General features: G+C 51.7%; 3 protein-coding genes across 4 annotated transcripts; all 3 read left to right on the top strand.

Moving 5' to 3' along the window:
• The first annotated feature begins 16,650 nt into the window (after window positions 1–16,650).
• Window positions 16,651–24,414, top strand: CLDN7 (claudin 7). The gene is given in 5 exon segments (XM_066593966.1): window positions 16,651–16,906; window positions 23,429–23,566; window positions 23,569–23,592; window positions 23,675–23,759; window positions 23,972–24,414. Coding segments are annotated over 5 exon segments (645 nt in total). The 5' UTR covers window positions 16,651–16,683; the 3' UTR covers window positions 24,147–24,414.
• A 22,879-nt stretch (window positions 24,415–47,293) lies between these two features.
• On the top strand, window positions 47,294–91,836 carry ELP5 (elongator acetyltransferase complex subunit 5). 2 transcript variants are annotated; one of them, XM_066593965.1, is made up of 8 exons: window positions 47,294–47,397; window positions 64,888–64,948; window positions 67,007–67,087; window positions 67,911–68,134; window positions 78,771–78,832; window positions 82,665–82,745; window positions 83,732–83,832; window positions 91,680–91,836. In XM_066593965.1, the coding sequence occupies exons 1-8, from the start codon at window positions 47,352–47,354 to the stop codon at window positions 91,786–91,788; spliced, it is 765 nt and encodes a 254-aa protein (XP_066450062.1). In that variant the 5' UTR covers window positions 47,294–47,351; the 3' UTR covers window positions 91,789–91,836. The 2 variants fall into 2 exon arrangements, with proteins under 2 accessions (XP_066450062.1, XP_066450061.1); XM_066593964.1 differs by having other exon boundaries at window positions 78,771–78,934.
• Window positions 91,837–105,790: 13,954 nt separating this feature from the next.
• Window positions 105,791–266,155, top strand: ACAP1 (ArfGAP with coiled-coil, ankyrin repeat and PH domains 1). The gene is made up of 22 exons (XM_066593962.1): window positions 105,791–106,219; window positions 151,919–151,976; window positions 152,405–152,524; window positions 173,547–173,600; window positions 173,689–173,747; window positions 179,940–180,123; window positions 180,202–180,246; window positions 180,499–180,594; window positions 187,773–187,847; window positions 188,978–189,087; window positions 203,012–203,060; window positions 215,786–215,886; window positions 222,761–222,866; window positions 222,940–223,121; window positions 223,419–223,488; window positions 223,766–223,860; window positions 236,780–237,117; window positions 261,951–262,135; window positions 262,211–262,320; window positions 262,395–262,505; window positions 264,039–264,088; window positions 265,389–266,155. Exons 1-22 carry the CDS (start codon window positions 106,167–106,169, stop codon window positions 265,493–265,495), a joined length of 2,358 nt encoding a protein of 785 aa, XP_066450059.1. The 5' UTR covers window positions 105,791–106,166; the 3' UTR covers window positions 265,496–266,155.
• The last annotated feature ends 22,203 nt before the right edge of the window (window positions 266,156–288,358 follow it).

Here is a 288,358-nt window from a genome sequence, read left to right as displayed (position 1 = left end):
TCACAGGAGGGGGAGGCGGTTGCTCTCTCCCTGGGAAGGTATTCTCCAGGAATGGCTTCAGTAGGGATCTTTAAGTTACCCGGGATTTTTAGATGGAAAGTCGCCTGGCCGACCCTCGACGAGATTGGAAAAGGCCCCATAAATCATTGCCTGAGTTTGGGAGGGGCTACGTGGGCCTTCAGTTTCTTCATGGATAACCACACCTTATCTCCAACCCGGAAGGTAGGCGCTGCTTGGCAGTGTCGGTCTGCTGCTTTCTTATAGGCATCCTGGGCTCCTTGAAAGGTCTCTTTTAACTGCTTTTGAATATCTGTCAATGCTGCCAGTCTGTGATTGACCATCAGGACAGGAGTGTTTGCAGGAGGGTCAAGAAAGGAAACAGGGAACATTCCATGGTTGGCATAAAATGGGCTCTGGGTGGTAGAACCTTGCTGGGCATTGTTATACTCGGACTGGGCGAAAACGTGTGTATCTGGGTAAAGAACTGGCTCAGAGATAGAAAGCAGAGGGGGGTAATAAATGGTTCGTACTCTGGGCCCCCGTCACTAGTGGGGGCCACAGGGTTCAGTTTTAGGCCCCATTCTGGTCAATATATTTACCAACGACCTGCTAGAGGGGCTGCACAGCAAAATATCAATATTTACAGATGATACAAAATTATACAAGATAATCAATACAACGGAGGACAATGTGCGGCTACAAACGGACCGAGATAAGCCGGGGGCTTGGGTTGGGGGGGGGGGGAATGGTGAATGGAGGTCAATGTGGATAAATGTAAGGCTCTGCACATGGGCAGGAGAAACAGATGTCACCAATATACACTAAATGGGGTACTGCTGGGGAAAAGACCTGGGGGTACTAGTGGGCTGTAGACTAAACTGGAGCAATCAATGCCAGTCAGCTGCTGCAAAAGCTAATAGAGTCTTGTGGTGCAGTAAAAGAGGTATAGGGGCGAGGGATGAGAACATTATCCTCCCACTATATAAGGCACTTGTCAGGCCCCACATGGAATACTGCACACAGTTCTGGTCACCGGGGCTCAGGAAAGATGTTACAGTGCTGGAGGGGTACAAAGAAGGACAACTAAACTAATACATGGAATGAGGGACTGGAATACCCAGAGAGGCACCAAAACTGGGATTATTCACCCAGGAAAAGAGACGGCTAAGGGGCGACCAAATAACTCTGTATAAATACATGAGGGGACGATACAAGGATCTCTGCCATGATCTGCTTATACCCAGGACTGCGATGGTAACGAAAGGGCATCCGCTACGTCTAGAGGAAAGCAGGTTTCATCACCAACACAGAAGGGGGTTCTTTACTGTAAGAGCAGTGAGACTGTGGAACTCTCTGCCTGAGGACGTGGTGATGGCAGGATCCATAGGGGAGTGTAAGAGGGACTTGATGTCTTTCTATGATATTACAGGATATGGACATTAGGTGACCAGCGGGTTGGTGATCTGGGTCGTGGTGTCAGGTAGGTACTATCAGAGGTTAGGCCAGGGATTATTCTGACTGACATTATGGAATCAGGAAGGAATTTTTTCCCCCAAATGGCCAAATTGGCTTCTGCGTCATTTTTTTTGCCTTTCTCTGGATCAACAGGAAGGGTGCGTATGTGTGTGTGGGGGGGGAGGGGGGGTAGAGGCTGAACAGGATGGACATTTGTTATTTGTAGGCTTAGTCCCAAGCGAGGGGCACTCTGAGAGGCAAGTTTCTGGGCTCCCCAGATTCATCTCACAATTAATGGGTCCACGCGGTAGACCTTTATTACAAACAGAGCAGTGTGAGCAGGTCCTGTCGTGGATGGCAGAAAGTGCATCCAGCAATCTATCGACCACCCAGTCTTCTACGCCGTCCACTGCTGCAACTCTGAATCTTCTTGCTGCTCCTCCTTCCTCCCAGCCTCCTCACTCCATGAAAATGACACATTCTGATGAGCAGGCAGACTCCCAGGAACTGTTCTCGGGTCCCTGCCCTGATTAGGAAAAAATGGTTCCTCTCTCACCGGAGGAGTTTGTCGTGACCGATGCCCAATCTTAGGAAAGTTCCCGGGGTCCGGGTGATGAGGCTGGGACTTCTGGCAACTGTCTCAAGAGCTTTCAGTGGGTGAGGAGGACGATGACGATGAGACACAGTTGTCTGTCAGTGAGGTAGTAGTAAGGGCAGTAAGTCCGAGGGAGGAGCGCACAGAGGATTCGGAGGAAGAGCAGCAGGATGATGAGGTGACTGACCCCACCTGGTTTGCTAAGCCTACTGAGGACAGGGCTTCAGAGGGGGAGGCAAGGGCAGCAGCAGGGCAGGTTGGAAGAGGCAGTGCGGTGGCCAGGGGTAGAGGCAGGGCCAGAGCGAAGAATCCCCCAACTGTTTCCCAAAGCACCCCCTCGCGGCAAGCCTCCGTGCAGAGGGCTAGGTGTTCAAAGGTGTGGATGTTTATCAGTGAGAGCACAGACGACCGACGAACAATGGTGTGCAACCTTTGTCGCACCAAGATCAGCCGGGGAGCCACCACTACCAGCCTCACCACCACCAGCATGCGCAGACATATGATGGCCAAGCACCCCACAAGGTGGGACGAAGGCCGTTCACCGCCTCCGGGTCACACCACTGCCTCTTCCCCTGTGCCCCAACCTGCCACACAGATCCAATCCCCCTCCCAGGACACAGGCACGAGCGCCTCCCGGCCTGCACCCACACCCTCACCTCCACTGTCCTCGGCCCCATCCAGCAATGTCTCTCAGTGCAGCGTTCAGCTGTCGCTAGCACAAGTGTTGGAGCGAAAGTGCAAATACGCCGCCACGCACCCGCACGCTCAAGCTTTAAATGTGCACATTGCCAAACTGATCAGCCTGGAGATGCTGCCGTACAGGCTTGTGGAAACGGAGGCTTTCAAAAACATGATGGCGGCGGCGGTCCCACGCTACTTGGTTCCCAGTCGCCACTACTTTTCCCGATGTGCCGTCCCAGCCCTGCACGACCACGTCTCCCGCAACATTGTATGCGCCCTCACCAACGCGGTTACTGCCAAGGTCCACTTAACCACGGACACGTGGACAAGCACAGGCGGGCAGGGCCACTATATCTCCCTGACGGCACACTGGGTGAATTTGGTGGAGGCTGGGACCAAGTCAGAGCCTGGGACCGCTCACGTCCTACCCACCCCCAGAAGTGCGGGCCCCAGCTCGGTGGTGGTATCTGCGGCGGTCTATGCCACCTCCTCTACACCCTCCCCTCCTCCTCCTCCTACGCAACCTCTACCTCTCCATTAAGAAATGTGAGCAGCACGTCGCCAGCAGTCGGTATCGCGCGGCGGGGCAGCACAGCGGTGGGCAAGCGTCAACAGGCCGTGCTGAAACTACTCAGCTTAGGAGAGAAGAGGCACACGGCCCACGAACTGTTGCATGGTCTGACAGAGCAGACTGACCTCTGGCTTTCGCCGCTGAGCCTCCAACCGGGCATGGTCATGTGTGACAACGGCAGTAACCTGGTGGCGGCTCTGCAGCTCGGCAGCCTCACGCACATGCCATGCCTGGCCCACGTCTTCAATCTGGTGGTTCAGCGGTTTCTGAAAAACTACCCGCACTTGTCTGACCTGCTCGGCAAGGTGTGCTGCGTCTGCGCACATTTCCGCAAGTCCAACACGGACGCTGCCACCCTGAGGACCCTGCAACATCGGTTTAATCTGCCAGAGCACCGACTGCTGTGCGACGTGCCCACACGGTGGAACTCTACGCTCCACATGTTGGCCAGGCTCTATGAGCAGCGTAGAGCTATAGTGGAATACCAACTCCAACATGGGCGGCGTAGTGGTAGTCAGACTCCTCAATTCTTTACAGAAGAGTGGGCCTGGTTGGCAGATATCTGCCAGGTCCTCGGAAACTTTGAGGAGTATGCCCAGATGGTGATCGGTGATGCTGCAATCATTAGCGTTACCATCCCGCTGCTATCCCTCCTGAGAAGTTCGCTGCAAAGCATAAAGGCCGACGCTTTGCGGTTGAAACAGGAGACGGGGGATGACAGTATGTCGCTTGATAGCCAGACCACCCTCATGTCTATATCTCAGCGCGTTTTGGAGGAGGGGGAGGAGGAGGGGGAGGAGCAGGAGGAGGGGGAAGAGACAGCTGGGCACACTGCAGAGGGTACCCATGCTGCTTGCCTCTCATCTGTTTAGCGTGTATGGGCTATGGAGAAGGAGGAGGAGGATCCTGAAAGTGATCTTCCTAGTGCGGATAGCCATGTGTTGCGTACAGGTACCCTGGCACACATGGCTGACTTCATGTTAGGCTGCCTTTCTCGTGACCCTCGCGTTAGACGCATTCTGGCCAACACGGATTACTGGGTGTACACCCTTCTCGACCCACGGTATAAGGAGAACCTTTCCACTCTTATTCCCGAAGAGGAAAGGGGTTCGAGAGTGATGCAATACCACAGGGTCCTGGTGGAAAAAGTGATACTAAATTTCCCATCTGACAGCGCTAGTGGCAGAAGGCACAGTTCCGAGGGTCAAGTAGCAGGGGAGGCACGGAGATCAGGCAGCATGTTTAGCGCAGGCAGGGGAACATTCTCCAAGGCCTTTGCCAGCTTTATGGCTCCCCAGCAAGACTGTGTCACCACTCCCCAGTCAACGTAGCACTGAGGGAGCATGGTGAGGAAGTACGTGGGCCGATCATACGACCGTCCTCCATGATGCTTCTGCTCCATACAACTATTGGGTGTCAAAGCTGGACACGTGGCACGAACTTGCACTGTACGCCCTGGAGGTGCTGGCCTGCCCTGCCACTAGCGTCTTGTCAGAGAGGGTGTTTAGTGCAGCAGGGGGAATCATCACGGATAAGCGTACCCGCCTGTCAACTGCCAGTGCCGGCATGCTTACACTCATAAAGAGGAACAAAGCCTGGATTTCCCCAGACTTCTCTTCTCCACCGGTGGACAGCAGCGGAACCAAATGATTCTTTTCTCTGCAACCGGATAAATAAGCATTCTCTATCACCGGAGAAAAAGGGGGAATTAGCTTTGTCAATCACTTCCTGATATTAGTCCTCCTCCTCCTCCTCCTCCTCCTCCTCCTGAAACAACATGTCATCACGCTGAACTGCCAATCTTTCTGCGACCCAAAAGGCTCTGCTTACAATTTTTTTACAATTTTTCAAAGTTTCAAAATTATTGATACTTTAACAGAAACCAATTTTTTTCCACAGGGCTGCCTACAGGCTCTGTTACAAACTAAGCAACAGTTGTATCTTTAAAAATATTTCTGGGTTTCACCTGCGCTCGCAGTTGAGCAATTTTTCAGGGGTACACTTGTACTCTTGGTACACTAATTTCTCTGGCCCTCGCCTATACTGTTATCTAACTAATTTTTCCGGCCTTCACCTACACACAATGTACACCAATGTTTCAGGGGTTTGCCTATACTCTTGCTACAGAAATGTTACAGGGGTCTGCCTATACTGTTACTACAGAAATGTTACTGGGGTCTGCCTATACTTCTGCTACAGAAATGTTACTGGGGTCTGCCTATACCTTTGCTACAGAAATGTTACTGAGGTCTGCCTATACCTTTGCTACAGAAATGCTACTGGGGTCTGCCTATACTTGTGCTACAGAAATGTTACAGTGGTCTGCCTCTACTTTTACTATAGAAATGTTACTGGGGTCTGCCTATACTTGTGCTACAGAAATGTTACAGGGGTCCGCCTCTACTTTTACTATAAAAATGTTACTGGGGTCTGCCGCTACTTTTACTACAGGAATGTTACTGGGGTCTGCCTATACTGCTGCTACAGGAATGTTACTGGGGTCTGCCTATACTTTTGCTACAGAAATGTTACTGGGGTCTGCCTATACTTCTGCTACAGAAATGTTACAGGGGTCTGCCTATACTTTTGCTACAGAAATGTTACTGGGGTCTGCCTATACCTTTGCTATAGAAATGTTACTGGGGTCCGCCTATACTGCTGCTACAGAAATGTTACAGGGGTCTATTTATACCTTTGCTACAGGAATGTTACAGCGGTCTGTCTATACTATGGGTGCACTAAGTCTTCCCATTGCGGTGTTTTACGTATCTGGCACAAATACACTGACTGACTAGGGCAGAAATGTGGGCCGAGGTCCTTGCCGGGGTGAAACTCTCCCATGTTTGGGCACTCTGATTTCTTCTTGTGTAATACCATCTTTGTGCACCGACAGCATAGGCGAGCCCAAGGAACTCAAAGACTTCCCATTGCGGTGTTGAGCTATCTAACACCTACACAGAATGAATTGTGTGGGGACACATGGATTTCCCATTGCTATGTAAGTCACGGCACCTTGGGTCACACAAAGTGGAGGCTGGGACCGAGCCTGACCCTAGGCCCGCTAACGTGCTTCCCACACAGACTACAGCGGGTCCTGGTCATGGTGTCTTGGCCTTGTAAGGCCACCTCCTCCTCCATCTTTGGGTCAGGGGATCAGCACTGGGCATCATGTATTTTCTCTCGTGTTATCACAGTTATCTGAGACACTGGTTTGGGCCAAACAAGAGGAGCGATACAGCGCTAATGAGACGTTCACAGCTGTACTAGCATCAGAGTCAGCTCTATGCCCGTGATTGCTGAGGGTGTGTGCAGAGGCCTATGTCCTCGGCGCAGTGATAGTATGCCATGTTTGGGCACTGTAGGTTTTCTCTTCTTCTTTAGGTTTAATACTGTCTTTGGGTTCCTTCGGCTCGTCTATGCTGTGGGTGCACAAAGACTTCCCATAGCGGTGATTTACCTGTCTGGCACAAATACACTGACTGACTTGGGTAGAAATGTGAGCCGAGGTCCTTGGCGGGCTGAAACTCTGCCATGTTTGGGCGCTCTGATTTCCTCATGTGTAATACCGTCTTTGTGCACCAACCGATCCTGACCCTGGGCCCGCTCACGTGCTTCCCACACAGAGTATTGCTGCATTGTGGAGATGTGTAGAAGTGCTGGCACCTGAGTCCCCTTTATGCCCACATTTGCGGCTTCTGACAATTTTGCGACGGAGGTGGCACGGGATTGGAATGATGATCGTATGTCAATTTATCATCAATTCTCTACAGCATTATGGGCTGTCGCCCCTCCCCCCCCCCTTCAAAGAGGGTCGCTCCCTCTCGCTGCCAACCCTCTGCAGTGTGTGCCTGCGGTTCCTCCTCATGGCAGACGCACTTATAAATAGACATGAGGGTGGTGTGGCTATGAGGCCAGCATGTGGCATGGTTGGCAGCTGAAGGCTGCGCAGGGACACTTTGGTGTGCGCTGTGGACACTGGGTCGTGTGGGGGGTTGGGCAGCATGTAACCCAGGAGAAGAGGCAGCGGTGTGTCCTGCAGTCAGTGATTGTGCTTGGTTGCAGGTAGTGTGGTGCTTAGCTAAGGTGTGCCTTGCTGATGAGGGTTTGTCCGAAGTAAAAATTGTTGGGGGGGGGCAGGCTCTTGCCCCATTTTGGCTTAATAGTGGAACCTGAGAGCCTCAGATGCAGCCATGCATGCTGCCCCTGCCCTGCCCTATCCGTTTCTGTGGTGTTTCCATGACATTCGGATGTTTTCTGGTGTTTGACAAGTCATCAGCTATCCCGAGCATCGTTCCCATACATAAATGCTCGAGTCACCCATTGACTTCAATGGGGTTCGTTACTCGAAACGAGATCTCGAGTATTACAGAAAGTTCGACTCGAGCAACGAGCACCCGAGCATTTTGGTGCTCGCTCATCTCTAGTTAGGACCCATCTGACAGCTCGGTCACCCGGACGTTGGTAGATGGGCCACTATGGCTTGATCACATTGTATACCCAGAACCTGCATTATGTAATGTGGGCAGAGCATGGATTTGGGGTATGTAGACCTCTGATAGTAAATGCATTATAAGTGCCGTTACCACTCTTTGGTTTCTGTTTCAGTGTTATTATAGTGATCCGGTGGCTTCACTACTATCATAATGATCTGTTGAGTCCGGTGTTTTATAATATCCGGTGACTTCAGTGTTATTATAGTGATCTGGTGGCTTCAGTGTTATTCTAGTGATCCGGTGGCTTCAGTGTTAATATAGTGATCTGGTGGCTTCAGTGTTATTATAGTGATCCGGTGGCTTTAGTGTTATTATAGTGATCCGGTGGCTTCAGTGTTATTATAGTGATCCGGTGGCTTCAGTGTTATTATAGTGATCCGGTGGCTTCAGTGTTATTATAGTGGTCTAGTGGCTTCAGTGTTATTATAGTGATCCGGTGGCTTCAGTGTTATTATAGTGATCCAGTGGCTTTAGTGTTATTATAGTGATCCGGTGGCTTTAGTGTTATTATAGTGATCCGGTGGCTTCAGTGTTATTATAGTGATCCGGTGGCTTTAGTGTTATTATAGTGATCCGGTGGCTTCAGTGTTATTATAGTGATCCGGTGGCTTCAGTGTTATTATAGTGATCTGGTGGCTTCAGTGTTATTATAGTGATCCGGTGGCTTTAGTGTTATTATAGTGATCCGGTGGCTTCAGTGTTATTATAGTGGTCTGGTGGCTTCAGTGTTATTATAGTGATCCGGTGGCTTCAGTGTTATTATAGTGATCCGGTGGCTTCAGTGTTATTATAGTGATCCGGTGGCTTCAGTGTTATTATAGTGATCCGGTGGCTTCAGTGTTATTATTGGGGTCTAGTGGCTTCAGTGTTATTATAGTGATCCGGTAGCTTCAGTGTTATTATAGTGATCCAGTGGCTTTAGTGGTATTATAGTGATCCGGTGGCTTTAGTGTTATTATAGTGATCTGGTGGCTTCAGTGTTATTATAGTGATCCAGTGGCTTTAGTGTTATTATAGTGATCCGGTGGCTTTAGTGTTATTATAGTGATCCAGTGGCTTTAGTGTTATTATAGTGATTCGGTTGCTTTAGTGTTATTATAATGATCTGGTGGCTTCAGTGTTATTATAGTGATCTGTTGAGTCCGGTGTTTTATAGTATCCGGTGACTTCAGTGTTATTATAGTGATCCGGTGGCTTCACTACTATCATAATGATCTGTTGAGTCCGGTGTTTTATAGTATCCGGTGACTTCAGTGTTATTATAGTGATCTGGTGGCTTCAGTGTTATTATAGTGATCCGGTAGCTTCAGTGTTAATATAGTGATCTGGTGGCTTCAGTGTTATTATAGTGGTCTGGTGGCTTCAGTGTTATTATAGTGATCTGGTGGCTTCAGTGTTATTATAGTGATCCGGTGGCTTTAGTGTTATTATAGTGATCCGGTGGCTTTAGTGTTATTATAGTGATCCGGTGGCTTCAGTGTTATTATAGTGGTCTGGTGGCTTCAGTGTTATTATAGTGATCCGGTGGCTTCAGTGTTATTATAGTGATCCGGTGACTTCAGTGTTATTATAGTGGTCTAGTGGCTTCAGTGTTATTATAGTGATCCGGTGGCTTCAGTGTTATTATAGTGATCCAGTGGCTTTAGTGTTATTATAGTGATCCGGTGGCTTTAGTGTTATTATAGTGATCCGGTGGCTTCAGTGTTATTACAGTGATCCAGTGGCTTTAGTGTTATTATAGTGATCCGGTGGCTTTAGTGTTATTATAGTGATCCAGTGGTTTTAGTGTTATTATAGTGATTCGGTGGCTTTAGTGTTATTATAGTGATCTGGTGGCTTCAGTGTTATTATAGTGATCTGGTGGCTTCAGTGTTATTATAGTGATCCGGTGGCTTCACTACTATCATAATGATTTGTTGACTCCAGTGTTTTATAGTATACGGTGACTTCAGTGTTATTATAGTGATCCGGTGGCTTCACTACTATCATAATGATCTGTTGAGTCCGGTGTTTTATAGTATCCGGTGACTTCAGTGTTATTATAATGATCTGGTGGCTTCAGTGTTATTATAGTGATCTGGTGGCTTTAGTGTTAATATAGTGATCTGGTGGCTTCAGTGTTATTATAGTGATCCAGTGGCTTCAGTGTTATTATAGTGATCCGGTGGCTTCAGTGTTATTATAGTGATCCGGTGGCTTCAGTGTTATTATAGTGATCCGGTGGCTTCAGTGTTATTATAGTGATCTGGTGGCTTCAGTGTTATTATAGTGATCCGGTGGCTTCAGTGTTATTATAGTGATCCGGTGGCTTCAGTGTTATTATAGTGGTCTAGTGGCTTCAGTGTTATTATAGTGGTCTGGTGGCTTCAGTGTTATTATAGTGATCTGGTGGCTTCAGTGTTATTATAGTGATCCGGTGGCTTTAGTGTTATTATAGTGATCCGGTGGCTTCAGTGTTATTATAGTGGTCTGGTGGCTTCAGTGTTATTATAGTGATCCGGTGGTTTCAGTGTTATTATAGTGATCCGGTGGCTTCAGTATTATTATAGTGATCCGGTGGCTTCAGTGTTATTATAGTGATCTGGTGGCTTCAGTGTTATTATAGTGATCCGGTGGCTTCAGTGTTATTATAGCGATCTGGTGGCTTCAGTGTTATTATAGTGATCCGGTGGCTTCAGTGTTATTATAGTGGTCTAGTGGCTTCAGTGTTATTATAGTGATCTGGTGGCTTCAGTGTTATTATAGTGATCCGGTGGCTTCAGTGTTATTATAGTGATCCAGTGGCTTTAGTGTTATTATAGTGATTCGGTGGCTTTAGTGTTATTATAGTGATCTGGTGGCTTCAGTGTTATTATAGTGATCCGGTGGCTTCAGTGTTATTATAGTGATCCAGTGGCTTTAGTGTTATTATAGTGATTCGGTGGCTTTAGTTTTATTATAGTGATCTGGTGGCTTCAGTGTTGTCGGACTGATCTGATGACAACAGTGTTATTATAGTGATCCGGTGGCTTCAGTGTTATTATAGTGATCTGGTGGCTTCAGTGTTATTATAGTGATCCGGTGGCTTCACTACTATCATAATGATCTGTTAAGTCCGGTGTTTTATAGTATCCGGTGACTTCAGTGTTATTATAGTGATCTGGTGGCTTCAGTGTTATTATAGTGATCCGGTAGCTTCAGTGTTAATATAGTGATCTGGTGGCTTCAGTGTTATTATAGTGGTCTGGTGGCTTCAGTGTTATTATAGTGATCTGGTGGCTTCAGTGTTATTATAGTGATCCGGTGGCTTTAGTGTTATTATAGTGATCCGGTGGCTTTAGTGTTATTATAGTGATCCGGTGGCTTCAGTGTTATTATAGTGGTCTGGTGGCTTCAGTGTTATTATAGTGATCCGGTGGCTTCAGTGTTATTATAGTGATCCGGTGACTTCAGTGTTATTATAGTGGTCTAGTGGCTTCAGTGTTATTATAGTGATCCGGTGGCTTCAGTGTTATTATAGTGATCCAGTGGCTTTAGTGTTATTATAGTGATCCGGTGGCTTTAGTGTTATTATAGTGATCCGGTGGCTTCAGTGTTATTACAGTGATCCAGTGGCTTTAGTGTTATTATAGTGATCCGGTGGCTTTAGTGTTATTATAGTGATCCAGTGGTTTTAGTGTTATTATAGTGATTCGGTGGCTTTAGTGTTATTATAGTGATCTGGTGGCTTCAGTGTTATTATAGTGATCTGGTGGCTTCAGTGTTATTATAGTGATCCGGTGGCTTCACTACTATCATAATGATTTGTTGACTCCAGTGTTTTATAGTATACGGTGACTTCAGTGTTATTATAGTGATCCGGTGGCTTCACTACTATCATAATGATCTGTTGAGTCCGGTGTTTTATAGTATTCGGTGACTTCAGTGTTATTATAATGATCTGGTGGCTTCAGTGTTATTATAGTGATCTGGTGGCTTTAGTGTTAATATAGTGATCTGGTGGCTTCAGTGTTATTATAGTGATCCAGTGGCTTCAGTGTTATAGTGATCCGGTGGCTTCAGTGTTATTATAGTGATCCGGTGGCTTCAGTGTTATTATAGTGATCCGGTGGCTTCAGTGTTATTATAGTGATCTGGTGGCTTCAGTGTTATTATAGTGATCCGGTGGCTTCAGTGTTATTATAGTGATCCGGTGGCTTCAGTGTTATTATAGTGGTCTAGTGGCTTCAGTGTTATTATAGTGGTCTGGTGGCTTCAGTGTTATTATAGTGATCTGGTGGCTTCAGTGTTATTATAGTGATCCGGTGGCTTTAGTGTTATTATAGTGATCCGGTGGCTTCAGTGTTATTATAGTGGTCTGGTGGCTTCAGTGTTATTATAGTGATCCGGTGGTTTCAGTGTTATTATAGTGATCCGGTGGCTTCAGTATTATTATAGTGATCCGGTGGCTTCAGTGTTATTATAGTGATCTGGTGGCTTCAGTGTTATTATAGTGATCCGGTGGCTTCAGTGTTATTATAGCGATCTGGTGGCTTCAGTGTTATTATAGTGATCCGGTGGCTTCAGTGTTATTATAGTGGTCTAGTGGCTTCAGTGTTATTATAGTGATCTGGTGGCTTCAGTGTTATTATAGTGATCCGGTGGCTTCAGTGTTATTATAGTGATCCAGTGGCTTTAGTGTTATTATAGTGATTCGGTGGCTTTAGTGTTATTATAGTGATCTGGTGGCTTCAGTGTTATTATAGTGATCCGGTGGCTTCAGTGTTATTATAGTGATCCAGTGGCTTTAGTGTTATTATAGTGATTCGGTGGCTTTAGTTTTATTATAGTGATCTGGTGGCTTCAGTGTTGTCGGACTGATCTGATGACAACAGTGTTATTATAGTGATCCGGTGGCTTCAGTGTTATTATAGTGATCTGGTGGCTTCAGTGTTATTATAGTGATCCGGTGGCTTCACTACTATCATAGTGATCTGTTGACTCCAGTGTTTTATAGTATACGGTGACTTCAGTGTTATTATAGTGATCCGGTGGCTTCAGTGTTATTATAGTGATCCGGTGGCTTTAGTGTTATTATAGTGATTCGGTGGCTTTAGTGTTATTATAGTGATCTGGTGGCTTCAGTGTTATTATAGTGATCCGGTGGCTTCAGTGTTATTATAGTGATCTGGTGGCTTCAGTGTTATTATAGTGATCCGGTGGCTTTAGTGTTATTATAGTGATCCGGTGGCTTTAGTGTTATTATAGTGATCCGGTGGCTTCAGTGTTATTATAGTGGTCTGGTGGCTTCAGTGTTATTATAGTGATCCGGTGGCTTCAGTGTTATTATAGTGATCCGGTGGCTTCAGTGTTATTATAGTGGTCTAGTGGCTTCAGTGTTATTATAGTGATCCGGTGGCTTCAGTGTTATTATAGTGATCCAATGGCTTTAGTGTTATTATAGTGATCCGGTGGCTTTAGTGTTATTATAGTGATCCGGTGGCTTCAGTGTTATTACAGTGATCCAGTGGCTTTAGTGTTATTATAGTGATCCGGTGGCTTTAGTGTTATTATAGTGATCCAGTGGTTTTAGTGTTATTATAGTGATTCGGTGGCTTTAGTGTTATTATAGTGATCTGGTGGCTTCAGTGTTATTATAGTGATCTGGTGGCTTCAGTGTTATTATAGTGATCCGGTGGCTTCACTACTATCATAATGATCTGTTGACTCCAGTGTTTTATAGTATACGGTGACTTCAGTGTTATTATAGTAATCCGGTGGCTTCAGTGTTATTATAGTGATCCAGTGGCTTTAGTGTTATTATAGTGATTCGGTGGCTTTAGTGTTATTATAGTGATCTGGTGGCTTCAGGGTTGTCGGACTGATCTGATGACTACAGTGTATTATAGTGATCCGGTGGCTTCAGTGTTATTATAGTGATCCGGTGGCTTTAGTGTTATTATAGTGATCTTTTGGCTTCAGTGTTATTATAGTGATCTGGTGGCTTCAGTGTTATTATAGTGATCCGGTGGCTTCACTACTATCATAATGATCTGTTGACTCCAGTGTTTTATAGTATACGGTGACTTCAGTGTTATTATAGTGATCCGGTGGCTTCAGTGTTATTATAGTGATCCAGTGGCTTTAGTGTTATTATAGTGATTCGGTGGCTTTAGTGTTATTATAGTGATCTGGTGGCTTCAGTGTTGTCGGACTGATCTGATGACTACAGTGTTATTATAGTGATCCGGTGGCTTCAGTGTTATTATAGTGATCCGGTGGCTTTAGTGTTATTATAGTGATCTGGTGGCTTCAGTGTTATTATAGTGATCCGGTGGCTTCAGTGTTATTATAGTGATCCGGTGGCTTCAGTATTATTAAAGTGATCTGGTGGCTTCAGTGTTATTATAGTGATCCGGTGGCTTCAGTGTTATTATAGTGATCCGGTGGCTTCAGTATTATTATAGTGATCTGGTGGCTTCAGTGTTATTATAGTGGTCTGGTGGCTTCAGTGTTATTATAGTGATCTGGTGGCTTCAGTGTTATTATAGTGATCCGGTGGCTTTAGTGTTATTATAGTGATCCGGTGGCTTTAGTGTTATTATAGTGATCCGGTGGCTTCAGTGTTATTATAGTGGTCTGGTGGCTTCAGTGTTATTATAGTGATCCGGTGGCTTCAGTGTTATTATAGTGATCCGGTGGCTTCAGTGTTATTATAGTGGTCTAGTGGCTTCAGTGTTATTATAGTGATCCGGTGGCTTCAGTGTTATTATAGTGATCCAGTGGCTTTAGTGTTATTATAGTGATCCGGTGGCTTTAGTGTTATTATAGTGATCCGGTGGCTTCAGTGTTATTACAGTGATCCAGTGGCTTTAGTGTTATTATAGTGATCCGGTGGCTTTAGTGTTATTATAGTGATCCAGTGGTTTTAGTGTTATTATAGTGATCTGGTGGCTTCAGTGTTATTATAGTGATCTGGTGGCTTCAGTGTTATTATAGTGATCTGGTGGCTTCAGTGTTATTATAGTGATCTGGTGGCTTCAGTGTTATTATAGTGATCCGGTGGCTTCACTGTTATTATAGTGATCCGGTGGCTTCACTACTATCATAATGATCCGGTGGCTTCAGTGTTATTATAGTGATCCGGTGGCTTCAGTATTATTATAGTGATCCGGTGGCTTCAGTGTTATTATAGTGATCTGGTGGCTTCAGTGTTATTATAGTGATCCAGTGGCTTAAGTGTTATTATAGTGATCTGGTGGCTTCAGTGATAATATAGTGATCTGGTGGCTTCAGTGTTATTATAGTGATCCGGTGGCTTCAGTGTTATTATAGTGATCCGGTGGCTTCAGTATTATTATAGTGATCTGGTGGCTTCAGTGTTATTATAGTGATCCGGTGGCTTCAGTGTTATTATAGTGAACCGGTGGCTTCAGTGTTATTATAGTGGTCTGGTGGCTTCAGTGTTATTATAGTGATCCGGTGGCTTCAGTGTTATTATAGTGATCCGGTGGCTTCAGTATTATTATAGTGATCCGGTGGCTTCAGTGTTATTATAGTGATCTGGTGGCTTCAGTGTTATTATAGTGATCCAGTGGCTTTAGTGTTATTATAGTGATCTGGAGGCTTCAGTGTTAATATAGTGATCTGGTGGCTTCAGTGTTATTATAGTGATCCGGTGGCTTCAGTGTTATTTTAGTGATCCGGTGGCTTCAGTATTATTATAGTGATCTGGTGGCTTCAGTGTTATTATAGTGATCCGGTGGCTTCAGTGTTATTATAGTGATCCGGTGGCTTCAGTGTTATTATAGTGGTCTGGTGACTTCAGTGTTACTATAGTGATCCGGTGGCTTCAGTGTTATTATAGTGATCCGGTGGCTTCAGTGTTATTATAGTGATCTGGTGGCTTCAGTGTTATTATAGTGATCCGGTGGCTTCAGTATTATTATAGTGATCCGGTGGCTTTAGTGTTATTATAGTGATCTGGTGGCTTCAGTGTTATTATAGTGATCCGGTGGCTTCAGTATTATTATAGTGATCCGGTGGCTTCAGTATTATTATAGTGATCCGGTGGCTTCAGTGTTATTATAGTGATCCGGTGGCTTTAGTGTTATTATAGTGATCTGGTGGCTTCAGTGTTATTATAGTGATCCGGTGGCTTCAGTGTTATTATAGTGATCCGGTGGCTTCAGTATTATTATAGTGATCCGGTGGCTTCAGTGTTATTATAGTGATCCGGTGGCTTCAGTGTTATTATAGTGATCCGGTGGCTTCAGTGATCTGGTGGCTTCAGTATTATTATAGTGATCCGGTGGCTTTAGTGTTATTATAGTGATCTGGTGGCTTCAGTGTTATTATAGTGATCCGGTGGCTTCAGTATTATTATAGTGATCCGGTGGCTTCAGTATTATTATAGTGATCCGGTGGCTTCAGTGTTATTATAGTGATCCGGTGGCTTTAGTGTTATTATAGTGATCTGGTGGCTTCAGTGTTATTATAGTGATCTGGTGGCTTCAGTGTTATTATAGTGATCCGGTGGCTTCAGTGTTATTATAGTGATCCGGTGGCTTCAGTATTATTATAGTGATCCGGTGGCTTCAGTGTTATTATAGTGATCCGGTGGCTTCAGTGTTATTATAGTGATCCGGTGGCTTCAGTGATCTGGTGGCTTCAGTATTATTATAGTGATCTGGTGGCTTCAGTGTTGTCGGACTGATCTGATGACTACAGTGTTATTATAGTGAATCGATGACTTCACTGGCTGAAAACAGAGAAAAAACGTTCTCCTCTTGCATTTCCTCTCTCGGTGACGTCAGCGGTTTCTCCCTGGACACTTTGTATCACTCTCGGGCAGTGACGTCAGTGATGGGGGCGGGGCAGTATAAAGCGACGCACCTGGCGCAGGTGAGCTCAGTGTCTCTGCGGACAGGATGGCGAACTCCGGGCTGCAGATCTTGGGCTTCCTGATGGCGCTGCTCGGCTGGATCGGGCTGATCGCCGCCACCATCATGCCGCAGTGGCGGATGTCCTCGTACGCCGGCGACAACATTATCACGGCGGTGGCCGTTTACCAGGGGCTGTGGATGTCCTGCGCCACCCAGAGTACCGGGCAGATCCAGTGCAAGGTCTACGACTCCATGCTGCAGCTGGACGGTGAGGACAGGGGGCGCCACTGAGGCTGCACACCTGGACACGCGACGGCTCCCCCTCTACCTATATACCCTGATACTACTGCTACCCTCTATATACCCCGATACTACTCCTCCCCCCCCCTCTACCTATATACACTGATACTACTGCCCCCCCTCTATCTATATACACTGATACTACTGCCCCCTCTACCTATATACACTGATACTACTGCACCCCCTCTATATACCCTTATACTACTGCCCCCCTCTATCTATATACACTGCTGCTACTGCCCCCCCTCTATCTATATACCCTGATGCTACTGCCCCCCTCTCTATCTATATACCCTGATGCTACTGCCCCCCTCTCTATCTATATACCCTGATGCTACTGCCCCCCTCTCTATCTATATACCCTGATGCTACTGCCCCCCTCTCTATCTATATACACTGATGCTACTGCCCCCCTCTCTATCTATATACACTGATGCTACTGCCCCCCTCTCTATCTATATACACTGATGCTACTGCCCCCCCTCTCTATCTATATACACTGATGCTACTGCCCCCCCTCTCTATCTATATACACTGATGCTACTGCCCCCCCTCTCTATCTATATACACTGATGCTACTGCCCCCCCTCTCTATCTATATACACTGATGCTACTGCCCCCCTCTCTATCTATATACACTGATGCTACTGCCCCCCTCTCTATCTATATACACTGATGCTACTGACCCCCCTCTATCTATTTACCCTGATGCTACTGACCCCCCTCTATCTATTTACCCTGATGCTACTGCCCCCCCTCTATATACACTGATACTACTGCCCCCCCTCTATATACACTGATACTACTGCCCCCCCCTTTATTTATATACACTGATGCTACTGCCACCCCCTCTATATACACTGATGCTACTGCCACCCCCTCTATATACACTGATGCTACTGCCCCCCCTCTATATACACTGATGCTACTGCCCCCCCTCTATATACACTGATGCTACTGCCACCCCCTTTATTTATATACACTGATGCTACTGCCCCCCCCCCCTATTTATATACACTGATGCCACTGCCCCCCCCCCCCCCTATCTATATACACTGGTGCTACTGCCCCCCCCCCTCTATCTATATACACTGGTGCTACTGCCCCCCCCCCCTCTATCTATATACACTGATGCTACTACTCCTCCCCCCCCCTCTATATACACTGATGCTACTGCCCCCCCCCCCCCCTCTATCTATATGCACTGATGCTACTACTCCCCCCCCCCCCCCCCCCCCTCTATATACACTGGTGCTACTGAACCCCCCCCCCCCCCCCCCCCCCCCCCCGGCCCTTCACCTCCACCTGTACATTCAGCCACTCCTGCCCCCCATGAACTTGTAGTCCTCCCCCTATAGTGGTATGGTCCTCATTGTCGGGAAGGGTGACTGTGCTGCGGGTTCACCTGTGTGGCAGGTGTACAGGGGGCAATGTTCCAGGCTTGGAAGAGAATTGCCGCCTTCCTTGTTATCCTTGGGGGATGGGGGGAGCCGCGGCTAGGTACCGGGGTGGCAGCCATGTTTCTCTGAAGTCTGGAACCAGTTAGACTGGTTCATTAATGCAGCTTGTGTGCCTCCCCTCCCCCACTGCACTGAAACTAGAGCTGAACTGGGGCCAACTGGGAGTAATGGTGTACACAGTGCCCTGCCGCACCCTCCTGTGAGAATGACCCGGGTGGCCCTGGCACCTGAGACCAGCTAGTGCCCGCTATTCCTTATCTGCCTCTGATAAGTAGGTTATCTGAGGGTGATAACTGCCTGATACTACACCGCTATGTAGAAGTGCCCGGCTGTACCGCTTACAGCGCGGTGTATATATAGAGCTATAACCCACCCCTGTGTGTGTGTATATAGCCAGCTGAACGGAGTGATTACCCACCCCTGTGTATATATGTATGAACGTGCACACGCACGCCTAGAACGTGTGTGTATAGCCGGCTGGACCGCGCAGTTCGGTGTGTCTGCAGGTCTAGAACGTGTGTATATAGCCGGCTGGACCGCGCAGTTCGGTGTCTGCAGGTCTAGAACGTGTGTATATAGCCGGCTGGACTGCGCAGTTCGGTGTCTGCAGGTCTAGAACGTGTGTGTATATAGCCGGTTGGACCGCGCAGTTTGGTGTGTCTGCAGGTCTAGAGTGTGTATATAGCCGGCTGGACCGCGCAGTTGTGTGTGTCTGCAGGTCTAGAACGTGTGTGTGTATATAGCCGGCTGGACCGCGCAGTTGTGTGTGTCTGCAGGTCTAGAACGTGTGTGTATATAGCCGGCTGGACCGCGCAGTTGTGTGTGTCTGCAGGTCTAGAACGTGTGTGTATATAGCCGGCTGGACCGCGCAGTTGTGTGGCTCTGCAGGTCTAGAACGTGTGTGTATATAGCCGGCTGGACCGCGCAGTTGTGTGTGTCTGCAGGTCTAGAACGTGTGTGTATATAGCCGGCTGGACCGCGCAGTTGTGTGTGTCTGCAGGTTTAGAACGTGTGTGTGTATATAGCCGGCAGGACCGCGCAGTTGTGTGTGTCTGCAGGTTTAGAACGTGTGTGTGTATATAGCCGGCAGGACCGCGCAGTTGTGTGTGTCTGCAGGTCTAGAACGTGTGTGTATATAGCCGGCTGGACCGCGCAGTTGTGTGTGTCTGCAGGTCTAGAACGTGTGTGTATATAGCCGGCTGGACCGCGCAGTTGTGTGTGTCTGCAGGTCTAGAACGTGTGTGTATATAGCCGGCTGGACCGCGCAGTTGTGTGTGTCTGCAGGTCTAGAACGTGTGTGTATATAGCCGGCTGGACCGCGCAGTTGTGTGTGTCTGCAGGTCTAGAACGTGTGTGTATATAGCCGGCTGGACCGCGCAGTTGTGTGTGTCTGCAGGTCTAGAACGTGTGTGTGTATATAGCCGGCTGGACCGCGCAGTTGTGTGTGTCTGCAGGTCTAGAACGTGTGTGTGTATATAGCCGGCTGGACCGCGCAGTTGTGTGTGTCTGCAGGTCTAGAACGTGTGTGTGTATATAGCCGGCTGGACCGCGCAGTTCGGTGTGTCTGCAGGTCTAGAACGTGTGTGTATATAGCCGGCTGGACCGCGCAGTTCGGTGTGTGTATATAGTCGGCTGGACCGCGCAGTTCGGTGTGTCTGCAGGTCTAGAACGTGTGTGTATATAGCCGGCTGGACCGCGCAGTTCGGTGTGTCTGCAGGTCTAGAACATGTGTATATAGCCGGCTGGACCGCGCAGTTCGGTGTGTATATAGCCGGCTGGACCGCGCAGTTCGGTGTATGTATATCGTCGGCTGGACCGCGCAGTTCGGTGTGTCTGCAGGTCTAGAATGTGTGTGTATATAGCCGGCTGGACCGTGCAGTTCGGTGTGTGTATATAGCCGGCTGGACCGCGCAGTTCGGTGTCTCTGCAGGTCTAGAACGTGTGTGTATATAGCCGGCTGGACCGCGCAGTTCGGTGTCTGCAGGTCTAGAACGTGTGTATATAGCCGGCTGGACCGCGCAGTTCGGTGTGTATATAGCCGGCTGGACCGCGCAGTTCGGTGTGTATATAGCCGGCTGGACTGCGCAGTTCGGTGTGTATATAGCCGGCTGGACTGCGCAGTTCGGTGTATGTATATCGTCGGCTGGACCGCGCAGTTCGGTGTGTCTGCAGGTCTAGAATGTGTGTGTATATAGCCGGCTGGACCGTGCAGTTCGGTGTGTGTATATAGCTGGCTGGACCGCGCAGTTCGGTGTGTCTGCAGGTCTAGAACGTGTGTGTATATAGCCGGCTGGACCGCGCAGTTCGGTGTGTCTGCAGGTCTAGAACGTGTGTGTGTGTATATAGCCGGCTGGACTGCGCAGTTCGGTGTGTCTGCAGGTCTAGAACGTGTGTGTGTGTGTATATAGCCGGCTGGACCGTGCAGTTCGGTGTGTGTGTGTATATAGCCGGCTGGACCGCGCAGTTCGGTGTGTGTGTGTATATAGCCGGCTGGACCGCGCAGTTCGGTGTGTGTGTGTGTGTGTGTGTGTGTATATAGCCGGCTGGACCGCGCAGTTCGGTGTGTGTGTGTATATAGCCGGCTGGACCGCGCAGTTCGGTGTGTGTATATAGCCGGCTGGACCGCGCAGTTCGGTGTGTGTATATAGCCGGCTGGACCGCGCAGTTCGGTGTGTGTATATAGCCAGCTGGACCGCGCAGTTCGGTGTGTCTGCAGGTCTAGAACGTGTGTGTATATAGCCGGCTGGACCGCGCAGTTTGGTGTGTGTATATAGCCGGCTGGACCGCGCAGTTCGGTGTCTGCAGGTCTAGAACGTGTGTATATAGCCGGCTGGACCGCGCAGTTCGGTGTGTCTGCAGGTCTAGAACGTGTGTGTATATAGCCGGCTGGACCGCGCAGTTCGGTGTGTCTGCAGGTCTAGAACGTGTGTGTATATAGCCGGCTGGACCGCGCAGTTCGGTGTGTCTGCAGGTCTAGAACGTGTGTGTATATAGCCGGCTGGACTGCGCAGTTCGGTGTGTCTGCAGGTCTAGAACGTGTGTGTGTATACAGCCGGCTGGACCGCGCAGTTCGGTGTGTGTATATAGCCGGCTGGACCGCGCAGTTCGGTGTGTGTATATAGCCGGCTGGACCGCGCAGTTCGGTGTGTGTATATAGCCGGCTGGACCGCGCAGTTCGGTGTGTGTATATAGCCGGCTGGACCGCGCAGTTCGGTGTGTCTGCAGGTCTAGAATGTGTATAGCTGGCTGGACCGCGCAGTTCGGTGTGTGTATATAGCCGGCTGGACCGCGCAGTTCGGTGTGTGTATATAGCCGGCTGGACCGCGCAGTTCGGTGTGTGTATATAACCGGCTGGACCGCGCAGTTCGGTGTGTGTATCTAGCCGGCTGGACCGCGCAGTTCGGTGTGTGTGTATATAGCCGGCTGGACCGCGCAGTTCGGTGTGTGTATATAGCCGGCTGGACCGCGCAGTTCGGTGTGTGTATATAGCCGGCTGGACCGCGCAGTTCGGTGTGTCTGCAGGTCTAGAATGTGTATAGCTGGCTGGACCGCGCAGTTCGGTGTGTGTATATAGCCGGCTGGACCGCGCAGTTCGGTGTGTGTATATAGCCGGCTGGACCGCGCAGTTCGGTGTGTGTGTATATAACCGGCTGGACCGCGCAGTTCGGTGTGTGTATATAGCCGGCTGGACCGCGCAGTTCGGTGTGTGTATATAGCCGGCTGGACCGCGCAGTTCGGTGTGTCTGCAGGTCTAGAATGTGTATAGCTGACTGGACCGCGCAGTTCGGTGTGTATATAGCCGGCTGGACCGCGCAGTTCGGTGTCTGCAGGTCTAGAATGTGTGTATAGCCGGCTGCACCGCATGCACCTCTGTAGAGCTTTATACAGCCCTGCCCATACACCACGTTGAGGGCAGGAGTCCTCCATATAGTGCCCCCCCTATGTATACAGTAGCTATATGTGGCCACAGCTCATTCCTTTGTGTAATGATGGGGAGGGGTTACTATTGCTGCTCTGGCTCCAGTTTCTATGAAACTCCCCTCCCCCGTGTCACACCCAGGTGTCTCAACACACGGAAGTCCCCGTCCTCCCCACACGGCTGACTCACCGTCATACACTGGAGTCGCCCAGCGGGCAGGATTGGGAAGGTGGTGGGAGTCCCGGGTTCCCCGAGCGGCGATGACCGCCAGACTAGAGTCCGTGCGCTGATCATCTTTCTGCAGACCCCAGAATCCACTTGTTTGCTGCGAGGGTCCGCATTGCCACAATGTATCTGCATGTATGAGCGGCCCGCACTCCCAGGACTGGCGTGACCACGTGGTCCTCTCGATGCGGACATAACGCTTGAGTCCTTTAAGGATGTGTTATGGCCTCTATGCTGGACGCTGCCCATGACCACAGACGTGTGCGCCAATGAGAAGCTCCTATCCTATGGCAACCACTGACCTTCCCATGAAGACTCTCGCCATGCTGATGGATGATGCCACTTGTGGGCCCCCTTATAGCCGTGATGGCTGCGGGACTTCTCTTGTCCTGAGACAGCTATAAACCCTTCAGACTTGGCATCCTGTGTGGCAGACACTATTTCGGGCCTCAGACTTGATGTTCTGTGTGGTGGACACTATGGGGGGGCTCAAACATGGCATTCTTTGTGGTGAACGCTATGAGCGGGGCCTCAGACATGGCATTCTGTATGGAGGGGGGGGGGGGCTCGGGCATGGCATTCTGTATAAGGGGGAGGGGGACTCGGGCATGGCATTCTGTACAAAGGGAGGGGTGCTCGGGCATGGCATTCTGTATAAAGGGGGGCCCCTTGGGCATGGCATTCCGTATGATGGGGGGGGTGGCCCTTGGGCATGGCATTCTGTATGATGGGGGGGGGGGGGGCCTCGGGCATGGCATTCTGTGTGGCGGACACTATGGGGGCCTTTCGGCTTGGGAAGGGATGAGTTGGGGGCTCTCAGCCCTTGAGATGACTGTTGAGCTCGGCATTTGATATGGGGAGCTGTAATGTGATTTTTCTCTTTCAGCTGCTCTTCAGGCCACGCGAGCCCTAATGGTTGTCTCCATTGTGGTTGGTATCTTCGGCATGGCCATCTCTGCCATGGGTATGAAATGCACCAAATGTGGAGGAGATGACAATGTGAAGAAGGCGCGGATCGCCATGACTGGGGCTTGGTCTTCCTGCTGGCAGGTAAGTCTCCATCACCTTGGGTGGTTTGTGCGCCCACGTATCTTGCCCGTACAGTACACTGACCAACTGTCTTGCCTTCCAGGTCTGGCTGCCCTCATCGCCTGCTCCTGGTACGGTAACCAGATCATCCGGGATTTCTACAGCCCACTTACACCAATCAACACAAAGTGAGTACCATTCGGTCTACTGCACCCCTCAGACTTGGTGGAAGTGTGGTGGGTAGCCAATGAGCTTCTACAGCAGTGGTGGGTGTAGGATATGGTGGGTTGGTAGGAGTGATGGGTGTAGTATGTGGACCAGTTGATAAGATGATGGGTGTAGATGCACCTTGTGGTCCTCACAGATGGCATCCTTGACCTGGGACTGTTTTTTCTTGCAGGTATGAGTTTGGTGCTGGGGTGTTTCTTGGCTGGGCCGGCTCCCTCCTGGTAATTCTTGGAGGAGCTCTTCTGTCCTGCTCGTGTCCTCGCAAAGGCAACTACAGCAACAAAGGTTACCCTAAGAGTGGAGGCGCGAGAACCAAACCCCCCTCAAGTGGCAAGGATTACGTCTGACCACACAACGTGTGCCCGGTCATATCCCGCGGTTCTGTTGTCCATTCCGCATTGCTGCACCTTGAAGAAACCCTGAGTGGACTGTGCAGGTGGTCACAGGGGGGCCTCATCCTAAAGCTGACGAGGCCAGGCAGACGATCTCTGGGCCCATGGTGTGGCGTGTCGCCCTCCCACACAGTTTTGTGTTCTGTTGAGATCTTTTTTTTGTCCCAGTTTCTATTTAAACTGCTGTAACCTGTTGGGGGTGCTCTGCCGCCTCATGGGGGATGGGGGGGGGGGGGGGGGGGGGCCTTTTCCCAGCTTACTGATTTTGACTTTTTATTAGAAATGTTTTTGTAAATAAATGCTTTTGAATAGATGGATGCATCGGACTGTCTTGACTCCTGCGTACAGAAAAGACGCCCCTATTAGTCATAGGATGGGTGTGACATTACAGGTCAACACAACCTCTGCCCGTGTGGGGGGGACTCGTATGTCTGAGTCCATGTACCGTACTCGTGTCCCCTCCAGTGCCACATAGTAATATGAAGGACCCTCGTATAGCAAGGTGTATACTCGTGGCACAGTAGTCATATGTACGCCGTCACATCAGGGACTTCCCGCAAGCCAAGTGATGCGGACCTCGGACTGTAACGCAGAACTAAGGCAGAAGTCCCTGCGATTACACAGGTCCGTGCTGCTTGGCGTGACCACACTCCTCGTCAGCCGTTGGCCGGGGTAACCGACACAGATACGACTGTGGCGCCCCGCAAGACGCGGCATGACATCATGAAAGCGCCTCGAGGTATGATGTGGGCGAGAATGGATCATAGAGTAGATCTCCGGTCCAAGCTGCGGCCCGCATGGTCAGAAATCCTATGCAAGGATGATCCATGGTAACACTGGAAGAAACCGGATTGTGTAATGTAAGGGGTTAAGGAGAGCCTTGCATCCACCCAGGCCCATTGTCTGGGAGTAGTAGTGTCAGTGCCTAACACAGGGGGCAGTATGGCTCTATAGTCGTGGCGAGTTATGGATTGGTTCACATGATGCTGTATAGGGGATAGCGGTAGGACCACAGGGTGTGTTATAGACATAGTAACAAAAGGTGTATTAGAACGTTAGAGTACGATGCGTCTCCCCCCAGGAGGTGTCCCCTGAGGCCCTATCGGGACTAGCACCAATCTTGGGAACCAATAGTCCAATGCGTCTCCCCCCAGGACGGCACCAGCCCCCAGGAGGTGTTCCCTGAGGCCCTATCGGGACTAGCACCAATCTCGGGAACCAATAGTCCAAGACTAGCACCATCATCAATGTAAACATATCGGGGGCAAGCAGCGCATCAGGGACTAGTGTGGTCCTCAGTGTGGATGTACCAGGGACAGGCGCTGACCCTAGGGAAGACACGCCGGGGCTGGAACCGTCTTCTAGGGAAACCTACTGAGACTAGTAAGGTACTCAGGAGAGACATACTGGGGCTAGCACCGTCCTCGTGGAAGGCTACCGGCACTTGTAGAGTCCTCAGGGGAGACAAACCAGGACTAGCACCATACTCAGATAAACATACCAGGACTAGCACTGTGCTCCGTAGAGACAGACCGGGGGCCAACACCGTTCTAGGGGCATACAAGCCTAGACTAACACTATACATACCACCCCAGTGGTAATAGTGCCCCCCACACATGGTGGTCCTAGTATTAAGTGACCATTACATTGGCCTCAGTACTAGAGCCCATTATATCACTCCTGTCTCCTATAGTGTCCCCCGGGACGGAGTGAAGGCCTCCTGCATCGGTAGTAATACAGTAACAGTGTGTTAGGCTGAATGAAGACCATGTCCATCTAGTCCCGCCTGTTTCCACCCCCTTGTTCCAGAGGAAGGCAAAAATACCCCAATAAGGCAGAAGCCAATTTAGCTCAGTTGGGGGTGTAACCGTGCAGTAGCAAGAGTGGCCTATAGGGGGCCTCTGAGCACAGTCACTGTGTTTGATTTAGTTAAGGGTGCGGCTACACAGTTTAAATCCCTGCCCTCACAAGCTCGGGGTCCTTGAAGCCTGTGGCGCCTGAGGTCTATATAGACCTGGTGCTGGTCTGTAAGGGGCCTGGAAGCACGGAGCGGACAGGGGGTAGTCGGCTCATCGCCTATCGGGGTGGAGTCACCTTCCCGGACGGTCCGCTGAAGGAAGCGGTACATGTTTGTGTGCAGTTGTATATGATATGGTGGACTGCATGTTTACTGAATACGCTGCTATGCTGTAATGAATGCAGGTGGGACCGGTATTTGGACTTTACCTGGTGTATCTGGACATCATTGCGCTGCTGCCACCCCTGGGCAGGGGAAAGTAAGCAGGACTAACCCCAACTTGCTACAGGGGAAAAAACTCCTTCCCAACTCCATAATGGGAAGGAGTAATCCCTGGCCCAACCTCTGATAGTACCTACCTGACACCACGACCCGGATCACCATCCCCGCGGGTCACCTAATGTCCATATCCTGTAATATCATAGAAAGACATCTAGTCCCTCTTACACTCCTCTAAGGATCCTGCCATCACCACGTCCTCAGACAGATAGTTCCACAGTCTCACTGCTCTTACAGTAAAGAACCCCCTCCTGTGTTGGTGATGAAACCTGCTTTCCTCTAGACGTAGCGGATGTCCTCTTGTTACCGTCGCAGTCCTGGGTATAAACAGATCATGGCAGAGATCCTTGTATTGTCCTCTCATGGATTTATATACAGTTATTTGGTCGCCCCTTAGCCGTCTTTTTTCCGGGGTGAATAATCCCGGGGGGGGGGGGTCAGAAACCCACCACTGAAGGGGTCAAAGAACCTGCCCTGGTGGGTCTGACAGGGGGCTAAGAAACCCGCCACTGAAGGGGTTAAAGAACCTGCCCTGGTGGGTCTGACAGGGGGCTAAGAAACCCGCCACTGAAGGGGTTAAAGAAGCTGCCCTGGTGGGTCTGACGGGGGGGGGGGGGGGGGGGGGGGTGAGAAACCTGCCACTGAAGGGGATAAAGAACCTGCCCTGGGGGGTCTGACGGAGGGGTGAGAAACCCGCCACTGAAGGGGTTAAAGAACCTGCCCTGGTGGGTATGACGGGGGGTGAGAAACCCGCCACTGAAGGGGTTAAAGAACCTGCCCCGGTGGGTCTGACGGGAGGTGAGAAACCCGCCACTGAAGGGGTTAAAGAACCTGCCCTGGTGGGTCTGACAGGTGGGTGAGAAACCCGCCACTGAAGGGGTTAAAGAACCTGCCCTGGTGGGTCTGACGGGAGGTGAGAAACCCGCCACTGAAGGAGTTAAAGAACCTGCCCTGGTGGGTCTGACGGGAGGTGAGAAACCCGCCACTAAAGGGGATAAAGAACCTGCCCCGGTGGGTCTGACGGGAGGTGAGAAACCCGCCACTGAAGGGGTTAAAGAACCTGCCCTGGTGGGTCTGACAGGTGGGTGAGAAACCCGCCACTGAAGGGGTTAAAGAACCTGCCCTGGTGGGTCTGACGGGAGGTGAGAAACCCGCCACTGAAGGAGTTAAAGAACCTGCCCTGGTGGGTCTGACGGGAGGTGAGAAACCCGCCACTAAAGGGGATAAAGAACCTGCCCTGGTGGGTCTGACGGGGGGGGGGGGGGGGGTGAGAAACCTGCCACTGAAGGGGATAAAGAACCTGCCCTGGGGGGTCTGACGGAGGGGTGAGAAACCCGCCACTGAAGGGGTTAAAGAACCTGCCCTGGTGGGTATGACGGGGGGTGAGAAACCCGCCACTGAAGGGGTTAAAGAACCTGCCCCGGTGGGTCTGACGGGAGGTGAGAAACCCGCCACTGAAGGGGTTAAAGAACCTGCCCAGGTGGGTGAGAAACCCGCCACTGAAGGGGTCAAAGAACCTGCCCTGGTGGGTCTGACAGGGGGCTAAGAAACCCGCCACTGAAGGGGTTAAAGAACCTGCCCTGGTGGGTCTGACAGGGGGCTAAGAAACCCGCCACTGAAGGGGTTAAAGAAGCTGCCCTGGTGGGTCTGACAGGGGGGGTGAGAAACCCACCACTGAAGGGGTTAAAGAACCTGCCCTGGTGGGTCTGACGGGAGGTGAGAAACCCGCCACTGAAGGGGTTAAAGAACCTGCCCTGGTGGGTCTGACGGGAGGTGAGAAACCCGCCACTGAAGGGGTTAAAGAACCTGCCCTGGTGGGTATGACGGAGGGGTGAGAAACCCGCCACTGAAGGGGTTAAAGAACCTGCCCCGGTGGGTCTGACGGGAGGTGAGAAACCCGCCACTGAAGGGGTTAAAGAACCTGCCCTGGTGGGTCTGACGGGGGGGGGGGGGGGGTGAGAAACCTGCCACTGAAGGGGATAAAGAACCTGCCCTGGGGGGTCTGACGGAGGGGTGAGAAACCCGCCACTGAAGGGGTTAAAGAACCTGCCCTGGTGGGTATGACGGGGGGTGAGAAACCCGCCACTGAAGGGGTTAAAGAACCTGCCCCGGTGGGTCTGACAGGAGGTGAGAAACCCGCCACTGAAGGGGTTAAAGAACCTGCCCTGGTGGGTCTGACAGGGGGCTAAGAAACCCGCCACTGAAGGGGTTAAAGAACCTGCCCTGGTGGGTCTGACAGGGGGCTAAGAAACCCGCCACTGAAGGGGTTAAAGAACCTGCCCTGGTGGGTCTGACAGGGGGCTAAGAAACCCGCCACTGAAGGGGTTAAAGAAGCTGCCCTGGTGGGTCTGACAGGGGGGGTGAGAAACCCGCCACTGAAGGGGTTAAAGAACCTGCCCTGGTGGGTCTGACGAGAGGTGAGAAACCCGCCACTGAAGGGGATAAAGAACCTGCCCTGGGGGGTCTGACGGAGGGGTGAGAAACCCGCCACTGAAGGGGTTAAAGAACCTGCCCTGGTGGGTATGACGGGGGGTGAGAAACCCGCCACTGAAGGGGTTAAAGAACCTGCCCCGGTGGGTCTGACGGGAGGTGAGAAACCCGCCACTGAAGGGGTTAAAGAACCTGCCCTGGTGGGTCTGACAGGTGGGTGAGAAACCCGCCACTGAAGGGGTTAAAGAACCTGCCCTGGGGGGTCTGGGGGGGGGGGGTGAGAAACCTGCCACTGAAGGGGTTAAAGAACCTGCCCTGGGGGGGGGGGGGGGGGTGAGAAACCCACCACTGAAGGGGTTATCTTGTATAATTTTGTATCATCTGTAAATATTGATATTTTGCTGTGCAGCCCCTCTATCAGGTCTTTGGTAAATATATTGACCAGAATGGGGCCCAATACTGAACCCTGTGGCCCCCACTAGTGATGGGGGCCCAGAGTACGAACCATTTATTACCCCCCTCTGCTTTCTATCTCTGAGCCAGTTCTTTACCCAGATACATATGTTTTTCGCCCAATCCGAGCTTCTCATTTTATACATCAGCCTATTATGTGGCACGGTGTCAAATGCCTTAGAGAAGTCCAGATATACAAGATCAATAGAGCTTACTTCATGGTAGAAGCTGATCAGATTGGTCTGACATGATCGACCCCTCACGAATCCACGCTGGTGAGGAGTTATTCCGTTGTTCTCCTTGAGGTATTCCAAGATGGCACATTTACTATAGTGACCTCAGCAGTAATATTGACCCCCAATAGTGGCCTCGGTAGTAATAGTGCCCCCCCCCCCCCACAGTGGCCCTATTAGTAGTATTGACCCCTACAGTGGCCTCAGTAGTAATAGTGCCCCCCCCCCCCCCACAGTGGCCCTATTAGTAATATTAACCCCTACAGTGGCATCAGTAGTAATAGTTACCCCCTACAGTACTACTAGTGACCCCTGAAAAATTGCCCTAAGTAGTAATATTACCCCCTATAGTGGCCACAGTAGTAATAGTGTTCCTTATATTGTGCCAAGTAGCAAAACTGTCTGCTAAAACAAACATACAGGCAACATTAGGAAAATGTATATTTTGAAAAAAGTCAAAACCCTAAAATCCCCTATATTGGCCCCAGAAGTAAAAATGACCCCCACAGTGGCCCCAGAAGTAATAGTGACCCCCACAGTGGCCTCAGTAGTAATAGTGACCCCCACAGTGGTCCCAGTAGTAATAGTGATCCTCACAATGGCCTCAGTAGAAGTAGTGCCCCCCCAATGGCTGCCTCAGTACTAACCGTCTCCCCCACATTAGCCCCAGTAATAATAATGCCCCGTATAGTGGCCCTAAGTATTAATAGGGATCCCCACAGTGGTGCCAGTAGTAGTGACTCCCACAGTTGCCTTAGTAGTAACAAGGACCCCCGCTAGTGGTCCCAGTAGTAAAAGTGCCTCCTACAGTTGCCCCAGTAGTAATAGTGTCTTCCACAGTGGCCCCAGTAGTAATAGTGCCGCTTAACTGGCCTCAGTAATAGTGTCCCCCACAGTGGCCCCAGTAATAAGTCACCCCTGTAGTAGTCTCTGCAGTAATAGTGTCTCCCACCAGTGGCCACAGTAATTTTATTGCCCCCCATAGTGGCCCCAACACTAATAGTGACTCCCACAGTGTCCTCAGTGGTAATAGTGACCCCTACAGTGGCCCCAGCAGTAATAGTGCCTCCCACAGTGGCTTCAGTAGAAATAGTGACCTCAGCAGTAATAGTGCCCCCCACAGTGGCCTCAGTGGTAACAGTTCTCTCATTGTGGCCCCAGTAGTAAGTGTCCCACACAGTAGTCCAGTAGTAATAGTGCCTTCCATAGTGTTCCTTGTACTAATAGTGATCCCCACAGTAGCTCCAACAGTAAGTGTCTCTCATAGTAGCCTGAGTACTAATAGTGCCTCCTACGGTAGTCCCAGTAGTAACATTAAGCCCCACAGCAACCCCAGCAGTAACAGTGTCCCACATAGTGGTCTCAGTAGTAATAGTGACCCATACAGTGATCCAGTAGTAATAGTGACCCACACAGTGGCCTCAGTAGCAATAGTGTCCCCCCACAGTGGTCCCAGTCGTAAAACTGCCCCCCATAGTGGCCCAGTAAGTATCATGTTCCCCCACAGTTGTCCCAGTGCCTGCTATAGTTGCCGCAGTAGTAATAGTGACCTACACAGTGGCACTAGTAGTAATTGTCCTGCCTATAGTGGCCCAAATAGAAAAAATGACCACCACAGTGGCCCTAGTGGTAATAGTGTCTCCCACAGTGGCCACAGTAATTTTACTGCCCCCCCATGGTGGCCTCAATAGTAATAGTGACTCCCACAGTGTCCTCAGTGATAATAGTGATCCCCACAGTGGCCCCAGCAGTAATATTGCCTCCCACAGTGGCTTCAGTAGTAATAGTGACCTCAGCAGTAATAGTGCCCCCCCCCCCCCCCACAGTTGTCCCAGTGCCTGCTATAGTTGCCTCAGTAGTAATAGTGACCTACACAGTGGCACCAGTAGTAATTGTGCCGCCTATAGTGGCCCAAACAGATAAAATGACCCCCACAGTGGCCCCAGTAGTAAGTGTCTCCCACAATGGCCCCGGTTGTAATAGTGCCCCCCAAAGTGGTTCCAGTAGTAATAGTGCCCACTATAGTGTCTCTAGTAGTAAAAGCCCCCCCCCCCCAGCAGCCTGAGTAGTAATAGTGAACCCCCACTGTGGCCTCAGTAGTAATAGTCACCCCCCATAGTGGCCCCAGTAGTAACCATGTGCCCAACAATAGTCCCAGTAGTAAAAGTGACACCCACAGGGATCCCAGTAGTAGAAGTGACCTCCACAGAGGCCCCAGCAGTAGTGATCCCCCCACAGAGGCCCCAGCAGTAACCGTGTCCCCCACAGTGTCCTCAGGAATAATATTGACCCCCCACATTGGCACTAGTAGTAATACTGCCACCCATAGTGACCTCAGTAGCAATAGTGTCCCCCACAGTGGTCCCAGTAGTAATAGTGACTCCCACAGTAGTCTCTTTAATAATAGTGACCTCCACAGTGGCATCAGTGGTATTTCTGCTGCCTACAGTGGCCCAAGTAGCAATAGTGCCCCCCACAGTAGTAAGTGTCTCCCACAGTGGCCCCAGTAGTAATAGTGCCCCCCACAGTAACCCCAGTAGAAATTGTGGCCCAAACAGTGGTCCCAGTAGTAATCGTTCCCCTGCATAGTGGTCCCAGTGGTAATAGTGACCCCCACAGTGGCCCCACTAGTAAGAGAGACCCCAACAGTGGCTCCAGTATTAATAGTGCTCCCAACGGTGGCCCCAGTAGTAAGTGACCCCCACAGCGGCCCTTAGCAGTAATAGTGACCCCCAAAGCGGCTCCAGCAGTATCAGTGTCCCCCACAATGTCCCAGTAATAATAATGACCCCCACAACATCCTTAGTAGTAATAGTAACACCCACAGTGGTCTAAGTACTAATAGTAACCCCCACAGTGGTCCCAGTACTAATAGTGAGACGCCCACAGCAGTCATAGTGATGCCCAGTGTCCTCAGTAGTAATAGTGACACTCCACAGCGACCCCAGCATTATTAGTGCCCTTCACAGTGACCCAAGTAGTAATAGTGCCTGCTATAGTGGCCTCAGTAGTAATAGTGACTTCGATGGTGGTCTCAGTAGTTATAGTGACCTCCACAGTGGCCCCAGTAGTAATAGTGCCCCCACAGTGGTCCCAGTAGTAATAGTGACTCCACAATGTCCTCAGTAGTAATAGTGACACCTACAGTGTTCTGAGTAGTAATCGTGACCCTCCACAGCATCTCCAGCAGTAATAGTAGCCAGCACAGTGGCTCCAGCGGTAAAAGTGAAGCCCATGATAGCCTCAGCAGTAATAGTGCTCCCCACAGAAGTAATAGTGCCCCACACAGTATTCCCAGTAGTAATAGTGCCTCTCATGGTGTTCCTAGTAGTAATAGTGATCCCCACAGTATCCCCAGCAATAAGTGACCCACCCCCACAGCGGGCTTAGTAGTAATAGTGACACCCCCAGCAGTAACCATGACCCCAACAGTGGTCCCAGTAGTAATAGAGACCCCTGCAGTGGCCTCAGTAGTGATAGTGACCCCCCACGGTGGCCTCAGTATTAATAGTGACCCCCACGGTGGCCTCAATAGTATTACTGACCGCCACAATGGTCCCAGTAGTAATAGTGACCCCCATAGTGTTCCTAGTAGTGATAGTGATCCCCACAGTGGTCCCAGCAGTTATAGAGCCCCCACAGTGGCTTCAGTAGTAATAGTGCCCCCCACAGTGGTCCCAGTAGAAAAAGTGCTTCCTACAGTGGTCCCAGTAGTAACAGTGACCCCCAAAGTGGCACTAGTAGTAATAGTGTCTCCCATATTGGCCCCAGTAGTAAAACTGTCCCCCATAGTGGCCTCAGTAACTATCATGTCGCCCCACAGTGGTCCCAGTGGTAACAGTTCCTGCTATAGTTGCCTCAGAAGTAATAGTGAATAAACTTCTAATTACTCATCACTTGTAATCTATTCTATTTGAGTTTTTGTATCTTATTTATGCATAGTGAATTCCACGTTGGTCTCTGTAGTAATAGCGACCTACACAGTGGCACCAGTAGTAATTATGCCGCCTATAGTGGCCCAAATACAAAAAGTGACCTCCCACAGTGACCCCAGTGGTAATAGTGTCTCCCACAGTGACCCTGGTTGTAAGAGTGCCCCCCACAGTGGTTCCAGTAGTAATAGTGACCTTCAACAGCGGCCTCAGTAGTAAAAGTGGCCCCAGTAGTAATAGTGACCTCCACAGTGGCCCCAATAGTAATAGTGACACCCCACAGCTGCCCCTGCAGTAAGTGTCCCCCACATTGGTCCCAGTAGTAATAGTGACCCGCAATGTGGTCACAGTAGAAAGTAACCCTCACAGTGGCGTCAGTAGTAGTAGTGTCTCTCATATTGGCCCCAGTTGCAATAGTGTCCCCCAACAGTGGTCCCAGTGTCTGCATAATGTCCTCAGTAGTAATGTTGACTTCTACGGTGGTCTCTGTAGTAATAGTTACCTCCACAGTGAAACAAGTACTATTTGTACCCCCTATAGTGGCTCAAATAGCAAAAGTGACCCCCACAGTGGCCCAGTTATAATAGTGCCCTCTATAGTGGCCTCAGTAGTAGTACTGACACCCCAAAGTGGCCCTTAGCATTAAGTGTCCCCTACAATGGTTCCAGTAGTGACAGTGACCCCACAGTGTCCTCAGTAGTAATAGTGACACCCACTGTGGTCCCAGTAGTAATATTGACCCCCCACAGCAGCACCATTGGTAATGGTGACCTCCACAGTGTCCTCAGGAGTACTAGTGACCCCCACAATGGCCCCAGTAGTAATAGTGACACCCAGTGTCCTCAGTAGTAATCGTGTCCCCCACAGTGGCCTCAGTAGTAATAGTGTCCCCCCACAATGGCCTCAGTAGCAATAGTGACTCCCACAGTGGCCCCAGTAGTAATAGCGACCCCCACAGTGGCCCCAGTAGTAATACTGCCCCCCACAGTGGCCCCAGTAGTAATACTGCCCCCCACAGTGGCCTCAGTAGTATTAGTGCCCCCCACAGTGACCCTAGTAGTAATAGTGCCCCCCACAGTGACCCTAGTAGTAATAGTGCCCCCCACAGTGACCCTAGTAGTAATAGTGCCCCCCACAGTGACCCTAGTAGTAATAGTGCCCCCCACAGTGACCCTAGTAGTAATAGTGCCCCCCACAGTGACCCTAGTAGTAATAGTGCCCCCCACAGTGACCCTAGTAGTAATAGTGCCCCCCACAGTGACCCTAGTAGTAATAGTGCCCCCCACAGTGACCCTAGTAGTAATAGTGCCCCCCACAGTGGCCCCAGTAGTAATACTGCCCCATACAGTGGCCCCAGTAGTAATACTGCCCCATACAGTGGCCCCAGTAGTAATACTGCCCCATACAGTGGCCCCAGTAGTAATACTGCCCCATAGAGTGGCCTCAGTAGTAAGTGTCCCCCACAGTGACCCCAGTAATAGTGTCCCCCACAGTTGCCTCAGTAGTAATAATTTCCCCCACAGTGGCCTCAGTAATAAGAATGTCCCCCACAGTAGCCTTAGTATTAATAGTTACTCCTACAGTGGCCCCAGTAGTAATTGTGTCCTCCACAGTGGCCTCAGTAGTAATAGTGACTCCCACAGTGGCTTCAGTAGTAATAATGCCCCGTATAGTGGCCCAAAGTAGTAATAGGAACACCCACAGTGGCGCCAGTGGTAATAGTGACTCCCACAGATGCCTAAGTAGTAACAGAGACGCCACTAGTGGCCCCAGTAATAATAGTGCCTACTATAGTTGGCCCCAGTAGTAATAGTGTCTTCCACAGTGGCCCCCGCAGGACCAGTGTCTTCCATAGTGGCCCCAGTAGAAATAGTGCCCCCCCCCCCACACACACACACACAGTCACCTAAGTAGTAATAGTGCCCCTTAAGTGGCCTCAGTATTAATGTTTCCCAGAGTGGTCTCCGCAGGACCAGTGTCTTCCACATTGGCTCCAGTAAATTTAGTGCCCCACAGAGTGGCCTCAGTAGTAATAGAGGAGGGTTAGCCTGAGGGTTACTGTTGTACTTAGGCTTACATTATTACCTGCAAATGCTGCCATGTTACCGCTGTAACATGCAAGCATTTACATGTAATCATGTAAGCCTAACAAGAACACTAACCCTCAGGCAAACCTCCCACGGCCGCCAGAAATCTATGCAGACAGTGCACTTGCAGCTCTGGGTGCGCGGCTACAGTGCCGGCGGCCGCTGTATCCCTTTTCTAAAAATCTTTTGTGACCTTCCAGGAACTGCTGCCGAACATGCTGTGCAGCTAATCCGGTACAGGGGGCGTCACCATCCTGTCAATCTTTACTCCACTAGTACTTCCTGGTGGCATCAAGATACAATAGTACCAGTGACCCCAACAGTGGCCCCAGCAGTAACCATGTCCTCCACAATAGTCCCAGTAGTAATAGTGACCCCAACAGTGGCCCCAGTAGTAATAGTGACCCCAACAGTGGCCCCAGTAGTAATAGTGTCCCCCACAGTGGCCTCAATAGTAATAGAGACCCCCACAGTGGTCCCAGTAGTAATAGTGTCCCCCACAGGGGCCTCAATAGTAATAGTGACCCCAACAGTGGTCCCAGTAGTAATAGTAACCCCCACAGTGGCCTCAATAGTAATAGAGACCCCCACAGTGGTCCCAGTAGTAATAGTGTCCCCCACAGTGGTCCCAGTAGTAATAGTGTCCCCCACAGTGGTCCCAGTAGTAATAGTGTCCCCCACAGTGGCCTCAATAGTAATAGTGACCCCAACAATGGTCCCAGTAGTAATAGTGACCCCCATAGTGTTCCTAGTAGTGATAGTGATCCCCACAGTGGTCCCAGCAGTTATAGTGCCCCCACAGTGGCTTCAGTAGTAATAGTGCTCCTCACAGTGGTCGCAGTAGTAACAGTGACCCCCCCAAAGTGGCACTTGTAGTAATAGTGTCTCCCATATTGGCCCCAGTAGTAAAACTGTCCCCCATAGTGGCCTCAGTAACTGTCATGTCGCCCCACAGTGGTCCCAGTTCCTGCTATAGTTGCCTCAGAAGTAATAGTGAATAAACTTCTAATTCCTCATCAGTTGTAATCTATTCTATTTATGAGTTTTTGTATCTTATTTGTGCATTGTCTTTCATAACTTCATAGTCGTATGTTCATTTTTGTAATGACAATGTGGTGTGTGTCTTGGGAGGAGAGATCCACAGCCCGGGTTGTAGAGCAAGTTTAAGGAGTTAATGGAACAAGTGATTTTAATGAGTTTTCTATTTAAATGGATGAACTATGTAGACACGGTATGAAGTGATCACGGTTCTGTGAACTGAAACGCGTCTTCCTTGTTGTTCCTTGGGCACTACATTAATAAAAGCAGTCACGATTAAATACTCAGATCAAGTCCTTTCCCCCTCCATATCATTGTTCCCCACAGTGGTAACAGTTCCTGCTATAGTTGCCTCAGAAGTAATAGTGAATTCCACGTTGGTCTCTGTAGTAATAGTGGCCTACACAGTGGCACCAGTAGTAATTATGCCGCCTATAGTGGACCAAATAGCAAAAGTGACCCCCACAGTGGCCCCAGTTATAATAGTGCCCTCTATAGTGGCCCTAGAAGCAATAGTGTCCCCCTACGGTGGCCTCAGTAGTAATAGTGCCTACTATAGTTGACCCAGTACTAAGTGTCCACCACAGTGGCCCCCGCAGGACCAGTGTCTTCCATAGTGGCCCCAGTAGAAATAGTGCCCCCCCCCCCCCCACACACACACACACACACAGTCACCTAAGTAGTAATAGTGCCCCTTAAGTGGCCTCAGTATTAATGTTTCCCAGAGTGGTCTCCGCAGGACCAGTGTCTTCCACATTGGCTCCAGTAAATTTAGTGCCCCACAGAGTGGCCTCAGTAGTAATAGAGGAGGGTTAGCCTGAGGGTTACTGTTGTACTTAGGCTTACATTATTACCTGCAAATGCTGCCATGTTACCGCTGTAACATGCAAGCATTTACATGTAATCATGTAAGCCTAACAAGAACACTAACCCTCAGGCAAACCTCCCACGGCCGCCAGAAATCTATGCAGACAGTGCACTTGCAGCTCTGGGTGCGCGGCTACAGTGCCGGCGGCCGCTGTATCCCTTTTCTAAAAATCTTTTGTGACCTTCCAGGAACTGCTGCCGAACATGCTGTGCAGCTAATCCGGTACAGGGGGCGTCACCATCCTGTCAATCTTTACTCCACTAGTACTTCCTGGTGGCATCAAGATACAATAGTACCAGTGACCCCAACAGTGGCCCCAGCAGTAACCATGTCCTCCACAATAGTCCCAGTAGTAATAGTGACCCCAACAGTGGCCCCAGTAGTAATAGTGACCCCAACAGTGGCCCCAGTAGTAATAGTGTCCCCCACAGTGGCCTCAATAGTAATAGAGACCCCCACAGTGGTCCCAGTAGTAATAGTGTCCCCCACAGGGGCCTCAATAGTAATAGTGACCCCAACAGTGGTCCCAGTAGTAATAGTAACCCCCACAGTGGCCTCAATAGTAATAGAGACCCCCACAGTGGTCCCAGTAGTAATAGTGTCCCCCACAGTGGTCCCAGTAGTAATAGTGTCCCCCACAGTGGTCCCAGTAGTAATAGTGTCCCCCACAGTGGCCTCAATAGTAATAGTGACCCCAACAATGGTCCCAGTAGTAATAGTGACCCCCATAGTGTTCCTAGTAGTGATAGTGATCCCCACAGTGGTCCCAGCAGTTATAGTGCCCCCACAGTGGCTTCAGTAGTAATAGTGCTCCTCACAGTGGTCGCAGTAGTAACAGTGACCCCCCCAAAGTGGCACTTGTAGTAATAGTGTCTCCCATATTGGCCCCAGTAGTAAAACTGTCCCCCATAGTGGCCTCAGTAACTGTCATGTCGCCCCACAGTGGTCCCAGTTCCTGCTATAGTTGCCTCAGAAGTAATAGTGAATAAACTTCTAATTCCTCATCAGTTGTAATCTATTCTATTTATGAGTTTTTGTATCTTATTTGTGCATTGTCTTTCATAACTTCATAGTCGTATGTTCATTTTTGTAATGACAATGTGGTGTGTGTCTTGGGAGGAGAGATCCACAGCCCGGGTTGTAGAGCAAGTTTAAGGAGTTAATGGAACAAGTGATTTTAATGAGTTTTCTATTTAAATGGATGAACTATGTAGACACGGTATGAAGTGATCACGGTTCTGTGAACTGAAACGCGTCTTCCTTGTTGTTCCTTGGGCACTACATTAATAAAAGCAGTCACGATTAAATACTCAGATCAAGTCCTTTCCCCCTCCATATCATTGTTCCCCACAGTGGTAACAGTTCCTGCTATAGTTGCCTCAGAAGTAATAGTGAATTCCACGTTGGTCTCTGTAGTAATAGTGGCCTACACAGTGGCACCAGTAGTAATTATGCCGCCTATAGTGGACCAAATAGCAAAAGTGACCCCCACAGTGGCCCCAGTTATAATAGTGCCCTCTATAGTGGCCCTAGAAGCAATAGTGTCCCCCTACGGTGGCCTCAGTAGTAATAGTGCCTACTATAGTTGACCCAGTACTAAGTGTCCACCACAGTGGCCCCCGCAGGACCAGTGTCTTCCATAGTGGCCCCAGTAGAAATAGTGCCCCCCCCCCCCCCCACACACACACACACACACAGTCACCTAAGTAGTAATAGTGCCCCTTAAGTGGCCTCAGTATTAATGTTTCCCAGAGTGGTCTCCGCAGGACCAGTGTCTTCCACATTGGCTCCAGTAAATTTAGTGCCCCACAGAGTGGCCTCAGTAGTAATAGAGGAGGGTTAGCCTGAGGGTTACTGTTGTACTTAGGCTTACATTATTACCTGCAAATGCTGCCATGTTACCGCTGTAACATGCCAGCATTTACATGTAATCATGTAAGCTTAACAAGAACACTAACCCTCAGGCAAACCTCCCACGGCCGCCAGAAATCTATGCAGACAGTGCACTTGCAGCTCTGGGTGCGCGGCTACAGTGCCGGCGGCCGCTGTATCCCTTTTCTAAAAATCTTTTGTGACCTTCCAGGACCTGCCGCCGAACATGCTGTGCAGCTAATCCGGTACAGGGGGCGTCACCATCCTGTCAATCTTTACTCCACTAGTACTTCCTGGTGGCATCAAGATACAATAGTACCAGTGACCCCTATAGTGGCCCCAGCAGTAATCATGTCCTCCACAATAGTCCCAGTAGTAATAGTGACCCCAACAGTGGCCCCAGTAGTAATAGTGTCCCCCACAGTGGCCTCAATAGTAATAGAGACCCCCACAGTGGTCCCAGTAGTAATAGTGTCCCCCACAGTGGTCCCAGTAGTAATAGTGTCCCCCACAGTGGCCTCAATAGTAATAGTGACCCCCACAGTGGTCCCAGTAGTAATAGTAACCCCCACAGTGGCCTCAATAGTAATAGAGACCCCCACAGTGGTCCCAGTAGTAATAGTGTCCCCCACAGTGGTCCCAGTAGTAATAGTGTCCCCCACAGTGGCCTCAATAGTAATAGTGACCCCAACAATGGTCCCAGTAGTAATAGTGACCCCCATAGTGTTCCTAGTAGTGATAGTGATCCCCACAGTGGTCCCAGCAGTTATAGTGCCCCCACAGTGGCTTCAGTAGTAATAGTGCTCCCCACAGTGGTCGCAGTAGTAACAGTGACCCTCAAAGTGGCACTTGTAGTAATAGTGTCTCCCATATTGGCCCCAGTAGTAAAACTCTCCCCTATAGTGGCCTCAGTAACTGTCATGTCGCCCCACAGTGGTCCCAGTGGTAACAGTTCCTGCTATAGTTGCCTCAGAAGTAATAGTGAATAAACTTCTAATTCCTCATCAGTTGTAATCTATTCTATTTATGAGTTTTTGTATCTTATTTGTGCATTGTCTTTCATAACTTCATAGTCGTATGTTCATTTTTGTAATGACAATGTGGTGTGTGTCTTGGGAGGAGAGATCCACAGCCCGGGTTGTAGAGCAAGTTTAAGGAGTTAATGGAACAAGTGATTTTAATGAGTTTTCTATTTAAATGGATGAACTATGTAGACACGGTATGAAGTGATCACGGTTCTGTGAACTGAAACGCGTCTTCCTTGTTGTTCCTTGGGCACTACATTAATAAAAGCAGTCACGATTAAATACTCAGATCAAGTCCTTTCCCCCTCCATATCATTGTTCCCCACAGTGGTAACAGTTCCTGCTATAGTTGCCTCAGAAGTAATAGTGAATTCCACGTTGGTCTCTGTAGTAATAGTGGCCTACACAGTGGCACCAGTAGTAATTATGCCGCCTATAGTGGACCAAATAGCAAAAGTGACCCCCACAGTGGCCCCAGTTATAATAGTGCCCTCTATAGTGGCCCTAGAAGCAATAGTGTCCCCCTACGGTGGCCTCAGTAGTAATAGCGTCCCCCCACAGTGGCCTCAGTAGTAATAGTATCCCCCCCTCACAGTGACCCTAGTAGTAATAATGCCCCCACAGTGGCTCCAGTAGTAATACTGCCACCCACAGTGGCCCCAGTAGTAATATCGACCCCCACAGTGGCTCCAGTAGTAATAGCGACCCCCACAGTGGCCCCAGTAGTAATAGTGACCCCTAAAGTTGCCCCAGTAGTAAAAGTGCTTCCTACATTGGTCCCAGTAGTAACAGTGACCCCCCCAAAGTGGCACTAGTAGTAATAGTGTCTCCCATATTGGCCCCAGTAGTAAAACTGTCCCCCATAGTGGCCTCAGTAACTATCATGTCCCCCCACAGTGGTAACAGTTCCTGCTATTGTTGCCTCAGAAGTAATAGTGAATTCCACGTTGGTCTCTGTAGTAATAGTGGCCTATAGTGGACCGAATAGAAAAAGTGACCCCAGTGGTAATAGTGTCTCCCATAGTGACCCTGGTTGTAATAGTGCCTCCCATAGTGGCTCCAGTAGTAATAGTGGCCTCTCACAGTGGCTCCAGTAGTAATAGTGACCCCAACAGTGGTCCCAGTAGTAATAGAGACGCCCACAGTGGCCTCAGTAGTATTAGTGACCCCTAAAGTTGCCCCAGTAGTAAAAGTGCTTCCTACATTGGTCCCAGTAGTAACAGTGACCCCCCCCAAAGTGGCACTAGTAGTAATAGTGTCTCCCATATTGGCCCCAGTAGTAAAACTGTCCCCCATAGTGGCCTCAGTAACTATCATGTCCCCCCACAGTGGTAACAGTTCCTGCTATAGTTGCCTCAGAAGTAATAGTGAATTCCATGTTGGTCTCTGTAGTAACAGTGGCCTACACAGTGGCCTATAGTGGACCAAATAGAAAAAGTGACCCCAGTGGTATTAGTGTCTCCCACAGTGACCCTGGTTATAATAGTGCCTCCCACAGTGGCTCCAGTAGTAATAGTGGCCTCTCACAGTGGCTCCAGTAGTAATAGTGACCCTCAACAGCGGCCTCAGTAGTAATAGTGGCCCCAGTAGTAATAGTGACCCCCACAGTGGCCCCAATAGTAATAGTGACACCCCAAAGCTGCCACAGCAGTAACAGTGTCCCCCACATTGGTCCTAGTAGTAATAGTGACCCGCAAAGTGGTCACAGTAGAAAGTGACCCTGACAGTAGTAGTGTCTCTCATATTGGCCCCAGTAGCAGTAGTGTCCCCCACAGTGGTCACAGTGCCTGCTATAATGGCCTCAGTAGTAATGTTGACTTCTACGGTGGTCTCTGTAGTAATAGTTACCTCCACAGTGAAACAAGTACTATTTGTACCCCCTACAGTGGCCCAAATAGCAAAAGTGACCCTACAGTGGCCCCAGTTATAATAGTGCCCTCTATAGTGGCCCTAGTAGTAAAAGTACTCCCCACAGTGGTCCCAGTAGCAATAGTGAAACCTCACAGTGGCCTCAGTAGTAATAGTGACCCCCACAGTGGTAACAGTTCCTGCTATAGTTGCCTCAGAAGTAATAGTAAATTCCATGTTGGTCTCTGTAGTAATAGTGACCCCCACAGTGGGCCTAGTAATAATATTGCCCCTCATAGCGACCCTAGCAGTAATATTGACCCCTACAGCGGCCCCATTGGTAATGGTGACTTCCACAGTGTCCTCAGTAGTACTAGTGACCCCCCACAATGGTCCCAGTAGTAATAGTGACACCCAGTGTCCTCAGTAGTAATAGTGTCCCCCCACAATGGCCCCAGTAGTAATAGTGACTCCCACAGTGGCCCCAGTAGTAATCCTGTCCCCCACAGTGGCCTCAGTAGTAATAGTGTCCCCCCACAGTGGTTTCAGTAGTAATAGTGTCCCCCCACAGTGGCCCCAGTAGTAAAAGTGACCCCCACAGTGGCCCCAGTAGTAATACAGTCCCCAACAGTGGCCTCAGTAGTAATAGTGTCCCCCACAGTGACTCCAGTAGTAATAGTGCCCCCCACAGTGGCCTCAATAGTAATAGTGTCCTCCACAGTGGCCTCAGTAGTAATAGTGACATCCCACAGTGGCCCCAGTAGTAATAGTGCCCCCTACAGTAGCCCCAGTAGTAATTGTGTCCTCCACAGTGGCCTTAGTAGTAATAGTGTCCCTCCATAGTGACCTCAGTAGTAATAGTGCCCCCCACAGTGGCCTCAGTAGTAAGTGTCCCCCACAGTGGCCTCAGTAGTAATAGTGTACTCCACAGTAGTCCCAGTAGTAATAGTAACCCGCCACAGGAGTAATAATGACATCCCACAGCGACCCCAGTAGTAATAGTGACACCCCACAGCGGCCCCCAGTATAATAGTGACATCCCACAGCGGCCCCCAGTAGTAATAGTGACATCCCACAGAGGCCCCCAGTATAATAGTGACATCCCACAGCGGCCCCAGTATAATAGTGACATCCCACAGCGGCCCCAGTATAATAGTGACACCCACAGCGGCCCCCAGTATAATAGTGACACCCCACAGCGGCCCCCAGTAGTAATAGTGACATCACACAGCGGCCTCCAGTAGTAATAGTGACACCCCACAGCGGCCCCCAGTAGTAATAGTGACATCTCACAGCGACCCCAGTAGTAATAGTGACATCCCACAGTGGACCGTAGCAGTAGCAGTGTCCCCCACAATGGTCCCAGTTGTAACAGTGACCCCCACAGTGTCCTCAGTAATATTAGTGACCCCCACAGTGGTCCCAGTAGTAATAGTGACCCCCATAGCGACCCCAGTAGTAATAGTGACCCTCACAGCAGCCCCTTTGGTAATGGTTAACTCCACAGTGACCTCAGTAGACAGTGACCCCCCCAAAACAGCCTCAGTAGTAATAGTGACACCCACAGAGTCCTCAATAGTAATAGTAACCCCCCCCCCAGCAGCCTCTGTAGTAAGTGTGACACCCCACGGTAGCCCCAGCAGCAATAGTGCCCCCCCACGATGTTCCCAGTAGTAATAGTGACACCCCACAATGGCCTCAGCAGTAATAGTGTCCCCCACAATGGCCCCAGTAGTAATAGTGTCCCCCACAATGGCCCCAGTAGTAATAGTGTCCCCCACAGTGGCCTCAGTAGTAATAGTGTCCCCCACAGTGGCCTCAGTAGTAATAGTGTCCCCCACAGTGGCCTCAGTAGTAATAGTGTCCCCCACAGTGGCCTCAGTAGTAATAGTGTCCCCCACAGTGGCCTCAGTAGTAATAGTGTCCCCCACAGTGGCCTCAGTAGTAATAGTGTCCCCCACAGTGGCCTCAGTAGTAATAGTGTCCCCCACAGTGGCCTCAGTAGTAATAGTGTCCCCCACAATGGCCTCAGTAGTAATAGTGTCCCCCACAGTGGCCTCAGTAGTAATAGTGTCCCCCACAGTGGCCTCAGTAGTAATAGTGTCCCCCACAGTGGCCTCAGTAGTAATAGTGTCCCCCACAGTGGCCTCAGTAGTAATAGTGTCCCCCACAGTGGCCTCAGTAGTAATAGTGTCCCCCACAGTGGCCTCAGTAGTAATAGTGTCCCCCACAGTGGCCTCAGTAGTAATAGTGTCCCCCACAGTGGCCTCAGTAGTAAGTGTCCCCCACAGTGGCCTCAGTTGTAATAGTGTCCCCCACAGTGGCCTCAGTTGTAATAGTGTCCCCCACAGTGGCCTCAGTAATAATTGTGCCCCCCACAGTGGCCTCAGTAGTAATAGTGACTCACACAGTGGCCTCAGTAGTAATAGTGTCCCCCACAGTGGCCCCAGTAGTAATTGTGCCCCCCACAGTGGCCTCAGTAGTAATAGTGACTCACATAGTGGCCTCAGTAATAATAGTGTACTCCACAGTAGCCTTAGTAGTAATAGTTACTCCTTCAGTAGCCCCAGTAGTAATAGTGACATCCCACAGCGGCCCAGTAGTAATAGTGACATCCCACAGCGGTCCCCAGTAGTAATAGTGACATCCCACTGCGGCCCCCAGTACTAATAGTGCCCCCCCACAGTGGCCCCAGTACTAATAGTGTCCCCCACAGTGGCCCTAGTAGTAATAGTGTCCCTTACAGTGGCCCCAGTAGTAATAGTGTCCCCCACAGTGGCCCCAGTACTAATAGTGCCCCCCACATTAGCCTTAGTAATAATAGTTCCTCCTACAGTGGCCCCAGTAGTAATAGTGACCCCCCCCACAGTGGCCCCAGTAGTAATAGTGTCCCCCACAGTGGCCCCAGTAGTAAGTGTCCCCCACAGTGGCCCCAGTAGTAATAGTGCCCCCCACAGTGACCCCAGTACTAATAGTGCCCCCCACATTAGCCTTAGTAATAATAGTTCTTCCTACAGTGGTCCCAGTAGTAATAGTGTCCCCCACAGTGGCCCCAGTACTAATAGTGCCCCCCCACAGTGGCCCGTTGTAATAGTGCCCTCCACAGTGGCCCCAGTATTAATAGTGTCCCCCACAGTAGCCCCAGTAGTAATAGTGCCCCCCACAGTGGCCCCAGTAGTAATAGCCCCCCCCCACAGTGGCCCCAGTACTAATAGTGTCCCCCACAGTGGCCCAGTACTAATAGTGCCCCCCACAGTGGCCCCAGTACTAATAGTGCCCCCACAGTGGCCTCAGTAGTAATAGTGTCCCCCACAGTGGCCTCAGTAATAATTGTGCCCCCCACATTAGCCTTAGTAATAATAGTTCCTCCTACAGTGGCCCCAGTAGTAATAGTGTCCCCCACAGTGGCCCCAGTAGTAATAGGGTGCCCCACAGTGGCCCCAGTAGTAATAGTGTCCCCCACAGTGGCCCCAGTAGTAATAGTGTCCCCCACAGTGGCCCCAGTACTAATAGTGCCCCCACAGTGGCCCCAGTACTAATAGTGCCCCCACAGTGACCCCAGTACTAATAGTGCCCCCCACATTAGCCTTAGTAATAATAGTTCCGCCTACAGTGGTCCCAGTAGTAATAGTGTCCCCCCACATTGGCCCGTTGTAATAGTGCCCTCCACAGTGGCCCCAGTAGTAATAGTGTCCCCCACAGTGGCCCCAGTAGTAAGTGTCCCCCACAGTGGCCCCAGTAGTAATAGTGCCCTCCACAGTGACCCCAGTACTAATAGTGCCCCCCACAGTGACCCCAGTAGTAATAGTGACCCCCACAGCGGCCCCAGTAGTAATAGTGACCCCCACAGCGGCCCCAGTAGTAATAGGGTCCCCCACAGTGGCCCCAGTAGTAATAGGGTCCCCCACAGTGGCCCCAGTAGTAATAGGGTCCCCCGCAGTGGCCCCAGAACTAATAGTGCCCCCACAGTAGCCTTAGTACTAATAGTGCCCCCCAGTGGCCCCAGTAGTAATAGTGTCCCCCACAGTGGCCCCAGTACTAATAGTGCCCCCCACAGTAGCCTTAGTACTAATAGTGTCCCCCACAGTGGCCCCAGTACTAATAGTGCCCCCCACAGTAGCCTTAGTACTAATAGTGCCCCCCACAGTAGCCTTAGTACTAATAGTGTCCCCCACAGTGGCCCCAGTACTAATAGTGCCCCCCACAGTAGCCTTAGTACTAATAGTGCCCCCCACAGTAGCCTTAGTACTAATAGTGCCCCCCACAGTGGCCCCAGTACTAATAGTGCCCCCCACAGTAGCCTTAGTACTTATAATGCCCCCCACAGTAGCCTTAGTACTAATAGTGCCCCCCACAGTAGCCTTAGTACTAATAGTGCCCCCCACAGTGGCCCCAGTACTAAGTGTCCCCCACAGTGGCCCCAGTACTAATAGTGCCCCCCACATTAGCCTTAGTAATAATAGTTCCTCCTACAGTGGCCCCAGTACTAATAGTGTCCCCCACAGTGGCCCCAGTACTAATAGTGCCCCCCACAGTAGCCTTAGTACTAATAGTGCCCCCCACAGTGGTGACCCTGAGACTGACATCCTTCGGGCGCCGCCGCTGGCGGAAGTATGCGCGCCAGCACTACTCCTCGCGCGGTACCAGATTAGCGCGATCAGGGAAGGACAATCTCGGGTGCACACAGCACCGCCAGCAGCACCACAGCTGGTGACTGCGAGACAACAGTTTAGGGACTGTGGGGAGCCGAGGACGTGCTACCTGCGAGCATAGCATGTGGTACACGGACGTAGAACGGCTCCGCGCGCCGCGGCGCATTCTCACGCGGGTTGGTTTTTGGCGCGCACCGCCGGACTCCGCAGCGCGAGCGGGTTAACGCATGCGCGGTGTGACGCAGTCCCCGTGTGTCATACAAGACAGGCGGCGAGCGCCATCGCTAGGACAGTGAACTTCTGCCTCGAGGTGACGCGTGTCGGCGGACTCCTCCCACTGCTATCACATGACCACATGGCTGACTCCTCCCTCATTTGATCACATGGTGGTGACGTGCCAGGCGCCATCTTGCTCCTCCTACAGACATGCTGGGAGAGGTGCTGCGGGCACCGGGGCTTCTGCTCCTAATAGGTCAGTGTATGGGGATCCGTGTTGGCAGCGCCCCCTGTAGCGGATCCTCGATCCCAGGAATGGCCTTTTTGCCATGGCCGGCAGTCGGGTAAACGGCCGCACTAGCTGTGACGTCACCCTCTGTAACACTGCACGCGAGGCCCGCCGGCATATATTGACATTCCACAGACTATTCCCGCCACCTCATTGGTTGTTGGGCACCACGTGCAGCTCTGCACGACAATCAGCAGATCAGAGTTGCGGCCATGTTTTACTCGTGCTGGGAGGAAGGTATTGTCATAAGCATGTGGGCGTGTACATGACCGGACACCGCCCCCTCAGCACCAGACAACATGGCCACCTGCTGCAGGCACATGCCTTCCTGTCATGGGCGAGCACAGCTGTGTAACACTGCTCACCTGGTGCCCAACAACCAATGAGGTGGCTGGAATCGTCTGTGCTGCGGGATATCAGTATATGCCGCCCGCGGTGGTTTATAGGCTGAGGGTGTGATGAGGGGGAGGAGAGAGCGAGGGGGAGGAGCGTGTGGGGGGGAGTAGGGAGCGAGGAGGAGGAGCGTGTGGTGAGGAGGAGGAGCGTGTGGTGGGGAGGAGAGAGCTGGGGGGAGGAGCGTGTGGTTTATATGCAGAGGTTGTGATGAGGGGGAGGAGAGAGCGAGGAGGAGGAGCACGTGGTGGGGAGTAGGGAGCGAGGAGGAGGAGCACGTGGTGGGGAGTAGGGAGCGACGAGGAGGAGCACGTGGTGGGGAGTAGGGAGCGACGAGGAGGAGCACGTGGTGGGGAGTAGGGAGCGACGAGGAGGAGCGTGTGGTGGGGAGGAGGAATGTGTGGGGGGGAGGAGAGAGCGAGGAGGAGGAGCGTGTGGGGGGGGGGAGGAGGAGCCTGTGGGGGGCAGGAGAGAGCGAGGCGGAGGAGCGTGTGGGGGGGAGGAGACAGCTGGGGGGAGGAGCATGTGGTGGGGAGCAGAGAGCGAGGAGGAGGAGCGTGTGGTGGGGAGGAGGAGGAGCGTGTGGTGGGGAGGAGAGAGCTGGGGGAGGAGCGTGTGGTTTATAGGCTGAGGGTGTGATGAGGGGGAGGAGAGAGCGAGGAGGAGGAGCACGTGGTGGGGAGTAGGGAGCGACGAGGAGGAGCGCGTGGTGGGGAGTAGGGAGCGACGAGGAGGAGCGCGTGGTGGGGAGTAGGGAGCGACGAGGAGGAGCGTGTGGTGGGGAGTAGGGAGCGACGAGGAGGAGCGTGTGGTGGGGAGTAGGGAGCGACGAGGAGGAGCGTGTGGTGGGGAGGAGGGAGCGATGAGGAGGAGCGCGTGGTGGGGAGTAGGGAGCGAGGAGGAGGAGCGCGTGGTGGGGAGTAGGGAGCGACGAGGAGGAGCGCATGGTGGGGAGTAGGGTGCGAGGAGGAGGAGCACGTGGTGGGGAGGAGATGGAGCGCGTGGTGGGGAGTAGGAAGCGACAAGGAGGAGCGCGTGGTGGGGAGTAGGAAGCGACAAGGAGGAGCGCGTGGTGGGAAGGAGAGAGCAAGGAGGAGGAGCGCGTGGTGGGGAGGAGAGAGCTGGGGGGAGGAGGAGTGCGTGGTGGGGAGTAGGGAGTGACGAGGAGGAGCGTGTGGTGGGAAGGAGAGAGCAAGGAGGAGGAGCGCGTGGTGGGGAGGAGAGAGCTGGGGGGAGAGAGCTGGGGGGAGGAGGAGTGCGTGGTGGGGAGTAGGGAGTGACGAGGAGGAACGTGTGGTCGGGAGGAAAGTGCGAGGAGGAGGAGCGCATGGTGGGGAGGAGAGAGCTGGGGGGAGGAGGAGCGCGTGGTGGGGAGGAGAGAGCTGGGGGGAGGAGGAGCGCGTGGTGGGGAGGAGAGAGCTGGGGGGAGGAGGAGCGCGTGGTGGGGAGGAGAGAGCTGGGGGGAGGAGGAGCGCGTGGTGGGGAGGAGAGAGCTGGGGGAGGAGGAGCGCGTGGTGGGGAGGAGAGAGCTGGGGGAGGAGGAGCGCGTGGTGGGGAGGAGAGAGCTGGGGGGAGGAGGAGCGCGTGGTGGGGAGGAGAGAGCTGGGGGGAGGAGGAGCGCGTGGTGGGGAGGAGAGAGCTGGGGGGAGGAGGAGCGCGTGGTGGGGAGGAGAGAGCTGGGGGGAGGAGGAGCGCGTGGTGGGGAGGAGGAGCGCGTGGTGGGGAGGAGGAGCGCGTGGTGGGGAGGAGAGAGCTGGGGGGAGGAGGAGCGCGTGGTGGGGAGGAGAGAGCTGGGGGGAGGAGGAGCGTGTGGTGGGGAGGAGAGAGTGAGGAGGAGGAGCGTGTGGTGGGGAGGAGAGAGCTGGGGGGAGGAGGAACGTGTGGTGGGGAGAGAGCGAGGAGGAGGAGTGCGTGGTGGGGAGGAGAGAGCTGGGGGGAGGAGAGAGCTGGGGGGAGGAGGAGCGTGTGGTGGGGAGGAGAGAGCGAGGAGGAGGAGCGTGTGGTGGGGAGGAGGAGGAGCGTGTGGTGGGGAGGAGAGAGCGTGTTGGGGGGAGGAGGAGGAGCGTGTGGGGGGGAGGAGAGAGCTGGGGGGAGGAGGAGTGTGTGGTGTGGAGGAGAGAGCGAGGAGGAGAAGCGTGTGGGGGGGAGGAGGAGCGTGTGGTGGGGAGGAGGGAGAGACAAGGAGGAGCGTGTGGTGGGAAGGAGAGAGCGAGGAGGAGGAGCGTGTGGTGTGGAGGAGAGAGCTGGGGGGAGGAGGAGCGTGTGGTGGGAAGGAGAGCGAGGAGGAGGAGCGTGCGGTGGGGAGTAGGGAGCGACGAGGAGGAGCGTGCGGTGGGGAGTAGGGAGCGACGGGGAGGAGCGCGTGGTGGGGAGGAGCGCGTGGTGGGGAGGAGAGAGCTGGGGGGGAGGAGAGAGCGAGTGGGAGGAGCGCGTGGTGGGGAGGAGGGAGCTGGGGGGAGGAGGAGCGTGTGGTAGGGAGTAGGGAGCGACGAGGAGGAGCGTGTGGTAGGGTGTAGGTAGCGACGAGGAGGAGCGTCTGGTGCGGAGGAGAGAGCGAAGAGCGCGTGGTGGGGAGGAGAGAGCTGGGGGGAGGAGGAGCGTGTGGTAGGGAGTTGGGAGCGACGAGGAGGAGCGTGTGGTGGGAAGGAGAGAGCGAAGAGGAGGAGCGTGTGGTGGGGAGGAGAGAGCGAGGAGGAGGAGCGTGTGATGGGGAGTAGGGAGCAACAAGGAGGAGAGAGCTGGGGGGAGGAGCGTGTGGTGGGGAGGAGAGAGCGAGGGGGAGGAGCTTGTGGTGGGGAGGAGAGAGCTGGGGGGAGGAGCGTGTGGTGGGGAGGAGAGAGCTGGGGGGAGGAGCGTGTGGTGGGGAGGAGAGAGTGAGGCGGAGGAGCGTGTGGTGGGGAGGAGAGAGCTGGGGGGAGGAGCGTGTGGTGGGGAGGAGAGAGCGAGGAGGAGGAGCTTGTTGTGGGGAGGAGAGAGCGAGCGGGAGAAGCGCGTGGTGGGGAGGACAGTGCGAGGGGGAGCAGCATGTGGTGGGGAGGAGAGTGCGAGGAGGAGCGTGTGGTGGGGAGTAGGGAGCGACGAGGAGCATCGTGTGGTTGGAAGGAGAGAGCGAGGAGGAGGACCTCGTGGTGGGGAGGAAAGAGCGAGCGGGAGAAGCGTGTGGTGGGGAGGGGAGAGCTGGGGGGAGGAGCGTGTGGTGGGAGGAGAGAGCTGGGGGGAGGAGCGTGTGGTGGGGAGGAGAGAGCTGGGGGGAGGAGGAGTTTGTGGTGGGGAGGAGAGAGAGAAGAGGAGGAGGAGCGTGTGGTGGGGAGTAGGGAGCGATGAGGAGGAGCGTGTTGTGGGGAGGAGCGTGTGGAGGAGATAGCGGGAAGTAGGAGCGTGTGGTGGGGAGGAGCGTGTGGAGGAGAGAGCGGGAAGGAGGAGCGTGTGGTGGGGAGGAGAGCGAGGAGGAGGAGCGTGTGGAGGAGAGAGCGGGAAGGAGGAGCGTGTGGTGGGGAGGAGAGCGAGGAGGAGGAGCGTGTGGTGAGGAGGAGAGAGCGAGGGGGAGGAGCGTGGGGTGAGGAGGAGGAGCGTGTGGTGAGGAGGAGAGAGCGAGGGGCAGGAGCGTGGGGTGAGGAGGAGGAGCGTGTGGTGAGGAGGAGAGAGCGAGGGGCAGGAGCGTGGGGTGAGGAGGAGGAGCGTGTGGTGAGGTGGAGAGAGCGAGGAGGAGCGTGTGATGGGGAGGAGCGTGTGGATGAGAGAGCGAAAAGGAGGTGCGTGTGGTGAGGAGGAGAGAGCGAGGGGGAGGAGTGTGTGGTGAGGAGAAGGAGCGTGTGGTGGGGAGGAGAGAGCGAGGAGGAGAAGCGTGTGGTGTGGAGAAGAGAGCGAGGAGGAGGAGCGCGTGCTGGGGAGGAGAGAGCGAGGAGGAGGAGCGCGTGGTGGGGAGGAGGAGGAGCGCGTGGTGGGGAGGAGAGAGCTGGGGGAGGAGTGTGTGGTGGGGAGGAGAGAGCGAGGAGGAGGAGCGTGTGGTGGGGAGGATAGACGGAGGGGGAGGAGCGTGGGGTGAGGAGGAGGAGCGTATGGTGGGGAGGAGAGAGCGAGGGGGAGGAGGGTGGGGAGGAGAGAGCGAGGGGGAGGAGGGTGGGGAGGAGAGAGCGAGGGGGAGGAGGGTGGGGAGGAGAGAGCGAGGGGGAGGAGGGTGGGGACGAGAGAGCGAGGGGGAGGAGCGCGTGGTGGGGAGGAGAGAGCGAGGAGGAGGAGCGTGTGGTGGGAGGAGAGAGCTGGGGGGAGGAGCGTGTGGTGGGGAGGGGAGAGCTGGGGGGAGGAGCGTGTGGTGGGAGGAGAGAGCTGGGGGGAGGAGCGTGTGGTGGGGAGGAGAGAGCTGAGGGGAGGAGGAGTTTGTGGTGGGGAGGAGAGAGAGAAGAGGAGGAGCGTGTGGTGGGGAGTAGGGAGCGATGAGGAGGAGCGTGTTGTGGGGAGGAGCGTGTGGAGGAGAGAGCGGGAAGTAGGAGCGTGTGGTGGGGAGGAGCGTGTGGAGGAGAGAGCGGGAAGGAGGAGCGTGTGGTGGGGAGGAGAGCGAGGAGGAGGAGCATGTGGTGAGGAGGAGAGAGCGAGGGGGTGGAGCGTGGGGTGAGGAGGAGGAGCGTGTGGTGAGGAGGAGAGAGCGAGGGGCAGGAGCGTGGGGTGAGGAGGAGGAGCGTGTGGTGAGGTGGAGAGAGCGAGGAGGAGCGTGTGGTGGGGAGGAGCGTGTGGAGGAGAGAGCGAAAAGGAGGTGCGTGTGGTGAGGAGGAGAGAGCGAGGGGGAGGAGCGTGTGGTGAGGAGGAGGAGCGTGTGGTGCGGAGGAGAGAGTGAGGAGGAGAAGCGTGTGGTGTGGAGAAGAGAGCGAGGAGGAGGAGCGCGTGGTGGGGAGGAGAGAGCGAGGAGGAGGAGCGCGTGGTGGGGAGGATAGAGCGAGGAGGAGGAGTGCGTGGTGGGGAGGAGGAGGAGCGCGTGGTGGGGAGGAGAGAGCGAGGAGGAGGAGTGCGTGGTGGGGAGGAGAGCGAGGAGGAGTGCGTGGTGGGGAGGAGAGCGAGGAGGAGTGCGTGGTGGGGAGGAGAGCGAGGAGGAGGCGCGCGTGGTGGGGAGGATTGAGCGAGGAGGAGGAGCGCGTGGTGGGGAGGAGAGAGCGAGCAGGAGAAGCGTGTAGTGGGAAGTAGGGAGCGACGAGGAGAGAGCTGGTGGGAGGAGCGCGTGGTGGGGAGGAGAGAGCTGGGGGGAGGAGCGTGTGGTGGGGAGTAGGGAGCGAAGAGGAGGAGCGTGTGGTGGGGAGGAGAGAGCGAGGAGGAGGAGCGCGTGGTGGGGAGGAGAGAGCGAGGAGGAGGAGTGCGTGGTGGGGAGGAGAGCGAGGAGGAGGAGACGCGCGTGGTGGGGAGGATTGAGCGAGGAGGAGGAGCGCGTGGTGGGGAGGAGAGCGAGGAGGAAGAGCGCGTGGTGGGGAGGAGAGAGCGAGGAGGAGGAGCGCGTGGTGGGGAGGAGAGCGAGGAGGAGGCGCACGTGCTGGGGAGGAGAGAGCGAGGAGGAGGAGCACGTAGTGGGGAGGAGAGAGCGAGGAGGAGGAGCGCGTGGTGGGGAGGAGAGAGCGAGGAGGAGAAGCGTGTAGTGGGGAGTAGGGATCGACGAGGAGAGAGCTGGTGGGTGGAGCGCGTGGTGGGGAAGAGAGAGCTGGGGGGAGGAGTGTGTGGTGGGGAGGAGAGAGCGAGGAGGAGGAGCGTGTGGTGGGGAGGAGAGACGGAGGGGGAGGAGCGTATGGTGGGGAGGAGAGAGCGAGGGGGAGGAGCGTGGGGTGGGGAGGAGAGAGCGAGGGGGAGGAGGGTGGGGAGGAGAGAGCGAGGGGGAGGAGGGTGGGGAGGAGAGAGCGAGGGGGAGGAGCGTGGGGTGGGGAGGAGAGAGCGAGGGGGAGGAGGGTGGGGAGGAGAGAGCGAGGGGGAGGAGGGTGGGGAGGAGAGAGCGAGGGGGAGGAGGGTGGGGAGGAGAGAGCGAGGGGGAGGAGGGTGGGGAGGAGAGCGAGGGGGAGGAGGGTGGGGAGGAGAGTGGGGAGGAGAGAGCGAGGGGGAGGAGGGTGGGGAGGAGAGTGGGGAGGAGAGAGCGAGGGGGAGGAGGGTGGGGAGGAGGGTGGGGGGGAGAGAGCGAGGGGGAGGAGCGTAGGGTGGGGAGGAGCGTGGGGTGGGGAGGAGAGGGGAGGAGCGTGGGGTGGGGAGGAGAGCGAGGGGGAGGAGCGTGGGGTGGGGAGGAGAGAGCGAGGGGGAGGAGAGAGCGAGGGGGAGGAGCGTGGGGTGGGGAGGAGAGAGCGAGGGGGAGGAGGGTGGGGAGGAGGGTGGGGAGGAGAGAGCGAGGGGGAGGAGCGTGGGGTGGGAAGGAGAGAGCGAGGGGGAGGAGCGTGGGGTGGGGAGGAGAGAGCGAGGGGGAGGAGCGTGGGGTGGGGAGGAGAGGGGGAGGAGCGTGGGGTGGGGAGGAGAGAGCGAGGGGGAGGAGAGAGCGAGGGGGAGGAGCGTGGGGTGGGGAGGAGAGAGCGAGGGGGAGGAGCGTGGGGTGGGGAGGAGAGAGCGAGGGGGAGGAGCGTGGGGTGGGGAGGAGAGAGCGAGGGGGAGGAGCGTGGGGTGGGGAGGAGAGAGCGAGGGGGAGGAGCGTGGGGTGGGGAGGAGAGAGCGAGGGGGAGGAGCGTGGGGTGGGGAGGAGAGAGCGAGAAGGAGGAGAGAGCGGGGAGGAGAGCGCGTGGTTGGGAGGAGAGAGCGGGGAGGAGCGCGTGGTGGGGAGGAGAGAGCGGGGAGGAGGAGCGCGTGGTGGGGAGGAGGAGCGCGTGGTGGGGAGGAGAGAGCGGGGAGGAGGAGCGCGTGGTGGGGAGGAGAGAGCGGGGAGGAGGAGCGCGTGGTGGGGAGGAGAGAGCGGGGAGGAGGAGCGCGTGGTGGGGAGGAGAGAGCGGGGAGGAGGAGCTTGTGGTGGGGAGGAGGAGCGCGTGGTGGGGAGGAGAGAGCGGGGAGGAGGAGCGCGTGGTGGGGAGGAGAGAGCGGGGAGGAGGAGCGCGTGGTGGGGAGGAGAGAGCGGGGAGGAGGAGCGCGTGGTGGGGAGGAGAGAGCGGGGAGGAGGAGCTTGTGGTGGGGAGGAGAGAGCGAGAAGGAGGAGCGCGTGGTGGGGAGGAGAGAGCAAGGTGGAGGAGCACGTGGTGGGGAGGAGAGAGCTGGGGGGAGGAGCGCGTGGTGGGGAGGAGAGAGCTGAGGGGAGGAGGAGCGCGTGGTGGGGAGGCGAGAGCTGGGGGGAGGAGGAGCGCGTGGTGGGGAGGAGAGAGCTGGGGGGAGGAGGAGCGCGTGGTGGGGAGGAGAGAGCTGGGGGGAGGAGGAGCGCGTGGTGGGGAGGAGAGAGCTGGGGGGAGGAGGAGCGCGTGGTGGGGAGGAGAGAGCTGGGGGGAGGAGGAGCGCGTGGTGGGGAGGAGAGAGCTGGGGGGAGGAGGAGCGCGTGGTGGGGAGGAGAGAGCTGGGGGGAGGAGGAGCGCGTGGTGGGGAGGAGAGAGCTGGGGGGAGGAGGAGCGCGTGGTGGGGAGGAGAGAGCTGGGGGGAGGAGGAGCGCGTGGTGGGGAGGAGAGAGCTGGGGGGAGGAGGAGCGCGTGGTGGGGAGGAGAGAGCTGGGGGGAGGAGGAGCGCGTGGTGGGGAGGAGAGAGCTGGGGGGAGGAGGAGCGCGTGGTGGGGAGGAGAGAGCTGGGGGGAGGAGGAGCGCGTGGTGGGGAGGAGAGAGCTGGGGGGAGGAGGAGCGCGTGGTGGGGAGGAGAGAGCTGGGGGGAGGAGGAGCGTGTGGTGGGGAGGAGAGAGCTGAGGGGAGGAGGAGCGTGTGGTGGGGAGGAGAGAGTGAGGAGGAGGAGCGTGTGGTGGGGAGGAGAGAGCTGGGGGAGGAGGAGTGCGTGGTGGGGAGGAGAGAGCTGGGGGGTGAGGAGAGAACTGGGGGGAGGAGGAGCGTGTGGTGGGGAGGAGGAGGAGCGTGTGGGGGGGGGAGGAGAGAGCGTGTGGGGGGGGAGGAGGAGAGTGTGGGGGGAGGAGAGAGCTGGGGGGAGGAGGAGCGTGTGGTGTGGAGGAGCGAGCGAGGAGGAGAAGCGTGTGGGGGGGAGGAGGAGCGTGCGGTGGGGAGGAGGGAGCGACAAGGAGGAGCGTGTGGTGGGAAGGAGAGAGCGAGGAGGAGGAGCGTGTGGTGTGGAGGAGAGAGCTGGGGGGAGTAGGAGCGTGTGGTGGGAAGGAGAGCGAGGAGGAGGAGCGTGGGGTGGGGAGGAGAGAGCGAGGAGGAGGAGAGAGCGGGGAGGAGGAGCGCGTGGTGGGGAGGAGGAGCGCGTGGTGGGGAGGAGAGAGCGGGGAGGAGGAGCGCGTGGTGGGGAGGAGAGAGCGGGGAGGAGGAGCGCGTGGTGGGGAGGAGAGAGCGGGGAGGAAGAGCGCGTGGTGGGGAGGAGAGAGCGGGGAGGAAGAGCGCGTGGTGGGGAGGAGAGAGCGGGGAGGAGGAGCGCGTGGTGGGGAGAAGAGAGCGGGGAGGAGGAGCGCGTGGTGGGGAGGAGAGAGCGGGGAGGAGGAGCGCGTGGTGGGGAGGAGAGAGCGAGAAGGAGGAGCGCGTGGTGGGGAGGAGAGAGCAAGGGGGAGGAGCACGTGGTGGGGAGGAGAGAGCTGGGGGGAGGAGCGCGTGGTGGGGAGGAGAGAGCTGGGGGGAGGAGCGCGTGGTGGGGAGGAGAGAGTTGGGGGGAGGAGCGCGTGGTGGGGAGGAGAGAGCTGGGGGGTGGAGCGCGTGGTGGGGAGGAGAGAGCAAGGGGGAGGAGAGAGCGAGGGGGAGGAGAGAGCTGTGGGGAGGAGGAACGTGTGGTGGGGAGGAGAGAGCGAGAAGGGGGAACGTGTGGTCGGGAGGAGAGTGCGAGGAGGAGGAGCGCATGGTGGGGAGGAGACAGCTGGGGGGAGGAGGAGCGCGTGGTGGGGAGGAGAGAGCTGGGGGGAGGAGGAGCGCGTGGTGGGGAGGAGAGAGCTGGGGGGAGGAGGAGCGCGTGGTGGGGAGGAGAGAGCTGGGGGGAGGAGGAGCGCGTGGTGGGGAGGCGAGAGCTGGGGGGAGGAGGAGCGCGTGGTGGGGAGGCGAGAGCTGGGGGGAGGAGGAGCGCGTGGTGGGGAGGAGAGAGCTGGGGGGAGGAGGAGCGCGTGGTGGGGAGGAGAGAGCTGGGGGGGGAGGAGCGCGTGGTGGGGAGGAGAGAGCTGGGGGGAGGAGGAGCGCGTGGTGGGGAGGAGAGAGCTGGGGGGAGGAGGAGCGCGTGGTGGGGAGGAGAGAGCTGGGGGGAGGAGGAGCGCGTGGTGGGGAGGAGAGAGCTGGGGGGGAGGAGAGAGCTGGGGGGAGGAGGAGCGTGTGGTGGGGAGGAGAGAGCTGAGGGGAAGAGCGTGTGGTGGGGAGGAGAGAGCGAGGAGGAGGAGCGTGTGGTGGGGAGGAGGAGGAGCGTGTGGGGGGGGGGAGGAGAGAGCGTGTGGGGGGGGAAGGAGAGAGCTGGGGGGAGGAGGAGCGTGTGGTGTGGAGGAGCGAGCGAGGAGGAGAAGCGTGTGGGGGGGAGGAGGAGCGTGCGGTGGGGAGGAGGGAGCGACAAGGAGGAGCGTGTGGTGGGAAGGAGAGAGCGAGGAGGAGGAGCGTGTGGTGTGGAGGAGAGAGCTGGGGGGAGGAGGAGCGTGTGGTGGGAAGGAGAGCGAGGAGTAGGAGCGCGTGGTGGGGAGGAGCGCGTGGTGGGGAGGAGAGAGCTGGGCGGAGGAGGAGCGTGTGGTGGGGAGTAGGGAGCGACGAGGAGGAGCGTGCGGTGGGGAGTAGGGAGCGACGGGGAGGAGCGCGTGGTGGGGAGGAGAGAGCTGGGGGGAGGAGAGAGCGAGTGGGAGGAGCGCGTGGTGGGGAGGAGGGAGCTGGGGGGAGGAGGAGCGTGTGGTAGGGAGTAGGGAGCGACGAGGAGGAGCGTGTGGTAGGGCGTAGGTAGCGACGAGGAGGAGCGTCTGGTGGGGAGGAGAGAGCGAGGAGCGCGTGGTGGGGAGGAGAGAGCTGGGGGGAGGAGGAGCGTGTGGTAGGGAGTTGGGAGCGACGAGGAGGAGCGTATGGTGGGAAGGAGAGAGCGAAGAGGAGGAGCGTGTGGTGGGGAGGAGAGAGCGAGGAGGAGGAGCGTGTGGTGGGGAGTAGGGAGCAACAAGGAGGAGAGAGCTGGGGGGAGGAGCATGTGGTGGGGAGGAGAGAGCGAGGGGGAGGAGCGTGTGGTGGGGAGGAGCGAGCTGGGGGGAGGAGCGTGTGGTGGGGAGGAGAGAGTGAGGGGGAGGAGCGTGTGGTGGGGAGGAGAGAGCTGGGGGGAGGAGCGTGTGGTGGGGAGTAGGGAGTGACGAGGAGGATCGTGTGGTTGGAAGGAGAGAGCGAGGAGGAGGACCTCGTGGTGGGGAAGAGAGAGCGAGCGGGAGAAGCGTGTGGTGGGGAGGGGAGAGCTGGGGGGAGGAGCGTGTGGTGGGGAGGAGAGAGCTGGGGGGAGGAGGAGTTTGTGGTGGGGAGGAGAGAGAGAAGAGGAGGAGGAGCGTGTGGTGGGGAGTAGGGAGCGATGAGGAGGAGCGTGTTGTGGGGAGGAGCGTGTGGAGGAGATAGCGGGAAGTAGGAGCGTGTGGTGGGGAGGAGCGTGTGGAGGAGAGAGCGGGAAGGAGGAGCGTGTGGTGGGGAGGAGAGCGAGGAGGAGGAGCGTGTGGTGAGGAGGAGAGAGCGAGGGGGAGGAGCGTGGGGTGAGGAGGAGGAGCGTGTGGTGAGGAGGAGAGAGCGAGGGGCAGGAGCGTGGGGTGAGGAGGAGGAGCGTGTGGTGAGGTGGAGAGAGCGAGGAGGAGCGTGTGGTGGGGAGGAGCGTGTGGAGGAGAGAGCGAAAAGGTGGTGCGTGTGGTGAGGAGGAGAGAGCGAGGGGGAGGAGCGTGTGGTGGGGAGGAGCGTGTGGAGGAGAGAGCGAAAAGGTGGTGCGTGTGGTGAGGAGGAGAGAGCGAGGGGGAGGAGCATGTGGTGAGGAGGAGGAGCGTGTGGTGGGGAGGAGAGAGCGAGGAGGAGGAGCGCGTGGTGGGGAGGAGAGAGCGAGGAGGAGGAGCGCGTGGTGGGGAGGAGAGAGCGAGGAGGAGTAGCGCGTGGTGGGGAGGAGAGAGCGAGGAGGAGGAGCGCGTGGTGGGGAGGAGAGTGCGAGGAGGAGGAGCGCGTGGTGGGGAGGAGAGAGCGAGGAGGAGGAGCGCGTGGTGGGGAGGAGAGAGCGAGGAGGAGGAGCGCGTGGTGGGGAGGAGAGAGCGAGGAGGAGGAGCGCGTGGTGGGGAGGAGAGAGCGAGGAGGAGGAGCGCGTGGTGGGGAGGAGAGAGCGAGGAGGAGGAGCGCGTGGTGGGGAGGAGAGAGCGAGGAGGAGGAGCGCGTGGTGGAGAGGAGAGAGCGAGGAGGAGGAGTGCGTGGTGGGGAGGACAGCGAGGAGGAGGCGCGCGTGGTGGGGAGGAGAGAGCGAGGAGGAGGAGCGCGTGGTGGGGAGGAGAGAGTGAGCAGGAGAAGCGTGTAGTGGGAAGTAGGGAGCGACGAGGAGAGAGCTGGTGGGAGGAGCGCGTGGTGGGGAGGAGAGAGCGAAGAGGAGGAGCGTGTGGTGGGGAGGAGAGAGCGAGGAGGAGGAGCGCGTGGTGGGGAGGAGAGAGCGAAGAGGAGGCGCGCGTGGTGGGGAGGAGAGAGCGAGGAGGAGGCGCGCGTGGTGGGGAGGAGAGAGCGAGGAGGAGGCGCGCGTGGTGGGGAGGAGAGAGCGAGGAGGAGGAGCGCGTGGTGGGGAGGAGAGAGCGAGGAGGAGCGCGTGGTGGGGAGGAGAGCGAGGAGGAGGCGCGCGTGGTGGGGAGGAGAGAGCTGGGGGGAGGAGCGTGTGGTGGGGAGGAGAGAGCGAAGAGGAGGAGCGCGTGGTGGGGAGGAGAGAGCGAGGAGGAGGAGCGTGTGGTGGGGAGGAGAGAGCGAGGAGGAGGAGCGCGTGGTGGGGAGGAGAGCGAGGAGGTGGAGCGCGTGGTGGGGAGGAGAGCGAGGAGGAGGCGCGCGTGGTGGGGAGGAGAGAGCGAGGAGGAGGAGCGCGTGGTGGGGAGGAGAGAGCGAGGAGGAGGAGCACGTGGTGGGGAGGAGAGAGCGAGGAGGAGGAGCGCGTGGTGGGGAGGAGAGAACGAGGAGGAGAAGCGTGTAGTGGGGAGTAGGGAGCGACAAGGAGGAGAGAGCTGGTGGGTGGAGCGCGTGGTGGGGAGGAGAGAGCTGGGGGGAGGAGTGTGTGGTGGGGAGGAGAGAGCGAGGAGGAGGAGCGTGTGGTGGGGAGGAGAGACGGAGGGGGAGGAGCGTGGGGTGAGGAAGAGGAGCGTATGGTGGGGAGGAGAGAGCGAGGGGGAGGAGAGAGCGAGGTGGAGGAGGGTGGGGAGGAGAGCGAGGGGGAGGAGAGAGCGAAGGGGAGGAGGGTGGGGAGGAGAGAGCGAGGGGGAGGAGCGTGGGGTAGGGAGGAGAGAGCGAGGGGGAGGAGGGTGGGGAGGAGAGAGCGAGGGGGAGGAGCGTGGGGTGGGGAGGAGAGAGCGAGGGAGAGGAGGGTGGGGAGGAGAGAGCGAGGGGGAGGGGGGTGGGGAGGAGAGAGCGAGGGGGAGGATGGTGGGGAGGAGAGAGCGAGGGAGAGGAGGGTGGGGAGGAGAGAGCGAGGCGGAGGAGCGTGGGGTGGGGAGGAGAGAGCGAGGGGGAGGAGCGTGGGGTGGGGAGGAGAGAGCGAGGGGGAGGAGCGTGGGGTGGGGAGGAGAGAGCGAGGGGGAGGAGCGTGGGGTGGGGAGGAGAGAGCGAGGGGGAGGAGCGTGGGGTGGGGAGGAGAGAGCGAGGGGGAGGAGCGTGGGGAGGAGAGAGCGAGGGGGAGGAGCGTGGGGTGGGGAGGAGAGAGCGAGGGGGAGGAGCGTGGGGTGGGGAGGAGAGAGCGAGGGGGAGGAGCGTGGGGTGGGGAGGAGAGAGCGAGGGGGAGGAGCGTGGGGAGGAGAGAGCGAGGGGGAGGAGCGTGGGGTGGGGAGGAGAGAGCGAGGGGGAGGAGCGTGGGGAGGAGAGAGCGAGGGGGAGGAGCGTGGGGTGGGGAGGAGAGAGCGAGGGGTAGGAAAGTGGGGTGGGGAGGAGAGAGCGAGGGGGAGGAGCGTGGGGTGGGGAGGAGAGAGCGAGGGGGAGGAACGTGGGGTGGGGAGGAGAGAGCGAGGGGGAAGAGCGTGGCGTGGGGAGGAGAGAGCGAGGGGGAGGAGCGTGGGGTGGGGAGGAGAGAGCTGGAGGGTGGAGCGTGGGGTGGGGAGGAGAGAGCTGGAGGGAGGAGCGTGTGGTGGGGAGGAGAGAGCTGGGGGGAGGGGAGCGTGTGGTGGGGAGGAGAGAGCTGGGGGGAGGAGCGTGTGGTGGGGAGGAGAGAGCTGGGGGGAGGAGCGTGTGGTGGGGAGGAGAGAGCTGGGGGGAGGAGCGTGTGGTGGGGAGGAGAGAGCTGGGGGAAGGGGAGCGTGTGGTGGGGAGGAGAGAGCTGGGGGGAGGGGAGCGTGTGGTGGGGAGGAGAGAGCTGGGGGATGGGGAGCGTGTGGTGGGGAGGAGAGAGCTGGGGGGAGGGGAGCGTGTGGTGGGGAGGAGAGAGCTGGGGGATGGGGAGCGTGTGGTGGGGAGGAGAGAGCTGGGGGATGGGGAGCGTGTGGTGGGGAGGAGAGAGCTGGGGGGAGGGGAGCGTGTGGTGGGGAGGAGAGAGCGAGGAGGAGGAGCGCGTGGTGGGGAGGAGAGAGCGAGGAGGAGGAGCGCGTGGTGGGGAGGAGGAGCGCGTGGTGGGGAGGAGAGAGCGAGGAGGAAGAGCGCGTGGTGGGGAGGAGGAGCGCGTGGTGGGGAGGAGAGAGCGAGGAGGAAGAGCGCGTGGTGGGGAGGAGGAGCGCGTGGTGGGGAGGAGAGAGCGAGGAGGAGGAGCGCGTGGTGGGGAGGAGAGAGCGAGGAGGAGGCGCGCGTGGTGGGGAGGAGAGCGAGGAGGAGGCGCGCGTGGTGGGGAGGGAGAGCGAGGAGGAGGCGCGCGTGGTGGGGAGGGAGAGCGAGGAGGAGGAGCGCGTGGTGGGGAGGAGAGAGCGAGGAGGAGAAGCGTGTAGTGGGGAGTAGGGAGCGACAAGGAGGAGAGAGCTGGTGGGTGGACCGCGTGGTGGGGAGGAGAGAGCTGGGGGGAGGAGTGTGTGGTGGGGAGGAGAGAGCGAGGAGGAGGAGCATGTGGTGGGGAGGAGAGACGGAGGGGGAGGAGCGTGGGGTGGGGAGGAGGAGCGTATGGTGGGGAGGAGAGAACGAGGGGGAGGAGGGTGGGGAGGAGAGAGCGAGGGGGAGGAGGGTGGGGAGGAGAGAGCGAGGGGGAGGAGGGTGGGGAGGAGAGAGCGAGGGGGAGGAGGGTGGGGAGGAGAGAGCGAGGGGGAGGAGGGTGGGGAGGAGAGAGCGAGGGGGAGGAGGGTGGGGAGGAGAGAGCGAGGGGGAGGAGCGTGGGGAGGAGAGAGCGAGGGGGAGGAGCGTGGGGTGGGGAGGAGAGAGCGAGGGGGAGGAGCCTGGGGTGGGGAGGAGAGAGCGAGGTGGAGGAGAGAGCGAGGGGGAGGAGCGTGGAGGAGAGAGCGAGGGGGAGGAGCGTGGGGTGGGGAGGAGAGAGCGAGGGGGAGGAGCGTGGGGTGGGGAGGAGAGAGTGTGGGGTGGGGAGGAGAGAGCGAGGGGGAGGAGCGTGGGGTGGGGAGGAGAGAGCGAGGGGGAGCAGCGTGGCGTGGGGAGGAGAGAGCGAGGGGGAGGAGCGTGGGGTGGGGAGGAGAGAGCGAGGGGGAGGAGCGTGGGGTGGGGAGGAGAGAGCGAGGGGGAGGAGCGTGGGGTGGGGAGGAGAGAGCTGGAGGGTGGAGCGTGGGGTGGGGAGGAGAGAGCTGGAGGGAGGAGAGAGCTGGGGGGAGGAGCGTGTGGTGGGAGGAGCGTGTGGTGGGGAGGAGAGAGCTGGGGGAGGAGCAGAGTGTGGTGGGGAGGAGAGAGCTGGGGGGAGGAGCAGAGTGTGGTGGGGAGTTGAGAGCTGGGGGGAGGAGCAGAGTGTGGTGGGGAGGAGAGAGCTGGGGGGAGGAGCAGAGTGTGGTGGGGAGGAGAGAGCTGGGGGGAGGAGCAGAGTGTGGTGGGGAGGAGAGAGCTGGGGGGAGGAGCAGAGTGTGGTGGGGAGGAGAGAGCTGGGGGGAGGAGCAGAGTATGGTGGGGAGGAGAGAGCTGGGGGGAGGAGCAGAGTGTGGTGGGGAGGAGAGAGCTGGGGGGAGGAGCAGAGTGTGGTGGGGAGGAGAGAGCTGGGGGGAGGAGCAGAGTGTGGTGGGGAGGAGAGAGCTGGGGGGAGGAGCAGAGTGTGGTGGGGAGGAGAGAGCTGGGGGGAGGAGCAGAGTGTGGTGGGGAGGAGAGAGCTGGGGGGAGGAGCAGAGTGTGGTGGGGAGGAGAGAGCTGGGGGGAGGAGCAGAGTGTGGTGGGGAGGAGAGAGCTGGGGGGAGGAGCAGAGTGTGGTGGGGAGGAGAGAGCTGGGGGGAGGAGCAGAGTGGTGGGGAGGAGAGAGCTGGGGGGAGGAGCAGAGTGTGGTGGGGAGGAGAGAGCTGGGGGGAGGAGCAGAGTGTGGTGGGGAGGAGAGAGCTGGGGGAGGAGCAGAGTGTGGTGGGGAGGAGAGAGCTGGGGGGAGGAGCAGAGTGGTGGGGAGGAGAGAGCTGGGGGGAGGAGCAGAGTGTGGTGGGGAGGAGAGAGCTGGGGGGAGGAGCAGAGTGTGGTGGGCAGGAGAGAGCTGGGGGGAGGAGCGCGGTGGGGAGGAGAGAGCTGGGGGGAGGAGCGCGGTGGGGAGGAGAGAGCTGGGGGGAGGAGGAGCGATGAGGAGGAGCGAGCTGGGGGGAGTGGGGAACTTCGAGGAGGAGCGTGTGGTGGGCAGTAGGGTGCGAGCTGCGGGGAGTAGAGAGCGATGAGGAGGAGCGCGTGGTGCGGAGTAGAGAGCGACGGGGAGGAGTGTGTGGTAGGAAAAGATAGAGCACAGGGGAGAAGTGTGTGGTGCGGGAGGATAGCATGAAGAGGAGAGAGCGAGGGGTAGGAGCGTGCTGTGGGCAGTAGAGAGCGATGGGGAAGAGCGTGCTGTGGGGAGAAGAGAGCGCGGGGTAGCAGCGTGTGGTGAGGAGTAGAGAACGACGAGGAGGAGCACGTGGTGGGGAGTAGAGAGCGACGAGGAGGAGCGTGTGGTGGGGAGTAGAGAGCGACGGGGAGGAGTGTGTGGTAGGACAAGATAGAGCGCAGGGGAGAAGTGTGTGGTGCGGGAGGATAGCATGAGGAGGAGAGAGCGAGGGGTAGGAGCGTGCTGTGGGCAGTAGAGAGCGATGGGAGGAGCGTGCTGTGGGGAGAAGAGAGCGCGTGGTAGGAGCGTGTGGTGGGGAGTAGGGTGCGACAAGGAGGTGCGAGCTGGGGGGAGTAGAGAGCGATGAGGAGCGCGTGGTGGGGAGTAGGGAGCGACGAGGGGGAGCGCATGGTGGGGAGTAGAGAGCGACAGGAAGGAGTGTGTGGTAGGAAAAGATAGAGCGCAGGGCAGAAGTGTGTGGTGCGGGAGGATAGCATGAGGAGGAGAGAGCGAGGGGTAGGAGCGTGCTGTGGGCAGTAGAGAGCGATGGGAGGAGCGTGCTGTGGGCAGTAGAGAGCGATGGGAGGAGCGTGCTGTGGGGAGAAGAGAGCGCGGGGTAGGAGCGTGTGGTGGGGAGTAGAGAACGACGAGGAGCGCGTGGTGGGGAGTAGGGAGCGACGAGGAGAGCGTGGTGGGGAGGAGTGAGCTGGGGGGAGTAGAGAGCGCAGGGTAGGAGCCTGTGCTGGGGAGGAGAGAGCTGTCTGTGTTCCTGTTTCCCTTGTGTCCGGCCGTGTGTGTCAGGCGGGAGCGGACATGCACATGGAGACTCACACGGACACACACACACAGACGTGTGTGTGCGCGCGGCCCTAGCGTGTGCGTGCCTGTGCGCGCCCGCGTCCCCCCGTGTGTGGCGGCCATCTCTGGAGTAAGTGCTGTGTTCTCTCTCTGCAGATAGCGCCTTCCTTACTGGTCGCAGAGTACTGTACAGCTTCATCGTGGCCGCTCTTCGCAGGTGAGTGACCTAAGCCAGGTGACCGCACCACGAACATGACACCTAACTGAAGGCACTTTAGTATGCTGTTCCGCGTATCACAGGCCACTCCCCTCCCATCTGGCAGCCAATGGCATTCAGTATAAGATGGCAATTAAATGACCGGTCATCGACATCCACTTCTGTCTCAGGCGTATCGGAAGAGGGGCGGGGTCTTATAATGGTGGTGTGGCTAAATTATAGGACACTAAGTAGGAATAAGGTGGACAGGGAGAAGACGCTGAGGTGTGCGTGGAGGCAGATATGGAGAAGAGGCTTGGCCTTGGATGGAGGAGGTAGACGTGTAGAAGAGACTGAGACGTGGGTGGAGGTAGATGCGGAGAGGAGACTGGGGTGTGGGCGGAGGTAGATGTGGAGAGGAGACTGGGGTGTGGGCGGAGGTAGATGCGGAGGGGGGACTGGGGTGTGGGCGGAGGTAGATGTGGAGAGGAGACTGGGGTGTGGGCGGAGGTAGATGTGGAGAGGAGACTGGGGTGCGGGCGGAGGTAGATGCGGAGGGGGGACTGGGGTGTGGGCGGAGGTAGATGTGGAGAGGAGACTGAGACGTGGGTGGAGGTAGATGTGGAGAGGAGACTGAGACGTGGGTGGAGGTAGATGTGGAGAGGAGACTGAGACGTGGGTGGAGGTAGATGTGGAGAGGAGACTGGGGTGTGGGCGGAGGTAGATGTGGAGAGGAGACTGGGGTGCGGGCGGAGGTAGATGTGGAGAGGAGACTGGGGTGTGGGCGGAGGTAGATGTGGAGAGGAGACTGGGGTGCGGGCGGAGGTAGATGCGGAGGGGGGACTGGGGTGTGGGCGGAGGTAGATGTGGAGAGGAGACTGAGACGTGGGTGGAGGTAGATGTGGAGAGGAGACTGAGACGTGGGTGGAGGTAGATGTGGAGAGGAGACTGAGACGTGGGTGGAGGTAGATGTGGAGAGGAGACTGGGGTGTGGGCGGAGGTAGATGCAGAGAGGAGAGTGGGGTGTGGGCGGAGGTAGATGTGGAGAGGAGACTGGGGTGTGGGCGGAGGTAGATGTGGAGAGGAGACTGGGGTGCGGGCGGAGGTAGATGCGGAGGGGGGACTGGGGTGTGGGCGGAGGTAGATGTGGAGAGGAGACTGAGACGTGGGTGGAGGTAGATGTGGAGAGGAGACTGAGACGTGGGTGGAGGTAGATGTGGAGAGGAGACTGAGACGTGGGTGGAGGTAGATGTGGAGAGGAGACTGGGGTGTGGGCGGAGGTAGATGCGGAGAGGAGAGTGGGGTGTGGGCGGAGGTAGATGCGGAGAGGAGACTGGGGTGTGGGCGGAGGTAGATGCGGAGAGGAGACTGGGGTGTGGGCGGAGGTAGATGCGGAGAGGAGACTGGGGTGTGGGCGGAGGTAGATGCGGAGAGGAGAGTGGGGTGTGGGCGGAGGTAGATGCGGAGAGGAGACTGGGGTGTGGGCGGAGGTAGATGCGGAGAGGAGACTGGGGTGTGGGCGGAGGTAGATGCGGAGAGGAGACTGGGGTGTGGGCGGAGGTAGATGCGGAGGGGGGACTGGGGTGTGGGCGGAGGTAGATGCGGAGGGGGGACTGGGGTGTGGGCGGAGGTAGATGCGGAGGGGGGACGGGTGTGGGCGGAGGTAGATGCGGAGGGGGGACTGGGCTGTGGGCGGAGGTAGATGCAGAGGGGGGACTGGGGTGTGGGCGGAGGCAGATGCGGAGAGGGGACTGGGGTTTGGGCGGAGGTAGATGCGGAGGGGGGACTGGGCTGTGGGCGGAGGTAGATGCGGAGGGGGGACTGGGCTGTGGGCGGAGGTAGATGCGGAGGGGGGACTGAGCTGTGGGCGGAGGTAGATGTGGAGACGGGTCTAATAAGAAGATGAGAGAAGGAGTCTTTTGGGGGTCCCTGTATGAGTAAAGAGGGATGGGGTATTGCTTCATAGATGACTTCTCCTGAGGTTCAGCACGTGCTCAGTGTAGGCCGGAGGCTGTGGGTCCACCATATTCAGAAAGGGCATGTCTGGATCATTATGCACTTCACGTTGGTATCTTACAGGGCGGAGAGAGTCCACGTCTTTGGTTTTGAAGTTCCAGAAGAAGAATACTGGGCTGCTGTACCTTTGGAGCTGTCTTCCAGGTGAGAGACATGACCAGAAGTCCAGGGAGGAGTGGCAGACATAGGGAGCTCTCTAAGGCTCTGATGTCATCTTGTCTTTTCCAGCCTTTATGTATGAGCTAAGTTTAGTGCCTGAGAGGAGGAGGGGTGCTTTGGCCCCGCCTTTAGGACCTGTGAGGAGGGGTGCTTTGGCCCCGCCTTTAGCGCCTATGAGGAGGGGTGCTTTGGCCCCGCCTTTAGCACCTGTGAGGAGGGGTGCTTTGGTCCCGCCTTTAGCGCCTGTGAGGAGGGGTGCTTTGGCCCCACCTTTAGCGCCTGGAAGGAGGGCTGCTTTGGCCCCGTCTTTAGGGCCTGGGAGGAGCAGGGGTGCTTTGGCCCCGCCTTTAGCGCCTGGGAGGAGATGGGGTGCTTTGGCCCCGCCTTTAGGGCCTGGGAGGAGGAGGGGTGCTTTGGCCCCGTCTTTAGGGCCTGGGAGGTGGAGGAGTGCTTTGGCCCCGCCTTTAGCACCTGGAAGGAGGAGGGGTGCTTTGGCCCTGCCTTTAGGGCCTGGGAGGAGGAGGGGTGCTTTGGCCCCGTCTTTAGGGCCTGGGAGGTGGAGGAGTGCTTTGGCCCCGTCTTTAGGGCCTGGGAGGTGGAGGAGTGCTTTGGCCCCGTTTTTGGGGCCTGGGAGGTGGAGGAGTGCTTTGGCCCCGCCTTTAGCACCTGGGAGGAGTTCAGCCCTGCGTGGTGGGTGCCCACAGAACTGAACATGTCCTTCCCTTCCAATGTTGCATGTGGTCTCTGGTGAGGTACGAGGCAGCAGGTACCACCTCTGATTAGGCAGAATTTTCCGTTTGTCCCTCAGCCTCACATTTCATGATGGATTCTCAAACCCTCTGAATTGGGAGAAGAGCTTTCACTCACTGACCCTGCGTGACATCTCTGTGCAAGGAATACGGGAGCAGGTGGGTAATCCGGCCGGCCCAGTCACCATTGTCCTCGACTCCCTGAGCTGGATCCTGGCCCGCTGTCCACTCTTCTATGTCTGCCACCTGCTGCAAGAATTGTCCGGCCAGCAGAGCGAGCAAGGTAAGGGCGCCATTACTGTGTGCAGACGTGATGTGGGAGGAGCTAAACTGTGGTCTGCATACACGGTGAGTGTAGACATGACCATGTAGTCAGCACCAACCAGTGTATGACCAACAGCGGAGACATGCTTTCTGGTGCCTCCGCTTTATTTCACGTGGCAGGAGTGGTAGCACTAGGCTTTCCACCTTTGTCAAGAAAAAATACCCACCATGGTAAAAAGGGGCGTGTTGGGGGCGTGGCTTACCACTGCATTTTTTTCCCCCTCCATTATCTCCTGGATCCCATCTAGTGGCTGTGCGCATGTGCGGGTTCCAGGCCAGCGTGTTCGCGCGAGTAGATGACGTTTAGTGTGAATAACACGTTGAACTGGATTATAATTTTCTCCAGCAGGCTTTTGGGGTATTTTGTCGCTTCCAAATTGAGTATTGTGTAGAAGCAGTATGCGCACACTGACCAAGTCAAACACGAGGTATCAGTCTCATGCTCAAAATGGCTCTCTGCCCAGAAACAGCCAGACAGGGCCTTTTATTGTACAGACACACAATGGGCGTGCAACAGGTTACATCAGTAACATATAGGATTCTCATTTGTCGGATCATATATAATCCCCCCTCCTTCCTGCCCACCTTCTCTCAAGTCCAATGTATAAGCAAGTCTTTGTCTTTAACATGTGTCCAAATCTGAAAGTGAAAGTAGATATCCCTTTGTTCAAGAAGATTCTGTGTGTGGAGGATGGGAGGACTGGGAAAACACTCAAGCAATAACATAACACTGTGATTTAACTCTTAGAAGCTGGTTGTGCAACTTGTGTAACTTCTATGTACTTAACTAACATTAGATCAGACATCCATTGTCTAGCAAATACTATGATTAGATTGTGTGTGTGTCCTTTAAACTCTTGAGCTAAAAGTCATTACAACAACAAAATACATTTGGGTTATATTAATCGATAGACATTTTATAAATAATCATCATGTCTATCACAATCCCCCCTTAAAATGTCTATCCTCTAATTCTCTATCTAATTTTCACAGTTTTCTGCGCGTGAGCCTATAACTGGAGCGCGTTGAAGGTTCGTTTTAGAGTCTTCAAGGGGGTGTAGGACTTGTCCACTCCTTCTGGGGATGCATCCAGCAAACTCATGGTGGGGGCGGCTTTTCCAGCATCAGTTTCACAGGTCTCTCTGACACAGGGGATAACACAGCAGACTAGAACAGAAAGGGTAACCATCAGTTCACATACAACAGCGACGCCCGTCTGTGCCAGGATCCTTTACCACCCGCTCATCCATGGCGAGTGCTGGTCCCAAAAGTTAGCTCTTTTTAGTTAGTGCGGTCAGCTTCTTAATGGCAACTGCGTCTTTACCCGCGGGTCACGTGTCGTCTAGGATGTAGGTACAACAAGTCTCCCCTATCATCTTTACAGACACTCCCCTTTTTAGCTAAAGTCGTCTCTAAGGCCATTCTATTTTTAAAAAAAAAGTCATAGTCGAGGTAGGTCCTATTGGTCGACTAGTCCCTATAAGGCGTCTCTAGTATAATTTATAAACCACTGCTAATTATAATAAACATAATTAATCCAGTCAACATTTATTTACCATAATGATCGGGAAAATGGACTCGAATCTAGTTTTAACTTGATCTCTAATTTTTAAAACTTGTCAGGTACCCCCCTTGGCTATCCTATGATGTCAATGTATACGTGTAGATCAAAACTACCACCAGGGGTCTCTCTTCTCGCTCTAGTATAATGTTACAATACTAGTAGCGTGCACAGGTACGCACGGCGTGGGACTCCCTAATCTTCACCCACACCAATGTCCCTCCTGGAGATAGTCCTAATGGTGAACACGTCCAGGTCGCCTCACCCTTGCGTCAGGGTTTTCCCACTGCCCGTAAGTCCCTACTCCTAGGAGGGGGGGAATCCCTACCTCACCTCAGAGGGAGGCCATGGATTCCCTGGGCTCATTTCCGGGCATCCATACCCTCTATCTGTACAAGTTAACACCACACAGGGTGTGCCCTCGCCGGAACCTAAGGTCTTCTGCACTATCCCTAGGCAAATGGGAATTCCACTGACAATCCATCTTAGGAGATCGGGGCAGGCACAGTACTAGTACATTTCTCCTTTTCTTTGGTAGCGTATGTGTTTGGCATTATCGGAACTGGCTCTTCATCTTTTTTAAACAAGGGAAATATTGGTGAGTTCCCCAAAAATCTCCCTCTACCCTGCCTATTTGCCTGGCAGGTGTAGTTTCCAGGGTAGTCAGTAATACTCTCTCCGGTGCAAAACACTTAAGTAGTTATAGAGTATTCCTTCTTCCATTTCTCACGGACAGTGTAATTAGCGGAAATGTTCGTGAAGAGACTAATAAACCACTCTTCAGCATCTACAGGGAGATTTAGGGGGACCATCCCCGAGTGTAGTCGGGCACTACCGCACACGCAACAGTTAGACTTGTTGCTCCTATTAGCATTGTACCTCATCAACTCCAACCAGAGATTCTGGTCAGAGTAGCCAGTCGCTACTGTCAAGGTGTCCTCAAAAGGTAGGGTCGGCTATGATCATCATGTTCGTCAAGGTCTTTATCTTACGGCGGAGGGGGTTAATTATGGGCACGGGACTAAGTGAAGGCTTCCATTCGGGTGCATCTACCATATCCCTTATTTTAAACTTCCCTAAGGGATCTGTCCTCCCGTACTGGTATGTCCCCAGACTATAAGTCTCCCCGTCCCCTGGGCTTGGATCTCCCATGGTTAATGTAAAAACCGCATTAAAACCAAGCAACATACTAAGTTCAGCCTTCCAATACCTGCTGTCCTTATTATTCTCAAGGAGGGTTATACGACTAATTAGGGATTTCCCGCTCTTATCTTTCTTATTTAAGGCACTTCGCGGTTTATAGGACCAGTCTATTCCTGTGTTACATCCCACTAATCCCCAATAACAGCAGTCTTCTCCCCAGACGTTATCAGTGGCGCAAACATATTGTATTCCCCGGGTATATAAGTCATATAACCAGCTGGGCTGGGCTAAATCTGGCCTGCGGTGGGATCTTGCGCCTAGACACGGGACCACAGTACAATAGTCGAAGGAATATGCGGCTACTTGAGCATTGGACGAGTTATACTAGAAGGTAACCATACCCCCATATTCTTCCGACTAAGGATTCCAGTTGCCACCCTCCTCTCTCACTAGCCCTAACCAGAGTAATGTCCTTGGCACAACTAAGACTGGTCTCCCGGATCTGAGGCTTTCTTACAGTATGAAGCACGGATCCATGTAAGTCTTTCGGCTAGTTTCACAGCTGTGACAGTAGTCAGAAGCACCTGGTAGGGGCCATCAAATCGGGGCTCAGGAGGGTGCTTCCTGAGGAACTTCTTGACGCACACCCAATCCCCAGGCTGCAAGATATGTGTCCCAGTGTCTGCCTCTGAGTCTGGAAGAGAACACCTGTGCATAGGCTTTGGTTAGTTCTTTAACAACGAAAATCACATACTCAGTCAACACATCAGATTGTAATTGTAACTACTGAGGATAGTAACGACCTAGCCTTGGGGCTAGCCCAAACAATCTCGTAGGGAGATAATGTATAATCCCCCCTGGGTTCATATCTAACACTGTATAAGGCTATTGGATGACAGTCTTTCCAAAGTGGCGTCATTTTTAAGTATCTTACTTTTTTAGCGTGCCACTACGTCTCTCCACCTTTCCACTACACTAAAGGTGGTACAGTATGTAAAAGGCCTGGGATACACCCAGAGCAGACATGACATGTTACATTCACCTGCGAAGTTTATACCTCTGTCTGACTCTGAATCACCTCTGGTACCCCATATTCACAGTTTACCTTGTTCATGAGCTTCTTTGCGGTTACCTACTTGTTTACCTTGGTAACAGGGTCGGCCTCCAACCTGCAAAGACATCAACAAGCACGTATTCATACTTCCCAACAAGTGGGAGCTGAACGTAGTCAATTTGCAATCCCTGAAATGGGTAGAGTGGTCCCGGCAAGTGTGATGTGGCAAATTTACTTCTGCCCTGTCTCACCTATGGCATAGATCATGCTAAACTGGACAAATGATGCAGCAGCTACAGAGAACCTAGATGTCGCCCGTCCTCTTTCAAGCGTCGTCGTCATTACTGCTTTACTAGGTGGGTCTTTGCGTCCATCAGCTGGGCCATCATGGGATACAGGAACTGTGGTGGGCAAGTGCTGTTGACCGTTCACCACACGCTGTCCTGTTTCTGCTGCTCCCATATTAGTCCATTTATTCTTTCCTTCCTTGCTGGCTGGTAACTGTAAAAGTCTTTAGCATATCAAAGTCCAAATTTTTGTCAATGTCCAAAGTTTTTTGCCACTGACTCATGCTGTCAGTACCTTTCTTCTTTCTTCCACGGCTTGAGGGCCGCTGCCTTTGCTGCGCTGTCAGCGAGGGTGTCGTCTCTCGCCTCTCCAGTGTAGGAATCGGTGCGAACTCTCAACTTTGTCAGGTAGAAGTAGGGCCTCCATGCGACTCTGTACCGCTGCACCATACTCAATTGGTTGTCCTGCTAAGGTAAAAAAACTGTCTGGCCTTCCATATTGGGCCGTAATCATGAGCTGTGCCAAATGCATACCAGGAGTCAGTGTAAAGGATTGCCGGTCTTACCTCTCGCCACTCTACACGCCTCAGTGAGGGCTTCCAATTCCGCTTCTTGTACTGTGACATGCGGAGGCAGAGCTTCTGCTTCTAGGACATCTTGTTGTGTGACCACTGCATATCCGATGTGGAGTCATCAGTCCTCACCCTGATACCATCTGCAAAAAGCTCAACATATGCATTATCAACAGAGGTTCTGATAACTGTTTGCATACCTGCAGTTTCTTACTGAATTAGTACTAAATAATCGTTCTGATGTTCTATTTCACATGGCTCGGAATCTTGTAGCACAAAATCATTTATTTATTTTTTTTTCAAACCCAATAGCTGATCTACAACACCTAGATCATCTATGACCCAGATCACCTCTGCCTCCCCCCTTTTGAACAGGAATACTCAATGCAAAAAGAGTCATTGCGTTCAAACTAGTAAACCAAGAGGCACAAAAACAAGCACTTTGTAGGTCAAGGTGACATTGTATGCAGCGAAGTCTGAGCAAAAATCTCCTTACAAAAAATTTTTTTTTCCTTTCAGGTTGCAGTTAGCATTTTTTAACACAAGGGGGCGCCACACAATTCAAATTTTACGTCACCCAGTGTAATAGTATTTCAGGGTATGGCCAGCGTTTAGCTTTTACTCTCCTGTCGGAATATAATTATAGCTTCAGTGTAGACTGACACTAGAATATACAAAAGACTTAAAGAAAAACTAAAGAATACGGATGAATTAACATCCTACTCTGGGCAATTCAATCCCTCTTTCTTCACATAAAAAGTTAAATTACTTCACCAAATTGCGTGAAAAAAGTTTGCTGGGTGACTATAGGGAAATTATTTCATCTGTAGGAGCCTTCCATAACATCATCTGTCTGAGTAGGCATTGGAGAAGCGGGCAGTGGAAAACAGAGCCCCTGGAAACATGAGAGAGCGTCCCCTGTCATGTATTCCTGGTCTCTGCCCCCCATGCATCAACTCCAATCTTCCATGCACTATAAACCAGCTTAGTCATCTACTATGTCCCAAGCTGCATCTCCACAAAGGTTTGTTTCCCTGAACTTATCACACATCCAAAGTGGCCACATCTTGGAGCGTAACAAAGTCTGGTCAAACAAAACCTTACTTCAGACAATCATGATGTTAGCACTGGATACAGTGGCATTGGGGAATATAGGCCTCCCAAATGCAGCAAAATGGCCGCCAGAGGCAGAAAGGGGCGGGGCTACAAATCTCCCAAGTGAGGCAAAATGGCTGCTGAGTAGCAGCACGTCCAGGTGAGGCAAGATGGCCGCTGGAGGAGGAAGGGGCGGGGCCAGGTCCTGTCCCGGATGGGGAGGGACCGGAAGTAACATCACACACCCTGAAAGTGAGCACATGGGGGGGGGGGAGTAACTTCAGGGTGGGGGCAGGCCTCACTACATTTACTGCAGAGTCACACTATGTTGGATTGTAAACATTGCAAGCCAGCCGCCATTACAAGGAGGGGCTGCAGTCAACACAAAGACATTACATTGTTCATTAGCAATACACATACCCCCCTACATGCTTTCCCCTCTTCAATCTCTTGACTACGTTATACCTTCTCCTAGCAATCTAAAAACACCTTTCTTTCTGCTAGGCTTCCTGCTCATCTTCTGAAAACTTTCTACAGCCTATCTTATCTGTCCATGACCTGACATTTCTTTCTGCAACTTTTCCTGATCCTTTCCCATCAGCAACCAAATCACAAGCTCTATGACCTTTGTCCTTGTTCACTTTGCTCAACTCTATGCTACCTGCTTATTCTATTCTATTCAAAGTTTCTATTCATTCTATTCGAAGACACAGTAGTGTTTCTCTTGTAAAATCTGCTTTCTTCAAATCCTTCCCATATAACCTCTTTCCCACTCAGATTACAATACGCATTAATTCTATAAAACACAGGGAAAGACAAAGTAAACAGAAAGGGTTAATTGAGAAGTGCTCTTAGTGGCTTAACTTCAGTCCACTCTCTTACCAGCACCCCTCCCCCAATAATCAACACTGCACATTCTTTCTATAATAGCAGACAGACGGGATTACTGGAGAATACCCACAACGGCTCAAGGTATATATATATATCCACCTTTATATCAACCCAAGGTATATATCTCATCTACCTTTTTTAACAACCCACCGTCTAGTAATCCCCAAGAGCACTCCTTGTACACGATCTAGACAGGACATTTAGCTATACACAGAGACTGACGATTATTTTCAATGACCAAAACTTCAACAATATTCTGGAGAAATCAGCCGTCACACCACGGCTATATTCACCCGTAAATACCTTTCCACATATGAGAACATAACACGCTCAATCATATGGTAAGTATACGTATCATAAATCTTCCTAACCTCACACTAGTTTTACCTAGGAGCACGTGTCACTGGCGTGTTCCCTCAGACTTAAACAGCCGAGTCCGCCCTCCCGACACATTAACCCTCACAGAATTTATCTCTTGGTCTTGCATAAACAATTTTTAACCGTCTCAGACATAACAGCCACAGCATACAAAATACCCCTTAAGCAGGTTAAAACGGTGGTCTTTTCCGAGTAAGAAAGAACTATATTACCTGCCTTTCATTGATTTATCACTCTGGACCAGGAACAGGCAGAAAAGCAGTCAGAACCCAGATCACATCGGTAGATTTACATAAAGCAATCTTACCGTGTTCTGTAGATTTTCGGGCCCCTGAGTTCTGCGTGCCATCCGCCGATCTCTGTATTTTTCCAGAATGAAAGAAATCAAAATCTCTTAACTCGGTCCACCCAGGAGACGCCACTGAACTGGATTATAATTTTCTCCAGCAGGCTTTTGGGGTATTTTGTCGCTTCCAAATTGAGTATTGTGTAGAAGCAGTATGCGCACACTGACCAAGTCAAACACGAGGTATCAGTCTCATGCTCAAAATGGCTCTCTGCCCAGAAACAGCCAGACAGGGCCTTTTATTGTACAGACACACAATGGGCGTGCAACAGGTTACATCAGTAACATATAGGATTCTCATTTGTCGGATCATATATAATCCCCCCTCCTTCCTGCCCACCTTCTCTCAAGTCCAATGTATAAGCAAGTCTTTGTCTTTAACATGTGTCCAAATCTGAAAGTGAAAGTAGATATCCCTTTGTTCAAGAAGATTCTGTGTGTGGAGGATGGGAGGACTGGGAAAACACTCAAGCAATAACATAACACTGTGATTTAACTCTTAGAAGCTGGTTGTGCAACTTGTGTAACTTCTATGTACTTAACTAACATTAGATCAGACATCCATTGTCTAGCAAATACTATGATTAGATTGTGTGTGTGTCCTTTAAACTCTTGAGCTAAAAGTCATTACAACAACAAAATACATTTGGGTTATATTAATCGATAGACATTTTATAAATAATCATCATGTCTATCACAACGTCATCTACTCGCAAGAACACGCTGCAGTCTACACATATATGATTATATACATGAGATACCCAGGTTACCTCAGTATGGTACATATCACTATATACAGGAGATATACCTCCCCTGTATACAGTGATGCTGATGTAAGGTAGATATGTTCTGTATGTAATTATATGTACAGCTGGTATACCATATACCACCTAAACATACAAGATTACATGCAGTACATGGTACATACCTTGTACCGCATATGCTGCTCCTTTGCTCTCCACCTTGGGTCCTGACACTGTCACTGCAGGGTCGGCTGGACATCCATTCGACTATCACACACACACACAACTCCACTACATCTATCCTGATCCCCAGACATCACACACACAGCTCCGCTACATCTATCCTGATCCCCAGACATCACACACACAGCTCCACTACATCTATCCTGATCCCCAGACGTCACACACACAGCTCCGCTACATCTATCCTGATCCCCAGACATCACACACACAGCTCCGCTACATCTATCCTGATCCCCAGACATCACACACACAGCTCCGCTACATCTATCCTGATCCCCAGACATCACACACACAACTCCGCTACATCTATCCTGATCCCCAGACATCACACACACAACTCCGCTACATCCATCCTGATCCCCAGACATCACACACAACTCCGCTACATCCATCCTGATCCCCAGACATCACACACAACTCCGCTACATCCATCCTGACCCCCAGACATCAAGCACACAGCCCCGCTACATCTATCCTGATCCCCAGACATCACACACACAGCTCCGCTACATCCATCCAGACCCCCAGACATCACACACACAGCCCCGCTACATCTATCCTGATTCCCAGACATCACACACAGCCCCGCTACATCTATCCTGATGCCCAGACATCACACACACAGCTCCGCTACATCTATCCTGATGCCCAGACATCACACACACAACTCCGCTACATCCATCCTGATCCCCAGGCATCACACACACAATTCTGCTACATCCATCCTGATCCCCAGACATCACACACAACTCCGCTACATCCATCCTGATCCCTAGACCTCACACACACAACTCCGCTACATCCATCTTGATCCCTAGACATCACACACACAACTCCGCTACATCCATCCTGATCCCCACACATCACACACAACTCCGCTACATCCATCCTGATCCCCACACATCACACACAGCTCTGCTATATCCATCCTGACCCTCACACATCACACACACAGCTCTGCTATATCCATCCTGACCCCCACACATCACACACACAGCTCTGCTACATCCATCCTGACCCCCACACATCACACACACAGCTCTGCTATATCCATCCTAACCCCCACACATCACACACACAGCTCTGCTATATCCATCCTGACCCCCACACATCACACACAGCTCTGCTATAGCCATCCTGACCCCCACACATCACACACACAGCTCTGCTATATCCATCCTGACCCCCACACATCACACACACAGCTCTACTACATCCATCCTGACCCCCACACATCACACACACAGCTCTGCTATATCCATCACACAGCTCTGCTGAAGCCATCCTGACCCCCACACATCACACACACAGCTCTGCTATAGCCATCCTGACCCCCACACATCACACACACAGCTCTGCTACATCCATCCTGACCCCCACACATCACACACACAGCTCTGCTACATCCATCCTGACCCCCACACATCACACACACAGCTCTGCTACATCCATCCTGACCCCCACACATCACACACACAGCTCTGCTACATCCATCCTGACCCCCACACATCACACACACAGCTCTGCTACATCCATCCTGACCCCCACACATCACACACACAGCTCTGCTACATCCATCCTGACCCCCCACACATCACACACACGGCTCTGCTACACCCATCCTAACCCCCACACAACACAAACACAGCAGCACTACATCCTCCATCCTGATTCCCGGACATCACACACACAGCTCTGATACATCCATCCTAACCCCCACACCACACACAGCTCTGCTACATCCATCCTGACCCCCACACATCACACACAGCTCTGCTACATCCATCCTGACCCCCACACATCACACACAGCTCTACTATATCCATCCTGATCCCCACACATCACACACAGCCCTTCTACATCTATCCTGACCCTCAGACAGCACACACACAGCTCTACTACATCATCTTGACCCCCACACACAGCTCCACTCACTCCCTCAATCCAGACCCCCACAACTCCAAGAGACACACACATACAGGGAACTCTGCAGAGTCTTACATTTACTGAGCTCCCCGTGATCATGTGATCCCTGACTCCTCTCACACAGTGTATCACATGACGTGACATCATCGGAGGCCATGAAAGCTGTCTCTCAGGTCTGTGTTTCCCCTGATTTCAGGACTGCCAGAGGAGGGTTAGCCGGCGCTAGGGGGCAGTGCAGGCTCCGAAAATACCGGCCTATAATAGGGCCGGTAAAAAAAATACCGCCACCGGCTTGACAGAAAAAATTCTGGCCGGGTGGTAACCCTAGGTAGCACTGACTGTATTGTCCCTCACAGGTGATGCCCATCTTGTGGCACTGCTCCATGCAGATCTCCATGATCCTGGCGAGCTGCGATCTGTAAGTCTCCTGGCTGATTCTGTCATTAACTTAACCGATGTAGGAGAAAACCCCAAAGCCGTCATCACCCACCGCAGGAAGAGTGGTAAAGTGGTCACCCATGTGCGTAACCTACCGAGAGATGGCACGGAAACTCAGAACCCACCACCGAGGAGACCTCACAGGGCCCCATGACCCACGACCCATGAGGGCTCAGAGGGCCCCATGACCCATGAGGGCTCAGAGGGCCCCATGACCCACGACCCATGAGAGCTCAGAGGGCCCCATGACCCACGACCCATGAGAGCTCAGAGGGCCCCATGACCCACGACCCATGAGAGCTCAGAGGGCCCCATGACCCACGACCCATGAGGGCTCAGAGGGCCCCATGACCCACGACCCATGAGAGCTCAGAGCGCCCCATGACCCACGACCCATGAGAGCTCAGAGCGCCCCATGACCCACGACCCATGAGAGCTCAGAGCGCCCCATGACCCACGACCTATGAGAGCTCAGAGGGCCCCATGACCCATGAGAGCTCATAGAGCCCCATGACCCACGACCCATGAGGGCTCAGAGGGCCCCATGACCCACGACCCATGAGGGCTCAGAGGGCCCCATGACCCTCGACCCATGAGGGCTCAGAGGGCCCCATGACCCACGACCCATGAGAGTTCAGAGCGCCCGATGACCCACGACGGATGAGAGATCAGAGGGCCCCACGACCCATGAGAGCTCATAGAGCCCCATGACCCACGACCCATGAGAGCTCAGAGGGCCCCACGACCCATGAGGGCTCAGAGGGCCCCACGACCCATGAGAGCTCAGAGCGCCTCATGACCCACGACCCATGAGAGCTCAGAGGGCCCCACGACCCATGAGAGCTCATAGAGCCCCATGACCCACGACCCATGAGGGCTCAGAGGGCCCCATGACCCACGACCCATGAGAGCTCAAAGGGCCCCATGATCCACGACCCATGAGGGCTCAAAGGGCCCCATGACCCACGACCTATGAGGGCTCAGAGGGCCCCACGACTCATGAGGGCTCAGAGGGCCCCACGACCCATGAGGGCTCAGAGGGCCCCACGACCCATGAGGGCTCAGAGGGCCCCACGACCCATGAGGGCTCAGAGGGCCCCACGACCCATGAGGGCTCAGAGGGCCCCACGACCCATGAGGGCTCATAGAGCCCCATGACCCACGACCCACAAGAGCTCATAGAGCCCCATGACCCACGACCCATGAGGGCTAAGAGGGCCCCACGACCCATGAGAGCTCAGAGCGCCCCACGACCCATGAGAGCTCATCTAGCCCCATGACCCACGACCCATGAGAGCTCAGAGGGCCCCATGACCCATGAGAGCTCAGAGTGCCCCAAGATCCATGAGAGCTCATCTAGCCCCATGACCCACGACCCATGAGAGCTCAGAGGGCCCCATGACCCATGAGAGCTCATAGAGCCCCATGACCCACGACCCATGAGGGCTCAGAGGGCCCCATGACCCACGACCCATGAGAGCTCAAAGGGCCCCATGATCCACGACCCATGAGGGCTCAGAGGGCCCCACGACCCATGAGAGCTCAAAGGGCCCCATGACCCACGACCCATGAGAGCTCAAAGTGCCCCATGACCCACGACCCATGAGAGCTCAAAGGGCCCCATGACCCATGAGAGCTCAGAGGGCCCCATGACCCACGACCTATGAGAGCTCAGAGGGCCCCACGACCCATGAGGGCTCAGAGGGCCCCACGACTCATGAGGGCTCAGAGGGCCCCACGACCCATGAGGGCTCAGAGGGCCCCACGACCCATGAGGGCTCAGAGGGCCCCATGACACACGACCCATGAGAGCTCAGAGCGCCCCATGACCCACGACCCATGAGAGCTCAGAGGGCCCCACAACCCATGAGAGCTCATCTAGCCCCACGACCCATGAGAGCTCAGAGGGCCCCATGACCCATGAGAGCTCATAGAGCCCCATGACCCACGACCCATGAGGGCTCAGAGTGCCCCACGACCCATGAGGGCTCAGAGGGCCCCATGACCCACGACCCATGAGGGCTCAGAGGGCCCCATGACCCACGACCCATGAGAGCTCAAAGGGCCCCATGACCCACAACCCATGAGAGCTCAAGGGGCCCCATGACCCACGACCCATGAGGGCTCAGGGCCCCATGACACACGACCCATGAGGGCTCAGAGCGCCCCATGACCCACGACCCATGAGAGCTCAGAGCGCCCCATGACCCATGAGAGCTCAGAGCGCCCCATGACCCACGACCCATGAGAGCTCAGAGCGCCCCATGACCCACGACCCATGAGAGCTCAGAGGGCCCCACAACCCATGAGAGCTCATCTAGCCCCATGACCCACGACCCATGAGAGCTCAGAGGGCCCCATGACCCATGAGAGCTCATAGAGCCCCATGACCCACGACCCATGAGGGCTCAGAGTGCCCCACGACCCATGAGGGCTCAGAGGGCCCCATGACCCACGACCCATGAGAGCTCAAAGGGCCCCATGACCCACGACCCATGAGAGCTCAAAGGGCCCCATGACCCACGACCCATGAGGGCTCAGGGCCCCACGACCCATGAGAGCTCAGAGGGCCCCATGACCCACGACCTATGAGAGCTCAGAGGGCCCCACGACCCATGAGGGCTCAGAGGGCCCCACGACCCATGAGGGCTCAGAGGGCCCCACGACCCATGAGGGCTCAGAGGGCCCCACGACCCACGAGGGCTCAGACGGACCCACGAGGGCTCAGAGGGCCCCACGACCCACGAGGGCTCAGAGGGCCCCATGACCCACGAGGGCTCAGTGGGCCCAATGACCCACGAGGGCTCAGAGGGCCCCACGACCCACGAGGGCTCAGAGGGCCCCATGACCCATGACCCATGAGGGCTCAGAGGGCCCCATGACCCACGACCCATGAGGGCTCAGAGAGCCCCACGACCCATGAGAGCTCAGAGGGCCCCACGACCCATGAGAGCTCAGAGGGCCCCACGACCCATGAGAGCTCAGAGGGCCCCACGACCCATGAGAGCTCAGAGGGCCCCACGACCCATGAGAGCTCAGAGGGCCCCACGACCCATGAGAGCTCAGAGGGCCCCACGACCCATGAGGGCTCAGAGGGCCCCACGACCCATGAGGGCTCAGAGGGCCCCATGACCCACGACCCATGAGAGCTCAAAGGGCCCCATGACCCACGACCCATGAGAGCTCAAAGGGCCCCATGACCCACGACCCATGAGAGCTCAGAGGGCCCCATGACCCACGACCCGTGAGAGCTCAGAGGGCCCCATGACCAACGACCCGTGAGAGCTCAGAGGGCCCCATGACCCACGACCCGTGAGAGCTCAGAGGGCCCCATGACCCACGACCCGTGAGGGCTCAGAGGGCCCCATGACCCACGACCCGTGAGGGCTCAGAGGGCCCCATGACCCACGACCCGTGAGGGCTCAGAGGGCCCCATGACCCACGACCCGTGAGGGCTCAGAGGGCCCCACGACCTGTGAGAGCTCAGAGGGCCCCACGACCCATGAGAGCTCAGAGGGCCCCATGACCCACCACCCCTGAGAGCTTATGACCCACCACCCCTGAGAGCTCAGAGGACCCCATGACCCACCACCCCATAGAGCTCAGAGGGCCCCATGACCCACCACGCCTGAGAGCTCAGAGGGCCCCATGACCCACCACCGAGGAGACCTCACAGGGTCCCATGACCCACCACCGAGGAGACCTCACAGGGCCCCATGACCCGTGGTGATTCAATGTCCAGTTATCATTAGTGCTATCTGGTGTCTGCTCCTTCTCCATGTTTCCAGTTGTGATTGGTGCCTGTGTTGCAGGTGGAACAGTTTATGGTGAGTGATGACCTCTCTCTTGAGATGACGAGTCAGATGGATAAAGAGCGAGAGGACAATGCATCGGTAGATTCCTAAACTGGGGTTATTCTTAATGATGGGAAGCCGGTCACTGGGAGGGGGATGATAGGAGGCTGGTCACTGGGGGGAGGGGGAGGGATGATGGGAGGCCGCTCACTGGGAGGGGGATGATAGGAGGCCACTCACTGGGGGGAGGGATGATGGGGGGCCGGTCACTGGGGGGAGGGGGAAGGATGACTGGGGACCGGTCACTGCGGGGAGGGGGAAGGATCATGGGGGGCCGCTCACTGGGGGGGGGATGATAGGAGGCCGCTCACTGGAAGGAGGGATGATGGGAGGCCGGTCACTGGGAGAGGGATGATAGGAGGCTGGTCACTGGGGGGAGGGGGAGGGATGATGGGAGGCCGATCACTGGGAGGAGGGGGAGGGATGATGGGGGGGCCGGTCACTGGGGGGAGGGATGATGGGGGGCCGGTCACTGGGCGGAGGGGGAAGGATGACGGGGGGCTGGTCACTGGGGGGAGGGAGGGGGCGGGAGGCCGGTCACTGGGGGGAGGGAGGGGGCGGGAGGCCGGTCACTGGGGGGAGGGATGATGGAAGGCCGGTCACTGGGTGGAGGCGGAGGGATGATGGGAGGCCGGTCACTGGGGGGAGGGATGATGGGGGGGCCGGTCACTGGGGGGAGGGGAAGGGATGTTGGGGGGCCGGTCACTGGGGGGAGGGGGAAGGATGTTGGGGGGCCGGTCACTGGGGGGAGGGGGAAAGATGTTGGGGGGCCGGTCACTGGGGGGAGGAGGATGATGGGGGGCCGATCACTAGGGGGAGGGGGGCTGGGAGGCTGGTCACCTGGGGGGGGGGGAGATGGGAGGCCGGTCACGAGGGGGGGGGGGGGGTAATGGGAGGCCGGTCACCTAGGGGAGGGATGGTGGAAGGCCAGTCAACTCGGGGAGGGATGATGGGAGGCCGATCACTAGGGGGGAAGGGGGGCTGTGTGAGATAATTGTGTATCACACACTGTTGTCCCTCCTCAGGTGGATCCCACTGTGAACCTCACCTTTAATTTGCGTCTTTCTGAAACTGAACGAAAATGTAAAGAATCTTTGGCCTTGCCGTACACGTTTACTGACAGCAAGTAAGGAAATTACGTGTTGTTTTACTGTGGATACAAGGGAGCAAAAATCTATTGTTTCTCACACAAAGGTCATGTACTTCAACCCCAATTCCAAAAAAGTTTGGCTGCTGTGTAAAAAGTAAACAAAAAGCTAGATCAGTAATTAGTGCTAATGATAAATAGCGGGAGAGTCAAACTTTTACTAAGTCACATGACTGTGCATAACAAGAGTGTATTAGAGAGGCCGAGTCTCTCAGATGGTCAGAGGTTTACCCATCAGTGAGAAACTGCGCCTAGAGATTGTGGAATAATGTCAGAAACATGTTCCTCAACATAAAACTGTGAAGACTGAGTATCCAACATCTACAAGACATCATATAACCAAGATCCAGAGACTCTGGAGACACTCGTGTGCAGAAGGGACAAGACTGACGGACAATACTGGATCCATCACAACAGCTTCACAAGAGAAGATTCCGGGGTGAACCGGCCGCCTGCAGTCCGGACCTTCCACTATATACTACATCCATCACAACAGCTTCACAGGAGAAGAGTCCGGGGTGAACTGACCACCTGCTGTCCAGACCTTCCACCATATACTGCATCCATCACAACAGCTTCACAGGAGAAGAGTCCGGGGTGAACCGGCCACCTGCAGTCCAGACCTTCCATCATACACTACATCCATCACAACAGCTTCACAGGAGAAGAGTCCGGGGTGAACTGACCGCCTGCAGTCCAGACCTTCCACCATATACTACATCCATCACAACAGCATGGCTTCACAGGAGAAGAGTCCGGGGTGAACCGGCCGCCTGCAGTCCAGACCTTCCACCATATACTATATCCATCACAGGAGAAGAGTCCGGGGTGAACCGACCGCCTGCAGTCCAGACCTTGCACCATATACTACATCCATCACATGAGCTTCACAGGAGAAGAGTCCGGGGTGAACCGGCTGCCTGCAGTCCAGACCTTCCACCATATACTACATCTATCACAACAGCATGGCTTCACAGGAGAAGAGTCCGGGGTGAACCGGCCGCCTGCATTCCAGACCTTCCACCATATACTACATGCATCACAACAGCTTCACAGGAGAAGAGTCCGGGGTGAACCGGCCGCCTGCAGTCCAGACCTTCCACCATATACTACATCCATCACAACAGCTTCACAGGAGAAGAGTCCGGGGTGAACCGGCCGCCTGCAGTCCAGACCTTCCACCATATACTACATCCATCACAACAGCTTTACAGGAGAAGGGTCCGGGGTGAACCGGCTGCCTGCAGTCCAGACCTTCCACCATATACTACATCCATCACAACAGCTTCACAGGAGAAGAGTCCGGGGTGAACCGGCTGCCTGCAGTCCAGACCTTCCACCATATACTACATCTATCACAACAGCATGGCTTCACAGGAGAAGAGTCCGGGGTGAACCGGCCGCCTGCAGTCCAGACCTTCCACCATATACTACATGCATCACAACAGCTTCACAGGAGAAGAGTCCGGGGTGAACCGGCCGCCTGCAGTCCAGACCTTCCACCATATACTACATCCATCACAACAGCTTCACAGGAGAAGAGTCCGGGTGAACCGGCCGCCTGCAGTCCAGACCTTCCACCATATACTACATCCATCACAACAGCATGGCTTCACAGGAGAAGAGTCCGGGGTGAACCGGCTGCCTGCAGTCCAGACCTTCCACTATATACTATATCCATCACAACAGCTTCACAGGAGAAAAGTCGGGGTGAACCGGCCGCCTGCAGTCCAGACCTTCCACCATATATTACATCCATTACAACAGCTTCACAGGAGAAGAGTCCGGGGTGAACCGGCTGCCTGCAGTCCAGACCTTCCACCATATACTACATCCATCACAACAGCTTCACAGGAAAAGAGTCCGGGGTGAACCGGCCGCCTGCAGTCCAGACCTTCCACCATATACTACATCCATCACAACAGCTTCACAGGAGAATAGTCCGGGGTGAACCGGCTGCCTGCAATCCAGACCTTCCATCATATACTACATGCATCACAACAGCTTCACAGGAGAAAAGTCCGGGGTGAACCGGCCGCCTGCAATCCACACCTTCCACCATATACTGCATCCATCACAACAGCATGGCTTCACAGGAGAAGAGTCCGGGGTGAACCTGCCGCCTGCAGTCCAGACCTTCCACCATATACTACATCCATCACAACAGCTTCACAGGAGAAGAGTCCGGGGTGAACTGGCCGCCTGCAGTCCAGACCATCCACCATATACTACATCCATCACAACAGCATGGCTTCACAGGAGAAGAGTCTGGGGTGAACCGGCCGCCTGCAGTCCAGACCTTCCACCATATACTACATCCATCACAACAGCATGGCTTCACAGGAGAAGAGTCTGGGGTGAACCGGCCGCCTGCAGTCCAGACCTTCCACCATATACTACATCCATCACAACAGCATGGCTTCACAGGAGAAGAGTCCGGGGTGAACCGGCCGCCTGCAGTCCAGACCTTCCACCACATACTACATCCATCACAACAGCTTCACAGGAGAAGAGTCCGGGGTGAACCGGCCGCCTGCAGTCCAGACCTTCCACCATATACTACATCCATCACAACCGCTTCACAGCAGAAGAGTCTGGGGTGAACTGGCCGCCTGCAGTCCAGACCTTCCACCATATACTACATCCATCACAACAGCTTTACAGGAGAAGGGTCCGGGGTGAACCGGCTGCCTGCAGTCCAGACCTTCCACCATATACTACATCCATCACAACAGCATGGCTTCACAGGAGAAGAGTCCGGGGTGAAGCGGCCGCCTGCAGTCCAGACCTTCCACCATATACTACATCCATCACAACAGCTTCACAGGAGAAGAGTCTGGGGTGAACCGGCTGCCTGCAGTCCAGACCTTCCACCATGTACTACATCTATCACAACAGCATGGCTTCACAGGAGAAGAGTCCGGGGTACACCGGCCACCTGCAGTCCAGACCTTCCACCATATACTACATCCATCACATGAGCTTCACAGGAGAAGAGTCCGGGGTGAACCGGCCGCCTGCAGTCCAGACCTTCCACCATATACTACATCCATCACATGAGCTTCACAGAAGAGTCTGGGGTGAACCGGACGCCTGCAGTCCAGACCTTCACCCATATACTACATCCATCACAACAGCTTCACAGGAGAAGAGTCCGGGGTGAACTGGCCACCTGCAGTCCAGACCTTCACCCATATACTGCATCCATCACAACAGCATGGCTTCACAGGAGAAGAGACCGGGGTGAACCGGCCGCCTGCAGTCCAGACCTTCCATCATATACTACATCCATCACAACAGCTTCACAGGAGAAGAGTCCGGGGTGAACCGGCCGCCTGCAGTCCAGACCTTCCATCATATACTACATCCATCACAACAGCTTCACAGGAGAAGAGTCCGGGGTGAACCGGCCGCCTGTAGTCCAGACCTTCCATCATATACTACATCCATCACAACAACTTCACAGGAGAAGAGTCCGGGGTGAACCGGCCGCCTGCAGTCCAGACCTTCCACCATATACTATATCCATCACAGGAGAAGAGTCCGGGGTGAACCGACCGCCTGCAGTCCAGACCTTCCACCATATACTACATCCATCACATGAGCTTCACAGGAGAAGAGTCCGGGGTGAACCGGCTGCCTGCAGTCCAGACCTTCCACCATATACTACATCTATCACAACAGCATGGCTTCACAGGAGAAGAGTCCGGGGTGAACCGGCCGCCTGCAGTCCAGACCTTCCACCATATACTACATGCATCACAACAGCTTCACAGGAGAAGAGTCCGGGGTGAACCGGCCGCCTGCAGTCCAGACCTTCCACCATATACTACATCCATCACAACAGCTTCACAGGAGAAGAGTCCGGGTGAACCGGCCGCCTGCAGTCCAGACCTTCCACCATATACTACATCCATCACAACAGCATGGCTTCACAGGAGAAGAGTCCGGGGTGAACCGGCTGCCTGCAGTCCAGACCTTCCACTATATACTATATCCATCACAACAGCTTCACAGGAGAAAAGTCGGGGTGAACCGGCCGCCTGCAGTCCAGACCTTCCACCATATATTACATCCATTACAACAGCTTCACAGGAGAAGAGTCCGGGGTGAACCGGCTGCCTGCAGTCCAGACCTTCCACCATATACTACATCCATCACAACAGCTTCACAGGAAAAGAGTCCGGGGTGAACCGGCCGCCTGCAGTCCAGACCTTCCACCATATACTACATCCATCACAACAGCTTCACAGGAGAATAGTCCGGGGTGAACCGGCTGCCTGCAATCCAGACCTTCCATCATATACTACATGCATCACAACAGCTTCACAGGAGAAAAGTCCGGGGTGAACCGGCCGCCTGCAATCCAGACCTTCCACCATATACTGCATCCATCACAACAGCATGGCTTCACAGGAGAAGAGTCCGGGGTGAACCTGCCGCCTGCAGTCCAGACCTTCCACCATATACTACATCCATCACAACAGCTTCACAGGAGAAGAGTCCGGGGTGAACTGGCCGCCTGCAGTCCAGACCATCCACCATATACTACATCCATCACAACAGCATGGCTTCACAGGAGAAGAGTCTGGGGTGAACCGGCCGCCTGCAGTCCAGACCTTCCACCATATACTACATCCATCACAACAGCATGGCTTCACAGGAGAAGAGTCTGGGGTGAACCGGCCGCCTGCAGTCCAGACCTTCCACCATATACTACATCCATCACAACAGCATGGCTTCACAGGAGAAGAGTCCGGGGTGAACCGGCCGCCTGCAGTCCAGACCTTCCACCACATACTACATCCATCACAACAGCTTCACAGGAGAAGAGTCCGGGGTGAACCGGCCGCCTGCAGTCCAGACCTTCCACCATATACTACATCCATCACAACCGCTTCACAGCAGAAGAGTCTGGGGTGAACTGGCCGCCTGCAGTCCAGACCATCCACCATATACTACATCTATCACAACAGCATGGCTTCACAGGAGAAGAGTCCGGGGTGAACCGGCCGCCTGCAGTCCAGACCTTCCACCATATACTACATCCATCACAACCGCTTCACAGCAGAAGAGTCCGGGGTGAACTGGCCGCCTGCAGTCCAGACCATCCACCATATACTACATCCATCACAACAGCATGGCTTCACAGGAGAAGAGTCCGGGGTGAACCGGCTGCCTGCAGTCCAGACCTTCCACCACATACTACATCTATCACAACAGCATGGCTTCACAGGAGAAGAGTCTGGGGTGAACCGGCCGCCTGCAGTCCAGACCTTCCACCATATACTACATCCATCACAACCGCTTCACAGCAGAAGAGTCCGGGGTGAACTGGCCGCCTGCAGTCCAGACCATCCACCATATACTACATCCATCACAACAGCATGGCTTCACAGGAGAAGAGTCCGGGGTGAACCGGCTGCCTGCAGTCCAGACCTTCCACCATATACTACATCCATCACAACAGCATGGCTTTACAGGGGAAGAGTCCAGGGTGAACCGACCGCCTGCAGTCCAGACCTTCCACCATATACTACATCCATCACAACAACATGGCTTCACAGGAGAAGAGTCCGGGGTGAACCGCCCGCCTGCAGTCCAGACCTTCCACCATATACTACATGCATCACAACAGCTTCACAGGAGAAGAGTCCGGGGTGAACCGACCGCCTGCGGTCCAGACCTTCCACCATATACTACATCCATCACAACAGCATGGCTTTACAGGGGAAGAGTCCAGGCTGAACCGACCGCCTGCAGTTCAGACCTTCCACCATATACTACATCCCTCGCATCAACTTCACAGGAGAAGAGTCCGGGGTGAACCGACCACCTGCAGTCCAGACCTTCCACCACATACTACATCCATCACAACAGCATGGCTTTACAGGGGAAGAGTCCGCCTGCAGTCCAGACCTTCCACCATATACTACATCCATCACAACAGCTTCACAGGAGAAGAGTCCGGGGTGAACCGACCGCCTGCAGTCCAGACCTTCCACCATATACTACATCCATCACAACAACTTCACAAGAGAAGAGTCTGGGGTGAACCGGCTGCCTGCAGTCCAGACCTTCCACCATGTACTACATCCATCACAACAGCATGGCTTCACAGGAGAAGAGTCCGGGGTGAACCGGCCGCCTGCAGTCCAGACCTTCCACCATATACTATATCCATCACAGGAGAAGAGTCCGGGGTGAACCGACCGCCTGCAGTCCAGACCTTGCACCATATACTACATCCATCACATGAGCTTCACAGGAGAAGAGTCCGGGGTGAACCGGCTGCCTGCAGTCCAGACCTTCCACCACATACTACATCTATCACAACAGCATGGCTTCACAGGAGAAGAGTCCGGGGTGAACCGGCCGCCTGCATTCCAGACCTTCCACCATATACTACATGCATCACAACAGCTTCACAGGAGAAGAGTCCGGGGTGAACCGGCCGCCTGCAGTCCAGACCTTCCACCATATACTACATCCATCACAACAGCATGGCTTCACAGGAGAAGAGGCCGGGGTGAACCGGCCGCCTGCATTCCAGACCTTCCACCATATACTACATGCATCACAACAGCTTCACAGGAGAAAAGTCCGGGGTGAACCGGCCGCCTGCAGTCCAGACCTTCCACCATATACTACATGCATCACAACAGCTTCACAGGAGAAAAGTCCGGGGTGAACCGGCCGCCTGCAGTCCAGACCTTCCACCACATACTACATCCATCACAACAGCTTGGCTTCACAGGAGAAGAGTCCGGGGTGAACCGGCCGCCTGCAGTCCAGACCTTCCACCATATACTACATCCATCACAACAGCTTCACAGAAGAGTCCTGGGTGAACCGGCCGCCTGCAGTCCAGACCTTCCACCATATACTACATCTATCACAACAGCATGGCTTCACAGGAGAAGAGTCCGGGGTGAAGCAGCCACCTGCAGTCCAGACCTTCCACCATATACTACTCCTACTACTGGGGGAGGGGGGGATTATGTTTAGGGAGTCAATTGAGCAGTGGGGCTGGGATGTATTCAGTTGTGCCCTGAGATCCAACGGGTGTCCCTCCATTATAGGCCGAGCCGTGTGTCCAGTAAGCAGAGTAGGGCCACAGTGGGGATGTGTCTGAACAGGGGACAAACAGGGGGGTCCCTTTTGAGGTGTAAATCCTCATTTTCAGGTGCACTATAGAAAATAACGTGTGTGCTGGATCCTCCCTTCGGAGGGTCCGTCGCAGATCTGACATAAAATGCCAGAGGGAATAGCGCTGCTCGCAGGATTCTTGTTTCCTGTATAACACGGGCAGCTGAGCGGAAACCAGCCTGACCCCATTATAGTGAATGGGGTCCGTAAAGCGCTGCTTGGTTGCAGCAGAAGACTGATCCGGTTGGCCAGGGAGTTCCCCTAGCGAAGCCCCTGAGGTCGGCGTGAAAGCTGCCGTCCACATCTGCCGTTTCTGTGCTGCATTGTTTCCAGTTTAACCCTTGCAGCGCGACTTCCAGGGACGTTCACACTGCATTTATCCTTCGGATGGAGCTGGACCGTTCCTTGGGTTCCTTTATGTCTCTCAGCACTACATTGACTCCTAGTGGTGGAATTTGGAAGTTCTTTTTCACTTGGATCACGTCTGCATGTCCTGCTGGTTTGCTTTAGTTCGCCCTGCTAGATCTCTCTAGACACCTCTGAATAGGGATACTTCAATTATGATCACCCTGTATATAATACGTAGGTTGGCAGAAAGGATCCCTTGTGCCAGCGGTGGTCACCTCTGCAGACGTTATACCGGTCCGCTCCTTACACTGCTCTGTTTGGTCTTGCAGGAAAACGTCTCTTCTACGAGCCTCTAGTGGATCGGCCAAGATCTTCTATGACCCTGAGCCTATAGATGACATGGACGAGGATGACCCTGATGATGACCTGGATGTGTGAGCTCTGCTACATTCTGTATATATGTAAATAAAGGACCTGTACAGACCATCCTGTGTGTGATATGTGGGGGGGGGGGGGGGGGGGATGCAGATAACACATGTTCAGATACCGACGCTCATCCAATGCTGACCGGTCTGCACCTCTTGTATGTTATCTGGGGTACGGATGGCTAATGTCACATGATCAGATACCTCAAGCAAGAGCTGGGGGGCAGATTGTTAACAAAGTGGACCCGGGCTCCCGGTAAGTGGCAGTACCTACCTAATACATGAGAGGCATTCAAGAATGTTCTGTAGCAGCAGAGTTCAGGGTTGGGGGTGTATATCATCCCCCACAGACTAGGCGTACATGTCCAGAGGGGTGCAGATAACTGTCTAATTCCTAAGATGCTTGCACTCATTGCTGAAGCGCTGGTCAGGGTCTGGTGGAGGGAGCGATGATGGGTGGAGTGCTGGTCTGTGTCTGGTGGAGGGAGCGATGATGGGTGGAGTGCCGGTCTGTGTCTGGTGGAGGGAGCGATGATGGGTGGAGTGCCGGTGTGTGTCTGGTGGAGGAAGCGATGATGGGTGGAGTGCTGGTCAGTGTCTGGTGGAGGGAGCGATGATGCGGGGAGCTCTGGTGTGTGTCTGGTGGAGGGAGCGATGATGGGTGGAGTGCCGGTGTGTGTCTGGTGGAGGAAGCGATGATGGGTGGAGTGCTGGTCAGTGTCTGGTGGAGGGAGCGATGATGGGTGGAGTGCTGGTCAGTGTCTGGTGGAGGGAGCGATGATGGGTGGAGTGCCGGTGTGTGTCTGGTGGAGGAAGCGATGATGGGTGGAGTGCTGGTCAGTGTCTGGTGGAGGGAGCGATGATGGGTGGAGTGCTGGTCTGTGTATAGTGGACAGAGCAAGGATGGGTGGAGTGCCGGTCTGTGTCTGGTGGAGGGAGCGATGATGCGGGGAGCTCTGGTGTGTGTCTGGTGGAGGGAGCGATGATGGGTGGAGTGCCGGTGTGTGTCTGGTGGAGGAAGCGATGATGGGTGGAGTGCTGGTCAGTGTCTGGTGGAGGGAGCGATGATGGGTGGAGTGTCGGTGTGTGTCTGGTGGAGGAAGCGATGATGGGTGGAGTGCTGGTCAGTGTCTGGTGGAGGGAACGATGATGGGTGGAGTGCCGGTGTGTGTCTGGTGGAGGAAGCGATGATGGGTGGAGTGCTGGTCAAGGTCTGGTGGAGGGAGCGATGATGGGTGGAGTGCTGGTCTGTGTCTGGTGGAGGGAGCGATGATGGGTGGAGTGCCGGTGTGTGTCTGGTGGAGGGAGCGATGATGGGTGGAGCGCTGGTGTGTGTCTGGTGGAGGGAGCGATGATGAGTGTGATGGGTGGAGCGCCGGTGTGTCTGGTGGAGGGAGCGATGATGGGTGGAGTGCCGGTGTGTGTCTGGTGGAGGGAGCGATGATGGGTGGAGCGCTAGTGTGTGTCTGGTGGAGGGAGCGATGATGAGTGTGATGGGTGGAGCGCCGGTGTGTCTGGTGGAGGGAGCGATGATGGGTGGAGTGCTGGTCTGTGTCTGGTGGAGGGAGCGATGATGGGTGGAGTGCTGGTCTGTGTCTGGTGGAGGGAGCGATGATGGGTGGAGTGCCGGTGTGTGTCTGGTGGAGGGAGCGATGATGGGTGGAGCGCTGGTGTGTGTCTGGTGGAGGGAGCAATGATGAGTGTGATGGGTGGAGCGCCGGTGTGTCTGGTGGAGGGAGCGATGATGGGTGGAGTGCCGGTGTGTGTCTGGTGGAGGGAGCGATGATGGGTGGAGCGCTGGTGTGTGTCTGGTGGAGGGAGCGATGATGAGTGTGATGGGTGGAGCGCCGGTGTGTCTGGTGGAGGGAGCGATGATGGGTGGAGCGCCGGTGTGTGTCTGTTGGAGGGAGCGATGATGAGTGGAGCGCCGGTGTATGTCTGGTGTAGGGAGCGATGATGGGTGGAGTGCTGGTCAGTGTGGTGGAGGGAGCGATAATGGGTGAAGTGCCGGTGTGTGTCTGGTGGAGGGAGCGATGATGGGTGGAGCGCCGGTGTATGTCTGCTGTAGGAAGCGATGATGGGTGGAGTGCTGGTGTGTGTCTGGTGGAGGGAGCGATGATGGGTGGAGCGCTGTTGTGTGTCTGGTCGAGGGAGCGATAATGGGTGGATTGCTGGTATTGTCTGGTGGGGGGAGTGATGATGGGTGGAGTGCTGGTCAGTATCTAGTGGGGAAAGCGTTGATCGGTGGAGTGCTGCTCTGTGTATAGTGGACGGAGCAATGGTGGATGGAGTGCTGGTCTGTGTCTGGTGGAGAGAGCGATAATGCGGGGAGCTCTGGTGTGTGTCTGGTGGAGGGAGCGATGATGGGTGGAGTGCCGGTCTGTGTATAGTGGATGGAGCGATGGTGGGTGGAGTGCTGGTCTGTGTATAGTGGATGGAGCAATGATGGATGGAGTGCCTGCTTGTGTCTGGTGGAGGGAGCGATGATGCGGGGAGCTCTGGTGTGTGTCTGGTCGAGGGAGCGATAATTGGTGGATTGCTGGTCAGTGTCTGGTGGGGGGAGCGATGATGGGTGGAGTGCTGGTCAGTGTCTGGTGGAGGGAGCGATGATGGGTGGAGTGCTGGTCAGTGTCTGGTGGAGGGAGCGATAATGGGTGGAGTGCTGGTCAGTGTCTGGTGGAGGGAGCGATGATGGGTGGAGTGCTGGTCTGTGTCTGGTGGAGGGAGCGATAATGGGTGGAGTGCCGATGTGTGTCTGGGGGAGGGAGCGATGATGGGTGGAGTGCCGATGTGTGTCTGGTGGAGGGAGCGATGATGGGTGGAGTGCTGGTCAGTGTCTGGTGGAGGGAGCGATGATGGGTGGAGTGCTGGTCTGTGTATAGTGGAGGGAGCGATGATGGGTGGAGTGCTGGTCAGTGTCTGGTGGAGGGAGCGATAATGGGTGGAGTGCTGGTCAGTGTCTGGTGGAGGGAGCGATGATGGGTGGAGTGCTGGTCTGTGTCTGGTGGAGGGAGCGATAATGGGTGGAGTGCTGGTCTGTGTCTGGTGGAGGGAGCGATGATGGGTGGAGTGCTGGTCAGTGTCTGGTGGAGGGAGCGATGATGGGTGGAGTGCTGGTCTGTGTATAGTGGAGGGAGCGATGATGGGTGGAGTGCTGGTCAGTGTCTGGTGGAGGGAGCGATGATGGGTGGAGTGCCGATGTGTGTCTGCTGGAGGAAGGGATGATGGGTGGAGTGCTGGTCAGTGTCTGGTGGAGGGAGCGATAATGGGTGGAGTGCTGGTCAGTGTCTGGTGGAGGGAGCGATGATGGGTGGAGTGCTGGTCTGTGTCTGGTGGAGGGATCGATGATGGGTGGAGTGCTGGTCAGCGACTGGTGGAGGGAGCAGTGATGGGTGGAGTGCTGGTCTGTGTCTGGTGGAGGGAGCAATGATGGGTGGAGTGCTGGTCTGTGTATAGTGGACAGAGTAATGATGGGTGGAGTGCTGGTCTGTGTCTGGTGGAGGGAGCGATGATGCGGGGAGCTCTGGTGTGTGTCTGGTCGAGGGAGCAATAATGGGTGGATTGCTGGTCAGTGTCTGGTGGGGGGAGCGATGATGGGTGGAGTGCTGGTCTGTGTATAGTGGATGGAGCAATGATGGATGGAGTGCCTGCTTCTGTCTGGTGGAGGGAGTGATGATGCGGGGAGCTCTGGTGTGTGTCTGGTCGAGGGAGCGATAATGGGTGGATTGCTGGTCAGTGTCTGGTGGGGGGAGCGATGATGGGTGGAGTGCTGGTCTGTGTATAGTGTATGGAGCAATGATGGATGGAGTGCCTGCTTCTGTCTGGTGGAGGGAGTGATGATGCGGGGAGCTCTGGTGTGTGTCTGGTCGAGGGAGCGATAATGGGTGGATTGCTGGTCAGTGTCTGGTGGGGGGAGCGATGATGGGTGGAGTGCTGGTCTGTGTATAGTGTATGGAGCAATGATGGATGGAGTGCCTGCTTGTGTCTGGTGGAGGGAGCGATGATGGGTGGAGTGCCGATGTGTGTCTGGCGGAGGGAGCGATGATGGGTGGAGTGCTGGTCAGTGTCTGGTGGAGGGAGCGATGATGGGTGGAGTGCTGGTCTGTGTATAGTGGAGGGAGCGATGATGGGTGGTGTTACCATACGGCGCGGCGCGGCGCTCCGGCGGCCTGGAGCCCTGTGTCGAGGTTATCCCAGCAGCTGTGGGCGGCGGCATGGGCGTGTCCGCCCGTAGGGTGCCGCCCCCCCTCCTCCGTTCTTCTTATACAGCAGTGGGCGGAGTTGCCTCCTCCCACTCTCCGCCCCTGGGCGGAACCTTGTGGTTAAAAGACTGGCAGTGAAGTGAGCTCATTGCCAGTTATTGGTTCTGCATGCACCTAGCCAGTCTGTCTGCGGTTCGCCTCAGCCAGTCCCTAGTTGTCGGTCAGCTCCCTCTGGTCCCCTATTACTCTGTCTGTTTGTGTTGGTTCTGTTTGCCTCTAATCTAGTCTGGCCCAGTCAGTACTAGTTGCTATCCAGCACCCTGCCAGTTTGCCTGTGAGTCCCATCTCCAGCCGTGATGCTTGAAAAAGGCTTACAAAAAGCCGAAACGCGTTGCGATATCTATCCACTTACCTTTGTATGTATATAATAAATTGTTTTATGAAATATACCTCTGCATCGTTGGAGTTTCCCTGCTTCTTTGGATATTGGGGTGCCAGGAGTCCAAGGCACCCCACACCAAGTAAGACTTTTCATTCTGTTGATACAGCTGGATGGAGCGCATTAAGTGAGTTTTTCTGCCTTTAAACTTTACATTTCTTTCCTCCTTGACAACACTGTTTCGGAGTCGCTCGCTGCTGCTCTCCCCTAGGGGATGTCTCCGGACCACCAACGTACTTCACCCAAATTGATTTGAAACACCTCAGTGGACCCATGAACTGACCGGTTTCCTTTCATTAGGACCGGTTCAGTTGCGGTGAGTTTTATTTTATATTGTTCCTGATTGCAACTTCGTTATACACCATCGGAGCGCCGCTTCTGATTTTCTGTTTATCTCCAGCCGTGTAAGTTTTGTTGGTCTGATTCATCTGCCTCCCCTGTCGGCACTCTGTTCCCCCCCATTAGATAGTTTCCTGCTTGTCAGTCGCCAGGTCCCTAGCCAGGGCAGGGACCGCCGTCCAGTTGTCCGCCTGGGGTTAGCCAGGGCCGAGGCAAGTAGGCAGGGACAGTGGGGGTGCGGGAGATTAGGGCACCCCAACTGGCGCTCGGGGGGGCAGAGTGCCGTAACATAATAACTGGCCCTTAAAATACTGTTTTTCTTTTCATGGCGGCGATCAGCACCCTTGCAAACCAGCTGCAAGACCTGGTGCCGGTGATCCGGGATTTGTCAGCTCGCATGGTGGCCCAGGAGCAGTGGGCGTTGTCGCATGAGCAGAATGCCGTTACCAGTCCCGAACCCAAGTGCCCTCTTCCCGAGGTGTTCTCTGGGGAGAGGAACAAGTTTTTCGTTTTTCAACAGGCGTGTCGCCTGTTTTTCCGGATGCGTCCCCGCTCTTCCGGCTCGGAGGTCCAGAGGGTCGGGCTCATAATGTCCCTGCTGCGGGGCTCTGCCCAGACTTGGGCCTTTTCCATTCCCGAGGGTTCCCCCTCCCTGCATTCGGTAGACTCCTTTTTTCAGGAACTCGGGGGCATCTTCGATGAACCGGATAGAGTGGGGTTGGCGGTTTCACGGTTGCTGGCGCTGCATCAGGGGTCGCTTTGTGTGGAGGATTATTGCTCCAGTTTCAGACGCTATGCGGGTGACACTGCATGGAACGATAGCGCCCTGAAAGACGTTTTTATGCAAGGTCTCTCGGACGCGGTCAAAGAACTGTTGATCTCCCATCCCGTTCCCGGGTCCTTAAAGGAGGCTATGGAGTTAGCAGTGAAGGCAGATAGGAGGCTCAGGGCTGGGAAGCAAGATAGACCGACCCATAGAGTCAGGGAGGTCATTTGTCCTGTCCCTTCCCCGCCCGTACCAGTCTCTGTTCCCGAACCTATGGAACTGGACCTGCTGGACCCCGAGGAGCGACGCCGGATTCGGTTATTACATCATCTCTGTCTCTACTGCGGGAAAGCTGGACATCGGGTGATAACTTGCCCCTGGAGGCCTCAGCGTCCACAGTCTGAAACGGCAGAAAGACTTCCAGTCCTAGGCGACTGCAGGGAGAGTCGCCTAGGACCTCAGCTACGTCCTAGACTTCTGATACCCTGCCAGGTTAGATTCCGGAACTTCTCCCGCCTAGGGCAGGCGTTTATTGATTCCGGAGCAGCTGCTAACCTGATAAGCATGCGTCTCGTTGAGCCCCTGAGGGCTGAATTTGTGGCGCTAAAGACGCCAATTCGTTTTGCTAGCATTGATGCTACTCCTCTTGCTTCGGGCTTGGTACGATGGAGGACCCCAGTGTTACAACTCACGGTGGGGGGTCGCCATTCGGAAGGTCTATCGTTCCTGGTAATGGAGAAAATGTCGGTAGACATGATACTAGGGATGCCGTGGCTGGCGTTGCACAACCCCCAATTCGATTGGGCCACTGGGGAGCTAACCCAGTGGGGGCCATCCTGCCATAGCCATCACGCTTCCCTTCCTCCCTGCCCAGTCGATACCGCACTCAGTCCCCGAGGTCTCACTTACCTTCAAACCCCGTCCGCCCGCCCTGCTGCTGATGTCGCCACCGATGCCCTGCATAGGGGACGGAAGAAAGGGGTGGGGTCTCGTAGGCAGTTGCGTTGTGAGGAGAGTCTGTCGGTATTTGAGCCATACAGGGTGGGACAGAAGGGGTACCGGTCCTCTGGAAATCGCAAAAGGAGGGGTCGCAGGGGGTTCCATAAGTCGTTGTCGAAACCTGTTGTCTCTTCGGTGATGCCCACCTCCGGTCCCCCGCCGCCCACCCTGGTCTGTGATGAAGTTGAACACGAGGCTCAGGAGATCCCGGATTCTCGCCGGGGTACAGGAACCTTACAATATTTGGGGCCCCGGAAGAGTTTTTTGGAGTATGATAGCTCAGATGACAGTGATTTTAAAATTGGAGTTGCCTCATATTTTGAGGACAGCGTCATTGGGAGCGAGGATGGGACAAGAGATAGTGGTGAACGTTCGGGCATTGACTCGGAAGACGACCTGAAACACGACGATATGTCAACGGTTGGTCCTGAAGAAGATGTAGAAAGGAGAGCCCCTGAAGGAAATGGGGCAGCCACAGGCTACCGAAGTCATGGACCTGAGGATCAGTCCATGGTGACCGCTCGGGAGGGTCACATTCTCGGGTTGGTACAGCGTTTTCACAGCCGTTTTTTGGATAAGCCTGGTCGAGTTTCCGGGGGCCCGGAGGTCCCCCGTCAGAGGGGGGGGTAATGTTACCATACAGCGCGGCGCTCCGGCGGCCTGGAGCCCTGTGTCGAGGTTATCCCAGCAGCTGTGGGCGGCAGCATGGGCGTGTCCCCCCGTAGGGTGCCGCCCGCCCTCCTCCGTTCTTCTTATACAGCAGTGGGCGGAGTTGCCTCCTCCCACTCTCCGCCCCTGGGCGGAACCTTGTGGTTAAAAGACTGGCAGTGAAGTGAGCTCATTGCCAGTTATTGGTTCTGCATGCACCTAGCCAGTCTGTCTGCGGTTCGCCTCAGCCAGTCCCTAGTTGTCGGTCAGCTCCCTCTGGTCCCCTATTACTCTGTCTGTTTGTGTTGGTTCTGTTTGCCTCTAATCTAGTCTGGCCCAGTCAGTACTAGTTGCTATCCAGCACCCTGCCAGTTTGCCTGTGAGTCCCATCTCCAGCCTTGTAAGTTTTGTTGGTCTGATTCTGCTGCCTCCTTTGTCGGCACTCTGTTCCCCCCCCATTAGGTAGTTTCCTGCTTGTCAGTCGCCAGGTCCCTAGCCAGGGCAGGGACCGCCGTCCAGTTGTCCGCCTGGGGTTAGCCAGGGCCGAGGCAAGTAGGCAGGGACAGTGGGGGTGCGGGAGATTAGGGCACCCCAACTGGCGCTCGGGGGGGCAGAGTGCCGTAACAGGTGGAGTGCTGGTCAGTGTCTGGTGGAGGGAGCGATAATGGGTGGAGTGCTGGTCAGTGTCTGGTGGAGGGAGCGATGATGGGTGGAGTGCTGGTCTGTGTCTGGTGGAGGGAGCGATAATGGGTGGAGTGCCGATGTGTGTCTGGTGGAGGAAGCGATGATGGGTGGAGTGCTGGTCAGTGTCTGGTGGAGGGAGCGATAATGGGTGGAGTGCTGGTCAGTGTCTGGTGGAGGGAGCGATAATGGGTGGAGTGCTGGTCAGTGTCTGGTGGAGGGAGCGATAATGGGTGGAGTGCTGGTCAGTGTCTGGTGGAGGGAGCGATGATGGGTGGAGTGCTGGTCTGTGTCTGGTGGAGGGATCGATGATGGGTGGAGTGCTGGTCAGCGACTGGTGGAGGGAGCAGTGATGGGTGGAGTTCTGGACTGTATGGTGCAGGGAGCGATGGTGGGTGGAGTGCTGGTCAGTGTGGTGGAGGGAGCGATGGGGGCTGCAGTGCTGGTCAGTGTCTGGTGGAGGGAGCGATGATGGGTTGAGTGCTGGTCTGTGTCTGGTGGAGGGAGCAATGATGGGTGGAACGCTGGTCTGTGTATGGTGGAGGGAGCAATGATGGGTGGAGTGCTGGTCAGCGATGGTGGAGGGAGCAGTTATGGGTGGAGTTCTGGACTGTGTATGGTGCAGGGAGCGATGGTGGGTGGAGTGCTGGTCTGTGTCTGGTGGAGGGAGCGATGATGGGTTGAGTGCTGGTCTGTGTCTGGTGGAGGGAGCAATGATGGGTGGAACGCTGGTCTGTGTATGGTGGAGGGAGCAATGATGGGTGGAGTGCTGGTCAGCGATGGTGGAGGGAGCAGTTATGGGTGGAGTTCTGGACTGTGTATGGTGCAGGGAGCGATGGTGGGTGGAGTGCTGGTCTGTGTCTGGTGGATAGAGAGATGATGAGTGAAGCGCTGGCCTGTGTCTGGTGAATGGAGCTATGGTGGGTTGAGTGCTGGTCTGTGTCTGGTGGAGGGAGCCATGTTTGATGGATTGCCAGTTTGTATGGTGGTGGGAGCGATGATGGGTGAAGCACTGGACTGTGTCTGGAGGGAGCAATGATGGGCGGAGAGCTGGTCGGTGTCTGGTGGAAGGATTGATAATTGGTGGAGTGGTGGTTGTTGTCTGGTCGCAGATTGAAGGGTCATGTCGCAAATCGAGGGGTCATTTAACAGGATGGAGGGGGCATCTAGCAAATTAAGTCATTAGCTCGCAAGATTGATGGGTCAGCTTGCAGGATTGAGTGGCTAGCTCCCACAATTTAGGGGTCATCTCGCCGGATCAAGAGGAAGTGTTCAAACAAAGGCTGGACAGACATCTGTCTGGGATGATTTAGTAAATCTTGCTCTGAGCAGGGCGTTGGACCAGATGACCCCGGAGGATCAGATGACTCCTGGAGGACCCTTCCAACTCTACCATTCCAGGATTCTATCATCTCGCATGATTAAGGGGTTTATGTTGCAGATCGAGGGGTCATCTCGCAGATGAAGGGGTCATCTCGCAGATCAAGGGGTCATCTCGCAGGATTGAGGAAGCGGCTCGCAGAATTGAGTGGTCATCTTGTAGATTGAGTTGTTAGCTCACAGGATCGAGGGGCGATCTCACAGGATCGAGGGGCGATCTCACAGGATCGAGGGGCGATCTCGCAGGATCGAGGGGCGATCTCGCAGGATTGAGGGGTGATCTCGCAAGATCGAGGGGTGATCTCGCAGGATCGACGGGGTCGTCTGGCAGATTGAGTGGTTCGCTCGCAGGATTGAGGGGTCATCTCGCAGATTGAGTGGTTAGCTCCCAGGATCGAGGGGTGATCTCGCAGATTGAGTGGTTCGCTTTGCAGGATCGAGGGGTCATCTCGCAGATCAAGGGGTCATCTCACAGGATTGAGGAATCAGCTCGCAGGATTGAGTGGTCATTTTGTAGATTGAGTTGTTAGCTCACAGGATCGAGGGACGATCTTGCAGGATTGAGGGGTGATCTCGCAGGATCGAGGGGTCATCTGGCAGATTGAGTGGTTCGCTTGCAGGATCAAGGGGTCATCTCGCAGGATTGAGGAATCAGCTCGCAGGATTGAGTGGTCATTTTGTAGATTGAGTTGTTAGCTCACAGGATCGAGGGACGATCTTGCAGGATTGAGGGGTGATCTCGCAGGATCGAGGGGTCATCTGGCAGATTGAGTGGTTCGCTCGCAGGATTGAGGGGTGATCTCGCAGATTGAGTGGTTAGCTCCCAGGATCAAGGGGTGATCTCGCAGATTGAGTGGTTCGCTTGCAGGATCGAGGGGTCATCTCGCAGGATTGAGTGGTCATCTTGTAGATTGAGTTGTTAGCTCACAGGAACGAGGGGCGATCTCGCAGGATTGAGGGGTGATCTCGCAAGATCAAGGGGTGATCTCGCAGGATCGAGCGGTCATCTGGCAGATTGAGTGGTTCGCTCGCAGGATCGAGGGGTCATCTGGCAGATTGAGTGGTTAGCTCCCAGGATCGAGGGCTGATATCGCAGATTGAGTGGTTCGCTTGCAGGATCGAGGGGTCATGTCGCAGGATTGAGGAATCGGCTCGCAGGATTGAGTGGTCATCTCGCAGATTGAGTGGTTAGCTCCCAGGATCGAGGGGTGATCTCGCAGATTGAGTGGTTCGCTTGCAGGATTGAGGGGTCATCTCGCAGATTGAGTGGTTAGCTCCCAGGATCGAGGGGTGATCTCGCAGATTGAGTGGTTCGCTTGCAGGATCGAGGGGTCATGTCGCAGGATTGAGGAATCGGCTCGCAGGATTGAGTGGTCATCTTGTAGATTGAGTTGTTAGCTCCCAGGATCGAGGGGTGATCTCACAGGATTGAGGGGTGATCTCGCAGGATTGAGGGGTGATCTCGCAAGATCAAGGGGTGATCTCGCAGGATCGAGGGGTCATCTGGCAGATTGAGTGGTTCGCTCGCAGGATCGAGGGGTCATCTGGCAGATTAAGTGGTTAGCTCCCAGGATCGAGGGGTCATCTGGCAGATTGAGTGGTTCGCTCGCAGGATTGAGGGGTCATCTCGCAGATTGAGTGGTTAGATCCCAGGATTGAAGGATGATCTCGCAGATTGAGTGGTTCGCTTGCAGGATCGAGGGGTCATCTCGCAGATTGAGACGTTAGATCGCAGGATCGAGGGGTGATCTCGCAAGATCGAGGGGTGATCTCACCGGATCGAGGGGTCATCCTGCAGATTGAGTGGTTCGCTCGCAGGATCGAGGGGTCATCTCGCAGATTGAGACGTTAGATCGCAGGATCGAGGGGTGATCTCGCAAGATCGAGGGGTGCTCTCACAGGATCGAGGGGTCATCTGGCAGATTGAGTTGTTCGCTCGCAGGATCGAGGGGTCATCTCGCAGATTGAGACGTTAGATCGCAGGATCGAGGGGTGATCTCGCAGGATCGAGGGGTCATCTGGCAGATTGAGTGGTTCGCTCGCAGGATCGAGGGGTCATCTCGCAGATTGAGACGTTAGATCGCACGATCGAGGGGTGATCTCGCAGGATCGAGGGGTCATCTGGCAGATTGAGTGGTTCGCTCGCAGGATTGAGGGGTCATCTGGCAGATTGAGTGGTTCGCTCGCAGGATTGAGGGGTCATCTGGCAGATTGAGTGGTTCGCTCGCAGGATCGAGGGGTCATCTCGCAGATTGAGACGTTAGCTCCCAGGATCAAGGGGTGATCTCGCAGATTGAGTGGTTCGCTTGCAGGATCGAGGGGTCATCTCGCCGGATCGAGGGGTCATCCTGCAGATTGAGTGGTTCGCTCGCAGGATCGAGGGGTCATCTCGCAGATTGAGACGTTAGATCGCAGGATCGAGGGGTGATCTCGCAAGATCGAGGGGTGATCTCGCAGGATCGAGGGGTCATCTGGCAGATTGAGACGTTAGATCGCAGGATCGAGGGGTGATCTCGCAGGATCGAGGGGTCATCTGGCAGATTGAGTGGTTCGCTCGCAGGATCGAGGGGTCATCTCGCAGATTGAGACGTTAGATCGCACGATCGAGGGGTGATCTCGCAGGATCGAGGGGTCATCTGGCAGATTGAGTGGTTCGCTCGCAGGATCGAGGGGTCATCTGGCAGATTGAGTGGTTCGCTCGCAGGATTGAGGGGTCATCTGGCAGATTGAGTGGTTCGCTCGCAGGATCGAGTGGTCATCTCGCAGATTGAGTGGTTCGCTCGCAGGATCGAGGGGTGATCTCGCAGATTGAGACGTTAGCTCCCAGGATCAAGGGGTGATCTCGCAGATTGAGTGGTTCGCTTGCAGGATCGAGGGGTCATCTCGCCGGATCGAGGGGTCATCCTGCAGATTGAGTGGTTCGCTCGCAGGATCGAGGGGTCATCTCGCAGATTGAGACGTTAGATCGCAGGATCGAGGGGTGATCTCGCAGGATCGAGGGGTCATCTGGCAGATTGAGTGGTTCACTCGCAGGATTGAGTGGTCATCTCGCAGATTGAGACGTTAGATCGCAGGATCGAGGGGTCATCTCGCAGATTGAGACGTTAGATCGCAGGATCGAGGGGTGATCTCGCAGGATCGAGGGGTCATCTGGCAGATTGAGTGGTTCGCTCGCAGGATCGAGGGGTCATCTGGCAGATTGAGACGTTAGATCGCACGATCGAGGGGTGATCTCGCAGGATCGAGGGGTCATCTGGCAGATTGAGTGGTTCGCTCGCAGGATCGAGGGGTCATCTCGCAGATTGAGACGTTAGATCGCACGATCGAGGGGTGATCTCGCAGGATCGAGGGGTCATCTGGCAGATTGAGTGGTTCGCTCGCAGGATTGAGGGGTCATCTGGCAGATTGAGTGGTTCGCTCGCAGGATCGAGTGGTCATCTCGCAGATTGAGTGGTTCGCTCGCAGGATCGAGGGGTCATCTCGCAGATTGAGACGTTAGCTCCCAGGATCGAGGGGTCATCTTGCAGATTAAGATGTTAGCTCGCAGGATCGAGGGGTCATCTCGCAGATTGAGACGTTAGATCGCAGGATCGAGGGGTGATCTCGCAGATTGAGTGGTTCGCTCGCAGGATTGAGTGGTCATCTCGCAGATTGAGTGGTTAGCTCGCAGGATCGAGGGGTCATCTTGCAGATTGAGACGTTAGATCGCACGATCGAGGGGTGATCTCGCAGGATCGAGGGGTCATCTGGCAGATTGAGTGGTTCGCTCGCAGGATCGAGGGGTCATCTCGCAGATTGAGACGTTAGATCGCACGATCGAGGGGTGATCTCGCAGGATCGAGGGGTCATCTGGCAGATTGAGTGGTTCGCTCGCAGGATCGAGGGGTCATCTCGCAGATTGAGACGTTAGATCGCACGATCGAGGGGTGATCTCGCAGGATCGAGGGGTCATCTGGCAGATTGAGTGGTTCGCTCGCAGGATTGAGGGGTCATCTGGCAGATTGAGTGGTTCGCTCGCAGGATCGAGTGGTCATCTCGCAGATTGAGTGGTTCGCTCGCAGGATCGAGGGGTCATCTCGCAGATTGAGACGTTAGCTCCCAGGATCGAGGGGTCATCTTGCAGATTAAGATGTTAGCTCGCAGGATCGAGGGGTCATCTCGCAGATTGAGACGTTAGATCGCAGGATCGAGGGGTGATCTCGCAGATTGAGTGGTTCGCTCGCAGGATCGAGGGGTGATCTCGCAGATTGAGTGGTTCGCTCGCAGGATCGAGGGGTCATCTTGCAGATTGAGTGGTTAGCTCGCAGGATGAGGGGTCATCTGGCAGATTGAGTGGTTAGCTCCCAGGATCAAGGGGTCATCTGGCAGATTGAGTGGTCCGCTCCCAGGATCGAGGGGTCCTCTCGCAGATTGAGACGTTAGATCGCAGGATCGAGGGGTCAGCTTGCTTGTTGTGGTGGCTCCTTTACAGCAGAAGGTCTAGTTATTGGTAACCAATATTAGACACTCCGGACCCCTTTGTGGGCCGACCTCCGGAGCTGCTGATCTTCCCTCATATATTGATATATTTCTACGTGTTCTGACCATCGGAGACGAGGCGATGGATTCTATCTAGTGTTTTGAGACGGTATCGTGGCTGATGATCATCATTGAAGGTTTGGTAAAGCCGCGTCAGCGTCTGTTTTACGGGGTAACTTAGGTGGATGGTCTGGTAGCCCCCTAGCGCTGCCCATGGCCAGGTCATGGAAGTGACAGTATGTAGAGGATGATGAGTGGAGCTGTGCACACACCATGTGGCTCCCCACAAGAGCTGACACTCTGTCTAGAGGCGCTGCAGCGTCATCAGTATCTCTTCCTTCCTGGGGAAGTAGGTGTCTCTTCCTCCTCCACTGCAGCGCTCTCACTGCTTCCCTGACGGCTCCTCTCATTGCTTGGAGATGATGGTCATCGTGGACTTTGCAGAATGTCTTACAGACTCTCCACATACAAGGTAGGTGATCTGCTGAAGTGTGAGGCTCTCAGCTCCTCCAACTTCCCCGACAATTTCCCATGCCTGGAGCAATGTCTTCACATGTGAGTCCGGGGGGCTGCAAAGCTTCTGTGTGTCTAGGGTTATAGGGGTGACAATCTGATCTGCTGGAGTCGTCTCGGTGGTGACTGGCAGGTGGGTGCTTAATGTCATGCAAGCGTGGCCTGGCCAGTGAGGGGTTAACATCTGCTCTGGCTATAAGGTGCACTCAGCCCGGATGTCACCGCTCCGGGGTAGGAAGTGAGAGGAGGACAGGAAACCACGGATGTCGCAGCTCTGATGCCACCGCCTGTGCAGTAGTGTTCACCCCCGCTAGGAGCCGCCCCCCCGCAAAGTAACTGCACCCCAGGCTTAATAACTGAGATCTTGGTCTGCAGGTTTCTGCAGATTGTCCCGTAGATTGAAGGAGTCTGGAGGGTCACATGGCCATTCCCAAGGCGCGTGACTTAACCCCTTAGTGACGAAGCCTGTTTGTGCCTTAGTGACGGAGCCAAATTTTGGAAATCTGACATGCGTCGTTCAACGTAGGATAACTCCATAAAGGTTCTGCATCTCCCAGTGATTCTGACATGTTTTTCCCCACATGTTGTACTTCATTTAGGTGGAAAAAATAGTCCGATAGAATCTGTGTTTATTTATTAAAAGCACCAAAATTGGGAACATTTTGAAAAAATTGTCATTTTTTCACATTTTCAACGGTAATATCTCAAATATGTGCAAACATACGGTACAAATATTTGATAAGATACATATTTCCATCAGTTTACTTTATTCTGGAAGCACATTTGAAAAACTTTTGTGTTTTTTTTTAACCCTTTAGGAGACGTACAAATGTCACATTAATTATCAGCATTTTGAGGAACACTTTGTTTTCCTGCACCAAGTTTGCAGCGGCTCCTAGGTGTCAGAATGGTAGATCCCCCACAAATGACCCCATTGTGAACACTGCCCCCCTTACTGCACTCACTGGGGGGTCCGGAGGATTTTGACCCCACAGTTTCTTTTCAGGAATTATTGCAATTTAGAGGAGAAACAATAAAATTTCATTCATTTGCGAATCTGTCATTTTAAAGACCTATTTTTCCCTATAGTTTACATGAAACGTCAGCTTTTTAAACTTTTTTTTACTTTTTAAAACTTTTTTTAACACTTTTTAAACTCTTTTTTTTTTTTTTTACTTTGAATGATCCCTCATGGAGCCGGGAGCAAGGAGATTTTGAATTTGCCAGGGGCTCCCGGGCTTCTGCACATGTGCGTGACGTCATCCGTCTGGCGCGCATGTGCAGAAGAGCGGCGGCGGGTCCGGAAGGACCAGATCTTCGGGAGACAACGCGGAGAAGGCGGGTGAGTAATTTCAGCTGCCCTGATGGATCCTATCCATGAGGGCAGCTGAATCTTTAACTTTTTTTCACTTTATTGCGATCGGCGCTATGCATTGGATAGCGCCGATCGCATTGCCGGGAGGGGGACTGCCCGCAGCCCGGGATGACAGCTCCATGCTGTCGGCTACCTGCAGGCACCGACAGCATGGAGCTGTCACGTCATCAGCTAGCAGAGCATTAATCCTAAGAGAATGCATATTTCTACGCCCTCTAGGATTAAAGCCCACTTAGTGAGGACGTAGAATCCCGATGGGGCCGTCACTAAGGGGTTAATGGGTCCTCAGTGAGGAGAAGACTGGGAGCTCAGATTACCACAAGGAGACCTGCAGCACGCTTCAGTGATGGGAGAGGCACTATCCTCCCCTAAACTGTCCTGTATGTCACGGACAACTTGGGTTATGGGCCCGGGTATCACCAACCTGTGACATACAGCACTCAGGTAGATCACGGGGTTTAGATAGCTCCCCGCATCCTGCCCAGATCGTACCCTGCACGGCCTAGGCACCTCGGTTTCAGGGTTATGGATGGCTTAAAGCATTCAAGAATGACAGCAAAAAGTTTTCATCTTTATTCTAAGAAGGGTCAGCAGTGCTTAGGTAAATATACAGGAGATAATGACAGAAGGGGGTGTTTAGTCGTTCACGACCCTACAGGCTCCCTCCCTCCATTTTTTTCGGTTTTGCTTCTTTCAGTTGTGTGATATCCATGCCAGTATCAGCCATTATGTGCTTTGGCTGTCAGGTCTTCTTTTGCCCATGACCTGTCCAAGCATCATAGATTATTCTAATAAGGGAGATGGAATAACTCCTCCACAGTGCCACCTATTGAAAGGCAGCATTCCTTCAAGTCAAAGGCCGACTTTTTATACAAGTCTTGTTACAATGACTGGGAATTAAAAGCAAAGCCAGACCCCATGTACATACAGCTGTTTCCGGGTTATTGCCCATCATCAGTGTACAGTAGGAGTCTGGCTTTTGCTAGTGAGAGGCCTGGGACGGGGGTCAGAAACACTCTTTTCTCCTTAGGGAGAGCAACTATATACTATAAACTAAGATTATTCTAGCGACTGTTTGCATTACATGGCCAAAATACGTGAGTCTGAGCCTGGTCACCTGCTCCTTTGGTGAGCCCGGTCACCTGGTCCTCTGTCCTCCCATGAGCCCGGTCACCTTGTCCTCTGTCCTCCCGTGAGCCCCGTCACCTTGTCCTCTGCCCTCCCGTGAGCCCCGTCACCTTGTCCTCTGCCCTCCCGTGAGCCCCGTCACCTTGTCCTCTGCCCTCCCGTGAGCCCCGTCACCTTGTCCTCTGCCCTCCCGTGAGCCCCGTCACCTTGTCCTCTGCCCTCCCGTGAGCCCCGTCACCTTGTCCTCTGCCCTCCCGTGAGCCCCGTCACCTTGTCCTCTGCCCTCCCGTGAGCCCCGTCACCTTGTCCTCTGCCCTCCCGTGAGCCCCGTCACCTTGTCCTCTGCCCTCCCGTGAGCCCCGTCACCTTGTCCTCTGCCTTCCCGTGAGCCCCGTCACCTTGTCCTCTGTCTTCCCGTGAGCCCCGTCACCTTGTCCTCTGTCCTCCCGTGAGCCCCGTCCCCTTGTCCTCTGTCCTCCCGTGAGCCCGCTCCCCTTGACCTCTGTCCTCCCGTGAGCCCGCTCCCCTTGACCTCTGTCCTCCCGTGAGCCCGCTCCCCTTGACCTCTGTCCTCCCGTGAGCCCGCTCCCCTTGACCTCTGTCCTCCCGTGAGCCCGCTCCCCTTGACCTCTGTCCTCCCGTGAGCCCGCTCCCCTTGACCTCTGTCCTCCCGTGAGCCCGGTCCCCTTGACCTCTGTCCTCCCGTGAGCCCGCTCCCCTTGACCTCTGTCCTCCCGTGAGCCCGCTCCCCTTGACCTCTGTCCTCCCGTGAGCCCGCTCCCCTTGACCTCTGTCCTCCCGTGAGCCCGCTCCCCTTGTCCTCTGTCCTCCCGTGAGCCCGCTCCCCTTGTCCTCTGTCTTCCCGTGAGCCCGCTCCCCTTGACCTCTGTCCTCCCGTGAGCCCGCTCCCCTTGACCTCTGTCCTCCCGTGAGCCCGCTCCCCTTGACCTCTGTCCTCCCGTGAGCCCGCTCCCCTTGACCTCTGTCCTCCCGTGAGCCCGCTCCCCTTGACCTCTGTCCTCCCGTGAGCCCCGTCCCCTTGTCCTCTGTCCTCCCGTGAGCCCGCTCCCCTTGTCCTCTGTCCTCCCGTGAGCCCGCTCCCCTTGACCTCTGTCCTCCCGTGAGCCCGCTCCCCTTGACCTCTGTCCTCCCGTGAGCCCGCTCCCCTTGTCCTCTGTCCTCCCGTGAGCCCGCTCCCCTTGTCCTCTGTCCTCCCGTGAGCCCGCTCCCCTTGTCCTCTGTCCTCCCGTGAGCCCGCTCCCCTTGTCCTCTGTCCTCCCGTGAGCCCGCTCCCCTTGTCCTCTGTCCTCCCGTGAGCCCGCTCCCCTTGTCCTCTGTCCTCCCGTGAGCCCGCTCCCCTTGACCTCTGTCCTCCCGTGAGCCCGCTCCCCTTGACCTCTGTCCTCCCGTGAGCCCGCTCCCCTTGACCTCTGTCCTCCCGTGAGCCCCGTCACCTTGACCTCTGTCCTCCCGTGAGCCCCGTCACCTTGACCTCTGTCCTCCCGTGAGCCCGGTCCCCTTGACCTCTGTCCTCCCGTGAGCCCGCTCCCCTTGACCTCTGTCCTCCCGTGAGCCCGCTCCCCTTGACCTCTGTCCTCCCGTGAGCCCGCTCCCCTTGACCTCTGTCCTCCCGTGAGCCCCGTCACCTTGACCTCTGTCCTCCCGTGAGCCCGCTCCCCTTGACCTCTGTCCTCCCGTGAGCCCGCTCCCCTTGTCCTCTGTCTTCCCGTGAGCCCTGTTGCCTTACATAGTAACATAGTATTGTTCATTCAGTGGAAGGCAAAAAAAAATGAATGAGGCAGAAGCCAATTTAGCTCATTTGGAGGAAAAATGTTCCTTCCTGACTCCATAATGGCAGTCAGAATAATCCCTGGATTGAGGTTTGATAGTTCCTACCTGACACCACGACCCGGATCACCAACCCCTTTTTTTTATTTTTATATCTATATCCTGTAATATCATAGACATCTAGTCCCTCTTAAACTCCTCTATGGATCCTGCCATCACCACGTCCTCAGGCAGAGCGTTCCACAGTCTCGCTGCACTTACAGTAAGGCTGCCTGTCCACGGGCGTTATTGCATTGCGTTCCCCGCTGCGATAATCCGACCACAGGGATCGCAATGCACACTTTCCATAGCATTGCTATGGAGAGTGCCGCCCCCGCTGTCCATGAGCAGAGACTCAGCTATTCTCCGCTCGCGACCGTCAAATCGCAGCATGCTGCAATTTGCCGCGATTCTTCGCGCTGAGCCTATCCGTCAGATAGGCTTACCGCGGAGATCTGTCTGCTGGCTCTGTCACAATCAATCTGTGTCATTAAAGGGGTTGTCCCGCGAAACAAAGTGGGGTTATACACTTCTGTATGGCCATATTAATGCACTTTGTAATATACATTGTGCATTAATTATGAGCCATACAGAAGTTATTCACTTACCTGTTCCGTTGCTAGCGTCCCCGTCTCCATGGTGCCGTCTAATTTTCAGCGTCTAATCGCCCGATTAGACGCGCTTGCGCAGTCCGGTCTTCTTCCTTTCTGAATGGGGCCGTTCGTGCCGGAGAGCGGCTCCTCGTAGCTCCGCACCGTCACGTGTGCCGATTCAAGCCAATCAGGAGGCTGGAATTGGCAATGGACCGCACGGTGCATCGCATGGTGCACCGTGGGTGAAGATCCCGGCGGCCATCTTACTTAGGTAAGTAAGAAGTCACCGGAGCGCGGGGATTCGGGTAAGTACTGGCCGTTTTTTTTAATTTATTCCTGCATCGGGTTTGTCTCGCGCTGAACGGGGGGGCTATTGAAAAAAAAAAAAACCGTTTCGGCGCGGGACAACCCCTTTAATGGCTGCCTTGGCCTGATGAGCGGAAGACAATTTTGTGATATCTGGTTCTATTTTCATCAACCGCAGTCTCAACTTGCCCCAAACATAAGTTTGTTTCTCGCTTTTGTCAGGAGCTGCTGAACCGTGCTGAAGCCCCTCTCCACTAAGTATATAGATGGAAAAGCTACCATGAGCAACTCAACTTCCTGCCACAGGATAAGAATTCTTCACTTTCACCCAAAAACATTCATAGCCCTTTCCTCTTGACGGCCACCTCCCTTCGGTGTGTAGGAGTAGACAGTCGAATTCTTCGTCATGGTCTTGACAGAGCTTGTGCAAAAGATGGCGCTTTTATCTTGTTAACAGCAGTAATTACATAGTGCAGAGAATCATGCAATCTCACGTAAATGTTTAGCACCAAGGTGCTGCCGATGGATCACACAGCAGACGGCCATTATGCCAGGTACAGCAGATTTTAAATGGGCTATAAATCCGCGATATCGACCAATCATGGATGCAGCTCCGTTGGTTGCACAAGCAAGTACATTTGTAAAAGGGATGTTTTTTTTCTTGGAAAATGTATCCACTCTTGTATATAGAGGAGCCTTTCATGTCTGTTAAATTTCTGGTAAACAACAGTTCCTCCACTACCTCTTCATTCCGATTAATGAAACGAGTGTAAGCTAGCAGCAAAGCTTCATTGTCTCTAACCGTGGACTTATCAATTTGCATTACAAATTCTGTGTTCTTCAACACGTCCAAAAGCGTTTCTTCTTGAAAGAATGTCATTACTCAAAGGAATTGATTTCCCCATGGCACACACATTTGTTCCCAGCCTAGTACTGACAATCTCTTTAACTACAGGTAACACATGTGTTTCCCCAATAGTATGTGATTTGCCACATTGCACTATTAATAAAGAGACTTTACCTCAAACAGCTTGCCTACAGCGCTGCGCTTCTCAAACTTTGACTTTAAACCTTGGAAAAATGAAATGGGCTTACCCACTTTGTCTGAATGCATTTTTGCAAGGTGATCACTCAGTCTCGAAGGCTTCATACCTTCATTCGACATTGCCTTTTCCCAAATGAGGCACAAGGGAAGCTGTCTGTAGGAGAAGAGATGAATCCATATTTCAGGCATTCATTTGATTACTGACGGCATTTCTTCTTCTCAGCCATTTTTATAAAGTATCCTTCAAGAATGCACTGATTATATCGCTCTATCATATAATGATGTATGACTTATAACTCTGCTACAGATCAATCACACTGGATAACCTAAAGAGCAACCTAACCCGCTGTATTCCATAATGCCGCTGATTGGCTGGAACTTTCACTTGTGTGGGTCTCTGGGAGTTGTAGTTTATATCCGTGCTCTGAAAAGACACTTGGCGTCCACTAAGACTACAACTCCCAGAGACCCACACAAGTGAAAGTCTGAAGCGGTTCCATCCAATCAGCGGCATTATGGAATACAGCAGGTTAGGTTGTGCAGTAGGTTATCCAGTGTTGTGAAGTGTGATTGATCTGTAGCGGAGTCATGGAGTTATAAGAGTCATACATTATATGATAGAGGCGTGCAAGCTGCACACAACTGCATTATATGTGATTCATATGGAAATAATTGCCTCGGTTTTCGTTGGTTTTGGATTTCACCGATAAAAACCGAATTATTGCTACAAATTTTTAGAAAAATGTAGTTACTAGACGAAAAAAAATCAACAGAGCAAACACAGAACGCCCCCCCCCCCCCAACACCCTCTTTATGTTCCTATGCCGCCCCTTTTCGATCCACCACCAAGTAAAAGCGCCCCCCACGGGGCGATAACGCCCATGTTGAGAGCCACTGACTTAGCAGATGCTCTTGTTACCGTCGCAGTCCGGGGTATAAACAGATCCTGGAGAGATCCTTGTATCGTCCCCTCATGGATTTATACAGAGTTATTTGGTCGCCCCTTAGCCGTCTGTTTTCCGGGGTGAATAATCCCAGTTTTGGTGCCTCTCTGGGTATTCCAGTCCCGTCATTCCATGTATTAGTTTAGTTGTCCTTCTTTGAACCCCCTCCAGCAGTGTAACATCTTTCCTGAGCCCCGGAGTCCAAAACTGTGCACAGTATTCCATGTGGGGCCTGACAAGTGCCTTATATAATGGGGGGGGGGGGGTAATGCTCTCGCCCCTCGCCCCTATACCTCTTTTAGGTTCAATAGGTTTCATTAGCGTAGCAAAATCTGGAACTTGCATCAATAATGCAAGAATAGTCGCCTCGCAGGGGCATCACCGAGAAGTATGTAAGCACAGTTCAGGCCCATTTAGACAGGAGGACTGTGGGGCAAATGGTGGCCGCCCCTCGTTCCCGCACATACTGGCTGCGGCGCTGCTGCGGGGGAGCTAGTATCGCTGGCTCACAGCGGGGCGGCTGCAGGACATTCCTCTCCTCGCCCCCCCCCCCATTGCCATAACATTGCGGCCGTTCAGTACTGACTGCTGTTTGCACTGAGCGATCAGCTGATCGCCCGTCCTTTCTGCAGCATATGGCGCTGGACGATGAGCTGACCGCCCCGTGTAACCAGCAGTCGTCCCGTCTGATTGGGCCTTTACGCTTGGATTTCTATTGTGTTTTTTCGCTCTTTTCTTCTGTAAATTTACACTAAAAGCTTCTCCTCTTCTGACAACTTTTAACGATAAACAACAAACTCCACTAAACCAAATCCAGGTCTTCTCTCTGGTTTTCCTCTATGAAATATCTATTGCTGTTCAACAGGTTTAAGGCTAGAATGTCGGCCCGGGACCGGACCCTCAGGGCACAGAAGGATGTGTCGGGATCCCGGAATATCCAGCAGCTCTATCCAGGGTCCCCACACCGGCCCATATCATACAGCGTATCTGACCCTACAGCGTGTAGCCTCTATATATACAATCTGTGGGATTCTACCACATCCTGAACAAGAGGTCTGGCTGCCATAGGTATTGTCGTGGCCATGCAGATAAACTGCCTCACTTTATGTTCCTGGTATTTAGCCCGAGGCTGGCCTATAAACAGTGCAATATGTAGCTGAGTCCAGAGCCAGGCCACCCTAGGACAGGGCCACCAAATATGTACCTGGCTCCAGAGCTGCGCCACCCCAGGACAGGTCCACCAAATGTGTACCTGAGTCCAGAGCCGGGCCACCAAATGTGTACCTGAGTCCAGAGCCGGGGCACCCAGTACAGGTCCACCAAATATGTACCTGAGTCCAGAGCCAGGCCACCCTAGGACAGGGCCACCAAATATGTACCTGAGTCCAGAGCCAGGCCACCAAATATATACCTGGCTCCAGAGCCGGGACACCCAATATATACCTGGCTCCAGAGCCGGGCCACCCTAGGACAGGTCCACCAAATATGTACCTGAGTCCAAAGCCAGGCCACCCTAGGACAGGGCCACCAAATATGTACCTGAGTCCAGAGCCGGGCCACCAAATATATACCTGGCTCCAGAGCCGGGACACCCAATATATACCTGGCTCCAGAGCCGGGCCACCCTAGGACAGGTCCACCAAATATGTACCTGAGTCCAGAGCCTGGGGAACCCAGTACAGGTCCACCAAATATATACCTGGCTCCAGAGCCGGGCAACCCAATATATACCTGGCTCCAGAGTCGGGCCACCCTAGGACAGGTCCACCAAATATGTACCTGAGTCCAGAGCCTGGGGAACCCAGTACAGGTCCACCAAATATACACCTGGCTCCAGAGCCGGGCCACCCAATATATACCTGGCTCCAGAGCCAGGCCACCCTAGGACAGGTCCACCAAATATGTACCTGAGTCCAGAGCCGGGCCACCAAATATGTACCTGGCTCCAGAGCCAGGCCACCCTAGGACAGGTCCACCAAATATGTACCTGAGTCCAGAGCCGGGCCACCAAATGTGTACCTGAGTCCAGAGCCAGGGCCACCAAATATGTACTTGGCTCCAGAGCCGGGCCACCCCAGGACAGGTCCACCAAAGATGTACTTGAGTCCAGAGTCGGGCCACCCAGGACAGGTCCACCAAATGTGTAGCAGAGTACCTACCTCTGTAATCCTCTGAAGCTTCAGGGTAGCGCTTGTGTATTCTAGCTGGCATCAAATGGCTATGGTGCATTATTTAGAGAGGTTTCCATTAGAGTAACCTGGTAGCTCCCCCAGACATCGTCTCACAGCAGTGGGCCCATCTTTCCACTGACTTGTTAATTGCCAGATCTGTCTCCCATTTTGACATAAATGGCAATTAACTTTCCCTCAGTGGGTTATTCAAGATACTGTAAATCAAGGATTGGGTGCCCTATGTCATGGGGGCTTGTAAGCAAGGATTGGGTGCCCTTTGTCCGGGGGGCTTGTAAGCAAGGATTGGGTGCCCTTTGTCATGGGGGCTTGTAAGCAAGGATTGGGTGCCCTATGTCATGGGGGCTTGTAAGCAAGGATTGGGTGCCCTTTGTCAAGGGGGGCTTGCAAGCAAGGATTGGGTGCCCTTTGTCAAGGGGGGCTTGCAAGCAAGGATTGGGTGCCCTTTGTCAGGGGGGCTTGTAAACAAAGGATTGGGTGCCCTTTGTCAGGGGGGCTTGCAAGCAAGGATTGGGTGCCCTTTGTCAAGGGGGCTTGTAAGCAAGGATTAGGTGCCCTTTGTCAGGGGGGCTTGCAAGCAAGGATTGGGTGCCCTTTGTCAGGGGGGGCTTGCAAGCAAGGATTGGGTGCCCTTTGTCAGGGGGGCTTGCAAGCAAGGATTGGGTGCCCTTTGTCAGGGGGGCTTGTAAGCAAGGATTGGGTGCCCTTTGTCAGGGGGGCTTGTAAGCAAGGATTGGGTGCCCTTTGTCAGGGGGGCTTGTAAGCAAGGATTGGGTGCCCTTTGTCAGGGGGGCTTGTAAGCAAGGATTGGGTGCCCTTTGTCAAAGGGTCTCGTAGGCACAGTCATGTCTGGGAAAACCTGCAGTAGCTGCTGTGAGTTTAGGAAGTGGAGGACTTGATCTACACAATAATTCTCAGACGGGAGGGGGGGGGGGGGTTACATTTGGCTCTTGTTGGCAGGCTGGAACCAAATGGTGGAGACCCGTCTCTTCATTAATTTTCCATCATTGGAAATGAAGTAGATCCAGGCTTGGCAGGAATCTCACATTCAGTCCCAAAGGCCTCAACCTAAAGGGTTTATTAGAGAAATGATATTTGAAGCAGCTATTGCTCCAGGTTGGCAGTGATAGGTGAGCAGGCTGGTGCTACCATGGGCCTATTGTGTGTGGACCCACAGAGGAGCCCGTTCTCCCAGAGGCTCAATCCATTGAGCAGTTCATTAAATTAGGGACCCAAAAGTCCCCCGGGTCATTTTTTGAATTCTTGGGCATTTGTTGGCCCAAATAAATTAGAAAATGAGTCTCTGTAGATTAGTCAGGCCCCTGTGAGTCGGATCGGCAAAGTATGGAAGAGATATAATATTTGTGGAAGCAGCATGAATCCTTCCCCCCAGGACAGCAGCGGCTCCTCCCACTTCAGCGCTTCCGTAACGGGCCGATCATTTATACAGAGTGGTCAGGCGAACTCCCAAGTAGGGTATATAAGGGGATCCAAGCTGAAGGCCAAAATCCAGTTCCACTAATTTTATCAAGGATGAAGGTGTATTACGTAAGCAATATGGCTCTCATAATCCCGGGAGGGCCGCCCACTTGTCAAGCAAACAGGGCAACGGCTGGGTGAGTGTGAGCAAGAGATGATCTGCAAATAAGCGTAGTATATACTCCCCTCCTCCTTCTCCACGGACCCTCTTTATGTTTGGACTTTTAGGAATTCCATCGCCAAGTGCTGGTGAAAGGGGGCACCCCTGACGTGTGCCCCACCTAATGGAAGGGAGTGAAAGCCCCTCCAAACCCCAGAATCCCACGACAGAGAATCAAAAGCCTTCTCAATATCTAATGCTGGTGGAGTCAGGGCAGTGTTACCCCTTTGTACCTGGTCTATGATATGTCTGAGGGATGAACCCCGCCTGATCTTTATGGATCACTTCCAGCAGATTCATGCGGGCCGCCAGAGCGGGCGTAAAGATTTATAGTCCATATTTAGTAGTGCCATTCTCCAACGTGTCCCGCCGCAGTGGGGCTTATATTGCCAATAGTCTGGGTTATTGCCATTCCCTGTTTGGACAGTAGGTGGCAGCAAAACACCAGAAAAGAACAGGATGGACTTGCAGAGTTAGGGCAGCGAGCAGACTTCTAAGTATCCAGTACTCGGGTTAGGATAGGAAGTCGCTGGCACCTTTCAATTGGTCTGCTTGTGAGATATATATATATATATATATATATATATACACCAGTGATGGCGAACCTCTTAGAGACCGAGTGCCCAAACTGCAACCCAAAACCCACTTATTTATCGCACGTGCCAACACGTCGGGGGCGGGGCTTATCACCACCTATGATTTTACCCCCATCGTTATAAAAAGGACAGGGCTGTTTCAAAATAGATCGGGTGCAGATTGGGACTGCTTTTTGGATGTGGAAATTCTGTGGAATTGGCCACGAAATTTACACTGAGGACATTCTGCAGCATTTTTGCCACGTGTAAACATACGCCAGCAGTAATAGGGACCCCCCAGAGCAGCCCTAGCAGTAATAGTGACCCCCCCCGCCAAACAACCCTAGCAGTACTAGTGACCCCCCCCCCCCCCAGAGTGGCCCCAGTGGTACTAGTGACCTCCCAGAGCAGCCCCTGCAGTAACAGTGACCCCCAGAGCAGCCCCAGCAGTAATAGGGACCCCTCAGAGCAGCCCCAGTAGTAATAGGGACCCCCCAGAGCAGCCCTAGCGGTAATAGTGACCCCCCCCCCCCCGCCAAACAACCCTAGCAGTACTAGTGACCCCCCCCCAGAGTGGCCCCAGTGGTACTAGTGACCTCCCAGAGCAGCCCCAGCAGTAACAGTGACCCCCAGAGCAGCCCCAGCAGTAATAGGGACCCCTCAGAGCAGCCCTAGCAGTAATAGTGACCCCCCCCCCCAAAACAGCAGTACTACCCCCCCCCCAGAGTGGCCCCAGTGGTACTAGTGACCCTCCCAGAGCGGCCCCAGCGGTACTAGTGACCCCCACCCCAGAGCGGCCCCAGCGGTAATAGTGACCCCCCAGAGCACCCCCAGCAGTAACAGTGACCCCCCCCCCCCGAGCAGCCCCAGCGGTAATAGTGACCCCCCAGAGCAGCCCCAACGGTACTACTGACCCCACAGAGCAGCCACAGCGGTAATAGAGACCCCCCAGAGCAGCCCCAGTGGTACTAGTGACCCCTCCTGAGCAGCCCCAGCGGTAATAGTGACCCCTTACCCCAGAGCGACTGCAGCGGTAATAGTGACCCCCCCCCCCCCCCACACACACCCAGAGAGGCCCCAGTGGTAATAAGACATTCCACAGCAGCCCCCAGTATATTAGTAACATCCTACAGCAGCCACAGCGGTAATAGTGAAACCCAAAGTGGCCCCCGCGGTAATAATGACTTCCAGAGTGGCTTCAGCAGTAATAGGGACCCCCCACACACACAGTGGCCCCAGCAGTAATAGGGACGCCCCACACACACAGCGGCCCCAGCAGTAATAGGGACCCCCCCCACACACAGCGGCCCCAGCAGTAATAGGGACCCCCCCCCACACACAGCGGCCCCAGCAGTAATAGGGACCCCCCCCCCCACACACAGCGGCCCCAGCAGTAATAGGGACCCCCCCACACACAGCGGCCCCAGCAGTAATAGGGACCCCCCCACACACACAGCGGCCCCAGCAGTAATAGGGACCCCCCCACACACACACAGCGGCCCCAGCAGTAATAGGGACCCCCCCTAACACACAGCGGCCCCAGCAGTAATAGGGACCCCCCCACACACACAGCGGCCCCAGCAGTAATAGGGACCCCCCACACACACAGCAGCCCCAGCAGTAATAGGGACCCCCCACACACACAGCGGCCCCAGCAGTAATAGGGACCCCCCCAACACACACAGCGGCCCCAGCAGTAATAGGGACCCCCCCTAACACACAGCGGCCCCAGCAGTAATAGGGACCCCCCCCACACACACAGCGGCCCCAGCAGTAATAGGGACCCCCCCACACACAGCGGCCCCAGCAGTAATAGTGCCCCCCCACAGCGGCCCCAGCAGTAATAGGGACCCCCCACACACACAGCGGCCCCAGCAGTAATAGGGACCCCCCCCCACACACACACAGCGGCCCCAGCAGTAATAGGGACCCCCCCACACACACACAGCGGCCCCAGCAGTAATAGGGACCCCCCCCCCCACACACACACAGCGGCCCCAGCAGTAATAGGGACCCCCCACACACACAGCGGCCCCAGCAGTAATAGGGACCCCCCCCCCACACACACACAGCGGCCCCAGCAGTAATAGGGACCCCCCCTAACACACAGCGGCCCCAGCAGTAATAGGGACCCCCCCACACACACAGCGGCCCCAGCAGTAATAGGGACCCCCCCACACACAGCGGCCCCAGCAGTAATAGGGACCCCCCCCACACACAGCGGCCCCAGCAGTAATAGGGACCCCCCCTAACACACAGCGGCCCCAGCAGTAATAGGGACCCCCCCTAACACACAGCGGCCCCAGCAGTAATAGGGACCCCCCCTAACACACAGCGGCCCCAGCAGTAATAGGGACCCCCCCACACACAGCGGCCCCAGCAGTAATAGGGACCCCCCCACACACACAGCGGCCCCAGCAGTAATAGGGACCCCCCCACACACACAGCGGCCCCAGCAGTAATAGGGACCCCCCCACACACAGCGGCCCCAGCAGTAATAGGGACCCCCCCACACACAGCGGCCCCAGCAGTAATAGGGACCCCCCCCACACACACAGCGGCCCCAGCAGTAATAGGGACCCCCCCCACACACACAGCGGCCCCAGCAGTAATATGGACCCCCCCACACACAGCGGCCCCAGCAGTAATAGGGACCCCCCCTAACACACAGCGGCCCCAGCAGTAATAGGGACCCCCCCCACACACACAGCGGCCCCAGCAGTAATAGGGACCCCCCCACACACAGCGGCCCCAGCAGTAATAGGGACCCCCCCACACACAGCGGCCCCAGCAGTAATAGGGACCCCCCCACACACACAGCGGCCCCAGCAGTAATAGTGCCCCCCCACAGCGGCCCCAGCAGTAATAGGGACCCCCCACACACACAGCGGCCCCAGCAGTAATAGGGACCCCCCCACACACACACACAGCGGCCCCAGCAGTAATAGGGACCCCCCCACACACACACAGCGGCCCCAGCAGTAATAGGGACCCCCCACACACACAGCGGCCCCAGCAGTAATAGGGACCCCCCACACACACAGCGGCCCCAGCAGTAATAGGGACCCCCCCTAACACACAGCGGCCCCAGCAGTAATAGGGACCCCCCCACACACACAGCGGCCCCAGCAGTAATAGTGACCCCCCCACACACACAGCGGCCCCAGCAGTAATAGGGACCCCCCCACACACAGCGGCCCCAGCAGTAATAGGGACCCCCCCACACACAGCGGCCCCAGCAGTAATAGGGACCCCCCCACACACAGCGGCCCCAGCAGTAATAGGGACCCCCCCACACACACAGCGGCCCCAGCAGTAATAGGGACCCCCCCACACACACAGCGGCCCCAGCAGTAATAGGGACCCCCCCTAACACACAGCGGCCCCAGCAGTAATATGGACCCCCCCACACACACAGCGGCCCCAGTAGTAATAGGGACCCCCCCACACACAGCGGCCCCAGCAGTAATAGGGACCCCCCCCACACACAGCGGCCCCAGCAGTAATAGGGACCCCCCCACACACAGCGGCCCCAGCAGTAATAGGGACCCCCCCCACACACACAGCGGCCCCAGCAGTAATAGGGACCCCCCCTAACACACAGCGGCCCCAGCAGTAATATGGACCCCCCCACACACACAGCGGCCCCAGCAGTAATAGGGACCCCCCCACACACAGCGGCCCCAGCAGTAATAGGGACCCCTATCGCATGTTGTGGTCCCCCCAGAAGACTGAAAGAAAAAGTAAAAATAACAACAATAAAGCTTTACTAACTATTAAAAAAAAAGTAATAAAAGAAAAAAAAACCTCTTTTGCCATATTTGCAATAAAAGAATTTAAATAATAAAGCAAAAATACATATTTGGTATCGCTGCGTCCGTAAAAGTCCGATCTATAAAAGTAGCGCATTATTTACCCCGCAGGGTGAGCGTCGTCTGAGAAAAAAATAAAGAACTCCAGAAATGCACTTTTTTGGTCACCTTATCTCCAAGAAAAAATGTGATAAACAGTGATCAAAAAGCCCTTTGTATTCAAAAATGGTGCCAACGGAAACGACAGGACGTGCCGCACAAAACGCGCCCGCGCACAACTATGCTGACGGAAAGACAAAAAAGTTATTGTGCGCAGAAAACGGAGACAGAAAATAATTTGAAAAAATTAAATATCTTTAAAAAAAATACAAGTAGTCAGCAAAATAATAACTACAAGTTTGGTGCCGCAGCGACCCAGAAGAAAGGCATCCGGTCAAGAAACAGGGCGCACCCAAAGATGGCGGGATGGCAGGTTTTTCCATTTCTCACCGCTTAGAATTTTTAAAAAGTTTTTCAGTACATTATATGGTACAATAAATAACAGCAGTGAAAACTACGAGTCGTCCCGCAAAAAACAGCGAGCCGCAAACAGCGACGGCGGTGGAGACATAAGGGAGTGAGGATTTGTTAAAAGGGGGAGGAAAAAACAAAATGGAGAAAAGCAAAAAAGCTAAGGAGTCACTGCACCCCAAAACTCTATTAGCTTTTGCAGCAGCTGACTGGCATTGGTTGCTCCAGTTTAGTCTACAGCCCACTAGTACCCCCGGGTCTTTTCCCCAGCAGTACCCCATTTAGTGTATATTGGTGACATCCGTCTCTCCTGCCCATGTGCAGAACCTTCCATTTATCCACATTGTCCTCCGCCCCCCCCCCCCCCCGGTCCCCCGGCTTATCTCGGTCCGTTTGTAGCCGCACATTGTCCTCCACCCCCCCCCCCGATCCCCTGATCCCCCGGCTTATCTCTGTCCGTTTGTAGCCGCACATTGTCCCCCGCCCCCCCCCCCCCGGCTTATCTCGGTCTGTTTGTAGCCGCACATTGTCCTCCACCCCCCCCCCCCCCGATCCCCTGGCTTATCTCGGTCCGTTTGTAGCCGCACATTGTCCTCCACCCCCCCCCCCAATCCCCCGGCTTATCTCGGTCTGTTTGTAGCCGCACATTGTCCTCCACCCCCCCCCCCCCCGATCCCCCGGCTTATCTCGGTCTGTTTGTAGCCGTACATTGTCCTCCATCCCCCCCCCCCCCGGCTTATCTCGGTCCGTTTGTAGCCGCACATTGTCCTCCACCCCACCCCCCCGGCTTATCTCTGTCCGTTTGTAGCCGCACATTGTCCTCCACCCACCCACCCCCCCCCCGTATCCCCCGGCTTATCTCGGTCCGTTTGTAGCCGTACATTGTCCTCCATTCACCATCCCCCGCCCCCCGGCTTATCTCCGTCTGTTTGTAGCCGCACATTGTCCTCGGTTGTATTAATTATCTTGTATAATTTTCACAGAAAGTGGCCCTTACTTACTGACTAAGGGGGGCAGATAGATGCATCCTCCTCTCACCATGCAGGTGGCAGTACCAATGTGGTTCACTGATGGAAGTGCAGGGCAACCCGCCGAATTATCATGGCGTCATTAATAGGTTGCTGGTCTGCATGGTGAACTACATGTATCAGAATGGTCTGGCCCCCTGTATCCACTCTGTGTGGGAGTGTACACCAAGCAGCCCCCCCCCCCCTCTATAACAAGAGGCAGTGTGAGCGGCTGTCTCATCGGTGTCCCTCACAGGTGTTATTAGCGCCCCCTTCTGGTAGTCAGCTCCCTGCATGGTGAGAGGAGGATGCATCTATCTGCCCTCCTCACTCAGTAACGGCCGTTTTCTGGGATTGGTCTCATTTTGAGTTCCCCTTCTGCGATGCTCTTGTATAACTTTGTATCAGCTGCAAATACTGATATTTTACTGTGCAGCCCCTTGTTCTGCCAACCGGCAAACAACAAGTTCGGCTACGGCTTTATAGAAGGACAAGTGGGCGGATACAACACAATGTATTAATATAAATGACAACAATAGGTGATACTACATAAACAATGGTTACATTAATAGGTATACGGATCAGCCTGATGCAGAGAACAGGAGGGCGTCTGGGGAACGTCACTGTGAGGGCACTCCCCATCAGGCTCCCCCAAACCCTCGCCTGTCTTATTCTAGTATGATCTATAGCTTGGATATTTCTATCACTAATATCGATGCATAGAGCTGCTGGAAAAGGTCACCATTAACCAGAGCAGACAAACAAGACTGATTCCTAAAACAATGGCAGCACTGATCTCCAAGTATACATAGGGCTCCAGTTCAGCCTTAAGACAATGAGGATAGATTTGCATGATTAATTAGACAATAGATCACAAGACTCTATAGACAATGATGACACTATGTGCTGACATTAACATGGTCTCCAGCAATCCTTATAATTTATACAGTGAGCATTCATGGCTCTATAGATACAAGATGGGGGGCTACAAAGAGCCAAATATATTTGCACCACACCCCTCTATCAGGTCGTTGATAAATATATTGAACAGAATGGGGCCTAGTACTGAACCCTGTGGCCCCCACTAGTGACGGGGGCCCAGAGTACGAACCATTTATTACCCCCTCTGCTTTCTATCTCTGAGCCGGTTCTTTACCCAATTACACACGTTTTCACCCAATCCGAGCTTCTCATTTTATATATTAACCTATTATCAGCACGGTGTCAAAGGCTTTGGAGAAGTCCAGATATACAAGATCAATAGACTCTCCCAGGTCCAGCCTAGAGCTTACTTCATGGTAGAAGCTGATCAGATTGGTCTGACATGATCGACCCCTCATGAACCCGCGCTGGTGAGGAGTTATTCCGTTGTTATCCTTGAGGTATTCCAGGATGGCGTCTCTCAGAAACCCCTTGAATATTTTTCCAGTTATTGAAGTGAGACTTACCGGCCTGTAGTTACCAGGCTACATTCTTGAACTCTTTTTGTATATTGGAACTACATTGGCAATGCGCCGATCCAATGGTACAACCCCGGTCTCTGTTTTTGCTCTCTTTGGCGATCCGTCTTTCTGCCTCCTCCTTGTCAATTTTGATCTTTGCTTTACATATTTTGTTTTTTCCCTGTATGATTTTAGCGCTTCTTCGCTGCCTTCTTGTTTTAATAGTTTAAACGATTTCTTTTTTTCGCTTATTGCCCCTCTTACCGTCTTGTCGAGCCACATTGGTTTCCTTTTACTTGAAGTTCTTTTATTTTTAAAGGGAATGAGCTGCTCACATGAGGTGATTAGGATCCTCCTCCGTACTGATATTTTTGAGCATGTTGTCCCATTTAATGTTACCGATAGTAGTTCTGAGCTGATCACATTTTGCTTTACTAAAGTTTAGCTTATTTGTTGCTCCCTGATGAGGCTTCTTATTGAATGACAGCTGGAAATTAATTATATTGTTTTCACTGTTCCCCAAGTGTCCCTGCACCTGCACCCCCATGATTCTGTCTGGTTTGTTAGTTAGTACTAAGTCCAGAGTGGCCCTCCCTCTCATTGGCTCCCGCACAAGTTGGGTAAGGTAGTTATCTTTAATTGATCTAAAAAACTTATCACCCCTATGAGATTTGCAGGTTTCGTTTTCCCATTTTATATCCAGATAATTAAAGTCTCCCATGATAATTACTTTGTTGCGGTTTGACACCTCTTCTATCTGCCTTAATAGAAAGGTTTCAGTTTCTTATGTTGCTTTTGGTGGCCTATAGAAAACCCCTATCAGGATTCTGTTATTTTTTTCTCCCTCGGCACTAAGTTCGATTTAACGTACAGACATACCCCTCCCCCTTTCTGGTTCCTTCGGTCTCTTCTAAAGAGATTGTAACCCTGTAAATTCGCCACCCAATCGCACTTATCATCAAGCCATGTTTCCGTTATTCCCACTATATCATAATGTTCTTTTGACATTCTCGCTTCAAGCTCACCCACTTTACCGATCAGACTTCTTGCATTCGTGGTCATACAATTTATATGGTTATTTTTGTTCTTTAAATTCATTTTGCTACTAATGGTACTATTGGCTGATCTGTCAGTTCTAACTGTACTAACCCCACCCCCTGCTCGACCCCCATTCCCATTACTTGGCCCCAGGTCGCTATCTACACTGACTACCCCCTGTTTATCTTTTTGCCCTTTTCACCAGTCCCTAGTTTAAACACTCCTCCAGCCTTCTAGCCATCTTTTCCCCCAGCACAGCTGCACCCTCCCCATTGAGATGCAGCCCGTCCCTACAGTAGAGCCTGTAGCCGACCGCAAAGTCAGCCCAGTTCTCCAGGAACCCAAATCCCTCCTTCTTACACCAATTCCGGAGCCACTTGTTCATCTTCCTAAGATCCTGCTGCCTTTCTAGTGTGGCTCATGGTAAGCTTGGACCCTAGGTCCCTGAAATCATTTTTGAGGGCCCTCCATTGACCTCTGATTTGTTCATTGGTGCCAACGTGCACCATGACCGCTGGATCCTCACCAGCCCCTCTCAGTAATCTGTCAATCCGATTGGCGACGTGTCGAATTTGAGCGCCAGGAAGACAACACACTGTTCGAAGATCCCGGTCTTTATGACAGATGTCTTTGTCTGTCCCCCTTATAATTGAATCCCCCACCACTAGGACCTGTCTAGCCTGCCCTGCGCTCCCCGTCCCCATCTCACTGGAGCAGTCATCTCCCTGGCGTTCAGAGGGCATGTCGTGCTGGCTCTAAAATGGCATCCCCCTCATCTGGCAACTTTTTTTTTTTTGCTCTCAGTCACACAATTTTCCTTCATTTAAAAGTCATGCACACAATCCCAGACAATCACTAACAGACACTGACAAATAGATGCTGACTAACAGACACTTGTCCTCTATGAGCCCGGTCACCTTGTCCTCCGTGAGCCCGAGTCTGGCCATCTTGTCCTCCGTGAGCCCGAGTCTGGCCATCTTGTCCTCCGTGAGCCCGAGTCTGGCCATCTTGTCCTCCGTGAGCCCGAGTCTGGCCATCTTGTCCTCCGTGAGCCCGAGTCTGGCCATCTTGTCCTCCGTGAGCCCGAGTCTGGCCATCTTGTCCTCCGTGAGCCCGAGTCTGGCCATCTTGTCCTCCGTGAGCCCGAGTCTGGCCATCTTGTCCTCCGTGAGCCCGAGTCTGGCCATCTTGTCCTCCGTGAGCCCGAGTCTGGCCATCTTGTCCTCCGTGAGCCCGAGTCTGGCCATCTTGTCCTCCGTGAGCCCGAGTCTGGCCATCTTGTCCTCCGTGAGCCCGAGTCTGGCCATCTTGTCCTCCGTGAGCCCGAGTCTGGCCATCTTGTCCTCCGTGAGCCCGAGTCTGGCCATCTTGTCCTCCGTGAGCCCGAGTCTGGCCATCTTGTCCTCCGTGAGCCCGAGTCTGGCCATCTTGTCCTCCGTGAGCCCGAGTCTGGCCATCTTGTCCTCCGTGAGCCCGAGTCTGGCCATCTTGTCCTCCGTGAGCCCGAGTCTGGCCATCTTGTCCTCCGTGAGCCCGAGTCTGGCCATCTTGTTCTCCGTGAGCCCGAGTCTGGCCATCTTGTTCTCCGTGAGCCCGAGTCTGGCCATCTTGTTCTCCGTGAGCCCGAGTCTGGCCATCTTGTCCTCCTTGAGCCCGAGTCTGGCCATCTTGTCCTCCTTGAGCCCGAGTCTGGCCATCTTTTCCTCCTTGAGCCCGAGTCTGGCCATCTTTTCCTCCTTGAGCCCGAGTCTGGCCATCTTTTCCTCCTTGAGCCCGAGTCTGGCCATCTTGTCCTCCGTGAACCCGAGTCTGACAATCTTGCCATCTGTAAGCCCGAATCTGGCCATCTTGCCCTCCGTGAGCCCGAGTCTGACCATCTTGTCTCCATCAGTCTGAGCCCGGTCATCTTGCCCTTCGTGAGTCTGGTCATCTTGTCTACGTGAGTCTGAGCCCGGTCATCTTGCTCTCCGTGAGCCTGAGTCTGAGCCTGGCCATCTTGTCTACATTAGTCTGAGCCCGATCATCTTGCCCTCTGTGAGTCTGAGTCCGACTATCTTGCCCTCCGTGAGTCTGGTCATCTTGTCTACGTGAGTCTGAGCCCGGTCATCTTGATCTCCGTGAGCCCGAGTCTGACCATCTTGTCTACATGAGTCTGAGCCCGGTCATCTTGCCCTCTGTGAGTCTGAGTCCGACTATCTTGCCCTCCAGTGATATATTGGGTCTTATACGATTCAGGACTTCTCTGTTTGTTACTCTAGCCATCCAGGGTATATGCAGCAGCTTTCGGCAGCAGCTCCAACGTGTCAATCCTTCTTTCGGCTTCCCTCGCAGTCCCGCTCTCACATCCATACATGGCTCTGGGGTAAATGGTGGTTTGCACCATCCTGCGTTTAGTTGCTATACCGATATCCCTACTTTCCCAGATTGTGTCCATGTTTAGCATTGACCTTCACCCCAATGCTATCCTATGTTTTATCTCTGGCATAGATTCTCCAGCCTGGGCAATTTGAACTAAGGAAGAACGGGGCTACAAATACACAAAAAAACAGTGAGGAGAAGGTCCCAGTCTGAAACAGAAGGTTCCCACTGTGGCGAGGAGCCTGTAGAATAGTGGCAGCCCTTCACAGTAGACATATAATAAAGACTTACATGTTATTCAGGCTGTTTATAATCAGGGGCACAAAGTTCTGGTGCCTGCGCCTTGCTGCATATAAGTAGGAGACAACTGAAGCAGACACATATATATTACACTCCGACAAGAACTCTAATAGAAACGCCTCTAAGCAGGTTCCTTAGTGGGGGTCAGAGTCTCCATATTAGCCACAGTAGGGTCTGTCCGCCTCTGGGGTTCGCGGATGTATGATGAATGTGCATTCCCTTTCACTTAGTATGTTGGTTAGATGGCACTGTTTAGGTTATACTTGTGGTCCGTGGTTCGACGTGTTTCCCTGCCACGATGGCAGTTCATCAGGAGCCTTTGAACCTACACAGAAATAGGGAGTGGTGAATACGGACCCCCAAGTGTGCGATTAGGCAGATATGTTGTCTGAGTACTAACAAGTAGATGTCCGTCATCCGGCAGGAGGGCGCAGCGATCGGTCAGCTTCTTCATTGGTACGTTTCTCAGTCTTACTTTTGTGCACCTACCGCACGCAGTACCTTCAATTGGGAAATTACCATCGCCCCATATTTCACCTTAGTATTAGCTCAGGGATACAAAGCTGTATACAAGCCGATGTGGTCCAGCGCAGTGGTCTCAGCGTGGGCATTATCGCCCCCTGTGTTTGCTTTGTTTTTTGTCTACTAACTACATTTTTCTAAAAATTTGTAGTGATACTAATCAATAATCCGTCTAAAAACCGTTCCTCCAGAACGCGCTTCTGGTATACCACTCAGACGACATGCATGCCAAAAAACTGTATGGAGCCACCACAACACCCACCAGACAAGGGGAAGGGCCGCCAGAACACCCATCTGGCCAATAAGGGAAATCGTGGCCGGCGTGTCATCTGAGTTGTGTTCCAGAAGCGCGTTCTAGAGGAACGCAATATCGTATCCGTGTCCGTGCTGCAGCGGGGTGCACCCAGCGGACATAATGAAGGATACGTTGTCAGCACGGCTGCAGAGCCCTGTGCGCTATGTACCTGTGTGCTTTATCCCTTTCCCTAGCTGGCATCTGCATCCGGCCCGTACGGATAAGTCCTGTGCATGTTATGTCAGTAAGGATGATTGCCATGGTTTCCCCTCTGAAAGGGTGACACTCGCAACCAGGCGGAACTGACACATTAAATGCTCAAACTCACCACACAACCTCGCACACTGCAGCAGATGGTAACGCTGAATAAAGCGAGGGATTAGTTCGTACATTGGCCAATGAACTTAAGTTGCAAGGCCACGACAAGGCTCCTCATGTCTTGTAGTCCCTACTCTGGCAAGACACTAAACAGGCAGCACAGAATACCAAACACCCAGCAAGCTGCAAGCTGACCAGGCACTACTCACCCAGCAAGCTGCAAGCTGACCAGAGACTACTCACACAGCAAGCTGACCAGGCACTACTCACACAGCAAGCTGCAAGCTGACCAGATACTATTCACACAGCAAGCTGCAAGCTGACCAGAGACTACTCACCCAGCAAGCTGCAAGCTGACCAGGCACTACTCACCCAGCAAGCTGCAAGCTGACCAGAGACTACTCACACAGCAAGCTGACCAGGCACTACTCACCCAGCAAGCTGCAAGCTGACCAGATACTATTCACACAGCAAGCTGCAAGCTGACCAGGCACTACTCACACAGCAGACAAGACTGAGGAAATCTAGCTTCCTCATTGCAGAGGGGCTGGGGTATATATCTACACCCAGACCCAGGGGATTGGCTGATCTGAACAACCACACCCAGCAGCCCAATTAACCCTCACCTGTGCAGGTGTGCTCCTGGAACCCTGTAGAACAACAAACTCCAGCAGCACAACCTAACACTCTATATACAAGAGTGGATACATTTTTCTAAGAAAAAACCCATCCCTTTTACAAATGTATTTGCTTGTGCAACCGGCAGAGCTGCAGCCATGATTCGTCGATATCGCGGATTTATAGCCCATTTAAAATCTGCTGTAGCTGGCATAATGGCCGCCCGCTGTGTGATCCATCGGCAGCACCTTGGTGCTAAACATTTAGGTGAGATTGCATGATTCTCTGCACTATGTAGTTAATGCTGTTAACAAGATAACAGCGCACTCTTTGAACAAAGTCTTTTCTGCAAGCTCTGTCAAGACCATGACGAAGAATTCGAACATCGACTCCTACACACCGAAGTGAGGTGGCTGTCAAGAGGAAAGTGCTTACGACGCTTCTACGAACTTTTTGACACAGTAGTCGAGTTTCTTCGGCCGACTGACCCAAGCCTTTGTGATGCAATCGAACTACGACGTCTTGACGTTGCCCATCTCGCAGACTTATTTGACTAACTTAACGAGGTCAACGCAAAGCTACAAGGAGACAAAATGAATTTCATTAAGGCTAAAGGTATAATCTACCTTCATCGCCAAACTGGCCCTTCATACCAATAACCTGAGTCAACGTGAGCTCTGTCAGTTTCTGAGTCTTCAAGAAATTACACGCGAAAATGGAGACAAATTCCAGACTTAGACATGCCTTGCTCACACCTCAAACAAGCCAAAGAAGACATGGTTTCATGATCTATGTACCCTGGACATGGTTACTCATGGGTGCTCAATCCATTTTCAGCAGACGCAGAAGAATTTTATCCCGGATTACAAGAGCAGTTGATTGACCTGAAACACGATTGCGAAGCTCAAGCGCTACTCCAACAATGTAACTATGAATGTTTTTGGGTGAAAGTGAAAAACGGGCAGGAAGTTGAGTTGCTCATGTTAGCTTTTCCATCTACATACTTAGTGGAGAGGGGCTTCAGCGCGGTTCAGCAGCTCCTGACAAAAGCGAGAAACAAACTTCAGATATGTGTAAGAGGCGGCTTGAGACTGCGGTTGATGAAAATAGAACCAGATATCACAAAATCGGCGTCCGCTCATCACGCCAAGGCAGCCATTAATGACACAGATTGATTGTGGCAAACATTATTATTATTATTAGTCAAATTTCATTGTTCTTGGCATTTTAATTAGTCTTCTGATCATTAAGGATTGAGGTGGATCTTGCATTTTCTTTATACATTTGTATGGAATGATAATTAAAGGTGGTATTACGGCTGGTTTGGGAACAGATGACTGGGAGTCCCTACAACCAACCCCCAGGGCGACAACTGGGCGGCGGTCCCTACTCTGCACTGAAGGGACCCAAGGGAAGGGACAGGAGAGACCAACTAACCAGACCACAGACAAGAACAAAATCCAAGACAGGGCTAGAGAGGCAAATAATTAAACCAAAGGGCAATCAAGTAATAGGGAACGTCAGAAATAAAGTCAGAGCAAACCGGGTCAGAAGACAGGAATGAGCAACCTGAGTGAGTGTTAGCTGGAGAACCATTAGCAAACACTGGCAGAGACTGACAGTGTCAGCAGAGTTAAATACCAAAAGCCCCGCCTAGGTCGGGGCGCGACTAGATCACAGGCTGGCCAGTGATGCATATAGACCGGCCTTCCTCTGGCTGCGCCCCCTAACAGGGGAACTCCGAGCTCGGCCGCTGAGGCCTCGCCCAGCAGCGCAGCGGACACAACAAAACACCTGACATCTCCGGCCATCTGCGGCTGACGGTAAGAATGTCTGCACAATTTCAACGTCCTCCGAAAACCCGGGTGTCCCGCCGAACCGGAAGCATGGACCCCTTCAAGTACCTGCCACCGCTCGGCCCTGGGCACAACCCGCCTCGGTTCGGGTGGGGAAGTCGGGAACTCAGCCTGGCCCACCAAAACCTGGTTGGCTCTGTCAAGTGCTCTCGGGTAGGGAATCTTCCAGGTACCTAGGTAGGAATTCTCACAGCTGGAGGAATGCAGCTTGACCGAAGTGAAATGATCACAACATCCGGAACCCCAGCGAATCACCTTGGAAGCTGCCTAATCAACCGGATTATGTAGGAGCAACCACGGTAAACCCAACACGATATCCACCGATAGATCTTCCATAACAAAAAAATGTACAGGTCTCTGTATGTAACGGTCCCACGGAAAATCTTAGTTTGGGTGTAACCTTCTTTATCAACCCTGTAGTCAACGGGGTGGAGTCTATTCCAGAGACCTGTATATATAAGACCAAATCCAACAGTTCAGAAGCAAATGACTTGACGAATTCGGAACTCACAAAATTATCAGCCGCCCCTGAGTCAACAAACGCGCGGCCATTCTTTTGACAAGAACCAAAGGAAATAGAACAAGGGAGAAACAACCTGGGAATACCCGGAAATACCTGAGCCCCTAGGCGATCCCTCCGAAGCTTGCCCAGGAGCGGAAGTTTTTCCTGCTGCGACCTCTTGTTACAGGTGACGAGGCAATGTCCCGGGTTCCCGCAGTAGAAGCACAATCTGCTCCTCCGACAGAAGGTCTTGCGATCAGACGCTGACACATACCCCAGCTCCATCTCCTCGATCTGATTGCTGGAACCAACAGGATGTTGCTGCCTCCAGTTTGGCGACACCCCCAGCCCTCAGACGCCGATCAGCCCGTACCGCTAGTGTCATGGCTATCTCTAAGGTCTCCAGCGCAGGATGGCTCAGTAACAAGTTCCTTACAGCACCAGATAACCCAGTAAGAAAGAGGTCCTTTAAGGCCCGGTCGTTCCACCCGGAATCTACACAGAACTGCTGGAAATGAGAACAAAATTCCTCGGCCATCTTCTGGCCCTGACGGAGCCCCAATAATTTGGAAACCGCATAACCAGCAAGATCTGGCTCATCGTAAATCTGACCCAATGCAGAGAAGAAAGAATCCACTGACTGGTGAGGGAGGGGGGGGGGGGGGTGGAGGGGAATCAGGAGGTAATGAAAAGGTCTCAATTCTGCGGGTCCCCCCTTAGTCTGGATATGACTATGGCTACCCTGTGGTGCTCAGATCCAGAGGAGTGTGGGCGCAGACTATGATTTATGACTGCTGTAACAGCCTCCATAATGCGCAGATACTCGGGGTTCACCTTCAGCCCTGAATCTTTGTATGACCAGTGTTTCTGTCAGGGTCGGTTAGGAACGGAGGACTGGAAGTCCCTACAACCAACCCTCTCTCCTGTTCCTACCTACTTGCCCCCCTGGGCTAAACCCCAGGGCGACAACTGGGCGGCGGTCCCTACTCTGCACTGATGGGGACCCCAGGACAAGGACAGGAGAGACCAACTAACCAGAGAGACAATGCACCAATAACAGTGGACTAGAGCGCCTAGTAACCAACAAAGAAACAAACAAGGGACAGACTAAATCCAAGTCAGAGCAAAACCGGGTCAGCAGAGTGGGAGAGCAAGCTGGAGAACAAGCAGACACTGGCAGGGATGACAGTGTCTACCGAGCTAAATAACAAAAGCCCCGCCTAGGTCGGGCAGGACTTGGGGACACGCTGGCCGGCAATGAATATAGACCGGCCCTCCTCCGGCCGCGCCCCCTCACAGGGGAACTCCGAGCCCGGCCGCTGAGGCCCCGCCCAGCAGCGTAGTGGACCCCACGCCGCAAGCCAACAGGGACGTCAAGTGGCACAGAGGGACACCGAGCAGCGCCACCCCGGCGGCCGCCACACCCGGCAGAACCGCCGAGCCACTTCCCGAGAACTACGGGAAGCCATTGTGGGGTCCTTGCAGGGAGAATGAGGGAAGCCATAGTGGGATCCATGTTGGATTGCTGAGGGAAGCCATAGTGGAGTCTGTGCAGGAAGGCTGAGAAGAGCCATAGTGGGGTCTGTGTGGGAATGGAGAGAGGAGCCACAGTGGGCTTTGTGTGGGAGGGCTGGGGGAAGCCATAGTGGGTTTATGTGGGAAAGGTGAGAGGACCCATAGTGGGGATGTATTTCTTCAACAAAGATTTATGAAAAACATTATGAATCCTCCATGACTCTGGTAACGCCAACTCAAAAGCCACCGGATTGATGACTCTGGTATCAGGGAAAGGTCCCACAAAACGTGGGGCTAATTTCATTGCGGGGACCTTTAATCTCAAATTCTTGGAGGAAAGATACACCAACTGACCAACTAAGAAGGAATCCAAGATGGTGCATCTGTTGGCACCACCCCTTAACATGCCTCTCCTGGCCTGTTCTAAATTCCATCAGACCTCACCCCAAACCTCCTCAAGCTTGGCAATTGTAGCATCAGCTGCGGGAATCTCAGAAACCGAAGAAACCCCCAAAGAACATCTGGGGTGATAACCGACATTACAGAAAAACGGCGAGGTACTGGACGCGGAATTGCAGTGATTATTAATGGCAAATTCTGCCAACGCCAAAAATTCTGCCCACTGTTGTTGCCGATCGCTCACATAGAGCCTGAGATACTGGATAAGTTCTTGGTTCATGCGTTCCGTCTGCCCATTAGATTCTGGGTGAAAGGCCATGGAGAATGACAACCCCACTCCCAAGTTCTTACAGAACACACGCCAAAAGCGGGCCACAAATTGTACCCCCCGATCTGACACAACATCATCGGGGATGCCATGCAACCGTACAACTTCCTTAATAAAAATGGATGCCAATTCAGGAGCCGACGGTAACTTCTTCAATGTCACAAAATGAGTCATCTTAGAAAAACGGTCAATTACCACCCATATTACCAAATACCCTTGAGAGACGGGCAAATTGGTAATAAAATTCATGGATAAGTGCGACCATGGTCTGGATGGAACAGGCAGTGGCAGAATGGGCCTCTTGCGACGTCTCCTGACACTCTTCCCACGACCGCAGGTGGTACAGGCTTCCACATAACTCCTGACATCCCGGGCCATCCGTGGCCACCAGTACAAACATTTGCATAATTCTAATGTACTACGGATTCCGGGGTACCCTGCTAAGACCGATGTATGGACCTCCTCCAATACCTGCAACTGCCAGGTACTGGGTACAAAAAGCTTCCCTTTGGGAAGAGAAACTGGGGCCTCAGCCGGGGCTGCCAAACTCTGATTGGATACGTCTGACGTCAAGGCCGCCACCACTATCCCCGGTGCCGGGATCCCCTCAGAATGGGAATCCTCCTGCTCAGGGGCTCCAAAACTACAAGATAAGGCATCCGCTCTAACATTCTTAGAACCTGGAATGTATGTAACTACAAAATTAAAGCGTGAAAAGAACAAAGCCCACCCGGCCTGTCATGCGTTTAGACGTTTGGCAGACTAAATATATCAAATGTTTATGATCAGTAAATACTGTAACTTGATGCTTAGCCCCTCCAGGAAATGTCTCCAGTCCTCAAACGCCCATTTGATGGCTGATAATTCTCTATTGCCAATATCATAGTTTCTCTCTGCAGGACCGAACTTCCTGGAAAAGAAGGCACATGGTTGCACCTTGGCCAGGGAGGTGGAACCCTGCGACAAAACCACCCCCACACCATGTTCGGACGCATCTACGTCCACCACAAAGGGCAAGTTAAGATCGGGTTGTACCAGTAAAGGAGCTGACGAGAATGCCTTCTTCAAACTTACAAAAGCCTCTATCGCCTCAGGTGACCAGTTAACCAAATCAGCGCCCTTCTTGGTTAGATTAGTCAATGGTTTGGTGACTACAGAAAAGTTCCTAATAAACTTACAATAAAAATTTGCAAACCAAGAAAGCGCTGAAGTGCCTTAAGACTGGAGGGTTGGCACCATTCGGTTATGGCACGAACCTTATCAGAATCCATTTGTATGGCGGAAGGAGTTATCACATAGCCCAAAAACGACACCTTCTGTACCCTGAACTGACATTTCTCCAATTTGGCAAACAATTTATTGTCTCGTAGGCGCGAAAGCACAACATGTAAATGACTCACATGAGATTCCCAATCAGGAGAGAAAATTAATATGTCATCCAAATAAACCACCATGAAGACCTCACAGATATCGTGAAAAATGGTGTTCATGAAGCCCTGAGAAACGGCCGGAGCATTGCATAATCCAAACTGCATTACTAATAGAGATGAGCGAACGTACTCGGCCGAGCTTGATGCTCGTGCGAATATTAGGGTGTTCGGGATGCTCGTTACTCTTAACGAGTACCACGCGGTATTCTGGTTACTTTCAGTTTCCTCTCTGAGACGTTAGCGCGCTTTTCTGGCCAATAGAAAGACAGGGAAGGCATTACAACTTCCCCCTGTGACGTTCAAGCCCTATACCACCCCCCTGCTGTGAGTGGCTGGGGCGATCAGATGTCACCCGAGTATAAAAATCGGCCCCTCCCGCGGCTCGCCACAGATGCCTTGTGAGTTAGCTGAGGGACAGTGATGCTGGTGCCGGAGCTGCTGTAGGGAGAGCGTTAGGAGTTAGTGTAGGCTTCAAGAACCCCAACGGCCCTTCTCAGGGCCACATCTAACAGTGTGCAGTACTGTGTTAGCACAGTATTTTTTTTTTTTTGTCCAAAATTGGATCTGCAGAGCATTGCGCCCTGCAATAGGGACAGAAGTGGGGGTTAGGCAGGGAGAGTGTTAGGAGTTAGTGTAGGCTTCAAGAACCCCAACGGTCCTTTCTAGGGCCACTTCTATCCGTGTGCAGTACTGTCCAGGCTGCTGTTAGCTGTGTTGCATATTTTTTTGTTTTCTCAAAACCGTCTGTGCAGAGCATTGCACCCGGCATTAATACTACAGGGAGAGAATTGTGTAGGCAGGGCCACAACACAGTTATTGTTCATTGAATATACGCAGTGGGGTCTTCCCTTTGCCAAAAAGGAAAAGAAATTATAGTTGGCCAGCCTGTGTCAGTCCTAAGGGCTCTGGGTACGTGTGTGCTGCGTGGACAACGTACAAAAATCAGACGCAACCAGCTACGCTTTACTGCAGCCTAGCGCCATTGTCTTTCCTGACTGGCAAATACCTGCTCTGCTAGAGTTAATAACTCTGCTACACTATAGTTGTGTGACACTTTTTGAGGGCCACACCACAGATATTAAACTTCTTGTTCATTGAATATACGCAGTGGGGTCTTCCCTAAGCTAAAAAGGAAAAGAAATTATATTTGGCCTGCCTGTGTCAGTCCTAAGGGCTCTGGGTACGTGTGTGCTGCGTGGACAACGTACAAAAATCAGACGCAACCAGCTACGGTTGAGTGCAGCCTTGCGCCAATTTCTTTCCTGCCTGGGAAATCAAATCACTGGTAATACAGCATGCTGAGGGGTAGGGGTAGGCCTAGAGGATGTGGACGCGGGCGAGGACACGGAGGGCCAAGTCAGGGTGTGGGCACAGGTCAAGCCAGTGCGGTGGCCAGGGGTAGAGGCAGGGCCAGACCGAATAATCCACCAACTGTTTCCCAAAGCACCCCCTCGCGCCATGCCACCCTGCAGAGGTCAAGGTGCTCTACGGTGTGGCAGTTTTTCACAGAGACGCCTGACGACCGACGAACAGTGGTGTGCAACCTTTGTCGCGCCAAGATCAGCTGGGGAGGCACCACCACCAGCATGCGCAGGCATATGATGGCCAAGCACCCCACAAGGTGGGACGATGCCCGTTCACCGCCTCCGGTTTGCACCGCTGCCTCTCCCCCTGTGCCCCAACCTGCCACTGAGATCCAACCCCCCTCTGAGGACACAGGCACTACCGTCTCCTGGCCTGCACCCACACCCTCACCTCCGCTGTCCTCGGCCCCATCCAGCAATGTCTCTCAGCGCAGCGTCCAGAGGTCGCTAGTGCCACAGTTTGAGCGCAAGCGCAAGTACGCCGCCACGCACCCGCACGCTCAAGTGTTAAACGTGCACATTGCCAAATTGATCAGCCTGGAGATGCTGCCGTATAGGCTTGTGGAAACGGAGGCTTTCAAAAGCATGATGGCGGCGGCTGCCCCGCGCTACTCGGTTCCCAGTCGCCACTACTTTTCCCGATGTGCCGTCCCAGCCCTGCACGACCACGTCTCCCGCAACATTGTACGCGCCCTCACCAACGCGGTTACTGCCAAGGTCCACTTAACAACGGACACGTGGACAAGCACAGGCGGGCAGGGCCACTATATCTCCCTGACGGCACATTGGGTGAATTTAGTGGAGGTTGGGACAGAGTCAGAGCCTGGGACCGCTCACGTCCTACCCACCCCCAGAATTGCGGGCCCCAGCTCGGTGGTGGTATCTGCGGCGGTGTATGTTTCCTCCACTAAAGCACCTTCCTCCTCCTCCTCCTCCAACGCAACCTCTGTCTCGCAATCAAGATGTGTCAGCAGCAGCACGTCGCCAGCAGTCGGTGTTGCGCGGCGTGGCAGCACAGCGGTGGGCAAGCGTCAGCAGGCCGTGCTGAAACTACTCAGCTTAGGAGATAAGAGGCACACGGCCCACGAACTGCTGCAGGGTCTGACAGAGCAGACCGACCGCTGGCTTGCGTCGCTGAGCCTCCAACCGGGCATGGTCGTGTGTGACAACGGCCGTAAGCTGGTGGCGGCTCTGCAGCCTCACGCACATGCCATGCCTGGCCCATGTCTTTAATTTGGTGGTTCAGCGCTTTCTGAAAAGCTACCCACGCTTGTCATACCTGCTCGGAAAGGTGCGCCAGCTCTGCGCACATTTCCGCAAATCCCACACGCACGCTGCCACCCTGCGGACACTGCAACATCGGTTTAATCTGCCAGTGCACCGACTGCTGTGCGACGTGCCCACACGGTGGAACTCTACGCTCCACATGTTGGCCAGGCTCTATGAGCAGCATAGAGCTATAGTGGAATACCAACTCCAACATGGGCGGCGCAGTGGGAGTCAGCCTCCTCAATTATTTACAGAAGAGTGGGCCTGGTTGGCAGACATCTGCCAGGTCCTTGGAAAATTTGAGGAGTCTACCCAGGTGGTGAGCGGTGATGCTGCAATCATTAGCGTCACCATTCCTCTGCTATGCATCTTGAGAAGTTCCCTGCAAAGCATAAAGGCAGACGCTTTGCGCTCGGAAACAGAGGCGGGGGAAGACAGTATGTCGCTGGATAGTCAGAGCACCCTCCTGTCTATATCTCAGCGCGTTGAGGAGGAGGGGAAGAGACAGCTTGGCCCACTGCTGAGGGTACCCATGCTGCTTGCCTGTCATCCTTTCAGCATGTATGGCCGGAGGAGGAAGAGGAGGAGGAGGAGGATCCTGAAAGTGATCTTCCTAGTGAGGACAGCCATGTGTTGCGTACAGGTACCCTGGCACACATGGCGGACTTCATGTTAGGATGCCTTTCTCGTGACCCTCGCGTTACACGCATTCTGGCCACTACGGATTACTGGGTGTACACACTGCTCGACCCACGCTATAAGGAGAACCTTCCCACTCTCATACCCGAAGAGGAAAGGGGTTCGAGAGTGTTGCTATACCACAGGACCCTGGTGGACAAACTGATGGTAAACTTCCCATCCGACAGCGCTAGTGGCAGAAGGCGCAGTTCCGAGGGCAAGGTAGCAGGGGAGGCGCAGAGATCAGGCAGCATGTACAGCGCAGGCAGGGGAACATTCTCCAAGGCCTTTGCCAGCTTTATGGCTCCCCAGCAAGACTGTGTCACCGCTCCCCAGTCAAGGCTGAGTCGGCGGGAGCCCTGTAAAAGGATGGTGAGGGAGTACGTAGCGGATCGCACGACCGTCCTCCGTGACGCCTCTGCCACCTACAACTACTGGGTGTCGAAGCTGGACACGTGGCCTGAACTCACGCTGTATGCCCTGGAGGTGCTTGCTTGTCCTGCGGCTAGCGTCTTGTCAGAGAGTGTGTTTAGTGCGGCTGGGGGAATCATCACGGATAAGCGTACCCGCCTGTCAACCGACAGTGCCGACAGGCTAACACTCATCAAGATGAACAAAGCCTGGATTTCCCCAGACTTCTCTTCTCCACCAGCGGACAGCAGCGATACGTAAGCAATACGTAGGCTGCACCCGCGGATGGAAGCATCGTTCTCTCTCACCATCCAAAACGGGGACATTTCTGCTTCATCAATCTGTGTCTAATATTCCTCCTCCTCCTCCTCCTGCTCCTCCTCCTGAAACCTCACGTAATCACGCTGAACGGGCAATTTTTCTTAGGCCCACAAGGCTCACTCATAATTTTTCTAAACAATTTTTATATGTTTCAATGCTCTTAAAAGCATTGGAACTTTAACTTGAACCAATTTTTCGTTACACTGGGCTGCCTCCAGGCCTAGTTACCACTTAAGCCGCATTAACCAAAGCGATTAATGGGTTTCACCTGCCCTCTTGGCTGGCCATGGCCAATTTTTTGGATGTACATTAGTACTGTTGGTACACCAATTTTTGGGGGCCCTCGCCTACAGTGTAATCAAATTAATTTTTAGCCCACCTGCATTACAGCTGACGTTACATCCGCTGTGTTGGGCACTGCAATGGGATATTTTTGTGTACCGCCGGTGGGTTCCAGGGAGCCACCCATGCTGTGGGTCCACAGGGACTTCACAATAGGGAGTTGTACCTGCCTGTGTCTATGAATTAAAAACCGCGGTCTGACTGGGGCATGCAGACACCTTGACAGAATGAATAGTGTGTGGCACATAGGTTCCCCATTGCTATGCCCACGTGTGCAGCTCCTGATGGCGGTGGCACAGGATTCTATTTCTCATTGCTTCTGTACAGCATTGTGGGCTATCGCTCCGCCACTTTTAAAGAGGGTCGCTGCCTAGCCGTGCCAACCTCTGCAGTGTGTGCCTGCGGTTCCTCGTCATGGCAGACGCACTTCTAAATAGACATGAGGGTGGTGAGGCATTAGGGCAGCTGAAGGCTGCGCAGGGACACTTTGGTGTGCGCTGTGGGGGGGAGGGGGGGCAGTTGGTCAGCATGTAACCCAGGAGAAGTGGCAGCGGAGTGTCATGCAGGCAGTGATTGTGCTTTGTTGGAGGTAGTGTGGTGCTTAGCTAAGGTATGCCTTGCTAATGAGGGCTTTTCAGAAGTAAAAGTTTTTGGGAGGGGGGGGCCAACTCTTGCCGCTATTGTGGCTTAATAGTGGGACCTGGGAACCTGAGATGCAGCCCAACATGTAGCCCCTCGCCTGCCCCATCCGTTGCTGTGTCGTTCCCATCACTTTCTTGAATTGCCCAGATTTTCACACAAGGAAACCTTAGCGAGCATCGGCGAAATACAAAAATGCTCGGGTCGCCCATTGACTTCAATGGGGTTCGTTACTCGAAACGAACCCTCGAGCATCGCGAAAAGTTCGTCCCGAATAACGAGCACCCGAGCATTTTGGTGCTCGCTCATCTCTAATTACTAAACTTTCAAAATGTCCGAATGGGGTATTAAATGCGGTCTTCAATTCATCCCCTTCACGAATTCTAATCAGGGTGTAGGCTCCCCTGAGATCAAGCTTGGAGAACCAACAACCCCCCACAACCTGATTGAGTAAATTGGGGATCAATAGCAGCGAGTATTGATTTATTGGAGTAGTTGATTCCTGGGTATCCTGGTGACTCTGGTGATTCCTGGGTATCCGGGTGGCTCTGTGATTCCTGGGTATCCTGGTGGCTCTGTGATTCCTGGGTCTCCTTGGTGGCTTTGGTGATTCCTGGGTGTCGTGGTAGCTCTGGTGATTCCTGGGTTTTCTGGTCGCTCTGGTGATTTCTGGGTCTCCTGGTGGCTCTCGTGATTTCTGGGTATCCTGGTGGCTTTGGTGATTCCTGGGTCTCCTGGTGGCTCTGGTGATTCCTGGGTCTCCTGGTGGCTCTGGTAATTCCTGCATATTCTGGTGGCTCTGGTGATTCCTGGGTATCTTGGTGGCTCTGGTGATTTCTGGGTATCCTGGTGGCTCTGGTGATTTCTGGGTATCCTGGTGACTTTGGTGATTCCTGGGTCTCCTAGTGGCTCTGGTAATTCCTGGGTATCCCTGGTGGCTCTGGTGATTTCTGGGTACCTTGGTGGCTCTGATGATTTCTGGGTACACTGGTGGCTCTGGTGATTTGGTTATCAGTTGAGGTGGGATGGAACCCCTCATTTATAAATGTCCTTTTAGATAGTATAGATGTTCCTCACTGTCTGTTGGGTTGGATCCGATCCAGGTGTATCTGATGGCCTGGCTGTAGACGATGGACGTTTTGATGTGTTTAGGGGGGAAGATGTCCCATCTGAGGTATGTGGGACGATCAATCGGTTTTTGGTACAGGGATGTTTGTATTGAGTTGTATGAAATTTTTATGGTTTTGTCAAAAAAGTTGATTTCTGTATACAAATAGCTTATTGTCAGGTTTATTGTTGGGGGGAATGCCTTGTATCTCTCATGGAATTTTATTAGTTCTTGTTTGGTGCTGGTCCAGTTGATTGGAGCTGCAGGAAGATCATTTGCATATTCCCTGTGCATTTTGGGGAGAGCAAAGAATCACCGTAAGTGGGAAGATTGCTGGGATTAGCTGGGTCTAGCTGCTCGGAGGACATCGCCAAACACTTAGTGGTATTTTACAGGTTATATATCTTCACTACAGTTCTTGACTTTTAGAAGTTTGGAAGTGACATCATCAGACAACATGGAAAAGGAGAGCAGCCATATAGTGAGCTGCAATGTATGCTATATGTTTACAGATCTACCAGCTGAAAAGCTAAACTTCACCTGCCAGAAATGCAAGCTTCTGTCTCTACTGGAGGAAAAGGTGCAGAGTCTTCAGGAGAGAATAGCTACATTGTAACTCATTAAGGCAGAGGAGGATTTCCTGGACAGAGTAGAAGAAAGTCTTCAAGATGTTGAAGGAAAAGAAATGTCCAGCGTACCTGCAGAAGCAGAAGAATGGAAGCATGTAACCCCAAGAAGCAGGAGGATCAGGAGTCAGCCAGCACCCATACTGCTCAGGAACCGGTACAAGGTTCTCACACAGGGGGAGCTGATACTGGTTACTGAGCAGAAGGATAAAGAGGTACAACAAGAAATGACTCTACACACAAAGAACAGAGGAGAAAGAGGTCCAGCAAGAAATGTCTCTACCCACAAAGAGCAGAGGAGAAAGAGGTACAGCAAGAAATGACTCTACCCACAAAGACCAGAGGAGAAAGAGGTACAGCAAGAAATGACTCTACCCACAAAGAGGAGAGGAGAAAGAGGTACAGCAAGAAATGACTCTACCCACAAAGAGCAGAGGAGAAAGAGGTGCAGCAAGAAATGACTCTACCCACAAAGAACAGAGGAGAAAGAGGTGCAACAAGAAATGACTCTACCCACAGAGAACAGAGGAGAAAGAGGTGCAACAAGAAATGACTCTACCCACAAAGAGCAGAGGAGAGGAGAAAGAGGTACAGCAAGAAATGACTCTACCCACAAAGAACAGAGGAGAAAGAGGTGCAACAAGAAATGACTCTACCCACAAAGAGCAGAGGAGAAAGAGGTGCAGCAAGAAATGACTCTACCCACAAAGAACAGAGGAGAAAGAGGTGCAACAAGAAATGACTCTACCCACAAAGAGCAGAGGAGAAAGAGGTACAGCAAGAAATGACTCTACCTACAAAGAGGAGAGGAGAAAGAGGTACAGGAAGAAATGACTCTACCCACAAAGAACAGAGGAGAAAGAGGTACAGCAAGAAATGACTCTACCCACAAAGAACAGAGGAGAAAGAGGTCCAGCAAGAAATGACTCTACCCACAAGGAGGAGAGGAGAAAGAGGTTCAGCCAGAAATGACTCTACCCACAAAGTACAGCGGAGAAAGAGGTACAGCGAGAAATGACTCTACCCACAAAGAGGAGAGGAGAAAGAGTTACAGCGAGAAATGACTCTACCCACAAAGAGCAGAACAGAGGAGAAAGAGGTACAGCAAGAAATGACTCTACCCACAAAGAGCAGAGGAGAGGAGAAAGAGGTACAGCAAGAAATGACTCTACCCACAAAGAGCAGAGGAGAGGAGAAAGAGGTACAGCAAGAAATGACTCTACCCACAAAGAGGAGAGGAGAAAGAGGTACAGCAGGAAATGACTCTACCCACAAAGAGCAGAGGAGAAAGAAGTACAGCAAGAAATGACTCTACCCACAAAGAACAGAGGAGAGGAGAAAGAGGTACAGCAAGAAATGACTCTACCCACAAAGAGCAGAGCAGAGGAGGAAGAGGAACAGCAAAGAAATGACTCTACTCACAAAGAGGAGAGGAGAAAGAGGTACAGCAGGAAATGACTGTACCCACAAAGAGCAGAGGTGAAAGAGGTGCAACAAGAAATGACTCTACCCACAAAGAGCAGAGGAGAGGAGAAAGAGGTACAGCAAGAAATGACTCTACCCAGAAAGAGCAGAGGAGAAAGAGGTACAGCAAGAAATGACTCTACCCACAAAGAGCAGAGGAGAAAGAGGTATAGCAAGAAATGACTCTACCCACAAAGAGCAGAGGAGAAAGAGGTATAGCAAGAAATGACTCTACCCACAAAGAGCAGAGGAGAAAGAGGTACAGCAAGAAATGACTCTACCCACAAAGAACATAGCAAAGGAGAAAGAGGTACAGCAAGAAATGACTCTACCCACAAAGAACAGAGCAAAGGAGAAAGAGGTACAGCAAGAAATGACTCTCCCCACAAAGAGCAGAGGAGAAAGAGGTCCAGCAAGAAATGACTCTACCCACAAAGAACAGAGGAGAGGAGAAAGAGGTACAGCAAGAAATGACTCTACCCACAAAGAGCAGAGCAGAGGAGAAAGAGGTTCAGCAAGAAATGACTCTACCCACAAAGAGGAGAGGAGAAAGAGGTACAGCAAGAAATGACTCTACCTACAAAGAACAGAGGAGAAAGAGGTACAGCAAGAAATGACTCTACCTACAAAGAACAGAGGAGAAAGAGGTGCAGCAAGAAATGACTCTACCCACAAAGAGGAGAGGAGAAAGAGGTGCAGCAAGAAAGGACTCTACCTACAAAGAGCAGAGGAGAAAGAGGTGCAGGAAGAAATGACTCTACCCACAAAGAGCAGAGCAGAGGAGAAAGAGGTACAGAGAGAAATGACTCTACCCACAGAGAGGAGAGGAGAAAGAGGTACAGCAAGAAATGACTCTGCCTAAAAAGAACAGAGGAGAAAGAGGTATAGCAAGAAATGACTCTACCCACAAAGAACAGAGGAGAAAGAGGTACAGCAAGAAATGACTCTACCAACAAAGAACAGAGGAGAAAGAGGTGCAGCAAGAAATGACTCTACCTACAAAGAACAGAGGAGAAAGAGGTGCAGCGAGAAATGACTCTACCCACAAAGAGGAGAGGAGAAAGAGGTGCAGCAAGAAAGGACTCTACCTACAAAGAGCAGAGGAGAAAGAGGTGCAGGAAGAAATGACTCTACCCACAAAGAGCAGAGCAGAAGGAGAAAGAGGTACAGAGAGAAATGACTCTACCCACAAAGAGGAAAGGAGAAAGAGGTACAGCAAGAAATGACTCTACCCACAAAGAACAGAGGAGAAAGAGGTACAGCAAAAAATGACTCTACCCACAAAGAACAGAGGAGGAAGAGGTACAGCAAGAAATGACTCTACCCACAAAGAACAGAGGAGAAAGAGGTACAGCAAGAAATGACTCTACCCACAAAGAGGAGAGGAGAAAGAGGTGCAGCAAGAAATGACTCTACCTACAAAGAACAGAGGAGAAAGAGGTACAGCAAGAAATGACTCTGCCTAAAAAGAACAGAGGAGAAAGAGGTATAGCAAGAAATGACTCTACCCACAAAGAACAGAGGAGAAAGAGGTACAGCAAGAAATGACTCTACCCAAAAAGAGCAGAGCAGAGGAGAAAGAGGTTCAGCAAGAAATGACTCTACCCACAAAGAGGAGAGGAGAAAGAGGTACAGCAAGAAATGACTCTACCTACAAAGAACAGAGGAGAAAGAGGTACAGCAAGAAATGACTCTGCCTAAAAAGAACAGAGGAGAAAGAGGTATAGCAAGAAATGACTCTACCCACAAAGAACAGAGGAGAAAGAGGTACAGCAAGAAATGACTCTACCAACAAAGAACAGAGGAGAAAGAGGTGCAGCAAGAAATGACTCTACCTACAAAGAACAGAGGAGAAAGAGGTGCAGCAAGAAATGACTCTACCCACAAAGAATAGAGGAGAAAGAGGTACAGCAAGAAATGACTCTACCCACAAAGAGCAGAGGAGAAAGAGGTGCAGGAAGAAATGACTCTACCCACAAAGAGCAGAGCAGAAGGAGAAAGAGGTACAGCAAGAAATGACTCTACCCACAAAGAGGAAAGGAGAAAGAGGTACAGCAAGAAATGACTCTACCCACAAAGAACAGAGGAGAAAGAGGTACAGCAAAAAATGACTCTACCCACAAAGAACAGAGGAGGAAGAGGTACAGCAAGAAATGACTCTACCCACAAAGAGCAGAGGAGGAAGAGGTACAGCAAGAAATGACTCTACCCAGAAAGAGCAGAGGAGAAAGAGGTACAGCAAGAAATGACTCTACCCACAAAGAATAGAGGAGAAAGAGGTACAGCAAGAAATGACTCTACCCACAAAGAGCAGAGGAGAAAGAGGTCCAGCAAGAAATGACTCTACCCACAAAGAGCAGAGGAGAAAGAGGTACAGCAAGAAATGACTCTACCCACAAAGAGCAGAGCAGAGGAGAAAGAGGTCCAGCAAGAAATGACTCTACCCATAAAGAGCAGAGGAGAAAGAGGTACAGCAAGAAATGACTCTACCCACAAAGAGCAGAGCAGAGGAGAAAGAGGTTCAGCAAGAAATGACTCTACCCACAAAGAGGAGAGGAGAAAGAGGTACAGCAAGAAATGACTCTACCCAGAAAGAGGAGAGGAGAAAGAGGTACAGCAAGAAATGACTCTACCTACAAAGAACAGAGGAGAAAGAGGTACAGCAAGAAATGACTCTACCCACAAAGAGCAGAGGAGAAAGAGGTACAGCAAGAAATGACTCTACCCACAAAGAGCAGAGGAGAAAGAGGTACAGCAAGAAATGACTCCACCCACAAAGAAGAGAGGAGAAAGAGGTACAGCAAGAAATGACTCTACCCACAAAGAACAGAGGAGAAAGAGGTCCAGCAAGAAATGACTCTACCCAAAAAGAGGAGAGGAGAAAGAGGTGCAGCAACAAAGGACTCTACCCACAAAGAGCAGCGCAGAAGGAGAAAGAGGTACAGCAAGAAATGACTCTACCCACAAAGAGGAGAGGAGAAAGAGGTACAGCAAGAAATGACTCTGCCTACAAAGAACAGAGGAGAAAGAGGTACAGCAAGAAATGACTCTACCCACAAAGAACAGAGGAGAAAGAGGTAGAGCAAGAAATGTCTTTACCCACAAAGAACTGTGTAGGAAGTGCACAGAGTCCTCTTGAATGGAGAAAAAGAAGTGCTGTTGTGAAGAAGAAGAAGAAGAAGAAGAAGAAGAAGAAGAAGAAGAAGAAGAAGAGGAGAGTGGTGGTTGTGGGGGATTACCTATTGAGAGGAACCGAGGCTGCTGTCTGCAGACCTGACATCTCATGAGAGGTGTGCTGTCTTCCAGGGGCTCAAATCACAGATGTGTCTGATAGGCTGTGAAGACTCTTCAGTCCTCCAGAACATCACCCATTCCTACTAATACATGAAGGGACAAATGACACTGCAAAAAACGACCTTGCAACTATCTGCAGAGACTTTGAAGACCTTGGAAAGAAGGTGAAGGAACTAGGAGATCAGGTGGTCCTCTCATCCATCCTCCCAGTGGAAGATGGAACAAGATTCTAGAGCTGAACAACTGGCTACATCGATGGTGCCGTCAGCAAAGATTTGGATTCCTAGACCATGCAGTGAATTACCTATATGAGAGACTGCTTGCTAGAGACGGGTTGCACCTTACAGACAGGTAAGCATATATTTGGTGGGTGCCTTGCTTCACCCATTAGGAGAGCTTTACACTAGAACAATATGGGAAGGGAAGTGAAAGGTAAAAATATACAGCTAATGAATACATCTGAGACCCTCGTTATTAGAAGTGGGAAGAAAGAAAAGAGACAAAAAATTCTGAAGGAAAGTAGAGGAGCAAGAGACCCCGATCACAAACTAACATGTTTTTATACAAATGCCCAGAGCTGGGAAACAAACAGTGAGAACTGGAGCTCCTAACACAGGAAGAGAAATATGGTGGGATGATGCACATGATTGGATACAAGGCTTGAAGGATATAATGTATCTATAAGGAACAGTCCTAATAAAAGGGGAGGAGGCGTTGTGTTGTATGTTAGGAGAACATTCATCTCCACCGAGATTCAAGCTTCAGAGCTGGGAGTTCTGTAGAAGCTGTTTGGGTAAGAATACAAGGAGAGAACAACAGAAAGGACACCATTGTAGGCATTTACTATAGGCCACCAGGACAAGCAGAAGATATGGAGGAACTCTTTCTACATCAGATGGCCAAGCTCTCCAAGAAGCCCAACATAGTGATCATGGGAGATTTTACCCATCCAGACATTTGTTGGGAATCTCTCAGGTAAAAGTAATGGATCCATCAGATTCTTATTGGCTCTTGGTGACAACTTTATCTTCCAGAAGGTAGAAGAGAAAAAAGGGGATCTGCTATGTTGGACCTAATTCTTACCAACAGGGAGGGAATGGTTGAGGAAGTAGGGGTGGCTGGGGCCTTAGGAGGCAGCGATCATGATATCATTGGATGCTGGATAACAAGGGGAGGAAGACCTGAGAAGACTCAGACCTCAAGGTTGGATTTCAGGAAGCAGATTTTACTGAACTCAGAAAGAGGAAGAATCCAATGGCTGGATGTTCTTAAGGACAGATATGTCCAAGAAGGTTGGGAAATATTGTGAAATGAGATTCTCAGAGCACAATCGTTACCAATCCCTAAAAGAAGGAAGGATGGGAAGCATTTAAAGAGACCCGGATGGATGAACACAGAACTTGTAGACATGTTAGAGGAAGAAAAATATGTTTATCAAATGGGAAGAGGGGGGAATATCTAAAGAAGAATATAATGGGGTCTGCAGAAACTGTAGGGGAAGTGTCAGAAAAGGTAAAGCCGATAATGAACTGAGGCTTGTAAGAGAGGCCAAAAGCAATAAAAAAGGGTTTGGGGGTCAAAAGCAAAAGAAAAGTCAGAGATGCTATTGGATGCTTACAAGATGAAAATGGTGAATTGGTTAAGAATGATGCTGAGAAGGAAGAACTTTTAAATTCCTATTTTGTATCTGATCACGTGAGGTCATTATCCCCTCTACTCTTCCTTAGTCAGAGCTCATCTGGAACACTGGGTCCAGTTCTGGCACCCCACTTTAAAAAAGACAATCGACAAACTGGAGCAAGTTCAAAGAAGAGTTACCAAGATGGTGAGCGGTCTGCAAATCATGTCCTATGAGGAACGGTTAAAGGATCTGGGAATGTTTAGCAGAAGAGAAGGCTGAGAGGAGACTTAATAGCTGCCTACAAATATATAAAGGGCTGTCACAGTGCAGGGGGATCAGCCCTATTCTCATCTGCACAAGGAAAGACTAGAAGCAATGGGATGAAAGTGAAAGGGAGGAGACAGATTAGATATTAGACAGTGAGGGGATCAATGAGTTCTTCTTCAATGGAAGTGTTCAAGCAAAGGCTGGACAAATATCTGTCTAGGATGATTTAGTAAATCCAGCACTGAGCAGGGGGTTGGACCCGATGACCCCTGGAGGACCAGATGACCCTGGAGCTCCCTTCCAACTCTACCATGCTATGATTCTATGATTATGATGTCATCAATGTAGCGGAAGTTGGCCAATGGTTTGTTGGCGGCCAGAAAGTCGCTCTCCAGTTTTGCCATGAAAAGCTTGGCATATTGCGGTGCCATTTTACTGCCTGGCGATCCCGGTGAGTTGCAGGAATATCTCTTGGCCAAAGGAGAAATAATTGTATGTGAGGATGAACCTTGTGAGTTGTAACACTGATTCAGAGGCGACCCCATTGGCCTCAAGGTGCGCCTGGCAGGCGGTCAGTACATCTTCGTGTGGGATGTTGGAGTATAAGGACTCCACATCCATGGTGGCCAGGATGGCGCCGGCGGTGAGGGGACCTACGGTTGACAGTTTGTTCAGTAGGTCCTTGGTGTCCTTCAAGTAGCTGGTTGTGTTTCTTACCAGTGGTTTGAGGACACCTTCTACCCATTCTGAGGTTCCTTCAGTGAGGGTTTCCACACCTGAGATAATTGGGGGGAACAGTAGTGGGGTTAATGTGGGAAGATTGAGGGCAGCTGGTGTATTAGTAATAGTGTTCCCTATATCAGCCCCAGTCGTGGGAGGGGGTTGGAAGTGGTTGGGGTCTTGGACCTTATGGGACTACCTGGAATGGTTGATATAAGTGCTGCGGAATAAGTTAGCGCTATACAAATAAAGATTATTATTATTATATCACCACTTGGTGTTCTATATGGCGCCATCTTTAACCCAAGGCCCGCATAGTTAATAGGATGATTTAATGTTATATGCTTATTACGGATGTTATAGCACAGTAAGCACAGTAGAATGGAAGGCTGATAGTGAGCAGCATTGTGTGACAGCCATAAAGCTGTGGACAGCAATATATCAGAGGAGGCTTCTGCTCGTTCCGAAGGCGTTCTGATGTTTGGTTCTACGAAGTGTGGGCAGAATGATTACTCTACGTAAGTCGTGGGAAGCGTCCATCTGAGGGAAGGATCTGCTACCTCCAGATCTGGACACATGGGGGGAGGGCACTCTGCATATTGTCGCAGTCATGTGACTACTCCATGCTGTATGACATGGACAAGAGCCATCATCTCCGAGCCAGAGTAATCAGACCGTGTTCCTTCACCATTCTGCAAACCACAGGTCACTGAGAAATGCAACCACCAGTATGCAACAGAACAAACCAAAAACCAGACCAATGTGGTGGGCACTGCCGGGAGCTACGATATCTGCTTTTGGGGCAGCGCTGCTGTGTCTCTGACCAGAGGCTCCCCACCACTGACAGCTGACCTGAGGCTCCCCACCACTGACAGCTGACCTGAGGCTCCCCACCACTGACAGCTACCAGAGGCACCCCACCACTGACAGCTGACCAGAGGCACCCCACCACTGACAGCTGACCGGAGGCTCCCCACCACTGACAGCTGACCGGAGGCTCCCCACCACTGACAGCTGACCAGAGGCTCCCCACCACTGACAGCTGACCGGAGGCACCCCACCACTGACAGCTAACCAGAGGCACCCCACTACTGACAGCTGACCAGAGGCACCCCATCACTGACAGCTGACTAGAGGCACCCCACCACTGACAGCTGACCAGAGGCACCCCACCACTGACAGCTGACTGGAGGCTCAACACCACTGACAGCTGACCAGAGGCTTCCCACCACTTACAGCTGACCGGAGGCTCCCCACCACTGACAGCTGACCGGAGGCTCCCCACCACTGACAGCTGACCGGAGGCTCCCCACCACTGACAGCTGACCGGAGGCTCCCCACCACTGACAGCTGACCGGAGGCTCCCTGCCACTGACAGCTGATCGGAGGCTTCCCAGAAATGACAGCTGACCAGAGGCTCTCCACCACTGACAGCTGACCAGAGGCTCTCCACCACTGACAGCTGACCAGAGGCAGACACAAGCTCATCATTATGGGATTTGAGTTGTGTCCAGAAGATATAACTTAGTGCATCGTGGGACTGATTCCTGTGGGGTTTGGGGTTTATACATATCTGAGGTGAGGACCCAGAAGATCATGACGAGAGGATGGAGCAGTCCTCATATCCACCTCATAGATGTTCTTTTGTGTTTCTGTTTTGCAGGGAGGCCATGGAGGTGGTGGAGTCAGAGGTTTTTGACCTGGAGAGTCGTCTAGAGAAGGTGAGTATGGGTTTGGGGTGACTGGTAGGGTCGAGGACCCCAGAGTTCTGTGGGTCCTGGTCCTGTGGTGGGTTGTCCCTTTGTAAGCTTCTTCCAGAAGACCCTCCTTGAAGATAGGGCATCTTACGCTTCCCCTTGGTCATATGGCAATTGGTAATGGGAGGTTTCAGGACTCTTTTTCGTTGCTGTTTGCCAAGTGTTTGGGTAGGTGCAGAGAGCGCACCCTGGATGTTGCCGATCGCCAGAGATGGTAGGAATGTGCGCCACATCTAAGACTTCCCCCTAGATAATTCCCCCTCTTTTCAGAATCATGAGAAGATACTGCAGACCCCCAACCAGATGTGAGAAGACCACTACTAGATGTGGATGAGCCTCAGGCAATAGTCTTGGCCCCGGAACTCACACTCCATTCTCTTCTCTGTCTACAGCTGGTCAAGCTCTGTGCTCATACCATGGACGGCGGGCGGCAGTACTGCTCCTCCAACCGACAGTTTGTCTGTGCTCTGCGAGAACTATCCTTCCACTCACAGGAAGACACCATGTTGGAAGTAAGTACACTCTCCATGTGACCTGCATCTTCTGCTGCTGTAGGCTTCAGGAGCTATATATGGAGGTGCCTGTCATGGACCCCAATATCCAGGAGTAGGCTGGGGGGCCAGTACACAGCACAGGTGCACGAGTAGCGCCCACCATCCAAAGGCTGTTTAAATTCTGTCAATGGTCAAAATCCACCTGTAGAGATTCTGAAGCAGAAGCAATTACGCGCGAATCACCATCAAGAAGTGATTAATGCGGAAGCGCGTCAGAGTTCTGCGCGTGGATGTTGCTAGTTGACGGGGCCGAACCTGTCAGCAGATCAGAGGAACCACAGACTTCTGCCAGTCTTAGGCTGGGTTCAGACAGGACAGATTTATCGCGGACAAGCTTAATTTGATCTTGTGTTTATTGTCACGTATTATGTGCGGTTTTTCAGCGTACAAGGAGGCCCTATGGAGAAAAACACGCAGCGGAAATGTCCAAAGAATTGACATGCTGCGTCTTCAAAAACCGCGACACAACAGTTCTGCACTGTGGCAGTGTAGAAAAATTCTGTTCCGTGAAAACAACTTTTTGCCAAAACACATTGACTTTGGCTGGCACTGCAAACGCAGCGGTTTTTCTTTTCTGTGGATCTACAATGGCAAAACGCAGCAAATCCACGGCAATTCCACCCCGTGTGAACCCGCCCTTAGAGGTGAAATCTACGTGAACATACAGAAGGCTGCTTCACACCGGGCGGGAATTCTGCAGCGTTTACACTACAAGCCTCCTGGAGGGGAATTGAAGAAAATCGTCAAATGGTGCAGAAAGTTTCTGCTGTAGTGGCCCTGAGCTTGTGGGGCCCCTCCATAATGTTACGTGTTTGTCTCGTGCCATTGTATTGTAAGTGTCTTACATGTAGTGTGCATTTGCTATGTGTATCGCCCCTCTACAGCACTGAATGGGTTAATGTCTGGGTTATGTCTGGAAAATGTATCATGCTGTGTGTCATGTGACTATGTTTTATATATGTATGTATTTGCAAGGATGCAAGGCAGAATAGAGCAGGGTTAGAGTCTCGCAAGAGTCAGTGGTGATTGAACCCCACAGACACCGGTCGGTCTGTGCGTGGAGAATGGAAGAAGCTGAACGATACCCTTCAGCTTAGCCTGGGCCTACTCTACCCAGGATGTGTCTGTGCTACCTCTAAGTACTGAGAAAGAGAGAAAAGGACCACTGCATGGCTACAGGAATGGACAAGTAATGTGAGTGTGGAGCCTTAGAGAGTTAGAGAGAGAGAGTCACCGGGAGCGGGATTACACAGATAACTGGGACTGTGGATCGTCCGGATTACCCCAAGAGCCCTCTCTGTCCCACCACTTTATTCTCTTGTATCTGTGCCAGACTACTGATGTTATTTGGAGTTTCACAATTTACAGTAAACGGACATTACCGACCATTCCCGGTTTGGTTCAAAAAGTTATCCCTGTATGTGGACTATTTATTACAACTTCAGGATTCACTGCAGAGGATGGAACGGTGGCGTCACGAGTGACAATGGACTGTAAGGTAACTGCTAGTTACTCTTTCCCTGTGACCTCCCCCAACAGTAACTTGGACAGGGCTACCCCCAGGGGAGGAGATGGTAGAGCCCTGTGACAAGGCCTTATCTACCCCGCCAATTCCTCGGCTGTGGGCCCATTCCTCGGACGCTGCACAACAAATCTGCAGTGTTTTTCAAAAACATTGCAGCTTCTATATCTTCAGCAAGTCCTTGAAATACAAGGGTTAAATCCCACAGTAGGTCCACTTCCAAATCATCCAAAAAAATCCATTTTGGTGCCACTGTGGTTTTCCAGTGTACTTGCTGCAGGATTTTCGTTGCAGATTGCGCTGTGTGTGAAGGTGCCCTAAAGGTGGAAGCACAAGCTGCGGCTTCCACACCCAGCCGTTCCATGGCCATACAAATTACTGGTGATTGGCCAATGCGGTGCCAGCCACACCATGTCCTTCCATCCGTAACCTGTTTATGTAGTAGGAGTACAGTACCAGAACCAAGCTCATGATACAAATACATTACAGTTCTTCCTTTTTTGCCAGTTCCAGCCGGGTCTCCAGTCCTAATTTAATGTACTGGGATCGCGGCTCTGCACAGTGATAGTGATTACAGTGCAGTTACCTGCGGTGATGACGGGTAATGTCGTCACTATTTGTTTTTCTTCTCTTTGGGTGCATCCTGCTTCCAGAACCGCTAATGAACTCCAGCGCCTCCTTATAGTACTAGTGCCCCCACTGTGGTCCCATTAAGTAATAGTGCCCCCTTGTCGGATGTAAGGTGCTATCTCCTGTGTATGTCTCTGCTAAGAGGCTACTGTAATCTCTTCAAGCAGCAGAGCGAGGCGATCCCAAACATACTGATGAGTGGAGTCATAGGTTTGCGTCGGTATCGGGCCGTTTTCATGAAATGTATTGGGACTCTGGATGGATGATTCTCACTTATATTAAAGTCAATGGAAGGAAAAAGTGGGTTTGCTAATTTGCCCTCCAGAAAGCCCCCCTACGCAGACAAAGCCCTCAAATTGTATAGGGATACAGCGACACATCTGGGGAACACTGTGCTGCTCTTAGAAAGTGGTCAAAATAGTGTACAGCATTGTGGGGGTCAATCGTAGAACACAGGTGTCACTGAAAACAAAAGACGATTCGCATAGGTCTTCCAGATCAAAAATTACGCCAAGGAAGACGGCCGGTGTGCTGCTACCAGGTGAACAGAACGCTCAAGCACGGACCTCCTCCAAGGAACAGCTGGAGAGCAGGTCCGTGCACAAGTGTAACTTCAGAAAATATACGTTTTGGGAGAAGGAGGAGGAAACATGATGGAAGTTGGAGAAAGAGAGCAGCATCACCTCCACCACCAGCAGCCATGGGCAAATACTCTGCTCAAGCTGCTTAACAGTCTTTCCTGATACTACTGCATTTTTAAAGTCCTTCTCCATTGCCAAAATCAGATTTGTCATTTAGGCCTTGTATCAGGAATCAAGGAGTGTGGCCAACCAGTTATGACATGATATTTTGATGTGGTCTATATGACGGTCCTACTGCAAGCACTGCAGCATAAAAGTGCTCATATGCCTCAAAGTACCTGAGGATGATGGTCCACATTCCTTGGGGTCAAGCTTAAGAGTGTCCTCTGGCTGGTCTCGTCATCCACGTAGAATAGCTGGGGTTAGTGATGGATGGAAGGAATGTTGTATAGCCCCCTTCCTTGACTCTGGTCTTATCCTATCCCTCTTCTCTTCCTGCTCTTCTTCCTCTATACTTGGGTGAAGAAACAAGCTAGAGAAGACATTCCCTTTTCTAGCTCAAAGACACCCTCCCTGCGGTGTTGAGTATTGGTGGTCTGGCCAGACAGTTGGGAGATTGGTATCCCTTCTTCCTGTGACAATCCACATCATTGTCCCCGAGGCCCTGCAGCATCTGTTCCAGCAGGCAGGAGGGGACAAGGATGAATATCCCACCACTCTTAGAGGTACCATCAAATGTGGTCTCCATGTCCCACCTACAGGACATTCACACAATATGCTGCTAGGATGCTTGCTGGACCACGTGCCCATGGACCGTGCAGCCTGCCACTGGCAGTGTTCTTCAACGTCAGGGACATGTTATCATCCACATGGTGGTGCAGGGCAGGGACGGCTTTTTGGGCAAAGAAATAGCGGCTGTACATCTTGTACTACCGGTATAGAGAGTGTAGAGAATCATGTTGTAGGTGTAAACTGCAGAGGAAAGGCCTGAAGTAATGTGCTACTGCCCTACACAAAACTGGCCCTCTGCGCTCAGAGGCTACTGCATGACCGAGGAGGGAGTAGGAGGAGGGAGCAGGAGGAGGAGGGAGCAGAAGAGGGAGCAGGAGGAGGAGGGAGCAAAAGAGGGAGCAGGAGGAGGAGGGAGCAGAAGAGGGAGCAGGAGGAGGGAGCAGGAGGAGGGAGCAGGAGGTGGGAGCAGGAGGAGGAAGGAGCAGAAGAGGGAACAGGAGGAGGCTGACTCTTTACCCTCTGACCCAGGTGGGCTCTCCAAGTCAGCGGCTGGTGGGAATTCATGGGATTGTTCATACATGTTGTGTTGATGCTGTTAATGCTCTGGCAGTGTCATCTCACAGATAACTGCTCTTCTGTCATCAAGGAATGTCAAGTCTCTACAAGTCCTGTGAGCAGACCTCGCTGTGGCCTGATGTTGGAGCTGCTGCAACTAGTAATACCTGAGGGTGGTGGCACTGCTCTTATGTTTTTTGTCACATTCTACTCCATCTTAGCATGGTGCTGCTCCACAATGTCCACCTCTTCCTCCCTCTGAGCTGCTTTCATGACTCTCCCTGCCTTTCCATATTGGGTTGAGCACCTCATCATCTTCCACCTCCTCTTCGTTGCCCTTCTCCTGAGTGGACTCTATGTTACAGCTTGCACCAGGAGCCGACGCCTCCATTCCCACATCCCTCTGAGTACACATTCCCTGTAAGGGCTGACCGCACACACTCAGCCTCCTCATCTTCCTCTTCGGAGGAGACAATGATTGGGCATCAGTGCATTCAATGCCTTGGTCTTTTCATTCTGGTTGTTTGGATGCCTTGTTGACATCCATGACACGGAGTGATCAAACAGCTCCTCAGACAGATCTATGCGGACGGCTTCAGTGGGTGGCGGGGCTTTGGCATGGGTGAAGTAGATGGGGAGGGCCAACTGGTGCAGACTGACAGCTGTTGGCTGTGACTCGGAGGAAGAGGAGGTGGTGGTACATGAGACATGCTGCATCCTCCGCTCTACGACCTGTTCTGTGTGCTGCGGATGTAACGCCGGGCAGAACCACTTCTAAGGAATGGCAGCAGGCTTCCCTTGCCTCCTGCAGCATGTGGAGCTGTTGCTTCAGTGGGAGTTGCATTGAACTGTCAACTTGGCCCATTCTCTAGTTCTTCCACCACCACCGATACGTCCCCACCACTTGTTTTCTTCACATTGCCTTTTATTTAGTTATTTTTTTTATTTAGTTTTTTTTTTTGGGGGGGGGGGGGGTTCACTTTTTTATTGTAGTTTTATGTAACTTATTGTAGTGTCCCAGAACATCATCGTGGTCCACTCTATAATTGTCATACATGTTCTGTCTTATGTGGATGCACTGTGCAAAGTTGTCATGTCATTTTTCTGTATGTGTTGCACAGCTGCAGCGTCTGAAGGGTTAACTCCCATAAAATCATCGCCTGTCAGCTCTGCCGCTGAATGTATCTATCTTATTGTGCCATGTGGTACAAGTGAGGTGATAAATGTGAGGGTCTGAGAGCGGGAAGGGGTCTTCTTCTATCTGTGTTGGAGCAGGGTTCCATCTTACCTGCTGTGGGGACTAACACAGAGCTGCATGGGAGCACCATCAGCGTATATGTAGGTGAAGATGGAGGAAGAGGAGCGACTGCCCATAGCACCCGGGGTGTGGATGGAATAGGAGTCTAGAGTCTGGAGGCGCATGAGGGCACCCTCAGCCCTTGAGTCACTGAAGATGGAGGAGAAGGAAAGACCGCCAGGCCGTATGTGAAGCGCATGGCAGTGAGCCTAAATGTTTCTTCCCCAAAAGCCCCATCACCAGAGAACCATTGTAAGTAACTACCTCTTCCAGTGACTATAGGTTTCTATGACTAATATCAATGCAGAAGTCTTCCAAACCTCTGAAGATAATCCTGTCTGTTTATGATTCCGTCTAGAGCATAGATCCCCGTCTAGTGGTCCACCCGTAACTGGCACCACGCGTGCTGAAGTCTATGAGAGCGGGGTGATCATTACTGCCATTCTGTGGCCACTGACTTTCATGTCAAGTATTGCTGATTATTGACTAATTTGCCTCCACTGTAAACTCTGCCCTTCTGAAGTTTGTTGTACCTTGTTTAAAAGTCACTAGTAAAGTTTTTACCGGGCCCCCACCGTTTCGGAGGACCCGAGGTACTATGCACTCGTCCAGTGTTATTCATCCGCTGTGTATGAATGTCGGTGTGTGGAGCGGTGGCGTCACAAACTGATAACTACTACCCCCTCATACCTGTCATTCTATGTTACAAGTTGGTGGCTATGACCAGCCTGTCACAATCTCGGGCCGTCACTCACTGGATATATTCATGTTTTCGTTGCCTGCTGCATTATCAGCTAACTTTGTAGTTGGCAGAGAATCACCCACAGAAAAACCTCGTTTGTCTGTCTGCTGTGCTGCAACAGTCATCAGACCTCGTATTAAAACGTATCCCGTTCTTAAAAACCCAAGTCAATAAAAAAATGAGACAGAAGCATTATGTCCTCACAAACCCAAAAACTATCATCCATAGGACTCTATTGTGAGGACAGCGAGCACCACGGTGCACCCCGCATACACGAAGGGCCTCGTCAGCATCAGCCTAACAATCCACCTCCATGGTACATTGAGATCCGATGTTCTAATGACCCCAGAAAGCCTATGCCACCAGTGAACACAGCAACCAGAATACAAGCATGGCTCTACAACCCAAAACACATGAAGCTCCAACAGTACACAACCCAAGACACCTACTGTCTCACAAGTCCGACTCAAATGACTTCTGAGATGCAGAAACAACCACACTCACTGCACTATATTGTTCTATGCGGTGATGGCATGGCAAAGGATACAGAGTGTAACTCAGGAAACCGATGGAGCTTACATGCATCAATCAGAAGGAGGAGGTAAGCCGGGATAGAGAGGGAAATACCCCAAGTTTATGACATATAATCCAAAATGTAGATCTTCGTTTTAGCAGCCACAAACACAGTGAATTCCAGTAGTATAATACCCCTTCCCCCATTGTTATATTCCAGGATTTAAAAGGAATCAAGCCCACTTCACCAGTACAAGATCCAACCATGTAGTTAGTACAAAATAAACCTGATGATATGGGGATCCTGCTGCTGGGTCAGGATGATGATGATATGGGGATCCTGGTGCTGGGTCAGGATGATGACATGGGGATCCTGGTGCTGGGTCAGGATGATAATGATGTGAGGATCTTGGTGCTGGGTCAGGATGATAATGATGTGAGGATCTTGGTGCTGGGTCAGGATGATGATATGGGGATCCTGGTGCTGAGTCAGGATGATAATGATGTGAGGATCCTGGTGCTGGGTCAGGATGATGATATGGGGATCCTGGTGCTGGGTCAGGATGATGATATGGGGATCCTGGTGCTGGGTCAGGATGATAATGATGTGAGGATCCTGGTGCTGGGTCAGGATGATAATGATGTGAGGATCCTGGTGCTGGGTCAGGATGATGATATGGGGATCCTGGTGCTGGGTCAGGATGATGATATGGGGATCCTGGTGCTGGGTCAGGATGATAATGATGTGAGGATCCTGGTGCTGGGTCAGGATGATAATGATGTGAGGATCCTGGTGCTGGGTCAGGATGATGATATGGGGATCCTGGTGCTGGGTCAGGGTGATGATATGGGGATCCTGGTGCTGGGTCAGGATGATGATATGGGGATCCTGGTGCTCGGTCAGGATGATGATGATATGGGGATCCTAATGCTGGGTCAGGATGATGAGGATCCTGGTGCTGGGTCAGGATGATAATGATGTGAGGATCCTGGTGCTGGGTCAGGATGATAATGATATGAGGATCCTGGTGCTGGGTCAGGATGATGACATGGGGATCCTGGTGCTGGGTCAGGATGATGACATGGGGATCCTGGTGCTGGGTCAGGATGATAATAATATGAGGTTCCTGGTGCTGGTCAGGATGATGATATGTGGATCCTGGTGCTGGGACAGGATGATGAGGATCTTGGTGCTGGATCAGGATGATGATGATGTTAGGATCCTGGTGCTGGGTCAGGATGATGATATGGGGATCCTGGTGCTGGGTCAGGATGATGATATGGGGATCCTGGTGCTCGGTCAGGATGATGATGATATGGGGATCCTAATGCTGGGTCAGGATGATAATGATATGAGGATCCTGGTGCTGGGTCAGGATGATGATGAGGATCTTGGTGCTGGATCAGGATGATGATGATGTTAGGATCCTGGTGCTGGGTCAGGATGATGACATGGGGATCCTGGTGCTGGGTCAGGATGATGACATGGGGATCCTGGTGCTGGGTCAGGATGATAATGATGTGAGGATCCTGGTGCTGGGTCAGGATGATGACATGGGGATCCTGGTGCTGGGTCACGATGATGGTGAGATATCCTGGTGCTGGGTCAGGATGATAATGATATAAGTATCCTGGTGCTGGGTAAGGATGATGATGATATGATGATCCTGGTGCTGGGTCAGGATGATAATGATATGAGGATCCTGGTGCTGGGGCAGGGTGATGATATGATGATCCTGGTGTTGGGTCAGAATGATGAGGATCCTGGTGCTGGGTCAGGATGATAATGATATGAGGATCCTGGTGCTGGGTCAGGATGATAATGATGTGAGGATCCTGGTGCTGGGTCAGGATGATGACATGGGGATCCTGGTGCTGGGTCAGGATGATGAGGATCCTGGTGCTGGGTCAGGATGATAATGATGTGAGGATCCTGGTGCTGGGTCAGGATGATGATGATATGATGATCCTGGTGCTGGGTCAGGATGATAATGATATGAGGATCCTGGTGCTGGGGCAGGGTGATGATATGATGATCCTGGTGTTGGGTCAGAATGATGAGGATCCTGGTGCTGGGTCAGGATGATAATGATATGAGGATCCTGGTGCTGGGTCAGGGTGATGAGGATCCTGGTGCTGGGTCAGGATGATAATGATGTGAGGATCCTGGTGCTGGGTCAGGATGATGACATGGGGATCCTGGTGCTGGGTCACGATGATGGTGAGATATCCTGGTGCTGGGTCAGGATGATAATGATATAAGTATCCTGGTGCTGGGTAAGGATGATGATGATATGATGATCCTGGTGCTGGGTCAGGATGATGACATGGGGATCCTAGTGCTGGGTCAGGATGATGATATGATGATCCTGGTGTTGGGTCAGGATGATAATGATGTGAGGATCCTGGTGCTGGGGCAGGGTGATGATATGATGATCCTGGTGTTGGGTCAGAATGATAATTTGAGGATCCTGGTGCCGGGTCAGAATGATGAGGATCCTGGTGCTGGGTCAGGATGATAATGATGTGAGGATCTTGGTGCTGGGTCAGGATGATAATGATGTGAGGATCTTGGTGCTGGGTCAGGATGATAATGATGTGAGGATCCTGGTGCTGGGTCAGGATGATAATGATGTGAGGATCCTGGTGCTGGGTCAAAATGATGAGGATCCTGGTGCTGGGTCAGGATGATAATGATGTGAGGATCCTGGTGCTGGGTCAGGATGATAATGATGTGAGGATCTTGGTGCTGGGTCAGGATGATAATGATGTGAGGATCCTGGTGCTGGGTCAGGATGATAATGATGTGAGGATCTTGGTGCTGGGTCAGGATGATAATGATGTGAGGATCTTGGTGCTGGGTCAGGATGATAATGATGTGAGGATCCTGGTGCTGGGTCAGGATGATAATGATGTGAGGATCCTGGTGCTGGGTCAGGATGATGAGGATCCTGGTGTTGGGTGAGGATGATGAGGATCCTGGTGCTGGGTCAGGATGATGAGGATCCTGGTGCTGGGTCAGGATGATAATGATGTGAGGATCCTGGTGCTGGGTCAACATGATGAGGATCCTGGTGCTGGGTCAGGATGATGAGGATCCTGGTGCTGGGTCAGGATGATAATGATGTGAGGATCCTGGTGCTGGGTCAACATGATGAGGATCCTGGTGCTGGGTCAGGATGATGAGGATCCTGGTGCTGGGTCAGGATGATAATGATGTGAGGATCTTGGTGCTGGGTCAGGATGATAATTTGAGGATCTTGGTGCTGGGTCAGGATGATGATGATGTGAGGATCCTGGTGCCGGATTTGGAGAATGATCACTGTGATCATATGAAGATCCTAATGCAGGTTAATGATGAAGGTGATGATGGAAGGACCCTGGTGCTGGGTGAGAATGATGATTATTACCTGTAAAGGGGCACTGGCGTCACGAGAACAAAGTCCACAGTCAAAGGAATACGGTCAAAGTCAAAGGTACATGGTTTTCTTTAACTTGTGCAATCAACTTAGATTCTTCTATGACAAAGCATTACAGCAGTTTTAGGCACTTCAAGCACATCAGTTATTCTCTTTACCTCAACAAGTTTGTATCCAGAAGTCACTCTTCTCATACCCAGACTCTGAACATCTGCAGTCTCAGTTGCCTGACGGATGATCCCTTGGGGCGCTTCTGATACTTGAGGGGAACACACCACATACCCCTCCATTTTCCTATTATGTCCTTTCTTCCGCTGCTCCAGTAACACTTAACAACTTGGTTACTCAGTCCTTGTTTGCTCCCAACACAGAGGTAATTAAGCAAAGGGACTATGCATTCGCCAACGCCGACTAAGGAAAAACAGGATCTGCACTCTACACTCCCATGGGCACTGGGATAGGCCTGAGACTCGGTACTAGCATCAGATCTCCTGTCTCCTCCTTCACTGACTGCATCTTCACTCTCCAGTAATGCTGACGACTGCACCACCACATCACCCCTCCTCTCTCCTTCCTGTGCTGACTACCAGACTTTAACTCCTCCCCCAACATTCCTGACCAACCACACACATCACTCACTCTCTATCTTCTCCCCTAACATTCCTGATCAACCACACACATCACTCACTCTGTAACTCCTCCCCCAGCATTCTTGACCAACCACACATGCCACTCTTTAACTCCTCCCCCAGCGTTCCTGACCAACCACACGTCACTATCTCTAACTCCCCCCCTAACATTCCTGACCAACCACACACATCACTCACTCTCTAACTCCTCCCGTAGCATTCTTAACCAACCACACATTTCACTCTCCATAACTCCTCCCCTATTGATATTTAGCTGAGCCTCAGGCTCAGCTATATATCACTACCGGCCTCGGGGCTCAGCTATATATTACTTACGGCCTCTGGCTCAGCTATATATTACTTACGGCCTCTGGCTTAGCTATATATCACTGATAGCCTGGGGCTCAGCTATATTTTACCACCAGCCTTGGGCTCAGCTATATATTGTTACGATTGTGTGGGTAAAACTAAGAACAGGGCCCACACGATCGTACCCAAAAAGGGAGTGGATGGGATGCACGCACACAGGTTGCACCAGGGTCACACGGGTTTTAGGTAAACTTATCCTGAACTACAAGGGGGATGACAGTGGCCCTACCTAAGCAGGGACATCGCCCCAATAAGAGGGCGGCCCAGCGGCCTTCGGAACTGGGCCCTAGCTGATCCTAGGAGCCACGCCACAGAACGAGGCACATTCACATGCCAAATGACAGGGACAGAACCACAGAACACACAGAGCCAGAATACACAGTATACAAAATGCCACCACTAGTAACAGACGATCAGCTGAATGTAAAGACCAGGTATTAGTTGACATTTTGTACAAAACGTGGAAGCTAGCGGGCCAACTTCACGGCTCCGTGTTATACTGCTAGGCCTTACACTAACCAGGAGTCCAGCAGAACCGGACACAGTTCAGACAGAACGCTGCAACAGAACAGGACACAGATAGCAGGTCATACAGCAAGCTAACACAGAACTGACAGAATATAAATGGACATGAACCAGCAAGACATAGAACAGGAATGGGACAGAGCACAGGGCACACAGGCACACAGCAAGCTAACACAGAACTGACAGGAAATAAATGTACAAATAGACATGAACCAGCAAGACACAGATCACACAGCAAGCTTGCAACAGGACAGACAACCAGGGCACGGACTCTACCGGCACGGACTCTACCCAGAGCTTAGATGAAACTCACAGCAAGTCTATGTGTCCTCATACCAGGGGGAATAGACAGCTAGCCACAGAGCTGACATAGGGGACTGAGTCAGGGATCCACCAACTGACACACTGGAAGCAGAGAGACACAACAGCCCTACTTGAAAACACAGATCAGAGTGGGAACAAGCTGAACATGACTGATAACAAGTTACAGACCACAGAAGTAACATGACTGCTCACCCTGGGACCCAGCCAGAGACTGACCAGGAGCTGGGTTTATACGTGAGCACAGACCCAGGAGATTGGCTAGCAGGAAGTACCACACCCAGCCAGCTCAATTAACCCTCAACGACCTATAGCTGTGCTGCTGGGAACCTTAGTACTACAGATCCCAGCAGCACACCCTGACAGTACCTCCCCTTTAAAAAAAGGGGCCTCCGGACCCTTTAAGCACAACAACAAAAATTATGCAACTCCTCCAAAAGACACAGACGCAGTACAGGACTTATCACTACGGGCCTAGTACTGCCGAACATGTCACCCAGGATAGGCGTAGCACAGGACTTATACATACGGGCCGAAAGCAAACACACAAACACCTGTGAAGGAGGGGGCAAACGTAATACCTAGCGTGCACGAAACCAGAGGGGAAACATGGCAACCCACCCTACTGACACAGTGTGCACAGGACTTATCCATACGGGCCTAGTGCGGACGCCAGCCAGTCAGCAGGAGAAGGGAAAAAGCTCAGGTACATGCAATACAGGGGTCTACAGAAAATTATGTCCGCTGGGCGCACCACGCCGCAGGACGGACACCTGGACAGGAATACAGACTGCATAACGCAGGACGGGTAACAGACTGTAAGGACTGGTGGTTCGCGGGTCCGTCGTGCCCGCACCGCCGGTCCGATCACACGTGCGGCCGCTGTGCGGCGCAGGGGAGCCCCGGTCCTCGTCACCTCCCCTGGCCGCCGGGCTCCGCCTCGCCGCCGGGTTGCTAGGGACGCGGTGGGTGTTGCCCCGCGTCGCGTCCTAGGTATCCTGGCAACCAAACGTGCGTCTCCTGTCCTGCCTCCTGTAGGACTGGGGGCGGGTTCCCCAGTGCTGCTGGGTGCACTCAGCTGCTGTCAGACTCCCCGCCCCAATCAGCTGCTGGGGCGGGAGCTCTGACAGCATTTAAACCTGCTGGTGTCTCCTGACCAGTGCCAGTGTTAGTCTTGGATTTCCTGCTACACCAGCGTACTGCATCTTTCTGACTCCTGTTACCGACCCTCTGCCTTTTGACCTGACGTTGCCTTTGCCTGATCCTCTTGTACCGCGTACCCTCTCGTTGCTGACCCGGATTGTCTGACTCTCCTTGCTGTGGTTTGTTCCAGTGTCTGTCTGTTTGTTAGTCCCCGTGTCCCCCTTCCTTAGTGAGTGTAGGGACCGTCGCCCAGTTGTCGCCCTGGGGCTTAGCCCAGGGGGGCAAGTAGGAAGGGACAGGGGTTGCGGGTATTTTCAGGGACCTCCAGTTTCCCGGACCCCGAGTCCTGACAGTAACACTGGCCGAACGGAAGTCGGATCCCTATATCCGACCAGCAACCTTGAACCCCGCTATGGAGGCTGTGGCGGCCTTAGCCAACCAGGTACAGGTTCTGACGGACCTGGCCCAGGACCTGACTGCTCGCCTGCAGCATCAGGAGCAGCGAGGGGCTTCTAATATGATGCAGCTCCCTGCCACTCCTGGTACGGTTTCTGAACCCCGAGCAACACCTCCTGACTTCTTTTCTGGGGAGAGAAGTCAGTTTTTTGTGTTCAGAGAAGGCTGCAAGCTTTATTTTGACCTCCGACCCCACACCTCTGGCACAGAATACCAGAAAGTGGGTTTCGTGATAACTCGCCTGAGGGGAGAACCCCAAAATTGGGCCTTCTCCTTACCAGCGGACTCCCCCACCCGACAGTCACTAGACGCCTTTTTTACTGCTTTGGGCCAGCTGTATGACGAGCCTGACCGTGCGGCCTTCGCAGTCTCTAAACTCCTGGCCTTGCGACAGGGTTGGAAGGTGGCTGAGGACTATTGTTTACAATTTCGCCAACACTGCACGGAGTCTGGGTGGAATGACGCGGCCTTAAAGGATCTGTTTTTGACCGGTCTGTCGGAGGGCCTCAAGGACCTCTTGGTGGCACACCCGGAGCCCAGAACTTTGGAGCAAGCCATGTCTCTGGCCATCCGGGCTGACCGACGCTTGAGGGCCAGACGCTCGACTCGGACCAGCCCTGTCCGTACGTCTACACCTTTGGTGTTTCCGACCTTGACCCCTCCCTCCACTGAACCCATGGAGCTGGGAACCATGACCCCGAAGCAACGTCGGGAATATCGTCTCAGGATGAACCTCTGTCTCTACTGTGGGGAGCCGGGTCATCGCATTGGGACCTGCGAGAAAAAGCCGCGGCAGGAAAGACTTCCGCTCCTAGGCAGCCATCGGGAGGACTGTCTAGGAGCTAAGGTACTCCCTGTAAGGTCTAAAATGTTGTTGCCCTGCACCTTAGAATTACGGTCTTTCTACCGTGCTGGGCAAGCATTTCTGGATTCTGGGGCTGCTGCTAATTTTGTTAATTTCGATTTTGTTGCTAAGCTGTCTGAGTATTTTTTCCGTGTAGAACCCCCTATTCTGGTCTCTGGTGTCGACTCTACTCCCTTGCAGGCTGGTCTTGTAAATCTGGCTACCCCGGAGTTACAGTACACTATTGGGGCCTTATATACGGAGTCCTATACATTTTTGGTTATGAAGAACCTGTCTGTGGATGTCGTGCTGGGGCTACCCTGGCTAAGGGAACACAACCCTGTAATTAACTGGGACACATTGGAACTGGTCAAGTGGGGTTCTCGCTGTGACAGCCACGTGCGCCCAGTGGGGGTGGATGTCTCCACCTGCGAGGGAGCTGAACTGCCTGACTACCTCTCAGAGTTTTCGGACGTCTTTTCTAGACAGCTATTAGAAGCCTTGCCTCCCCATAGAGAATGGGATTGTAAGATAGAGTTGATCCCGGGGGCCAAACTTCCTAAAGGTCGCATCTATAATGTTACGGTTCCAGAGAGGCAGTCTATGAAGGACTATATCCAGGATAGTTTGTCCCGGGGGCACATCCGGCCCTCCGAGTCTCCAGTAGGGGCTGGTTTCTTCTTTGTGGAGAAAAAGGATGGGGGTCTCAGACCCTGTATTGATTACAGGGAGCTAAACAAAATCACGGTCAGGAACTAGTACGCCCTTCCGCTCATCCCTGACCTCCTCAACCAGGTCACCGGTGCCCAGTGGTTCTCTAAACTCGACCTAAGGGGAGCTTACAACCTCATTCGTATTCAGGAGGGGGATGAGTGGAAGACGGCATTCAATACGCCCCTCGGTCACTTTGAGTACCTGGTCATGCCTTTCGGGTTGTGTAACGCCCCTGCTATATTTCAAGGTTTCATGAACTCAGTTTTTCAGGACATCATGGGGGTGTTCGTCGTAGTGTATCTAGATGATATTCTGATTTTTTCCCCCGACTGGGAGACACACCAGGTGCATGTTCAAACGGTCCTGTCACGACTCAGGGCTAACCAGCTGTTTGCTAAGCTTGAAAAATGTGTTTTTGGGGTACAGAAGATAACCTTTTTAGGGTATATCATTACTCCATGGGATATCCAGATGGATCCGGGGAAGGTGAAAGCCATCACAGAGTGGGCCCAACCAGTCACTCTAAAGGCCCTCCAGCGCTTCTTGGGCTTCGCTAATTATTATCGGAAGTTTATTAAGAACTTTTCGGTGGTGGCTAAGCCCTTAACGGATCTCACCAGGAAAGGGGCAGAGGTTGGTACCTGGTCTCCAGATGCGCTGGCGGCCTTCGCTACCCTGAAGGCTGCCTTTTCCTCCGCACCTGTTCTTGTCCAACCAGACCTGTCGTGCCCGTTTGTGGTGGAGGTGGATGCCTCTGAGTTTGGAGTAGGGGCGGTCCTTTCTCAGGGGCCGTCTACACTCACAAATCTTAGACCATGCGCTTACTTTTCCAGAAAATTTTCCCCTACTGAACAAAATTATGATATAGGCAATCGTGAGTTACTTGCTATAAAATGGGCGTTCGAGGAGTGGAGGCATTTTTTGGAGGGAGCACGCCATCAGATCATGGTACTCACTGACCATAAGAACCTGATATATTTAGATTCTGCTAAAAGGTTGAATGCTCGACAAGCTCGTTGGGCTCTTTTCTTCTCTCGTTTTAATTTTTTGGTTACTTACCGACCCGGTTCAAAAAATGTTAAGGCGGATGCTCTATCTAGGAGTTTTGGTATTCCGGAACCTCCCGAGTCGGAGCCTGAGACTATCCTTTCCCCAGGGGTGGTTCTCGCAGCTGTCTCCTCTGACCTCTCACCGCTAATTCAGGCTGCGCAGCAATCAGCCCCTGAAACACTTCCAGAAGGCAAACTCTTTGTTCCTTTACCATTAAGGTTGAAGGTGTTAGAAGAGACGCATGCCTGGGTCCTGGCTGGGCACCCCGGTATCCGAGGAACGCAGGAATTACTTTCCAGAACTTATTGGTGGCCTCATATGAGTAGGGATGCTCGGGCGTTTGTCACTGCTTGTCCGGTGTGCGCCAGGGGGAAGAGTGTCAGGAGACGTCCTGAGGGGCCTCTTCTTCCCTTGCCCATTCCGTCCAGGCCCTGGACACACCTGTCAATGGACTTCATCACAGATTTGCCACCGTCACAGGGGAATACGGTCATTTGGGTCATTGTAGATCGGTTCTCCAAAATGGCGCATTTCGTTCCTCTGAGCAAGCTACCAAACGCCAAACTGTTATCTGACATGTTTATTAAGGAGGTGGTGCGGTTGCATGGGGTTCCTGAGGATGTGGTCTCAGATAGAGGTGTACAGTTTGTCGCTCGCTTCTGGCGAGCTTTCTGCAGGAAATTGAATATTGGTCTGTCCTTTTCGTCTGCCTTCCATCCCGAGTCGAATGGGCAAACTGAGAGGATGAATCAAGAATTAATCCAAAACCTGCGACTGTTCGCTTCGGACAATCAACATCTGTGGGTTAACTTTCTACCTCTCGCCGAGTTTGCCATCAACAACCATGTAAATTCGTCTTCTCATGTGTCGCCGTTCTTTTGTAATTATGGTTTCCATCCTCGATTTTCTTTTTCTCCCTCAGTTACTGACACGCCGTCTGCGGACTCTGCCATTAATGAACTGTGCACAGTTTGGGCCCAGGTTCATAAGAACCTTCAGGGTTCCCAGGACAAACTCCTTGGTCAAGCTAATAAAAGACGCACGATCTCTGCACCGTTCGTGGTTGGGGAGCAGGTGTTACTGGCCTCAAAAAATTTGAGACTCAAGGTTCCATCCCTAAAGCTGGCTCCCCGCTTTGTTGGTCCGTTCACCATCTCCCAGGTGGTCAATCCTGTGGCATACAGATTATCTCTTCCGCAGTCGTGGAAGATTCATGACGTCTTCCACAAGGGGCTGCTGAAGAAATATGTAACCCCAGTTCTGCCTGCCCAGAGCCCGCCCGCTCCTACTCTTGTACAGGGGGAACTGGAGTATGAGGTAGAGCATTTGATTGATGCTCGGCGTGTGAGAGGTAGTTTGCAATACCTTGTACATTGGAAGGGTTTCGGCCCTGAGGACCGTACATGGATTCCTGCCCGGGACGTACATGCACCCCTATTGATCCGACGGTTCCACAGAGCCTTTCCCCTCAAGCCTGCTCCGGGCCGTGGGGGTCCAGTGTCCCCCCGTAGAAGGGGGGGTACTGTAAGGACTGGCGGTTCGCGGGTCCGTCGTGCCCGCACCGCCGGTCCGATCACACGTGCGGCCGCTGTGCGGCGCAGGGGAGCCCCGGTCCTCGTCACCTCCCCTGGCCGCCGGGCTCCACCTCGCCGCCGGGTTGCTAAGGACGCGGTGGGTGTTCCCCCGCGTCGCGTCCTAGGTATCCTGGCAACCAAACGTGTGTCTCCTGTCCTGCCTCCTGCAGGGCTGGGGGCGGGTTCCCCAGTGCTGCTGGGTGCACTCAGCTGCTGTCAGGCTCCCCGCCCCAATCAGCTGCTGGGGCGGGAGCTCTGACAGCATTTAAACCTGCTGGTGTCTCCTGACCAGTGCCAGTGTTAGTCTTGGATTTCCTGCTACACCAGCGTACTGCATCTTTCTGACTCCTGTTACCGACCCTCTGCCTTTTGACCTGACGTTGCCTTTGCCTGACCCTCTTGTACCGCGTACCCTCTTGTTGCTGACCCGGATTGTCTGACTCTCCTTGCTGTGGTTTGTTCCAGTGTCTGTCTGTTTGTTAGTCCCCGTGTCCCCCTTCCTTAGTGAGTGTAGGGACCGTCGCCCAGTTGTCGCCCTGGGGCTTAGCCCAGGGGGGCAAGTAGGAAGGGACAGGGGTATTTTCAGGGACCTCCAGTTTCCCGGACCCCGAGTCCCGACACAGACAGAGCTGGAACTCAGACAAAACAGCGAAACAGACCAGACAGGCCCTAACATCCGCCTATCAACGGACAAAGGGGTCAGAATCCAGATCGGGCATCCACCCACCAACGGACGGGTAGAAATACAGGAACAGGAATCAGGCGTCCACAACCAATGGACGGTTGGCTCAGACAGACAGGGCCCTACATCCGCCTACCAACGGACTAGGGGTCAGGATACTGATCAGGCGTCCGACCACCAACAGACGGGTAGAAATACAGGAATAGGAGTCAGGCGTCCACGACCAATGGACGGGTGGATCAGATAGACAGGGCCCTACATCCGCCTACCAACGGACTAGGGGTCAGGATACTGATCAGGCGTCCGACCACCAACAGACGGGTAGAAATACAGGAATAGGAGTCAGGCGTCCACAACCAATGGACGGGTGGATCAGATAGACAGGGCCCTACATCCGCCTACCAACGGACTAGGGGTCAGGATACTGATCAGGCGTCCGACCACCAACAGACGGGTAGAAATACAAGAATAGGAGTCAGGCGTCCACAACCAATGGACGGGTGGCTCAGGCAGACAGGAAGCAGAGACTGGCAGAAACAGACACATGAAACAAAACGGAGCTTACATGCATACCAAGAACATAGCCAACATACTCAGAACATACTAACATATCAACATACGACATAACATATGCATACAACATAAAAATGCATGCAAACATACTCAGAACAGAACAAGAACATAGTACAAAATACAACATAATGCCCCCCCCCCCCACTTACGGAAGGGGGTGCATTATGTTACAATGGTGTGGGTAAAACTAAGAACAGCGCCCACACGATCGTACCCAAAAAGGGAGTGGATGGGATGCACGCACACAGGTTGCACCAGGGTCACACGGGTTTCAGGCAAACTTACCCTGAACTACAAGGGGGATGACAGTGGCCCTACCTAAGCGGGGACATCGCCCCAATAAGAGGGCGGCCCAGTGGTCTTCAGAACTGGGCCCTAGCTGATCCTAGGAGCCACGCCACAGAACGAGGCACATTCACATGCCAAATGACAGAGACAGAACCACAGAACACACAGAGGCAGAATACACAGTATACAAAATGCCACCACTAGTAACAGACGATCAGCTGAATGTAAATACCAGGTATTAGTTGACATTTTGTACAAAACGTGGAAGCTAGCGGGCCAACTTCACGGCTCCTGGTTAAACTGCTAGGCCCTACACTAACCAGGAGTCCAGCAGAACCGGAAGCAGTTCACACAGAACGCTGCAAAAGGACAGGACACAGATAGCAGGTCATACAGCAAGCTGACACAAAACTGACAGAATATAAGTGGACATGAACCAGCAAGACATAGAACAGGAACGGGACAGAGCACAGGGCACACAGGCACACAGCAAGCTTGCAACAGGACAGAACAGAGCACAGATCACACCGCAAGCTTCATTAGAAACAGGACAGAGCACGGGGCACACAGCAAGCTGACAGAAAACTGACAGGAAATAAACGTACAAATAGACATGAACCAGCAGGTCACAGATGACACAGCAAGCTTGCAACAGGACAGACAACCAGGGCACGGACTCTACCCGCACAGACTCTACCGGCACGGACTCTACCCAGAGCTTAGATGAAACTCACAGCAAGTCTATGTGTCCACATACCAGGGGGGATAGACAGTCAGCCACAGAACTGACATAGGGGACTGTGTCAGGAATCCACCAACTGACACACTGGAAGCAGAGAGACACAACATACCTACTTGAAAACACAGATCAGAATGGGAACAAGCTGAACATGACTGATAACAAGTTACAGAACACAGAAGTAACATGACTGCTCACCCTGGGACCCAGCCAGAGACTGACCAGGAGCTGGGTTTATATGTGAGCACAGACCTAGGAGATTGGCTAGCAGGAAGTACCACACCCAGCCAGCTCAATTAACCCTCAACCACCTGTAGCTGTGCTGCTAGGAAGCTTAGAACTACAGATCCCAGCAGCACATGTAACATATATTACTTACAGCCTCTGGATAAGCTATAAGAAACTACTGGTCTCGTGTTCAGCTATATATCACTGCTGGCCTCGGACTCAGCAATACATGACTACCGGCCTCGTATTCAGCTATATATTACTACCGGCTTTGGACTCCGCTATATATTACTACCAGCCTCAGACTCAGCTGTATATTACTACCGGTCTTGGACTCAGCTATATATCACTATCGGTCTCAGACTCAGCTATATATCACTACTGACCTCGAGCTCAGCTATATATTACTACTGGCCTTGGGCTCAGATATATATTACTCCCGGCCTCGGACTCAGTTATTAATTACTACCGACCTTGGGCTCAGCTATATATTACTCCCGGCCTCGGACTCAGCCATATATTACTCCCGGCCTCGAACTCAGCCATAAATTACTCCCGGCCTCGGACTCAGCCATATATTACTCCCGGCCTTGGACTCAGCTATATATTACTCCCGGCCTCAGACTCAGCCATATATTACTCCCGGCCTCGGACTCAGCCATAAATTACTCCCGGCCTCGGACTCAGCCATATATTACTCCCGGCCTTGGACTCAGCTATATATTACTCCCGGCCTCTGACTCAGCCATATATTACTCCCGGCCTCGGACTCAGCCATATGTTACTCCCGGCCTCGGACTCAGCTATATATTAAGCCTTGAATACTTCCCCTTCTCTGTTGTTTCTCCTAACAGGAATGTCTGCAGAAGTTCTCTGAAGGTCTGAACAGAATGATAGACAATCACCTGGTGAGATGAGGTGCTCCTTACTTCTCTCTTCCTCCTCATCTCTGCGGCTTCTTCTGACCCTTCTCTGTATTGTCCTCCATTGCTGCAGGAACTCCTGGACTCCATCCAGCAAAGCTTCAAACAGAAACTGCAACATCTGCTGAAAGAGTAAGTCTCCTTCTGCAGCCGCCTTCTCCTGAAGACCACAGGTCCAACGCGACCTCTGTTACCGGGCCCCTCAACGATCACACTTCTAGTACGGGGCCCCTGGAGTTACCTCCATTCCTCCCGCAGTCACCTTCATAGATATTAACCAAAAATTTGGCACAATTGCTAAACAATGCAAAAACACTCTACAGTATTACTATGAAAACACAAAATGGATCCACACATAGAGCTTAGAGTAATTACAATGGATAAACTATATTACAAAACAATAGTTAAAAACCTATATATATATATATATATGTATATATATATATATATAGTGGGAGAAAAGCAGGATCTGGACTGCAGGAACGGGACTTAAACAATAGAATAAAAATATATTCATGGTATAAATAGAATAGCAATAAATACAATAGTGGATCTAGTCACATATAATACAAGCCAGGCAATAAACAAGACTGTCAGATCACACAAAAGAGAAATGCAAAGCTGTTACCACATCCACATCAGGACCCGTATCCTGAGCCCCAACGCACGTTCCGCATCTGCTTCCTCAATGGGGTATGGTGAACAATGACTGATCGTGTTTAAATGGTCCCCCAAACAGCTTAATCACATGACTCCAAAGAACACACCCTCTAGCATCTCTCCCAAAGGCCATCATGCCCTTCAATAAACATATTTAAGGGAGGCGGGCAGTGTACTCTATAGACTAGTGACACTGACCTTCTCCTTCTGTGCTTGAGAAAGGAGCGTGCCAGCTCCGAAACGCGTTGCACTTTACTAACGTTGGGAGCTCTGTACAATAAGCATCTTTTCTTATACTATAGAGAGCTCCTCCTGTTTCCGTCTATACGGACCCATATGGTCCACACATCTACACATTCACCTCTAAGATAGTCACGGTTGGCGTCTTACGGGTCACCCTGAGTGCAGGAGTTACTTTTCTCTTTCTCTATTGGTTTCTACCTCTGGAGGCTTGCAACCCCCCAGCTTCCTCTCCATGCATGCTCTCTTCGGATGTCCCCCATGGGACCATCACTAGTCTACTTCTGTTTTCTATGTGTTCCTGACCACAAAACTTCCCAGGTACACAAGAGGCTCTGTCCCAGTTTTTTCTACTCCATTTTTGGAATAAATCTATAAAAAGTACATACAAAAGATTTGACAATATATTACAAAATTAGTTACACACATAAACCATGGGAACAGTCAAATATGGGAAAACATCAAAATAGTCCAAATATGATGATCTTCACAAAGAGGGAAGTGAAGTGAATAGAGGCGTCACACAGTGCGCCCCAGGTCAGTGCAAAAGGGAGAAGAAACTCCTAAATATAGACTATAAGATCCTGACCTGTATCCTAGCAAAACGATTAAATACCCTCCTCCCCGCACTGATCCACAAAGATCAGGTGGGCTTTATCCCCTCCCGACAGGCGCCAGACAATATTAGAAAAGTCCCCAACCTCATGCACATATCAAACACCCACAAAACCCCGCAACTAACTTTAGCCTTGGATATCGAAAAGGCCTTTGATAGTCTGTCATGGGACTATCTATTCGCAGTCCTAAGGAAGGCAGGCATTCAGGGGGCTTCATCACAGCACTACAGGCCCTCTACTCAACGCCCTCAGCAGAACTAAAACCTCCGGAGTAAATAAAGTATCGGTGCAGAGAGGAACAAGACAGGGCTGCCCCTTACCTCTAGGCCTTCTTGCTCTAGCGATGGAGCCCCTTGCCCAGATCATCAGAAAGAACCCAAACGTAGCTGGTGTGATGGCAGCAAACAAAGGATATAAAGCTAGCCTTTTCGCGGACGACATCCTGCTCACTCCAACTAAACCCCTCTAATAAAAATCTTGGACTCCTTTGCAGAGGTCTCAGGACTGGTAGTCAATATGGATCCAACGGAGGCCTTATTCCATAACATCCCTCCACATTCCCAGAAACTTATAGAACTAAACTTGGGATTTAAAGCATGTCCACATTTCATCACCTACTTCGGCACTAAACGTCCTCCCAATTTAGACACTCTATACAAGTGGAATAACCCCCCCCCCCCCCTCTGTTCCTCTGTTTGCTGATTTAAAAGCAGATCTAAGGAAATGGAGTCAAGCTACCATTTTATGGATAGGCCGTATTAACTCTATTAAAATGACCGTCCTGCCCGCCTACTTCACCTATTTAGATGCCTCCCTATAGCCCCCCAAGAGAGCTACAGGAAATGCAGAAATCCATATTCCAATTCATCTGGGGAAATAAAAGACCTAGAATCAAGCAAAAAGTGATGCACTACCATAAAAGAATCAGAGGTCTGTCAGTACCAACCTGAAAGAATATTACCTAGCTGCCCAATTGTCACAAATCCCCGCCATGTTGGCAGGGGGAAGCCGACCATGTGGCCATTGTGTGGCTTGCAGGAATATGGATTCAGCCACCACATTTATCACACATGCTATCAACTGTGAAGGTGTAGGAGTAATCTGGGATATGTCCATGTCATTATATTTATGGAGGAATGACCACAAGACCCCTTAAATAGCGGGTTAGAGAAGACATTCTAGCTATCGAGGCGACACGACAAGGATCTGAGGAGACTGAAAACCATTCCCAGACACTTTACGGAGTTCCATCAGTGTGATGGAGACTTGTTTAGGGTCAGAGGTATTGACAAAACTCTAATCAGTACTAGAGGAGGAGAATGGAGGAAGCTTCCTGCCCGAAGGAATGTGGAGGGATCTATACTCCATCCAGTCCCCCCTTATGGCCTCAATGGAGGAGAATGGAAGAAGCTTCCCTCCGAAGGAATGTGGAGGGATCTATACTCCATCCAGTCCCCCCTTCTGGGCTCAATGGAGGAGAATGGAAGAAGCTTCCCTCCGAAGGAATGTGGAGGGATCTATACTCCATCCAGTCCCCCCTTATGCGCTCAATGGAGGAGAATGGAGGAAGCTTCCCTCCGAAGGAATGTGGAGGGATCTATACTCCATCCAGTCCCCCCTTACGGCCTCAATGGAGGAGAATGGAAGAAGCTTCCTGCCCGAAGGAATGTGGAGGGATCTATACTCCATCCAGTCCCCCCTTATGGGCTCAATGGAGGAGAATGGAAGAAGCTTCCTGCCCGAAGGAATGTGGAGGGATCTATACTCCATCCAGTCCCCCCTTATGGGCTCAATGGAGGAGAATGGAGGAAGCTTCCTGCCCGAAGGAATGTGGAGGGATCTATACTCCATCCAGTCCCCCCTTACGGGCTCAGCTTCGCTCCATTCTTGTAGAGCCTCTCGTTCTCTCTGACATCACATTCTGGATGGTTTATATTACATTTTAATGTATAATTCTATACTTTTACTGGATCGGTCGGGCGGCTCTAATTTAATTGATTGTATTCTTTGTCCCGGTTAATTGATAGATCTATTATTTTATATGTTTTCTACCTTCCAGGCGATGAACCAAACACAACACCCAACGGATTGTTTGATCTCCCTTAGGATGGGCACTCAGCCCCTCACGCACCTATTGTTTTTTCTCTATGTATCCCTTTCCGTTTTTGGATACTCTTCCTTTTTCTTCTCCCTTTTGCACTGACCTGGGGCGCACTGTGTGACGCCTCTATTCACTTTGTGAAGATCATCATGTTTAGACTATTTGGATGGCTTCCCATATCCCGCACTGCTTATATTGTGGAATCTGTTTATTCATTACACATTGGGGATTTGAACTTCCTTGGGGGCCCCTTAGTTGGTGTGCTATAGCTGTGCCTCTTCATGTGATACATCAGGTGCTTCATGTTAAGCTGTTTAGGGGACCATTTAAACACGATCAGTCATTGTTCACCATACCCCCTTGAGGAAGCAGATGTGGAACGTGCGTCGGGGCTCAGGATATGGGTCCTGATGCGGAATGTGCGTTGGGGCTCAGGATACGGGTCCTGATGCGGAACGTGCGTTGGGGCTCAGGATACGGGTCCTGATGTGGAACGTGCGTCGGGGCTCAGGATACGGGTCCTGATGTGGAACGTGCGTCGGGGCTCAGGATACGGGTCCTGATGCGGAACGTGCGTCGGGGCTCAGGATACGGGTCCTGATGTGGAACGTGCGTCGGGGCTCAGGATACGGGTCCTGATGTGGAACGTGCGTCGGGGCTCAGGATACGGGTCCTGATGTGGAACGTGCGTCGGGGCTCAGGATACGGGTCCTGATGTGGAACGTGCGTCGGGGCTCAGGATACGGGTCCTGATGTGGAACGTGCGTCGGGGCTCAGGATACGGGTCCTGATGTGGAACGTGCGTCGGGGCTCAGGATACGGGTCCTGATGTGGAACGTGCGTCGGGGCTCAGGATACGGGTCCTGATGTGGAACGTGCGTCGGGGCTCAGGATACGGGTCCTGATGTGGAACGTGCGTCGGGGCTCAGGATACGGGTCCTGATGTGGAACGTGCGTCGGGGCTCAGGATACGGGTCCTGATGTGGAACGTGCGTCGGGGCTCAGGATACGGGTCCTGATGTGGAACGTGCGTCGGGGCTCAGGATACGGGTCCTGATGTGGAACGTGCGTCGGGGCTCAGGATACGGGTCCTGATGTGGAACGTGCGTCGGGGCTCAGGATACGGGTCCTGATGTGGAACGTGCGTCGGGGCTCAGGATACGGGTCCTGATGTGGAACGTGCGTCGGGGCTCAGGATACGGGTCCTGATGTGGAACGTGCGTCGGGGCTCAAGATACGGGTCCTGATGTGGAACGTGCGTCGGGGCTCAGGATACGGGTCCTGATGTGGAACGTGCGTCGGGGCTCAGGATACGGGTCCTGATGTGGAACGTGCGTCGGGGCTCAGGATACGGGTCCTGATGTGGAACGTGCGTCGGGGCTCAGGATACGGGTCCTGATGTGGAACGTGCGTCGGGGCTCAGGATACGGGTCCTGATGTGGAACGTGCGTCGGGGCTCAGGATACGGGTCCTGACGAGGATGTGGTAGCAGCTTTGCATTTCTCTTTTGTGTGATCTTATTGCCTGGCTTGTATTGGATGTGACTCCGTAGATCCACTATGGTATTCACTGCTATCCTATACATAAATCTCTTCTATTCTACAGTTTAGCTCCTCCTCCTGCGCCCAGATCCTCGTGTTCTCCCACTATATATATATATACTTGTTTGGTAATAATGTTTATCCATGGTAATCCCTCTAAGCTCCATGTGTGGATCCATCTTGTGTTTTCATAGACATGCAGACAGGAGGCTGGAGTTACGTGTGATCATTGTGGTGGCTGGGTCACATGACCTGTGAATCACTAAGTATGTGACTGTCATGGGGGGCTTCACCATGAGGGGTGACTGACTAAGGGGGGATTTACTGAGCAAATGTATTCTGCATTAGAAAAAAGGTGACGATTTTAATGGCCACAAGCTGAGTGTCTGGTGAGCAGAGCAAGAAAACCGCAATCTCCATACCTGCCTCACTTGTAACTGATCCTGAGATCTTATACTCCAGTCACATCCAGAGCTGCAGTCACATTGCATCTTATGCTGCAGTCACAATGCATCTTATACTCCAGTCACATCCAGAGCTGCAGTCACATCATGTCTTATACTTCAGTCATATCCAGAGCTGCAGTTGCATCACATCTTATACTCCAGTCACATCCAGAGCTGCAGTCACATCATGTCTTATACTCCAGTCACATCCAGAGCTGCAGTCACATTGCATCTTATGCTGCAGTCACAATGCATCTTATACTCCAGTCACATCCAGAGCTGCAGTCACATCATGTCTTATACTTCAGTCATATCCAGAGCTGCAGTTGCATCACATCTTATACTCCAGTCACATCCAGAGCTGCAGTCACATCATGTCTTATACTCCAGTCACATCCAGAGCTGCAGTCACATTGCATCTTGGACTCCTGTCACACCCAGAGCTGCAGTCACATCATGTCTTATACTCCAGTCACATCCAGAGCTGCAGTCACATTGTATCTTGGACTCCAGTCATATCCAGAGCTGCAGTTGCATCACATCTTATACTCCAGTCACATCCAGAGCTGCAGTCACATTGCATCTTGGACTCCTGTCACACCCAGAGCTGCAGTCACTTTTAGGGTGCAGATCGGTGGAGATGAATATGCAGCGCATAGGTCTCTGTACTGTCTCATCTTCTGAATCTCCAGTCAATAGATGTCTGTGTCACTTCTTAGAGACCTGCGATCATTTAGAGAGAGTCGTAAGGAATTAGAGCGCTGCAGGGAGGGACTGGAGAACTCTTTGAATCACAATGCAGAAGTGTCTCGCAAGAAAGGTCAGGAGGTGCAGGAAGCGTCCTCCGCAGTGCAGGTGTCTCGTAAAGCGTTCAGAGAGCGCGTCCTGGACTACACGCTGCAGGTGAGACACGTGTGACCGCAGCTTCACATCAGGCGCTCTCGCCGTCACTCCAGCCCATCTCTCTCGGTTTTCTTTCAGATCAATGTCATCCAAGGGAAGAAGAAATTCGACATCCTGGAGTTTGTGAGTTCCCGGGGGACTTTGGGCATGTGTTGGGGTCCGGGAGGGACACGGGTGGACACATCTGCTGGGATTGAACTCGCAGTCAGACGGGGACATCTCTTACTCCATAGTGGCAGATCTGCAGTGTGGTAATGGGATCGCTCAGACCAGCTTACAGGGCAGCGGCCGGAGGGACTGCCAACTGCTGGACAGCACTGGGGGGACAAGTGTTTCTATCCTGACCTTCTGCTTATGGCCATTCCTCTCTGGCAGATGCTGCAGCTCATCGATGCTCAGGCCGGCTTCTTGGCACACAGTCACATGGTGCTGCAAAACCTGGATGACTACCGGAAGGCCCTCGCTGCAGAGGTGAAGGGATCCCCAGAGGGGATTTATCTGAGATGATCATTTGTATGCCTTTCACAATCTTACCTTATATAGGTTTGTAGGACAGGTGAAGGAGACCAGTAAGATGGGACAGGCAAAGGACAGCTTGGTCAGGATGGGTGAAACAGAGCCTGCCTAGCTCAGGACGGGCAAAGCAGAGCCTGCCTAGCTCAGGACGGGCAAAGCAGAGCCTGCCTAGCTCAGGACGGGCAAAGCAGAGCCTGCCTAGCTCAGGACGGGCAAAGCAGAGCCTGCCTAGCTCAGGACGGGCAAAGCAGAGCCTGCCTAGCTCAGGACGGGCGAAGCAGAGCCTGCCTAGCTCAGGACGGGCGAAGCAGAGCTTGCCTAGCTCAGGACGGGCGAAGCAGAGCTTGCCTAGCTCAGGACGGGTGAAGCAGAGCTTGCCTAGCTCAGGACGGGCGAAGCAGAGCTTGCCTAGATCAGGACGGGCAAAGCAGAGCCTGCCTAGATCAGGACGGGCGAAGCAGAGCTTGCCTAGCTCAGGACGGGCAAAGCAGAGCTTGCCTAGCTTAGGACGGGCGAAGCAGAGCTTGCCTAGTTCAGGACGGGGGCGAAGCAGAGCTTGCCTAGCTCAGGACGGGCGAAGCAGAGCTTGCCTAGCTCAGGACGGGCGAAGCAGAGCTTGCCTAGCTCAGGACGGGCGAAGCAGAGCTTGCCTAGCTCAGGACGGGCGAAGCAGAGCTTGCCTAGATCAGGACGGGCAAAGCAGAGCCTGCCTAGATCAGGACGGGCGAAGCAGAGCTTGCCTAGCTCAGGACGGGCGAAGCAGAGCTTGCCTAGCTTAGGACGGGCGAAGCAGAGCTTGCCTAGCTCAGGACGGGGGCGAAGCAGAGCTTGCCTAGCTCAGGACGGGCGAAGCAGAGCTTGCCTAGCTTAGGACAGGCGAAGCAGAGCTTGCCTAGCTCAGGACGGGCGAAGCAGAGCTTGCCTAGCTCAGGACGGGCGAAGCAGAGCTTGCCTAGATCAAAACGGGCGAAGCAGAGCTTGCTAGCTCAGAACGGGTGAAGCAGAGCTTGCCTAGGACAGAAGACAGATTGGGGAGAACTTGTGTAGGACAGGACAGGTGAAGTAGAGTTCAAGCAGGATAGGGGAATTAAGCAGATCTTGCGTAGGAGAGGCAGAGCTTGTTTATAGCAGGAGACAGGCGGAGGAGAGCTTGTTTAGAGCAGGAGACAGGCGGAGGAGAGCTTGTTTAGAGCAGGAGGCAGGCGGAGGAGAGCTTGTTTAGAGCAGGAGACAGGTGGAGCAGAGCTTGTTTAGAGCAGGAGACAGGCGGAGGAGAGCTTATTTAGAGCAGGAGACAGGCGGAGCAGAGCTTGTTTAGAGCAGGAGACAGGCGGAGCACAGCTTGTTTAGAGCAGGAGGCAGGCGGAGCACAGCTTGTTTATAGCAGGAGACAGGCGGAGGAGAGCTTGTTTAGAGCAGGAGACAGGCGGAGGAGAGCTTGTTTAGAGCAGGAGACAGGCGGAGGAGAGCTTGTTTAGAGCAGGAGACAGGCGGAGGAGAGCTTGTTTAGAGCAGGAGACAGGCGGAGGAGAGCTTGTTTAGAGCAGGAGACAGGCGGAGCAGAGCTTGTTTAGAGCAGGAGACAGGCGGAGCACAGCTTGTTTAGAGCAGGAGGCAGGCGGAGCACAGCTTGTTTATAGCAGGAGACAGGCGGAGCACAGCTTGTTTAGAGCAGGAGACAGGCGGAGGAGAGCTTGTTTAGAGCAGGAGACAGGCGGAGGAGAGCTTGTTTAGAGCAGGAGACAGGCGGAGGAGAGCTTGTTTAGCGCAGGAGACAGGCGGAGGAGAGCTTGTTTAGAGCAGGAGACAGGTGGAGGAGAGCTTGTTTACAGCAGGAGACAGGTGGAGGAGAGCTTGTTTAGAGCAGGAGACAGGCGGAGGAGAGCTTGTTTAGAGCAGGAGACAGGCGGAGGAGAGCTTGTTTAGAGCAGGAGACAGGTGGAGCACAGCTTGTTTAGAGCAGGAGACAGGTGGAGGAGAGCTTGTTTAGAGCAGGAGACAGGCGGAGGAGAGCTTGTTTAGAGCAGGAGACAGGCGGAGGAGAGCTTGTTTAGAGCAGGAGACAGGCGGAGGAGAGCTTGTTTAGAGCAGGAGACAGGCGGAGGAGGGCTTGTTTAGAGCAGGAGACAGGCGGAGGAGAGCTTGTTTAGAGCAGGAGACAGGCGGAGGAGAGCTTGTTTAGAGCAGGAGACAGGCGGAGGAGAGCTTGTTTAGAGCAGGAGACAGGCGGAGGAGAGCTTGTTTAGAGCAGGAGACAGGCGGAGCACAGCTTGTTTAGAGCAGGAGACAGGCGGAGCACAGCTTGTTTAGAGCAGGAGACAGGCGGAGCACAGCTTGTTTAGAGCAGGAGACAGGCGGAGCACAGCTTGTTTAGAGCAGGAGACAGGCGGAGCACAGCTTGTTTAGAGCAGGAGACAGGCAGAGCTTGTTTAGAGCAGGAGACAGGCGGAGCAGAGCTTGTTTAGAGCAGGAGACAGGCGGAGGAGGGCTTGTTTAGAGCAGGAGACAGGCGGAGGAGAGCTTGTTTAGAGCAGGAGACAGGCGGAGGAGAGCTTGTTTAGAGCAGGAGACAGGCGGAGGAGAGCTTGTTTAGAGCAGGAGACAGGCGGAGGAGAGCTTGTTTAGAGCAGGAGACAGGCGGAGCACAGCTTGTTTAGAGCAGGAGACAGGCGGAGCACAGCTTGTTTAGAGCAGGAGACAGGCGGAGCACAGCTTGTTTAGAGCAGGAGACAGGCGGAGCACAGCTTGTTTAGAGCAGGAGACAGGCGGAGCACAGCTTGTTTAGAGCAGGAGACAGCTGGAGGAGAGCTTGTTTAGAGCAGGAGACAGGCGGAGGAGAGCTTGTTTAGAGCAGGAGACAGGCGGAGGAGAGCTTGTTTGGAGCAGGAGACAGGCGGAGGAGAGCTTGTTTAGAGCAGGAGACAGGCGGAGGAGAGCTTGTTTAGAGCAGGAGACAGGTGGAGGAGAGCTTGTTTAGAGCAGGAGACAGGTGGAGGAGAGCTTGTTTAGAGCAGGAGACAGGCGGAGGAGGGCTTGTTTAGAGCAGGAGACAGGCGGAGGAGAGCTTGTTTAGAGCAGGAGACAGGCGGAGGAGAGCTTGTTTAGAGCAGGAGACAGGCGGAGCAGAGCTTGATTAGAGCAGGAGACAGGCGGAGCACAGCTTGTTTAGGGCAGGAGACAGGCGGAGCACAGCTTGTTTAGAGCAGGAGACAGGCGGAGCACAGCTTGTTTAGAGCAGGAGACAGGCGGAGGAGAGCTTGTTTAGAGCAGGAGACAGGCGGAGCACAGCTTGTTTAGAGCAGGAGACAGGCGGAGGAGAGCTTGTTTAGAGCAGGAGACAGGCGGAGGAGAGCTTGTTTAGAGCAGGAGACAGGCAGAGGAGAGCTTGTTTAGAGCAGGAGACAGGCGGAGGAGAGCTTGTTTAGAGCAGGAGACAGGCGGAGGAGGGCTTGTTTAGAGCAGGAGACAGGCGGAGGAGAGCTTGTTTAGAGCAGGAGACAGGCGGAGGAGAGCTTGTTTAGAGCAGGAGACAGGCTGAGCAGAGCTTGATTAGAGCAGGAGACAGGCGGAGCACAGCTTGTTTAGGGCAGGAGACAGGCGGAGCACAGCTTGTTTAGAGCAGGAGACAGGCGGAGGAGAGCTTGTTTAGAGCAGGAGACAGGCGGAGGAGAGCTTGTTTAGAGCAGGAGACAGGCGGAGGAGAGCTTGTTTAGAGCAGGAGACAGGCGGAGGAGAGCTTGTTTAGAGCAGGAGACAGGCGGAGGAGAGCTTGTTTAGAGCAGGAGACAGGTGGAGGAGAGCTTGTTTAGAGCAGGAGACAGGCGGAGGAGAGCTTGTTTAGAGCAGGAGACAGGTGGAGAAGAGCTTGTTTAGAGCAGGAGACAGGCGGAGGAGGGCTTGTTTAGAGCAGGAGACAGGCGGAGCAGAGCTTGATTAGAGCAGGAGACAGGCGGAGCACAGCTTGTTTAGGGCAGGAGACAGGCGGAGCACAGCTTGTTTAGAGCAGGAGACAGGCGGAGGAGAGCTTGTTTAGAGCAGGAGACAGGCGGAGGAGAGCTTGTTTAGAGCAGGAGACAGGCGGAGGAGAGCTTGTTTAGAGCAGGAGACAGGCGGAGGAGAGCTTGTTTAGAGCAGGAGACAGGCGGAGGAGAGCTTGTTTAGAGCAGGAGACAGGTGGAGGAGAGCTTGTTTAGAGCAGGAGACAGGCGGAGGAGAGCTTGTTTAGAGCAGGAGACAGGTGGAGGAGAGCTTGTTTAGAGCAGGAGACAGGCGGAGGAGGGCTTGTTTAGAGCAGGAGACAGGCGGAGGAGAGCTTGTTTAGAGCAGGAGACAGGCGGAGGAGAGCTTGTTTAGAGCAGGAGACAGGCGGAGCAGAGCTTGTTTAGAGCAGGAGACAGGCGGAGCACAGCTTGTTTAGGGCAGGAGACAGGCGGAGCACAGCTTGTTTAGAGCAGGAGACAGGCGGAGCACAGCTTGTTTAGAGCAGGAGACAGGCGGAGGAGAGCTTGTTTAGAGCAGGAGACAGGCGGAGGAGAGCTTGTTTAGAGCAGGAGACAGGTGGAGGAGAGCTTGTTTAGAGCAGGAGACAGGTGGAGCACAGCTTGTTTAGAGCAGGAGACAGGCGGAGGAGAGCTTGTTTAGAGCAGGAGACAGGCGGAGGAGAGCTTGTTTAGAGCAGGAGACAGGTGGAGGAGAGCTTGTTTAGAGCAGGAGACAGGCGGAGGAGAGCTTGTTTAGAGCAGGAGACAGGTGGAGGAGAGCTTGTTTAGAGCAGGAGACAGGCGGAGGAGGGCTTGTTTAGAGCAGGAGACAGGCGGAGGAGAGCTTGTTTAGAGCAGGAGACAGGCGGAGGAGAGCTTGTTTAGAGCAGGAGACAGGCGGAGCACAGCTTGTTTAGAGCAGAAGACAGGCGGAGCACAGCTTGTTTAGAGCAGGAGACAGGCGGAGCACAGCTTGTTTAGAGCAGGAGACAGGCGGAGCACAGCTTGTTTAGAGCAGGAGACAGGCGGAGGAGAGTTTGTTTAGAGCAGGAGACAGGTGGAGGAGAGCTTGTTTAGAGCAGGAGACAGGTGGAACAGAGCTTGTTTAGAGCAGGAGACAGGCGGAGGAGAGCTTGTTTAGAGCAGGAGACAGGCGGAGGAGGGCTTGTTTAGAGCAGGAGACAGGCGGAGGAGAGCTTGTTTAGAGCAGGAGACAGGCGGAGGAGAGTTTGTTTAGAGCAGGAGACAGGCGGAGGAGAGCTTGTTTAGAGCAGGAGACAGGCGGAGCACAGCTTGTTTAGAGCAGGAGACAGGCGGAGCACAGCTTGTTTAGAGCAGGAGACAGGCGGAGCACAGCTTGTTTAGAGCAGGAGACAGGCGGAGGAGAGCTTGTTTAGAGCAGGAGACAGGTGGAGGAGAGCTTGTTTAGAGCAGGAGACAGGTGGAGCAGAGCTTGTTTAGAGCAGGAGACAGGCAGGGGAGAGCTTGTTTAGAGCAGGAGACAGGCGGAGGAGAGCTTGTTTAGAGCAGGAGACAGGCAGGGGAGAGCTTGTTTAGAGCAGGAGACAGGTGGAGGAGAGCTTGTTTAGAGCAGGAGACAGGTGGAGCAGAGCTTGTTTAGAGCAGGAGACAGGCAGGGGAGAGCTTGTTTAGAGCAGGAGACAGGCGGAGGAGAGCTTGTTTAGAGCAGGAGACAGGTGGAGGAGGGCTTGTTTAGAGCAGGAGACAGGCGGAGGAGAGCTTGTTTAGAGCAGGAGACAGGCGGAGGAGAGCTTGTTTAGAGCAGGAGACAGGCGGAGGAGAGCTTGTTTAGAGCAGGAGACAGGCGGAGGAGAGCTTGTTTAGAGCAGGAGACAGGCGGAGCACAGCTTGTTTATAGCAGGAGACAGGAGGAGGAGAGCTTGTTTAGAGCAGGAGACAGGCGGAGCACAGCTTGTTTAGAGCAGGAGACAGGCGGAGCACAGCTTGTTTAGAGCAGGAGACAGGCGGAGCACAGCTTGTTTAGAGCAGGAGACAGGCGGAGCACAGCTTGTTTAGAGCAGGAGACAGGCGGAGGAGAGCTTGTTTAGAGCAGGAGACAGGCGGAGGAGAGCTTGTTTAGAGCAGGAGACAGGCGGAGGAGAGCTTGTTTAGAGCAGGAGACAGGTGGAGGAGAGCTTGTTTAGAGCAGGAGACAGGCGGAGGAGAGCTTGTTTAGAGCAGGAGACAGGTGGAGGAGAGCTTGTTTAGAGCAGGAGACAGGCGGAGGAGGGCTTGTTTAGAGCAGGAGACAGGCGGAGGAGAGCTTGTTTAGAGCAGGAGACAGGCGGAGGAGAGCTTGTTTAGAGCAGGAGACAGGCGGAGCACAGCTTGTTTAGAGCAGAAGACAGGCGGAGCACAGCTTGTTTAGAGCAGGAGACAGGCGGAGCACAGCTTGTTTAGAGCAGGAGACAGGCGGAGCACCGCTTGTTTAGAGCAGGAGACAGGCGGAGGAGAGCTTGTTTAGAGCAGGAGACAGGTGGAGGAGAGCTTGTTTAGAGCAGGAGACAGGCGGAGGAGAGCTTGTTTAGAGCAGGAGACAGGCGGAGCACAGCTTGTTTAGAGCAGGAGACAAGCGGAGCACAGCTTGTTTAGAGCAGGAGACAGGCGGAGCACCGCTTGTTTAGAGCAGGAGACAGGCGGAGGAGAGCTTGTTTAGAGCAGGAGACAGGTGGAGGAGAGCTTGTTTAGAGCAGGAGACAGGTGGAGCAGAGCTTGTTTAGAGCAGGAGACAGGCAGGGGAGAGCTTGTTTAGAGCAGGAGACAGGCGGAGGAGAGCTTGTTTAGAGCAGGAGACAGGCAGGGGAGAGCTTGTTTAGAGCAGGAGACAGGCAGGGGAGAGCTTGTTTAGAGCAGGAGACAGGTGGAGGAGAGCTTGTTTAGAGGAGGAGACAGGTGGAGCAGAGCTTGTTTAGAGCAGGAGACAGGCAGGGGAGAGCTTGTATAGTGTAGTTGATTGAAGCTGGTGATGATCAGCAGTGGAGCCGAGAATGTGTAGGGCAGGTAGACTGGAGATTGTGCTGGTCAGAATTGGCTTTATTGTGTCCTAAGCTATTAGAGAATATCACACAAGTTGGTGAAGTCTCCTCAGAGGTAGCACAAACTCTTTGAATTGTTTACTCGTTCTTTGTGCAGGTCCATCAGAAAGTGCTGGAAGGGGCTCGTGAGCACAGAGACTTGGAGCAGAAGCTGATCAGCATGAAGCACAAAGTAAGATCCCCTGAGACAGAAACCTTCTATTATACGTAGAGGTTGGCTGTGCATGAGCCCCCCAGGCCGGGTCCACAGTATATATGTTTAGGACCACTAAGCCTCAATCCTAAAACTGTAGCCCATGGAAGAGTAGTCAGGATCGTCTTTGATTCCTACAGCTCGGGGGCGTCTGTCACTCATTATACAACAGTAAGACAGACTCAAAGCCCAATTGTTGTAGAAAAGGGCACATCGCCTCCCGCAGTGACAGTCAGTTTTCAAGGTAAACCCCGTCTTCTTTAATCTTACTGCAAAAAGGGGATGCCCCCACTCCCACCATGACAAGTATAAAGACCTATTCCATATTTGTATCTCAAATCCTGCGCCCTCCAACAACGTGACGGCCTTACCATAATAGAGCTCCATCCAAATACAATTCGCTTTGGTATTATTAAAGCAACATTCATAGCAAGGAATGTTCTGCATGCGTCACTTGTGCTTCATATTCACCACAGTGCAAATAGTGGGACTGACTCAAAAGATATGTTGAAGCAGGAATAACATTCTTAGCATTGCCTCTACTGTTCCTGTATCCCTCCCTTCTGATACATTGTGTCTTGGCACCACAACCAAGTCTCTCACTTCTCTGTGTATGAATGTCCTTGAGAATGGTGGCCCCTTGGGCTTCCTGTAGTAGGAAATAACTCATTGATCCTAGGCATTACTCATATTAGGAGCAGGGAGAGTTCTTACATTGTCCTTTAAAAGTCGCCTTCTGCCCATTCAGCGTTGCTTTTGCTTCTTCTGGATCAACACTGCAGGGCAACAGAGTGAACTAGATGGATTTGCGGCATGGCTCAGTTTCCCTAACTATGGAATGGTATAACCTCCAGCATTAGACTTTGTGGGTGGGTGAAGGGCTCTCTTCATGGACCCTCTTCACTTGGAGAATCCAATCAATGCCTGTCTAGTCTAGGTCACACCTTGTAGTCTACTTTTGCTCTCTGTCCATTCCTCTAGTCTTCATCAATGCTGCATTGTCCTTTTATATCACTACTATCAGTAATACGGTAAGAGTAGACTAGTACTATACATTTCTGCTGCTTTTACTCATCATTACTTCTTCTCCACATCTTGTTGCCCCTCAGGACATTTCTGATGAAGATGCGGTACGTCAAGGAGATGGAAAGACATCTGAGGTTGTGATTGAAGGCTACCTCTTCAAACGAGCCAGTAATACATTTAAGACCTGGAGTCGGTGAGGAAACATTACTGCTGTGTTGTGGAATCATGGGGAAGCAGAATCAGAGCTGAGTGAAGTAGGGCAGGTAGCATGGAGGTTCAATGTATGAAAAGGGACTCTATATATTATGTTGAACTGGGATGACTCTAAAGAGCCAATGCCAACTTGTATTTGGTCCGGATTCATTCCAAAGGTTCAGCTGAGACTTGTCCCATTGTACAGGTATAAATCCCACTTATCCCCAATTTCAGTGATTTAACCACAAAAAGAACGGCTGAGGACCCCCCTGTTCCCGGAGAAAGTTCACCCTTTCTTGCCCACATCTTGGTTAGTTAGAGAATGTAGGAATTACACAAGTGTCTTACAAGCCAATGAAGACAGGTGGGGCATTCTTCAGTGAACAATTAGCTCCATCATGGCCCCAACCTTCTGGCAGAGATAACATGCATCTCCAGAACACAGGGGCCAATAATATAAGGTGTGCAGCCCAACAGGCAGGGAGGAATCGCCTGCAATGAGTGCACAACACTTTTCATAAGAGGTTGAAAATGATATGCAAAGTTATAAAGTAGGATAGCCACAGGTAGGTGGTCCTGCACCTCTCCAGAGTATAGTCACTCTGGGGTCACCAATACCACTTTAGAAGACAAGGCAAGTTTCAGCGTCTGAAAGGCAGTTTCGGCTTCCAGACTCTATTTTATTAACCCAGAATCTTTCCCTTTTGTCAACTTAGTCAAAGTGACCGCTATATCCGAGAAATTGGGAATAAACCGTCTGTAATAGCGGTGATTCCCAAAAAGGTACTTGTTTCTGGGCAGAAGGACGGGGCCATTTCTAGATGGCTTGAACTTTCTCGTCTTGAGGCTTCACAAGGCCTCTCCCGATGAGATGATCCAAGTATTTGGCCTCCTCCAATTCAATGTGACATTTTTTAGGATTTGCTGTCAGACTGGTGGCCCAAAAGTCATCAGCAACTGCCTGTATGTGAGTCAAGTGTGCTGTCCAGGCTGAGCTAAAGATCCCTATATCATCCAAATAAACAGAAGCATAATGTTGGTGGGGTCTCAATATTCTATCCATTAGTCTCTGAAGTGTTGCCGGGCCCCCTGCAGTCCGAATAGCATATTTTTGTAATGAAAGAGCTCGTCTGGCATGCAAAAGGCTGCCTTCTCCTTTGCCGTATCAGTCATAGGGATCTTCCAGTAACCTGTTAAATCTAGTGTAACAGGCTGTACCAAGTCTCTCTTCAAGTTTGTCCACCCTGGGCTTAGGATAGGCATCAAACTAGATACTGCATTCAATTTCCTAAAGTCATTACAGAACCTGATGGTACCGTCCAGTTTTGGGTCCAGCACTATCGGACTTGACCACCGACTGTTTCATTCGTCAATCACCCCTAATTTTAAAAATGTTGTTTAGAGAAGGCTTCACGCAGGGCCTCGGCAGTCCCGTAGGGCTTTACATCGGGCCTCGGCAGTCCAATAGGGCTTCACGCAGGGCCTCGGCAGTCCCGTTGGGCTTTACATCGGGCCTCGGCAGTCCGATAGGGCTTCAGGCTGGGCCTCAGCACCTTCACACCGGACCTCGGCAGTCCTCGGCAGTCCAGTAGGACTTCACGCCGGGCCTCGGCAGTCCAATAGGGCTTCACGCCGGGCCTTGGCAGTCAAGTAGGGCTTCATGCCGGGCTTCGCCAGTCCTGTAGAGCTTCATGCCGGGCCTCGCCAGTCCTGTAGGGCTTTACGCCGGGTCTCGCCAGTCCTGCAGGGCTTCACGCCGGGCCTCGCCAGTCCTGCTGGGCTTTACACCGGGCCTAGCCACTCCTGTAGAGCTTCACCTTCACATCTGGTTCTGTAAGAATATCGTGTTTAATCATCATAGTTCGGCCTGGCGTCTCTGAAGTCTCTGTGCTGGATGAGCAACTGCCTGGCCTTCCTACTTTGAACATCTGATATCTCCTCCCAATCTTAACCTCCAATACTAGCCAGTCAGTCGTAAACTAAGCCAGTTCTGTAGACAAAGATCTTTCATGGTAAACCTGTTCCGGTTTTCTTTTCCCTGGTCGATATAAATTATACATTATCTCAATCACTTTTTCTTTAACTTTTAATAGTTCCTGCCATTTAGATAAGAATTTACTGTCTACTGTCGGAATAAGGAGCAACCCTCAATCTCCAGGCTCAAAAACACCTACTTCCCTCCATCATAAGTCATCTTTGGGCTCGCTGAGCCTATTCCAAGTGTTGTTTAGCAATGGGCATAACAGCTGCAATGTGACCATGCAATTGGTAGATATGTTCCCTGGCAGCTTACTAGCTCTGTGCCTTGCAGACCTCTTTAGTGATATCTAGGAGACCCCCCATGGATGACGGTGGCAGCAAACAACGGCTGTGGCAGTATGTAAGCCCAATCTTTTCCATCCCTGTCGACTCCGTTTTTAGCATTTGCTCTGAAGTTTTGTGAAATCTTTCTACTAGTCCCTCCATCTGAGGGTGCCGACCAACGTGCATAATTGCTCTACCTTAATAACCAGCAGAGTTCCTTCATCACCCTCGACATGAAGGGGTCCCCCGGTCGGTGACTATCTCTTTGGAAATACCCACCCCGACTAAACACCTGGACTAATTCCTTTGCAATCCCCTTGGAAGAAGAATTACGCAGAGGAATAGCCTCAGGGCAGCGCAATCTGCTATCACCAAAATATGATTGCGCCCCCGGGAAGACCTCACCAACGGGCCGACTAGATTCATGCCAATGCGTTCAAAAGGTACCCCATTAATAGGCCCCAGGGGGCAACATAGTGAGGCCTTAAGTCTGAAACATGGCACTCTGGGCATGACTCATAATATTGCTTGACATCTCCAAAGCCAAAGGAACCTCTGTAATAGCCTCTTGGGGGATTTCTGGACATCCAAATGGCCACCTAAAATATGACCATGAGCCAGATCCAGAATGATTCTCGGTGGGACAATTAACTCTTGCATGGCATTGTCCCCTTTCTTATCCACCTATTACAGTAAATCATTGTCCAACAGCAAAGTCAGATTAACATTAAGCTCCACAGATACGCTCCTAAGTACTAATATACTGTATTTTCCTCTGCCCTGGAAAGAGTTGAGTCCCTCAGTTGTTCTGACTGGAAACATCCTTTCTGACCTTCCAGCTCCGGTAAAGATGGAATCAGCACCAGATAACAGATGGAGGGAAAGGATCTATGTCTTCTTCTGACATGTCTCTTCCGGGCCAAGGAAGACCTGTCAGATCGCTCCCGGTTTACCCTGGATGTCACAGTAGCCTCATCCTTAGTTCCACCATTGCTCTCCCACAAGTCCCAAATATGTGGAAAGTCTTTGCAGGACAACAGCATCAGCCAGGACTGGTACTTGCTTTATGATGCACAGGCTGTAGGATAGTGGCGACATTCCCAGGCGCACGAGTCACGGTATGTAGGTTCACTCTGTATCAACCACCAGGCCGGCTTTCTCCAACACTCCCAGAATCCGTTAATGCCGACAGGTCACATAAATGTTTCATGTAGGCGTAAGCTGCAGTACGGACCTGTGCCAACAGAGCCAGGCATTTCTCCAACAAAGTCATATTGCAGAAGTTCTGATGTGATAGGACGGTCGGCCGCCATGTGCCTGAAGTCCTTACAACTGATGGCATAACAGTTCTTGAGATCTTCCTAGGCCTCCAACCTGGGTGTTGGGGCACCATAGTTCTGAGTCCACCTCTAGTCAAAATACGCTTTTTGCGCTTCTCCAGTCTGGAAGGGAATGGTGAGCTTCTGGCTTCACGGAGAAGAGAAGGGCGGAGCGATTCCTAATAAGGATCCGAATAGTCAGTAAGTTCTGCCAGTCCAATAACCCTCACCATATGAAATGGGGCATAGAAATGCTCAATTGTAAAAAGGAGAAAATGATGGACCACAGGTGTAACCCTTGGAAAGTGCATAAAACCCAATCTCTTCTTTGGTAATTAAATGATAGCCAGCACAAATAACGAGTTTTCTCCTTTTTACAATTAAGCATGTCTGGCTTCACAGGTCACTATCCTCTCGCAGGTCGCCAGAAAGGTCTCCACATCATCCTCAGCCATCGTTTTCTGATTATATTGGCTCCTGTATATGGCTTGCAGTTCTCTGGCTGACTGCCCACGGGTTGTGCAGGAGCTGCCGATCCTTACTGGCGGCATTGGTGACCCAAGACTGATTGGCCACCACGCCATTTGTTTCTTGCTGCTCTCGGATTGCAGCCTACGGAGTAGAGTTTGTATGTTCTTGCAGTGCTGTAGCACCAACTCCTTCATCATGTCTTCTACATTGTCTCTTAGAGTGTGTATGCCCGCATCCAAAACATCATAGGGGAAGTCGCTGGGGATTGCCTGGGATGCCGCAGATCAAAGCTTCCATGCAAACCGCCTGGACACGGATCTTCCGAACTCAAAATGACATTAATTTTGAATTTGCTATACAGGAAATAAAACCTGCCTGTCCGGCTCTAACATCACAGAAACTACTGACTGATGGACCTAACAGCAGAGAAGTCCTGGACTCTCCGAGCAGAGAGGCTGCGCACCCGCTGGAGCCTTTAACTAGCAGGTGACCCTGCTGCTTCCCAGAATCCTAGGAGTGTCAGTGTGCCCTCCTGCACCCCCAGCGTCAGACCTTCATCCTGAGCTGCTTGGCATGCTGGACAGCTCCCTGGATTCCTAGTCTTGTATTCCTCGTCTCTAGTTCCATGTCTTAGCTCTGTGTTTTCTCTGTCTAGTCCACCCCGTGTCTTGTACCTGCCCCAATTAGTCTCCTATATAAACCTGCCCTTTCCTTGCATGTTTGTTGTGCTCTGAGCCCTCAGACAGTAAACCTGCAAGAGAAGACCGCAATATTATGCACCAGACCTCGGCCTTGCTTCACTCATTAGGAGAGCTTTAAACTAGAACAATATGGGAAGGGAAGTGAAAGGCAAAAATATACAGCTAATTAATACATTTGAGAACCTCGTTATTAGAAGTGGAAAGAAAAACAGAGACAAAAAATTCAGAAGGAAAGTAGAGGAGCAAGAGACCCCGATCACAAACTAACATGATTCTACACAAATGCCCAGAGCTTGGGAAACAAACAAGGAGAATTGGAGCTCCGAACACAGGAAAAGAAATATGATGTCATCGGCATCACGGAAACTTGGTGGGATGATACACATGATTGGGTACAAGGCTTGAAGGATACAATGTATTTATAAGAAACAGACCTAATATAAGGGGAGGAAGTATTGTGTTGTATGTTAGGAGAACATTCATCTCCAGAGATTCAAGCTTCAGAGCTGGGAGTTCTGTAGAAACTGTTTGGGTAAGAATACAAGGAGAGAACAACAGAAAGGACACCATTCTAGGCATTTACTATAGGCCGCCTGGACAAGCAGAAGATATGGAGGAACTCTTTCTACATCAGATGGCCAAGCTCTCAAAGAAGCCCAACATAGTGATCATGGGAGATTTTACCCATCCAGACATTTGTTGGGAATCTCTCAGGTAAAAGTAACGGATCCAACAGATTCTTATCCGCTCTTGTGACAACTTTATCTTCCTGAAGGTAGAAGAGGAAACAAGGGGATCTGCTATCTTGGCCCTAATTCTTACCAACCGGGAAGGAATGGTTGGGGAAGTGAGGGTGGCTGGGACCTTAGGAGGCAGTGATCATGATATCCTTGGGTGTTGGATAACAAGAGGAGGAAGACCTCAGAAGAGGATAGGAAGAATCCAATGGCTGGATGTTCTTAAGAACAGAAATGTCCAAGAAGGTTGGGAAATATTGTGGAATGAGATTCTCAAAGCACAATCGTTACCAATCCCTAAAGGAAGGAAGAATGGGAAACATTTAAAGAGACCCGGATGGATGAACACAGAACTTGTACACATGTTAAAGAGGAAGAAAAATATGTTTATCTGATGGAAAGAGGAGGAATATCTAAAGAAGAATATAATGGGGTCTGCAGAAACTGTAGGGCAAGTGTCAGAGAAGAGAAAGCTAATAATGAACTGAGGCTTGTAAGAGAGGCTAAAAGCAATAAAAAAGGATTTGGGGCATCAAAAGCAAAAGAAAAGTCAAAGATGCTATTGGATGCTTAGAAGATGAAAATGGTGAATTGGTTAAGAATGATGCTGAGAAGGACGGACTGTTAAATTCCTATTTTGTATCTGTTCTCTCTCAAAAAGAAGATGGAACATCAGCTTATCTTCCCTGTGCTACTGGGGGAATAAAAGAATGCAGGCTATCTGTAAGCAGAGAGATGGTGAGGGAACACTTAGCTAACTTACATGAATTCAAGTCTCCAGGTCCAGATGAATTACATCCTAGGATACTAAAGGAAGCAGCGGAGGTAATTGCTGAACCACTCGGCATAATCTGTGAAAATTCCAGGAGAACAGGAGAAGTCCCAGAAGATTGGAAAAGGGCAAATGTTATCCCTATCTTCAAAAAAGGGAAGAAGGTGGATCCAGGAAACTACAGGCCTGTGAGCCTGACTTCTATACCGGGAAAGATCTTCGAACAAATTATTAAATCGCATGTATGCAAGTACTTGGATGAGAATGGAGTAATTAACCAGAGCCAGCATGGGTTTGTAACAAACAAGTCATGCCAGACTAATCTAATATCCATCTATGACAGAATCACCGACTGGGTTGATCAGGGAAATGCGGTGGATATAGTATATCCTGACCTTAGTAAAGCATTTGACAAAGTATCTCATACCATCCTTATTGAAAAAAATGACCAAATATGGGATTGACAAGGCAACTGTTAGGTTGATTCACAACTGGCTGAGTGATCGTACTCCAAGAGTGGTCATAAATGTCTGCACATCCAAGTGGAAGAATGCATCAAGTGGGGACCACAAGGCTCTGTTCTAGGCCCAGTGTTGGTCAACATTGTTTTAAATGATCTGGAGGAGGGAATTGATGGGAAACTGATCAAATTTGTGGACGACACAAAGCTGGGAGGGATAGCTAACACTAAGAAAGAGAGAGAGAGGATTCAAAAAGATCAAGAAAAGCTTGAACAGTGGTCGGCGACTAACAGAATGGTATTTAACTAGGAGAAATGCAAAGTCCTACATCTGGGCAAGAAACATGAGGAAAGCACATACAGAATGGGAGGAATTGGGCAAAGCAGCAGCACATGTGAAAAAGACTTGGGTATACTAATAGATCATAGACTGAACATGAGTCAATAATGTGATGCAGCAGCCAAAAAGGCAAACACAATTCTGGGATGTATTCAGAGAAGCATAGAGTCTAGATCACGTGAGGTCATTATCCCCTCTACTCTTCCTTAGTCAGACCTCATCTGGAATACTGGGTCCAGTTCTGGGCACCCCACTTTAAAAAAGACATAGACAAACTGGAGCAAGTTCAGAGAAGAGTTACCAAGATGGTGAGCGGTCTGCAAATCATGTCCTATGGGGAACGGTTAAAGGATCTGGGATTGTTTAGCAGAAGAGAAGGCTGAGAGGAGACTTAATAGCGGTCTACAAATATCTGAAGGGCTGTCACAGTGCAGAGGGATCAGCCCTATTCTCATCTGCACAAGGAAAGACTAGAAGCAATGGGATGAAACTGAAAGGGAGGAGACACAGATTAGATATTAGACAGTGAGGGGATCAATGAGTGGAACAGGTTGTCACGGGAGGTGGGGAGTTCGTCTTCAATGGAAGTATTCAGAGGTTGACAGCCATCTGTCTGGGATGATTTTGTGATCCTGCACTGTGCAGGGGGCTGGACCCGATGACCCTGGAGGTCTCTTCCAACTCTACCTTTCTAGGATTCTATGTTCCTGACGACTGTCCTGCATCCCCCTCCGTACTGCACTGCCATCTTGTGCACCAGACCTTGGCTACTCCTTGGCCACGCTTCCCTCCAGTAGTGGCTACAACAAGAGACTCCAGTCTCGCACCAGATCCGTGACAGGAGTCTTGGAGAGATATACCTCCCATCCACTACAACACCTATCATCCTGTATTATGCTTTCCCATATCATAGGAACCTCCATTCCGGGTTCCTGTTTTTTAGGTTCACCTATTTTAGGTGCTTCTACTCTAAGTTCCTCTATTCCTGGTGTATAGAAATCAGAAAAAAAGGATGGAGTGGAGAAAAGTCTAAAGTGAGACCATGGGATGAGGTAGCAGGGATAGAATGCAGACAATGTTATCTTAGGAAGGTGCAGCCCACAAGCTGAATGTGTAGAACTGCAGACAAAAGAATGAAAAACAAAAAAGTATGTAATTTCTTTTTGGAGGAGTGATGATGACGCAACCTTCAGACAAAAGAATCTTACCTAATACAGACCGTCAGGTACGTGTTTCCCCAGCAAGTACTGAGGAAGAGGTTCACATACTTTGAAGCGCGTTTACAAGCTGGTCTTATTAATGAACTAATACTACATTTGGCAACTACAAATGACAATCGTCTTTGTCTGAAGGTGCCTCTATTCCAGCTGTGTCTGCTCTAGCACCCTCCATCCCATTATTCTATATTCTAGGTTCCTCTATTCCAGGTGTGTCTGCTCTAGCACCCTCCATCCCATTATTCTATATTACAGATGCCTCTATTCCTGGTCTGTCTGCTCTAGCACCCTCCATCCAATTATTCTATATTACAGGTGCCTCTATTCCTGGTGTGTCTGCTCTAGCACCACCCATCCCATTATTCTATATTCTAGGTTCCTCTATTCCAGGAGTGTCTGCTCTAGCACCCTCCATCCCATTATTCTATATTCTAGGTTCCTCTATTCCAGCTGTGTCTGCTCTAGCACCCTTCATCCCACTATTCTATATTCTTGGTTTCTCTATTCCAGGTGTGTCTGTTCTAGCACCCTCAATCTCACTATTCTATATTACAGGTGCCTCTATTCCAGGTGTGTCTGTTCTAGCCACTCTATCCCATTATTCTATATTACAGGTGTGTCTATTCCGGGTGTGTCTGCTCTAGCACTCTCCATCCCATTATTCTATATTCTAGGTTTCTTTATTTAATCTGTGTCTGTTCTAGCACCCTGCATCCTATTATTCTATATTCTAGGTTTCTCTATTCCAGGTTTGTCTGTTCAAGAACCCTCCATCCCATTATTCTATATTCTAGGTTCCTCTGTTCCTGTTGTGTCTGCTTTAGCACCCTCCATCCCATTATTCTATATTAAAAGTGCCCCTATTCCTGGTGTGTCTGCTCTAGCACCTTTCATTCCATTATTCTATATTACAGATGCCTCCATTCTAGGTGTGCCTGTTCTAGCACCCTCCATCCCATTATTCTATATTACAGGTGCTTCTATTCCAGGTGTGTCTGCTCTAGCACCCTCCATCCCATTATTCCATATTACAAATGCCTCTATTCCAGGTGTGTCTGCTCTAGCACCCTCTATCCCATTATTCTATATTCCAGGTGCCTCTTTTCCGGGTGTGTCTGCTCTAGCACCCTCCATCCAATTTCTCTATATCCTAGGTTCCTCTATTCCAGGTGTGTCTGCTCTAGCACCTTTCATCCCATTATTCTATATTACAGATGCCTCCATTCCAGGTGTGTCTGTTCTAGCACCCTCCATCCCATTATTCTATATTACAGGTGCTTCTATTCCAGGTGTGTCTGCTCTAGCACCCTGCATCCTATTATTCTATATTCTAGGTTCCTCTATTCCAGGTGTGTCTGCTCTAGCACCCTCCATCCCATTATTCTATATTAAAGGTGCCTCTATTCCTGGTGTGTCTGCTCTAGCACCTTTCATCCCATTATTCTATATTACAGATGCCTCCATTCCAGGTGTGTCTGTTCTAGCACCCTCCATCCCATTATTCTATATTCTTGGTTTCTCTATTCCAGGTGTATCTGTTCTAGCACCCTCCATCCCATTATTCTATATTCCAGGTGCCTCTTTTCCGGGTGTGTCTGCTCTAGCACCCTCCATCCAATTTCTCTATATTCTAGGTTCCGCTATTCCAGGTGTGTCTGCTCTAGCACCCTCCATCCCATTATTCTATATTACAGTTGCCTCTATTCCTGGTGTGTCTGCTCTAGCACCCTCCATCCCACTATTCTATATTCTAGGTTCCTCTATTCCAGGTGTGTCTGTTCTAGCATTCTCCGTCCCATTATTGTATATTGTAGGTTTGCCTATTCCCAGTGTGTCTGTTCTAGCACCCTCCATCCTATTATTCTATATTCTAGGTTTCTCTATTTTAGGTGTGTCTGCACTAGCACCCTCCATCCCATTGTTCTGTATTCTACGCTCCTTTATTCCAGGTATGTCTGCTCTAGCACCCTCTATCCCATTATTATATATATTATGTGTCTTTATTCCAGGTGTGTCTGCTCTAACACCCTCCATCCCATTATTCTATATTCTAGGTTCCTATATTCCAGGTGTGTCTGTTCTAGCACCCTCCACCCCATTATTCCATATTCCAGGTGTCTCTGTTCTAGCACTCTCCATCCCATTATTCTATATTCTAGGTTTCCCTATTCCCAGTGTGTCTGCTCTAGCACCCTCTATCCTCTTATTATATATTCTATGTTCCTCTATTCCAGCTGTGTCTGTTCTAGCACCCTCCATCCCATTGTTCTATATTCTAGGTTCTTCTGTTCCAGGTGTGTCTGCTCTAGCACCTTGCATCCCATTATTTTATATTACATGTGCTCCTATTCCTGGTGTGTCTGCTCTAGCACCCTCCATCCCATTATTCTGTATTATAGGTTTCTTTATTTCAGGTGTGTCTGCTTTAGCACTCTCCATCCTATTATTCTATATTCTAGGTTCCTCAATTCCAGGTGTGTTTGGTCAAGCACACTCTATCCCATTATTCTATATTACAGGTGCCTCTATTCCTGGTGTGTCTGCTCTAGCACTCTCCATCCCATTATTCTATATTCTATGTTCCTCTATTTCATCTGTGTCTGTTCTAGCACCCTGCATCCTATTATTCTATTATTCTATATTCTAGGTTACTCTATTCCAGGTGTGTCTGTTCTAGAACCCTTCATCCCATTATTCTATATTCTAGGTTCCTCTCTTCCAGGTGTGTCTGCTTTAGCACCATCCATCCCATAATTCTATATTGAAAGTGCCCCTATTCCTGGTGTGTCTGCTCTAGCACCCTCCATCCCATTATTCAATATTTTAGGTTCCTCTATTCCAGGTGTGTCTGCTTTAGCACCCTCCATCTCATTATTCTATATTCTATGTTTCTTAATTCCTGGTGTGTCTGCTTTAGCACCCTCCATTTCATTATTCTATATTCTAGGTTTCTCTATTCCAGGTGTGTCTGTTCTAGCACACTCTATCCCATTATTCCATATTACAGGTGCCTCTATTTCTGGTGTGTCTGCTCTAGTACCCTCCATCCCATTATTTTATATTCTAGGTTGCTCTATTCCAGGTGTGTCTGTTCTAGCACCATCCATTCCATTATTCCATATTACAGGTGCCTCTATTTCTGGTGTGTCTGCTCCAGTACCCTCCATCCCATTATTCTATATTCTTGGTTTCTCTATTCCTGGTGTGTCTGTTCCAGCACCCTCCATCCCATTATTCTATATTCTAGGTTCCTCTATTCCAGGTGTGTCTGTTCTAGCACACTCAATTCCATTATTCTATATTCTAGGTTCCTCTATTCCAGGTGTGTCTGTTCTAGCACCACCCATCCCATTATTCTATATTCTATGTTTCTCTATTCCAGGTGTGTCTGTTCTAGCACCCTCCATCCCATTATTCTATATTCTTGGTTTCTCTATTCCTGGTGTGTCTGTTCCAGCACCCTCCATCCCATTATTCTATATTCTAGGTTCCTCTATTCCAGGTGTGTCTGTCCTAGCATACTCTATCCCATTATTCAATACTACAGGTGCCTCTATTTCTGGTGTGTCTGCTCTAGCACCCTTCATCCCAACATTCTATATTCTAGGTTTCTCTATTCCAGCTGTGTCTGCTCTAGCACCCTCCATCCCATTATTTTATATTCTAGGTTGCTCTATTCCAGGTGTGTCTGCTCTAGCACCCTTCATCCCACTTTTCTATATTCTTGGTTTCTCTATTCCAGGTGTGTCTGTTCTAGCACCCTCAATCCCACTATTCTATATTCTAGGTTCGTCTATTCCAGCTGTGTCTGTTCTAGCACCCTCCATCCCATTATTTTATATTCTAGGTTGCTCTATTCCAGGTGTGTCTGCTCTAGCACCCTTCATCCCACTTTTCTATATTCTTGGTTTCTCTATTCCAGGTGTGTCTGTTCTAGCACCCTCAATCCCACTATTCTATATTCTAGGTTCCTCTATTCCAGGTGTATCTGTTCTAGCACACTCTATTCCATTATTCTATATTCTAGGTTCCTCTATTCCAGGTGTGTCTGTTCTAGCACCACCCATCCCATTATTCTATATTCTATGTTTCTCAATTCCAGGTGTGTCTGTTCTAGCACCCTCCATCCCATTATTCTATATTCTTGGTTTCTCTATTCCTGGTGTGTCTGTTCCAGCACCCTCCATCCCATTATTCTATATTCTAGGTTCCTCTATTCCAGGTGTGTCTGTCCTAGCATACTCTATCCCATTATTCAATACTACAGGTGCCTCTATTTCTGGTGTGTCTGCTCTAGCACCCTTCATCCCAACATTCTATAATCTAGGTTTCTCTATTCCAGCTGTGTCTGCTCTAGCACCCTCCATCCCATTATTTTATATTCTAGGTTGCTCTATTCCAGGTGTGTCTGCTCTAGCACCCTTCATCCCACTTTTCTATATTCTTGGTTTCTCTATTCCAGGTGTGTCTGTTCTAGCACCCTCAATCCCACTATTCTATATTCTAGGTTCGTCTATTCCAGCTGTGTCTGTTCTAGCACCCTCCATCCCATTATTTTATATTCTAGGTTGCTCTATTCCAGGTGTGTCTGCTCTAGCACCCCTCATCCCACTTTTCTATATTCTTGGTTTCTCTATTCCAGGTGTGTCTGTTCTAGCACCCTCAATCCCACTATTCTATATTCTAGGTTCCTCTATTCCAGGTGTATCTGTTCTAGCACACTCTATTCCATTATTCTATATTCTAGGTTCCTCTATTCCAGGTGTGTCTGTTCTAGCACCACCCATCCCATTATTCTATATTCTATGTTTCTCAATTCCAGGTGTGTCTGTTCTAGCACCCTCCATCCCATTATTCTATATTCTTGGTTTCTCTATTCCTGGTGTGTCTGTTCCAGCACCCTCCATCCCATTATTCTATATTCTAGGTTCCTCTATTCCAGGTGTGTCTGTCCTAGCATACTCTATCCCATTATTCAATACTACAGGTGCCTCTATTTCTGGTGTGTCTGCTCTAGCACCCTTCATCCCAACATTCTATATTCTAGGTTTCTCTATTCCAGCTGTGTCTGTTCTAGCACCCTCCATCTCATTTTTCTATATTCTTGGTTTCTCTATTCCAGGTGTGTCTGTTCTAGCACCCTCCATCCCATTATTCTATATTCTTGGTTTCTCTATTCCAGGTGTGTCTGTTCTAGCACCCTCCATCCTATTATTCTATATTCCAGGTTCTTCTATTCTTATATCCAGGGTATTCTATTCCATGGTCTTCTATTTCAGGCTTCTGTATTCCAGATGCTTCTATGTCCCTATTTTCTAGGTGCTTCTACTTGAGTTTCTCTACTCCAAGCTCTTATTCCTCATACATTCCAACTGTTTTCGTGTCTTAATGATACTTCAGGCTTCCTGTACTTCTCAGTAAAGAGGCAACTCTTTGGAATCTATGATGAGCAGTGGTGAGCTGGGACAGATGTCCATATTATTGGTGCAAAAACGGGGATGAAATATATCATGGGCCAAAGGGGAGGGTTTGTAGAAATGAAAAAGACAGTGTAAGAGATCAGTCAGTGACAGGAATAATTGCAGACTTCTCTCTTTTCAGTCGCTGGTTTTCTATCCAGAATAACCAACTGGTGTATCAGAAGAAAGTGGTGAGTACGGACCATGATCAACACTGTTACTGCAATGCAAGGTAATCATCAGGGGGCGGGCTGTGAGTACCTCTCATTATACCAGTGATGTCATCATCAGGGGGGAGGGCTCTGTGACTACATCTCATTATATCAGTAAGGTGAAATGCAGATATCCCAGCAGCACATAGAGTATGCAACACTTGTGGTAGGACCTTTTTGTAGATGCAGCAGTCACACGGATCCGGACTTCCTCCATAATACAATAGCATGTAAATAGAAACCATGGCAGCATCAGTCGATGAGGAAAATAGCAGAAAATGTTATTCTCCCATGGTACAGAAAAGGCAACGTTTCGACCCCAAATGGGCCTTTGTCAAGCTCACCACACCAAATGCAAAGTTTGAATAGCTAAAGATTAGAGATGAGCGAGCACCAAAATGCTCGGGTGCTCGTTGCTCGAGTCGAACTTTCCGCGATGCTCGAGAGTTCGTTTCGAGAAACGAACCCCATTGAAGTCAATGGGCGACTCGAGCATTTTTGTATATGACTGGTGCTCCAGATAGGTCTTCACTTGTGAAACTCTGGAAAACATCCGAAAGTCATGGAAACACCACAGAAACGGATAGGGAAGGGCAGGGGCAGCATGCAGGGCTGCATCTGAGCCTCCCAGGTCCCACTATTAAGCCACAATAGGGGCAAGAGTGGGCCCCCCCCTAACAATTTTTACTTTGAACAAACCCTCATTAGCAAGGCATACCTTAGCTAAGCACCACACTACCTCCAACAAAGCACAATCACTGCCTGCAGGACACACCACTGCCTCTTCTCCTAGGTTACATGCTGCCCAACCCACCGCACGACCCTGCGTCCGCAGCGCACACCAAAGTGTCCCTGCGCAGCCTTCAGCTGCCCTCATGCCACACGCTGGCCTCATAGCCACACCACCCTCATGTCTATTTATAAGTGTGTCTGCCATGAGGAGGAACCGGAGGCACACACGGCAGAGGGTTGGCAGGGCCAGGCAGCGACCCTCTTTGAAAGAGGGGCGATAGCCCACAATGCTGTTGAGAATCGATGATAAATTGATGTACGATCATCATTCCAATCCCATGGTACCTCTGTCACAAAATTGTCAGGAGCCGCAAACGTAGGCATAAAGGGGACTCATGTGCCAGCCCAGCACTTCTACACATCTCCACAATGCAGCAATACTCTGTGTGGGAAGCACGTGAGCGGGCCCAGGGTCAGGCTCGGTCTCAGCCTCCATTTTGTGTGACCCAAGGTGCTGCGAGTGACATAGCAGTGGGGACTCCATGTGTCCACACACTACTCATTCTGTTTGGGTGTCGGGTACCTCATCGACACCGCAAGGGGAAAGCCATCTGCACTCTGCCCCCTACCCAAGTCAGTCAATGTCTTTGTGCCAGACAGGTCAAACACCGCTATGGGAAGTCTTTGTGCACCCACAGCATAGGTGGGTCCTAGGAAACCCAAGAAATGAACCATGAAGAAATCAGAGTGCCCAAACATGGCAGACTTTCACTGCGCAGAGGACATAGGCCTCTGCACAAACCCTCAGCAACCGCGAGCATGAAGCGGACTCCGATGCTAGTGCAGCTGTGAACGTCTCATTTGTGCAGTATCGCTCCTCTTGTTTGGCTCAAACCAGTGTCCCAGATAGCTGTGGTAACGCAAGAGAAAATACATATTGGCCTCGGCCCACAATTCATGCCCTAGTCAGTCAGTGTTTTTGGCCCAGATAGGTAAAACACAGCAATGGGAAGTCTGTGTGCACCCATAGTATGAACAGACCCCAGTAACATTCCAATAGCAAAGGTATAAGCAAACTCCTGTAACATTCCAGTAGCAAATGTATAAGCAGACCCCAGTACCATTTCTGTAGTAGAAGTATAGGCAGACCCCTGTAGCATTTCTGTAGCAGAAGTATAGGCAGACCCCTGTAACATTTCTGTAGCAGCAGTATAGGCAGACCCCTGTAGCATTTCTGAAGCAGCAGTATAGGCAGACCCCAGTACCATTTCTGTAGCAGCAGTATAGGCAGACCCCAGTACCATTTTTGTAGCAGCAGTATAGGAGGACCCCAGTACCATTTCTGTAGCAGCAGTATAGGGGAACCCCTGTAACATTTCTGTAGCAGCATTATAGGCAGACCCCTGTACCATTTCTGTAGTAGAAGTATAGGCAGACCCCAGTACCATTTCTGTAGCAGCAGTATAGGCAGACCCCTGTAACATTTCTGAAGCAGCAGTATAGGCAGACCCCAGTACCATTTCTGTAGCAGCAGTATAGGCAGACCCCAGTACCATTTCTGTAGCAGCAGTATAGGAGGACCCAGTACCATTTCTGTAGCAGCATTATAGGCAGACCCCTGTACCATTTCTGTAGTAGAAGTATAGGCAGACCCCAGTACCATTTCTGTAGTAGAAGTATAGGCAGACCCCAGTAACATTTCTGTAGCAGCAGTATAAGCAGACCCCTGTAACATTTTTGTAGCAGCAGTATAGGCAGACCCCAGTACCATTTCTGTAGTAGAAGTATATGCAGACCCCAGTAACATTTCTGTAGTAACAGTATAGGGGAACCCCTGTAACATTTCTGTAGCAGCAGTATAGGCAGACCCCAGTACCATTTCTGTAGTAGAAGTATAGGCAGACCCCTGTAACATTTCTGTAGCAGAAGTATAGGCAGACCCCTGTAACATTTCTGTAGCAGCAGTATAGGCAGACCCCTGTAACATTTCTGAAGCAGCAGTATAGGCAGACCCCAGTACCATTTCTGTAGCAGCAGTATAGGCAGACCCCAGTACCATTTCTGTAGCAGCAGTATAGGAGGACCCCAGTACCATTTCTGTAGCAGCAGTATAGGGGAACCCCTGTAACATTTCTGTAGCAGCATTATAGGCAGACCCCTGTACCATTTCTGTAGTAGAAGTATAGGCAGACCCCAGTACCATTTCTGTAGTAGAAGTATAGGCAGACCCCAGTAACATTTCTGTAGCAGCAGTATAAGCAGACCCCTGTAACATTTTTGTAGCAGCAGTATAGGCAGACCCCAGTACCATTTCTGTAGTAGAAGTATAGGCAGACCCCAGTAACATTTCCGTAGCAGCAGTATAGGCATACCCCAGTAACATTTCTGTAGTAGAAGTATAGGCGGACCCCAGTAACATTTCTGTAGTAACAGTATAGGCATACCCCAGTAACATTTCTATAGTAGAAGTATAGGCGGACCCCAGTAACATTTATGTAGCACTAGCTTACCTGTCGCGCGTTGCTGCGAAGACAGACAGACATACATTCGTTTTTATATATCTAGATAACAACCAATCACAGCGCAGTTTTTTTAGGTTACCTCAGTGGTATAATATATAGCAACCAATCACACCGCAGCTTTCATGTTTCCTCAGTATAATATATAACAACCAATCACAGTGCAGCTTTCATGTTACCTCAGCGGTATAATATATAACAACCAATCACAGCGCAGCTTTCATGTTACCTCAGTATAATATATAACAACCAATCACAGCGCAGCTTTCATGTTACCTCAGTATAATATATAACAACCAATCACAGCGCAGCTTTCATGTTACCTCAGTATAATATATAACAACCAATCACAGCACAGCTTTCATGTTACGTCAGCAGTAAGAGAAATAACAACCAATCGCAGTGCAACTTTTATTCTGCCTCAGCAATATAAAAAATAGCAACGAATCACAGTGCAGCATTGATTTTACCCCAGCGGTATAATATATAGCAACCAATAACAGTGCAGCTTTCATGTTACCTCAGTATAATATATAACAACCAATCACAGCACAGCTTTCATGTTACCTCAGCAGTATAATATATAACAACCAATCACAGCACCGCTTTCACGTTACCTCAGTGGTATAATATATAACAACCAATCACAGCGCAGCTTTCATGTTACCTCAGCAGTATAATATATAACAACCAATCACAGCGCAGCTTTCATGTTACCTCAGCGGTATAATATATAACAACCAATCACAGCACAGCTTTCATGTTACCTCAGCGGTATAATATATAACAACCAATCACAGCACAGCTTTTATGTTACCTCAGTATAATATATAACAACCAATCACAGCACAGCTTTCATGTTACCTCAGTATAATATATAACAACCAATCACAGCACAGCTTTCATGTTACCTCAGTATAATATATAACAACCAATCACAGCGCAGCTTTCATGTTACCTCAGCAGTATAATATATAACAACCAATCACAGCACAGCTTTTATGTTACCTCAGCATTCCCAATATCCAGCAATGGTTTAGTGATACGTTCGACGGATGCATCATCTTGTAGTTGAACACGCCTTCTGTTGCTCGTAATGCCTTTTGCTTTTGTGCTTGAGATGGAAATCAAACGATCTTTGTCTGGGGGGCATAACTGTCGGCGATGCTCACAGGATAGTTGTACTATGCCAGTAATCTTCCCAGGAGTGTACTCAGCAACTTCCCATTAACTTTTCCTATTTATGACATATTCAATGCCCGTGCCAAATTTAAAGTTTCTATGTGAGTAAATTACATTCCGTACGTAAAATTTGGATGCTAATTCTTTTGCACATAGAATTGAATAATCGAGTTGGGACCCATTAATTTTCCTATTTATGACATATTCAATGCCCGTGCCAAATTTCAAGTTTCTATGTGAGAAAATTACATTCCGTATGTAAAATTAGGACGCTAATTCTTTTGCGCATAGAATTGAATAATCGAGTTGGGACCCATTAGCTTTTCTTATTTATGACATAATCAATGCTTGTGCCAAATTTCAAGTTTCTATGACATTGGGAAGCGAGAAAATTAGATTCCGCATGTAAAATGTGGACGCTAATTCTTTTGCGCATAGAATTGAATAATCGAGTTGGGGCCCATTAGCTTTTCCTATTTATGACATAATCAATGCTCGTGCCAAATTTTATGTTTCTACGACATCGGAAAGTGAAGAAATTACATTCCGTACGTAAAATTAGGACGCTAATTCTTTTGCGCATAGAATTGAATAATCGAGTTGGGACCCATTAGCTTTTCCTATTTATAACATAATCAATGCTCGTGCCAAATTTCAAGTTTCTATGTGAGAAAATTACATTCCGTACGTAAAATTAGGACGCTAATTCTTTTGCGCATAGAATTGAATAATCGAGTTGGGACCCATTAGCTTTTCTTATTTATGACATAATCAATGCTTGTGCCAAATTTCAAGTTTCTATGTGAGAAAATTACATTCCGTACGTAAAATTAGGACGCTAATTCTTTTGCGCATAGAATTGAATAATCGAGTTGGGACCCATTAGCTTTTCTTATTTATGACATAATCAATGCTTGTGCCAAATTTCAAGTTTCTATGACATTGGGAAGCGAGAAAATTAGATTCCGCACGTAAAATGTGGACGCTAATTCTTTTGCGCATAGAATTGAATAATCGAGTTGGGGCCCATTAGCTTTTCCTATTTATGACATAATCAATGCTCGTGCCAAATTTTATGTTTCTACGACATCGGAAAGTGAAGAAATTACATTCCGTACGTAAAATTAGGACGCTAATTCTTTTGCGCATAGAATTGAATAATCGAGTTGGGACCCATTAGCTTTTCCTATTTATAACATAATCAATGCTCGTGCCAAATTTCAAGTTTCTATGACATTGGGAAGCGAGAAAATTAGATTCCGTACGTAAAATTTGGACGCTAATTCTTTTGCGCATAGAATTGAATAATCGAGTTGGGGCCCATTAGCTTTTCTTATTTATGACATAATCAATGCCTGTGCCAAATTTTATGTTTCTATGACATCGGAAAGTGAAGAAATTACATTCCGTACGTAAAATTAGGACGCTAATTCTTTTGCGCATAGAATTGAATAATAGAGTTGGGACCCATTAGCTTTTCCTATTTATAACATAATCAATGCTCGTGCCAAATTTCAAGTTTCTATGACATTGGGAAGCGAGAAAATTAGATTCCGTACGTAAAATTTGGACGCTAATTCTTTTGCGCTAGAATTGAATAATCGAGTTGGGACCAATTAGCTTTTCCTATTTATGACATAATCAATGTTCGTGCCAAATTTCCTGTTTCTACGACATCAGGAAGTGAGAGAATTAGTGGCAATGATGGATATCGAACGATCTACGTGGGGGGGTCGTAACTGTCGACGACGCATGCACGCGCGCCATTTATCGTAGGATAGTTGTACTATGCCAGTAATCTTCCCAGGAGTGTACTCAACAACTTCCCAAAGTTTCATGGCGATCGGATGAATGGTGTAGTAATGCATAAAGGACAAACAGACAGACAGACAGACACGCATACATTCAATTTTATATATATATAGAAGAGTATAGGCAAACCCCTGAAAATTGGTGTACCATGACTTTAGGCGAGGGCCAGAAAAATTAGTGTACCAAGAGTATATATGTACACCTGCAAAATTGCTTAACCGAGAGGGCAGGTGAAACCCATAAATATTTTTTTTAAAGATACAGCTCACTGTTGCTTAATTTGTAACACAGCCTGGAGGCAGCCCTGTTCAAACAATTGGTTCATGTTAAAGTATCAATACTTTTGAAACGTTGAAAAATTGGAAAAACATTGTTAGATGAGCCTTTTGGGCTGCAGAAAAATTGGCAGTTCAGCGCGATGATATGTTGTTTTTGGAGGAGGAGTAGCAGGAGGAGGACTAATATCAGAGACAGATTGCCAAAGCTAAATGCCCCGTTTTTCCGGTGATAGAGAAGAGTGCTTTTATCTGTGGTTGCAGCAAAAAGAATATTTAGGTTCCACTGCTCTCCGCCGGTGGAGAAGAGAAGTCTGGGGAAATCCAGGCTTTGTTCATCTTGATGAGTGTAAGCCTGTTGGCACTGGCAGTTGACAGGCGGGTACGCTTATCCGTGATGATTCCCCCAGCTGCACTAAACACCCTCTCTGATAAGACGCTAGTGGCAGGGCAAGCAAGCACCTCCAGGGCATACAGCGCAAGTTCAGGCCACGTGTCCAGCTTTGACACCCAATAGTTGTACGGAGCAGAGGCATCACGGAGGACGGTCGTGCAATCGGCTACGTACTCCCTCACCATCTTTTTACAGTACTCCCTCCGACTCAGCCTTGACTGGGGAGTGGTGACGCAGTCTTGCTGGGGAGCCATAAAGCAGTCAAGGGCCTTAAAGAGTGTTCTCCTGCCTGCGCTGAACATGCTGCCTGATTTCCTTGCCTCCCCTGCTACTTGGCCCTCGGAACTGCGCCTTCTGCCACTAGCGCTGTCAGATGGGAAGTTTAGCATCACTTTGTCCACCAGGGCCCTGTGGTATTGCATCACTCTCGTACCCCTTTCCTCTTCGGGAATGAGAGTGGAAAGGTTCTTCTTGTACCGTGGGTCGAGAAGGGTGTACAACCAGTAATCCGTGTTGGCCAGAATGCTTCTAACGCGAGGGTCACGAGAAAGGCAGCCTAACATGAAGTCAGCCATGTGTGCCAGGGTCTCAGTACGCAAGACATGGCTGTCCTCACTAGGAAGATGATTTTCAGGATCCTCCTCCTCCACAGCCCATACACGCTGAACAGATGAGAGGCAAGCAGCATAGGTACCCTCTGCAGTGTGCCCAGCTGTATCTTCCCCCTCCTCCTGCTCCTGCTCCTCCCCCTCCTCCAAAACGCGCTGAGATATAGACATGAGGGTGGTCTGGCTATCAAGCGACATACTGTCTTCCCCCGTCTCCCGTTCCAACCACAAAGCGTCGGCCATTATGCCTTGCAGCGAACTTCTCATCAGGCATAGCAGCGGGATGGTAATGCTATTGATTGCAGCATCGCCGCTCACCATCTGGGTAGACTCCTCAAAGTTTCCGAGGACCTGGCAGAGGACCTCGGTAAAGAATTGGGAAGGCTGACTCCCACTACGCTGCCCATGTTGCAGCTGGTATTCCACTATTGCTCTACGCTGCTCACAGAGCCTGGCCAACATGTGCAGCGTAGAATTCCACTGTGTGGGCACGTCGCACGGCAGTCAATTCCTCCCTCAGACTTACTGCCCTTACTACTACCGACAACTGTGTCTCATCGTCATCATCCTCCTCACCCACTGAAAGCTCTTGAGATAGTTGCCGGAAGTCCCCAGCCTCATCCCCCGGACCCCGGGAACTTTCCAAAGGTTGGGCATCGGTCACGACAAACTCCTCCGGTGAGAGAGGAACCATTTTTCCCAAGGCAGGGACCCGAGAACAGTTCCTGGGAGTCTGCCTGCTCCTCAGAATGTGTCATTTTCATGGAGTGAGGAGGCTGGGAGGAAGGAGAAGCAGCAGCCAGAGGATTCAGAGTTGCAGCAGTGGACGGCGTAGAAGACTGGGTGGTCGATACATTGCTGGATGCACTTTCTGCCATCCACGACAGGACCTGCTCACACTGCTCTGTTTGTAATAAAAGTCTACCACGTGGACCCATAAATTGGGATATGAATCTGGGGACCCCAGAAACTTGTCTCTCTCCTAATCCCGCAGCAGCCGACTGTGATTCCCCCACAACCAGGAACTCGGCCTGTGCCCACACCCTCACTTGGACGTCCGCGTCCTCTAGCCCTACCCCTCAACATGGTGTATTACGAATAGAGCAGGGGCCAAATAAATGACCCCACTGTACAGCGCTGACAACTGTGGCTTAATTCACCGCACACAGAGACTTGTAGATAGCGGAGGCTCTATGCTGTGACCGCTGTCTTGCGCTGATACCGAGGGGTAATTTACTGCTCACAGAGACTTGTAGATTATAGAGGCTGTGTGGAGTGGGAGAAGACTCTAAAGCCAGTGGATAGTGCTGGTAACTGCGGCTATCTCAGCCCCACCAAGGAAAGGGTATTGTGAGACGCTCTGCACAGTGGCAACGCAAACTGCAGCCAGAAAAAAATTATACGGAAGGCTGCAAACAGGCCTATCTGGGTAATACTGAAGCACTACAACTCCCAGCAGCCACCCAGTAAAATCCACACGGTGAGATGTAGCCCTAAGAAGGACCGTTGGGGTTCTTGTAGGCAGGATACTACACTACCACTGTCCCTATCTCAGCAGCACTTTCTCTATACTCTGTATTACAGACTGCAGACTTAGAACGCTATAGCTATAATAGCCTGCATAGCCTGAGATGAAAAAAAAAACTGGTGCACTACTGCTCCCAGCCAGCCAAAACAGTAATGCACATGGTCAGAGGTAGCCCTAAGAAGGACCGTTGGGGTTCTTGTACACAGGATCCTACACTAACACTTTCCCTATAGCAGCAGCAGCACTTTCCCTATACTCTCCCAGTGTGTGTCTGAGGCGAGCTGCGAGCTGCGAGCGGGACCGCTTTAAGTACTCGGCGGTCACCTGATCGGCTCAACCACTCCCTACTGTGGGGTGGGATAGGGCTGGCACGTCACAGCAGGAAGTGGTAATGCCTTCCCCGCATGTCTATTGGCTAGAAAATGGCGCTAAACATGCAGGGAAGGAAATGGAATTGACTCGAGTACCGCGTGGTGTTCATCTTGAGTAACGAGCCTCTCGAGTACCCCAATGCTCGGACCAGTGTGCTCGCTTATCTCTACTAAAGATACTTCAAAGACACATCCACCAAATTCCGGTAACTCCCCTAATACAAACATACATAAAAGCATACAGACGATATGTACATAAAATGGGCCATATGTAGTTAGGCTAACTCGCTCCAGGCATCCAGCGTGTATGTAAGCTCCCATCCCGGCGTCACTATAGATCAGCTGAGCAGGCGCGAGAGGACGCATCATGCTGGTGCGAGTGCCTGAAAGCGGCAGACCGCCCAAGCCTTTAACAGACAGGCCACACAGATGAGCAGCACGCATGCGCCCAGCATCCACACCGCAACAAGTCCGTGTTAGTGGATAAAGTGAGGCCGAAAAAAAGTTAGCGCTTGCGCAGTATTGCAAGGGTACTCATACATGGCATAAACTCTGCCAATAGCTGCAAAAATGCCATAAGTTGATCATAAAAAGCAATAACGCCACATTAAAGGGTAAAAACCCACTGTACAGTAATAAACGCGCCACTGTGTCGTAGAAAGGGAATCATAATCTAGATAGAAGTAAGCCATAAAGGGGGAGACCAAAATATGGGATCTACAACCTTTCCCCCTGATGATGTAATCACTGGTATAATGAGAGGTAGTCACAGAGCCCCACCCCCTGATGATGACATCACTGATATAATGAAAGGTAGTTTCAGCCCTGCCCCCTGATGATGACATCACTGATATAATGAGAGGTAGTTTCAGCCCGGCCCCCTGATGAAGACATCACTGATATAATGAAAGGTAGTTTCAGCCCTGCCCCCTGATGATGACATCACTGATATAATGACAGGTAGTTTCAGCCCCGCCCCCTGATGATGACATCACTGATATAATGAGAGGTAGTTTCAGCCCCGCCCCCTGATGATGACATCACTGATATAATGAGAGTTAGTTTCAGCCCCACCCCCTGATGATGACATCACTGATATAATGAGAGGTAGTTTCAGCCCCGCCCCCTGATGATGACATCACTGATATAATGAGAGGTAGTTTCAGCCCCGCCCCCGATGATGATATCACTGATATAATGAAAGGTAGTTTCAGCCCTGCCCCCTGATGATGACATCACTGATATAATGAGAGGTAGTTTCAGCCCCGCCCCCTGATGATGACATCACTGATATAATGAGAGGTAGTTTCAGCCCCGCCCCCTGGTGATGACATCACTGATATAATGAGAGGTAGTTTCAGCCCCGCCCCCTGATGATAACATCACTGATATAATGAAAGGTAGTTTCAGCCCTGCCCCCTGATGATGACATCACTGATATAATGAAAGGTTTTTTCAGCCCTGCCCCCTGATGATGACATCACTGATATAATGAGAGGTAGTTTCAGCCCCGCCCCCTGATGATGACATCACTGATATAATGGTATCTACAACCCCAAGCCGACGCCCCAAGATTAAATATAACTATACAACTTTTAAAGACAGTCCTCACTAAATGTATAGTAAAAGACCCCGGCGGTACGGAGAACGCTCAAAATGTTAGTTATATAAATTAAAAGAGAAGGAAAAAAGCAAAATACACAAAAGTATCCAGATGCCGGGGCGGATAAAGCCTGTGCCCCAGAATCTGTTACCAACACATATATACCAAGGGCATCAAATACTCCCGTCTAAGGGTTACTAAGGCAGCGGCTACATATAGGGCATAAAGTGATATTCCAGTATAGCGCCTACCTTCTAGCAGCGACTCTCTGGGGATGCAGGAACGTCATCTATGACACAGAATTGCATCTGGTATATCACATGGTCCTCGTCCTTAAAGTGCGTAGAAAGCGGTAAATCTTTATATTCCCTACGGATCGTGGATTCATGCTTTACCATGCGAGAGCAAACCTCCATAGTGGTGATGTCATCATCAGGGGGTGGGGCTCTGTGACTGCCTCTCATTATACCACTGATTAATGATAATCGGGGGCGGGGCTCTGACTAAATCTCGTTATATCAGTGATGTCATCAGAAGGGGGCGAGGTTGTGACTACCTCTCATTATACAAGTGATTATATCATCAGGGGTGGGGCTCTGTGACTACCTCTTCTTATACCAGTGATTACTTCATGGGGGACGGGGTTGTGACTACCTCTCATTATACAAGTGATTACATCATCAGGGGGTGGGGCTCTGTAACTACCTCTCATTATACCAGTGATTACATCATCGGGAGCAGGGGTCTGACTAAATCTCGTTATATCAGTGATGTCATCATCAGGGGGCGAGGTTGTGACTACCTCTCATTATACCAGTGATTACATCATCAGGGGGTGGGGGTCTGACTAAATCTCATTATACCAGTGATTACATCGTCAAGGGGCGGGGATGTGACTACCTCTCATTATACCAGTGATTACATCATCAGGGGGTGGGGCTCTGTGACTACCTCTCATTATACCAGTGATAACATCATTGGGAGTGGGGGTCTGACTAAATCTCATTATACCCGTGATTACATCGTCAAGGGGCGGGGATATGACTACCTCTCATTATAAAAATAAATAAATCTTGTTTTTTGTATAGCGCCAATATATTATACAGCACTTTCAGGTAATTTTTTATTTATTACCCCCATCAAGCTGGGTACTCATTGTACCCACCTCAGAAGGATAGAAGGCTGAGTTGACCTTAAGCCGGCTACCTGAACCATTCAGGGTTTGAACTTGCAACCTTCAGGTCGTAAGCGAGAGTTTACACTCTGCGCCACACAAGGCGTAATCATTATACCAGTGATTACATCATGGGGGCGGGGCTTTGTGACTACCTCTCCTTATACCAGTGATTTACATCATGGGGGCTGGGCTTTGTGACTACCTCTCCTTATACCAGTGATTACATCATGGGGGCGGGGCTTTGTGACTACCTCTCCTTATACCAGTGATTACATCATGGGGCGGGGCTTTGTGACTACCTCTCCTTATACCAGTGATTACATCATGGGGGCGGGGCTCTCATATCAGTGATGTCATCATCAGGGGGTGGGGTTGTGACATGATAGACAGGTTGGTTGTCAGCAGCTGGCCTGGCTGTTAACCTCGGCAGCGCTCATCACAACACTTGTTCCTTATTGGCTCTTCTATTGTTATCCTGATGGCTTACATGATATATCTTCCAGAACGTTCTCACGGTAGTGATCGTCGATCTTCGGCTCTGTGCTGTAAAGTTGTGTCCTGATGCTGACAGAAGATTTTGCTTTGAAGTCGTTTCCCCATCAAAGTGAGTAAAGAAGTTTCTAGAAGCAGATTAAGGCCTCAGTCACGCGAATCACTTACGCTTCAGTTATGCGTGCAAAAATGTGCGTGACCGAAGCGGGCGTCACGGCGGGAAAAAAACATAAAAAGAGCGCTGCCTGCTCTCCCCTGTGCGGCTGTGACAGCTGCAGCAGGGAATTCCTTGGATGTGTCACTTCCAGGAGCTTCACCCTCAGACAATGGGGTCGGCGGCAGCTGCGGCGGCCCCATTGACATACAGAGAACATCGTGATCCTCTGCCACAGCTGCGGCGCCCCCATTGACATACAGAGAACATCGTGATCCTCTGCCACAGCTGCGGCGCCCCCATTGACATACAGAGAACATCGTGATCCTCTGCCACAGCTGCGGCGCCCCCATTGACATACAGAGAACATCGTGATCCTCTGCCACAGCTGCGGCGCCCCCATTGACATACAGAGAACATCGTGATCCTCTGCCACAGCTGCGGCGGCCCCATTGACATACAGAGAACATCGTGATCCTCTGCCACAGCTGCGGCGGCCCCATTGACATACAGAGAACATCGTGATCCTCTGCCACAGCTGCGGCGCCCCCATTGACATACAGAGAACATCGTGATCCTCTGCCACAGCTGTGACAGCAGAGGATTTCTTCATCTCAGCGGGGAGTCCCATAGTCCCAGTGCCTGCAGTGCAGGAGACGAACCGGCTGGACGCGGCTGAGAGGGGAGTATACATTGGTTTTTTTACATTGATTTTCAGGGAAAGGTTAATATTTTAAGCCCTTCCCCGAAAATTACTGCAGCACTGGCCGGCAGCCCATTGCTTTTAATGGAGCCAGCTGTATTGCCGGCTCCAATGAATTTAACGAGAGAACATCATTCTCCTCTGGCACAGCTGTGGCAGAGGATCACGATCTTCACTATATGTGCTGCTGCCACCGGCCCCATTGAGTGCAAGGTGATCTGTCGCATCCAGGGGTTTCACATACACAGGACACCGGTTTGTTGCAGTTACATGCCTTCTGCGAATCGGTGTCCTATTATTTTCCCCGCAGGCGTTTTTCCGCATGTAACATCTGCACATGTGACTGCTGCCATTGAAAAGCATTGGTTCTATCTAGTGCAAATTTTTTGACGTGTGGAAAAAACGCCCGTTACAAACGCCCGTGTGACTGAGCCCTAAAGCAGAGTCCAGGAAGACTTTCTACACTGACTGTCTGTCTCTGTGTGACTGAGCCTAAGATGCTTGTTACTATATCATCGGAAGGGGATTCTAGTAAAATGGTAGTCACCCCACAATACAGTAGCCAGGGTCCGAGACCACCATTATATCTCTAGTGGGGTCACATACAGCAGTCAGGGTCCAAGACCACCATTATATCTCTACTAGGGTCACATACAGCAGTCAGGGTCCGAGACCACCATTATATCTCTACTGGGGTCACATACAGCAGTCAGGGTCCGAGACCACCATTATATCTCTACTAGGGTCACATACAGCAGTCAGGGTCTGAGACCACCATTATATCTCTACTGGGGTCACATACAGCAGTCAGGGTCCGAGACCACCATTATATCTCTACTAGGGTCACATACAGCAGTCAGGGTCCGAGACCACCATTATATCTCTAATGGGGTCACATACAGCAGTCAGGGTCCGAGACCACCATTATATCTCTAGTGGGGTCACATACAGCAGCCAGGGTCCGAGACCACCATTATATCTCTACTAGGGTCACATACAGTAGTCAGGGTCTGAGACCACCATTATATCTCTACTGGGGTCACATACAGCAGTCAGGGTCCGAGACCACCATTATATCTCTACTAGGGTCACATACAGCAGTCAGGGTCCGAGACCACCATTATATCTCTAATGGGGTCACATACAGCAGTCAGGGTCCAAGACCACCATTATATCTCTACTAGGGTCACATACAGCAGTCAGGGTCCGAGACCACCAATATATCTCTAGTGGGGTCACACACAGCAGCCAGGGTCCGAGACCACTATTATATCTCTACTAGGGTCACATACAGCAGTCAGGGTCCGAGACCACCATTATATCTCTAGTGGGGTCACATACAGCAGTCAGGGTCTGAGACCACCATTATATCTCTACTAGGGTCACATACAGCAGTCAGGGTCCGAGACCACCATTATATCTCTACTAGGGTCACATACAGCAGTCAGGGTCTGAGACCACCATTATATCTCTACTGGGGTCACATACAGCAGTCAGGGTCCGAGACCACCATTATATCTCTACTAGGGTCACATACAGCAGTCAGGGTCCGAGACCACCATTATATCTCTACTGGGGTCACATACAGCAGTCAGGGTCCGAGACCACCAAGACCACCATTATATCTCTAGTGGGGTCACATACAGCAGCCAGGGTCCGAGACCACCATTATATCTCTACTAGGGTCACATACAGCAGTCAGGGTCCGAGACCACCAAGACCACCATTATATCTCTAGTGGGGTCACATACAGCAGTCAGGGTCTGAGACCACCATTATATCTCTACTGGGGTCACATACAGCAGTCAGGGTCCGAGACCACCATTATATCTCTACTAGGGTCACATACAGCAGTCAGGGTCCGAGACCACCATTATATCTCTAATGGGGTCACATACAGCAGTCAGGGTCCGAGACCACCATTATATCTCTAGTGGGGTCACATACAGCAGTCAGGGTCCGAGACCACCAATATATCTCTAGTGGGGTCACACACAGCAGCCAGGGTCCGAGACCACTATTATATCTCTGCTAGGGTCACATACAGCAGTCAGGGTCCGAGACCACCATTATATCTCTAGTGGGGTCACATACAGCAGTCAGGGTCTGAGACCACCATTATATCTCTACTAGGGTCACATACAGCAGTCAGGGTCCGAGACCACCATTATATCTCTAGTGGGGTCACATACAGCAGTCAGGGTCCGAGACCACCATTATATCTCTAGTGGGGTCACATACAGCAGCCAGGGTCCGAGACCACCATTATATCTCTAGTGGGGTCACATACAGCAGCCAGGGTCCGAGACCACCATTATATCTCTAGTGGGGTCACATACAGCATTCAGGGTCCGAGACCACCATTATATCTCTACTATGGTCACATACAGCAGTCAGGGTCCGAGACCACCATTATATCTCTTGTGGGGTCACATACAGCAGTCAGGGTCCGAGACCACCATTATATCTCTAGTGGGGTCACATACAGCAGTCAGGGTCCGAGACCACCATTATATCTCTAGTGGGGTCACATACAGCAGTCAGGGTCTGAGACCACCATTATATCTCTAGTGGGGTCACATACAGCAGCCAGGGTCCGAGACCACCATTATATCTCTACTATGGTCACATACAGCAGTCAGGGTCCGAGACCACCATTATATCTCTAGTGGGGTCAAATACAGCAGTCAGGGTCCGAGACCACCATTATATCTCTAGTGGGGTCACATACAGCAGCCAGGGTCCGAGACCACCATTATATCTCTAGTGGGGTCACATACAGCAGCCAGGGTCCGAGACCACCATTATATCTCTACTGGGGTCACATACAGCATTCAGGATCAGAGACCACCATTATATCTCTACTGGGGTCACATACAGCAGTCAGGGTCCGAGACCACCATTATATCTCTAGTGGGGTCACATACAGCAGTCAGGGTCCGAGACCACCATTATATCTCTAGTGGGGTCACATACTGCAGTCAGTGTCTGAGACCACCATTATATCTTTACTGGGGTCACATACAGCAGTCAGGGTTCGAGACCACCATTATATCTCTACTAGGGTCACAGACAGCAGTCAGGGTCCGAGACCACCATTATATCTCTACTGGAGTCACATACAGCAGTCAGGGTCCGAGACCACCATTATATCTCTAGTGGGGTCACATACAGCAGTCAGGGTCCGAGACCACCATTATAGCTCTAGTGGGGTCACATACAGCAGTCAGTGTCCGAGAACAATGGGACCACCATCATATCTCTACTGGGGTCACAAACAGCAGTCGGGGTCGGAGACCACCAAGACCACCATTATATCTCTACTGAAGTCACATACAGCAGGAAGGGTCCAAGATCAACGAGACCACCATTATATTTCAACTAGGGTCAAATACAGCAGGCAGGGTCTGGGATCACTGAGACCACCATTATATCTCTAGTGGGGTCACATACAGCAGTCATGGTCCGAGACCACCATTATATCTCTAGTGGGGTCACATACAGCAGTCAGGGTCTGAGACCACCGAGACCACCATTATATTTCTACTGGGGTCACATACAGCAGTCAGGGTCTGAGACCATCATTATATCTCTAGCGGGGTCACATACAGCAGTCAGGGTCTGAGACCACCATTATATCTCTAGTGGGGTCACATACAGCAGTCTGGGTCCGAGACCACCATTATATCTCTACTGGGGTCACATACAGCAGTCAGGGTCCGACACCACCATTATATCTCTACTAGGGTCACATACAGCAGTCAGGGTCCGAGACCACCATTATATCTCTACTGGGGTCACATACAGCAGTCAGGGTCCGAGACCACCATTATATCTCTACTGGGGTCACATACAGCAGGAAGGGTCCAAGATCAATGAGACCACCATTATATCTCAACTAGGGTCAAATACAGCAGGCAGGGTCTGGGATCACTCAGACCACCATTATATGTCTAGTGGGGTCACATACAGCAGTCAAGGTCCGAAACCACCATTAGATCTCTACTAGGGTCACATACAGCATTCAGGGTCCGAGACCACCATTATATCTCTAGTGGGGTCACATACAGCAGTCAGGGTGCGAGACCACCATTATATCACTAGTGGGGTCACATACAGCATTCAGGGTCCGAGACCACCATTATATCTCTACTGGGGTCACATACAGCGTTCAGGATCAGAGACCACCATTATATCTCTAGTGGGGTCACATACAGCAGTCAGGGTCCGAGACCACCATTATATCTCTACTGGGGTCACATACAGCATTCAGGATCAGAGACCACCATTATATCTCTAGTGGGGTCACATACAGCAGTCAGGGTCCGAGACCACCATTATATCTCTACTGGGGTCACATACAGCAGTCAGGGTCTGAGACCACCATTATATCTCTAATGGGGTCACATACAGCAGCCAGGGTCCGAGACCACCATTATATCTCTAGTGGGGTCACATACAGCAGCCAGGGTCCGAGACCACGATTATATCTCTAGTGGGGTCACATACAGCAGTCAGGGTCCGAGACCACCATTATATCTCTAGTGGGGTCACATACAGCAGTCAGGGTCCGAGACCACCATTATATCTCTAGTGGGGTCACATACAGCATTCAGGGTCCGAGACCACCATTATATCTCTAGTGGGGTCACATACAGCAGTCAGGGTCCGAGACCACCATTATATCTCTAGTGGGGTCACATACAGCAGTCAGGGTCCGAGACCACCATTATATCTCTACTAGGGTCACATACAGCATTCAGGGTCCAAGACCACAGAGACCCCCATTATCTCTAGTGGGGCCACATACAGCAACCAGGGTCTGACGACAGATGATTGCTGCTGTGTGTCTCCCCTTTCCATCTCTCTTGTATATTAGTGCCTCTCCGTGCCCCCCTTACAGTAGTGATACCTCTGTTACCCCCCCCATATCTGGTGCTGCCCCCCTCTATTTTCGGCATATGGTGTGCATATATATTCAGTGGTGCAGACCCCAGCTGTATGTGTTCTGGCGTACTCCATGCCTCCTCATCATTCTCCTGGCTTGCAAGGCCATCGCCTTCTGATGGGTAGGAGATAAGGCGTCATTGGAGGTAATCCGTAAATGCAGAAGTATAGTAGACAAAAATGTCCTAAAGCCCAAGATGGCTGGCGGAAGGCGCCTCTGTGGTGATCCTCCCCGGGGTCCCAACTGAATGGAATGCCTTAGAAGGTGCTTGCTTCTCTATTCGCAGTAGATGTGGACCCCCATGTTTGTGGGCCTAGTGGTCTCACATTTGCTAATGTTGCTGATTTGAAGGGATTTCCAGGCTCTTCCGTGCCGAGGATGGTCATAGTGAATCGCTGGGAGATCCCTGGAGAAGCGCTGGTCATCCAGCCTGCTGTCTGTCAACGGGGCGGGACGCCATCATAGGGAACAGCAGCAGAAGGGACTTCACTTCCAGTGAAATGATTGGGAAGGGACACGGCTATTACACGTTGGCGCCTGAGCCGGGTGTCGGTGGAGAACGCCCCACTGTACGGCACTAACAGCGAGCCGGAGAGGCAGCGCATCGCCAGGGGGCCCTGAGTGGCTCAGCAATAGTTTTTGCCTAGGAAAACTTTTAACGCCTCGGCTTGTTTATTATGTGGACTGTCCCGTAATGGCGGGACTCACCCGCGGACTCTTACGTCACCGCCGCTTCGGTTGTGATAGTATTCTCCACACATTTCACCAAGATGTTTATATTGAGCCATCAAACCTGCATATTAAGAGCGGAGAGCCTGCGGGGAGCAATATTCCATCAGCCTCGTGAAGGACCGCTGCCAAGTACCTGCCGCTCGTCCTACAGGGACCTCTAGTATTTTACCTTCCTGGCCTGTATAACCTGCGTAGTCCCGCAGGGGGGACCCGCTACTCTGTACAGCAGTGCATTGGCTGCAGGATACCTTGGCGTGGGACCTGCTGCACAGTGGGTGGAGCTTCTTGTAGCACAGGGAGCGGTCCTATAGATTACATTGCTGTAGCAGGCGCTTGGACGGCTTCTGTATAAAATCAATGGGCATAAGCCAAGTGCATTGCCTGGGGTAGTGTGCCGTGATGGCGATAGCCCCATGGCACGAGGTACAGTCATGGTCCTTGTCTTGCAGGTCCTGCATGCTCCAGGCGGAGTCGGAACGTGTCTTGGAGTTGTGGGTCAGTGCAGTCCAGAGGAGCATCACTACGGCCTACAGCGAGAACCGCAGGGAGAGCCTTGTGAGTCTCACTCCGTTCTGAAGAAACGGCCCCCTCAGGTCTGCCACATACTCACACGTCTTGCTTTCCCCAGCGCTCGGCCCGATCTCCAGCAGAGTTTCCAGCGCAGCAGAAGGCCACTGCACCATGTGCCCAAGACGCCATGCTGAGAGTTACTGGGAACGCCGCGTGCTGCGACTGCCGTGCGGCGGAGCCCGAGTGGGCGAGTATTAACCTCGGGGTCACCGTGTGCATCGAGTGCAGCGGGATTCACAGGTAAATTACATCTGGGAAGAAATCTCCACCACCTTGAAAGGCACCATAGTTGTGCCCAGTACATGGTGGGTGCGGGACTGGATGCCACTATAGGCTACACCCCATCCTTGTAGTATTTAAAGATGGAGTCCTAGCATTAATGGCATGTCTGAAGAGGCACGCTGGGCACAGACCCCACACTTCACCATCTTCATGTAGGCCCTTGAGGTTTCAGATGTAGTGTCCATCTATCACCCCGCACCATGTAGTGGGTCACGCAGCTTGCTTCCAATCACTCTATTTGCTCTCCCTCTACAGAAGCCTTGGTGTCCACTTCTCCAAGGTCCGCTCACTCACCCTGGATTCGTGGGAGCCTGAGCTGGTCAAGGTGATTATTTTGGGCTCATGATGTATATTTCGGGTAGACATGGGCTTGGATCATAAGTCATAACTTATAGGCAGGACCACCTCTGGAACAAGGCAGGAGGGTCTCTAAGAGATTGTATATCTGGGGGATGCTGATCATTTGGCCCAATCTAGAGAATTGACAGCATCCACTTGTCTCCCGAGTTTCCATGAATATGGGGTCTAGTCTATGGCGGTCCGCCATACTTCGCCCTGTAGATGTGCCCACTGATAACATGGAGATGTTTGTTTGTCTGCAGCTGATGTGTGAACTTGGAAACAGCACAATCAATGGAATCTACGAGGCTCGGATAGAGGAAATGAACATCAAGAAGCCAACCTCTTCCAGCACCCGGTGGGTCACTTATGGTAGAAACGCACATAGAGAAGTCACATTACATAAATACCTTGAAATCAATGGAAGGAGAGCAACAGATTACTACACCAGGGAGGAGAGCTCTGATTCAGGGGTCTCTAAGTCAGACTGAGGGGTAAATGGGTCGGATTCGGGAGAGTCAGCTCGGTACAGCCGTGGGGAAGTACTAGAAAGTCCTGGAAAAATAAAAGATGCGAATTGTTGCCTCCTGAAGACACACCCCTTCTAATATAGCAGTCTAAGGGACGACTGTCGGATGCAGAAGTGGCAAAGATCATTGAAGAGGGTCCGTGTATCGGTGGAGTGGGTTGAGGAAGCGAGTCTGGGTACCAGTGGAGCGGGTTCAGAAAGCGGGTCCGGAGATCGGTGGAGCAGGTTGAGGAAGTGAGTCTAGGTATCAGTGGAGCAGGTCGAGGAAGCGGGTCTGGAGAGCGATGGAGCAGGTGCAGGCAGCAATGAAGCATGATGGAGAGGGGTATAATAAGGAGTGTCTGCAGGCAGCAGTAAAGCATGGGGGTGAGCGGTAGAAAAATGAGTGTCTGCAGGCAGCAGTAAAGCATGGTGGAGAGCGGTACAATAATGAGTGTCTGGAAGCAGCAGTGAAACATGGGGTGAGCGGTAGAAAAATGGGTGTCTGCAGGCAGCAGTAAAGCATGGTGGAGAGCGGTACAATAATGAGTGTCTGGAAGGAGCAGTAAAGCATGGTGGAAAGCTGTACAATAATGAGTGTCTGCAGGCGGTAGGAAAGCACGGTGGAGAGCGGTTTAATAATGAGTGTCTGCAAGCATCAGTGAAGCATGGGAGAGAGCAGTACATTAATGAATATCTGCAGGCAGCAGTGAAGCATGGTGGAGAGCGGTACAATAATTAGTGTCTGTAGGCAGCTGTGAAGCATGATGGAGAGGTTTACAATAGTGAGGGTCTGCAGGCAGCAGTGGAGCATGGTGGAGAGCAGTACAATAATGAGTGTCTGCAGGCAGCAGGAAAGCATGGTGGAGAGCGGTACAATAATTAGTGTCTGCAGGCTGCAGTGAAGCATGATGGAGACTGCTACAATAATTAGTATCTGCAGGCAGCAGTGAAGCATGGTGGAGACTGCTACAATAATGATTGTCTGCAGGCAGCAGTGAAGCATGGTGGAGACTGCTACAATAATGAGTGTCTGCAGGCAGCAGTGAAGCATGGTGGAGACTGCTACAATAATGATTGTCTGCAGGCAGCAGTGAAGCATGATGGAGAGGGGTTCAATAATGAGTGTCTGCAGGCAGCAGTGAAGCATGGGAGAGAGCAGTACATTAATGAGTGTCTGCAGGCAGCAGTGAAGCATGGTAGAGAGCGGCACAATAATTAGTGTCTGTAGGCAGCTGTGAAGCATGATGGAGAGGTTTACAATAGTGAGTGTTTGCAGGCAGCAGTGAATCATGGTGGAGAGTAGTACAATAATGAGTGTCTGCAGGCAGCAGGGAAGCATGGTGGAGAGCGGTACAATAATTAGTGTCTGCAGGCAGCAGTGAAGCATGATGGAGACTGCTACAATAATTAGTATCTGCAGGCAGCAGTGAAGCATGATGGAGACTGCTACAATAATTAGTATCTGCAGGCAGCTGTGAAGCATGGTGGAGACTGCTACAATAATGATTGTCTGCAGGCAGCAGTGAAGCATGATGGAGAGGGGTTCAATAATGAGTGTCTGCAGGCAGCAGTGGAGCATGGTGGAGAGTAGTACAATAATGAGTGTCTGCAGGCAGCAGTGAATCATGGTGGAGAGTAGTACAATAATGAGTGTCTGCAGACAGCAGGGAAGCATGGTGGAGAGCGGTACAATAATTAGTGTCTGCAGGCAGCAGTGAAGCATGATGGAGACTGCTACAATAATTAGTGTCTGCAGGCAGCAGTGAAGCATGATGGAGACTGCTACAATAATTAGTGTCTGCAGGCAGCTGTGAAGCATGGTGGAGACTGCTACAATAATGAGTGTCTGCAAGCAGCAGTGAAGCATGGTAGAGAGCGGTACAAAAATGAGTGTCTGCAGGCAGCAGTGAAGCATGGGAGAGAGTAGTACATTAATGAGTGTCTGCAGGCTGCAGTAAAGCATGATGGAGAGCAGTACAATAATGAGTGTCTGCAGGCAGCAGTGAAGCATGGTAGAGAGCGGTACAAAAATGAGTGTCTGCAGGCAGCAGTGAAGCATGGGAGAGAGCAGTACAATAATGAGTGTCTGCAGGCAGCAGTGAAGCATGGGAGAGAGCAGTACAATAATGAGTGTCTGCAGGCAGCAGTGAAGCATGGTAGAGAGTGGTATAATAATGAGTGTCTGCAGGCAGCAGTGAAGCATGGTGGAGAGCCGTTTAATAATGAGTGTCTGCAAGCAGCAGTGAAGTAGGGTGGAGAGCCGTTTAATAATGAGTCTCTGCACGCAGCAGTGAAACATGATGGAGAGGGGTACAATAATGAGTGTCTGCAGGCATTAGTGAAGCATGTTGGAGAGCGGTACAATAATTAGTGTGTGGAAGCAGCAGTAAAGCTTTGTGGAGAGCAGTTTAATAAGCAGTGTCTGCAGGCATGAGTGAAGCATGGTGAACAGTGGTTTAATAATAAGTGTCTGCAGGCAGCAGTGAAGCATGGTGGAGAGCTGTATAATAATTAGTGTCTGCAGGCAGCAGTGAAGCATGATGGAGACTGCTACAATAATTAGTATCTGCAGGCAGCAGTGAAGCATGATGGAGACTGCTACAATAATTAGTGTCTGCAGGCAGCAGTGAAGCATGATGGAGACTGCTACAATAATTAGTGTCTGCAGGCAGCTGTGAAGCATGGTGGAGACTGCTACAATAATGAGTGTCTGCAAGCAGCAGTGAAGCATGGTAGAGAGCGGTACAAAAATGAGTGTCTGCAGGCAGCAGTGAAGCATGGGAGAGAGTAGTACATTAATGAGTGTCTGCAGGCTGCAGTAAAGCATGATGGAGAGCAGTACAATAATGAGTGTCTGCAGGCAGCAGTGAAGCATGGTAGAGAGCGGTACAAAAATGAGTGTCTGCAGGCAGCAGTGAAGCATGGGAGAGAGCAGTACAATAATGAGTGTCTGCAGGCAGCAGTGAAGCATGGGAGAGAGCAGTACAATAATGAGTGTCTGCAGGCAGCAGTGAAGCATGGTAGAGAGTGGTATAATAATGAGTGTCTGCAGGCAGCAGTGAAGCATGGTGGAGAGCCGTTTAATAATGAGTGTCTGCAAGCAGCAGTGAAGTAGGGTGGAGAGCGGTACAATAATTAGTGTGTGGAAGCAGCAGTAAAGCTTTGTGGAGAGCGGTTTAATAAGCAGTGTCTGCAGGCAGCAGTGAAGCATGATGGAAACTGCTACAATAATAAGTGTCTGCAGGCAGCAGTGAAGCATGGTGGAGAGCTGTATAATAATTAGTGTCTGCAGGCAGCAGTGAAGCATGATGGAGACTGCTACAATAATTAGTATCTGCAGGCAGCAGTGAAGCATGGTGGAGACTGCTACAGTAATGAGTGTCTGCAGGCAGCAGTGAAGCGTGGTGGAGACTGCTACAATAATGAGTGTCTGTAGGTAGTAGGGAAGCATGGGGGTGAGCGGTACAATAATTAGTGTCTGCAGGCAGCAGTGAAGCATGATGGAGACTGCTACAATAATGAGTGTCTGTAGGTAGTAGGGAAGCATGGGGGTGAGCGGTACAATAATTATTGTCTGCAGGCACCAGTGAAGCATGATGGAGACTACTACAATAATAAGTGTCTGCAGACAGCAATGAAGCCTGGCGGAGAGCGGTACAATAATGAGTGTCTGTAGGTAGTAGGGAAGCATGGGGGTGAGTGGTACAATAATGAGTGTCTGCAGGCAGCAGTGAAGAATGGTGGAGACTCCTTACAAGTTTGGGGCTGCAAATGGATTTGGGCATTTGTTCCAAATAATGGTATCTTCAATGTCATTAAAAACTATCTTTAGTGTTGGGAAGAACAAGGAGTGCTGGAAGTGATGATGTGGCCCCCTCTGATCTCACATCATGCAGTCTGACTGGGATTACATGAAGAGGCAGAAGGATTGGAGCGAGCCCACATCCACAGGAAATCTGGACTTAGTCCTCCATGATCTCTATAACAATTTCCCTGCTGAGCTTCTTCAAAAACTGTGTGCAACTGTACCTATAAGAAATGATGAAGGTGAAGGGCGCCACACCAAATACTGATGGGATTTACATTTTCTTCAGTCAATTTGTATTTTGTTAATGGACAAAAAAGTATTAACCCTTCTATTCCTGAAAGCATCCTTACTGCAGCATTATTATTCAATACAGCCTCAAACCTTTGCACAGTATTCAATATGGCCACCACCAGGGGGAGCTCACTACATACAGACATATATACGGCCACCACCAGGGGGAGCTCACTACATACACACATATATGGCCACCACTAGGGGAAGCCCATTACATACAGACACATACGGCCACCACTAGGGGGAGCCCATTACATACAGACACATACGGCCACCACTAGGGGGAGCTCACTACATACAGATATATAGAGCCACCACTAGGGGGAGCTCACTACATACAGACACATACGGCCACCACTAGGGGGAGCTCACTACATACAGACATATACGGCCACCACTAGGGGGAGCTCACTACATAGAGACATATACGGCCACCACCAGGGGGAGCTCACTACATACATACATATATGGCCACCACTAGAGGGAGCTCACTACATACAGACATATACGGCCACCACCAGGGGGAGCTCACTACATACACACATATATGGCCACCACTAGGGGAAGCCCATTACATACAGACACATACGGCCACCACTAGGGGGAGCCCATTACATACAGACACATACGGCCACCACTAGGGGGAGCTCACTACATACAGATATATAGAGCCACCACCAGGGGGAGCTCACTACATACAGACACATACGGCCACCACTAGGGGGAGCTCACTACATACAGACATATACGGCCACCACTAGGGGGAGCTCACTACATAGAGACATATACGGCCACCACCAGGGGGAGCTCACTACATACATACATATATGGCCACCACTAGGGGGAGCTCACTACATACAGACATATACGGCCACCACTAGGGGGAGCTCACTACATACAGATATATACAGCCACCACTAGGGGGAGCACACTACATACAGACATATACGGCCACCACTAGGGGGAGCTCACTACATACAGACACATACGGCCACCACTAGGGGGAGCTCACTACATACAGACATATACGGCCACCACTAGGGGGAGCTCACTACATAGAGACATATACGGCCACCACCAGGGGGAGCTCACTACATACATACATATATGGCCACCACTAGGGGGAGCTCACTACATACAGACATATACGGCCACCACTAGGGGGAGCTCACTACATACAGACACATACGGCCACCACCAGGGGGAGCTCACTACATACAGACATATACGGCTACCACCAGGGGGAGCTCACTACATACACACATATATGGCCACCACTAGGGGAAGCCCATTACATACAGACACATACGGCCACCACTAGGGGGAGCCCATTACATACAGACACATACGGCCACCACTAGGCGGAGCTTACTACATACAGATATATACAGCCACCACTAGGGGGAGCTCACTACATACAGACACATACGGCCACCACTAGGGGGAGCTCACTACATACAGACACATACGGCCACCACCAGGGGGAGCTCACTAGATACAGACATATACGGCCACCACCAGGGGGAGCTCACTACATACACACATATATGGCCACCACTAGGGGGAGCCCATTACATACAGACACATATGGCCACCACTAGGGGGAGCCCATTACATACAGACATATACGGCCACCACTAGGGGGAGCCCATTACATACAGACACATACGGCCACCACTAGGGGGAGCTCACTACATACAAATATATACAGCCACCACTAGGGGGAGCTCACTACATACAGACACATACGGCCACCACTAGGGGGAGCCCATTACATACAGACACATACGGCCACCACTAGGGGGAGCTCACTACATACACACATATACGGCCACCACTAGGGGGAGCCCATTACATACAGACACATACGGCCACCACTAGGGGGAGCTCACTACATACAGACATATACGGCCACCACCAGGGGGAGCTCACTACATACAGACATATACGGCCACCACCAGGGGAAGCCCATTACATACAGACACATACGGCCACCACTAGAGGGAGCCCATTACATAAAGACATATACGGCCACCACTAGGGGGAGCCCATTACATAGAGACACATACGGCCACCACTAATGGGAGCTCACTACATACAGATATATACAGCGACCACTAGGGGGAGCTCACTACATACAGACACATACGGCCACCACTAGGGGGAGTTCACTACATACAGACATATACGGCCACCACCAGGGGGAGCTCACTACATACACACATATATGGCCACCACTAGGGGAAGCCCATTACATACAGACACATACGGCCACCACTAGGGGGAGCCCATTACATACAGACATATACGGCCACCACTAGGGGGAGCCCATTACGTACAGACATATACGGCCACCACTAGGGGGAGCCCATTACATACAGACACATACGGCCACCACTAGGGGGAGCTCACTACATACAGATATATACAGCGACCACTAGGGGGAGCTCACTACATACAGACACATACGGCCACCACTAGGGGGAGCTCACTACATACAAACATATACGGCCACCACCAGGGGGAGCTCACTACATACACACATATATGGCCACCACTAGGGGAAGCCCATTACATACAGACACATACGGCCACCACTAGGGGGAGCCCATTACATACAGACATATACGGCCACCACTAGGGGGAGCCCATTACATACAGACATATACGGCCACCACTAGGGGGAGCCCATTACATACAGACACATACGGCCACCACTAGGGGGAGCTCACTACATACAGATATATACAGCCACCACTAGGGGGAGCTCACTACATACAGACACATACGGCCACCACTAGGGTGAGCTCACTACATACAGACACATACGGCCACCACTAGGGGGAGCTCACTACATACAGACATATACGGCCACCACCAGGGGGAGCTCACTACATACACACATATATGGCCACCACTAGGGGAAGCCCATTACATACAGACACATACGGCCACCACTAGGGGGAGCCCATTACATACAGACACATACGGCCACCACTAGGGGGAGCTCACTACATACAAATATATACAGCCACCACTAGGGGGAGCTCACTACATACAGACACATACGGCCACCACTAGGGGGAGCTCACTACATACAGACATATACGGCCACCACTAGGGGGAGCTCACTACATACAAATATATACAGCCACCACTAGGGGGAGCTCACTACATACAGACACATACGGCCACCACCAGGGGGAGCTCACTACATACACACATATATGGCCACCACTAGGGGGAGCCCATTACATACAGACACATACGGCCACCACTAGGGGGAGCCCATTACATACAGACACATACGGCCACCACTAGGTGGAGCCCATTACATACAGACACATACGGCCACCACTAGGGGGAGCTCACTACATACAGATATATACCACCACCACTAGGGGGAGCTGAATACATACAGATATATAGAGCCACCACTAGGGGGAGCCCACTACATACAGATATATACAGTCACCACTAGGGGGAGCCCATTACATACATATATATACGGCCACCACTAGCGGACAGTCACTACATACAGATATATGCAGTTACCACTCTGGGGAGCTCCCTACATACAGATATATACAGCCACCACTAGGGGGAGCTCCCTACATACAGATATATACAGCCATCACTAGGGGGTGCGCATTACATACAGACGTATATGGCCACCACTAGCAGTCATTCACTACATACAGAGATATACAGTCACCACCAGGGGGAGCTCACTATATACAGACATATACAGACATATACGGCCACCACTAGGGAGAGCTCACTACATACAGACATATACATCCGCCACTAGGGGGAGCACATTACATACAGACATATACAGCCACCACTAGGAGGAGCCCATTACATACAGACATATACGGCCACCACTAGGGGGAGCTCACTACATACAGATATATGCAGCTACTACTAGGGGGAACTCACTCCATACAGATATATACAGCCACCACTAGGGGGAGACCATTACATACAGACATATACAGCCACCACTAGGGGGAGCTCACTACATACAGATATATACAGCCACCACTAGGAGGAGCTCACTACGTACAGATATATGCAGCTACTACTAGGGGGAACTCACTCCATACAGATATATACAGCCACCACTAGGGGGAGCCCATTACATACAGACATATACGGCCACCACTAGGGGGAGCTCACTACATACAGATATATGCAGCTACTACTAGGGGGAACTCACTCCATACAGATATAGACAGCCACCCCTAGGGGGAGCCCATTACATACAGATATATACAGCCACCACTAGGGGGAGCCCATTACATACAGACATATAGGGCCACAACTAGCAGACACTCACTACATACAGAGATATGCAGCCACCACTCAGGGGAGCTCCCTACATACAGATATATACAGCCACCACTAGGGGGAGCTCACTACATACAGACATATACAGCCACCACTAGTGGGAGCTCACTACATACAGATATATACAGCCACCACTAGAGGGAGCTCACTACATACAGATATATACAGCCACCACTAGTGGGAGCTCACTACATACAGATATATACAGCCACCACTAGAGGGAGCTCACTACAGACAGATATATACAGCCACCACTAGAGGGAGCTAACTACATACAGATATATACAGCCACCACTAGGGGAAGGTAGCTACATGCAGATATCTATATATATAAAGACGAAAGCCCTCACTCACTCACTCACTCGCCAAAAGTTCTCCAACTTCCCAATGTCGTAGAAACATGAAATTTGCCACAAGGATAGATTATCTCCAAAATAGGAAAAGTAATTTGGTCCCAACTCGATTATTCAATTCTAGCGCAAAAGAATTGGCGTCGAAGTTTTGCGTACGGAATCTAATTTTCTCACTTTCCGGTGTCATAGAAACTTAAAATTTAGCAGGAGCATTGATTATGTCAAATAGGAAATGATAAAACGTCCCAACTCGATTATTCAATACTATGCGCAAAAGAATTAGCGTCCAAATTTTACGTACGGAATGTAATTTCTTCCCTTTCCGGTGTCATAGAAACGGGAAATTTGGCAGGAGCATTGATTATGTCATAAATAGGAAAAGCTAATGGGTCCCAACTCGATTATTCAATTCTAGCGCAAAAGAATTGGCCTCGAAATTTTACGTGCGGAATGTAATTTTCTCACTTTCCGGTGTCATAGAAACGGGAAATTTGGCACGAGCATTGATTATGTCATAAATATGAAAAGCTAATGGGTCCAACTCCATTATTCAATTCTATGCGCAAAAGAATTAGCGTCCAAATTTTACGTATGTAATCTAATTCTGTCACTTCCTGATGTCATTTTATATAAAGGAAACGTCGCATGGTTACCACCCTGTGGTGTTTCCTGGGTAACGCAGAGAACTATGCAAAATGGTGAACATATGTTTTTCCTCAGTATCTCTAAAGTAACCACGACTTCATAAGATTTTCCGTGTGAACACCAGATAAACACCAGTACCAAATAAACTGGGGCGAAGCCGGGTATATCAGCTAGTAGATATATATATATAGAGAGAGAGACAGAGACAGAGAGAGAGAGAGAGCTATCACAAGGGGGAGCCCACTATGTTTACACATACATACAGCCACCACTAGGGGGAGCTCACCACAAAAAGATATATAAAGCCTCCACTAGGGGGAGCTCACTGTGTATACATATATATAGAGCCACCACCAGGGGGAGCTCACTGTGTATACATATATATAGAACCACCACCAGGGGGAGCTCACTACATTCAGATATATACAGCCACCATTAGGGGGAGCCCACTGTGTATACATATATATATATATATATATATATATATATATATATATATATATATATACAACCACCACTAGGGGGAGCTCACTGTGTATACATATATATACAGCCACCACTAGGGGGAGCTCACTGTGTATGCATATATATACAGCCACCACTAGAGGGAGCTCACAGTGTATACATGTACATACAGCCACCACTAGGGGGAGCTCACTGTGTATACATATATATAAGCCACCACTAGGGGGAGCTCACTACATTCAGATATATACAGACATCACTAGGGGGAGCCCGTTGTGTATACATATATATATACAGCCACCACTAGGGGGAGCTCACTGTGTATACATATATACAGAGCCACCACTAGGGGGAGCTTACTGTGTATACATATTTATAGAGCCACCACTAGGGGGAGCTCCCTACATACAGATATATACAGCCACCACTAGGGGGAGCTCACTACATACAGATATATACAGCCACCACTAGGGGGAGCTCACTACATTCAGATATATACAGCCACCATTAGGGGGAGCCCGTTGTGTATACATATATATATATACAGCCACCACTAGGGGGAACTCACTGTGTATGCATATATATAGAGCCACCACTAGGGGGAGCTCTCTGTGTATACATATATATAGAGCCACCATCAGGGGGAGCTCACTACATTCAGATATATACAGCCACCATTAGGGGGAGCCCACTGTGTATATATATATATATATATATATATATATATATATATATATATATATATACAGCCACCACTAGGGGAAGCTCACTGTGTATACATATATATAGAGCCACCACTAGGGGGAGCTCACTACATTCAGATATATACAGCCACCACTAGGGGGAGCTCACTGTGTATACATATATATACAGCCACCACTAGGGGGAGCTCACTGTGTATACATATATATACAGCCACCACTAGAGGGAGCTCACAGTGTATACATGTATATACAGCCACCACTAGGGGGAGCTCACTGTGTATACATATATATAAGCCACCACTAGGGGGAGCTCACTACATTCAGATATATACAGACATCACTAGGGGGAGCCCGTTGTGTATACATATATATATACAGCCACCACTAGGGGGAGCTCACTGTGTATACATATATACAGAGCCACCACTAGGGGGAGCTTACTGTGTATACATATATATACAGCCACCACTAGGGGGAGCTCACTGTGTATACATATATATAGAGCCACCACCAGGGGGAGCTCACTACATTCAGATATATACAGCCACCATTAGGGGGAGCCCACTGTGTATACATATATATATATATTTACAGCCACCGCTAGGGGAAGCTCACTGTGTATACATATATATAGAGCCACCACTAGGGGGAGCTCACTACATTCAGATATATACAGCCACCACTAGGGGGAGCTCACTGTGTATACATATATATACAGCCACCACTAGGGGGAGCTCACTGTGTATACATATATATAAGCCACCACCAGAGGGAGCTCACAGTGTATACATGTATATACAGCCACCACTAGGGGGAGCTCACTGTGTATACATTTATATAAGCCACCACTAGGGGGAGCTCACTACATTCAGATATATACAGACATCACTAGGGGGAGCCCGTTGTGTATACATATATATATACAGCCACCACTAGGGGGAGCTCACAGTGTATACATATATATAGAGCCACCACTAGGGGGAGCTTACTGTGTATACATATTTATAGAGCCACCACTAGGGGGAGCTCACTACATTCAGATATATACAGCCACCATTAGGGGGAGCCCACTGTGTATACATATATATATAAACAGCCACCACTAGGGGGAACTCACTGTGTATACATATATATAGAGCCACCACTAGGGGGAGCTCCTGTGTATACATATATATAGAGCCACCACTAGGGGGAGCTCACTGTGTATGCATATATATAGAGCCACCACCAGGGGGAGCTCACTACATTCAGATATATACAGCCACCACTAGGGGGAGCCCACTGTGTATACATATATATATATACAGCCACCACTAGGGGGAGCTCACTGTGTATACATATATATAGAGCCACCACTAGGGGGAGCTCACTACATTCAGATATATACAGCCACCACTAGGGGGAGCTCACTGTGTATACATATATATATGCAGCCACCACTAGGGGGAGCTCACTACATTCAGATAAATACAGCCACCACTAGGGGGAGCTCACTACATACAGATATATACAGCCACCACTATGGGGAGCTCACTACATTCAGATATATACAGCCACCACTAGGGGGAGCTCACTGTATACAGATATATACAGCCACCACTAGGGGGAGCTCACTGTGTATACATATATATACAGCCACCCCTAGGGGGAGCTCACTGTGTATACATATATATAAAGCTACCACTAGGGGGAGCTCACTACATTTAGATATGTACAGCCACCACTAGGGGGAGCTCACTGTATACAGATATATACAGCCACCACTAGGGGGAGCTCACTGTGTATACATATACATATACAGCCACCCCTAGGGGGAGCTCACTGTGTATACATATATATAAAGCTACCACTAGGGGGAGCTCACTACATTCAGATATATACAGCCACCACTAGGGGGAGCTCACTACATTCAGATATATACAGCCACCACTAGGGGGAGCTCTCTGTATACAGAGATATATCTCTACAACTAGGTGAAGCTTATTACATACAGCTAGATGAATCTGCTGGGCGCACAGCAGCGCAGGACGTGTTCCCTCTTTACCTCTAGTGGACACATACGCTTGTAATCTGGTTGTAGATATTCGGGGTAAATCTTCATGGTTTTGGTAGCTCTTCTAACTTTTTGTGCTCCCTTAATTTAGAAGTGAGAAAGAAATATGGATCCGGGCAAAGTATGTAGAAAAGAAGTTCATTACCAAACTTCCTCAGACGGTGCTCCGCAGCTCCTCAGCTCACGAAACGCTGCCTGCCCGACCCCTCAGCATCCCCGGCACTAGAACACTGGAGATGAAGTCAGCCACTGGAGTCAAGAAGTGGCCCGTCAACAGCCCAGGGAGACAGAGGGACCATAGCTGGCTGGACATCAGTGCCCGGAAGGACAACACCGAGACTGATCCTGACGGCAAAAGACCCACCACTAGACTGAAGCCTAAACCCCAACTAAGACCGAAGCCGGGAACAGCTCCCCCCCCGCCTGCAGGTAAGTCTCAGGAAGGAACCTGCTGTCACTAAGATCCTGTTCTCGGGGTTCCACTTATGTCTGACAAGTCACTGTGAAATGTTGGCGTTTGGGATTTCAGTGCAGAGAGGGCAGTACGCTGCTGGCCACCACAAGGGCAAGCTCACTAGGTGTGTATATATATATATATATATATATATATATATATACAGCCACCACTAGAGGGAGCTCACTACATACATATATATACTGCCACCACTAGGGGGAGCTCACTGTATACAGATCAATACAGCCACCACAAGGGCAAGCTCACTGGGTGTGTATATATATATATATATATATATATATATATATATACATACAGCCACCACTAGAGGGAGCTCACTACATACATATATATACTGCCACCACTAGGGGGAGCTTACTGTATACAGATATATACAGCCACCACTAGGGGGAGCTCACTACATACAGATATATACAGACACCACTAGAGGGAGCTCACTACATACAGATATATACAGCCAAAACTAGGGGGGAGCTCACTGTATACAGATCAATACAGCCACCACTAGGTGGAGCTCACTACATACAGATATATACAGCCACCACTAGAGGGAGCCCACTACATACAGATATATACAGCCACCACTTGGGGGAGGTCACTACATACAGATATATACAGCCACCACTAGGGGGAGCTCACTACAACAGATATATAGAGCCACCACCAGGGGGAACTCACTACATATGGATAAATAGCCACCACTAGGGGGAGCTCGCTACATACAGATATATACAGCCACCACTAGGAGGAGCTCACTATATACAGATATATACAGTCACCACTTGGGGGAGCTCACTACCTACAGATATACACAGCCACCGCAAGGGGGAGCTCACTACGTATAGGTATATACAGCCACCACCAGGGGGAGCTCCCTACATACAGATATATAGATCCACCACCAGGGGGAGCTCACTACATACAGATATATAGCCACCACTAGGGGGAGCTCACTGCATACAGATATATACAGCCACCACTAGGGGAGCTCACTACATACAGATATAAACAGCCACCACTTGGGGGAGCTCACTACATACAGATATATACAGCCACCACCAGGGGGAGCTCACTACATACAGATATATAGCCACCACTAGGGGGAGCTCACTACATACATATGTATACAGCCACCACTAGGGGGAGCTCGCTAGATACATATATATACAGCCACCACTTGGGGGAGCTCACTACCTACAGATATACACAGCCACCGCAAGGGGGAGCTCACTACGTATAGGTATATACAGCCACCACTAGGGGGAGCTCACGACATACAGATATATACAGCCACCACTTGGGGAAGCTCACTGTTTACAGATATATACAGCCACCACTAGGGGGAAGCCCACTACATACAGATATATACAGCCAGCAATAGTGGGGGCTTACTACATACAGATATATACAGGCACCACTAGGGGGAGCTCCCTACATACAGATATATACAGCCACCACTAGGGGGAGCTCATTTCATACAGATATATACAGCCACCACTAGGGGGGAGCTCACTGCATACAGATATATACAGCCATCGCTGGAGGGAGCTCACTGTGTATACATATATATACAGCCACCACTAGAGGGAGCTCACTACATACAGATATATAGCCAGCACTAGGGGGAGTTCACTGCATACAGACATATACAGTCACCAATAGGCGGAGCTCACTATATACAGATATATACAGTCACCACTAGGGGGAGCTCACTACATACATATATATACAGCCACCACTAGGGGGAGCTCGCTACATACAGATATATACAGCCACCACAAGGAGGAGCTTACTACATACATATATATACAGCCACCACTAGGGGGAGCTCGCTACATACAGATATATACAGCCACCACTAGGGGGAGCTCGCTACATACAGATATATACAGCCACCACTAGGAGGAGCTCACTACATACAGATATATACAGTCACCACTTGGGGGAGCTCACCACCTACAGATATACACAGCCACCGCAAGGGGGAGCTCACTACGTATAGGTATATACAGCCACCACTAGGGGGAGCTCACTACATACATATATATACACCCACCACTAGGGGGAGCTCACTACATACAGATGTATACAGCCACCACTAGGGGGAGCTCACTACATACAGATATATAGCCACCACTTCGGGGAGCTCACTACATACAGATATATACAGCCACCACTAGGGGGAGCTCACTACATACAGATATATACAGCCACCACTAGGGGAGCTCACTACATACAGATATATACAGCCACCACTATGGGGAGCTCACTGCATACAGATATATACAGCCACCACTAGGGGAGCTCACTACATACAGATATATACAGCCACCACTTGGGGGAGCTCACTACATACAGATATATACAGCCACCACTAGGGGGAGCTCACTACAAACAGAAATATAGAGCCAAAACTAGGGGGGAGCTCACTACATACAGATATGTACAGCCACCACTAGGGGGAGCTCACTACATATATATATACAGCCACCACTTGGGGGAGCTCACTACATACAGATATATACAGCCATCACTAGGGGGAGCTCACTGCATACAGATATATACAGCCATCACTAGGGGGAGCTAACTACATACAGATATATACAGCCACCACTAGGGGGAGCTCACTACAAACAGATATATAGAGCCACCACCAGGGGGAGCTCACTACATACAGATATATAGCCACCACTAGGGGGAGCTCACTACATACAGATATATAGAGCCACCACTTGGGGGAGCTCACTGTTTACAGATATATACAGCCACCACTAGGGGGAGCACACTACATACAGATATATACAGCCACCACTAGGGGAAGCACACTACATACAGATATATACAGCCACCACTAGGGGGAGCTCACTACATACAGATATATACAGCCACCACTAGGGGGAGCTCCTTACATACAGATATATACAGCCACCACTGGGGGGAGCTCAGTACCTACAGATATGCACAGCCGCCACAAGGAGGAGCTCACTACATACAGATATATACAGTCGCCACTAGGGGGAGCTCACTCAATACAGATATATACAGCCACCACTAGGGGGAGCTCACTACATACAGATATATACAGCCACCACTAGGGGGAGTTTACTACATACAGATATATAGAACCACCACCAGGGGGAGCTCACTACATACAGAAATATACAGCCACCACTAGGGGGAGCTCACTACATACAGATATATAGCCACCACTAGGGGGAGCACACTCAATACAGATATATACAGCCACCACTTGGGGAGCTCACTACATACAGGTATATACAGCCACCACTAGGGGAGCTCTTTACATACAGATATATACAGCCACCACTAGGGGGAGTTCGCTGCATACAGATATATACAGCCACCCCTAGGGGGAGTTCGCTGCATACAGATATATACAGCCACCACTAGGGGGAGCTCGCTACATACAGATATATACAGCCACCACTAGCGGGAGCTCGCTGCATACAGATATATACAGCCACCACTAGGGGGAGCTCGCTACATACAGATATATACAGCCACCACTAGGGGGAGCTCCCTACATACAGATATATACAGCCACCACTAGGGGGAGCTCCCTACATACAGATATATACAGTCGCCACTAGGGGGAGCTCACTCAATACAGATATATACAGCCACCACTAGGGGGAGCTCACTACATACAGATATATACAGCCACCACTAGGGGGAGTTTACTACATACAGATATATAGAGCCTCCACCAGGGGGAGCTCACTACATACAGATATATACAGCCACCACTAGGGGGAGCTCACTACATACAGATATATAGCCACCACTAGGGGGAGCACACTCAATACAGATATATACAGCCACCACTTGGGGAGCTCACCACATACAGGTATATACAGCCACCACTAGGGGAGCTCTTTACATACAGATATATACAGCCACCTCTAGGGGGAGTTCGCTGCATACAGATATATACAGCCACCCCTAGGGGGAGTTCGCTGCATACAGATATATACAGCCACCACTAGGGGGAGTTCACTACATGGGTAATCCTTCTCCGGTGGGGCCGAGGCTTATCGGCTTCTGACATTTTGCTCTTCGCATTAGCTTGTATGTACTGTGTTGTGGCTGAACGGACGGTCATTGATCTGGCTTGGGTCCAGAAACTCTTCTATAAAAACTCATCATTCCTTGAAGCTTTCGGCGTGGGACTCTGCACACCCTTTTGCCCCCACTCTCTCCACCCTCAAGAGGCACCTTGATAGTTGTAGTATATCCGTATTGTCGGAGGTCGGCCTGCAGTACTGTAACAGCAAGCACCCCCTGCTTATCATAAGGATAGTGGGTGTCATAGTGGAGCTTCTAGTATTATCAGGAAGAGGGTGGAGCGCGCCGACTTGTGGGGGTGGAGGGCGCCGACTTGTGGGGACGGAGCGCACCGACTTGTGGGGGTGGAGAGCGCCGACTTGTGGGGGTGGAGCGCGCAGACTTGTGGGGGTGGAGCGCGCAGACTTGTGGGGGAGGAGCGCGCCGACTTGTGGGGACGGAGCGCACCGACTTCTGGGGACGGAGCGCGCCGACTTGTGGGGGTGGAGCGCGCCGACTTGTGGGGGTGGAGCGCGCCGACTTGTGGGGGTGAAGCGCGCCGACTTGTGGGGGTGGAGGGCGCCGACTTGTGGGGACGGAGCGCGCCGACTTGTGGGGACGGAGCGCGCCGACTTGTGGGGGTGGAGGGCGCCGACTTGTGGGGGTGGAGCGCGCAGACTTGTGGGGGTGGAGCGTGCAGACTTGTGGGGGTGGAGCGCGCCGACTTGTGGGGACGGAGCCCGCCGACTTGTGGGGACGGAGCGCGCCGACTTGTGGGGGTGGAGCGCGCCGACTTGTGGGGGTGGGGCGCGCCGACTTGTGGGGGTGGAGCGCGCCAACTAGTGGGGGTGGAGCGCGCCAACTTGTTCGGGTGGAGCGCGCCGGCTTGTGGGGACGGAGCGCGCCGTCTTGTGGGGACGGAGCGCGCCGTCTTGTGGGGACGGAGCGCGCCAACTTGTGGGGGTGGAGCGCGCCGACTTGTGGGGGTGGAGCGCGCCGACTTGTGGGGACGGAGCGCGCCGACTTGTGGTGTCAACTACCCACAAAATCATCCAAGTTCGTGTAAAAGAGTCTTCAAAAGGCCTTTATTTTAGGAGAATGCCAGAGAGCATGCAGGAAGCCAGATTTTGGTTGGGAGCGCCTAGGGCACGCCTGTAGTCTCTCACCCTTTGGGATGCCTAAACCGTAGATCGCCCCGTGTATAGTTATAAAATCTCTTTGCTGCCATCTTTCATTTGCTGTGCTTACAGACATCCAACCTTCAGCGATCCCTTGAGATCTCTCTGGATCCGGGACCTCCATTGGTACCGATGCGCTTACAGTTCTACACCGTTGCTCCCTTGGTACCGATGCGCTTACAGTTCTACACCGTTGCTCCCTTTGTACCGATGTGCTTACAGTTCTACACCGTTGCTCTGTTGGTACCGATGTGATTACAGTTCTACACCGTTGCTCTGTTGGTACCGATGTGATTACAGTTCTACACCGTTGCTCTGTTGGTACCGATGTGCTTACAGTTCTACACCGTTGATCCGTTGGTACCGATGTGCTTACAGTTCTACACCGTTGCGCCGTTGGTACCGATGCGCTTACAGTTCTACACCGTTGCTCCGTTGGTACCGATGCGCTTACAGTTCTACACCGTTACTCCGTTGGTACCGATGGGCTTACAGTTCTACACCGTTGCTCCGTTGGTACCGATGTGCTTACAGTTCTACACCGTTGCTCTGTTGGTACCGATGCGCTTACAGTTCTACACCGTTACTCCATGGGTACCGATGGGCTTACAGTTCTACTCCGTTGCTCCGTTGGTACCGATGCGCTTACAGTTCTACGCTGTTGCTCCATTGGTACCGATGTACTTATAGTTCTACGCCGTTGTTCCGTTGGTACCGATGGGCTTACAGTTCTACGCTGTTGCTGCGTTGGTACCGATGTACTTATAGTTCTACGCCGTTGTTCCGTTGGTACCGATGGGCTTACAGTTCTACGCTGTTGCTGCGTTGGTACCGATGGGCTTACAGTTCTACGCTGTTGCTCTGTTGGTACCGATGCGCTTACAGTTCTACTGGGTTGCTCCGTTGGTACCGATGCGATTACAATTCTACACCGTTGCTCCATGGGTAACAATGTGCTTACAGTTCTACTCCGTTGCTCCGTTGGTACCGATGGGCTTACAGTTCTACAGTGTTGCTCCGTTGGTACCGATGCACTTATATTTCTACGCCGTTGCTCTGTTGGTTCCGATGCGCTTACAGTTCTACACCGTTGCTCTGTTGGTACCGATGCGCTTACAGTTCTACGCCGTTGCTCTGTTGGTACCGATGCGCTTACAGTTCTACGCTGTTGCTTCGTTGGTACCGATGCGCTTGCAGTTCTACACCGTTGCTCCGTTGGTACCGATGGGCTTACAGTTCTACGCTGTTGCTTCGTTGGTACCGATGCGCTTGCAGTTCTACGCCGTTGCTCTGTTGGTACCGATGTGCTTACAGTACTACACCGTTGCTCTGTTGGTACCGATGTGCTTACAGTTCTACTCCGTTGCTCCGTTGGTACCGATGTGCTTACAGCTCTACACCGTTGCTCCGTTGGTACCGATGCGCTTACAGTTCTACACCGTTGCTCCGTTGGTAACGATGGGCTTACAGTTCTACGCTGTTGCTCCGTTGGTACCGATGGGCTTACAGTTCTATGCCGTTGCTCTGTTGGTACCGATGCACTTACAGTTCTACACCGTTGCTCCGTTGGTACCGATGGGCTTACAGTTCTACGCCGTTGCTCTGTTGGTACCGATGCGCTTACAGTTCTACACCGTTGCTCTGTTGGTACCGATGCGCTTACAGTTCTACACTGTTGCTCCGTTGGTACCGATGCGCTTGCAGTTCTACACCGTTGCTCTGTTGGTACCGATGTGCTTACAGTACTACACCGTTGCTCTGTTGGTACCGATGCGCTTACAGTTCTACTGGGTTGCTCCGTTGGTACCGATGCGATTACAATTCTACACCGTTGCTCCATGGGTAACAATGTGCTTACAGTTCTGCTCCGTTGGTACCGATGGGCTTACAGTTCTACAGCGTTGCTCCGTTGGTACCGATGCACTTATAGTTCTACGCCGTTGCTCTGTTGGTACCGATAGGCTTACAGTGCTACGCCGCTGCTCTGTTGGTTCCGATGCGCTTACAGTTCTACGCCGTTGCTCCGTTGGTACCGATGCGCTTGCAGTTCTACACCGTTGCTCTGTTGGTACCGATGTGCTTACAGTACTACACCGTTGCTCCGTTGGTACTGATGCACTTATAGTTCTACGCCGTTGCTCTGTTGTTACTGATGCGCTTACAGTTCTACACCGTTGCTCCGTGGGTACCAATGTGCTTACAGTTCTACACTGTTGCTCCGTTGGTACCAATGTGCTTACAGTTCTACACTGTTGCTCCGTTGGTACCAATGTGCTTACAGTTCTACTCCGTTGCTCCGTTGGTACCGATGTGCCTACAGCTCTACACCGTTGCTCCGTTGGTACCGATGCCCTTACAGTTCTACACCGTTGCTCCGTTGGTACCGATTGGCTTACAGTTCTACGCTGTTGCTCCGTTGGTACCGATGGGCTTACAGTTCTATGCCGTTGCTCTGTTGGTACCGATGCACTTACAGTTCTACACCGTTGCTCCGTTGGTACCGATGGGCTTACAGTTCTACACCGTTGCTCCGTTGGTACTGATGGGCTTACAGTTCTACACTGTTGCTCCGTTGGTACCAATGTGCTTACAGTTCTACACTGTTGCTCCGTTGGTACCAATGTGCTTACAGTTCTACTCCGTTGCTCCGTTGGTACCGATGTGCCTACAGTTCTACACCGTTGCTCCGTTGGTACCGATGCGCTTACAGTTCTACACCGTTGCTCCGTTGGTACCGATGGGCTTACAGTTCTACGCTGTTGCTCCGTTGGTACCGATGGGCTTACAGTTCTATGCCGTTGCTCTGTTGGTACCGATGCACTTACAGTTCTACACCGTTGCTCCGTTGGTACCGATGGGCTTACAGTTCTACGCCGTTGCTCCATTGGTACCGATGGGCTTACAGTTCTACGCCGTTGCTCTGTTGGTACCGATGCGCTTACAGTTCTACACCGTTGCTATGTTGGTACCGATGCGCTTACAGTTCTACACCGTTGCTCCGTTGGTACCGATGCGCCTACAGTTCTACGCTATTGCTCTGTTGGTACCGATGGGCTTACAGTTCTACGCTGTTGCTTCGTTGGTACCGATGCACTTATAGTTCTACGCCGTTGCTCCATTGCTACCGATGGGCTTACAGTTCTACGCCGATGCTCCGTTGGTACCGATGCACTTATAGTTCTACGCTGTTGCTCCATTAGTACCGATGGGCTTACAGTTCTACGCCGCTGCTCCGTTGGTTCCGATGCGCTTACAGTTCTACGCCGTTACTCTGTTGGTACCAATGCGCTTACAGTTCTACGCTGTTGCTCCATTAGTACCGATGTGCTTACAGTTCTACACCGTTGCTCTGTTGGTACCGATGGGCTTACAGTTCCACACCGTTGCTCCGTTGGTACCGATGGGCTTACAGTTCTACACCGTTGCTCCGTTGGTGCCGATGCGCTTACAGTTCTACACTGTTGCTCCGTTGGTACCGATTCGCTTACAGTTCTACGCTGTTGCTCCGTTGGTACCGATGGGCTTACAGTTCTACGCTGTTGCTCCGTTGGTACCGATGGGCTTACAGTTCTACACTGTTGCTCCGTTGGTGCCGATGCGCTTACAGTTCTACACTGTTGCTCCGTTGGTACCGATTCGCTTACAGTTCTACGCTGTTGCTCCGTTGGTACCGATGGGCTTACAGTTCTACGCTGTTGCTCCGTTGGTACCGATGGGCTTACAGTTCTACACCGTTGCTCCGTTGGTGCCGATGCGCTTACAGTTCTACACTGTTGCTCCGTTGGTACCGATGCGTTTACAGTTCTACACCGTTGCTCTGTTGGTACCGATGCGCTTACAGTTCTACACCGTTGCTCTGTTGGTACCGATATGCTTAAAGTTCTACACCGTTGCTCTGTTGGTACCGATGGGCTTACAGTTCTATGCCGTTTCTTTGTTGGTACTGATGCGCTTACAGTTCTATGCCGTTGCTTTGTTGGTGCCGATGCGCTTACAGTTCTACACCGTTGCTCCGTTGGTACCGATGCGCTTACAGTTCTACGCTGTTGCTCCGTTGGTACCGATGCGCTTACAGTTCTACACCGTTGCTCTGTTGGTACCGATGCGCTAACAGTCCTAGTCCGTTGCTCCGTTGGTACCGTTGCGCATACAGTTCTACACCGTTGCTCTGTTGGTACCGATGCGCTTACAGATCTACACCATTGTTTTTTTGGTACCGATGCGCTTACAGTTCTACACCGTTGCTCCGTTGGTACCGATGGGCTTACAGTTCTACGGCGTTGCTTTCTTGGTGCCGATGCACCTACAGCTCTACACCATTGCTGTGTTGGTATCGATGCGCTTACAGTTCTACACTGTTGCTCTGTTGGTACCGATGCGCTTAAAGTTCTACGCCGTTGCTCCGCTGGTAGCGATGTGCTTACAGTTCTACTCCGTTACTCTATTGGTACCGATGTGCTTACAGTTCTACACAGTTGCTCCGTTGGTACCGATGCGCTTACAGTTCTACACCGTTGCTCCGTTGGTACCGATGCACTTACAGTTCTACTCCGTTGCTCTGTTGGTACCGATGCGCTTACAGTTCTACACCATTGCTCCGTTGGTACCGATGCGCTTACAGTTCTACACCGTTGCTCCGTTGGTACCGATGCGCTTACAGTTCTACACAGTTGCTCCGTTGGTACCGATGCACTTACAATTCTACACCGTTGCTCCATTGGTACCGATGCGCTTAAAGTTCTACGCTGTTGCTCCGTTGGTACTGATGCGCTTACAGTTCTACACCGTTGCTCCAATGGTACCGATGTGCTTACAGTTCTACACCGTTGCTCCGTTGGTACCGATGGGCTTACAGTTCCACACCGTTGCTCCGTTGGTACCGATGGGCTTACAGTTCTACACCGTTGCTCTATTGGTACTGATGCGCTTACAGTTCTACATCGTTGCTCTGTTGGTACCGATGGGCTTACAGTTCTACACCGTTGCTCCGTTGGTACCGATGCGCTTACAGTTCTACGATGTTGCTCCGTTGGTACCGATGCGCTTACAGTTCTACACCGTTGCTCTGTTGGTACCGATGCGCTTACAGTTCTAGACCGTTGCTCCGTTGGTACCGTTGCGCATACAGTTCTACACCGTTGTTTTTTTGGTACCGATGCGCTTACAGTTCTACGCCGTTGCTCCGTTGGTACCGATGGGCTTACAGTTCTACGGCGTTGCTTTCTTGGTGCCGATGCACCTACAGCTCTACACCATTGCTGTGTTGGTACTGATGTGCTTACAGTTCTACACCGTTGCTCTGTTGGTACCGATGCGCTTAAAGTTCTACGCCATTGCTCCGCTGGTAGCGATGTGCTTACAGTTCTACTCCGTTACTCTATTGGTACCGATGTGCTTACAGTTCTACACAGTTGCTCCGTTGGTACCGATGCGCTTACAGTTCTATGCTGTTGCTCCGCCGGTAGCGATGTGCTTACAGTTCTACACCGTTGCTCCCTTGGTACCAATGCGCTTACAGTTCTACACCATTACTCCGTTGGTACAGATGCGCTTACAGTTCTACACCGTTGCTCCGTTGGTACCGATGCGCTTACAGTTCTACACAGTTGCTCCGTTGGTACCGATGGGCTTACAGTTCTACTCCGTTGCTCTGTTGGTACCGATGCACTTACAATTCTACACCGTTGCTCCATTGGTACCGATGCGCTTAAAGTTCTACGCTGTTGCTCCGCTGGTAGTGATGTGCTTACAGTTCTACACCGTTGCTCCGTTGGTACTGATGCGCTTACAGTTCTACACCGTTGCTCCGTTGGTACCGATGGGCTTACAGTTCCACACCGTTGCTCCGTTGGTACCGATGGGCTTACAGTTCTACACCGTTGCTCTATTGGTACCGATGCGCTTACAGCTCTACACCGTTGCTCTGTTGGTACCGATGGGCTTACAGTTCTACACCGTTGCTCCATTGGTACCGATGTGCTTACGGTTCTACGCCATTGCTGTATTGGTACCAATGCGCTTTCAGTTCTACACCGTTGCTCCCTTGGTACTGATGCGCTTACAGTTCTACTCCGTTGCTCCGTTGGTAACGATGCGCTTACAGTTCTACACCGTTGCTCCGTTGGTGCCGATGCGCTTACAGTTCTACACTTTTGCTCCGTTGGTACCGATTCGCTTACAGTTCTACGCTGTTGCTCCATTAGTACCGATGGGCTTACAGTTCTACGCTGTTGCTCCGTTGGTACCGATGCACTTACAATTCTACACCGTTGCTCCATTGGTACCGATGCGCTTAAAGTTCTACGCTGTTGCTCCGTTGGTACCGATGTGCTTACAGTTCTACACCTTTGCTCCATTGGTACCGATGCGCTTAAAGTTCTACGCTGTTGCTCCGTTGGTACTGATGCACTTATAGTTCTACACCGTTGCTCTGTTGGTACCGATGCACTAATAGTTCTACACCGTTGCTCTGTTGGTACCGATGTGCTTACAGTTCTACACCGTTGCTCCGTTGGTACCGATGCACTTATAGTTCTACTCCGTTGCTCTGTTGGTACCAATGCGCTTACAGTTCTACGCCATTACTCCGTTGGTACCGATGCGCTTACAGTTCTACACCGTTGCTCCATTGGTACCGATGCGCTTACAGTTCTACACAGTTGCTCCGTTGGTACCGATGCACTTACAGTTCTACTCCGTTGCTCTGTTGGTACCGATGCACTTACAATTCTACACCGTTGCTCCATTGGTACCGATGCGCTTAAAGTTCTACGCTGTTGCTCCGCTGGTAGTGATGTGCTTACAGTTCTACACCGTTGCTCCGTTGGTACTGATGCGCTTACAGTTCTACACCGTTGCTCCAATGGTACCGATGTGCTTACAGTTCTACACCGTTGCTCCGTTGGTACCGATGGGCTTACAGTTCAACACCGTTGCTCCGTTGGTACCGATGGGCTTACAGTTCAACACCGTTGCTCCGTTGGTACCGATGGGCTTACAGTTCTACACGGTTGTTCTATTGGTACCGATGCGCTTACAGTTCTACACCGTTGCTCTGTTGGTACCGATGGGCTAACAGTTCTACACCGTTGCTCCCTTGGTACTGATGCGCTTACAGTTCTACTCCGTTGCTCCAGTGGTGCCGATGCGCTTACAGTTCTACACTGTTGCTCCGTTGGTACCGATTCGCTTACAGTTCTACGCTGTTGCTCCATTAGTACCGATGGGCTTACAGTTCTACGCTGTTGCTCCGTCGGTACCGATGCGCTTACAGTTCTACACAGTTGCTCCTTTGGTACCGATGCGCTTACTGTTCTACACCGTTGCACTGTTGGTACCGATGTGCTTACAGTTCTAGACTGTTGCTCCGTTGGTACCGATGCGCTTACAGATCTACACCATTGTTTTTTTGGTACCGATGCGCTTACAGTTCTACGCCGTTGCTCCGTTGGTACCGATGGGCTTACAGTTCTACGGCGTTGCTTTCTTGGTGCCGATGCACCTACAGCTCTACACCATTGCTGTGTTGGTACCGATGCGCTTAAAGTTCTACGCCGTTGCTCCGCTGGTAGCGATGTGCTTACAGTTCTACTCCGTTACTCTATTGGTACCGATGGGCTAACAGTTCTACACCGTTGCTCTATTGGTTCAGCTGTGCTTACAGTTCTACTCCGTTGCTCCGTTGGTACCGATGCGCTTACAGTTCTACACCGTTGCTCCGTTGGTACCGATGCACTTGCAGTTCTACAGCGTAGCTCCGTTGGTACCGATGTACTTACAGTTCTACGCCGTTGCTCTGTTGGTACCGATGCACTTACAGTTCTACACCGTTGCTCCGTTGGTACCGATGTGCTTACAGTTCTATGCCGTTGCTCCGTTGGTACCGATGGGCTTACAGTTCCACACCGTTGCTCCGTTGGTACCGATGGGCTTACAGTTCTACACCGTTGCTCTATTGGTACCGATGCGCTTACAGCTCTACACCGTTGCTCTGTTGGTACCGATGGGCTTACAGTTCTACACCGTTGCTCCATTGGTACCGATGTGCTTACGGTTCTACGCCATTGCTGTATTGGTACCAATGCGCTTTCAGTTCTACACCGTTGCTCCCTTGGTACTGATGCGCTTACAGTTCTACTCCGTTGCTCCGTTGGTAACGATGCGCTTACAGTTCTACACCGTTGCTCCGTTGGTGCCGATGCGCTTACAGTTCTACACTTTTGCTCCGTTGGTACCGATTCGCTTACAGTTCTACGCTGTTGCTCCATTAGTACCGATGGGCTTACAGTTCTACGCTGTTGCTCCGTTGGTACCGATGCACTTACAATTCTACACCGTTGCTCCATTGGTACCGATGCGCTTAAAGTTCTACGCTGTTGCTCCGTTGGTACCGATGTGCTTACAGTTCTACACCTTTGCTCCATTGGTACCGATGCGCTTAAAGTTCTACGCTGTTGCTCCGTTGGTACTGATGCACTTATAGTTCTACACCGTTGCTCTGTTGGTACCGATGCACTAATAGTTCTACACCGTTGCTCTGTTGGTACCGATGTGCTTACAGTTCTACACCGTTGCTCCGTTGGTACCGATGCACTTATAGTTCTACTCCGTTGCTCTGTTGGTACCAATGCGCTTACAGTTCTACGCCATTACTCCGTTGGTACCGATGCGCTTACAGTTCTACACCGTTGCTCCATTGGTACCGATGCGCTTACAGTTCTACACAGTTGCTCCGTTGGTACCGATGCACTTACAGTTCTACTCCGTTGCTCTGTTGGTACCGATGCACTTACAATTCTACACCGTTGCTCCATTGGTACCGATGCGCTTAAAGTTCTACGCTGTTGCTCCGCTGGTAGTGATGTGCTTACAGTTCTACACCGTTGCTCCGTTGGTACTGATGCGCTTACAGTTCTACACCGTTGCTCCAATGGTACCGATGTGCTTACAGTTCTACACCGTTGCTCCGTTGGTACCGATGGGCTTACAGTTCAACACCGTTGCTCCGTTGGTACCGATGGGCTTACAGTTCAACACCGTTGCTCCGTTGGTACCGATGGGCTTACAGTTCTACACGGTTGTTCTATTGGTACCGATGCGCTTACAGTTCTACACCGTTGCTCTGTTGGTACCGATGGGCTAACAGTTCTACACCGTTGCTCCCTTGGTACTGATGCGCTTACAGTTCTACTCCGTTGCTCCAGTGGTGCCGATGCGCTTACAGTTCTACACTGTTGCTCCGTTGGTACCGATTCGCTTACAGTTCTACGCTGTTGCTCCATTAGTACCGATGGGCTTACAGTTCTACGCTGTTGCTCCGTCGGTACCGATGCGCTTACAGTTCTACACAGTTGCTCCTTTGGTACCGATGCGCTTACTGTTCTACACCGTTGCACTGTTGGTACCGATGTGCTTACAGTTCTAGACTGTTGCTCCGTTGGTACCGATGCGCTTACAGATCTACACCATTGTTTTTTTGGTACCGATGCGCTTACAGTTCTACGCCGTTGCTCCGTTGGTACCGATGGGCTTACAGTTCTACGGCGTTGCTTTCTTGGTGCCGATGCACCTACAGCTCTACACCATTGCTGTGTTGGTACCGATGCGCTTAAAGTTCTACGCCGTTGCTCCGCTGGTAGCGATGTGCTTACAGTTCTACTCCGTTACTCTATTGGTACCGATGGGCTAACAGTTCTACACCGTTGCTCTATTGGTTCAGCTGTGCTTACAGTTCTACTCCGTTGCTCCGTTGGTACCGATGCGCTTACAGTTCTACACCGTTGCTCCGTTGGTACCGATGCACTTGCAGTTCTACAGCGTAGCTCCGTTGGTACCGATGTACTTACAGTTCTACGCCGTTGCTCTGTTGGTACCGATGCACTTACAGTTCTACACCGTTGCTCCGTTGGTACCGATGTGCTTACAGTTCTATGCCGTTGCTTTATTGGTACCAATGCGCTTACAGTTCTACAGCATTGCTCCGTTGGTACCGATGTGCTTACAGTTCGACACCGTTGCTCTGTTGGTACCGATGGGCTTACAGTTCTACACCGTTGCTGCGTTGGTACCGATGCGCTTACAGTTCTATGCCGTTTCTTTGTTGGTACCGATGCGCTTACAGTTCTACGCCGTTGCTCCGTTGGTGCCGATGCGCTTACAGTTCTACGGTGTTGCTCCGTTGGTGCCGATGCGCTTACAGTTCTACACCGTTGCTCTGTTGGTACCGATGTGCTTACAGTACTACGCCATTGCTCTGTTGGTACCGATGCGCTTACAGTACTACGCTGTTGCTCCGTTGGTACTGATGTGCTTACAGTTCTATGCCGTTGCTCTGTTGGTACCGATATGCTTACTGTTCTACACCGTTGCTCCGTTGGTACCGATGTGCTTACAGTTCTACACCGTTACTCCGTTGGTACCGATGCGCTTACAGTTCTAGACCGTTGCTCCGTTGGTACCGATGCGCTTACAGTTCTACACCGTTGCTCCGTTGGTATCGATGTGCTTACAGTTCTACACCGTTGCTCCGTTGGTACCGATATGCTTACAGTTCTACACCGTTGCTCCGTTGGTACCGATGTTCTTACAGTTCTACACCGTTGCTCCGTTGGTACCGATGTGCTTACAGTTCTACACCGTTGCTTTGTTGGTACCGCTGCACTTACAGTTCTACACCGTTGCTCCGTTGGTACCGATGTGCTTACAGTTCTACACCGTTGCTCCGTTGGTACCGATGCGCTTACAGTACTACGCCGTTGCTCTGTTGGTACCGATGTGCTTACAGTTCTACACCGTTGCTCCGTTGGTACCGATGTGCTTACAGTTCTACACCGTTGCTCCGTTGGTACCGATGTGCTTACAGTTCTACGCCGTTGCTCTATTGGTACCGATGTGGTTAGAGTTCTACACCGTTGCTTTGTTGGTACCGATGCACTTACAGTTCTATGCCGTTGCTCTGTTGGTACCGATGTGCTTACAGTTCTACACCGTTGCTCCGTTGGTACCGATGTGCTTACAGTTCTACGCCGTTGCTCTATTGGTACCGATGTGCTTAGAGTTCTACACCGTTGCTTTGTTGGTACCGATGCACTTACAGTTCTATACCGTTGCTCTGTTGGTACCTTTGTGCTTACAGTTCTACACCGTTGCTCCGTTGGTTCCGATGTGCTCACAGTTCTACACCGTTGCTTTGTTGGTACCGATGCGCTTACAGTTCTGCTTCATTGTTCCGTTGGTACCGATGGGCTTATAGTTCTACACCTTTGCTCCATTGGTACCGATGCACTTACAGTTCTACAGCGTTGCTCTGTTGGTACCGATGGGCTTACAGTTCTACACCGTTGCTCTGTTGGTACCGATGCGCTTACAGTTCTACACCGTTGCTCTGTTGGTACCTTTGTGCTTACAGTTCTACACCGTTGCTCCGTTGGTACCGATGGGCTTACAGTTCTACGCCTTTGCTCTGTTGGTACCGATGCGCTTACAGTTCTACAGCGTTGCTCTGTTGGTACCGATGTGCTTAGAGTTCTACACCGTTGCTCTGTTGGTACCGATGCGCTTACAGTTCTACAGCGTTGCTCTGTTGGTACCTTTGTGCTTACAGTTCTACACCGTTGCTCCTTTGGTACCGTAGAAGGACCTATTGTGCTACTCTGCCAGCTTTCGTCATCATTTATCCTTTGGGGGGGGGGGGGGGGGGTCTTCTCCCCGAAGAATTGGTGAGGCCCGAGGTGATGACAAACGGAGTTCTCTGTCTTCTCTGGATCCTGATGCCATGTGCCTGGTACACATCCAAAATCACAAGGTATAGCAGTGCAAATTGTATCTGCTTCTTGGCTGGTGTGAAGCATATGGGTGAGAATGTCTTCCTCTTGCGATGGACTTCTGCAGAAAAGTCTGCGAAAATTAACTTTTTCTGCCCCTCGATTTCCAGTAATGCCTGACGACTTTTGAAATTTCTTACACTGAAGGACTTGTCTGTGTAATCCAGTTATTGCACGATGACTGGTCTGGGACGTCATTTTGCGGCCGAGGGTGTACTGCCCATAGAGGTTCGCATGTCTGGCCCCGGTCGGTGCGCAAGTATGGAGTGGTGAAGAAGGAGCTAATCTCACTCCATGGCACGAGAATCGGAAGTCATGCTTGACCCTTCTTTCCGACATCTGCCCTCACAGGAGACTTGGGACACCACCATACAGATTTAGATGGTCAACCAGTCCCACTGAAATCTAATGTGTATGGCCACGTTAAGGGAAGTGATTTTCTTAAGGTGCCCACAAGCTGTTCAGGTATGTCTGTCAATTACAATAACTGCATGGGTCTTCTAATCCCACTTACACTCCCACCTCCACACCACACAATAAATTTTACCATAGTTCTTATGTGGCGACATTCACAGAGTGGTAAAGTTGGAATGGTCCTCTGGGGTCTTTGGGTCCCCCTGAGTCATCGGGTCCTCCGGGGTCATCGGGTCCTCCTGGGTCATCAGGTCCAACCCCCTGCTCAGTGCAGGATCACTAAATCATCCCAGACAGATGTCTGTCCAGCCTCTGAAGACTTCCATTGATGGAGAACTCCCCACCTCCCGTGGCAACCTGTTCCACTCATTGATCCCCTCACTGTCTAATATCTAATCTGTGTCTCCTCCCTTTCAGTTTCATCCCATTGCTTCTAGTCTTTCCTTGTACAGATGAGAATAGGGCTGATCCCTCTGCAGTGTGACAGCCCTTCAGATATTTGTAGACCGCTATTAAGTCTCCTCTCAGCCTTCTCTTCTGCTAAACATTCCCAGATCCTTTACCCGTTCCTCATAGGACATGATTTACTATATCTACTGAATCACTCTGATCAGCCCAGCCGGTGATTCTGTCATAGAAGGACATTAGATCAGTCTGGCCTGACTTGTTGGTTACAAGCCCATGCTGCTCTGGTTAATTACTCCATTCTCATCCAAGTACCGGCATACATGCTGTTTAATCATTTGTACAAAGCTCTTCCCCGGTATAGCAGTCAGGCTCACAGCATTCTTTATGCCAGCGTTGTGGCTGCGCTTTCAGCGCTGCTTAAAAAACGCAGCCAAGGATACTGAAAAAAAATCAATACTCACCAAGCAACTGCTGTCAGGGTCCCGGCCGCTGATCTCTGCCGCTGCTCCAGGCGTCCCCGGCACTGACAGATGATCAATTGCTGTAAGCAAGGTTTGAGAACCCCACCCCCAGCATCGAGCCAGCACCAAGAACCAATCACAGCATTCATAGACTGTCTCAGCCAATCAGAGATTGCTGGCTTACAGCAATAGATCTGTCATTGCTGGGGAAGCCCAGTACAATGATAGCGATCAGCTGCCGGGCCCCGGACGACAGCCGCTAGGTGAGTATTGATTTTTTTTTCCATCTAGTGTACCTAGGACTGGTGTTTGGGGGAGGGCTTATATTGCAAGCCCCCCCCCCCCCCCCCTAAAAATTGCTGTGTGGATGACACTGCCAAAAACGGGGCACCAAGTTTTGTAGCGTTTTCAGCAGTGCTGAAACCGCTGCCCATTCATTTCAATGGGTGACGCAGGGCTGAAAATGGCCAAAGATAGAACATGCATCGCTGTCAAAGTGCAGCCCCATTGGAATAAATGGGAGTGCTGTACAGCGTTTAGCGCAGTATTGGAAACACAGTACTCGACGCTGTACAAAAACACTTGTGTGAGGAAGGCCTAAGGGCCGGTTATTATATTACCGCTCCCCACAGGTAACAGCGCCATGTAGCACCCCTTTTCAGGCCCCAATATCTATCCTTGTTTGAGAACAGCCGTCCTCGGCGTCCGGGTGGATGGCTGGAGAAAATGGCAAAGTGTCTGGGATCTTAAAGTCGACTAGAATCTAGCAAGGGATTTGAAGAGGGGCAAAACCATCTACTTCAAAAGAGCTATGGGGCCCCTACATGTATTCTCCCCACAGTCATCAAATAATGCATTTCTGAAGTCTCACATTCAACAACATTATGCTTAACAACATTTGGCATACTTAGACATTTTTGATACGATTCACCTGGTGAGAGCAAAAATGGGGGTTATGCGGGCATGTAAGCCAAACATTGCAATCTTTACACTTGATTCAGATGGCGCTGCTTCTTTAGAGCCTTTGTCCTTCTAGTTGTAGTTGGAACAACAAAACCTAACTAGGGTTCAGGCCGTCCATCTAAGAACCCTGGCAGACAGCCACGCTACCACTAGCTAAGGGTATCATCCCCAGGCACAACTTGGGGCGCACAGTCCATAACATGCTGCTTGTGCCGGCTGTTCCACCTCTTGAGATACAGGATGTGGGGGATAGCCTGAGGAATAACAGGAGCTATGAGCTGGGGTTAACGAATCTCTGAATAGTTCTGCAGGGTTCTAAAACTTAAGCGTTACTATAAACTTCATTAAGTTGTCTCTAAAGGCACAAAACTTTAAAAAGAGGTTTAACATTTATTTTCTTTTTTTTAAAGACACTTGAATAAATTAACCAATTAATAATAAAGGTAGAAGTCTCTTACATGGCTTCTGGGTCTTTAGTAGTCCTCATCCTCAAAGCAAATTGGAGGCTTTCCAAAGTTACTCCTGTGTGAGCGTCTGGGGATGTTGACAGACTCGTTTTCTGAGTCTTCGCTCGAACTACGTACATCAGGAAACCTACACATTGCTGGTACTGGAGTTACATTCACATTGGGTGATTCAACAGATACCGCTGGAATGTAATCCAATAGGCTTGGTCCAACCAAAGTCATTGCAGGACTTAAGTACCATGCTAGGGGGTTGTTTATGCCAAATTCCTCAAAGTTTCTTGGACTTTCAGTTCTCTTCATTGGGTTTGGCGTTGTTTTGCCTTTATCTGATGTATCTACCAAAGTAGGGTGCAGTAGATAATGTTTTAGCCTGTTTTGATGAACCATTTATGGGACTCTTCCATCTTGAGCATTTCTTTACAGGTCTTCTTCTGGAAAGGGTATTCCTATTATAGTGTGAGGCATGGCTTCCCATCTGTCGTCTAGCTTTGCTGTTGGATGCTCTTTCTTTAGCCACACTCTTGCTCCTTTCATTAGTGGTTGAGCCTTGGCGTGCAAGTTAAATCTTCTTCTTGTCTTTTTTGGACTTGCTCCATGCGATTGTCTACTATTTCTTGTGCTGATTTCAGGTGTCTTTGCAGATTGTGAATCCATTCTGTGGAGGGTAAAGGATTTGGGTCTTCAGACACTTGCACTCCCATTGACAGATCAGCAGGCAATTTCCCCTGTTGCCCAAACATGAGATAATAAGGAGTGTATCCCATTATACAATGGATGGTGTTGTTGTATACATACATGAATTCAGGTAGTAAACCCGGCCAATCACTTCTCTCGGAGGCTGGTATGGTATGTAATAGATTTAGTCTAGTCTGGTTCATTTTCTCGCAGCCCCCATTTCCCTGAGGATGATATGCTGTCGTTCTGATCTCGGTGCATTGAAACAGTTTACATGGTTCTTGAAACATTTGAGACTCAATGTTGTTCCTTGATCAGTTGGATCTTTTCTGGTGTTCCATAAGGTAATAAGAAGTGTTTCCAAAGTGTTTTGGCAGATCAGTCTCTTAGGCCGGCTTCACACAAGCGTGACGGGCTCTGCTGCGAAATATTCCGCAGTGAAGCCCGTCACGGCGCCCCCCAGAGACCCCATACTTACCAGCGGAAGATAGCGTGAAGACGCTTCCCCGCCCACCACCGTCGCGTCATGTGACACGCCCACCGCGTCACATGACGCGGCCGGCCGTGTCATATGACGCGGCGGCAGTAGGCGGGGAAGCGTTTTTTCACGCTATCTTCCACTGGTTGCAGCAGGAGATAGCGTGAACGGACGGCTTCCATTGACTGCAATGGAAGCCGTCAGCACGTACACCCGCGTCAAATAGAACATGCTGCGGGTGAGGACGGGAGATTTCACGGTGCGTAATTCCGCGGTGGAATTCCGCATCGTGAGCATTGTGCTATTAGGTTCAATAGAACCTAATAGCAGCGGGCAACGCAGCAGATTTTTGCCGCGGATTTACGCAGCGTAAATCCGTTCGTGGGAAGGAGGCCTTACAGGAATTGCTACTGTGAACTTGGTGTAGTGGTCCATCATGGTAAGCAAGCAGGTATAGCCACTTCTACTCGGCTCAATCTTCAAGTGGTCAAGGGCAAGCAGTTCTAATGGTTTCTTTGTCACTATTGGGTGTAAAGGATCTTTTTGGTCAGCTTTGTTGTTTCTCCCTTTAGCAATGTTTAGCACTCTGAACACCATGTCTCTGTATCTATTGTCATTCCAGCCCAGTAGAATCTTCTCCAGATGGTATTCTCTGTTTTGTGCACTCCAAAGTGCCCAGATTGGTCATAGTATGCTGTTAGTACTAGATGTGCATTTCTTTGTGGAATGAGGATTTAGTGCATCTTCGAATAGGTGATAGGATCTATGGTTCCTCTGTACAATAGACCTCTCTTTACAAAGAGTCTTTTTCCTTGCTGCCACAACTGGTGATACTCTGGGTCTGTTTTCCCGCTTCTTACTCTGACGGGTACAGTACAATGGGTCAAGAACAGACCGAGTTCTCCTAAGGTGCGGCTTTCAGTTTGAAGATCAATCCACTGTTTTTCTTCCACGTTTGTCTTTATTAGTACTGATGGTTTGGATGACGTTCTGTTGTATATTATAGAAGCCAAAGTCAGGCATCTCTGTCTCCTCCCATTGATCTACTTCTTCCATGAAGTAATCTATTGATGTAGGTTGTCTGGATGGTGAATCAGCATTGGCGTTAGTCTTACGGCTCTATATTTGATGGTAAAGTTGAAGTTGGCTAGCCGTGAAGCCCATCTCTGTTTAAGAGCTCCCAATTTTACTGACTTTAAATGTGCAAGAGGGTTATTATCTGTGTAAGCAATGAATGTGGATGCAATCAAGAAGTCTTTGGACTTCTGTCACAGCCCATGTGAGAGCTAAGAGTTCCCATTTAAATGAGCTGTAGCTGTGGTCGTTTTTTTCTGCTCTTTTCAAAGAACAGCTTGCAAATGATATTACTCTCTATCGCCTTGGACTTTGCCGGATATCCCAGGACAGGAGGGGATATTATTTTTCAGGATTTCGAAAGCTTCCGTTTTCATCTCCCACGTGATGTAGATGGTTTTTCTGCAGTTTTGTTTTGACGTTCCTCGGATCAGTTCATGCAGTGGTTCCCCAATTCTGGTGAAATTTGGGATAAATCTTCGGTAGTATCCTGCGAATCCTAAGAAACTCCTCACTTGTTTAACAGTTTTGGGTATTGGCCATTCTTGTACTGCTACAATCTTCTCTGGATCGGGTCTAACTCCTTCTGCACGCACGACGTGCTCCAAGTATCATACTTGCTTTTGTAACAGATGACATTTGCATGGCTTCATCTTAAGGTGATGGTGAACTAGTATCTCAAACACTTCAGCCAGGTGTTTCAGATGGTGGTCATAAGTCTTGGAGTATACAATGATATTGTCCAGATATAGCAGCACCGTTTCAAAATTCTTATGCCCAAAGCATCTTTCCATGAGTCTTTTAAAAGGGCCAGGAGCATTGCATAGGCCGAAGGGCATAGAATGGAACTCGTATAGCCCCATTGGGGTAGTAAAAGCTGTTTTCTCTTTGTCCTCTAGAGCCATGGGTACTTGCCAGTATCCACTAGTCAAATCTAGGGTGGAGAAGTAAGCTGCTGACCCCCAAGCAGTGAGGGATTCTTCGATTCAGTGCAAAGGATAGGCATCTTTATGTGTGATATTGTTCTATTTTCTATTATCCACACACAATCGAATACCTCCATCTTTTTTCTTCACCAGTAGCAGTGGGGCTGCCCATGGGCTATGGCTCTCCTGTATCACCTTGGTGCCTTTCATTAGTTTCTTTACAGGTTGGTACATGGCTGTACCGCAGACTCTCCTATATTAAGTAGGCGAACAGGCGCTCTTCCTCTTGAGATGTTTACTATTCTCCGGGCTGCTATAATACCTGGATGTTCTTCCAATTGAATCAGCTCTACCAGGGCTTAGTAATCCCTTTCTTGGAGACCTGGTTGAGTTTGACACAAGATTATAGTTTCAGTCCCAGATTTTAAAGTTATCAGTCTCGGGGCAGTTCAGAATTCCCAGTCATCACTTTAGCCTCCCAGTAACCTATTAAGGGAACATTTTGTTCACTGGTGGCGACGACGTTCATAACCTGTTCAGGAGGTTGTACTAGTTCTTCTAGGGACCAATACTTCTGAAATATGGCTCTGCGTATGGTGGTCACTTGAGATCGTGTATCCAGTAGCGCTGGAAAAGGTATTGCATTGAAGTGGATGATAATCTCTGGTCAGGGTCCCACATACTTCGATAACCATCTGGGGACTTCAGGACCTACTCTTGGATTTCCTGGGGGACGGTCCTTGGCCTCAGGGAATATCTGTTTAACTGCCAGCAGTCTTTTCTGTATGTCCTCTCCTCTGACAATGCCTGCAGATAACTGTGAGTTCAGTTCTCGCCAGGGCCTAGCTTATCAGTCTAGAGTGTTACAGTTCCATCTTGCAGTGAGACTGTGGAGCTCTCTGTCTGAGGAAGTGGTGATAGCAAACTCACTTCTAGAGCGGCCTGGAGTGTAATAATATTACATATTAGATCACTGATTACGCAGAAGGGTCGGTGATCTGGGGATTATTCTGATTGCCAGATTGGAGTCGGGGTGGAATTGTTTCTCTAAAGTGAAGAAAATTGGTTTCTACCTTATGAAGGGGGGGGGGTTACCTTCCTCTGGATCGATGTTTGGGGGGGTAATATCCTGAACTGGATGGGGGCTTCTTTTAGCCTTACACACTGTTACCAACCTCCATGACTGTTTCCTTTTGACAGGCCATCTACACGTGACTTATTACCCAGAATACATCATATTGGAGGAGTCCGTTAGATTACAGCCCTGCAGACTATCTTCTTCACGACTCTCGCTCTTCCTCTTCAGTCTTCACTTCTCTTTATCTCTTCCTGGTCTCTCCCTCTTGCTTTATCCCATCTGCTCCACATCTCACGGTCTTTCACTTGCTTGATCTCCAAATACCTTGATCTCCTCCCGGGCACCTCTGTCTCTCACTTCTATCACTTCCAGGTCTCGATCATTGTCTTATATCTCTGTCACGTCTTGCTATCCTTCCACATCTCTCCAACATTCTTTTCTTTTATCTCCCTCTCATCTTTCCATCTTTTTCTTGCCCTATCTCCTCCAGATTTCACATACAGAAACGACTCCTAAAAAGCTCTGTTCACATTTGCATCAGAGGCTCCATCTGGAGTCTAAACCAGTACCAGATCCCGGATGAAATGTATCTGGTCTGTGATGAAGCCCAATGGACTCTATTGTCGTCAATGACTGTCTATCATAGGACGGATCTGTCCCCAGCTGCCATTTCATGTTTCTGTCCCTGTTACAGGAAAGCTGAATGCCAATTGCAGTTGTGTACTCCAACAAAGTTACACCGTGGCTGCACAGATTTATTTTTTACCTCTTTACTCAGGTGCCAAGTCAGGAATAGGTGATGGCCATGATGTGCCAAACCTCCACCCAGGAGCTCTCTTATACCGGGCAGCAGAACACCGTTATCTACCGACCATGGCTGATGCCCTGGCACATGGTGCAGATGTGAACTGGGTGCACGGTGACGAGGATGGGCGCACACCCCTCATACGAGCTGTGCTTTCTGTAAGGCGTCTGCATGTCTGTCTCCATCTGGATGTATGCTATCTGTGCTGTTTTATCATATTCTCTTTCCTGCAGGATTCTCTTGTTGCATGTGAGTTTCTTCTCCAGAATGGGGCAAGTGTTAATCAGGTGGATAGAAATGGACGAGGACCCCTCCACCATGCCACCCTGCAGGGCTACACAGGGTAAGGGTTACTCCATCAGCTGCGTGTCCCTTGGGGGTCTTTCTCTGCTCACACCTTACTGGCTCTTTGCATAGGTTGGCCTGTCTCTTCCTGAAGAGGGGTGCAGACATCAATGCTCTGGACAGCGATGGGAAAGATGTTCTCTCTATTGCCATAGAAGCTGCGAACGCCGACATTGTGACGCTGTGAGTATGACTAGTGTGGGACCGAGGGAGATGGCAGCATCTCACCCAATCTGATACCAGAGAATCGTCAGAACAAAGAAAATGAAAGGCCGATCCTATAATACATCGTAAAAGAAAAAATACCAACTTCACCGACAACTGAAAGTACGAAGGACGTCCACCAGAACTGGGGTTTATTCATATGGGCGAGTTGCACCTGAGAATATCGGGCATGACTGGCATCAGCCCGCACACAGAGATGGCAATCTGCTGTCCCAGTGGCACGGACTGCGCACATCGCCTGCCGTTTTTCGACAAGGATAGGACACACAGGGATATTTTTCACATGGACCATCGATGTGAAAACTCCTGTATAAAGCCTCATGGGTCCGTATGCTGGACAGAAAGTACCTCTGTGTGAATAAGCCTCATAGACAGACATATGTCCATCAAGCTTAAGCACGGCATGGAAGAAAAGTAGACAATACATTTCTATCAAATGCCTTTCCCATCACTTAGACCCTCTGGCCCCGCATCCATATCCTTCTCCCTTCCGTGAACCGATGCCCAGAACTACACTCCATATTCCAGATCGGGCCACACAATGCTTGCGCCTCATAATACATGTCATTATCCAGCTGGCCTTAGCAGCAGCTGCTTGACATTGTGCTGTTATTCAGTCTATGATCTGCAAGCACACGCTGGTCCTTGTCTAGAAGTGACTCTCAGCATTACCCCCCCTTTATGCTGATTATTAGCATCCGGGGGCTGAACTTTACATTAACCTCACTGCTCCCAGGATAGAGGAAATGTAAATGTCCTTTCTAAAAACATCTCACATGTGATAGGAAGATGTCAAGAGCTTAGATGGGCGAGACCCCTAGCAATCCTTAGAATGAACAGCCGTCTCTGCTAGCTGAAGAATGGCTCAATAGAAAGTCTGGGAGCCTATCGTCAGCCGGTGCTTGGACTTCGTTCCAGCGATCAGTGGGGGTCTCCGCATCCAGACCCCAACAGGTCAAAACTTTTGAGATGCTCCTATGGAAATGAAAGTTACAGTTACAATGGCAAGTTATAGGATTGGGGAGAACTTGCTGATCAGTGGGGTCTGACTGCTGGGCCCCTCACCGATCCAAGAATGAGGGTCCAGTGTCTGTGCCGCTGCGCCAGTCATTTCAAAGAGAGCGCTGGAGATGGAGCGCTTGTACTCGGCTATTTACAGCAAACCCATTGTAATGACTGGCGCGGCGGCACACACACACAGACACTGGACCCTCATTCTTGGATCGGTGAGGGGCCCAGCAGTCGGACCCCACTGATCAGCAAGTTCTCCCCAATCCTGTAATTCTGGAAACACCCTTTAAGCTTACTGGACTACAGTTACCGGGAGAAGACCTAGCGCCCGTTATGAAAATGGGCATCACATTTGCCTTGTGCCGCTCCCTTGGCACTATGCCAGTCACTACAGAATCTCTAGCAATACTATCATATCAGTGATGTCATCACCAGGGGGCGGGGCTGTGACAACCACTAATATTTTACTCTTTTTCTTAGGCTGAGATTGGTCAAGATGAGGGAAGCGGAAATTGCACTTGGACAATCAGGTGAGCGCTTTATCTGTCATATCCCTGATCATCCCTCCTCAGATCTAACATGACTAGATCCCCAGATGAATCCATAAAAATATAAAAGAAACAGATCATCTTCTCCTTCTTTATAGATTCATCCATAGAGACGCTACAGGGGCAGATCCCTCCATACAGAGAGGGGCAGATCCCTCCATACAGATGCTACAGGGGCAGATCCCTCCATACAGACGCTACAGGGGCAGATCCCTCCATACAGAGAGGGGCAGATCCCTCCATACAGACGCTACAGGGGCAGATCCCTCCATACAGAGAGGGGCAGATCCCTCCATACAGACGCTACAGGGGCAGATCCCTCCATACAGACGCTACAGGGGCAGATCTCTCCATAGAGAAGCTACAGGGGCAGATCCCTCCATACAGACGCTACAGGGGCAGATCCCTCCATACAGACGCTACAGGGGCAGATCCCTCCATACAGACGCTACAGGGGCAGATCCCTCCATACAGACGCTACAGGGGCAGATCCCTCCATACAGACGCTACAGGGGCAGATCCCTCCATACAGAGAGGGGCAGATCCCTCCATACAGACGCTACAGGGGCAGATCCCTCCATACAGAGAGGGGCAGATCCCTCCATACAGACGCTACAGGGGCAGATCCCTCCATACAGACGCTACAGGGGCAGATCTCTCCATAGAGAAGCTACAGGGGCAGATCCCTCCATACAGACGCTACAGGGGCAGATCCCTCCATACAGACGCTACAGGGGCAGATCCCTCCATACAGACGCTACAGGGGCAGATCCCTCCATACAGACGCTACAAAGGCAGATCCCTCCATACAGACGCTACAGGGGCAGATCCCTCCATACAGACGCTACAGGGGCAGATCCCTCCATACAGACGCTACAGGGGCAGATCCCTCCATACAGACGCTACAGGGGCAGATCCCTCTATACAGATGCAGGGGCAGATCCCTCCATACAGACACTGCAGGGGCAGATCCCTCTATAGGGATCTACTCTTGTTACAGAGCATCTATATGTTATAATCTTGTCCTCTTATACATGTACAGTATGGAGGGATCTAGTGGTTACATCTATGTGCAGTAATCTTGTCCTGTATTAGATATATGTAGGGATCTACTCTGTGTCGTTGACGTGTTTCTTGTAGCTACAGACCTTTGTGTTTTTTTTTATGTACACACTCAGAGTTTTGCTTCCATTCTTCTTGTTGCTGCTCCATATGGCTCAGTCCTGTCTCAGCCTCCGTGTATCACACTAATATACTACTTATGTCTTCAATTACCACACAGGGGATGAGACCTATCAGGATATATTTCGGGATTTCTCTCTCATGGCGTCAGATACTCCAGAGAAGTTATCCCGACGGAGCTGTGACTCCCGGCTGAGCACTCTCTAAACGAGAGCAGAGTGGAACGAGCGCCGGGCCTTGTACTGATACATAGACTTTATTGAGACCATCATAGAAACGCATTGGAGGAGAGCGGCAATAACATCCCAGGTGACAAGCGGTGATCTTCCAACATTGTCTCGGCTTCCTGAGGGCATCTGTCCTCGCTTGGACATTTTCCTCCCTTGTTGTGTCCTGTCCTTTCTTCCTGTGGTAGCAAGTGATGACCGGACAACACATCTGTGCCCATTCCATAGTCTGACACCACAGGAGTATCCGGTAAAAGATGCTCCACTCTACAGCAGCCTTTGGCTTGAGGTCCCTCACGTTTTGCTGGTGGAATGCCATTTACAGTCCTGGAGTTTCTTAGTGTCCCAACTTTTGACTCTCCAGTTGTACTCCGGCAAGAGATTCCAAGCAGAGTGAGGATGATGAGTGCTCCGAGAAGGAGGAAGGATCCAGAGATAAGAAAGGAGATGGCGAAGTCTCCGGTCAGATCACACAGCCAACCTGCAAGAAAGAGCAAGAACCTCCATCACCCAGCAATACAGAGATGGCTGTGACCCTGAGGATTATATATATATATATCATGTGACCATGGACTCTCGTCGAACCCCCACTTATTTATGTATCATCATCCTAATAATAAACCTGTATGTGGGATGGTTAGTCTGTAGATGGTGATATTTATATACTGCCCTCACAGTCACAGTGACCGCCAGGAATGGCGCTGCTTCCAAGCTCAGAGCAACTGCGGCATTATTGTATGAATGACATCCTTCGTGCCAACCACGGAGAAGTGAGAGGCACCAGGGAGGCACCGACTGTCACTTGTCCAGGCAGGGCTTAGACTGGAGTCATATAATAGACCTCATCAGTAGAAGAAAAGTGATATGGAAAGAGCTCTGCGACTTACGCGCCGCACACGGCTCTGCGACTTGCGCGTCGCACATGGCTCTGTTACATGTACGGCGCACGCGGCTTTGCTACTTGCATTGTTAATCCCATACAACAAGAATCAGAAGCAGTAGAGATTAAGGACCTGTGATGACGTCACCGACATGCTCCACCCCTGATCACGTGATGATGACACTCATCCAGAGTGAATGATGTAGTTGCTCTGCCCCTGATCACATGACAGTGACATCAAAGGTCCTTAATCGCCAGTGAGGGAATTACATACTCCGCCCCAAATCACACGACAGTGACGTCATCAGAGGTCCTGCATGCTTGTGGAGATTACGAGGCACTTCAAACCCCCTACGGCCTCAGTTGCTATGGAATACTAATGAACACCTAGCTGGACAGCAGCCGTGTGCGTACAGGACCTTTGATGACGTCACTGTCATGTGATCGGGGATGGAGCATGTAACTCACTCCCTTGGGATGAAGGACCTTTGATGATGTCACTGTCATGTGATCAGGGGAGGAGCATGTAAGTCACTCACGAACTCACTCACTGACGCACAGACAGAAAGGTCGTCGTTAGTATGTTGATATACTGTCATGTATTTAAACAGTTAGGGCTTTAGGGATGCTTCACTCAACTGATATAGGGGGTTCAAAGAGACCTCCCACGCTTTCCAGCATCTGGAGCAGTCCAAGGGCAGGAAGAACCTTCTCCACCGCTACTACCCATGGGAGGGCAGAGAACACCCCAGAAGTCAGCGTCCTGGCACAGAAACTAAATGCAATGGCAGCAGTGCCCATCTTTACATTTCCGGCCATTAGGGGGAGCAGCCCGAGGACCACCGCACTCAGTCCTGTCCACGGGCTCAGCAGGGGCTGAGTACGTTTTGGGTGTTATCGGACCACACCGGTACCGATCTGATGACCTCGTTGCCAGGTGCCAAATTGGTAGATATGGAAGCCCGTGATGAGAAGATTTGCTAGCAATTATCTATCAATAGCATGAAATCACTCCATGTTATGTCAGGACACTTCTGCATGAGAACTCAATGAATTCTACTTTATTATCAACATTGCCAACTCTTATACAGAAAGAAGAAGGCGGATTCAAGAGTTACTTGGTACAAAGATTAGTGTTACATAGGTGACAAAGCTGATTGATCATAAGGCTTATTGACATCTACCAAATAGTCTCAAAGCTCTTAAGGCTCGTCTAGACATGGAAATCACTGCAGTCAGGGTATTGTCATCGCATTATACACTATTTCTGCTATAGCTGTGTGTCTTCTCTGTTAACATAGCTCAGCCTTATTTAATTTGTCTGTTGACTTCTTATCTTACAATCCTAGTTGCCGGCACTACAAAGCATAGGTTTAAGCCTTCTATTTAAAGGGGTTGTCCCGCAAAAGCAAGTGGGGTTATACACTTCTGTATGGCCATATTAATGCACTTTGTAATGTACATTGTACATTAATTATGAGCCATACAGAAGTTATTCACTTACCTGTTCCGTTGCTAGCGTCCCCGTCTCCATGGTGCCGTCTAATTTCAGCGTCTAATCGCCCGATTAGACGCGCTTGCGCAGTCCGGTCTTCTCCCTGGTGAATGGGGCCGCTCGTGCCGGAGAGCTGGTCCTCGTAGTTCCGCCCCGTCACGTGTGCCGATTCCAGCCAATCAGGAGGCTGGAATCGGCAATGGACCGCACAGAGCCCACGGTGCACCATGGGAGAAGACCCGCGGTGCATTGTGGGTGAAGATCCCGGCGGCCATCTTAGTAAGATAAGGAAGAAGTCGCCGCAGCGCGGGGATTCGGGTAAGTACTAAACTTTTTTTTTTTTAACACATGCATTGGGTTTGTCTCGCGCCGAACGGGGGGCCTATTGAATAAAAAAAAAACCGTTTCGGCGCGGGACAACCCCTTTAAGGTTCAATAGTCCAATACAAGGTAAGAAACATACACTTATTGCATTCTGAAACTTAACACTTTATATTCCATGACATGGGCTAAGATCAGAAAGCCAACCAGCAAACAGGCGGCCACCAACATCTGCCACCCCAACAAGAGCCATTAAAAAGGCAGCTTGATGATCTCCTATGCCTTTCATTCGCATATGAGCAACCAGATGAGTGAAGGTTACAAAGTAAGAGAAGGGAGCTATGAGCTGACCCCTCCCCCCGCAGGGTGATAGAGGAGAGAGCTATGAGTCTACCCCGCCCCTGCAGGGTGATAGAGGAAGCAGCTATGACCTCGCCCTGCCCCCTGCAGGGTGATAAAGGATGAAGCTATGAGCTGGCCCCTCCCCCTGCAGGATAATACAGAAGAGAGCTAAGGCCCCTCCCCCTGCAGGGTAACACAGAAAGGTGCTATGAGCCAGCCCCGCACCCTGCAGGGTAATACAGAAGGGAGCTATGAGCCGGCCCCTCCTCCTGCAGGGTAATACAGAAGTGAGCTATGAGTCTGCCCCGCCCCCTGCAGGGTGATAAGGGATGGAGGTCTGAGCCGGCCCCTCTGCCTGCAGGGTAGTACAGAATGGAGCTATCAATCGGCCCCTCCCCCGCCGGGTAATACAGAAGGGAGCTATGAGCTCGCCTCGCCCCCTGCAGGGTCATAAAGAATGGAGTTATGAGCTCGCCCCTCCCCCAGAGGGTGATAAGAGAAAAAAGCTATGAGCCCCGCCCCCTGCAGGGTGATACAGAAGAGAGCTATGAGCCGCCCCCTCCCCCCTGCAGGGTAATACAGAAGTGAGCTATGAGTCTGCCCCGCCCCCTGCAGGGTGATAAAGGATGGAGGTCTGAGCCTGCCCCGCCCATGGCAGGGTGATAAAGGATGCAGCTATGAACCCGCCCTGCTCCCTGCAGGGTGATAAAGGATGGAGCTATGAGACTGTCCCTCCCCCTGCAGGGTGATACAAAAGGGAGCTAAAAGCTTCGCCCCCTGCAAGGTAATACAGAATAGGGCTATGAGCCTGCCCCTCCTACTACAAGGTAATACAGAAGAGAGCTAAGGCCCCACCCCTCTCCCTGCAGGGTAATACAGAAGTGAGCTATGAACCCGCCCCGCCCCCTGTAGGGTAATACAGAATAGGGCTATGAGCCTGCCCCTCCTACTACAAGGTAATACAGAAGAGAGCTAAGGCCCCACCCCTCTCCCTGCAGGGTAATACAGAAGTGAGCTATGAGCCCGCCCCGCCCCCTGTAGGGTAATACAGAATGGGGCTATGAGCCCGCCCGTCCCCCGCAGGGTAATACAGAAGTGAGCTATGAGCCCACCCCGCCCCCTGCAGGGTGCACAATACAATGTGCCCCATACAAGATCTAGGACTGGTTACCGGACTCCAGGAAAAGCTGGTAGAGCTCAATGGAGAGTGAGGCAAACAACCTCCCAAGAGGACAACGGGGCGAGATCCTAGACGTGGGGCGAGATCCTAACCGTAAGGCGAGATCCTAGCCGTAAGGTGAGATCCTAGCCATGGGGTGAGCCCAGGGAACCTGAGGACAGAAGAGTGGTCGTACGGGGCCCTTCTCACCATTCATCTACAGGCGAAGAGCTTTGGTTCTGGATGATTGCTCATTTACATATTTCTCCCAGGATGCATTGCCCTGTAGACTCCTTACTAGATCCTGGTGTGAAGACGCAGCGCTCTAGGCTACTAGAAGATTAAGGTCCAAGACGCCTCCTACCCCCGTCCCCTGCCACATACAGGACCCCACATCCAAACACCTTTGGAACTGTCCAGGCGTGTCTAATCCAGCCGACCTGGCGGAGGGGCTCACCCCAACGCCGCTTCACTTGCTTTGTTAAATAATGAAGCAGTGCTTTCCCCATCACACGTTGGCCCTTAGAGCGCTGCCCCTATGCCCGCGCCCACCTTGGCAGCACCTCCCATCATTTGACACTAGTTCCCCGCTCTTGCTGGCTCCGCCCTCCTCTTTATTGTTTTTATCCTCGTTTTATTGAACAGTTTGTATTTCGTACATTACATGAATAAACAGCTTTGGTTACATTGTAGGCTTTGTGGTTCTGTAATTACAGTCAAATACGTTACATTGACACATGTTGGTATTGGGTACATTGTGGCATCATATTGGCTCATGGCGTCAGTGGAGGGCCATAACTCTCCCGTGATTTACCGGCTTGTTCTAGGTGCGGTTGCTCTCAGCAGGTTTTGGAGTCTTGTATGAATATTGTACTTGTTGGCCCGCACCATCTTTCCCACACCTTGTCGAACTTGTCGGGGCATTTTCTATTCTTGTATACTATTTTTTCATATGGTAGGATAGCATTCACTATGTTCTGCCGTTTTGAGAGTGTCGGGGGGCGTCTATCCATCCATCGCAAAGCTATTGCCTTGTGGGCGTAGCATAGTGTCTTGGTGAGGAATACCCTGTCGTGGTATTGCCACTGCTCTTCGTCTAGAATGCCCAGTAGGCATACTGCTGGGTCTTGTGGTACCGGTATACCCATCAGTTGGGTTAGGAATTCTGTGATTTCTCCCCAGTATGTGTAGATATTGGGACAGCTCCATATTAGATGGTTGAAGTTTGCATTGGGGGCTCTACATCTATGGCACTGGTTTGTGGGTATCCTTTTCATTTTGTGTAGTCTGATCGGTGTCAGATAGCACTGGTGTAGTATATATAATTGAGTCAGTTTGTTGTTTGCGGCTGGTGACACTGCGGTGTACGTGGACATCGCGGTTTCCCAGTCCTCACTGGTGAGAGTGGGGATGAGCTCTTTCCATCTCTCCACCACTGTCATTGGCGTTTCGGGGATCTTGGATTGTAAGAGGTGGGTATACAGCGCCGATATCAATCCTTTGGGTCCCTGGGTGCACAGTATACCTATTAACGGGTACTGAGAGAAGGGTTGTCTGGGTTCTGGGAATTGTGCTGTTAAGGCATGCCTAAGTTGTAGGTACCTGTAGAAGCCCGTTCTTGGGATTTGGTGTAGTTGTTGTAGTTGCTCGAAGGAAATTAGTACTTGGTCGGTGTATAGGTGTTCTAAAGTAGTAACTGCTAAATTTATCCAGAATTGTTTATCTGGCAGGTTCACCAGGTGTGGCAGTGCTCTGTTGTCCCATAAGGGAGTCTCCAGAGGGGTGCCATCTCGTTTGGTCAGTAGCTTGCATGCCTGCCATACATTGGTCGCAAGTCTATGGATGGGTAGCATCTGCTTAGTCAACAATCCTGGTTTTTCCAGGAGGATCCAAAGAGATGTCTCCGAGAGGAAGAACATCAGGTTGTGCTCGGAGTTGGGGAGGGAAGAGCCCGACAGCCAGTGGTGGATATATCTGACCTGTCCTGCTAAATAATAGAGCTTAAAGTCTGGTAGTGCCATTCCTGCCATTTCTTTAGGTCGCTGTAGTGTGTCCATTCGGAGTTTGGCTCTGGTGGTGCTCCAAATGAACGATACTATTAGGGAATTAGTTTTTTTAAAGAATGTCTGTGGTATTGTTGTTTCTGCGTGTTCTAGGCAGTACAAGTACTTGGGGAGTATTATCATTTTTATGAGGTTCATTCTGCCTGCTACCGACAGTGGCAGAGAGCTCCAGGATTTCAGTTTTAGTTGTAGGGTTGTCAGTAAGGGGGTGATGTTAGGTCGAGACTCAGGGTATGGTCTCTGGTAATATGGACCCCAAGGTATTTAAATTGGGGGGTAACCTGTAGGTTACAAAATACTTCCCCCGTCTGCCATCCCTCCGGTCTTAAAGGCATATATGCGGATTTCTGCCAATTTATACGAAGGCCTGAAAAATTTCCAAATTGGTCTATTAGGGTGATAGCTAATGGTAGGGTGTTCTTGGGGTCTGACATGTATAATATTAGTCTGCGTATAACCCTATCCTGTCTTCCCTGGGTCCCACCTGGACACCTCTATACAAGGCATGCTGTCGGATTCTCAGGGCCAGGGGTTCTATGGCAATTGCAAACAGGAGGGGGGAAAAAGGGCAGCCCTGTCGGGTCCCCCTGTGCAGCAGGAAGGGGGCGGAGGTCAGGCCATTCACCACCACCCTAGCCGTCCGTGCCTTGTATAAGATAGAGATCCATCTAACAAATGCATCTCCGAATCCAAACCTCCGTAAAGTCCTCATCAAGTATGGCCATTCAACCGAGTTGAATGCCTTGGCTGCATCTAATGAGGCCAGGGCCCAGTCCGATCTCCACCTCCACCCCACCTGCGTGATCACCTGCGTTCTTCTAATGTTATCTGATGTAGACATTCCGGGGATGAAGCCTGTTTGGTCGTAGTGTATAATATCATTTATGGCTTGGTTTAGGCGTGAAGTCAGTATTTTAGTGAGGATTTTGTAGTCCGTGTTCAGTAATGAGATAGGCCTGTACGAACTACAGTCTTCAGGGTTTTTTTCTGGCTTTAGGATGAGGACTATGGTGGCCTCTAACATTGATTCTGGGAGCTGCTTTTTATCGAATATGTGGTCATATAGAGAGAGTAGGTGTGGTATTATTTCTTTTTTGTATTGTTGATAGACCTCTATCGGTAAACCATCCGGCCCCGGGGTTTTGTTCTTTGCCATGTCGTTTATTGCTTCCTCGATCTCCTCGGTTGTTATGGGGGGAGTCTAGTAGGGACTTACCGTCATCTTTTAGTTCTGGGAATATTATGTCCATTAAGTAGAGTTCCAAGTCCTCGGGTGGGTAGTCGGTCTGTGTTTGGTATAGACCGTCGTAATATTGTTGAAATCTGTTCAAGATCTCTTTTGGGTCAGTGAGTGTTACTCCATGGTCCGATTTGACTCTCAGTACGGTCGGGGGCGCAGTTTCCTGCCGGGCCATCCAGGCTAATAGTTTACTGGATTGGTTTCCCAGTTCAAAGAAGGATTGTCGAGTATAGAAAAGGTTCCTCTGGGCCTTCTCTTTTAAGTATATTAAGTAGTTCCTGCCCGTCTGGAGCCATCTGTCTCTTTTAGTGTCTGTTGGGTCTGCGATAAATTCTCTCTCTAGCAGTTGGCATTGCTCTGCTAATTCTTCTCCTTCTCGTGAAGTGGCTCTTTTTATAAAGGAGATTGAGGATCTGAAGCATCCTTTGAGGTAAGACTTGAATGCCTCCCACACTAGCGTCTTGTCTGAGTGTGCTTCATAGTAGATTTGGATCTGGTCCGGTATGCGGTCATTGGGGCCAAACAGCGAGAGCCAGAATGGGTGTATTTTAAGTCTTTTATGTATAGTCAAACTTGGGTTTTTGAGGGTCATGCGGATTGGTGAGTGATCCGAGATTCCACGAGGGAGGAACTCTATGGAGTTGACTTTAGAGAATATTGAAGGGGACCCGAATATGTAATCAATTCGACTAAGCGCGTCCATAGGCAAGGGCAGGTTAATCGAGTCCGGATAAATTTCTTTGTGGTTTTCTGCCTGTCTGGAGTTCCCCCATGACACCCGATTACATTTTTATCATACGTCATGCAACTGTAATTCAGTACATTTCTATGAACCACAATAAACACTTGATGCATACCTTTCTTTAACATTGTGGTAATATCTTACCAACTTAGAACTTAAACAACTTGTTTTTAAACCAAAAGTTAAATTTAAGTGCTTTCTCTATTGAGATAGAAATCGTGGCAAACTATCATTAGGGGGAACCTGCATAGTATAGCTTTAACTGTGGCTATACTTGTGGTATTGTTGTATTAGTGTAACCATAGTAAAAGCCGGCCTTAGCCTGGTGGGTTTTATCTGGGTGGGCCCCCTTGGGGGGGGGAGAAAAAAGAGGGTGGGGGAGTTTCCCCCTCTCTGGGCTTTCCTTATTCATGTTTACTCTATTCCAGTACTGAGTTGAGGGGGGGGGGGGGGGGAGGGGAGGAGGAAGAGGGGGGGAAGAGGGGGGGGGAAGGACACAGTGCGTCAGGGGGAGGTACAGGCTGTTATTATTTGGGGGGAGGACCTCTTGTCACTATCATCTGAGGAGTGTGGGTTGAATATTTATCTTAGGCACTTGGGATTTCGGTTCTGCGTCTCAAGTTCGGACCCTAAAACCTTTATTTCTAGGGAGCTGTTACTGGCTTATACTAAAAGGAACTTTAAGTATACTTTTGCATACTTAAACAAGAGTCCCGTCACCTAGAGGAGGGAAGGAAAATGGTTATATATACGTCTGGTGGACGTCTGGTAGCCAGCCAATCTTCTGCTTCAGATGGTGAAGTAAAGAAGCGGGTGCGTTCTCCATCCACTACTCGTAGCCGCGCCGGGTACGCCATGGAGTACGATATTTGCAGGTCTCTTAGTTGCCGTTTGATTCCGGTGAATGACGCCCGCTGTTTCTGAAGGTCTGCTGAGAGATCCGGGAATATGGATACTGCAGTGTTGCCGTAGCGCAGGGGGCCTCCTTTTCTTGCAGCTTGTAGGATTATGTCTCTGTCACGGGAATTAAGTAATTTCACCAGTAGAGGTCTGGGTGGTGCCCTAGGTATGGGTGGTTTCATGGGCACTTGGTGGGCTCGCTCAATTACAAAGACTTGCGATAGTCCTGCATTAGGGAAGAGTTCGCGGAGCCATTTTTTCATAAATTCTTCCGGTCTTTGCCCCTCAGCTCGCTCTGGTAGTCCCACTATACGTAAGTTATTCCGTCATGAACGGTTTTCGAGGTCATCCGCTTTTTGTCTCCAATATTCGGCTTTTTGTGTAAGGTCACGTATCGCGGCCGACATTGGGGAGACAGTGTCATCTAGTGTAGAGATTCTATCTTCTGTGTTTGTGACGCGTTCTCTCAGGTTTTGAAGGTCTTGCCTTAGTAGGCTTACGTCCATTTTTACTTCGTCAATTTTGCCAGTAAGAGTGGCTGTTGATGTCTGTATTGCGGATAGAAGTTGTTCAGACAGCTGCTGTAAAGTTTGGACTGTGCCCTCCGGTTGTCTTGGGCTGGCGCCTTTTGCCGCTGATGCTCCTGCTGTGTCGGGTGTAGTGGGTTCAGGGCCAGGGTCTTTATGGGCCTCTTGGCGAATACTTTTAGTTTGTCGGCTGCAGGGTTCTGTCTGGTAGGGCCCATTGGGGTATCTTTTGAGTTTTCCTCTTTTGGAAGGGGTAGTTTATACAGAGTGCTAAGGTCCCGGCAGGGGGCCTATAAATGTCTCTGCTCTGTTACTCCGCTTTTCGGGGTATGTACTTTATGCACTGGTTAATGGGTACTCTGCTGTATAGAGGTTGCTGTGGCTGCACTTTGGTGGTTGTTGTGGCCCCGGAGGCGCCCTTTGGTCAGGGGTGTAGTGCTCACTTTATTGTGCGCGTTCCTCTGTTCTTCCCCTTTTCCCCCTTTGGGGGGTGGCTACTGGCTATGCTGTGCCTTCTGTGTATCAGGGGCCAGTGATTATGCACTCCTGGAAGTGGCCTCAGCACAGTGGTGTCTATAAGTGTTTCCCTCACAGGAAAATATGTGCTGCCTTGTGTGTGCTTTTCACCACTGCTTGTTCTCTGCAGCGTCCCCCTCGTGGTTGTGGCGGGAAAGAGCGCAGCTCCTGGTCTTAGGGCTGTACTGAGGTGCCGACTCTGCCGTTCTCCCTCCTGCCCCTCCGTTCAGCCGACTCTGTCCCCGCGCTATTACTACCGCTCCGGGAGCCTCTTTTGTGCGCTCCCCATGCCTCCTCTCTCCCCGCGGCCGGCGCTGCTTTAAAGTTGGCGGCGGCGGCGGTCGCGGGTCCGCTGCCGGTATTACCTTGGCCGTGGGAGCTGTATGTGTTCCGCGGGCAGCTCAGTCTCCTCTCCCCCCACTGCAGGTGGTGTTTGTTAGGTCCTGAAGCCCTCAGGATGGGTTCAGGATGTTAGTTTCGGTCGGCTTGGGCAGGAGCTTCTCCTACATGCGGCCAGTCAGCTCGGCTGCTTGGCCACGCTCCCCCCCGCCCTCCTCTTTCATCTCTTCTACTCACTCCTTACTAGATAGAGCGGACTCTGCTTGCGGAGATCTATGAGAAGCCAGTAAGGTCCGGGCCTCCTTCTTCCCACCGCAGGAACATGACGGTCAGTCCGCTGGCAGAAGGTCATAAAGCTCCAAGCCACCACATCCACCTCCACGGCGGTCACTCACTGTATTAGTCGTTGACCATCGTCAGAGACAATAATGGCGACTTACCAACTGGAACCAATCATTCGTCGTATAAACGGCCTCAGTGTCTGGAGCTGCTGCGGTGGAATCTCCTTCAGCTCTTCTCTGCAGACCAGTAGGTTATACTTACCTACTGTACAGCTGAATAAACAGATTATCGCGCCTCTGCCGACTTGTGGCGCTAACATATTGGAGTAGTCCAGACAGTGGAAGCCCCTCTCCCATTCCTTTCTAGGGTCCTGCAGAATGGGGGGATTACTATGTCCTGTGATAAGAGGAAGGACGGGGTTAATTTACGTATTTTACTATCTGGTACCCTAAAAACTGGATAATGGATGGAGAGGGCTGTAACTGGCTTATTCTTCACGCTGAGGTAATGGCCACTAAGAACACGGTTCACAAAGTCAGAGTCCTAATAGAGACCTCAAACGGAGTCCTGGACAGGCCCATAAGAACCCAGTTCAAACATTGGGGCACTAGGTTACGAGTCCTGGGCTTCAGCCTGCTACCCTGAGGAAGCTCGCTGGACGCACAGATCTTTATCCAGGCCCCCCTGAAGGAACTCCAGGATTGCAGGCATGTCAGGAGAGGAAAATATGGTTTCTCTTTCCCGACACCAGGATACAACTTTATTCTAGGCCCTCTGATAAATGTTGTCTCCTTTCCACTAGGCAGGAGCTCGTTTACAACCTCTGTGGAGAAGCTCACCCTAGCAGTAGGTTTGCTAAATCTGGGTGTTTTAGTGAGCTCCGGGTGAAGAGGTCTGGCACTGCTGGTAATAGGACCAGTTCTTGCAAACTTAGGCTCTTTAGTAGCCTGAACCAGCTTCTTGGCCAGAGAGGGGCTAGTAGTATAAGGATGCATTTCCGAAAATGAGACCTCTGGAGGACCTTCAGAAATAATGAGATTAGAGGGAATGTCGGGTGTCCTGCAGCAACCGAGGCACATGCTGAGGAGCTGGCGGGGTAGAGATGGTACTTATCACGGTGGCTCTACAAAACTCCTCCGCTGAGGGACACATGTAACCTCAGCCAAGGCACCACTGGGCCTCTTCCACGCGACGCTGGGACAGTGGTTACCTGTATAGAAGTGTAGCGGACTGAAAGAGTTGTCACTCGTGATGCCACCATTCCTTCACATCATTGGTTGCCTAGCGGAGTCCACACATGATGAAAGTTAAATACCTCAATCACTGGGAACAGGCAGTGACTGGAACTTTACTTCTTTAAGGCAAACAGACAACACACACCAGTGCAGGAGAAAATTATTTCAGCAAGGTCAGGCAGGAAAACACAGGAGGACACCAGGCTTACAGTCCTAGTTATCTGTATGACTCTGCTTCTGGACACACTCTGGGACACAGGATGACACCAGGCCTACAGTCTAGGGTATCTGTATGACTCTGCTCCTGGACACACACACTCCAGGACACAGGATGACACCGGGTCTACAGTCCTAGTTATCTGTATGACTCTGCTCCTGGACACACACACTGCAGGACACAGGATGACACCAGGCCTACAGTCCTAGTTATCTGTATGACACCACTCCTGGACACACACTCCAGGACACAGGATGACACCGGGCCTACAATCCTAGTTATCTGTATGACTCCGCTCCCGGACACACACACACTCTGGACACAAGATGACACCAGGCCTACAGTCCTAGTTATCTGTATGACTCCCCTCCTGGACAGACACACTCCGGGACACAGGATGACAACGGGCCTACAGGCTGGGTTATCTGTATGACTCCACTCAAGGACAGACACACTTCAAGATACAAGATGACACCGGGCCTACAGTCCTAGTTATCTGTATGACTCTGCTTCTGGACACACTCTGGGACACAGGATGACACCAGGCCTACAGTCTAGGGTATCTGTATGACTCTGCTCCTGGACACACACACTCCAGGACACAGGATGACACCGGGCCTACAGTCCTAGTTATCTGTATGACTCCGCTCCCGGACACACACACTCTGGACACAAGATGACACCGGGCCTACAGTCCTAGTTATCTGTATGACACCGCTCCTGGACACACACTCCTGGACACAGGATGACACCGGGCCTACAGTCCTAGTTATCTGTATGACTCCGCTCCTGGACAGAGACACCCTGGACACAGGATGACACCAGGCCTACAGACTGGGTTATCTACATTACTCCACTCCTGGACAGACACACTCCAGGACAGAGGATGACACCGGGCCTACAGGCTGGGTTATCCATATTACTCCACTCCTGGATAGACACTCCAGGACACAGGATGACACCGGGCCTACAGTCCTAGTTATCTGTATGACTCCGCTCCTGGACACACACTCCGGGACACAGGATGACACCGGGCTTACAGTCCTAGTTATCTGTATGACTCCGCTCCTGGACAGAGACACCCTGGACACAGGATGACACCAGGCCTACAGACTGGGTTATCTACATTACTCCACTCCTGGACAGACACACTCCAGGACAAAGGATGACACCGGGCCTACAGGCTGGGTTATCTATATTACTCCACTCCTGGACAGACACACTCCAGGACAAAGGATAACACCGGGCCTACAGACTGGGTTATCTACATTACTCCACTCCTGGACAGACACACTCCAGGACAAAGGATGACACCGGGCCTACAGTTCTAGTTATCTGTATGACTCCGCTCCTGGGCACACACACTCTGGACACAGGATGACACCGGGCCTACAGGCTGGGTTATCTATATTACTCCACTCCTGGACAGACACACTCCGGTACACAGGATGACACCGGGCCTACAGTCCTAGTTATCTGTATGACTCCCCTCCTGGACAGACACACTCCGGGACACAGGATGACACCGGGCCTACAGTCCTAGTTATCAGTGTGACTCCGCTCCTGGGCACTCACACTCAGGATACAAGATGACACCGGGCCTACAGTCCTAGTTATCTGTATGACACCGCTCCTGGACACACACTCCGGGACACAGGATGACACCAGGCCTACAGACTGGGTTATCTACATTACTCCACTCCTGGACAGACACACTCCTGGACACAGGATGACACCGGGCCTACTAGCTGGGTTATATATATTACTCCACTCCTGGACAAACACTCCGGTACACAGGATGACACCAGGCCTACAGTCCTAGTTATCTGTATGACTCCCCTCCTGGACAGACACACTCCGGGACACAGGATGACACCGGGCCTACAGTCCTAGTTATCAGTGTGACTCGGCTCCTGGGCACACACTCTGGACACAGGATCACACCGGGCCTACAGGCTGGGTTGTCTGTATGACTCCACTCAAGGACAGACACACTTCAGGATACAAGATGACACCGGGCCTACAGTCCTAGTTATCTGTATGACTCCGCTCATGGACACACACACTGCGGGACACAGGATAACACCGGGCCTACAGTCCTAGTTATCTGTATGACTCCGCTCCCTGACACACACACACACACACTCTGGACACAAGATGACACCGGGCCTACAGTCCTAGTTATCTGTATGACACCACTCCTGGACACACACACTCCGGGGCACAGGATGACACCGGGCCTACAGTCCTATTTATTTGTATGACTCCGTTCCAGGACACACACACTCTGGGCACAGGATGACACCGGGCCTACAGGCTAGGTTATCTATATGACTCCACTCCTGGACAGACACACTCCAGGACAAAGGATGACACCGGGCCTACAGTCCTAGTTATCTGTATGACTCCACTCCTCGAAACACACACTCCGGGACACAGGATGACACCGGGCCTACAGTCCTAGTTATCAGTGTGACTCCGCTGCTGGACACACACACTCAGGATACAAGATGACACCGGGCCTACAGTCCTAGTTATCTGTATGACACCGCTCCTGGACACACACACACTCTGGACACAAGATGACACCGGGCCTACAGTCCTAGTTATCTGTATGACACCGCTCCTGGACACACACACTCCGGGGCACAGGATGACACCGGGCCTACAGACTGGGTTATCTATATTACTCCACTCCTGGACAGACACACTCCAGGACACAGGATGACACCGGGCCTACAGTCCTAGGTATCTGTATGACTTCGCTCCTGGACAGACACACTCTGGACACAGGATGATACCAGGCCTACAGACTGGGTTATCTACATTACTCCACTCCTGGACAAACACTCCAGGACACAGGATGACACCGGGCCTACAGTCCTAGTTATCTGTATGACTCCGCTCCTGGACAGACACACTCCAGGACACAGGATGACACCGGGCCTACAGGCTGGGTTATCTATATTACTCCACTCCTGGACAGACACACTCCAGGACACAGGATGACACCAGGCCTGCAGTCCTAGTTATCTGTATGACTCTGCTCCTGGGCACACACACTCTGGACACAGGATGACACCGGGCCTACAGGCTGGGTTATCTATATTACTCCACTCCTGGACACACACACTCCGGGGTACAGGATGACACCAGGCCTACAGTCCTAGTTATCTGTATGACTCCCCTCCTGGACAGACACACTCCGGGACACAGGATGACACTGGGCCTACAGTCCTTGTTATCAGTGTGACTCCGCTCCTGGGCACTCACACTCTGGACACAGGATCACATCGGGCCTACAGGCTGGGTTATCTGTATGACTCCACTCAAGGACAGACACACTTCAAGATACAAGATGACACCGGGCCTACAGTCCTAGTTATCTGTATGACTCCGCTCATGGATACACACACTTCAGGATACAAGATGACACCGGGCCTACAGTCCTAGTTATCTGTATGACTCCGCTCCCGGACACACACACACTCTGGACACAAGATGACACTGGGCCTACAGTCCTAGTTATCTGTATGACACCGCTCCTGGGCACACACTCCGGAACACAGGAGGACACTGGGCCTACAGTCCTAGTTATCTGTATGACACCGCTCCTGGACACACACTCCGGAACACAGGATGACACCGGGCCTACAGTCCTAGTTATCTGTATGACTCCGCTCCTGGACAGACACACTCTGGACACAGGAGGACACCGGGCCTACAGACTGGGTTATCTACATTACTCCACTCCTGCACAGACACCCTCCGGTACACAGGATGACACCAGGCATACAGTCCTAGTTATCTGTATGACTCCCCTCCTGGACAGACACACTCCGGGACACAGGATGACACTGGGCCTACAGTCCTTGTTATCAGTGTGACTCCGCTCCTGGGCACACACTCTGGACACAGGATCACACCGGGCCTACAGGCTGGGTTATCTGTATGACTCCACTCAAGGACAGACACACTTCAGGATACAAGATGACACTGGGCCTACAGTCCTAGTTATCTGTATGACTCCGCTCATGGACACACACACTGCGGGACACAGGATAACACCGGGCCCACAGTCCTAGTTATCTGTAGGACTCCGCTCCCGGACACACACACACACACACACACACACACACACACACACACAAGATGACACCGGGCCTACAGTCCTAGTTATCTGTATGACACCACTCCTGGACACAAACACTCTGGACACAGGATGACACCGGGCCTACAGTCCTATTTATTTGTATGACTCCGCTCCAGGACACACACACTCTGGGCACAGGAGGACACCGGGCCTACAGGCTAGGTTATCTATATGACTCCACTCCTGGACAGATACACTCCAGGACACAGGATGACACCAGGCCTACAGTGCTAGTTATCTGTATGACTCCGCTCCTGGACACACACACTCTGGACACAGGATGACACTGGGCCTACAGTCCCAGTTAGCTCTATGATGTCACTCCTGGACACAAACACACTCCAAGACACCGGCCTACAGTCCTAGTTATCTGTATGACTCCGCTCTCGGACACACACACACACACTCTGGACACAAGATGACACCGGGCCTACAGTCCTAGTTATCTATATGACTCCACTTCTGGACAGACACACTCCAGGACACAGGATGACACCGGGCCTACAGTCCTATTTACTTGTATGACTCCAATCCTGGACTCACAAACTCTGGACACAGTGTAAGATCGCAGGTAGGGTGCGAAAAGGTACAGCACAGCAAATGGAGGCAAAGTACACAGGTTGTAATAAATCGACTGCAAAAAATGTTTATAACACCCAACCCGTACACAGTGCAGACAGAACACCCAACCCGTACACAGTGCAGACAGAACACCCAACCCGTACACAGTGCAGACAGAACACCCAACCCGTACACAGTGCAGACAGAACACCCAACCCGTACACAGTGCAGACAGAACACCCAACCCGTACACAGTGCAGACAGAACACCCAACCCGTACACAGTGCAGATAGAACACCCAACCCGTACACAGTGCAGATAGAACACACAACCCGTACAGTGCAGATAGAACACCCAACCCGTACACAGTGCAGATAGAACACACAACCCGTACAGTGCAGATAGAACACAAACCACCGACACCATCTGTTGGATAAATTTGGCCACAGCAGCCATTTTATTATCACAAACAACATTAATACATTTAAACTTATTTCACCCCCAACCTCAATAATAACAATATCCCTCAAATGTAAACCTGGAAGAGGACCTTGGAGCCCACCCCCTGTCTCTACCACATCCTGCCGCCTCACACCAACAAGGGGATAGCTGTCCCGGCCACCCGCCGCAACTTGGCTGACTCAGGTGACGCTATCCCCGAACCTTTTCTAACTTTTCCTCCCGCCGCAGGTCGGCAGACTCGGGAGACCGACGACACTCTCCCTTAACCTCCGGCCGCCGTCTCTTACCGACCCCGAGGCCGGCTAGCCACCCCTGGCTAGCCTCTCCCCCCGACTATCAGGGCTCCGCCCTGTAACCCCGGAGGCGACAGGCCACAAATTACGGCAAAGGAGGGGAAAAGGGGGCTATGTAGCCCCTGCCATTCCCCCACTACCTTCTATACGGGCTCCAAGGATCCCTCTCCCTCCCCCGCCACAGCAAGCGAGGCTCGACCCCCTTGAGCCTGCGCCGCCCTCCACACCACCAGCGCGCGCTCAATGCCCTCCTGCAAACCCTCCATCCATAAGTCCATCCCGATATCATTCAGATGGATGCCATCTGACCTCCAATAGTTGCCAATACCTTTCTCCAGGTCTATGTGCCGCACCGATATTCCCCCTTTTTCCCCCACAAATCGCGAGACTTCTTTATTCAGCTTCACTCTTGCTCTGTTTAGGCCCTTTTCTGAAAGCGCCCCCTCCACACTTTCCTTGGCACCACTTCCGACCAAACCACCACTACACCCGGGTATGACGCTTGTAACCTAAGGAAGTCATACCAAATGTCCCTTGATAGGTCCCTAAATCTCCTCTTTCCCAAGTCATTCCCCCCCCGCATGTATCACCAATACGTCCGGTGCCCTGTCCCATCTCACCCTCCTTTCCACCTCCTCTAAAACAGTGCCCCACGACAAGCCTCTAATCCCCAACCACCTAATTAGTGCTTCACTCTTCGGGAACCTTAATTGTCTACCGTTGGCCCTCACCCCCGCTCTCTCCGCCCCCCAGAATACATATGAATGGCCCAAGATCCATACTAAGGCTGGGTGACCATCTGCAAAACAAAAACAACGATACAATTTGTTAACAACCGCCCCTATATGTCCCCCCCCCCCCCACCCCTAGGCTTAAAGGAGGTGGGGGCGTACATAGGATTCAAAACGTCCTGACTCCCACCGACCTATTCTCTTTATCGCCTCCACTCCCATACCCCTTACTGACGCCTCCGTTGCTGCTCCCACCCTAAATGAGTGTGACCCAAACTGCTCTTTGTCGAACCCCGCTACCCCCAATGCCTGCTTAAATATTGCTATGAATTAAAACGGGATAAGAATTGGCCATTCTCATGGCGCAACAAGGGGCCTGACCGAGACTCTAACCCTCCACTATACTGTTCCCATGTCCTCCTAGGGCACATAAAGGCCCCTGCCACCTCGCCTAGCTGGATTACCTGTCCCCGACCCTGCTGGTCCGTCTTAGATCGACGAATCCGCAACTCCAACCTCCCTTCTATCACCCTTACGTCCCTTACTTGCAACCCGCCCCCGGAAGTCCTGCTGGGAGACACCAACTCATTTATCCTAAATGCCCCGAAAAATGCCAGTGAAAAGGCTACCCTGAACAACCGCCTCTCAGACTCGCTCCCGCACACAATGTCCAATGCTCTACCCAATTTCTCCAAGACGTCAAAGGAAACCGGCCGCCTAGTGTCTAAACTCTCCCTACCTTTCCTTAAACCCTTTAATGCCTGTTTTACCAAAAAAATTTTTGTCACATCCCCCACCCCCCTTAACTTAAAACCAAATGCTATACCCGCTATAAATTGATTAACTTGTGCCACTGACCTACCCAATTCCGCGCTTCTCCCCAACCAGCTCAACAGCAGGCCTACTCTATCGTCCTCTGAATGTGCCCCCCCCCCTTTCCTCAACCATTCCTCCCACTCCCGCCATGCTGCGCCATACGCTGCCCTAGTTCGCCGAGCCAGTGACCGCTCTATCAGGCCCCCCACTGCTCGCTTACCACGTTCCAGATTTGATCCGGGCATTCTCTCCCCACCAGCTGTGCACCCGGCGCCAGTGTCCGGAACGGCTCCCACTGAAACCGAGAGAGAGCATCCGCAATTGAATTCTCGACACCTGGAACGTGAGCCGCCACCACCCACATATTCAATGACAACGCTTGGAGCACTAACTGACGCAGCAAGTTTACCACAGGGGGGGATGATGCCGAAAGGCTGTTAATTACCTGCACCACCCCCATGTTATCGCAGTGGAATTTTACTTTTTTATCACGGAAGTGGTCACCCCACAGCGTGATGGCCACCACTATTGGGAATAACTCCAATAGCACTAAGTTCCGTACCAATCCTTCTTGCTTCCACCGCTCCGGCCATTCCCCCGCGCACCATCTACCCTGAAAATAGGCCCCGAACCCTGCGCTACCTGCCGCATCAGTATATAACTCCCAGTCCACATTATTGCTGACCTCACCTATGATTACCGACCTGCCATTATATTTTTCAAGGAAGGTGGACCACACTGCAAGGTCTGCCTTGTGACTGGCCCCCAAACGGATAAAATGGTGTGGTGCGCGAATCCCCGCCGTTGCTGACGCCAACCGTCTACAAAACGCCCGGCCCATGGGCATGATCCTGCAGGCAAAGTTCAGCTTGCCTAACAGTGACTGCAGCCCTCTTAGCGTGATCTTTTTTCCTCTCTGCGCCGCGCGTAGCTCCTCTCGTAAATCACACAACTTATTTTCTGGTAAACGACACACCATTGCCACTGAATCAATGGTGATGCCCAGAAAACTTAGACATGTAGTGGGCCCCTCCGTCTTGTCGGGTGCTAACGGCACCCCGAACCGCCTCGCCACCCACTGTAAGGTGCCCAGCAAGTTCGCACAAACTGGCGATCCCCCGGGCCCCACACACAAAAAATCATCCAGGTAATGAATGATCGACTGCACAGCCGCCGTATCCTTCACCACCCATTCTACAAATGAACTAAATGCTTCGAAGTATGCACATGAGATGGAACATCCCATGGGTAAACAACGATCTGCAAAATAACTCCCTTCCCAAAAACACCCCAACAACCTAACGCTTTCCTGTGCTACCGGGAGCAGGCGAAAAGCCGACTCAACGCCAGCCTTCGCCATCAATGCTCCTTTCCCGTACTTTCTAATCCACTGAAGCGCCGCATCGAACGACGTATACACCACCGAACAAAGCTCCGGGTCTATTCCGTCGTTCACCGATGCGCCCTTTGGATACGATAAGTGGTGAATCAGCCGGAATTTATTCGGCTCCTTCTTTGGAACCACTCCCAAAGGAGACACCACGAAATCTTGCACCGGCGGTTCTTTAAACAGCCCCGCCATGCGCCCCAAGCTCACTTCCTTTTTTAACTTCTCCGTCACCACCCCCGGATAATCTAACGCCGATCGCAAGTTTTTCAACGAAAAGGGGACCCCATGTAACGGGGGCGGGATGTGAAAACCATCCCTAAAACCCCTAAAAAGCAACTCCGCCTTCTCTCTATCAGGGTATCTATTTAGATGAGGTACCATCTCTTCCAGAATCACCGGGGTCATCCCTTTTTGTAAAACCGCCAGGACCCTTTCCTTTCCCTTTTTTGAAACATTTCGATGCCCCGTGGGACCCTGCGCTACAATGGGAGCAGGCATGGCAAAACTTGCAGGTTGCACCGAACTTGCACTGCCCCTCATTGTATTGCCAACAGTACCCAGGCCTACTTCCCCCCGCTGAGCTCCCCTGACCTCCTGCCGAACTAGAGGCCAGGCCGAACGACCCGGCACCGCCCTGAAAGGGCTGTCCAAATCACGCGGGGGCCATTACTCTCAACCATAATCCAATGTCTTTATGCTCCCATCTGATAGATGGGCGCACCGCTTTACGCTGCCTGAACTGCTCATCATAGCGCAGCCAGGTCTGTCCCCCGTATACCCTATATGCCTCACCTATTGAGTCCAAATAGCAAAAAAGGCCGGAACAATTGTCCGGCGCTTTTTCGCCTATCACGCTCGCTAAAATGGCAAACGCCTGCAGCCAATTAGCGAACGTCTGGGGGATCAGGCGCCATCTCCTCTTCTCCTCCTCCTCCTCCTCCTCTTTCTTAAACTCCGTTCTTTTCCCCTTGTCCAAATTGAATTTTTCCAAGGGGAGTAGGGAAAATATCTCAACATATTCATCCTTCCAAATCTTTTCCCTCACCTCTTTTTTGAGATGGGCCCCCAGCGGTCCCTCAAAGCAGACGTATACTTCGCCTTTTGCTTTGTCATCTAGCCGTATACCCTCCCCGTCCTTTTCTGTCTGTACCGCCACTGTAACCCCTGCTGCTGCCCCTACCTCCGTAGTACCCCCCATGGCCCCCGCTTGGAGGCTGTCCCCGGTGACTTGTGAGGCCCCCTACGGGTCCCCGCCCCGCCAACGGGGGGGGGTTGCATGGATCCCATCGCCTGTCCTACCCCAGTCCCCCCAGCAAGCGGTCCCACCATGCTGGATGACGCACTGCACGGCGAGCTCCATGCTGCGACAGGCGACGGGTTGTGGCCCCCCCCCTGCCTTCTCAAGAAATCTAACATAAGCCCCAGCAATGCACCTGCCTCGCCGCCTACACCCGGTGTGGTTCCTGTCGCTGCGCTACCCCCCGCAACTTGCGCAACGCTATTCCCCACATGCTCTGCGCGGTTAACATTGCTGGACATACTGTACATAGAGCTTAACTCACCTGGCTGCGTAGGGGCTGTGAACCCACCAGCCGCCGAACCTCCCGATTGATCTCCTTCGCCGTGCTGCGACCGTTCTGCCGGAACCGCAACCGCCTCCGTTCTTCTTGGCCCCGCTTGACCGTGGGTCACCTCTGTCGATGTCCACCGCCTTCCTGATGCGCTCGCCGTCAGACCCAGAGATGTTCCGGGCCGCTCCACACCTGACCCGCTGCAAGGCTGCTCTCGTCCTGCAGAGCCACCACCTCCTCTCCCTCTGCTCTTTGCATTCAGGTTAGCGTTTGGCCCCGCCCCCCTCAGCACGGGGCCTCACGCTGCCCGCCGCACTCCTCCGTTTCGCGGGAGTTCTCCCCGCCTTGCTCCCCCTGCCTGTCGGTGTTGCCGGGGGGAGCCTACTACGCGGGGGGGCTGGGGAGAGACTCCGCATCCTCTGCCTGCGTGAGGGACCGCACCCCTGGTTGACCTCCTTCCTTCCACCCGATCTGCTTCCGCCATCTCCGCGATTCCTGCCGCCACTTCTTGTGTTGCTGCCGATGCCACGTTGGTATCAATCGCTGAAGATCCTGCCGCTGCACCGAGCGCTTCGTCCGAAAGCTCTAAGAGCCACTCCAGCCCTCTT

The sequence above is a fragment of the Eleutherodactylus coqui genome, chromosome 2, assembly GCF_035609145.1.
Source record: "Eleutherodactylus coqui strain aEleCoq1 chromosome 2, aEleCoq1.hap1, whole genome shotgun sequence".
Classification (NCBI taxonomy): Eukaryota; Metazoa; Chordata; class Amphibia; order Anura; family Eleutherodactylidae; genus Eleutherodactylus; species Eleutherodactylus coqui.
This window is presented reverse-complemented; position numbering and strand designations above follow the sequence as displayed.

What these genes read in the sequence shown, in the direction of transcription:
- ELP5 (XM_066593964.1), top strand. Translation starts at nt 47,352, where the DNA reads ATGCTGGGAGAGGTGCTGCGGGCACCGGGGCTTCTGCTCCTAATAG. An exon ending in CCTTTGGAGCTGTCTTCCAG is followed by an intron (nt 67,088 to 67,910) that starts GTGAGAGACATG and finishes TTTGTCCCTCAG; the next exon opens with CCTCACATTTCATGATGGAT. An exon ending in TACACGTTTACTGACAGCAA is followed by an intron (nt 83,833 to 91,679) that starts GTAAGGAAATTA and finishes TTGGTCTTGCAG; the next exon opens with GAAAACGTCTCTTCTACGAG.
- ACAP1 (XM_066593962.1), top strand. Translation starts at nt 106,167, where the DNA reads ATGATGGTCATCGTGGACTTTGCAGAATGTCTTACAGACTCTCCACAT. An exon ending in ACAGACTCTCCACATACAAG is followed by an intron (nt 106,220 to 151,918) that starts GTAGGTGATCTG and finishes TCTGTTTTGCAG; the next exon opens with GGAGGCCATGGAGGTGGTGG. An exon ending in GGAAGGCCCTCGCTGCAGAG is followed by an intron (nt 180,595 to 187,772) that starts GTGAAGGGATCC and finishes TTCTTTGTGCAG; the next exon opens with GTCCATCAGAAAGTGCTGGA.